Source organism: Vanessa cardui, chromosome 7, assembly GCF_905220365.1.
Source record: "Vanessa cardui chromosome 7, ilVanCard2.1, whole genome shotgun sequence".
In the NCBI taxonomy this organism is placed as follows: Eukaryota; Metazoa; Arthropoda; class Insecta; order Lepidoptera; family Nymphalidae; genus Vanessa; species Vanessa cardui.
The window spans coordinates 14,404,499-14,677,347 of NC_061129.1; the positions used below are offsets into that span (position 1 = coordinate 14,404,499).

At 33.0% G+C, this 272,849-nt stretch overlaps 2 protein-coding genes across 26 annotated transcripts; one reads left to right on the forward strand and one right to left on the reverse strand.

The window, feature by feature from the left end:
• Positions 1 to 9,702: 9,702 nt before the first annotated feature.
• On the forward strand, positions 9,703 to 167,325 carry LOC124531050 (voltage-dependent L-type calcium channel subunit beta-2). 24 transcript variants are annotated; one of them, XR_006966491.1, is made up of 14 exons: positions 145,171 to 145,500; positions 154,237 to 154,280; positions 156,566 to 156,682; positions 157,006 to 157,125; positions 157,401 to 157,593; positions 158,940 to 158,960; positions 160,465 to 160,690; positions 160,893 to 161,016; positions 161,866 to 162,006; positions 162,347 to 162,514; positions 163,337 to 163,445; positions 163,670 to 163,711; positions 164,954 to 165,041; positions 165,650 to 165,777. XR_006966491.1 is itself a non-coding variant. In XM_047105476.1 (13 exons), the coding sequence occupies exons 2-13, from the start codon at positions 13,526 to 13,528 to the stop codon at positions 166,067 to 166,069; spliced, it is 1,755 nt and encodes a 584-aa protein (XP_046961432.1). In that variant the 5' UTR covers positions 9,703 to 9,866; positions 13,488 to 13,525; the 3' UTR covers positions 166,070 to 167,325. The 24 variants fall into 24 exon arrangements, 23 of the variants coding, with proteins under 23 accessions (XP_046961432.1, XP_046961443.1, XP_046961444.1 ...); XM_047105476.1 differs by lacking the exons at positions 145,171 to 145,500; positions 154,237 to 154,280; positions 163,670 to 163,711; positions 164,954 to 165,041 and adding exons at positions 9,703 to 9,866; positions 13,488 to 13,594; positions 165,344 to 165,390 and having other exon boundaries at positions 165,650 to 167,325; XM_047105487.1 differs by lacking the exons at positions 145,171 to 145,500; positions 163,670 to 163,711; positions 164,954 to 165,041 and adding exons at positions 13,505 to 13,594; positions 165,344 to 165,390 and having other exon boundaries at positions 165,650 to 167,325.
• A 1,101-nt stretch (positions 167,326 to 168,426) lies between these two features.
• LOC124531287 lies at positions 168,427 to 232,086 on the reverse strand. 2 transcript variants are annotated; one of them, XM_047105799.1, is made up of 5 exons: positions 231,852 to 232,086; positions 204,945 to 205,091; positions 174,748 to 175,004; positions 169,814 to 169,991; positions 168,427 to 169,348 (listed from the first exon to the last, which is right to left on the reverse strand). In XM_047105799.1, the coding sequence occupies exons 2-5, from the start codon at positions 205,077 to 205,079 to the stop codon at positions 169,034 to 169,036; spliced, it is 885 nt and encodes a 294-aa protein (XP_046961755.1). In that variant the 5' UTR covers positions 205,080 to 205,091; positions 231,852 to 232,086; the 3' UTR covers positions 168,427 to 169,033. The 2 variants fall into 2 exon arrangements, with proteins under 2 accessions (XP_046961755.1, XP_046961756.1); XM_047105800.1 differs by lacking the exons at positions 204,945 to 205,091; positions 231,852 to 232,086 and adding an exon at positions 176,765 to 177,021.
• Between the last annotated feature and the right edge of the window lie 40,763 nt (positions 232,087 to 272,849).

The window sequence follows — 272,849 nt, forward strand, 5'->3', positions numbered from 1 at the left end:
TTTCGTGATGATAACATCTATAATTACAATCCATATAACAAGAACTATAACGCGCAAATAGAACATGGCGTCTAAATGTTCAAATTCATTAAAAGTATATCACAACCAGTTATTTTATTAAGTATGGAAATAAACCTCAAAATATAATTACAACTTTAATGTTGTCGCGCTAATGAGATGTTCGAAAACATTTTAAGGTTTGTTCATACTGTAGATATATTATTAAGGCTCTTTATGGAATCCGTCTAGACGAGATCTATGAAATTTTGAAATCTTTAAGTTAATTAAATTGATGTTTTTATTCTGAACTTCATAGTTGAGTATTCTTAGAGAGATAGGAAACTTCGGAAGATTCAGTATTGATTAGCGGACACGTCTTAGTTTTTTCGGGCGTATTATCAAAGTTAGTACGATATGATATTAGTCTTCGCAACTTAGTTGTGCTTGGTTTGTACATGAGTCTTCACCCTTCGATTATGGTCTATTTTATTAGTAGTACGAAGATAGTTATCTAAGTCTATGCGGAACATAAGTCTAACGATACCAGACTAGACTACACTAGTATTGTAAAATAATCATTAAATATTTCCAATGTCAAACTTTATCCAAAAGGTGCCTGTATTTATTCTAGATCACTCATATTTAGGAGTACAATAACTGAAGAGTGGATTTCTATATTAGGGGTTAAATAATATAGATGTATGTACTAATACATTTATAGTTAGGCTTTCAAAGAGCTTCTTTTGCTAGTTATGACCATACGATACATGTAGCCACCTTCTGAATATATGTTATCAAGTATACAAGTATCAGTACTAATATTTATTGATAAAATTAAAATATATAGAAATAGAACACATAATAATGCAACTTCAATAATAATAGTATTTAGCGTATTATTGCTTGTAATGTGTCTGAATTATTCCTGGCCTAGTGTGGCCGAGTCCTCTAAAGAATTGCCGATTTGATCATTTTTTTTTTGTGAAAGGCAGACTGACTGGCATGTGCTCGCCATTCTAGTTCGACTACAGGAATGTGATCATGTCAAAATATTTACATTCGCTATGGAATTTTTTAATCAGGAATGAAAGATATTAATAAAATCAAACCACTTAAAGGAACCACGTCCAATACTAAAGATAAAGGTTTTAACTCTACATTTAACAAAACTTTAATTTGTTATTTACCGGTATCAGAGATAAAACATTTTGGTCTGAGAGTTCACGCTATTTTGGTTCTAAGGTCCGATAGCGGAATGCAGTTTTTAACTCGAAAGTAATATCTCTATCACAAATTAACATATTGTGATTGATACATAAGAAGATCTTATATAAATTCTTCATACAGTGATATATATTATCTCGAATATCGTATGTAGTGGTATTAGAGACAGATATGAAAAAATCACTTGTTGTTTGTTGTTGTCTTGTTGTTTTACAAACATATCATAAGGTGTGCGATGATGTAGGGCCAGGACCTGTAATATGATAACTAAAAATTAAAGATTAGTAATAGTAGTATGCAGGAAGACACCAAATAATAATTTTACTTATGTGGAAAAGGTTATTTTACAATAGGTGAATTTGTGGCTGATAGCACACTTTGGAATTGGAACGATAGCCTCATAGTATATATATATTTATTAAATGAATAGTAGTAATGGCACCTTATAAGGAATAACTAGTATTACTATTTACACTTCGAAATAAGTCTAAATCGAACTTATAATTTTTATTTGAATGATCAATACCACCCACACTTATTGGCAATCCAAGTAAAGCATTTTACAATTTGCTATATCGTCAATGTGCTAAGAGTCATAGGAAGTAATGTTTGACTTCTATCAGTTCTGTGTGTAACCTCACCCTACAACAAGACGACAGGAAAATTATACACGAATAGTGTTGAACAGCTTACGAATGAACTACACAAAGTCCGATCTAGTGAATATCCTTGCTGAAATATTGTTCGAAATGGCATAGGATTATTTATGTCATGTGAAATATTTCTCAATCAACGATTAAATTTCTAAAAGAAAACATAACAAAACAAATTAAAGTTGAACTCGTTTCCAATCACTAAGATCAGTAGTAACACGGGTTTATCATAAAACTATAAAATTACAATATCTAATTCCGAGAACACAACGTTTAATAATCAAAATTGAACAATTAAATAACAGTTTCTCCAGACGCGGTCGGAGTCTACTTTCGTTACATTCATATGGTACCGGAAACATTATGGTCGTTTTAATGATGTCTAATTGGATAAATTTTCGTATCGATTGTACAACTTTATGTTAATTTCGGAATTTCTGTCACATAACGGTATGCCTATTCTGTGATAGACTGTACCCGTTCCGATCGAGTTGCTACGGGTTTTGTGGAGCCAGTTTTAATTTGTTTGCGTTTACTGGTCGATCGTCTAAAGATACTGTCGTAGGGGTCAAAGTATTGTTGCGTAAAATTAGCGCATGGAAATGTTAATTTGATGGTCTCGTATCGTAGAGACACGTGATAAGATCACAGTTTTAGAGCTATTATAGTTTAATGACGGGCCGAAACGATTAGGAAATTTAATTAAAATAATTTAGTAGTAAAAGGATATAATATTAGAGTTGAAAGGTATTATTATCGATGGAGAATACTGTCTTGAATAAATAAAAAAATTTATGACTAAAAAGTGAAGAATTGTCGCAGGAAAAAAATATTCCACGGTAGGGCGAAGGGGTGTTAAGGAGAGGGTTTGATCCAAATATCATCACACTGTTGTATGCGGATCGCGTACATGCGTGAGAGAATATTATTGACATCATGCAGTATGGTATTTTCCTCACGATATGCCTTACCGGCGTGTAGGTCTTTTTTAATGTTTTCGGAATTATATATATATTACTAGTATAATAGACCACCTGATGGCAAGTCGTCATATGATATTTTACTTGGTGTTAGGGCTTTGTGCAAGCCCGTCTGGGTATACCAAATAACAATACTCAGTATTGTTGTGTTCCGGTTTGAAGGCTGAGTGAGCCAGTGTAACTACAGGCACAAGGGACATAACATCTATGTTCTCAAGGTTGGTGGCACATTGACGATGTAAGGAATAGTTAATATTTCTTACAGTGTCATTGTCTATGGGTGATGGTGACCACTTACCATCAGGTGGCCCATACGCACGTCCGCCAGGACGTGCGTATGGGCGGCATATGGTAATACGACCACCACCTATAGCATAAAAAAAAACATTTCTTATGTAACCAATGCGCCACAAATCTTCGTAACTGAGATGTCCCTTGTGTCTCTAGTTATGCCAGCTGGTATAAGTTGAATTAAATACTAATTATAAAATTGCAAATACAAAATTATGATTTTATAAATTTAATTCTTTGCTTGGTATCTAGTACGATGTCAGCTTTCTCGATAGAAACAAACGAGTACATTATACAATTTGTTACTCAAGAAAGAAACTTCCTTTTTTGTATCAATTATTTTTTAATGAATAGTCTTGCTTGATTTCGGGGGTCTGTGGATTGATTTTTGATACAAAGAAATAGCCCATTTTATTTCCTTGAGGTTCAAGTTTGCATCATGTCAAATTAAAATTAATTTTGTTCAATTATTTGGCGTGAAAGGGTAACAGACAGATCATGGCAGTTACTTTTGCATTTATAATATTCGTAGATAAAGCACAGTCCCGTTAAGTACAAAGTAACACACAACAGAGAAAAATTGTACACATCGTTGATGTACAATTTGTCTTTTTAAAGGCAGAAATAATATAGTACAATATAGTCGTGATGTGTGAAACGGGAAAAGAAGTGTTACAGATGGAAACGATTCGTCTTACATGAATTTTTAGCTCCAGTGAGTTGCACGAATTTGACAAGATACGTGACTTTTGTCTGTAACTTGAGAAATGTAACAACAACAAAAACAAAAATTACAGGAATATTGTGCGATAGAAAAAAAGCAACGTATCTACAAGTATTCATGAATCTAAATGTTACAATATAGTATAGTATATGTAAAACTGCAACTGGTTCGGAATTTAATTCTTTTCCGTTTTTAGGAAAACGGTAAGATACTCAGTTTCTTTTAAAACAATTTAATAGCGTAGGTACCTATAGATTAATAGAGTAGATACCATTTTTGTGTCGTCTGATTCATTTTAATAATAACTTATTATGTCGGTATGAGGTATATTTATTTGTATAACAATATTTGAGCGATAAATACAATTTTGTAAAAATTAAAGCCAGCCTTATCCAATACTAGCTGTACTTCCTGACTTTACTCGGCTTTATTACAGAATAGTAGTTGCCGCGGCTTCGCGTTATAGGGTGTTGGTTGTCACGTGTCAGGCAAAAAAGTAGCGTATGTTCGTTCATGTTTGTTTCATACCAAAATTCCTGAAATTCGGTTCATTGTTTTGGTCGTGAATGACGACAGACAGACGGACTGAGTTACTTTTATATATTTATATAATATAGATTCTGTCATAAAGTTCGAGCGTTTAAGTAGAACACAACGTTTCTAAATGAACAACTTTTTCAACCTTTTGGTCGTAGCATGATCTTAATCTACAACCTTTTTCGATAAATAATTTATCTAAAATTTTCCAATTTGGACAAGTTGTAGTAGTAGTTTCGCCCTTTTAAAAAACAAACAAACAAAAACTTTACCTTTGTAACATTAGTACGGGTACACTTTGCGAATCTAAGACTCCATAATTAATTCATTTTTCATGACAGTACTTATTACTAAATTATACAATTCGTATTAAAATAAATATCATATGTATTTTACGGAATCCTAAATTTGTTATCAAATGATGAGCTCAAATTAATAGCGGCCAGTACGACGGCGCTATAAAACGACAGTGAATAAATTATAAGAATTCTAGTGATTGCGGAATATAATATCGTAAAACGTCTAGTAGTTCGGTAATTAAATTATGTCGAGACGTTTGAAATGTATTCGGGCGATATGATGATGGTAATGTCGAGATGGTAAATGTTTTATGATAAGTTGGTTGTTGGTTAGTTGGCGTTTCATCTTGATCAAAAGTTGTTTTGGGCCAACATTCTCAGTGTTGAAATGTTTTGCTCCTTCTGCGAAAGTGTCATGTCGCAGAAGGAAACCGCGAAGCGGGAGCGGGAAGAGAATGCCGCCGCTGACTCGCTCCGCAGAAGACGACCGGGGAGGAGGAAAAGGCGCTACGTGCACCTTTTCTCGCCACCTCAATAGGCGCCGCAGGGACTAGGGGGTCCCAGTACCCCGGGAATCACCCCTAGGTGTAAGAGGCCAGCATAGGTGGGCGACCGTCAGGGCGTCACGGTAGCACGTAAGCGATCCCGTGGCGTCCGCCGAAAGACGGAGAGGGTACCGCTGGTTTTTTAGTTTAGGTATACGGCGTACTTGGGCGCACTCGGCGTCCAGGGATCCGGGGAGTCCCACACCCCACCACTTTCCATCACGTGGAGAAAGCGCGAAATGCGTTTTTCCAGCGAGAAAAAAAAAGTATTGGAATGTTTTTGGATTTTTAAAAGTTGGTATATTATTTTGAACAAAATGCCGAGTTGGGCCAACATTCTTAGTGTTGGAAGATTTTTCTATGTATAAATGTTGGCTAATTTTTTTGAACAAGATGTAGTGCTGGCCCAACATTGTGAACATTTGATATATTCTGATTTTTTACAAACTCAACAATAGGCACTTACGTGATCATATAAAAACAGTAGATATAGTTTTCTCGTTTCTTAAATATTTTCTTAATGACGTGTATGCGGATTTTGTATTACCTATATGTATTTAGATATGTATATACATATAGATATGAGAAGGCGCCCTCATTGATTGTTTTAATAAAAGGATTCCTCCAAATCAAATGAATATATTTAATGTAAATTAAATTAACAGTTTAATCCCTTCAATTCGCCAATTTACGAATTAATAATTATCAATGCGATCGTCCGAAATATGTAGATAATCCTGGGGAACCGGCAGCATTTAAAATCAAGATCGTTTGTAACAATAACTTGCCTGACCCATGGTGCCTACGTACATTCATAGCGAAGCTGATATATATAATAGTAATATGCATATTAAATTCCTACATAATTAAAACGTAATTAAAAAATCACGCTATATTTATCTTCACTAATAAATGAGGTACAAAAGATTTTTTTATAGTTTTATTTCGTCCTTTCAATCGATTTAAATATTTTTAATTGCAAATTACAATATTTATAATTACAACTTTTCGTTGTTTATGTTCGACGAGGTTAATATAAAGTCGTAAAAAAGATAAGAAGGAATAAAAAAAGATAGATATATATACACTATGAAGTCATAAAAATATATATAAGCATATTTTAAATACTAATGCGATGTTTTATTAATCGTTTAAATCGATTTAAGTTCACTCAACTGACCACAAATATATAGTTTTTTTTTTTTGTATATTAAAAGAGGAAAAGGGAAAATAAAGGAATGATATCCTTGTCTTGCTTTTATTGAGCTCTTCAAGTAGAGACTTTTTAAGGGACTGTGCATTCGGTGGTAGACTTTGTGCAAGTGCATTTGTAAACACTTGCCGATATCTATGGGCGGTGGTGACCACTGTTGTACTTTTAATATTATACACGAATTATTTATTAAGTATAATGTAAAATATTCAATTATTGTAATTAAATATTTTATTCTGTTATATTAATTTTTAACAATATAAAAAATGTAATAGAGAATTTCTTTAATGCAAAGCATCTGGTATTTACATATATGCATTTTCCTGTTTTTCCATCTGGACATCTTTCATGCAAATGTGGAACATGCATGTACTTTGAATATTAATTTCATAATTAGTGGACACACACAGAGGGCAGTACTATACTGTACTATACTATACCTATATAGTATAAAATTAACAGACTGTAAATATTATGATATTACTAGATGATTTATTAACATAAGAATTAACAACATTAAATGCTTAAATATACATATATATACAAATATGAACTAAAACTAGATGATTTGTATTCAACACATTTCTATAAAAAATATGGTTAAAAACAATCTATACCACTATTATAAAAAGGAAAGATAAAAAAACTATGTACTGAGGTGTTGTCAAAAAATCTCGAAGCATTATGCTGCTGGTCCGTACACCACGCTGATACATGTAGCAGAAATTGCAAATGCATATTATGCAGCTTTCCATTTTCGCGCCCAAATACGAGACGAATCGAAAACGTAAATAAAGTACATAAAATTCACTGGTTACCTGGGGGTAAAGTCCGTTATCTTATGTTTAGATCAAATACGTAAAGATTTTTTTTTTTAATTCTTCAAATACGAACTCCACGCTTTGCACTATATATTAAGATTATATAAAGTTAGCCTGTCTGGTTTCATGCCGGACCGTCTGGACAGGTACGACCCGCAAATTATTATTCTACCGCCAAACATTGACTAATCTTAACTTATCGTAACATAAAAATAACAAAAAACTGCAGAGTTTATACTAGTCCATTTCATATCAATGTTACGTACGTACGTACCATAAATATGTGTATTATTTTAACTTATTTGAGAGATGTACTACATACATACAGTATTCATCGATACATGTTTGAAACGTCGTGTACATAAATATTAAAACAAATGACATTTGAAATACTCACTATCTTTTTAGGTATTTTTCAGTAATAAAATAAAAGTGTGTAATTTAATGTATTTTTTTATTTGTATAATGTAATACCCCATTTGAATAAATTATTGATACTCATATTAATCTCTAACTAAATTTCAAGCTGGTAGCTAAAGGAGGCAGGATCGAATCTGCGACTTTTTACATCGTTAGGCGACCTCTAAACAATTGCGTTATTGACATTTCGTGTAGTATGTACAGGTTTGATTATTAGATTGTAACAATCATTTGATAAATAATAGCAAACTTCAACATAATTATCGTAATGAGCTAACAAATTTGGCTCGTTTCAGAGTTAGAAATTCGTTATCGACAAAAGATAGATACTGTAATAGGTTATCCAATGGCTCAGTTATATCTCGACACGCACTGCCCTCCCAAAGCAAGGAGGGTAAATGAGAAATGGCGCCATTAGCTGCGGAGACAGTGAAAAACAAGTGCACTCAATCTAAATGTACCGGTTCGACGCGGGAAACTCGATCCAATCACGTCAATTCTTATTGAAAACGACATTTTTGGAAATATTTCACTAATCGTTTGACTTTTTTTTTTAATTCGGTATTTGATGTTCCTTCGACAAGAGATACTGGCACTCTAAGATTTATAAATCTGTTCTTATAAAACCTAACCATCGTTGTCCACTCAATATATTATTACCCCTTAAATAATCTCATTTTCTGAGGTGAAACGTAACAACACTAGAAGAAATGCACATGTCGGATGAAAATCATCATCAACTGCGTGATATGAGCCCCAAACCTCCTCTAAAAGGAAACCAGGACTTAGTCCAGAAATGGGATATTTATGAATTGTTAGCTCGTTTTTTATGGAGGATAAAATATTTATAGGTTTAGGACCTTTTATAAATAAAAATCGTTATTAAAGAAAAAATATCATCCAAAGTTCGTCCATTCACTTACTTTACATTACTTGGTGGTAGGGCTTTGTTCAAGCCCGTCAGAAATTCAACCCCCAAACAACAGTAGTCAGTATTGTTGTGTTCCGGTTTGAAGTGTGAGTGAGCAAATGTAACTACAGGCACAAGGGACATAGCACCTTAGTTTCCAAGTTTGGTGGCGCATTGACGATGTAAGGAATAGTTAATATTTCTTATAGCGTCATTGTCTATGGGTGATCGTGAACACTTGTCAGCAGGTGGCCGATATGCTCATCCACCAACCTATACCATAAAAAATACATTAACAACGCAAGTAGACTTGTCTATGGACATCGAAATTTTGAACATGATTACATTTTTAGCAACTGATATGTTCGAGGGACTAATAACTTCATAATTGGTAACATCACACATTTAATAATCTCGTCATACATTTGCGTGGTTGTGTTAATCGAATAATATTTTATGAATTTACCGTCAATGTATTCAATTAATTTACATATTCTTACAATTATTGGTCAATATAAATGTTTAAGAAGCGTTTTGATTCGTAGATAAATCTGTTTGGTACTATATTGTATTAAAATAGTTGAAACAAAATACGAGATAATAATATATTAATTTTAAGTGTACCATAACTCATTCATATGCTTAGGCTTACAAACTTTGAAGTAAGTTGTTTTGTTAGGCAAAGCTTATTTGCCATTTTTGACTACACAAATTCAAACCTTATCACGTTTTGTTTTGGTCCTTATTCAAATCCCAAGAGTTATCTCTATATTCTACATGTTTACGTTCCGTGAAAGAAAACTTCGGCATCATCAAACTTTACAAGTTTCACGTCTCAAAAAGTCCGCTTCCCGAATCAAATATCAATTTAGCGTTCAATAAATCAATAAAATAACCATTAATTTTGCGTACATTCTTGGAGGTTGCTAAATAATAGACATCCATCAGCTTTCATTAGCGCCAAGCGGGGGCGCCACCGGCGGCCGGCGGCCGGGCGCCGAGGCTGCGATCAATACCGCACGCGAGCTACTGGCCGAGGCGATAGAGGCGCCATGAATATTGCCGAATCTTGCCGAACACGCCCGAAACCTTGCCGCACATGACAAATGTCAGTGGTATGGCCTGCAGTTTTCAGGGCTTGTGAAAATTCAGTAAAAAAGTGCATTAAGTAGCATTGTGTGCAAAACTATAGTGTAGTGAACGTTGCTTTTGTTGTTTCGTCGTACATACAGATTATTTCGTGTTTAGTGTAAGTTTTTCCAATTGTTTCTTGTAAGGCATGTTGTGTTTATATGTTTCATACAATAATTTCGATGTGTATGTGATACAAACACAAACGATAGTGTTACCTACAGACTAATTTTCTATATTCAATGATTAGATTGAAAATATAGGCGTTGGGTGAAGAAAATCGATGTATTCGCTGTATGAAATACAAACTAATCGTTCCGCTGTTATCCTATTTCGTAGTCTACTTATGAAACGTTTTAAGGATTTTTTAAATTAAATTCGATTCCTGAAATAAGGTTTAACATATATGGATGTTTTAGTTGCCTTTAAACGTATTATTTTATTTTTGTTACTAATTATATTAGCAAAGTCTCTAGTGCGCATGTCAGACGAAGGTACCGTGCGTCATCTTTGTTTAATAATAATTACAACTCTCTTAAATGAAAAATTTCATCTCCATCGTCAAATTGAGTAATTGTAATAAATTACATACTAAAATTGTATATTACAATTGCCTTTTTTAAAATATTCAATGTTGTTGTCAAGACAATCCTTGTAACAATATAAACTTTTACAGTAATCGCTTTTTTAATATTATCTGTATTTATATAAAATATTTCGCGCGTTTTTAAATGAATAATTATATCATATTAAATGTATTAAAATATTATACGTAACGTTGCAGTCACTGCAGGTCTATCGACCTTGACCGACAATTTGTGCAGTATCAAATGCAGTGGTACCCTCGCCAACTTAATTTGACCTGCGGGTATCTTATCATACACTCCGTTTATAGTTTGATATTCTGGTTGAGGAGGGGCGGAGAGGGTCTTTGTTGATGGCCGTTGTTAGAGCTATTGTCAAAATGACAGGTGTCAATAAGAGAGAAAGAGACGGCTATATGATTAGAGCGGTTTTCTTTAAATTATCATATCGATATTAATTGTAATATTTTTATTTACAAACTAGTTATGTAACTTGTATCAGAATATAATAGGATTGGTTGGTTCGATATGATGTGAATTAATTAAATTTCTACGTCTTCATGTACTTGCGTATTCTTAAAATGGCGCTTAATAATTTGAAAGATATATTTTTATTGGTTGAGTAAAACCTCATTTTATATTTAATGTAAATAAAATGATTAATATATTATCATGATATTTACATAGATTAATATATTAGGATTTATTTAATCTTAGAGCTTATTGCGATTAGTCAGTCTGATCCGAGGTGACATAATTCTGTTTATATTTTGGAATTATTTTATTATAAAATTTATTATTGTTGATGTATTGATAACGTGACAATTAATTTATGATCGTGGTTTAAAATCTATTTCAACAACAACAACGACAACAACAGCCTGTAAATTCCCACTGCTGGGCTAAAGGCCTCCTCTCCCTTTGAGGAGAAGGTTTTGGAACATATTCCACCACGCTGTTCCAATGCGGGTTGGTGGAATACACATGTGGCAGAATTTCTATGAAATTTGTCACATGCAGGTTTCCTCACGATGTTTTCCTTCACCGCTGAGCACGAGATGAATTATAAAGACAAATTAAGCACATGAATTAGCGGTGCTTGCCTGGGTTTGAACCCGCAATCATCGGTTAAGATGCACGCGTTCTAACCACTGGGCCATCTCGACTCAAAATCTATTTATAGTTTTTTTTTTATAACACGTGAAAATATACTGACGTTTAAAATCTATTTAAACGTCAGTATATTTTCACGTGTTATATATATGTTTGTAATACGTCTCTCAGTTTAGAAAACATAGGAATTAAATGTAATAGATGATTTACTCTCATACATACTTATACGTTAAAGTTGAGGGATCTTCGAAAGCACGAAGTACATGAACACTTGAGGCCTTTGGATACAAGTGGACTTTATTTCTGAATCAAAATCATATGTATCTACACAATTGTTATTGCTGCTTTAATAAATAAATATTAATAAATATTGGACAACATAACATACTTTACTCTGATCAATGTAAGTAGCTTAAGCACTTGTATTATGGAAAATCAAAAGTAACGACGGTACTGCAAACACTCAGACCCAAGACAACATACAACTAAAGACCATTTTCTACATCGACTCGGCCGGATCGAACCCGGGACCTCGGAGTGTACCCATGAAAACCGGTGTACACACTACTCGGCCACGGAGGTCGTCAAATTTGATTGCTGTGTTCACAATTTTCATTTTTTTTAGTTTTAACTTATAATAGGAAAATCTTAGTTAAAGATTAGCGTTTTCAAAGAAATAATTGTCATTTGTTTTTTTTTGGTTGTTTGAGTATTTAAGGGTGGTTACATACGGCGCCGCAAAGAAGCGGCATCGCTTTTGTGATGGATCCTGCGTTTGTGCACGCGCTCTGATATCGACGAGGAATAATGCGTTACACGAACGTAATTCTAAAAATGATTGTATGTAAAAGAAATGTAATCTTAGAGTTTTGTTCTTCATATTGCACAGGCAGTCGACCTTACGTAAATAAACTAATATATTTTATATTATTTAAACGCAGGTTGCCTCACGAAGTTTTCCTTTAATGTCAACTAATAAGCCATATCTCTCAACGTATCATTATTAATATTTATATATATATGTATTTATACTTCTGAATATACTTACATTAGACTCGAACAACTGCTTGCTTGTGTTCATTATTTTATTAATAACATTATAACTTATTAGATTCATAAATTATTTTTCGACAAGACATATTTATTTTTACGGTAAAAATACCAAGTAAGCATTAATAATTTAAATAAGGAAGCGTAACCACAATTTTTCGTCACCAAAACATTTGACCCCGTGAGAGTTCGCGTTGACACAAGCTGCGCGGGCGCAGGTAGAATGACAACTTTCAAATGTAACCGCCGCAGTTAACCTTTGCTCCCGGTTCGATGCCCGGCCCGGGTTCATATCAAAAACTACCTTGATAAATTGTCTTATAGGTTTACAGCTATTTAGTTCAAGTTTTCTTTATTCGAGCGAAACGAACCGTGAAAGTTGTATTAACGCATGCGCAGCACACTTAATAATGTACATATTTCAAGATATTGTTATTTATTATTGAATTAGTATTTATTTATTCTCGATGGAAATTGAATGGTTTAACATAAGGGCCGGCAACAAATTCAAAATAGCGGATTTTATATTGAACAAAGTTTAAATTATGATGTTTCTAAGCTTGTGAAATGGGTCACACTGCCGAATTTAACATATCAATTATATGTACAGAACAGTACAATAAAAGCCTGAAAATTTCCCGCTGCGCTAAGGCCTCCTTTGAGGAGAAAGTTGGGAGCATATTCCACCACGCTGCTTCAATGCGGTTTGATGGATTCAGCTGTAGGACAATTTCGTTCAAATTAAACACATGCAGGTTTTCTATCGAAATTTTCCTTCACCCGTCGGTGACCCAATTATAAACACAAATCAAACACATGAAAATTCAGTGGTGCTGGCCTGAGTTTAAACCCGGGCTCATCAGTTAAGATATACTCGTTCTAACCACGGGCTATCTCGGCTGAATTATATGTCGACTTCATCATTGAACATATACTAGAAAACGCAATGGAAATATATTTTTGTATGTAATCATAAGTATAATTTGTTTCAGCGCGGTGGCGCGTCGTCGGGCATGCGCCTCGGCGTAGCATGAGCGGTGCGCGCGCGCACGAGCCCCGCGACCCGCCGCGCCAGCACCGCTCCCACCACCCCCACCAGGTAATTGAACCTGAAAAAAAAGTACCGTCGTAACTATAACCAATGATGATTATACCATTCAATTCAGAACCACCACCAAGTAAAGAGATGCTAATCCATAACATTAATTAGGTAAGTAACAATTAATAAACAGTGAACCTATTTAAACTAGAGTTTATTGCTAAAAGCTAAATCGGTGATAAGAAGAATTATGCGATGGGTTTAATAAGTTTTAGACATGAATAAACATTATAATAACTCTATAAATATCTCATTTGTTTTCCCTATTTTAGTGAAGTAGGTCTTGATAAAAATAAAAGTTTTTGCTGCAATCTTTACAAATAACTTACAAATAGCAACCAATAAAATAATTAACAATGTATAATATAGCGTTATACATATAAGTCATCGTCGAAATAGCGTTTATATGTTGTATATTAAGCGTTATGATTTCATCGCAATCCGTTATGCCGACCGTGCCATATTCCTTTAATTGCAAAATATAAAGCAATCTATGTTTGTAGCAACAATTAGAGTTATTGACGCTCGGAACAACAAATCTCTAATTACATAAACGGTCGTTTGCACCACCCACACTTATTTCCTTAAGGGGTAGTTTGGTTTTATATTTAGTTGATTATTAATAATATAGAAAATAAATACAATTTCTACCCGGGAATACTGTGCTGTTATTTTTTTTTTTAGAAATTGATAGGTATATAATTAGTTCCACAGATTATCCCCAACATACATACAGACTTTAAAGTAAAGAAGTGACTGTAAGCTTTATTTCTTTGTCTGATATAAGTATGTAGTATATACACCCGAGGCTACTGTGAAATAGATCTGAAGTTATACTATTAAGGCTTTGCTCGTGCTGAATGTAGCATTCTGAGGACAGTAAAATATATATTAAAGTATCAAATTCGTTTAATTAATGTACTACTATAGTAAGTTCTTTATATATTCAAACAAACATGCAATCCATAATAAAGTTGACAAATGTTACCTATGTTTAAAATTGATTTATTTAAAATGGAAATAAACTTATATTTCATAAAATATTGTTAAAAGTTTTCAATTTACCTGGTTTACATGAATAAAGTCATTGTCAAATCGAAAAAAAAATGTTATTTAAAAAAATAGTTTAAAAATATTTACATATCCATCGCCTTAACGCCGAGCATCCTATTTGTTACTGAGCAATTATAATCCTCTCAATTCGCGTGCGTAATTACAACTATGATTATAGCATGTGTTTATTTGGCAATGACCAAAAAGTATTTCATATCATAGACATGCGACCTTTTTGGTTCCGTTATTCCGTTAATTTAGAACTTCAAGCATTACTGTTTTGAGGAATTCGTCGTTTATTATAATCATAATTTAGACGAGTTATAAATGTCGTTGATAAAATGTAATTTTATTGGTTAATAATTTTAACGTAACCGTCTAATATGTTATATTGAATGTGTTCTTGAGAATTAAGTAGGTAATATATCTGTTATGTTTCTTAATAATATTTTCTTGTTAATACGGCCATTGGCCATTATAATTCAATGGAAAGAAACTAAAATACGAATATAATAATACTTAATACATATATGTGAGTTAGGTTACTTAAATAATGATAGTATTTAAATGATGTTTTCACCGTTTAACGATTTTTTTAATAAAAGGCTAGGAAAGGGAATGATAATGGTCTAGGAACAAGGAACCCGAATATGTATAATTGTTAAAAGTTCTTTTTACTATTGAGCCATTAAGGCCTTATTCAATTCAATCCATGCTACTTAAATAATTTTATAATTAGTCCCAAGAGGTTATGCATACTTTTGATAATACTTCAAGCTATGTTGCAAGATGAAATCTACAACACTAAACGTTGAGATTATTTGTATTGCAAAAAAACATTATACGCGATAGAATGGAAAATGTCCGTTACCATATTTGCACTCAGTTGTTAAATAATTAAATTTGATGTTCTTTATATATATTTTTTTATATATTTTATATATTTTAAAATCTTGTGAAATCGCGTTAAACATTACTGTTAAGTGTTCGAGGACGCCTACAAAAATTGTATTAAACAATCCTGAGATTATTCATTATTAATAACGCGTGTAATAAATCAAACTTTTTGGTTCTACGGATAAACATTTGGTGTTCTTGAATAGAGACGGAAGTAAATCGTTTTGGTGATTTTTCGTTATTGTATTGAATCTTTTTCTTACTGATATTTGGCAGGCAGACTGCATTTATATGGAATAATAATTATTAATAATAAGCTTGTATACATTTTCCAGCAAATAAATAATAATGCTGTTATGATTGTTTTAAGTCCACAAATCGATTACGAATAATCTTTTAAATATGGCGGATTTTATGGCTGAGTGACGTCACTTTATGAATGAATTGATCATCACATCGTTTGATTGAGTCATCGTTTGGTTGTATCGGAGCTTGACCTTTTGGTGGCGTCAAAATTGTGATCCATTTAAAATATAATCACATTGGAAACTTAAGTGCGATTCGGATGTTTAATTTTCTTCTGCGTGAGATTTCAATGTTCTTTTTTATATGGTATAGGTTGGCGGACGAGTGTATGGACCACCTGATGGTAAGTGGTCACCATCACCCATAGACAATGACGCTGTAAGAAATATTAACTATTCCTTACATGGTCAATGTGCCACCAACCTTGGGAACTAAGGTGTTATGACCCTTGTGCCCGTTGTTACATTGGCTCACTCACCCTTCGAACCAAAATACAACAATACTGAGTACTGTTATTTAGCGGTAGAATAACTGATGAGTGGTACCTACCAAGACGGGCTTGCACAAAGCCCTACAACCAAGTAAATTGGTATTCATTTGATACTTAAACAGTCAACCCTAAGTTTAATTGTTCTGATTTTTTAATAGAATACGTTAGATGGTAGTACTTTTCATTTATAGTTTCAGTGTAATCTATTTGGACCACAGTTTTGCGACCGTGATTGTACTGACTCATTTAAGACTGAAATACAGCGCCATAAAGTAGCGTTGTTTGGTTGTGGATTTACTGGTTTGTTGACTTGTTTTGAGTCAGGGCCACAGATTACCACTAAGTATTTAAATAGTGAAGCACACGATGTGCTGTCCATTTCATGATAAAAAAACAGAGAAAAAAAACGCTTTTTAATTAGTCAAACTCCAACGGGACAGTTAGAAACGCCGGGTGAGAGATTAAACGCAGAACCACTAACTTTACGTGTTTTCCGATGTTCGATAGTTTAACACTGTGACTGTTATCGAAGAAATCGGTTAATCTCTGTATATATATTATTGTTTGTCATCAAACAGACCAGTGGACGAATGTGCTGCCGATCAGGCAACTGTAGGTACAGTCGACTCATTTAACTTATAACGCAATTAAAGTAACGTAATTTCTGTAATCTTGTCCAGATTAGCGAACAGTTTAGCGTTAACAATGATCTTCAAATATTGTTTTAAGAGAAATCATTTTGGTTCAGTAGGACTCGTTTGATATCCGTCCCGCAGCGGGCGGGGGGCGTGGCTGCGCGCGCGCCGTTCCGTGAAACGGACAAGGTCGTCTGACCCACAGTTATCCGCGATTTGTGCATTATGCGCAGACGCAGCTAATGAGAGCGAATCGCCTAGACTTTATAATGATCTACGCAACATTCGCGCGTCTGTGTGCGTACGCATATAGTATACAGTATGTTATTTTAATATGTATACACATTTTATATATTCCACTTTCATCGAACTCTTGGTGCGTGCTTTACGTAAGATATAGATACACGAAATTTAATTTTAATTTATTACATAAATAAATTTGTTAATAAATTTGCGACGTCACAAGTTTTATTGAGATTATAGTTAGACACATTATGGGTTTTCGTTTTATGTATTTACTAGCATTTTATTGCTTTAAATTAGTAATAATATATATACATATTATAGTCCAGTTATATTGGCATGAGTAATACAACATATAGGTAGAAAATATTAACTGTACTGTATTTGTTAACTATACTAAGTAATATTATATTTGAGAAAGTAACTGTATCGATGATTTTTCTTTTCCCAAAACTAGTTTGAATCCTGTGGATGGACGCTTTTTTTTAATCTAAATGAGGATAACGTTAGAAATGACGGTTTATATAAATGTTCTTAAAGATTTTAGTTATAAAATAGGTTTTACACGTGTGAAGTTGCGGAATCAACTAGTTTAGACAAAGGAATGTTTGGTATTGAGTATGAGCTGTAATAAATAGTGTTTGGCGTAATGACAATAATAATATTCTTCCCGTATCATCTATCTTCTTGTTTGCATGACGCAGCTTTATGTGCTTTGTACGACAGACTAGAATTTCCAGCTTCCTAATTCATAACTGCTACCAATAATTTCTCATAAGAATTCTCAGAAATTTGAACCCAGAACCTTGGAATCTAAACCCTTATTATATGCAGACCACTGGGGTACCTAGGCAATTAAAGTAAATTTATCATCATCATCATCATTTCAACCGTTGAACGTCCATGGCTGGATATAGGTCTCCCCCAAAGATCGCCACAACGACCGATATTGTGTAACCCGCAACCAGCGGCTGTATGTAGGTACGAATAAGTAAATTATTTGGTGTAAAATAAACTTGCGTAATTATATAGCTTTATTATAAATTATGAAAATAAATATCGAATAAACTAATCGAAATAGTATAATATCATCCAACCCGTTACATTTCCAAGCTAATACCTACAACCGTCGCCCAGATTAGACTTTTTGCTCGGTTACGTAAGCATAACGAACATAACTGTGCCGGTCGGCACACGGGAACCGAACCCGCATACCTCGACCGCCGCCACCGTATTATTCAGTAGTTTCTCAGAAAGATCGTCGTATAATAAATTTCGTGCACCGAAGCTCATTATACGGTACGGCCTACATTCCGCCTTACGATTTGCCGTATAAAAAATTCGCTTTGTTTTGACTATTGTTTACTGGTTACAGAGTTGTGAGGAAATAGAGGGGACATTTCATGATATTAGTGCGCAAAGCTTTGTGACGAGTCTTTTGGACTGATAGGAGTCTAAATTAGTTAAGTTACGTTTATGATAGTGAGATTATGTACCATAGCGTCAATTTCCCGCTGGTGGGCAAAGTTCTTCTCTTAAGTTTATTATTTTAATCTCATTTTCTTTGGATACAAATGATCTGAAATTTGCAAATTTACAAACGACCTTTTTCGTTACAGCTGAGCAGGAGACGAAAAACTTTCATAAAATATAAGTGACATCTATCGAATATATAATGCCTCTGTATTTCTGGCAATGAGTTCTCTCTTTTAACAAAAATATCTTATTAGTACACCTGTTATAACACTGCCACTCATATAAATTAGACAGAAAGTATTAAATGAAATGGTTTCTTTTGTTTTAATTATTTCGAAGATTACACATACAGACAAATCTAAAATGTATCATATAAATATCTATTGTCAACTCTGCCGGCCTTCTCTGCTCCCATCGCGGAACCGTGGTTCGTTCAATTCGCCCGACACTCGCCCAGCGAGACAAAATAAAACCAAGCAAACATTATCCTTAGCATTTTTCTAAGTCAATTAAATGCTGCCCAAGATGGCTGCCGTTATCCGACTGTTTCTTTGTATACAATCAAAATGTTCTACTGTTATTAGTTATGCTATGTAGCGGTGAAATATTCTAGATTTATAGGAAAAAGACTTCTTAGAATTGTCTTGTGTGATTATCATAGTCTTAATTCTGACCTGATACTATTTTAACTTTTTGTGGGAAGCGTTTGTGCGGATTTGAGTAGACTTCGCCGTTTTTCAGTTTTGTAGCAATTCAAGCAAGGTTACATTTCTAATGTATTTTTGTATTTGGTTCAGATTTTCTTATTTTAAAAATTGAGTGGAGTTATGGAAAAATATCAAGGATGTGTATGGAGATTGAAAACATGTTATTGAGATAGATAATAGAATATAAATATGGTACCTACCATTACTAAAATCGAATATCTAAAAATGGTGGTAGGAATTTCTGCAAGCTCGCCAGGCTAGGTACTACTAAAATCTATTGCTTAGTCTTGTGTTCTGGATTGAAGGATAAGGGAGTCAGTGTATTTAGAGGAACAGAGGATAGATCACCATAGTTCCAAGGTCATTGACGTGTTGAATGCGTGACGGACTGGGCGTTAGTAAACACTTAAAATATAAATTGGTAGTAGGTAACTTGGTAGTTACCATCAATACACATCTGCTGTTTTCCTATCGTTTGTCTCTAAAAGAACATAAAATAATGGACAATGGCTACAATTAACGGATGGCGTTTTACGACTATTTCTAATATCCAAATCTCAGCTAAACCATTGAACTCGACGAAAATGGCCGCGAGAAGAATAAAAAGTATTAAATCAGTAAACTCGTATGGGCTCGGACTGTAAAAGCCCACACTCGGTCTAATGAGCGGCCAAGATTTATGGCCACTAAATAATGCTTACAAGAAATGACCATAATCGCCGATGGTACAGCGGATTGTTCGCATCAACGCGATGTCACTTTCGAATTATCTATACTAATACATATTATATATGTGAAAGTAACCCTATCTGTCTAAACACTAAACCTAGTTTGACGAAATTTGGTATGAATCACAAGTCTCCTCACAACTTTTTTACTTCGTCGCCGCACGAGAACAATAAAGCAAATGAAACACGTGAAAAGTGAGTGGTGCTGTTAGCTTTTGGACACGACGTCTTCAGTATGTCCATCTTGTCCCTTTTTACTAAACTTTATTTAAAATCTATCTTTTATTATGAGTTTTATTTTAGTATAAATAATATTTATTACAATAATAATTCCTGAGTTTCTAGATCTTCTCAGTAAAGCTTTAATTAGATGGCATTAATTTAATTTTATGTTAATTTTTAAAACCCAATTGCTACAATAAATTTTAAACACGATTTAAAATTTAGTTTTAATTAAATTCATACCAATGTTTACTATAAATATAAGGATATATTATATTACTTTTTATCGTTTAACAATGGATCATAAAACAGCGCCGAAGTGACAATATTAAAAAATACAAGTTTTATTTTAAATCGATAAAAACAACCATAAAAAAGACCGATGTAAATATAAATATGTGTACGAATCTATGTCTTATAATGTTCTTCTATGTAAAGTAAAAAAAAAAGTAAAGTAACAACCCGTAAATTTCCCACTGCTGGGCTAAGGCCTTCTCTCCTAATAAGGAAAGGGTTTGGACAAATTCCACCACGCTGTTCTAATGCGGGTTGGTGGAATGCACATGTGGCAGAATTTCGATGACATTAAACACATGCAGGTTTCCTCACGATGTTTGCCTTCACCGCCGAGCACGAGATGAATTATAGACACAAATTAAGCACATATATAGTGGTGCTTGCCTGGGTTTGAACCCGAAATCATCGGTTAAGATGCAATCGTTATAACCACTGGGCCTGAGTTATAACAATACTATAATTTAATTTAAAGTCTCCACGAAAACGAACAAAGAGGATCTGTTAAGGAACGCAGTAGTTACTATTGTAATAGTAACTACTGCGTTCCTTACCAAATACTGTATGTATCTTTACGGACAAACGGTCAATACCTCTAGTTTCATTTATCTTGAACTCGTTATATAAATATTTGTTACTGTATATCTAGCATATTTATAGCCAGGTTCATTTATAGGGTTGTTATTTGTCTTTTTGGGATTTTGGATTCCTTGACCGATCTAGATGGCGTTCAGCTATGATATGAACTTGATTTTATGTTGTTTAAATAATATTGTATTAACACCCTGCCTTAGATTGGCTTACATTGTTTAACTTAACTTTTGAATTTGTTCGTTGGTGAATCTTTAGTTATCCGTGGCATTTAATTATAGAATCGAATATCCTACCTCAAGAGGAATGTATTGACTTTGCGAAGTGGGAAACTTGGTGTTACAAATTTATCTCTACTTCTCGTGTTTAAGCAATGTTTGTCACTCTTTTTATGAAAATAATTAATGTTCTTATGGATATTATTATTCAACAACAACCTGTAAATTCCCACTGCTGGGCTAAAGGCCTCCTCTCCCTTTTGAGGAGAAGGTTTGGAACATATTCCACCACGCTGTTCCAATGCGGGTTGGTAGAATACACATGTGGCAGAATTTGTATGAAATTTGTCACCTGCAGGTTTCCTCACGATGTTTTCCTTCACCGCTGAGCACGAGATGAATTATAAAGACAAATTAAGCACATGAATCAGCGGTGCTTGCCTGGGTTTGAACACGTAATCATCGGTTAAGATGCACGCGTTCTAACCACTGGGCCATCTCGACTCTTATATTATTATTGTTTTCATTGTTTTTTTTTGGATATTATTATTGTAGGATGTAAATACTTACTTTGCTTAAAACATTCCGAAGGTAGTCATCAGTTCAAACATTAGAAAGAACGCGTTTTTGTAGATTTACTGTGTGTGTCTAGACCGTAGCCCCAAAGTATTCTATGGGACATGGCATCATGAAAATTATCAAATTGTAGGAATGAAGTACTAATGCCAGTTTATTAAACTTTGTACCGTGTATGTTAGAGAGCTGAGTCTATTTATAATAGATGATAAATACTTCTATTGAAGGTTTGAAAGTAAAATAATTTCTTAAAAATCGGGAAAAAAAAAGCCTTTGCATTATTTTTATAAAATCAAGCTTATAAAGAGAGTATGTAGTAGTATATAATTCTTAAAAGCTCAATGATATAATATGAATAGTTCATCTTGAACTCAAGTTGTACACACTAGCCAAAGCCTAGCTAAAGGTTTAAAGTTGGGAATATTTTACAGGCAAAAAAATACGAATATTACAGATTATCAAGAAACAGCAGGCATTATTCTTTTTGCATTTATTTATCTTAACATCAGGTATTTTTTTATTCTGGCGAATCAATCGATACATAAACAAAGCAGTCAATTCTATCGAAATCGCGGTCAGAGCTCATCACAATATAATAAAACAACATAAATTATCATAAAAATATAATAAAATAATTCATAGAAAGTCGCATCTATCAATTATTTATACAAAAAAGTGGATTAATAACAGCTGGAAGTGATCAAATTGCTTTATAAATTAGCATTATTCGTAAATGTTAACAAATAAAATTCTAATACGGTTTTAAATACATTAGAGGGGATTATGAGCATAGATAGTGTCGTAGAAGCGCCGTAATGACGGGTCTACGAACTTTATAGCTGACAAAACTGACGTCGAACGTAACAGCATCCGTCTGATAATGAGTCATATTTGTACAAGTGATTTATATATCCTTATTCCTAGAATTTCTTGAACTTTGAACAGGGCTTATATAATTGGGTTTTTTGTTATAAAAAACGATGGTAGGGTTTTATGTACGCTCGTTTTTAATGAATGTACCCGTCGTCGAGCATTACTGTGTCTATTTGAATCGTGAGTGATCCAGTGGAAATACAGACACATGTGTCTTTGCACCTTAGTTGGGAATAATAGTGCATTGCTAAGAAATGACAACGGGTTATAGTAGAATATAGAACATAATTAGAATACATTTTATTCAAAACGGATCATAATAAAAATTTTGAAAAAAAGATAAAGATTAAATTCAAAGCTACCAGCGATTCGGAATGTAGATTCTACTGAGACGTGCAGCAAGAATCTTAGTAGCTAGTTATGTATGTATTTTTAATAAAAAATTATCACTATAAAATCTATATGAAATTCTTATTCAAGTTTTGCTGTTATCAATAAACAAAATCGTCAGCAAAAGTTGTATACCATGAACTAGGTATGTACTAAATAAAATCTCCGAAATATAGTACATATATTGATTTGTAGCTTTTTCAGCCAAGGAACACAAAAAAAGCCTTTTCATTTTATACTATGGAGTCTATAGATGTAATATAATATGCTTTATTTATTATTACGTTTTATTAATTGTTAAATATAAAGTAAATACGGATATATCACGCACTTAAAATTAGTTTATTTAACTGGATTTGAACTCGGTTATTTGGGCAAGAACTGTGTATGTTATCCACCAAGCTTAAAGAGATCAACAGTCGTAAACCTTTCCTTCTCAATGCGAAGCTAAAAATACATTTCTAACAACAATTGTTTGTCGTTATAATGGAGTAGTTGAGTGTGTTTGATTGTAAACAGGCATTATTACTTTGCTCCATACAATATTCCTCATATCGTTTTCATTGTAAGCAACACTATTATTAATATCGTATTATTTCGATTGACGCGTGACGTAGCGTGTTCATTTTGATGGAGTGAAAAGTTTTAAACCTAATATTTTTATAGCATGTAAAATCAAAGAGAAATAAACTAAATGCTCATGTATTAGACGTTAAAACCGATACAACCGGAAAGAGTTCAGATGTGGCACTTGGCTTGATGTAATTTCTGAGGCACGGGATTGCATGTTTACTGCCAGTACCAGTCTCTAAACTTAAAAGAAATAACTCCTTTTTTAAATTATATTTTTAATATAGTAAAGTATTAAAGTAACAGCTCGAAAATTTCCCACAGCTGGGCTAAGGCCTCCTCTCCTATTAAAGAGAGGGTTTGGAGCATATTCCACGACGCTGTTCCAATGCGGGTTGGTAGAATACACATGTGGCACAATTTCGATGGAAATTAGACACCGCTGAGCACGAGATGAATTATAAACATAAATCAAGCACATACATATATATAAAGTGGTGCTTGCCTGGGTTTGAACACGAAATCGTCGGTTAAGATGCACGGTTCTAACCACTGGGCCATGTAGCTCTTTACTTTTAATATATTTAACGGAAATTCTTCGAGTTTTATAAACAGTGTTGTTTCGTTCTGACAAAATATCACCATTCAATGGAAACAAACTCTAATTCACGACTACGAACCATACGGCGTAATGTTTTGTTTTAAGCTCTCACTATTTTCGGGTCGTACTCTCGCCACTCGCCTCTCGAAGAGTAATACGTGTCTGACGCGAGACATTTGACACACGCCTTTGATCTTAATTGCACGTCAACTGAATCTTTTAATGAGCACAATTTCGCTTTGCCATATCAAAGTGTATTATTTTGATTCGAGAGCATAATATATTTCTTTGCTCTAACGAAATAGCCGCAGCTGTGATCGTTGTTGTCAAGTTTCAATATAGATAAGTAACGTTTAGTTTTCTGTCTATAAAAGGAGTTCATTCTCTGCTACTCAATCTAATTATAGATTATTTATGTTTGGCTGTCGCGTGCATATTATTGTAGGGATGGAGTGATTGACAATGTTTGATTGCTTTAGGGATAAGTAGTACTTTCTCTCTGTATAAATTGATAAATGCTATCATCGGATTGAATTTTATTTTACAGCGAATTCATCCCATATATGCAATGTAGACAACTGTCTATGTGGCCAGCAAGGAGCAGGGCCCACTCCGCTCCTGAAAAGCAAGTTGTCAAAGAAAAACTGGGATTGAATTCGAAGATAGTCTTTTGTTTTCTTATAAAAATCTAAATAATCTATATACGCAACTGACAGTTTCAACTTTTAGTAGTTTCATAAGCGCACTTAGTAAATGCATCTGTTGGTGAAGTAAAAAGGGTTTAATTGCTTTCTACTTAGAAAATCTAGAGATCTTGTTACCTAAAGGTAGACTGTCCGTTAGACTTACAATAGCAGGCAGTCCCTTTATGTTTTAATCTAGAAGTCAATGATGTGCTGTAATAAAAGTTTAAACAGTTGGAGAGATTTAAAAACTTATAAATGTGTTGTTTATATTATTAAAAAGTATTTTTTTAATTAGCTTAAGGACCTGTATATAAATTTTAGATTGAAAATGAAAAGGAAATTACCTGTTTTTTTTTTTTGAAATTATTGGTTTTTGTATTAATATACATGTATTATACGTGTAAGCTATCTTCTTGAATAACTCTTTTTATTATGAACCGCATCCAAATCTGTAAAAAACTTCTAAGCGTACACACGTCTCTGTATTTCTTTCTCTATATTTTAATAGCGAATCTGTAAATTGAATTGTACTAGTGGAGATAACATTTCAGAGCAACACTTTAAAATATAATGACCTTGACTGAAGAATTGTTGAAAGTTGCATGAAGGTTTATGATATTGAGTTATTTACTTACACTACTGGTACTGTGCGATTCATACCCATAGTTGTTTTCATTGTAACTAATAAAAGACGTTAGGTTGTTAGTATTTATTTTTACATTAAAAATTACAAATGTGTCTGAGGGCCAGAATTACTGAATTTTCATACGCTTACTGTGAATTTATCATTCTCCTCGTGTAACCATGTAAGTCATTGCAGCAACGTCGAGTAAGCTGCAAGCGTTCACTTCAAAAGGGAAGTAAGACCTTAGCTCAGTAGTGGAGTATTTACAAGAAGCACCATTGAATTTTTTATGTTTTTATTGTATCCTGAATTGCGTCAAGCTTTAAGCACATTAATGACATATTTTGGCCTCAACTTAGAAGTAAGTATGTTTACAGGATTTTCATTTACTTACTATTATAATACATCTAACAGGTACAAGGCCCCGTTATTTTTTTTAATATTTATGTAAATATTTTAGTTTTATTATAGCGATAATTATTTACATATAAATATGCATAAGAGTGTAAAATACATGTCGTTTCTTCATTTTCACATCCTTTAGAAAATACGAGGACAAATTAAAGCGTTGTCGGGGAATGTGGTAAAATATTTTTATTTCCGATGTGATGGCCGCGCCACGACTGATCTTCTAAATATTAAACTTTCCACTATAAATCTATATTAATGTGTTACATATATATATGTATTAGGCGTCCGGCTGTCTGCTCGAGAACGAATGAATGAACGTTTTGTTGAATTTTAATCATTTATGTTAAATTAAGGCTCTCTTGCGATATACTAGATTATATAATAATTTTGCTGTACGAGTTGCACGTTTCATCCTCGAACATGTTAAATGATAATCTTTAGTCCCACCGCGGCGCTATCTAGCAGATCTGTGGTTAAAGACATTTATTTCTCAAAAGAAATTACATTTCACTTAATGAGAAAACAAAACAAAATATTACGTACTAATTGAGCTGTGAGCGTTTTAGACAGATTTTTTTTACATAATCTTCAAGATCTGGTCTAAATTATCACGGAACCCGCTCAAGTACAGACAAACGAAATCTTTTTTCAAGGACTTTAGTTAAATACAAATGTATAAAAGATTTATATAAACATGCAAAATCAAAACGAAATAGTTTGGCTAGAATTAGTCAATCTTAACCGGGTATTGCGGATTACAGCACGAGCAAGTACAACTATTTTTTTATGTCTTTATTTCATTTCGTTTTCGGTAATGAAGAAAAAAACTGAAACAAAAATGGGTGAGCGGATGAAAAACTGCCACATCTGTATGCAATCCGTAAAGAAATAGCGTAGCATTGAGTTCAATTTTTCCCAAACTCAGGAGGTTCCTAAAAATTCAATACTCACAATCTTATTTTTTTTTAAAAAAGACGCGTCGTGTGCCTGTTTTGTCATTTTATTACTACTTATTATTCTACTTATTTATTGTTACTTTTGCACTTTCGACAAGTGGTCAGGACTCTGTAATGCACCACACAGTTGACTCAATCGAAATATTACTCTCCAATTATTTACTGTTCCATTCGTTTATTCAAAATGGTAACTAGTTTTATCGTATTAAAATAGAAATACATTATTAACATATTTATATACAAATATAAATATTATATTATGTAGTTAGTAATGAGGCTTAGTTCAGAAGTCATTCTGTTTCATTTGACATTTATTAGTGTCGTAGAAAAGATTTGAACTGTTGACCTAAAACATGACTTAAGCCTTCGACTGTTGAGCCATTGGATTTAATTCATAGAAAGGTGTGGCCGGAGTTGAATTTAATAGAAAAAATAATAATAAAAAAGCCCGTTTCGATTTGCCGACGATCTGCGGTTCTGTAACTATGAATTATTCATGGACGCTATTGAATCTATTGGCATGAGGACCGTTAATCGATCGGCCAGCGGTGACAACGTTTTGTGCCAACTTTTATAACAAAATTTGTGCCAACATTTGCATAAAAATTTGCCAAATACATAATATTGTTTGCCGCAATTCATCTATGATGTAACGGATATGAAATATTACTTAAAAGTGATTTGTTATGAAGTTATTATAATTACTATAGTACGAATTACTTGAATATGAGTTAGTTTTGTTTTAAAATTAACGATAAAAGACCATAATAAATAGAGAATTGCTGTTCTGTATTTTCCTATGTTCTAAAGGGAAATGCAGGTTACTCACATACAGAACATTACTTCTATATAATATATTGTAACGATAAATTTATACAGTGTAATATTTTATGAAATTACTGATATTGATTGAGCAATTATTCTTGATTCACTTATTGAAATAAAACTAGTCAAATCCATATCTCGGCTTGAGCATTAAGAATTTCATACATTTCTTTGACTTAAATTTTTTCGTTATTACTATTTGACATAATAATTGCTCATACTCTTTCAAATTATAACTCTGGTAGATATATGGAGTAGTAAAGGTTCACCCTTTGAGTAAGGAACCCCAAAAATTAGATACGGGTTCTTAAAACAATTTAATTTGTTCTGCCATAGAGCGTTGTTGTTGTATAAATATATAAAGAAACATTGACCTTTATGTAATTGTGTAATTTTAATTAATGAGTATTCATAATAAGTTGTGCTATAAAATATATCGTCGATAGGTACGTTTAGGCCGACCAGGATGTATGTATTTCTGTACAAGGATATATGTATAAGAGTAAAAATTATATTTTTAATTAGGATTTTAAAATTTAAATGTAGAAACAAATATATATGTTTTATAGAACAGTAGCTATCCAGTGGTCAAAACAAGGCAACCTCAACACAAGCAGCACCATGAGTCTTGAGCTTCATTTGAGTTTATGAATCATCGCGTTCTTAGTTCGATGTTTCCGTGAATGATTTTTCTTAATTTCTTAAGTTCTGAAAGAACCAGTTTTCTTAATTATAGTATCGTAGAAGGGTTGGCAAATTAACCTGGTGACTAGTATAACCTATAGAAATTGCATCAATAATGGGCCTCTAAGATCTGGAAGCTGAGATATTACGTCCCTGTGAGGCTCAACTGTTAATGAGTAACACTTGCACTTATCCTTCAAACTACATTTATCTTAAATATTATAACCCACAATAACTATTTTTACACTTTACATTTTAGCAGAAATACAAATTTACGAAGCGTTTTTAAACAATAGGTACAGAATGAATCCTTATACAATCAAGTATCTAATATGCATTTAATGGCATCATGATGGCACTGAACTGACTGAAAACTGTGAACGTTGTAAATGAAGACATTTTCTAGTATATTTTTTATTAGCATTGCCCGCGTGCGAAGCCAAGGCTAGTCGCTAGCTATCAATAAATAGGACGTTTACCGTCGATTACGATAAAAATGATATGTAGAAGTACATTTGATTATAATTCTAGCCTTTTACGGCACTTGCGTGGTTAATCCCAGCGGCGAGCGTTTAGTATTATATTGCTTGAAACATATATGGGGTGTTAAAATATTTTAGCGTTTTACTATTATAGTACGAATTTGGGTCATATGTCGTGTTCGTTCCGTGACTTTATTTACGTCGTGCCAGCGGTTTTGTTAGTTTGGGTATAAATCTGATCTATATAGTGTCTAGAGTGTCTAGGGGGTTCTTAACCGAAGATTATGTTTGATTGATTTTTCAAGTTTTTGATTTGTGTTGTTAATTTGTCTTATTCCCGGTGAAGGAAATCTGCCGATGTCTAATGAATGTTTGCCTTCTTTGTATGTACAAACTCGCGTTGGCTCAAATTTAAAAAATACTTTAATTTTATTAAATTTATCCCCCTAACTAGTGTAACTTAGTTTAATTTGTTCATCAAAAAAGTTTATAGGAAAGGATTTATGAAGTTTAAGTATTTTAAAAAATCGATTTTATTTCCCACTTGACTGTATGTTATCATGATCTTGCTCGTATTTAATGAAAGTAAGAATGTTAAACTAATATGTAAGTACAATTTTAGCAGCTTAATTGTAATCATTTGTTCCTTTTGGAAAATCTTAAAGAATATATTTTTGCAATCGAAAACAATATATTGAATCAAAAATAGACAATTCTCAACATTTCCTATACTTAACCATTATAGGATATGAAGTTTTCCCAAGGGTGGTCCCTAATGCAATTTTGATACGTATCCTCAAAAAAGCCGCGCGAAAGATGAGGATCAAGACATACAAAAAAAGTATCAAAATCGCCTCACCGAAAAGAAAGTGAAAACATCTGCTCAGGCACGTGCTCCCGCATCGAAGACTCGGCGGGAAGTGGGTCACCGTGCCCTTGACAGTTCTGCGCCTGCGCAAAACAACCACGACCTGCGCGCGCGCCCTCGGCCTTGGCTGGCGGCGATTTTGCACGGGGTTGCCAGCGTCGTGAATAACGATGTTCTTGAAAGGGAAGGGAAACAAAACTAAATAATTTTGCGAGTTCGCTTTCTTAATAGGAGGATATTTATCAGAACTAATCTAATAAAAATAAACTTAACATTATTTGTGATAATAATGCGTTATTGTAATAAATAAATTGTTGTTTGATGGAATATTTAAAAGCTACAATTTTGATGATGGTTTAAAATTTAACCCAGACTGTTCTTTAGATATTCTTAGTTTATAATGAAAATAAGATAACATTTAATTTTATTTAAGTTGCAATCATTTCAATACATTTCCCTATTTCAAGGGAAGGAATGCGAGCAATCGCATCCCCATAACGAAAGGTCACCTTCCTCGCTGCGCGGGCGCACGCGATAATTGTTATTATTAGCGTCGGAGCCGCGCCTGTCCGACAGGTGTACTGCATCGCGCATGCATTGTGTATGCGTCTTTTGTCTCTGAAACTGGACGACTGTTGTCGTCTCTCTCGAACATCTTCCGTCTCTCCTTTGCAATTTTAGTTTTTTGTAAATATATTGGTCTATATTCTAAGGGTCACCTTTGTATTTAATGATGCAACGACAGGTGTGTGTAAGTATAGTATTAATCCTTTATTTTTGCAGTAATATTCTGATGACTACAGGATACAGATTTAGAAATAATAACACTTACACACACATGTACTCATAATGTGATAACTATAAAATAAATTTCAAAAGTCCGTAAAAATAATATTGTTGTAGGGCGTATTATTTTATTAATCTACATATACAAACGGAACGACAATGTCATGGTATACTTAGTATTTAATAAACGTTTATAAATGTAGGTACGCAGTGATAGCAAGTATAAACGAAAAAAAACCTGTAGCTAACAAAAATAGTATCTCATGGCAATAAAAATGCTACAATTAAGTTTTAAATTTGCTATTCACCGTGGTATTGTACTTAAATCAGTTATTTATTTGGTATTGAAACAATTGTAGTCGTTTGAGAAATTCAATTTAAACTTATATTTGTGTTCCAAATATATGCTATTTTAAGAAAAAATAATTTTCGTATTGAAAAAACGATGCTGGTGTTTAGATTAAATGTTAAATTGTAGAGTTTTGCGTTCCGGTGATACCAGCTTTTAATAAATATCAGTTTTGTTTCGCAGAAGTTCCTAATATATCTTTTATACAACAAAGATTAACTGAGCTTTTTATTGGTTGTTGTTGAATAAATGGTGATATTAAAGTAAAGTAACAACCCGTAAATTTCCCAGTGCTGGGCTAAGGCCTCCTCTCCCATCAAGGACATATTCCACCGCTGTTCTAATGCGGGTGCGAAATGGTGTATTGCTATGCTTATATCCTTAACATCTTCCTCTTTTGTATCTATCTCGATTTTCTAGTAACTTACAACGTCTCGCAAGGTTTAGAGTCTGACCAGTGAACCTTATGGATTTTCCTTAAAAGCAAACAACTCAACGTAACAAATTATAAAGTCAGATTTTTAGAAATGGCTTCCTAATTTATCAGCAGTATCTTGTAGCAAGTAATTTGATTAAAATGAGTCAATTTAATCACCATACTTAACATATAAATTTAGTGCTCGTAAAGAACATTTTTCATGTATATAAAAAATAGCACATTGACATTGGAAGTGAAAAATCTCAGTATTACGAGCAGGTTTAAAGGAAAGGCTAAAATAATCATAATATATGCTACCATTACCGCCCCGCTGCGCGATGCCGTCGTGACCGCGAGCGATTAATTAATTTCATTATCTGATATACGCCGTGCTCACGAGAGCAAGTTGAGCTTACGTGAGATGCAAAATATTGGTGCATCCATTAACGTCAATAAAATTGAGGTTAAAACTTATGTACAAAAAATATAGAACAATATTGTTTATGTTTAAAAATATTTATCATAGTATTATATATCAAAGTATCCGCGGCTTTGGTTGCATGTGTGTCTATGTGCGGTGATTCGTCAAATTACCTAAATGTATTTTATTCAAGGAAATTTCGAAATAAAGCATTTTTGAAACGTCAATATTTAAACATTACCACCGTTTTAGAAAGCAGCTTCCAGCTAAAAGAAACGGCATGAAACTCATATAGTTGCCTTTTTTCAAATAAACAGATCTACATTGCCCTTATTTATAATTTGTATTCAATCAAACCTAAGATGAAACCTTAGCCTTAATACAAGCGTTTTTTTAAAAGGTTTTATTTTAATGTATACTAAGATTAATTTTTCAAAAACGTTATCCCTACCATATTATGTAAACGGAAAGTAGGAGTTACAAGTTTACTCAGGTTCCTGTTAGTGTATGTCAGGTAAAATTGCACGATGAACGAATAATTAAGACGATAAAGTGTTTTCCTCGAACGTTGCTTGTAAGCTACAGTTAAATTTGAAAGCAGTACAATTGTAATTAACTAACATGACTGTATTTTTAAATGTTGAAAAAAGTAACTACCGAGTTTCTTGCCGGTTCTTCTAGGTATTCTCAATCTACTTTCCGAAGCGGTGGTAGCTTGATTTAATATAGTTGTTAAATTATGATTCAAAAGTGCTTGCAAAAGCTTACTTGAATAAAGTATACTTTGATTTGATTTGTAATACCAGCTCGAATGGATCGATTTTCCATTCGAAAAAAGAGGCTTTATTCTAAAAACTCTTACAATCTGAAAAGGACATATGCCTTTTTTGCATTCCATTAAAAGCCGATTACCTAATTGTACAAATGCGTCATGAAAAATGTGAATCTTCTCAATGGAATGTGTTTCGATGGAAGGTATAATTTATTAAAATGATTTTTGATCTTTGTACCGATTGTGGTAAAACCGTCATAGTTCATAAATAATATAATCAAATATAGATTTCAAATATCATAAATTGATTTAAAAATAATTTCTAGTTAAAATAATTTTGAATTGTCAATCACATTTCAAAACTATAAAATTCTACATATAAGATGTATATAAATGTTCATAAATAAGAGCTTATATGACTTAATCAAACATTAAAATCAAATTAGTGATTACTGTAAAATCTTGTAATCCTGACTGACCTCTATGGAGACCAGCCAGAGACTCTTTTGTTAAACGAATTCTTACAGAATCCCACGTACAAATCAGTTAAAATTGTCTGTGATTTAAAAAGTTTGTAAGTGAATTAATGCCTGTAACTCATTAAATGTTACGCAAGACGTACATTTGAAAACTTTTATATTGAAACGTTACATACAGTAACGTTGACTGCCCGTTGTTCTAGTTCTGAGTTCAAATTCCAGATCGGGATCAGAATAATATGGAAGTGTGTAAATTTCAGTGTCTTAGAAACCGTTGCGCTGGTCATGTTGGATTTTCCGTCTTATGGGATGAACAGTGAGGGATTAGAGGGGGGGAGGGTAAACAAACACCGATGTGTTTGCGCACAGACTTATGTGTGTACGCTTGAGATTTTCCGAAATCGGTCAGAATGACATCATAGAAGCATTGCGCATAACTAAGAAACTTTACTCTCATAGCACACAAAGAAGTTTATCTTCGAAAAAGACAAATGTTTTGTTTTTCAAACGATTTATTTCATCCTTAATGTACTTACTAACTAATGATGTATTTGTAGTTTCAAATTTAAACCTGAGACATATTCACGTTCACAAAAACACAGGAAAAAACATGGGTACGCCTTAATAAGTTAATCTGAAGGCTCTAATGAAATATCACGCGGCGACAAAGATGAACATTCATGCTCTTTACAAAAATTTGTTTCACCTACATTATGTTTTATATCATTGCAATACGGGCTATTTTAGTGTGATATGAAATAATATAAATTGGTAAGCGCTGGAAGGAAATAAACAATTTGAGTGGAAAGATGCCGCGATAAGCAAAGGTACCTGAGATTCGAGTACCGACGATAGGGTTGTCAATTCTTTTTTGTTCCTTAAAGTAATTATTACAATTATAAAAAGTATAGTAGTAAGTTACTTCTATTTAAACAAATAAATTTGTTGAGTTTTGATTATTTTTCAATTTATGGAAAGATTGAAGTGATCTAAATCCCAGGTGTCTTTTAAAGTCACATACATTAATTTTTAAAATGTCCAGTGCCATTTTTTTGTGCCAAAAAAAATTGGCTCAATTGTTCATGGATCCTCGCTATCAATCAATCAACTATCTTATCACTATAATTCTGTTTTATTTTTACTTAAAATAAAAAGACAGACCTTGCAAATGAGCCACCTGATAGAAAGAAGTCACCACCGCCCATCAACATTGACAGTAAGAATTATTAACCCCTACATAATAAATACTCCACCAACCTTGAAGACTAAGACTGTATAACCATATACACTTATACAAACACAACAATACTTAGTATTTTTATAGTATGGCCGTCGCTTGTCGTTGACAGCCCTATTGCAAAAATTGACACCGGTACGGTTCCGACATTAAGATTCCTCGCACATACCACCGCCACCGCCACCGTCAACTTTAACGTCACCGTCGCCATGACTTTGATTTTAATGTTTTCATTTATCCGCTTATTATCGTTCCGCGATCGCGACCCACGCTTGCTCATAAGATTTTTGTACCTGCAGTGTTATTCTGTAAAAATAAAGTCGATTATCACTGCGGAATACGATCGTGAAATGTGATCGTGAATTAAAATGTGATATGTGTCGCTGACTGTTAAAATTGTAACATTTAAAAGATTCACACGACAAAATAGAGTAAGGCTGTATTATATGACGCATAATAACGCTGCTATTATTGTCTTTAACAACATTCGATGCCTTCGGTTGTATACTATACTAGTTGTTGCTCGAGGCTTCGCTCAAGTTTTAGGGGTTGTTTGACATGTGTTAGGCAATAAGGCCTGTGTCCTTTCGTAAAGTTCAAGTTTGCTTCGTAACAAATTTCACTATATATGGTTCATTGGTTTGGTCGTGAAAGAGCCCCAAACAGACAGAGAGAAAGAGTTTCTTTTACATTTAATATTAGTGTAGATAACATGTTTGATTTGAAAATAGAAATATATATTATGACACAATTTTTTTACAACCTTTAACATTCTAATAGATTATACTGTTATTACTAACATATATGTTTTATTTGCTTCTTAAAGATTAATTCATTTTGGCGTAATGAGAGGCAACGTTCAAGGTTGATTTAGTGCAACGATTCTCTATATAACTTTGAGATGCAATAGTTCGAGCATTCTCTTATCTGCCAGATATTATTACAAGTACGGCAGTTATTCTTATAAACAATGACTAATGTTAGTTAGTACTAGCTGTGCCCGCGACCTCGTATGCGTTTGAATTTAACAAAAAAGTTGATGTAGCCTAAGTTACTTCTTATTACATTAGCTTTCTGCCAGTGAAAGTTCAGTAAAATCGGTTCAGTTATTTCAGATATTAGCCGGAAGGAAAGCACAGACAGGCAAATATATAAAAAAAAATGTTATTTTGATATATATATACCGTGAATGTAAACATGCATTGGTTAATTTGATGTTACAAGCAGGCACTCCAATTTTATTATAAGTATGGATTTATAGTTTAGTTGTTGTTTCTTGGACATAATACTCATCAGATGATATCGTCCTTAACGTGACGTCACATGCTTAGAAATACAAACTCGTTATTAGATCTTTTTTTTAATATTTGAGATTGCACTCGCAAAGAATTGTTGAAAATATACTTGGATGTATCTTCTAAAAAAAACGAACTCCTGAAGAAAAACCTTATTTAAATTAAGAAACAAGTATATTTAAGCTGGAGATGATTGCATATCTCATTGTATAACCTTGTTGATTTCTGAATAAGAATTATTACACACATATAGTAACATAGTAACAAACCAATATCAAGTATTCAATGTGATTTCGAAAATTTCATCACGAAACAAATACAATATAAAATGCCAAACATTCACATATAAAAAAACGAATATAACATTACAGCGCATACACCTGATGTCAAGACCCACAACCCGTGCGACGACGAAAAAAATCATATCTCCTTACCAGATCTATCTTTTGTTGCAACAAAACGCAATGATGTAGGAAGTTCGAATGCGGCATAAAATTGCCATTTTAAATTCAAGTTGTTGTTACATTCGTTATGACTGTTAGATAAATCAAAAATTTAAATTGAAAATATTGAAGTTTAATATACAAAGTAAAGTAAACGCTGAAATTATTTACAATTGATATTCATTTTAAATACATGTATGTATCTTAATGTCAGTATTTTTAATTCGTCTTGAACTTAGTGCACGTGCTACCATGATAAATGGTCACCATGCGTACTAACATTGATTCTGTAAGATCCATTTCGTCAATGCGCCATAAGCCTTGGAAACTAAGATGTTTTGTTTGATCCATTGTTTCTGTAATTAGACTCAGTCACCCTTTAATTTGCAACACGACAATACTAAGTAGTGATGTTTGGTGGAATATAATTGTTGTGGGCGGGTAGTACCTTGACTTGTATAAAGCCCTATCACTAAGTAAACTATGTTATATGCACTATAACTATGCCTTTATTATAATTTTACAAAACATGTATATATGTTCCAAAAATCTATTTTCTATAATAAAAAATATTGAACGTTTTTTTATTTATGATAGTTTTTATAGTAATTTTTTCACAAATAAGAAACTTTATTTTTAAAATAAAATTAAGTGCGTAAAATGACGCATCCAAAAAATTCATCCAGCATCCGAGGACGTCACAGGCGCACTTTCGTTTTTATGCGAGACACCAAATCGGACGCAAACGTTTTTTTACATATTCCATTTATCTTTACGGTCAATATTACCTCGCATTGTAACTTATAAAAACTCATGATTCGAGAAAAAAGTTACAAAATAGTATAGTTTTTGAAAAGGTTCGTTTTATCGAGGGCTGTGGTGTGCTTGGATGGCTCACGGCACGCCATTGTGAGGTTTCTGTTTTGTTTCGCTATATTGTCTACTTTAAGTTATTAGTTGGTTAAAATTCGAAGGCACCCGAGCCATTTTGTAAAGCTATATCCACACATATGCGATGTTGTGACTGGCGCGAGAGTCTTTAGATTTTAGTACTTATTTAATCGCATATGTTAACTACTGTTTAGTAGGTGTGTTTAGGTAAGCATATCGAGAGCCTCTTCTTCTATTTATTATGATTTATTATTAATTAATTTACCCAATAATTATCATAATCTTAATAACATATAATTTCATCATTGTTACATATATTATTTCTTATATCTTCGATTTGAGGAAGCATGTGTATTGAATGTAATGAATGTTTATACTTTATTGCACTCCAGTAACAAAATATAACGAGGCATAATGCTTTGTTACGTTAGTTGCTTGCGGTATAAAAGACGGATTTATCTCTACAGCAGCGATATCTTCCCTGTCCTTTGCACAGAGGACCAATTAAAAATATGTGAGAGGGGGCATAATAATTAAATTATATTTAATATATGCCAATGCAACAGAAATGTTATATAATATGTAAGGTTTCATGTCAGCGGTGTTATAAGTATTTATCTACATATGTATCTGTTATTCATTCCTGCCATTACTAAATCGAATTTGACGAAATTTAATACAAAGAAAGTTTGCTCCCAACTCTAAAGAGAAGATATGATTACATTTTTAGGTCTAACACCTGACAACTAGAATCTAAATAGCGATCAAAGCCGTAGGCATATAGTCACATATAGTCATTTATATTTCAATTGTGCTTATGTCTATTTTTAATGTCGTCTGTTTTTAAGTCACCAAAATCGGATTTGGTGTACCATCAGATATCCCATACACCCGTCCCTAACTATATCTTAAAAATAAGTACTTTCAGAAATGGAAAATAATATAACTACGCGCGTAAACGCAAGTTATAAATTAATAAAAGTGACAAACATCGAGCTTAAATTGGAAGAAGCCAGTTCTTGGTCGTAATGGCCACATGACACGATATTTATGTTGATGTAAAAAAATGTAAGCGACATTATCGGTGAAAGTAAAAAAAAAGACGATCCGAGCACAAACAGCCAACCTTATCTACGAATAACTACGCCCAAACTTTATGCTAATACGACATTCTTATACATAAATACTTGATGATGCTCTCGCTTACAATATATATTTATATAAAAACTTTCCACAGCGTAAAGTGAAAGACGAACAATTAAAAAATGTCTATTTCTGCTGAGCGACTTAGAACAAGTTATAGTTAGCAAAAACAAACTTTTATTCAGTGATTAATTAATGTCTTTTAAAAACATCTTTTTGGTTGCGATGACTCGTTACTCGTGACAAACTGTTAATTATATACAATATTGTTTTGTCACCAGTACGGAGCCGGGAGCGTGTGCAAAACATCAGCTGAATCGGTTTTGTGAAACTGGTTTCAAATTCAGTTGCAAGATTTGAATCACACGTATTCTACACGTTAAGTTAAATTAAAGCTTGTTAAAATGATTGTATGTGTTTTCTCTTCAAAGTTAATTTATGTACTTAAGAAAAATACCGTTATGAATAGATTCAAGTATGTTATATAGATAAAAATACCTATGTAAATGATAAATGAAACGAATGACAGTAATATTGTTTATATTTAATTTCGTACACATATTTATGGTCGAGGATACACATTACTAGAAATTAAGAAGTACTAAGGAAAAACCCACTGTGTCGAATAAATAGAATTGTTTGGTTCCCACTGTGTGCGATAAATTATTTAAAGTTTTAAATAGATACGATATGTTTTGGGTTATTTGAGAACGCGATAACTTGTTTCCTGCTATCGTTAATTTATAATAATCGTTTACCGTATAGTACGTTAACTTTCGCTTCGTTAAAACTTTGTCTTATTTTTATAATAATGGAAAATGGGCCAACTTTCGTAAATGGTCACCACAGGCTCGGAAATACCTCCTCTTCGTCTTTTCTTACTAGGCTAGCTGATATATGAGACAATTGGTCCTTTTGCTTGCTTTTTTGATTATTTAAAATACAGACGCAATATGATTTCAGATTTACGAAAATTAATAAATTATTTAAAGATACACAAGAAAAAATCGACTCATGTCTCCTATCCCGGCGAGCGATTGTCATTCATAAACGCTAGTGAGCAACCAACCTTGGGAGCTAGGATGCTATCATACTTGTGCCAACAGTTATCCTGGCTTACTCACTGTTAAAGCTGTAACAAAGTAGTACTAAGTATCGCTTTTAGCGGTCGAATACATGATGATTGGTCAAAGCCCTACCTAAAATACAAACATCGTCGTCGGTGACGTCATAGGTTCAAATTCTTCATTAATTAATGGATTCGAAATGTTTTAAAATCTGTGCCATACATACCTTACGATAACGAGTAATTCGATGTCATAAAATTCCACACATATTAATGGAGGCGTATTAGTGAAATTCCGCAATAGACGCTTTCTTCGAAATCTAACTGAAAGGCAAATTAGAGTGATTAAGATGGCAATTCGACTCATCAGTTAGATAATCTCGCGCCGTATTTTTTATTCGGCCGTCAGTTAGCGCTTATTTACCGGCAATTAACCGAAATGCTATGAATACATTATGCGTAGTTATATAAGGTTCAGGCACCATCGGATATAGCTCCATATAGCGCTGTCTCGCGCTATATCTCATCTCTCTCTAATCGTCATCCTATCAATAACCACACACTCATTAAGATATGTAAAACATATCGGAACTTAAACTTATTATTGAAATCTTTCTAATTTATAGTTTTTCCAAATAACTTTTTTGACCTATTTATCAAGGTTAGATATTAGTGATTCCGTTAATAGTTTTTGTCTTTGTTTGGCGCTTCATGTTCGATGGAAGGTGAGCCTTATGTGCGCGTACATTAGCAAGAATACGTTTGGTACAAGTAGAGATGATACTCGGCTAAGTCGCCGGTCGCTGCCATAAATTACGGATATTCAAATTATTTCGATACGAATTCGGTACCGCAATTAACACGCGAACTGGTTTGTTTAGTGATGTGACGATTGTCGTGTCGATGTTTCTAATTTCTTAATAATTTTTCCATATATCTTTTTTGGTATCCAAAAATATTATAATTTTGTGGATGTTTTTTTGGATATTGTAGTCTTATTGAAAATGTTATCTTCAATACGATTTCGGTGTTTTATGTAAGATAAGATAAATTCTAAATTAAAAGTAAATAATATTCTAAATTACCTATATTACTAAATTTAAAATTTTGTATTATGCTATTCATAGCTATGTAATTAATTCGAATATTTGGCATGTTTGGTACAGTAGCGCAGAATCAGTATTTTCATATAGATATAAAATAACTAGGTTAAGTCGCGTTTCAAGTATCTATAGTGTCACATCACTAGTATACGATCATCGCATATGATTTCATCCGATCTAGCCAATAAGTGTAATGAATCTGATGAGTACCTATGGAACGAGATAATAACGATTTCGGCTAAGTGTGGGCATGGCCTGTTTTTTTTAGTAAATTTATGTATTTAATACCGGTTACATTCCGTGTCACCGCACTCCCATCGACTATTCTTTATTTGTTACGTACTAACGTCACTAAATCTTATATATATTGAAATTAATCAAACGTCTTGTTTGTTTATACAATTAAATCGACTAAATCGTCATTTATTTTTTTGCAATACGATAATGAGTGATTAAGTTTTCCGTTGATATGTTTTGTTACCACCTGATGGTAAGCTGTCATCACCACAACTGTAAGGATTATAAATTATACCTTATATTTTCAATGCGATGTAAGTTTTATTTAGCAGGGGCATTTAGTTCTTACTTAATTGAATGCATTCGCTTGCCTGAAAATATAAAGAGGTTTTATGCAAATCATGTTATTATTAGAATACCTTTTGATTTCATATGTAAGTAGGTACTAAGTTATTATAAAGTTTGAGTTATTACTAGATTCGGTTAAGGTAAATAAAAACGACTCATCATAAAAAAATGTTGGCATTCGAAAAGTTCTACACAAATATAGAAATGAAGCATCGTAATCTCGACGTAAAAAATTCACGGTGCTTTCGAAGAAATGACTACAAATACAAAATAACGGGCGTGTAAGAAAAAATAGCATATAATAAAGTGCTGAGCATCCTCGCGACTCAGATAAATAAGTTAACACTGCTAATATGATATATCAAAATATATAACACAAAGTCGCGACCGGTGGCTTGTTATATTCATTCGGACGCTATATGGAAACTTCTACAATATCATAGTATATGTACATACCGGAATTGTTCACGAGACATATTTATTTACACGTTTTAGTAAATTATGTTGATTACATCACGGACTGTTTGAGGATATTATGTTGATATAATTATATTTTTAATACAAAATACTTTGTATTTAATTATTCTTGTTCAAGGAACCGATTAACTATGTCGAATACACGTTTAAACTCGTCATATAATTAGAATCATTTTTAATTTTGGACATTGTGAAGTTTTAATATTTAATACATTGCTTTCAAATTTCCCAAGTTATACGTTCAAGTGACAGCGGAGATGGCCCAGTGATTAGAACGCGTGCATCTCAACCGATGATTTCGGATTCAAACCCAGGCAAGCACCACTATATATATATGAGCTTAATTGGTGTTTATAATTCATCTCGTGCCCGACGGTGAAGGAAAACAGTGCGAGGAAATCTGCAAGTGTCTAATTTCATCGAAATTCTGCCACATGCACTTTCCACCAACCCGCATTGGAACAGCGTGGTGGAATATGTTCTAAACTCTCTCCTTAATAGGAGAGGTTGCCTTAGCCCAGTAGTAGGAAATTTACAGGCTGTTACTTTACTTACTTTACTTTTATACGTTCAAGTTATGGAAACAGCCGGAGCTATTTATTGCTGAGAGCAAAGTTTTCAAGAAATATAAATGATTTGTAATTTACAACATTCTTCTGATCTAAGAATAGATACGAATGAAACTTGGACTCTAATTGAGGTACTAGGTGGTAAATTCAAGGCCAATCATTTTTTAATAATAAAATGAGAAATGATATTAACTGAAGGAACCCAGATTTAAACACATATATGTCCATATTTAAGGACTCGTCCACAAAGTCTTTTTAAAGAAAACTTACAGCAATTGGACTTATGATCTGAAAAGGGTTGCAGAATTCAACTGGTTGTAAAAGGAGGACTCAAAGCTTTGTTGCAATTTGAGAGATGAAATGTAAAACCAGATTGCCTAATAGTTTTTTTTTTATGAAAAATATTATGTTAGTTATCGTGTAATAACGAAAGTGACAGATACAATTAATGTGATATATTTATAATTATAGGTATTTGCTAGTTCCGGCTAGTTCGGAACCGGTTGTAGCTCTATGTTTAGAATTAAATGTCATTTGAAAAGTTATTTTAATGAGCTTAGGTACTTAAGTAAGTTTACAAAGTGATTTAAAAAAAGAGTTCGTTCAGTTTATCTTAATATATGTTTCTTGTTATCTTCGCCGATTGTGAACTGATTTTTCCATATATCTAAGTTTTAATAACCCTTTAGCAGAAGGGGTAGTAAATTACTTCTGCTTTGACTTATATTAATCAGTTTATACATTATATAGTTATTCGATATCGCCTTGTGAACTAATTTTTATGATTGCAATATCAAAACAGGAGTAAGGGTAGTAATTGAGTTTACTCTAAGCTGCGTCGTCGTTTTTCATCGTCTGAAAAAGACGTTTCCGTATTTAATATAAAATTAAGAGATTTAAAAAGAGTAAAAAAATTGCTCAAAATAAATGTTATATTTATAATTTTTTAAGTTTTTTTTTTTAAAAAATTATCTTATTTTATTGACTTATTTTACTTACTTATTGTTGCGTTCCAAGTTGAAGCGTGAGTGAGGCTGTAAATACAACCACACTGGACTCTTCACTCCCAAAGTTGGTGGTATTAGGCATGTAACATTATTAGATACCAATTCCTTACCATTTACTGTGTGTATCTGAAAACTATGAGGCTAGTTTGTTCACTTCTCGCTTGGTAAGAGTTGATCTCTACAGCGATATCTCAAATAACATTTCTATGGCCAATTTTAACTAGTAAAATCACGCATCTACACACTTGAATCTCCATCAATATTTTATAACAACAATGATAAAAACCCACGCATAGAAACTGATTCAAAAATCTAACACGATGCTATACATATTAAATCCAATAAAAATGCTAATATTATGAAACAATTTCGTTCTACTGGCAGTATTTCACCGAAGTGGGCCCTGATTGGCACACCCACATATTTAATATGATATATATCGCACCGGAAACATAATATATTCTGTTATATGAATCGGGTACATTGATGTCAGCGTAAATGTAACTATGTTTCGAAAACATAGTACATAACCTATAGTAATATATACATTAATTAAATATATACCTACCACGTATCTATTTAAGTATTTATCGATTATAAGTGAAATTACCAGGATCCTAACAATACGTACTGAGGATATCCATTGGTGAATAATTGTTTCGGCGCCCCGTAATGACTATCGTAAATCTTTCCGCGTTCACGGTCTTCGATCTGAACTGACCCTAAAACAACACTTGCTATCTCCTCAGCAATAAATACCCTTAACACGAAAACGCCTTTGTAAATCTTTTTTTAAGGACTTAACAGTAGACAAGATGGCGAATGTTGTTCATGTACTATATCAGCAATGCTCGGCACTGATACGAGTTAATGTGTTGCCAACAGCAAACATTCCACATCAGTGATATTAATCCTTACTGTTAACATATCTGTAAGGAATATCGCTGAAATTAGTAGCTTGAATATTTATATTAACGAGACAGTAAGTTTAGAACTTTACCAAATTTATCAATAGAGTTCGGATTTTGTCAACATTGGTGGTTTCCATTATTATAATTTTAGCCAATTATTAAATACACAACGTCGCCTCCGGATATCTCAGAATTCTAATTTTTTTCGAAACGCTTCGATGTCCGGAAATCCATCACAGCCAGTTACGGTATTTTCTGCTTCGCACAACCAATCTGTTGAACCAGACTTAAGAACCATTGAGAAGATAGTCTACTAACTCCTTTAAGGTCGGTAGCTACCTGCAATCGCCTTGCGTTGAAGACCATGGGCGGTAGTTGTCATTTTCCATCAGATGGGCCTTCTGTGCGTTTGCCACCTATACTATTAAAACAAAAACACAATCGTTACATCAGAGCTGCTATGACATTTAGAATACAACCAAATCTGTTCCAACTGGGAGTGGTTACTGAAACGAATACTAAATATATCTTCTATATTATTAACCTCTGTATGTGGTACTAAACGGACAAATAGAATAACTATATCCAATAGCCGTATTCGTCTAACTTTAACATAACACTAAATAATGGTCAGCTCGCTCACTCGAGTGAAAATCGAAAACCGAAAATGGACGGCGACCGAAGTGTCTTTAACTGACAACTATAATCCATTAGAAAATCATTGTATATTTTTGTCTGTAGTACAAGGAGCTTATTTAAAATCGCCACGGGTTCTATAACTCAATTTGTTATATAGCATTTATCTTATATTTTCATATAATTATAAAATTTCAAGAATCCGTTTCAGAGGTTGGTAGCGCATGGAAAATGTAAGGGATGTTTATTTATTTCTTATTATTGTTTTTCAGACAGTGGTGATCACTAACCATTACGAGTCCTATTTGCCAGTCTGCCTAGCGATATTAAATAATAATGACAATTCCGCTGACGTCACGATATCGGTTTTGTAGCAATCGTCATTGTGTCTGAAGATCAATTAATCACGTTTGGCGGATCGTAATTAGGGCATTGATTATTGTTAACGTCGACCTCATTGAATAAATACATTTAAATTTTAAATTAATTCGAAATGGCTTGATTCGAACATTAATATCATATTTGAGAAATAATACGTATTGTGACAAATTCTAATCTAGTTTCTGAGTGTCTATTTAAGTCATTTGAAAGGAAAGTTATTCGTCATCCTTGAGTGTATATATAGTTATATTTCGACAACCCAATACTTTTATAATATCGGTTTGTTGTAATCGAGTAATTAGAACATGTGGATCTTAATCAGCAATTCTAAGTTCAATCCCCGACTTCCTACGAGGTTCTTTTTTGCAATTTTCTAAAGCAAACTTTTCTTAACCATTGTGCTAATGTCAAGTCATAAATAATCCTTGATATAAAAGTTTTAAGGAATACAATACATTCCAATTTTAATATAATTATATTATTTTTATATCTTTAATTATTTAACGAATATAGATAGGTTAGTTTAACACTGCAAATACAAGTGAGGTCCACGGTTATTAAAGGCCTCTGAAGGGTAAGGTTTGAGGTTTGGAACTGGTTCCAACACGCTGCTTGAGTGCATTTCGGTAGATACAAATGGGGCATCTGAATATATCCTCACGATGTTTTCTTTATATAGTTCTCTAGCCACCAATTATTGGCGAATGTGATCATTTAAAAGTGGGCAATTTCTTTTCTGGCTGCTTCAATTGAAAAAAAAACTAAATACATATGAAAATTAAGTGCCTTTTTTTAATAAAACCTTTTTATAAAATCTTATACATATTTTTGATAAATATAACATTACTAAAATGAACAATTGTATATAAACTGCAGCATAAAGGATCGAATACACGTACTGTCATTAAAAAACGCAGCGAAAGTATCCATAACAAGGTAAAGATATGTTCATTCGATGCTGCGATCAATACTTAACAATACATGTGAACATAGCTTTACATGTACTACACATAATCAATCGTGTATTCGATCCCTGAATGTGCATTTAGTTCTTATTTACATTAAATTATTCGCATGGATAATAATAACATGTTTATTTAAATTTTAAAAATCGAACGCTGATTCGATTGGACGCTATTTTAAAAATATTTTGTATAGAACTAGACATTAGTTTCTAGAAGCTTCTAGACGCTACACGATCACACGCTCCGATGCTTATATCAATTTAGATTGTATTGTGAATAAATAAAATGCTGTTTCATATAATTTATTTAGTTTCATAACTTAGTTTTGCTTGTTATTTCAAATGCTAAGATTACAAATATATATTTTTTAATAATATATACATACAACAGTAGAGTTTACATAACACATTTTAAACATAAACATATACATACACATAGTAACATACATATTAAAATACGCTTGTTTTTACAAAGCAACACAAGAGGCACTCAGAATGTAACACACAATTACTAGTTAACGCACATTCATTCAAAACATATCATAGATTGAACGATCACGATAGCATCGTAGTGTGTGAGCTAGCGGGGTGGGTGTGACGCGTGGTGTGCGCAGGGTGGCGAGCGGCGCGCGCGCAGGCGATCCGGCGAACCGGTGCTCGACCGCGGCGCGCAATCCGACCCGGACCTCCAGAGCCGGCTGCAGCCAGACCTCTCCTCATATTGGGTTCGTACATACCATTTTGAAACGTTGTTGGAAACAGGACACGATTATTGGAATGAGTTTTAATTATCGAATGAAGTATTCTCCCGTCAAAGAGCATCTTAAGACTAATTAAGGTTCGTGTATTAGCTACTTCTATATTATATCAGTTTTATTTACGCTGACGTTAAACAGAAATACATTTCATTGCATCACTGGTTTCGAGTTCCAAGGGTGAGTGAGCCAGTGTAATGATGGGTACAATGAAAATTACACCTAAGATCTCGCATTTGGCGATATATTGACCCTGTACGTAATGTACTTTTCTTTGAACATGTGAAGGCGGTTTTCACTGAAGATTTTATAATATATTGTTTTGACGGTATTCGTAAAAAGAATTCCTAAAATGTCTTCAATAATCAGTTTCATATTTCCAACAACTTTTCATATATTTCATTGTTATGACACAACACAAATACATAAGTAATCGAATGAAATTACGTAGCCTTCGTGCATTATAGACCAAGTAAGTAATATTTTAATTGAATATTACTTATAATGGAGGTCATATATTATTTAAATTTGAACAATATGTTAAATGCCGAGGCTGAATACGTTATTTCATCTGATTACGTAACCGCTTCTAGTTGCACTGCACAGTAGAATAGAACTAGTGTATATATTCAAATATATTCTAATTAAATTGAGTATAACCGATATTATATTATGAATAAATAACACATTATATTATTAATAAGTAATCTAAATTTAGGAAAGTATATCATTAATTTCATAATTATAATAATAAATGCGTGCGACACTTTATTCAAGAAATCCTTTATCTCGCGTTTGATTTTATGATAATTGTTATAGTATATCGAGATAAATTACATAAATATATATGTGATAATACAATTCTTTATACATTATTTATAAAACAAATTTAAGATTACATTGATGGCTAATTAGGAAGCTTGTATTATTGCTTACTAATTGAATCGGTAAGCGTTATCTTATTTGAAAACTTTACTAAAAAATGAATTTTAATAACTAATTATTGCGTCGAAGTGTATCTGTACTCGGTACTATATAGCTCAGAGGTTATAAAACTGTGATTCATAAATGAGGAGTTGCGGGTTCCGATCCGCTTTGGAGTACGGGAAAAGTCCTTTTCCCAGCAGTGAGATGTCAACAGACTGTTACTTCATACAAAGAAATACCAATTATTAACTACCAGCGCAATAATAGTCTAAAATGAATTAATTTTTCACATACAAGCATTGATTGATAAAGGCAAAACTACTTCCGCCTCATGCAGGTTGCCTCACGTCATTTTCCATATAATAGTCTCAGAATATAAAAAAAAAAACACGATATTGTAACAGCTTTCTTGAATGTAAATGAAACGAATGAGGTGAATGAACAGCTTTATTAATATTAAATATGATGTGGACGCCACCATGATGATTATATGATTTTATTGAGAAATTCTAGTCGGACGACACACGTTTGAACGAGAAGGCGTAGAATACGTTCAATAATAGTATTGTATTATTAATAGAGTATAATATTTATAATAATAATAATTGTTTTGAATGTATAACGTTACCGTTTATTGGTCTTTGAAAACAGCCTACATATACAGAGGTCCAAAACAAATTAAACAATATAAAATTGTGTGTGTAGTAATTAATACTGATGTCGATATGTCAATTATTAAATTGTCTTTTGAAATTTTGCTATCATTTATTAACAGAAAGATATTTCGCTTCGCATTAATATATATAATAAAATTGGAGTGTCTCTTTGTAATATTAAGCCTAGCCTTTTTACTCAATGCATATGTATACATATGTATATACGGTACACATACCAGAATAACATTTTTTTACAATTTTTGTCTATCTGTCTGTTTGTTTCAACTAATCTCTGAACGGTTGGACCGATTTTGACGGGACTTAGGCTATAATATATATTTTTTTTTGTTAAATTAAAATGCGTACGAGGTCGCGGGATCATCTAGTGAAAAATGATATTCGCATTGATGTTGTATTCGCTTCTGTTGCTGCACTACAATTATGCGGTCAATCTGTTCTTGGTTTTATAATCTGAGGATAATTAATAACACCAATCGATCCAAAGAGATCAATTAACCTCTTATCAGGTCTTGTACATCTACTTACTACAGCTTTAAAGGTTTGAGAAATATGCATATATGTACAAAAGTGTTATGTCACATCACCGGGACAGCGAGATTCATTGAATATTTCTCTGACGCAACGAATGGTTTTGCCTTTGACAGTATACCGTATCCCGCTCATGTGTTTGCACCCTTAGTCATCTCCTACTAGAACCTTACAAAGGTTTCCTTCTTCATCATTACATAGTACAAAACAAAGTAGCTTGCTGCAGTCCGCCCCCATGTATGCTTATATTTTTAAAATTACGCAACGGATTTTAATGCAAGTTTTTTTTTAATAGATAAGTAAATCGAGAGGAAGGTTTCTGTATATAATACATGGACAATATAGTAAAGAAATACTGATAATTTTAGAAGTCTCTAACGTGATGTCGTAAATATACAAATTCTTTAGTAGATTAATTATAAATATTGCAGCCGTGCGAAGCCGGGGCGGCGCTAGTTGTAAAATAAGAGAAATACTTAATTAAAGTATAATTAAGCGAGTTATATATATAACATTTATTGAAACATAAATTTCTTAGAACGTATTTCATAAAGATCCTCTATTCTATATTTTGTAATGATTAAGACGTATACTAGGAAATAGAGTCATTATGAAGATCGATTATATAAATCAAGTATTTTTTAACACAAATTAGCTCTTAGGTATTTAAAAAACATAAAAATACGAATAAAAGATGTCGTTTTATTCATACTTATCTCCGATCGACAATTAACGCGGACAAGACCGTAGGTGTGCGTCCTTAAACTTTTAGACAAAGACGATTTCGCTTACCAAAAATTATTTATTTTATTACCGATACTTACCATATAACGTGATTATGCAAAATGACCTCTAACACCATATAGATAAGATCCACGAGCTCATTACCGCCCGTCTGTCCGAGTCGGTTATTTATTGCACATTGCGCAGACACCAGTTCCCAGACATTATTCTAATATAATTCGTATATCGAAATGCCGAATGGTTTTAATAGAAATCACTGACATTGTTTATGTTAGAGTACCGTCTTCTTGGTGCTTCTCAAACTTTCGATGATTTTTTTTTCCATTTTTATTTTTTATTTTTATTGTCTCGAATATTACTTGTATTCCATTTTTTGTTCTTTAAACTTACAAAGTAAGTCTTTTATTTCTGATAATATAGTTCGATTTTTTTTTCATTAATACAATACGAATGTAAAGAAATATAAAATGTAATGTAAGTTGAATTATAAACATATTATTTTAAATTTTCAACCATAAAGTATTATTATTTAAACACTGTAGATGCGTTTACTGAGTTGCTACGGACGGTGTAGGCGCGCTACGTAGTCGTCGCACGCAGCAGCCGACCCGCGTTACCTAAAGTTTGAGAACCACTACCAGCACTCGGAGCTCTCGTGTTTTATGGCGTATTATGCTATAATAATATTTTTTACTTAGCACATTTGTTTATACTCACTATACTTGTGTGCGTGCGCGCGTTTGTGTGAGGCTGCGCGGGCGCAGGCCGCTTACATGTAAAATATAAAAATGTCGTTTGTTACGAACAACGCCGAATCTAATAGCCAACGAGATTTAATGTTCTTTCGCGGTATAGTATTCTGTTACACGTTTAGTTTTTTACACTCTTTGTAAACGGAATTGAGTGTTGTGTATTTCAATATGGCCGATGTTTACGGCGACGTCCAATTAGCGATGGAGTTAGAAATCGGCCTGTATGGCTTTTGTTACATATGATTTACGATACCGTTTATCGGTCACAAGCGCAATAGTAATTTATTAGTAGAAGTCGATTAAATTATTTTTGTTTCGAATTGTCTCACATACGAATCGGCGATACAGTTACGAAAACGTTTCCGTAATATCAAACGAATTAAAATAATTGATTTCTCACTAGGAATCTCAGTATTACGTGATTATTTTAGTGAATCTAATATAAGTTAGGAAATAATTTGGTAATATGTCGGAATATCGAACGTTGATCAGTGATTTCACTCGTTTCTGAATCGATTGCGGGAATTACGTCAATAATATGTTAATATGTATTGACTATTTAATTATAGAATCGAATTATAAAATCAAAAATTGAATCTTTTAAGCGAAAAGCGCTTTGTGTGCATTCCGTTTTCAGGTCTATAATAAGTGGTCATCGCTTGTCAGCCACTGGACTAAATATGTCCTTTGTGCCACAGGAGGCAAGTTCTTTTCAACCGACTTCAAAAAGGAGGAGGTTATCAATTCGTCTGTATTTTTTTTTTTTTTTTTTTTTTTTTTTTTTTTTTTTTATGTTTGTTACCTCATAACTTTTCACTGGGTGGACCGATTTTGATAAATTTTTTTTTGTTTGAAAGGTAGTGCTTCCCGTGGGGTCCCATTTTTTTTATTTTTTTTTCCGATGATGGTATCCATGTGAAAACGACATAAGTCTCACATTTGCATTATGTATATGCGCGACAAATCGGTGAATAACTGAAAATCACGTCAACCAATTTTGATAATTCTTTTTTTATTATAAAATATATACTTCAAGGGTAATTTGGTGAAAGTTTGGTAAGGTTCTGAGCACAGGATCCATGACAAAGTAACGGAACGGAAGGGAACGGAACAATTCAGAGGAGCACGTTAGCGATACTCGGTCGAATCTTTTATTTATAGGTTATTTGGATATTTGAGTCACCTTCCGTAATGTGGTTATGTTTATGTAATTATCATAGTCGAATATTATAATCAACTAGCTACCCACCCCGGCTTCGCACGGGTGCAATACTGATACTAAATATACTACAGAATTTGTTTATATATGACATCACATCGCAAACTTCTAAAATGATCAGTGTTTCTTTACTATATTGTTCATGTATTATATACACAAATCTTCCCCTTGAATCACACTATCTTTTAAAAAAAACCACATCAAAATCCGTTGCGTAGATTTAAAGATATAGGGACAGAGAAAGCGACTTTGTTTTATACTATGTAGTGATGGAACTCCTATACGGCTCGCAGTTAGGGTGCGATATGGGGCAGAATTTCTTACTATCTTTAATCAAATTTTGTGTATGTGATGTGATGTCATATGATGTACGAAACATAGTTGGTCTTTTTCAAAGTCTTTTTGCTGAGTTCGATTAGAGCTCTTTCGAGGGATCCTTGTAGTTTACGCCGCGTGACGTATTAAATCCGCATTTTCGAAAGTCTATTTTTGCTTTATTCGCAAGTTTCCTTTGAAATTGTCCTCGAAGTAGTTTCTGACTCATATAAACGGAACGCTTAATCTATACATATTAAAAAAATTAGTTAGTCAACATCAGCTTCACTTAAAATCAAAAAATAAATAAAATTTTAACAAAAAGAAAAACCGACTTCAAACAAAACACTATTTTAAAACAAATGAATATGCACAAAAAAGTAATAAAAATAATTGCGTATTCAACATATTTTTAGAGTCTTCCTAAGTTAAATGAAATGAAAAATATTAGACTACTTAAAAGTCGATTAACGATTATATCATGTAGTTATAATTATTGTTATATTTGGAGTCGGTGTCAGCCAATAAAACCCTACAGTATATCTATCAAAAAACAATACGAGAAAACTTTAACAAGTATGTTTTTTACAAATTACCTTTTACACAATAATATACTGGATCAATCAAGGGGCTCGTATCGCTTCTTTCTTTTGATTGTTGGGGCAAGGGCACCGTGGCTGACACCGGCTCCAAATATACCAATAACTATAACTACATGATATAATCGTTAATCGACTTTTAAGTAGTCTAATATTTTTCATTTCATTTAACTTAGGAAGACTCTAAAAATATGTTGAATACGCAATTATTTTTATTACTTTTTTGTGCATATTCATTTGTTTTAAAATAGTGTTTTGTTTGAAGTCGGTTTTTCTTTTTGTTAAAATTTTATTTATATACCAAAGACTTAAGGTATATGTTGCAATTTGTATTGTGTTACCTCCTTTTCTATCATCTCTTATATCTCACTTGGTCGTCGATTTACGATGAGTAAAACGATATTGAAGATTTTAATTTGCCAAACAAAAATAATATTAGTATTTAGAAATATAATTTTTACTGTAATTTATCATTTTTATCATATTTAAAATACACCGTGCCCGATGGTCTAGAATGTTATTTTAATTACGGATAGTCAATTGACTATAAATATCGTAAAATTGATTTAAAATATTTTATGTTATGTTCAATAGTAAAATCTTTATAAATAGAATGTTTATTTATTAAAAAGAGCGATAAATCTCCCGTTCCAATAAATGCGCATATAAAAGAGTTTGATAATGTAATTATCGACTGTATAAAGATTTTTATCATTCAGAATCGAAGCGACACGGAGGTCCGTGTTTTTTTCCAAATAAGGTCCATTTAATACTTAGATAATCTCAGGAACAGCGTAATAAGCATTCAACGATCAATTAAAAATGTACTCGGCTATAGTTAGACGGGTATAAATTAGAAAATACTGTTTATAGCTGGACCACACGCGATGAGTCTTGATAGTTATTTACCTATTTGAAATTAGGGTCTCATTAATTCATTAGAACGCTCGCTCGCCTCGACACGGTATCTTTGAACGTCTAATGAAATATTTTTAATCAGATGTTATGGTTTTTAATTTCGCGTCTAGGTGGATGTTTCTTCATTTATCAAACATTTTACATGAAAGTATTTTTATTCGAATTATTTAACAGCAAGATTAAATACATACATTTTTTTAAATCATGATTATAATTTATTTTTTATCACGATCGTGCTATCAACTGATCTTAAATGTTTCAAAGAGGTGATATATTTATAAAATAGTGAGGATTACCAATCAATAATAACATATTTAAAATCAATACATATTCCCTTTTCAAATGACGTCTTACAGGATTGATTTCAATGTATGAGATACTAAAGTAATAGAAGTAGATGTACAACACAATAACGAAGAGATCAATTAAAAACAAAAAGTATTAATATGAAAATGAGTCCAAAATATTATATTATATAATAATATTATGTCAACGCAGTCGAAAGTAAGAACAACAGATTTTGAATTGAAAAAAATATCAGTGGAAAATTCCGCGGCGATATAACTTATCTAATATTATAAAAGTAACTCTATTTGTACAAAAAGTAACTCTATTTGCACAAAAAGTAACTCTATTTGCACAAAAAAAAATAAACCCGCTGAGTTTCTTTCGCCGGTTCTTTTCAGGTCAGGGTATTTTCTTTTCTGAACCGGTGGCAGTGTTTCAATTGACCATCAATAAGAAAGTGTAATGCTTCTACATTGAATAAAGTTATTTGAGTTTGTATTTGTAGTTAAATACAATTACATATGTATGTAATATATCGTGCATGGAAGTCAGCAAGTATCAGCTCCACGCTTTTTTATTGTCTGTATTATCTTGTATTGAATTATATGCCTTCTTTACCAATGTATTTTTACTTAAGATGCTTGGAGTTCAAGCTTCAAATGAATCCAGTATTTCTTGAACTCCCTATTAAAATCCATTACGTAGAATAAAATATCTAATCATATAGATTGTGCCGTAAATTAATCTGTTTAATACATTCAAATAAATAGAAAAATATCTCGTGTCATCTTTGTCAGAGAAATGATATGGAAAACAATTTATGTGATCTCAAACACGGAACAAGACTTAACTGATACTGATATGTGAAAAGTTTTTAATGTTACAATAAACTCGCTATCGGCCGTAAGCTACAGTTTAGAGTCCCACCTTCACATATAACCAGATTTATTAGTACTTTACTGTTTACCGGAGTTTTTATTGAACTTTTTAACGATTCTAATTTTACTATCGAAATTTTATATGTACGCCTAGTCGCCTAGTTACGTTAATTAGTTGGGAAGATTAAATGTTCGACGATAATATGTGTGATATGAAAACTCCGGTAGTGTGTCAGTTGTTTTATTTTTAGGGGTTCCGTATAAATAATATATATTTTTTTTCTCTGTTCACGGCTTGAAGCGCAGTGTTGTCATGGTTCATTGGTTCAGAAAATGTTTCTAGTGGTAAAAAATACTGCATGATTTTAATATATTGATTTAATTTATAAACGGATGTTCTATAGGTCTCGAAATGTTTAATAACTATTTATTTTATTTCGTTTTCATGTTTATCAAATTATTGTTTGTTTTATTTATTATTGAATTAATTTTCAATTATGCAGTCAAATTGATGAAATGTTACAGTTAAAAAAAAAATAAAAATAAAAGGACATTGAATTAAGTAAATATAATTTATATTCAAAAATGTTTTTCTGAATTCATTAACTTGACAATTTTACTAAAATTTTTTGGTAAAAATTTTATTTTCAATAATGTGATTATAAATTAATCGGATATATTTAAGTAGTTGTAGTATTGTTTTCTATTAGTTTGAGGGTCATTGACTCTTGGAACCGGTACAGTATTAAAATAAAACTTTTATTAACATTTTTGTGATGCGCATTTGGTTATAATATCCATAGAATTTGGCAATTATAAACAAGGTAGCTTTATAAATAATTTAATTGATTTTTTTAATGTTATTACATGAATTACTAATTTTGGTTATTATTTACCAGTTTCATAATTAGAATATTTTAATATTCTGAGTTATCTAAAATACAAGTCTTGTACTCATTATATAAAATGTCAAAATGGTCGTAATTATTTGGTTTAAAAACACTTACTTATTTTCTATTTACTATATATATCAAACAATCGATGAGATAGATCAGACAGTTGTTGACTTCGAAGATTAATAAGTGTTTAAGTAACGTTGTATAGCGCTTTAAGTTACCAGGACATCATAAACATCTCTATATTTTAATCATGAGTTTTTTTATTCAAAAATTTTATGAAAAAATGTGTAAGAAGGTTTTATTCTAAAAAGTTACTAGGAAGCCATAAACCGATTGACGACGTCTGATCCCTCAACGCCGAACCCCAATACGGGGAGTATAAAATGGTAGGATAGACACTTTTTATACTTTCACTTTGCTTTTTTTTAAATTGTAGTAAATGTAATTTTTATAGGCACTATCTCCCCCTATCTCAAAATTGGTGTGCATAGTGGTACCAGGGCGTCAGAACTGAACAAGTGATTGACGGCATCTGGTCTTCCAAAGCCGACCTACAAAGATTATGGTACCATCGGTATATCAAACATTTTCTTACATCAACTGTAAATTTTCCACTCCTGGAGAGGGAGAGCTCACTTTGAGGAGAAGGTTTGGAACATATTCCACTACGTTGTTACAATGCGGGTTGGTGGAATACACATGTGCCATAATTTTAATGAAATTAGGTTAATTTTAACGAAATTAGTTTTCCTCAGAATGTTCACTGTCGAGCACGATATGAGTTATAAACACAAATGAAGCACATGAATATTTAGTGGTGCTTGTGCTAGGTTTGAACCCGCAATCATCAGTTAAGATGCACGCGTTCTAACCACTGCGACATCTCGGCTCTCTGTACCATGCATCGGTCTATCATATATTGAGGAAAATACTAAATAATTATAACCGTTCCTTAAACTTAACGAGCTCAAAATTGTAGCGTTAAAGTTACCAGGGCGCTAGAAGTGAACAAGCGATTGACGGCGTCTGGTCCATCAACGCCGATCCCCAATCCGAGAACATAAAACATTACAAGGTGGCCACTTGTTTCAGCCGCGGTAAACAATTTTAATACTTTGTCTATTATCAGATGAAATTGTCTTGCGGGGGCTATCGTAAACGAATCAATGTTTATTGGTATATAATAGCAGGAATAAAGTGCGTTTTTATTTGGTTTTGATGCGATGTGCTTATCTTAAGATCGAATTTTATACCGGCCACGTGAATAGACGATATTTTGGTGCTGTATTGTAATGACTGATTTTATTATAGCATACTAAATGTTACTGCTTATGAACTGTTCTGGGAATTAAACTAATATGTTACGTTAGTGTCTGTGGGTTATCTTCTTTTATGTAAGAACTGTCTATGTTATGAACTGTATATTTACTGTGTGTTACACAGTGATACAAGGTTTTAAATGTCAACAATCTTGGGATCTAAAATCCCAAGTAAAAACTAATCCTAAGTGATTTTTGATGCCCATAAGTTTTGGCACTTTACGAAATATATATATATAAAATAATCCTTTATACCGTCCATGCATTACCAACCTTGGGAACTAAGATGAGAGGTATCTGCTACCCGGAAACTGGCTCATCGGCAGAATGACCAGATGACTGTGTGGTACATACAAAGCAATACTACTTAATTATATATTATGTATACGGTATAATTAACATGTCGAGAGAATGTACAATAAATTCAGACAAGCTGATAAAAAGCGAATAGGAATTTCGATATGTGTATCGTATCAATCGAATTTCTCCTAGAAATAACCAATATACACGACCATAAACAAAACGATTCACATACCGGCCGCGGAACACATGTAACCAGTTCAAATATAAATGTTGCTTTTATGCATTAGCATCATAGCCCTCAGGCAGCCAACTCAAAATTCTATCCTACGCCCCCCCTCTAAAATTTGCCAAAATAACTTGGCACAAAATTATACAGGTTACGTTTCAATATTTGAAATAAATATAGTGTTTACTATGAGTGTGATGGGAATAGTATTTTTTTATATTGTCTTCTTCCAAAAATATTGTATTGATTAAGAATTTAAATAACTAAATAATGTATCTAATTTGATCTAGCTGGTCACATAATATATGCTATGTCAGAACGTGTTTCAAGTTTCGTGTAATTCTTATGTGCCTTATAAGAAGATTGTCGTTTTGGGGCACATCTCGTTATTTCTGTTTTATTGTATGAATACGTAATGTTATGGCCGCGATGGCACGTTGCGACACCGCCAATTGCCGAACTTAACGCTTACTACGGTAAATTGTCATAGACTAACCGACCTACGCAGCACTTGCACATTGTTCACTGTTAGACACCGCTTACAATATATTAGTATCGTCTACAATATTCATTGAAGCTTGAAAATGACTTCAAACCGAAGTTCTATAGCTTTGATTGTTCTCCATTCTCGATCATTTTCGATATTTGATCTTCATATATATTTTTTTATAGCTTGAGTACGAAGTAAGATCTCTTTAATGTGCTGAACATACACCTTACTGAAGTAAAATAATAATAATGTGACGTGTTCGTAATAAAATAAATTCCAATTCCAATGTTATTTTAATAGCGATAATTAAATAAAATAACATAAATATTAATTAATTAGTTCAATTTTTATTTTTTACTCATAAAAAGCATTGGATTCTTTTGTTACATTTTTTTACATTAAACTTACATACTAAAGAAAGTATACATGACCTACCTAACTCCAATCTTAGTACTAAAGCCGAAAGTCTGATAATATATTTGATTTGCGTGTTTTAAATTTTCTTATTCAAATGGCTAGAATATATTACATTCGCATCGAGCTGGCAGTCGGAGCATTGTCTAAACATGTAATTCCTGACCACTTAACATATGGCCCTGACCTCTAGATATTAGAGTTAAAATTCATATTATAGAATGGAATACAATTGAAAAGCTTTAGTACACTAAAGTTCTATGTAAAGTATTCTTGAATTCAATTTAAGAATCAGCGATTGCGTAAAAAAAATGTTGTATTTTTTCAGCAATCTTTTGCAGGTAACGTACGTAAATATTTTTACAGGTAGGCTGTCCAGTAGTTTGCTTTCGTCGTCAATGATTGTACTAACAAGTATCAATACAATAAATACTGGGTGTACCAGCAACTAATATATGTATTAATTCTTATAGTGTCAGTGAGCATGGGGAACTATCCCATGCTTGTCAACCTTGTATATAATACTATATATAAATAACTTAAAAAAATAATTACAATCTGGAGTAGTCTAATTTATAACACATTAACAAGTATATTGAATAAAGTCATCGGTTTAAGGAAGCATGTGTAGGCATTAAAGTCGATTATGTCACATCTGCAAGTAACATAATCTGTGGCGTCATTAGAATTGAAATTGATAAGTAGGTATGTGGCGTATGCTTGTTTATGAGAATCCCATATCTTCATTATTCAAATTTCTCGACGAAACCGGTCCGCGTTATGTATAATTGCGTTGGTGTACTTCGCTTTATACGACGTTATTTTTTATTCTTTAATTTATATATGCGTCAATGTGTGTTTCTCACATTAATTAGCTGATGCACGGACACATCGAAACACGATTCGAGTATGGTGTAATAAAGTCGAGATTGTTAGCAACGCGGATGTTACTTGCGGTTCGTGAGATTTCGCACACCTACTTCCTATATGAGGATGATTGCTATTATTTTGCGTGCTAATAGATTTTCGATGTACAGTCAGAGTAAGAAAACCTTCGTCAGTTTTCAAATTCATTCCTTTATCAAGTCTTGAACTTAGTACCTTTTGAATCTAAACATCAAATCGTTGCGTCGCAATATGTCATTCTCGATGGGTAAAGCAGATTATCGCTCTTACTGAGCAGATGAATCGCCATCTTAAGGCGAACCTTTTCTTACCCCGACTGTACACACATTCGTCCTTCGTTGCACGTTAAGGCTTGATTTCCGCCACATTCAAAAGACGATTGGTTTTGTATCGTCTTCCTTGAATTTTATTGATTGTTAACGATTACGATTTGCAATCTTTATTGCGATATGTTATGATGATTTAAAAACTGTAATTGATGTCTGTATTTTTTAATAGGTATGATTTGTATAAACAAAACTTGTTAAGTATGAGTATGAGCTCATACCATTGCATTTTGCGTTATAATAAAATTGAGCCGTATAAAAGCTTTTATAACCTAACGAACGAACTATATCATGTACATTCTTTTTTTTAAATATGTCTGCATATAAATAAAATTCAAACAAGGATGTAATAAAGTAATTACCAATTGAGTACTAATAACGTGCTTAAAAATCTTTAGAATCTTTAGGTATTTATTGGTTCTTAGATCTGTGTGTTTGAAAAAATGAAACTTAAAAGCATCGTATGTATATATGTGTGATTATTCTGAAACACACTAGATTTCATTTTTATAATGAAATATTTATCATATAGAATATACTAATATAATTTTTTTCTTGTATACTATTATTAAATTCTTGTGATTTTTTTTACTTTTAATCTCCATTGTATGAAACCGCGGTTGTCAAACTTTTTCAAAAGTTGACTATCTTAACTCGGTTTCAAAATATTAATCGATGTTTACTTAATTGTTCACTTTCCATTAAATTTTATAATTACAGGTTGTGCATTGTAATTGTCAGTTTTTCTTTTGTAGATAAGATAACATTTAAAGCTTGTATCGGAACGGTAACAATACAAACGAATTCCGGTGAGGGACTTCCTAAAGGTAGATCCCGAACTTTGGTTTAAGTGCTATGTCGGCCTGAATAACATTGATTGGATTATTTTCTTGAGAAATTATAAGTAGGAATGAGAAGCATTTACAAGCCGTGCGCTATTTTAATTATTCTATAAATGTGTACGTATTACTCGAATAAAATTAAAAGTACCATCTTTTGTATTGTAGGCAGTTCAAAGCGATGTAGTTTCATAACCGACTACATTATGATATCCATACACTTATACAACTCATATTAGTATGCTGCGCAGCCAAAGTCGTAGACAACCCACGGATGCTCCGATTTTGATTGTAATGTCACATTATTGTCTATTACGTAAACTTGAGTCGATGACTCAAAACTTGTGCGATAGAGGAAAAATATACATTATAACAAAAATAGTTATATAGAATCATTTTTATATTTATACGTTATTTATGTTTTAATTGAAATTCGACTATTTTATTGTTTAAATATTTAAACAGTTTTGTTATTTAAATCATACTCGTTTGTATTCGACGAATAATGATGATTGCATGCAGTTTTTGCTGAAGATTGTTTCTAACGAACGGAACTCTGTGATTATTTATTGTTTACTAGATATTTGTTGCGGTTTTATGCGTTAAATTTGGATATTTAATTATATTAGATATCTATATACAAATGAAGGCTGTATTTTTTTCTAGTTATCTCTGTGTAATAATAGAGGCAGTCTTTTGATATTGCATATTTCGACCGATAAACATCGCATTTATATATTATTATTATCGCTAGAAAGTAAAAATTGTGAATAGACTAGATGTGATCAGAGTGAATATACTTGATGGTAGGGCTTTGTGCTAGCCCGTCTGGGCTCCACTCATCAGTTATTCTACCGCCAAATAACAGTACTCAGTATTGTTGTGTTCCGGTTTGAAGGGTGAGTAAGCCAGTGTAACTACAGGCACAAGGGACCTAACATCTTAGTTACCAAGTTTGGTGGCGCATTGACGATGTAAAAAATAGTTAATATTTCTGACAGTGTCATTGTCTGTGGGTGATGGTGACTACTACCATCAGGTGGCCCATATGCTCGTCCGCTAACCTATACCATAAAAAAAACAAATATTATTATTATTATTTTTTTTCATTTATTTTAAAGAGGGTTTTTTCTGTAAGAAAATGCCACCCTCATAGTGCTTACAAAACATTAAACTTAACAAATTGATTATTTACATCGATTCTTAAAAACACCATCCACTAATTTGTACAAAACTTGCGCTGGTTCTGATGTAGGGTCAGCGAGGACACTATTACATGCCCCCACCTCCCCGCAATAATTGATTAAACGTAAAAAAGAAATTCTATCAGTCTCATTCCGAGCACACTCCATTATGACGTGGTACGTGTCTTCTATGGTGTTACATACACTACAGTTAGGTGACGGTGTTTTACCCATAAGAAAACCAAAGTCATTTAATGGAATGTGGCCGGAACGAAGTCGAAGAGCTGTGACAATTGAAGACCTGCTCATATTGGCTCCATCAAACCAAAGACTTTTCCGTAGTCCGGGTTGCATAGTTCTATACCAGATCCCTTTAGTCAGCGATCGCTCATCAAAATATTCTCTCCAAAATTTGTAATATTTTTCTTTGGCTATAATATGGTACGCATTGGTAGTAAACACCATTTCGTGCACATTATTTATATAAATTACTTTAGATGCTATTTTTTAATGTTTTTTTAAGTATGGGTGTTAATATTAATTACTGTTTAACTTCAATTCAGTTGCATCCAATGACACTGACAGTCTTTTTATAAAGATTTTTTAAAGTTGATCGATTACTCATGTTACTAAGTATTGTTGAGAGATTTAACCTTTACTTTCTTTTAAGCATATTATGAGTGGGTACCACTCAAGAAGCAATACTTAGTAACTTAAAGAATAAGTGACATAATATCTTAGTACCGGAGATTGATGTAACATTAGTGATGTAAGAATAGGTAAAAAAATTATACCCATACGGATTCCAGAACATATAGTCATTATCATCATCAGCAGTAGCCCATGTTTGTCCACTGCTGATCATAGGCCTCTCCAAATTCACGCCAGTGTGATCCGCCATCAGCTCCTGACGTCTCATATACATACATATAGTGACAAATGTAAAATTATCTAAATCTTTTGTACTTCGAAATGAGCAAACGTTTTTTTTGTAATGTTTATATGAACAAACTACTAGACCAATGCCCGTGAAACTTATACCGGAAGATGCGGCGCGATTCGAAAAACATTTTAGTATATAATATGGAGATGGCAAGCTGGTCTCGTTATTGTATCATTATAAAATTCGCGGCATATTAATAACGATATGTTAAAATTTAGATATTCAAAAATCGAACACAAAGTTGCAATAATTTCCAAATGGTTATTAAAAAAAATAATGAATATATTTCGTAAAAGTAAATTAACTTTAATTTAGTTTAGTTTTTCGACAGGAAACTGTTAGCTATAAAATAATTATGCATAATGATTGAGGAATAAATTTAAGCATACAAAACAAAACGTGCATCCTGCAATAAAGATCTACCGAGTTATTATATTACAAAAAGTTAGACTGGTCTTGTGTCGTGAGCTTACATACTTCCCAGTTATATGTTAACGATAATTGATGTAAGATAGCTTAGTGGTTATATCTTGTGGACCTTAAACGAAAACTGCAGATTCAACGGAGCACTAAATTTGCATAAAAAGACCTCGGAGAACTTGAATGAAATTATGTAACGTGTCCCATAGCCAAAGTCAAAGTCAAAAACCTTTATTCAAAATAGAAGTGTTTACACTTTCTTATAGATAGTCGAAAATCTACCACCGGTTTGGAATATAATACCTCAGACAATTTACCGTAATAAACCGTAATTATAATTTTACAGTAACATACCCAATGGCCTACGTGGTAGACAACCTTAGCCCACCTGTGGGATCAAAAGAGGTTACTTTTGTTATTCTTTTTTAAGTCTAATTAGTAATGTTTAAATTTGAGGTCCATTTGAAATCTTCGTAATGAAAATATAATCTTTTAATTTAATGAATAATTATATCGAATGAGAATTGTGATGCCTCAGATATCACGGAGATAAGATCTGTGAAATTAAGGGGAATACTTTGGATATCCGATTTACATTCAATTGCTACACAGGTCAATGACCGTGCAATACAACTCGGAGTTTTCTCATTTAAAATCTTTTATCCCTCAGAACAGTAATCGACACAGAAGTGCTATCAATATATAAAACAAGAGTTACCATATATTGTCATGTGCAGGGTTAAAAATCGATACCTACTTATATCATAAACGTGAATGTAACTCTGTCTCTTTGTCCGTCGCTCTTTCACTATTAAACCAATGAACCAAATTTGATGATTTTTTTATGAAGCAAACTTGAACTTCAAGGAAGGACAGGATACTTTGTCTAACACGTAAAAACCAACCTAAAACACGAGTGAAGGCGCGGTCAACAACTAGTAATATATAATATACAAATAATAAATAATAGAGATAGTTCATTGGTTAGAAGCCTTAACCAACGATTTAAAACTCATGCGAGTGAATAAAACTGCGATAATTTTCGCTACGAAGACAAATTTTCAATAGATACCTGCACCTGTAAACTTGACGGCTTTAATGTTTCTAAGTACTTCGAGATTCACATCTTATTATCTAATCAAAAAACCCAAAAGACAGTAAAACTCAAACGGAAATGTGCACGTATACTTATGTATTGATAATTGTTAAATTTAGTAATTCATTGCATGTCACTTCTACAAAGTTTAATCATCAAAGTTTCATCCAAATACAAGCCGTTTCAATTACAATTAATGCCTCGGTTCGATTGTCGACTAGATGTATGTATGTGGCGTGCCCGAGGCGCTGCCTTATTTATGATCAAAACACTTGGACGGTGACTATTTATGGCTGTTTATTTCGGAATTACCTCCATTGAGCAATGAGTACAGTTACAAACGAAAAAGTAACGAACACTCGAAGACAAATAAGGAAATATCTTAAGACCACAGACTCATTATATATTTCACCCCTTAGTATTGTTGTGTTCCAGTTTTAAAGGGGAGCTAGTGTAACTACAGGAACAAGGGACGTAATATCTTATCTTATCTAGTTCTCAAGGTTGATGACCCATAGACGGTGTAATGTTTGGGTCATATTTCTTACAGTGCTAATGTCTGAGGACACTTACAAGCAAACGGCGACAATATGTGATATGTTGAAAACAAGTGCCGAATACTGCATTATCTTCAAAAATGTAAGGAAACCTTAACCCAACTGTGAGAGTTTTACGTTATGGATTAACAAGAATAAAGTCAAACCAACCGAATACGCTACTGAATAAGCTCGTAATGGAAATCAAAAGCTACAATTAAATATAGTAAAATAAATTTTGCGTCAAATCATTACATAGAGTAAAACAAAGTTGCCTCTGACTGTCTCTATGTATCTTAGATCTTTAAAATTGCATAAAGGATTTTGAAGCGGTTTTATTTTTATTAGATAGATTGATTCAAGAGGAAGATCTATAATGTATAATACATGCAAAATTTTGTAAAGAATGACTGAAAAATTGTGAACATTAATAGATATTCTGCAGTATATTATCTATATAGTATATTTAAGTATCAGTATTGCAACCGTGCGAATTCGGGGCGGGTCGCTAGTACATTATGTACTCAACTTAAACAGTATACTCAAATTAGCATTTAAATTTTAATTAATGGTACCCAAATAGGATTCACTCTAACAGATTAAAATAATTTAATTTAATAGACATTGTTATTTCAGATTTAATTAATAAAAATCAATTACTCATACGCTGTAAGTGGATCAAGTGTCGACAGCGATTTATGCTTCTCTATCATCACGGCGGCCTTTCACCTGACTTTCTTATTTATTGTAAGAGAGATTTAAAAAAAGGCATTTTACCATCAATAAATATTAACATAATTGTGACCCTTATTTAAACAAATGTCGCTTATCGAAAATTCGTGCGTGTGTTCCAGCTTTAATAATATATAGCTTAGATTCGCTTCGAAATGTTCGTGTAATTATTTTTTATTGGGTATCATTATGTGTACGGTGTTGTAATAATATTTAATTGTTCTACCTGCGCTATCGAAGGCAGCTGTGTTAATTCCGCTAATTACCAAGGTGGCCTAGTATTAAATTACTCGTATATCAATAGAAGGCCGAGTGTCGAAATCCAGACAAACATTACAGCAATTTTCTAGATCGAAATTTATGTCTGACCTTTAACTCGATCGGAACTAAATCGTGAGAAAATATTTCACAGGCAGAAATACTTTAAATGTTCTGTAGTTGGGCTAATAAATAATCATATTGATCGTTTTTTTTTATTAAATGAATATCTGGTAGCGCATTATGCTTAGCCTCAACGTTTAACGTAGGGGCAGTTTTGTAATTACCATTTTTATATCTTAACAGAAGACGATTTCTTTTCCACGTATTTAGATATTTCCAGATATTTATAAGACAGTATTTTTTTTTACAAAGTACATAGAGTATATTTTATCGTATAGTATCGTATACTAACATATTGTAAATTACGGCTTTGCTGCGGTTTGGTATACACTCACCGCAGAATTGTATTCGCTAGGTTTCCTCGAGATGTTTTTCTTCATCATTGGTCACGAGATGAATTATAAAAGCAAATGAAAACTCAGGTACCTTCTTGGATATCCACAAAACTTAATAATATTCAGATGTTCTAAACGATCAAAGCTATTTCTGCTAAATGGCTAAATATTTTATATACAAGAAGGACTTTCCATTTATGGACCTGTAGTTTATGAATATTAGGATTCTTGCTTTAATTTCTTTGTAGAAATATAAATGTTACGTATAGCGTTAAAGCTATATTGGAAGTCATAGCTTTCCGTCGCTGGGGCACGACCCTTATCAATTTCAATATCGTTTCGCTGTGTGTCACATTGATATATTATTGTTACTGTGTGTATAACGACCAAGCGTTTCCTGTCACCTCGTCACCGAAGACACATCAAATGTCGCCGCTCGTGCTTGACATATGAGCTCTGATTGGATTATTAATTTGGGCATTTTTTGACGATTCCATAACAGTTAATTTTAGAGAAATTTGAATATGGAATTCGGCAATTTAGCCTCTTGATTTAGTATCGCACTGGAATAAATTGACGGAAAAAATTTTTTTGCTTATCTTATTTATCTTTAACGATGTGTTTTAAAGATATCCCGTTGTTATAAGCGCACGTGTTTAATCTAAAGTTTTTTATTATTTCCGCAAATAGTCTAAATAAAACAGCATACGCTTTCTAATCTGCAAAATAGAGCCACTGTATAAATAATACAACTAAAACATAATATTTTTAGAGTCCTTTTTAAGTCTTGCTATTTTGATTAAATACAATTAAAAAAGGCATGATTAGTCAAAATCGTAACCCCAGTTCTGGAACCAGTATATTCATACGTTACAAGAACAGAGAGACCGTTACTGGTAAAATAACTTTGGCCACATAATTGATAATATGACCACAATAATTAATAATCTCAATAAATCAAATGAAAACTCCTTACCGTTATATAGTTGAATGAATTATTTGATTTGTCAAATTATAGAGTCATACTTGACTGATGAGTTTTGATCCGCTAATTAAATGTTATTTAAATAGGCTCATTTGAGATAGTTTAGATTTTATAGCCTGTAATATATTAGGGAAATGGAATTTTTTAATTTATCTTACAGATAGTCTAGAATAATCTGAGGTCAAGCCGTGTTTATAATTTATCAAAAAAAAAAAAAATTAATGATATCAGAGAGAAAGTTTGTTTTTGTGGTTTATTCCGCGGAACTAATATTTCAATTATTTTTTTTATTGCCTTAACGTCTGAATATATAATTAATCAACCCTGATTCTATTCTTACAAATGAACTTTGTATGTCTCCATGGATGATCAACACTTATAAGTTTTTAAACATCAAGGCACGGTGGAGTGACGATATAGGCAAGGCGGCAGGCAGGAGTTGGGTGCGAGTAGCCGGAGAAATAGCACAGTGTCGTGCTCTTCCTCTCTTGGAGAGGCCTATCCAGCTGCGGACAAAAACGTGCTGATGATGTGATGTTATGTGAAGTTGGTTTTGGATAAGATGCTTCTTATTCTTCATAAAATTGATAAAAAAGTAACAGGCTGTAAATTTCCCGCTGCTGAGCTAATGTCACCTCTCCCATTAAGCAAATTATTGGTGTTTGTCCGAATCTGAAGTCATCGGTTGATATTCAATTATAACCAGCGGATATCAATCAGCTCGAATTGTATGTAGTTTGTATTAACTTTAAATATATTTTTATCACAGTTTGATTGTTCATTAGCCAGTCAACTCAGATCCCCGCAACGTCTAGAGGCCTGTCAAAAATTGGGATACAAGATTTGAAGGCAAAGTTTCCCATTTGAATATGGCGATTGCGTCCTTTTGTCGTGTAGTAATACAACATCGAAACAACGACGCTACTGATATTTTTTTATAAAAGCATATATTTTTAAAGAAATAAGAAATAGCTACGAAATGTGTACTCATGATTAGACGGGCCCTGATTTTAATAAATTATACATTCACAAATCCAAAATAACTCCTAACACAACATAATCAAGCGAAAACTTGTCAAATATTTAAACAAATTGAAATAATCAATTCCAAAGAGTTGCTAGATTACAATTTTTCCGACGTAAATCATTTTTTAATCATCATTTACAGAGTTCGCCTTATTAATTCCGATATTACTAAGGCTTTATAGCGTTTCGATTTAGAGCGTATCGCAGTAGTTGATAGACCGACCAATACTGTACTTTCCAATGTCCATAGAATTGTAAAGTTTAGAAGTGAAACCTAAATTTTATTAATATTATTAAAATTACACTTTAATGTATGCTTTTGCACTTGGCGGTAGGGCTTTGTGCAAAACCGCCAGGGTAGATACAACCTACTCATCAAAATTTACTCAGTGTTGTTGAGTTCCGGTTTGAAGGGTGAGTGAGTCAGTGTAACAACAGGCTCAAGGGACATAACATCTTAGTTCAAGAGGTTGATGGCATATTAACGATGTAAGGAATGGTTAACATTTTTTACAGCGCCATTGTTTATGGGCGGTGGTGCCAACTTAACATCATGTGACCCATGTGCTCGTCGGCCAAACTACATCATATAAAAAAATGCTATGTAATAAAAATTATCTGAATAAAAATGATCTAAAAGATGACATAATTTGGAGTTGATTAAAAATTTGCCCCTTCTATAATATTCATAATTCTATGTCAATAACAATCTTTAATTATATATTCTACGTGTTGTATATCCTACAAACTTTGAACTCTATTCCCTTGTAATAGAAGATAAAACAAATATTTCATTTATGATAGAAGATGACCTGGTGGGGACAGTACATTTAATTTTAATATTTAGATTTCGACGATATCATTTCTCTCAGCGGAAACACTTGGCCATTATGACGACACTACCGATATAGACTGTCTTAAAACGTGAAATACACGGTTGTATATATGTAAATTGAACGCTGCGTTTATTCTTTTTTCTTAGATATACGTACGTAGCACAGTTTATATAGTAAAAGTATAATGTAAGCATTTATATACTAAAAGAAATAAACCTTAAAGCGCCTGTCATGGTCATGACATGATATTAACCAAATCAAATCAAATCAAAATAAACTTTATTCAAGTTGGCTTTTACAAGCACATTTGAATCGTCATTTTACAATTAAGTGAAGCTACCACCTGTTCGGAAAGTAGGTTTTACCGAGAATAACCGGCAAGAAAGTCAGTAGTTACTCTTTTTCAACATTTAAAAAATAAAAAGACAAGTTAGTTAAATACAATTATTTAAATTAATATATTACAAAATATATTTTAACAAGCGCGTCACGATTGCAATACGGTTCCGTGTGTTTACGCAGGCAGCGTGGTTTATTGGCTACGATCGACCATAATGTATTCAGATTGCAGTTCGAATTATTTTAATTAAGCAACACGACCATTTTCCCTGTTTCTCAATAACGGTAAACTATTAATGGAAATATTATTAACAATTTATCGCAATTTTTTTATCTGCGAATGCAAATATTATTTCTTATTACCGCCATTTTATTAAATTTTATACAACGAATGTTGAATGGAACTTTTCCATTCGTTTTGCAAGGTTGTTTATTTGTTTAAATACTTCTACATATGTATATCCTATAAGTTGGAAGTTCACCAAAAGTTGTACTATAAGAGGAAGTTATAAATCATGTATAAAGATAACTCAAGTTTTACTTTAACCCTACTCATTTTATAAACGCGAAAATTTGTGAGGATGTATGTATGTATATTTGTTACCCTCTCACGAAGAAACTACTGAACGGATTTGGATGAAATTTTACAATAATATAGGTTATACGTCAGAATAACACATAGGCCACAATTTATAATGATTTTATGTAATTTGGTCAACGATACATATCAAGTACTTGTGGGAAGTCGGGACGGGTCGCTAGTAAGTACATATTTATTTAATAAATAAAAAATATTGTCTGTTTGTTTTTTCTACGATATAAACGTTTAATGTAGGCCTTGATTCTACTTGTATAACGGGTTAAATTCTCACTAAAATCTTATATTATAAAGAAGTTACTGTCTTTTTATATATAATGAATATTAAGACATTTATAAGTTCTATTGGAAAAAACTATATACAAATATTTGGAATGGCGATACTACGCGGTCAAATTTATACAGTAACTATTTTTAATTCATATTTGTATATTTTCAAGGACTTATGTTAGTAAATATATAAATTATATGACTTTGTATGTCCGTTATTGTACATGACTGGGATTTGTTTCTGGCTTTACTATTATTCCATTCGCAGATGAGTGAATGATAAATCAAAACGATAATGTCGATTCGTCTCTGATTTGACTAATCTGAAACATGTGTATGAAAATAATTAAAGTATTACAAGCGTGTTTTGTTTTTTGCGTTGACAGATGGCCGAGATGCGGATATCGCCAAATGTTGTTCACGTGTACCGACAAGTGCAGTGTGTTCATACCCTTACATGGGATTATTAGGGTTACATAATATATGTAGTTTTATTTTAAGTTAGGGTAGAATATATTTTTGAAGTTTTTTTAATATTTTGTAAAACTGTTTTTTTTTAATTGTAAATTAAATGGATTATTGCAGTCATTGGCAAATCGTCCATTTTGATTTAACTCTATTTATACCCGACGGCTTCTTCTTTTGAGATGGTGGTTTTTTTTAACTATACTGCTCTTAAACGTATTATAGGATTTTAAATTAACTTATTAACTTATGTCCTTTCTTAAAAAAACTGTCTCTTTAAGTCATAGAACTGATAGCAAGCGTAGAATCTATAGTGATGTGAAGGTGAAGTTACTAATATAGTTATGATGATTCTCTCACCACTTAAAACTACATACAGCATTGATATTTGGTAAGGTACAATGAGTATGGATAACGTCCAACAATCAAATGATAAATAAACTACTCGAAATGTTTTAATGCTGGTTTTAAATCAACACAGAAGTGAATATTAATTGTACGGAACATTTCAAATGTATCACACACCATACGTCACAGTATCGTCGTAATTCCTTCGAATTATTTTTTGCTTCACTTTTCGGAAGTGCAAGGAGCGTGCCATCTGCCGGCTCGTATTACGTTTCAACTATTTGACCCCGTCGCCCTCCGCCTTCACCCCCTCATGACCCAAAAGGGATTGTCTTAACTACAAATAGTGTTCAATCATGTGGACTCGCATTTAATACAGTTATTAAAATCTATAAAAGATTTTGTTTTCCATTTGGAATTATAATACCAAATATAATAACATTAATATAATTACACAATTATAATTATATTTGTATATTTTTTAATGCAAGACTTTGATCTTTTTGAACTCGCGAATATATTTCGAGATACTAGACATATTTTGATCTAGTAGTCTGATTGAAGTAGTTCATTGATTGAGAAAGATAAATAATACCTATCACGCTACAGTTGGGTCCACGTCCACATAGTCATCATACATAAATTCTACCTCCAAATAGTGACTCATTGCTAATATGAGAAATTATATTTCTTGGAGTGCTGATGTCTATGAGACGTGAAGACGAATTACCCTCACGTATTACATTTGTCAATCCACCTGCCTTTGTATTCGACATTAAAAAAAACCTTTAATTCCTAAGTAATGGTGGTAGCCTTAAATATTATTTCCTGATCGGTATAGTCGAGTAAAAATGTATTGTGTCATAATTTCTAGAAATATCATATCGGTCTCTATAAATATGCATTACATTACCAAATAGATTTATGACGACGCTCAAGATTTTAATTACTCTAAATTTATTTCTTAATGAATCATTAGTATCCAGAATATAAATTGCGAAATACTAATTTCGCTCGCGTCTAATATCATTGTGTATATTTTTCATAACCAATTTAAAAATACAGCAACAAAACTGGATGTACGTATAACGAAGACATGTTAATTACTCACAGCTCTTTGAAGATACATTTTACAATCTTAATAGACGTATAGAACGACACAACTTAGATGTAGCATCGGCAAATACAATAAAACCGAATACTGCCGACTTATACCAACAATAGAAAAAGCTTCCTATCGCGCCATTCGGCAAAGCACCCGAGAAAGCAAGTGCATTTAAATCGACGTGTCGAATTGACGAATATATTAGATCATATGATATCACAAGTTATTACGTTTGTCTAAAGATCATATTCACATACGAAATAAATATTGATAATTTGGGATAGCGTACTTAATTCGGATGAGATCGGTTTTACGAATTTTGTTGATGTTACATCTAAGTTGTGTCGTACTATACCATTGTAAATTAGCCATTCGCCATCTTTTATTTGGCGTTCGTAATTGAGGTTATAAATACATATACCTCAACGTTTGTTGTCGTGTTTTAATAATATACATTTAAATGAAAATATAAAATCACGTAAATAAATTAAAAACGACAGTTATAAAATTTGCATTTATTTAATGTACTCGACGTCAAGATTTTATCAGAAATAGATTTTATGATAAATAAATAATGATAACATGATTAAATTTATCAAGATTCAGATAGTGTTCGAATAGAAGCCTATATAAATAACAGGTTCAGAAAATAATTTATTATAGATACATCTTTGATATGGATTTTTAAGGTACGGAATACTTATCCTATTGGCTGTATTAATAAGCACAAAATGATCAAATCATATTGTGCCATCCTGCTCTTATTTCGGCTGTTCGTATGTTTGTATAAAATCGCGGGTCATAAGCTGTTTCAGTCGAATGAATATGTATGTGTGTATACTGTTGACTTGCTCTACGCACACACATATATAAAACACAGAGACCTCCAGTGCGCTACGAATCGCATTAGCTAAATGTATTGAATCGACGGCGTTGAGGTTTTTTTGCTCGTGCAAGAATTTGCTTTTGCACAAATTTAACCGGTACATAATTTTCAAATGATGCATAAATCCTCGAATAAAAACGTTCTTGTTAAAAAATACAAATTTGTTCTATGTAATTTGAACCTCTTAGGTTACCATACTTTGTTCAAATTAATACATACATGTATTATAGTTCGTATGCAAATATATACAGCCAGTATAAGAATCTTAAATATGTAGTTCATGGTTTCTTTTGGCTTAATTTACTAAAATTGCAGTATTTTTAAATTTTATTTCAATCACTGAAGAAGATGTGTCCCACTGTTGGGAAAGCGTCCTAGGTAAATTTTATATCATTTTAAGTGTCAATTATATATACAATAATAATGAATATATTAATTACAAACGCCCTTCACTATCACATATATAACACGATATTTATGATTTTCTCATTAAGTAATATTGATATTTATGAATAATTAATATTGAGCAATTTTATGAAACTTAAGAGAACCAGTTTGATGACACTTATGTGAAGATAAATTATTGAGGATAATGGAGATATCAGTACATTAACATTATTTATTATTTTTATAATTTTTTTCCAAGGATGCCATCAGAAGGCAGATTAATTGATTATTTACTTGCTTTGATAAAACACAAGTTTTTGGCAACTGGCAACTCTGACAGATTGATAGTTATCCGTCGTCAATTGTTTTTTTTTTTATAAATACAACGACGATGTATTACACTTAATATCTTTATTAATAAAGGTGGATGTACTTTTATATTGACTAACTGGAAAACTTCTTTAATCAATATGCATAATCGTTATACCAGAAAGTGCACCGCAGGTATTAGTGCTACTAGCTACTTATAAAATATTCTTGTGAATGTGTTATTACAATTGGCATTGATGGCACTGGCATGGATTGGCAATATCACCCGCTTTCAATTTAGACTATCAACGTGACAAGCGTGTATTTCATGCCTTGTGATACACATTTTTATTCTTTAAGCACTTTTCATTATTAGTATAATTTCTCACCATTATTATGGACAATATATAAAAAAAATCACGACATACTCTGTACCTGAGGCCCTAACGCGATATTATTTGATTCCGACCTTCCATTAATCATATTTTTTGTGACCAAGTCAGGTACTTACGAGCAATGCTTTTAAACATTTAAAAGACCTTCGATATCAGAAAGATGGACATTTGTCTCATGAGCGGGATATCGATGAGCAATGCGATTGGGTTCCGTACATTATATTTGTAAAGATTTGAAGTTCAAAATATAGTATTTATAATAGCACATACGAAATGAGAAAAAACTTTAATCTACACATTCTGCGTTCAAATTTTTATTAATTCTTTTAAAGATTGAGAAACATCAGCTTGTTCGTTCTTTTCTGGAACACTTGGGAAGTGAGTGCAGTTTGTTAATAAAGAAAAGGGTTATGATTTGTATTTATAATTGATTCCCTTTAGTACTTAGGTATAATATAGCTTCCTACTCGTGTACTTCTTGTAGAGTTGGTAGACTCGTTTCGGTAATTACCTATCCCCTACAAATAAACAAATTTTACTTCTTTACAATACTAGTACAGCTTATAAAATACAAATTTCCTTATTGTTTAGACAAATATGACTAAATATTATGACTTGATTATAAATATAAAATGATTCAATATTATATTGTTACCCAATCGTTCAAGGATTTCTAAAAAAGCTTTTTGTCCGCGGTATATTTCGATGATAAAACAGTTAGGGCCACCAGCGAAATCCTTTTAATAAAATAAAAACGCCCATTGTCTCTCGTTTTTGTAACGGATCGTGTGCACAATATTATATTACGGATTTACGTCAAATTTCTGTACCTGTTGATATTTTTTCATACTTTTGCCACTCTAATCTAGATCGTATATTGAAGAAAATAAGATTCAATCAGGCATGTTCTATAAAAAATAGAAGCGTATCATTTCAATTATAATAATTAGGATATAGCTGTTATTGCTTTGTGTTAAAGTTGAATATCGAATACAATTATCAGTATTGAAATTTGTGAGTGTATTTTTAATTTGTACTTAATATCTATATCGATAGATTTTGAACTGTCTGCGTCGCTATTAAAGTTTAAATTTAAATGTTATCTTTTGTCACATTTAAAGCATATTTCAATTTCGAAGTTGACAGTAACAGGTAGTTTTTTTTTAATATTTACGGATGTAACACTGGGTTCGTTACGTCGACTATTATCTTCGCACTATGCAGGTAGAATAGAAAAGTTTTTATATGTGAATTTAAATTAAAATGCAAGTATAAAAAAAGTTTACTTCTTTCGTTTTAAAATTGTCCGTAAAGGGATGTTCTCGGTACGATATGATAAGAAATCTTACGTTACTTTACTTAGAAATCATTAGTAATTAAAAAACCTTTTAGTGAAATTAAATAATCTCTTGTAGTTACAGATAGACAGAAATTGGCTCATATTATTATTGTGTATTAAATAACGCCACCAAACCCGTACTGACGCAAGTTTGTGCATTGTCACGCTAAATGAATTCGGTATGAACATGTGCTTTACATTTCCATAGATCCTTTTTTGTGTATAGTTTTTGCACAATAATCATTACTCAAGTACATATACAAGACCCGATCTCATAACTATATATCGATGGGAATATGTAAGTTGTCTACAGCGCAGTCCAATTTGTATAGGTATACAAATCAACCCTGTAGCAATTTTAACGGCTGCTAACCTTAAAACTGTTATGTGTTCGCTTAAAATGATAATGTACGCTAAATTTGACAACTCATAAAAGCGCACCTAACAGCAACAATAACAACAGCCCGTAAATTTCTTTGAGGAGAAGGTTTGGAACAACATGTTGTTCCAATGCAGGTTGGTGGAATGTTCCCTCGCGTTAAATTACTATCAGCTTGCATTGGTATGAGTGAGTAACGCTTGTATCTACAACAAGTCTTATTGTACGTGAGATGACAGCAGTATTGTCAGCATAAAAAATAAAAATAAAATATTATTATTTAAAGGCTTTTTTCAAAACTGTATTTATTTTACGTCGAGGAGCGCGCCTTTGACAGTGAATAGACCTATAAATAAGTTTACTTTCTAACAGACGCAATCTCTATCGGAGGCAAATCGAATTCGCTGTGGAAACAAGAACTTTACAAAACTAATTTAATTTTAATTTAGCAACTTCTCGAATGACCATCGAATATAAATTTAATATCGTTAAATGCAATTTCATAGGTAAATGAAGAGCACATAACTTTTAATAAATTGTATATTCGTATGTGATCGTGCTAACCGGCGACCGGCCGATAATTATGGAATCGTGTGAACCGCTCGTGTTGAACTATCGTAATGGCGATGTTTATCGATCGAGCCGGATTTAATTAATCGAATTGCTTTCCTAGTTCTGTAATTCGGATGAGTAAGACCGAGTTTACACGTTGCGTATTGAATATGAAGCATTTTAATATTTGATTGCATTTTATAGAAATGCAGATAACATACTTGCCAGTCTTGCTACCATTCCACGCGGTCATGATTTATACAGTAACTATTTTTAATGCTTATAGTAAGGGGCTTAATATTAGCAAATATATAATAAGTTTTACTCAGTATTTTACTGAGAAACTGTAAGTGATATTATATATGTAGTCTGTCTGACCAAACTTTTGGTTTCGGCCGAAGGTTGTGTCAATTAATCGGTTTCATTTTTGCCAAAATATAATCAATGACTAACAATGATATCCGAACTATACCGATGATTATGAACTAAACATAACATGATTTTGATACATCTTTTGTGCTTCGACGTATAGATAGAGATTTTGACGGTGATCGCACTATGAAAGGTAACCTGTACGATGATAGATATATTGTTGGAGAAAATCACTAAATCGTGCTTTAGTACACGAACTCTCATACCAGTCAACCGATTGTCATAATAAATGCAGAATAACTTCTGCCAGATGTTTCTTAGTTTACTACATAAGCTGTTTTTATACTAGATATTATAAGGACAAATTAAGAGTGAAGTGGATGAGCACTTCTCATTCAAGTTTCAAGTATCTCTTTAAATAGTATTGATTCACATCAATTCATCTCTTAAGCTGTTATTTTGCAACATTAATAATGACTGTTTAATACTGAACAAAGAACACAAATCATTTTACACACATTTTTTTTAGATGTATTTAGTCATTTTTTGTAATACCTATACGTATGCTTGAAGAATTGATATAATGTTAATTACACTATTCATTTACAATTTTAATTTTTTTTTTCTATAAATACTGTTTCAAATTCTCTTATACAATTGTTTACTTTAAATATATTATAGTGATCTATATCCATCTAATTGGAGAAACCGCTACAGGTCTGTTACTAAATAATTTTAAATTATAAACAAGACAAATATAATAATTATAACAGTAAATAAAGTATATCATAGGTATTTACTAAAGTATTTTTTTTACATTTAGACAAATCAATTATTTTTTTTATATATGTGCATCTAGCCTTATGTCGCAAATTAGATTAGTGTGAATGTTATGGTAAATTTATTTAATATTGACCCTGTCGGAGCACAGCTTTCTACGTTTGCGTAACACATCGGTACTTCAGTCTTCATGATTATTAAATAAAACATCGAGGTCAATAATATTATCTGTGGGACTCAGCATCCCTTTAAATTAGACGCAAGAGTCGAGATAGAGAGGTACGAGTATTTCACTCGAGGTTTGCGGGTTGAAAACTGATAAAGAACCATTGTGTTTTCATCTGTATAATTTGTGTTTATAAAAGTTCGTGTATTAGATGACGTTCAATCTATTGCGTATTCCCGAAATCGTATTGGAACAGCCTCAGCACAGGAGATCCAAGCAACGGTCTCCTGACAACAGTCTATGTCTATAAGTATCATACTGTACAGATTGCTGTTCATCTATGTATTATTTTGTCCTACGAAAGGTTTATCTGTTTAATTTTATTTACATACCGGGTAGGTCTACATATTTTGTTTTAGTCTGTGACATATACAATCTTCACCATATAGTGTGCGGAATTTTTAAATTTGGAAGAATAATATACTTATTTTGATACAATTATTACGATTGCGCAATATCGCAATAACTTGTTGTAGAAAGTATTAGCAAGGGAGATGTATACTCATAAAAGTGTCAGTGTATTCGATACTGCTAAATTACATCTTAACAAAATATACATTGGCATCTGTTGGAATCTCTTTCTGCGGTATAATATTATGAACTAGGTTTAACTCGGGTCTGGTCTTCGTGTCTTGTCCAATAACTGCGGCAAAAAAGCTGGCTGACACCGGTCGTCTTTTGGTTGGGTGGAGCTCGGCCAGAGTGTACGTGATGGAGCAGCGCCCTCTGCGCTGCTACAAGTGCATGGGTCTAGGCCATACAAGGTTGCTCTGCCCATTCAGTGCGGAACGAGGAAGCCTTTGCTACCGGTGCGGCGTTGATGGACACAAATCATCTACATGTACCGGGAAGCTGCGCTGCGTAGTATGCGCAGACGCCGGCAAGCCCTCCGGGCACGTGATGGGGTCTAAAGAATGTAGCCCCCCCATCACGAAAGGTAAGGTGGCCCTCGCTACTCAGACTACCAATAACGTCGGACGACGCCAGGCTGAGGAGGAAGCTGCAATGTCAACATGAGCGCAGACTTCAGCTTCCTTCAGACGAATATCAACCACTGCGCCGGGGCTCAGGATCTTCTACTGCAGTCCATGGCGGAGTGGCAGGTAGACCTGGCGGTGGCCTGTGAACCCTACTACGTCCCTCCCCTACCTCACTGGCTGGGAGACTTGGACGACACCGTAGCGGTCCTCACGAGGAGCGGAACGGGGCCCCTGCTCTCACTCATCGAAAGGGGTTCGGGCTATGTAGTCGTGGGGTGGGGGGAGTACGTCGTCGTCGGGACGTACTTCTCCCCTAACCGCAGCCTGGCTGAGTTCGAGACCTATCTCGGCTTGGTCAGAGCTGCGGTGGCCAGGCAGTCGCCGAAACCGATAATGGTTCTCGGCGACTTAAACGCGAAGTCGCGTGCCTGGGGTAACCCTGTCACGAATCCGCGAGGGAGGGCCGTCCAGGTGTGGGCCCTGCTCTCCAACCTGTCCCTTCTCAACAGGGGACAGGTTCACACCTGCGTTCGCCATCACGGGGGTTCCGTGGTGGACGTTTCGTTCGCCACTGCTGTCGTAGCACGCAGAGTGGTTGATTGGAGAGTGGAGGAGGAGTTGGAGACTCTATCGGATCACCGGTACATCCGATTTGAGATCTCCACTTCTCGCAGGCCGACGGAACCCCAGAGGGTGCCGACCACGTTGCCGAGGTGGTCTCTCGGCCAGGTCGATCGAGAGCTGGTCAAGGAGGCCGCAATCGTGCAGCGGTGGGGTTCCGCAGCGAGGAGGGAGGGCGCCAGCGCAGAGGAGCTGGCAGGCCGGATGCGCAGTTCACTCAAGGAAGTCTGCGATGCGGCCATGCCTCGGACCCGGCGCAGAGTTCCGCGCCGACACGTATACTGGTGGTCGCCCGAAATCGCCGACCTTCGGGCGACGTGCTGTCGGGCACGGAGGGCCTACGTCCGCTGTCGAAGACGCAACGGCCTCGACACGGATTTGGAGGGACAGTTGCTGGACGCCTATCGCCAGCTGAAAAAAGAGCTGCAGCTGGCGATACGCAAGGCCAAGGAAAAGGCCAGGGAGGAACTTCTGGCGGGCCTCAATCGAGACCCGTGGGGGCGCCCGTACCGCGGTGTACGCGGGAAGTTCCGAACCCAAGGCGCCCCCGTCATCGAGACGATGCCACCGGAACTCCTCCTTCGCCTGGTTGGGGAACTCTTCCCCCATCCAGGCGAGCACGTCCCTCCGCAGATGGCGCCCCGCTCCGTAACCGAAGACCCAGTGGTTTCACCACTGATTACGGAGCGGGAGATGGAGATGGCCCTCGGTCGCTTGAGGGCCAGGAAGACGGCGCCGGGTCCGGACGGGGTTCCAGGGCGTATTCTGTGCGACGCCCTGGAATACCTAGGTGCAAGGCTTCGGGAGCTATTCGACGAGTGTCTGTGCAGCGGGCAGTTTCCGAAGCCTTGGAAAGAAGGGAAGTTGGTCCTGTTGCCGAAGGAAGGTCGGCCGTTGGATTCCCCTTCGGCATACAGGCCAATTGTGCTGCTGAACGAGACGGGAAAACTCTTCGAGAAGGTCCTCGCAGCCCGTCTCGTTCAGCACCTCGAGGAGGTCGGTCCGGGTCTCTCGGAGGCGCAGTACGGATTCAGGGCGGGCCGATCGACAGTCGACGCCTTGAATGCCCTGAAGACTCGGACGACGGAAGCGGTGGCCCGGGGGCAGGTCGTCCTGGCTGTGTCGCTTGACGTGGCGAACGCCTTCAACAGTCTCCCTTTCGAGACGATACGGGAGGCACTCCGATACCATGGGGTGCCGACCTATCTGAGGAGACTGCTGGAGGCGTACCTCCAGGACAGGGAGATCCTCTGGGCGGGGGTCGATGGGAGGATCGTCCGGCATCGAGTGGGCTGCGGCGTTCCACATTGGTCGGTCCTCGGCCCAATTCTATGGAACGTCGGTTTCGACTGGCTCCTGCGGGCTCCCGTCCTTCCCGGGATGGGGGTGTTGTGTTATGCTGACGACACTCTCGTCACGGCGATTGGACGGGACTTCCGGGAGGCGGCTCGCCTTGCCGAAGTCGGAACGGCTCTCACCGTGGACCGCATGGGAATGCTGGGCTTGAGGGTCTCCATATCCAAAACGGAGGCCCTCCTCTTTCACGGTCCACGAAAAGGACCCCCACGAGGGGCGAGTATCACCGTCCAGGGGACGGTTATCAAGGTGCAGCCCCAGATGAAGTATCTGGGCCTGATCCTGGACGGACGATGGAGCTTCGGGCAGCATTTTGTTCATCTCGGCCCAAGGCTCATCAACGCCGCTGCCGCTCTTGGTCGCCTCCTTCCGAATGTGGGAGGGCCGGGGTCGCTATGCCGGCGTCTTTATTCCGGCGTAGTGAGGTCGATGGCGCTGTACGGTGCCCCGATCTGGATAGACGCCCTCACCGCTAAAAATCGGGCTCTGCTGCGAAAGCCGCAGAGGGTCATAGCGGTGAGAGGCATCAGAGGGTACCGTACGGTGTCGTGGACTGCGGCGACACTTCTCGCGGGCGATCCGCCCTGGGAGCTCCAGGCGGAGGTGCTCGCGGAAGTGTACCGGTTCCGGGTCGAGGCGAGGGACCGCGGCGACCGTCCAGGGTCGGCGGAGATCGGGCGGATCAGGGCTCTAGCCCAGCAAGCCCTGATCGCCCGATGGCAGGAGGATCTGGGGACTCCCACGGCGGGCCTAGCGACAGTGGAGGCGATCCGTCCCCACTTGAGTCGCTGGGTCGAGAGGAAGCACGGCACACTGTCGTATAGAATGACGCAGGTACTTACCGGACACGGATGCTTCGGTAAGTACCTGCACGGGATAGCGCGGCGGGAGGAGTCACCCTCCTGTCACGAGTGTGGTGCGCCAGTGGACACGGCGTACCACACCCTGTACGAGTGTGCTGCGTGGGGGCCCCAGAGGCACATCCTTGCGGCGACTATGGGCGGAGACCTCTCGCTACCGAGCGTTATCAACACCATGCTCGGTAGCGAGGTGTGCTGGTCAGAGATGCGCTCCTTCTGCGAAAGTGTCATGTCGCAGAAGGAAGCAGCGGAGCGGGAGCGGGAAAAAAATGCCGCCGCTGACTCGCTCCGCAGAAGACGACCGGGGAGAAGGAAAAGGCGCTACGCGCATCTTCTCCCTCCGCCTCAATAGGCGCCGTAGGGACCAGGGGGGGTCCCAGTACCCTGGGAATCCCCCCTAGCTGTTGAAGGCCCGTATAAGCGGGCCGACCGTCAGGGCGTCACGGTAGCATGCGTAAGCGATCCCGTGGCGTCCGCCGAAAGACGGAGAGGGTACCGCTGGTTTTTTAGTGGGTAAACCCGGTGTGCTTGGGCGCACACGGCGTTCAGGGCTCCGGGGAGTCCCACACACCCCCCCACTTTCCATCACGTGGGGGAAGCGCGCAAAGCGTTTTTCCAGCGTAATAAAAAAAAAAAAAAAAAAAAAAAAAAAAAGGTTTAACTCGGGTAAAAATAAATTAAACTAAACAAATATATAAATAAATAAATATGAGACAACATCACATACATTACTCTAATCCCAATGTAAGTAGCTGAAGCACTTGTGTTATGGAAATCAGAAGTAACGACGGTACCACAAACACCCAGACCCAAGACAACATAGAAAACTAGTGGTAATCCACATCGACTCGGCCGGGAATCGAACCCGAGACCTCAGAGTGGCGTACCCATGAAAACCGGTGTAAACACCACTCCACCATGGAGGTCGTCGATACTAACTCCTGTACAAATTTATTATTTGGAACATACTTTCCGAATGCACCCGTTAATATCAAACATGGCCGCCCGTTTCAAGTGTCAAGTCGGCCGCAAGTGTCAAGTCATTGAATTTCATGAATTTAATATCTAAATATGGCTAAAATTTTGCAGTCATATGTTTTTCACTATAAAATTCATTATTTTTTAAGGATCTATAATTGTGGATAGGTTTCGATTGGGTTTTATCTGCACAAAATTGTTGATATAGATGACCTTCTGAAACATAGTCTTTTAATTTATACGATTTATTTATGGTATATATTATATACTGAAGGGTATTTTTTATAAGATTTTCACAACTTGAACGAAAAATATTACATATAAATACATCGACAGACAATGCTTGCTAGCTAATCGCGTATTTCGTGCATTATTATTGTTTCGATATATGAATAAATAAATAAAATGTTTAAATTATACCATAATTATATTTTTATGACACTTTACATACGTTTAAATGATACATTTATAAAAAACAAGATTAAAAGTTACTTAAATAACAAACGAATAAATATTTGTACGAATTCTGTAAAACATATCTAATGCAATATATTTTTTTTAAAAAGTAGTTGTTTTGGTGTGTAAAGTTAAACTTATCGCACTAATTTGTATCGCTATAGTATTAACGGAGCACTGAAGAAAGGATTTGCATATTTATCTCGCTACATCGACACCGGTGAAAGCACAGGAAGCGAAGCGTTATTTATTTGCAATAAGCACGTGTTTACGCTCGCCTCACGACACGCGCTCCGCCCACTTGGCAGCGATACAAATTTCAAACATTAATTCTACCAATAAATACTCACGCAGAAGTCAGCAATACATTTAATTATTAAATGTATGTTGACGTACATCATATTTCATTTACATTTTAATAAAGATCGGGAGTTTAAGTGACTTTAGTCATTACTACCACCCTTTCAAAGTAAATTCACTTTATGTACATATTTCAATGTAATTGTCAATGACTACATTAATTTTATGTTTTAAGCGTAATAATTGTTACATGGAATGTTTGTTTGAAATGGTTCTGACTTATAATAATAATGTTAAATTTGTTGTTTTTAAACTTTCATATTCGTCATTTATGCATTAATCTGCAAATAAGATCATACATAATAAATTACTAAGTATGGGGGTTTAAAAAGGGGAAAGTTTTTTTTTAAAGTTGTTACAAATTCTTGCATTCAACAAAGAATTCTGTAGAAGCAAATGTTTATGTTTGGACATGACATAGCTGTTTAACAAAAATATATATAAATTTTCAAACGAGTTAAAAACATGCACAATTAAAAAGTGCAACCATTGTCTTTTCGAGGAGGCTCGAACGCTATGCCCACTCGTACATGCGATAGCGTCGAATGAACAATCCACAGCGAGAAGTGCGCTAGGGCGGGGGTGGATCGAACGGATCGCGGTGATAAATCACGTTAGCTTTTTGTACGAATGCTCGGACGTGAGAAAACGACGCGTTCGGCGATCGCATGAGCTACACGTGTGACATGGACATTACTTTTTGTCGCTTTGTGCAATTTTGACTTGTTTTTTTTTGTTATTATTACAGCTATGATGTACGAACGACCTGCTTATGAATAGAACGAGATACTATACATTCTGCCAAGTTTTTTTCTTGTATTTTATTAGAATTGATAAATCTTTAATAGCAAGCTCCATGGGTTTTTACGTAGCGTATATAAAATTGTAACAACGTTATGATTTAAAAAAAAATTACTTCTAGTAAAGTACATATATATTCAGAACTATGTGAAAAGTTGAACAATTTACTTAACATTCACACGTGTGTTACGTTTTTTTGTGAGATTCTTACAATATTACTGTCGGCGAGTATAATATAAACGCAGCCGAAATATTAACATTTTAACAGCAAATGTAACGTATACTCGCTATTTTTAAGATAAAATTCTATAGCAATAAGTACAAGGGACATAATTGGAGCAAATAACTTGATACCGGAGATTGGCATCGAAACCGCCGTCCTAAACAAACATGCGCTCGGTGAAATAGTACATTTATTTATTCAGTACAATAATTTTTTGTTCGTTATAATTGTCACATGGCTCTGTAAGTGTGCTTCTTATATTTACCTACACCCAGATTTTTTTGGCTAAATTATAATTTTTGCTTATCAAAATACGAGTATGGTTTTATTCATTCATTCATTCATTCATTTATTTATTTGTGTTCCTAGTACTTCATAGGATGTCAGTCGCAGGCAGTCAAGCCTTGTTTGTGTAGTGGATAGATTTAAAGGCGCAAATCCCGTAGTCATACCTTGGTTCATGCCCAGGTTGGCCACAGGGTACTTCGGTCAAAGATTTTACAATAGCAGCCTGGAGTCTTAGAGTGTTTTCAGCGTATGCCTCGGACGCCGTGCTAGACCAACTGGTGTAAAGAGCATAGCCCAGTAAGTAAAACAATTGGTCCTGTGCTTGTCAAATCTGTCGCTCCAGCGGATTATGAGCTGAAATAGAGAGTGCACCGTGTTTACATACACGCACTTATATAAATACATAGTATATCCTGCGTCCTTGTTAGTCTTTCCTGAGATATGCTGACGGAAATTGCTCAGGGTATACTACATTAGATGTGCTTGTACTATAAAAATTATGCGTTTATTTTTATTGTAATACCAAGACTATTTGGCTTGGTATTTACTTTCACTTTATGGAAATGTAGCTTATGGCTTATGGCTTTTCTTATTTTATATATATAAAAGGAATAAATAAATTAATATGATAGTGTAAATTATATGCCAGTGAAGACTAAACCTCAATCATTATATCCGTCTTTCTTTACCCGTTGACACAGCTGAGTAGATTTTACACTAAGGCAACCAAGGTTCTATTTCTTTAAGAATTAATTTCTTGCTTACTAATAATATAAATAACACTGTAATACGTGTATATACACTAATAATACGTAATTAAAAGCAAACTGCAAATAATCATAAGTAATCATAATAATGCAGCATTGAAGCAAGTATCCTAAAATATATAAATCATTTATTTTTTCATATTAATAAATTTTAGTCGTAAATGTTTTTATAGGTGGTTGATTTGTGAAAATATTCTGGCAAGTAACGTATAAATTTATAATCAATGCATTTTTTTTTTTTCATTTTTATAAATTTAATCGTAAATGTTTTTATAGGTTGACTTGTAAAAATATTCTGAAAAAGGACCTTATACTGCTTTAATCTTCTTCATTAATTAGGGAGCTATCTATATATAGAGTTCATAAGACAAGCTTTTCTAAAAATTCTACTACCAGCACACGTGTTCCCCTCCTCTCATAACCTGGGGTTTATCAAACGAGGCGAATCTTGCAGGAATTGCATTGACCGTCTTCGTGTTTTGATACCACCACGATTTACGATAAACGTAACGTAAATAGTAGTGGAGTCATATTATGTCTACCCGGAAATTATAAAAAAAAACCTTACGAGTGAATTTTAACTTTTCAGCCAGCTTATTCTATCTGATTGATCTGCGATTTTTCAAACCAATGACACCAATGAGCGTTCAGTATTTGCTCAAAGAGAGGGAGATTTATATCTGTTTTTGTCAAGCGATTTGTACAGTAGTATCTATAGATATGTAATCCCTTTACTAAGTAGTTTTTTTGCCTAGATAAAAACATTTGCTTCATAACCTTCAGCGTTTCAATCGCACTTGTCACTCGACTCTACTTAGTGCACGCTAGGCTATTGTGGGGAACTGGGTCGGCCCTCCACACGAGTGCGCGGATATCGTACGAGTGAGGTGGACAAGACCGAGGCACTCACTTCAGTGACACTTGAGTGAGAGAAACCTCGTTAGTTATATGTCAATTTACACTTCTATTATTTGAAGCGCCGTAAATATCGCCCCGGACCTCTCTGTCGAATTAAATGCAAGGCGTTTGTTCTTATATAATTAATGTATCCGTATTTATATTTATAAGATAATTCTTTTATTTATTGTCAATTTTGCTTCTGTTACATTCATTGTAATGACAGAACAAAATATGTTTTTTGCTATTTCATTTGTTTAGTGACGAGCTTATAAACTTTAGTTTCTAGTACTATTCTATATCATAAAATAAAAACAATTTTGATTTGTACTTTTGTATAAATGAAATCAATTGAAACCATAATCCTTTTTTCAACATAGAAGGATTATATTTATTGATTGTCAAATTAAATATTATCACCAAATTTTAAAATAAGCGACAGATTACTTTTGTTATAACCAAATTGAATATCGTATTAAAATGTTCACCCATAGCAACACATTCAGGAACTGGACACATTATAATAGATGAAACAATGACCTCGGCTAACGTTTTGACTCTCAAATAAGACTCGGAGGTAAATGTACTAAAAATTTGAAATTACAAAATCGAAATCGTCTACATTAGCACAGATTAAAAAGCGAATATAGCTAGCAATTTTTAATCTGGGTAAATTTGTGAGGAAAATATTTAATCGTGAGAATAATTTTAAATTCGAAATATTTTTTTTTTTACAGCTAAGTGAACCAGTTACCAGATTATAATTAAAAGAAAATTAGAGACATCTAGTTTATAAAAAAACAATCATATTTAAATTATTAAATATATTTATTGTTTACTACATATTGCATAGTTACAACAGCTTAGCAGCAGTTTTATCAGTACATGCCAACCTTCTCATAGTATAAGAATCTCACGTATAAACTGATATGGAAAATTGTTTTTGATTTGGAAGATCATAGTTTTCATTAGGTACTATTTAAATTTGAAAAAAATTATGAAAATTTTTATATTCTCAATAGTTGTAAGAGTATACGTACAAAAATGCTATAGCTTTTCTTGGTGTTCAAACTTGCTTTTTAGCAAATTTTATAGAAGTCCCTACAATGGTTTGGCCGTGAAAGTGTAGCAGACGCAGTTAGATTCTTCAATTTTTAGACAAACATGTTTACTTCATCGGCTCCTAGCTTAATCTCAATTGCCATATTGAAAAAATGCAGTACATAAGTTACATAAGTTCAATTTCATATATTATTCGAGATTCTAAGAAATTACATCCTTCAACTTACGTAATACGACTTAAAATGGCTTGTAAATCGTAATGGCAAATCGATTACCCGTTGATGGTAAGTGAATAATAAAGTACTAGGTATTCAATTAAGCTACTGAAAAATATGTTCTATTAACATAAAAATAAGATTGCTTTTAAATGGTTGCATAAAGGATAAATGATAAAACACGCTGTTACCTACGATTAGAATATGACAAGGTATACTATTCTTTTCTCCTTATAATTCCTATTTTATATAAAGGAAAAGCGAAAATACGATAATCGCATGTGGGTTTATAAAAAACTGCGTATTCATTTTCAATTGTATAATTCGTAACAAGTGAAGTATGAAGCATAGAATCGCATATAATAATGCCATTAATAAAACATGTTACAGCGGCTTCCGTCTTTTGAGTCTGATCCTATTGTGGGTTTTTATGTGACGTCACGTGGCTAAGCCCCGACCTACACAAGCCGCTTTAAAATTTCACAAATATGACTAACCATAAAAAAACAACCACACATTTTGATATACAATTCAGGAAGTAATTTTATGAAATGGGATTAAGATAATTGAAAATGAATCATAATTATTAATAATTATTGATGCCACATTTTCTTATTAATCTGTTTGTCTTGTAAGAATGACACTGATGACGAGGCGGACAATTACTGATACGGTTTTGAACTAAAACCTTTTTATTCATGTTTACTCTATCGTTCTATATTTAAAAGCGCAACATTTTATCTAGAAACAGGTCGAATAGACAGACTGCACGACCTAGATCTATTTACAGGTAGGAGATAAAATAGGCGCTTAAACGTTACGCCCTCTATACAAACACTAAGACTTGGAGAATAAATGTACTGCAGTGTAATTTTCTACGCATGAAAGCTAATCTTTGAACCAATCTTAGTGAGACTCTATATTAACATGCTGTATAGCTTCTAATGGATTCACGGTAAATGTATATATATTATTTTAAATAGACGTAAAATAAAACGAATATAATTGTTGGGTGTTGGTAGTGATGTGTTTGGCAAAAAATAGCCTATGTCCTTTCTTGCCAAATTTCATCAAGTTTGGTCGTGAAAGAACAACAGACAGACAGACAGAGAGAGTTATTTTCACATTTATAATATTAATATAGATTTGTTTTTCTCAAGTTGTGACACATACACTAAGACATTTTGAGAACAAGTGTCACAGAGTCTAATGCTCGCTATGATAATATAAATTAACCCCTTCAGGTATTGTGAAATGTAATAAATCTATTCCATCATATTTTTTATTTTATTATATAGTTGTGATGATCTCGTTGGTATTGTGACTTGTACGTAAGCAGATTCTTGTCTCGGGTATGTATTTCGATTTTTCTTAACAGTGGTTAACAGCAAAAGGAAGGAAGTTGACAATTTTAAAACTTTTTTCAAATAAGACAGAGAATACTTGACACTTGCTCGTTTAATAAAATTAATAATTTTCTGAAAATATGTTTCACTGAACTCATCCTAAAGATTTACAGCGATTGTGCTCATTCGTTTTCTTGGGCGACTTAAAGTGGACTCAGTACGGTGAAGGTACTTTAAGTTCTAAGATTTTTGTTGATAAAATACTCTTCTTATATCACTCACACAGGCGTTAACAGCTAATATTATAGGTCAAACCTTAGACACTTCCAGCGGCTGTATCTAATATAAAAGCGTAGAATTAATACTCGTTGACTTCCAGGCAAGATAAGTTACATACATATATAATTGTAAATAACTAACATGACAGTATTTTAAATTTTGGAAAAGAGTTACTGCTGAGTTATTACCGGTTCTTCTCGGTAGAATTTACTTTCCGTACCGGTGGTAGCTTCACTTAAAATATTTGTTAAATGACGATTCAAAAGTGCCTGTAAAAGCTTACTTGAACAAAGTATATTTTGATTTTGATTTTTTTTTAACACTGATTTGTCAACAAAGATTTGACACGCAAAAGAAGAAGACAACAGTATAAATAATCACTCTCTGTACAACTGTATCTGTATTGATTAAAATAATGCCCAAAGTATAGGCAATAAGTTATAACTAAAAATACACACCATGTCTTTGTATCACAATTGAGTAGTTTCAATCAAAGTAAACTAGAAACATCTGAGGAGCTTACATCTTGTCTGCTACACGGATCAAAGTGTCTGTGTGCATGTGCAAATGCGCTCGAACGCAAACCGAACCACTTGTTAATGCTTTGATCATATTAGATGCATCAATAATAAAACAACGGTAGCGTTTGAATCGATTATTTACCTGTTATTACTAAACTATCTGTTTTATTCACGAGCATATTGGTCATCCGATGGTAAGTGGTCACCATCGCCCATAAACAATAGCGATGTAAGAAATATTAGCCATTCGTTACAACGCTAATTAGCCGACCTTTGGAACTAAGTTGTTACGTCCCGTGTGCCTATAGTTACAATGTCTTGTTACACTGGCTCCCTCTCACTTGAAACTGGAACACAACAAAACTGAGTGCTGTTGTTTATCTGTAGAATAACGAATGATTGATCTCTTTGACCAAAATCGACGAAACTGTTATCGAAAAATCGGAAGTATAATTAAAGTGTAAGTAAGTAGTTAAGTATAATAGTGTTGTATGATAAATGAAGATATATTAATGATAAACTCTCAGTAGTTCGCAGATTACCGAGTTATTAGCAAATCGCATGAATTCGTAAATCTAAGGTTTTTCCTACTTTTATTGGAATAGATTATATCCATAAATTGTGGCACCGTAAGAAATGTTTACAATTTCATACATAATTAGCCTTGGGAGCTGAGATGTTACGTCCCTTGTATCTATAGATTTACTGGGTCACTCGTCCTTTAAACTAAACCAGAGCATAACAATGCAATGTATTGCTATTTAGCGGTAGAATCTGATCATTGCGTCGTATATATCTGGGTAGGTTCAGAAAGGATTGCACAAAACACAGAGATGTATACATATTTTATTTTCATTCATGTGTAGGTTGTGTTTAAATGTACGTTTTGATCTCAAATAGATATATTTTCATGCAGAGCATACGTTGAGTCAGGTTCTACGCGGAAGGATACAGCCTTACACAACGTATGTTACAAAAGCTAGGTCTTACAAGGCAGGAACATCAAAGCCTGCGTTCAATCGGAAATTATTTCATGAACGTGTGTGAATGTCGTTGGAACGACACAGTTGCTTTGATCGAACTGAATTCAATCTTGTGCATTGCTCAATTACTTGCTAATCTAAAATATTTCAATTCTTTTTTCAAACGGGTATGTTTTTTATTTAATATGGCTACCAACACTTCAGGAACGAACAGGCATCAAATTACATTTATATTATAAAATGAGATCATTGCAATAAGATCAATTCTAGTAAATGTTAATTCCTGGCGCATTGATTTTACAGTTTTTATTTATAACATGGTCAAAGGTAAAACTGTTTTTTGAAATAAGATCCAAGCTTTTTCCTGATAAGGAGAATCATATTTATGCAACAGTCATAGAGCAATGTATTTAGAGCGTCTTGATACAAGGGTTTTTGTAAATCTACTACCTATTTAATGAGCAATTATTAAGAAGTAATAATCAAATTTAGGTGACCTATATGAAAATCAACAAAAATAACAAGTGTTTTTTTTTATTATCAATAAAACCTTCTACAGAACCATATTTCTTATTATTTATTAGTAACTTATTAGAATATAACAAGTTGATAAGACATTTTAGTTTTTATCCTATGACTAAACACAATTACCCAAGTGTAACAAAAGTTCAAATTACTCCACGAGTAATTCTGAGTAAATTCAAATCTGCGTCATGATATGACTCATAACGATAAGTAAAGGCTTTCTCGTATCCCCTTATTAAAAACAAAATACAATTTTCACTACTCAGAACCATACTACGATATTCTGAAGACTGAAATGCCGTAAGCTACACCAACGTTATTAAATAATGAATCTTATTACGTTATAGTAGAGCTGAAGTTCGATTGTGAGTATTTAGTTATTTGTATGCTTTTTTTGAGATATCATGTAGAAGGAAAATTCAGATGTAATGAATGAACCTGGACCGCAAACCAACCTGTTTCAAGTGGGAACGCGACGGAAATACTCTCACGGCTGATTCAGAGAATCTGTAATAATAAAAGAGGCTGGATATGTGTTGTTTTATTTAAATAAATAAAGGGGAATGCAAGAAATAACACGTTATTGTTATTGGAATGGCTTTTAAATGTTTTGTAACAATTTACGTTATAAGGCGCCGACTTTGTTGGTCATAGGGTTTTTATTGTGGTATTTGCTTTAAGTGTGATTTCGTTTGCAACAGGTAAAGAGGTATCTAGTGGGCTGACACGGTTTCGCTCGTTTCATGGGTCGGTAGTAAAGTGTGAGATCCTAAAAAAAAAATCAGTGTCCTTCCTTAGCTTTCAAACCCGCTTCATACAAAATTTCATCAAAATCAGTTAAGCGGTTTGGCCGCAACAGATAGGCAAACAGAGTTAATTTCGCATTTATAATATTAATATCGGTTTAATTTCACAAGGCATTCAACGCAACAAATAATTTATCTCTCGTATAGTATGTTATGTGTATAGTCTGCTTATTTCGTTGTTTTGTTATCTTATTATATACGATCAAGAAACCCTACGATTCCAAACATACAAATACAAAAGCAAATCCTTAAACAAAAACCAAATTATTTACAATAGTACACACAGACAAACATAGCAGTATATACAAAAACAATACACAGACGGAAGTAAATAATAAGATATTTTTTATTAATAATTTAATATATTGAAAGTAGAATGTAAAAATATAAATGTTTTCGCAAAGTGAACGAAGTCGGCGGCGATGCGTAAACAAGAAATTTCAGAAATTAACTCATTACGATATTTCTTTCGGCTTTTCAATGTAATTGTTTGCAAATAAACAAACAATAATTATGTACATTACAAACACGGTTGTTAATTTACATTTCTTCGACTTTAAACTGTTAAAATAATTTGAAGGAAAAACAATAATTTCGACCATCAAGGGCTCATTATAATTTTTTCGTCAAATTTTACACTTTAATGTTAATAATAGTACACTTAACTTTGATAGATTAAATAACTATTACCTTTATTATGTCAAAACATGCAGCACAGTAATAGTTCAGGTAGCTATCAATGCTTGAACTAAAAACATAGCTTAAGTATCCTGATGCAGCTGACCCGGACACCCCTTAACACCGCGTTCAAATATTTGCACAGAAGTTGCAGACTTTGCAGCTTTAGCGAAATGTTTAACATTGTGCTGGAATATATGTCATTTATAATTTCTATAATGGTAGGCAGTCTGTCTAATTAGTCTCTTGGAGATGAGTTGCCCGAACTGTTTACAGATATTGATACAGTAGGACTTCCATAGTCAAAGCGGCACCAACGTCATTTCCATTTTCTGAACCATGTCAAGTTATGGTAAAATTTGACAAACATTTGTGTTTACATGTACAATGTTTATAAACATTTACTACAGTAATAGCACACAAAAACATTACCTTTAACAAATGTCGTAACATCTATACATATAACAAAATTGGAGTGTCTAATATTAAAAGAATCGCTTTTTACTAAATGCATTGGTACTTATAAAAAAATAACATTATTTACTATTTTTATTTGTCTGTCTATATGTTCTGGCTAATGAAACGGCTGGACCGATTTTGAGGGGACTTTCACTGACAGATAGCTGATTTAATTAGGTATAATTTGGCTACTTTTATTTTAGAATAAATAAATTTTCAATTTCATTCAAATTCGCACGAAATCGCGGACACAGCTAATTTCCAATAATTTAGTTAAGCACAACGCGTAGTTACTCGCCTTATTATATATGTATGTATGTTTGTATATGTGTAGGTTAATTGAGTTAAGTTAGTCTAATTTTTAATGGTTTTAATCATTAGTCACTACGAATTAATTTTAAAATCTTTAACGTTTGCAATTTAATAACACGCTTCATTAAACGTCGCGTCTTAAGTCTTACTTACAGCTAATAAAATTAAAAAAAAACACATATTAATCCTAAGACGATATACAAAATGACCTACAAATAGCCGTTACCCTCTTCAAACACTATTGCCCTTAATCGCTCGATTTAGTTTATACTTAGACGGACGCCATATGTAAATGCAACGGGTCCTTCCGAGAACACGCCATCTTGTTCTCTAATTATTTTTAATTGCCGCGAGCAGACACGACGCTTACGGCCTTCGGAAAAGTTTTTACATTTTTTTTATTGTCTAGTCAGTGCTTCGATTGCACACATGACTCATGTATGAATCAACTTGTGTGATGCTTAAGGAATAAGTCGCTACGTTTGTCTGTGGTACAATTTACCTGGCTTTGTCTTCTAAGAATAAAAGGCTCGTAAATCAGTAATGGCGCCCTGTTATTTGGATACGCTTGCGTTTTCGTTGGAAGCTGTAATTGCAACATTTCGGTGCTGCGTACGCGCCGCGGGTGGTACGGTCTATGCTGATATTACTGTATAATGATTCAGTCCCTTTATTTTTTTTATAGTTACGAAAGTTTAACAGACCTATCTTTTTTACACAAGACATTTATCATCTACCTAAAAAAAACAATTACTACAATCTTCACTTGTATTATTAATACTTCTCAAACTTATACATCGGCAATGTACATATTTATATTATTTATTAATAAAAAAGGAAACAAGTTTTCATATTGATATATATAAATATAAAATAAAATGATAAACATAAAATTTATAGTATAGATACAATGCTATGTAATTTATAAGGGAACATAATTTCATTTAAATCCCTATATATTTTTGGGATGTATGTCAAAGAGCCACAATGCCATGAATTAAAAAAAAAGTATTGTTTGAAATCAATTACATAAATAACATATTTTTAATTTAGATTAATGTTACTAGCTGTAATTATTTGTTCTTTTGCCACAACAAAATAATAGTAACAAAAAAAAAACAATCTATTATTAAAATACTCTGACATTTGTGTAATCATATGTAAAGTTCACCTTATATGATATAAAACGAACAAACAATCACTTCATAATGATTATTTAGTGGATTATTTAATTGCGTTTCGTCAATTTTTGCTTCAGTTTAAATAAGCCGTATAAAAGTGTCACGCAAAAACTGTATCAATGCTAACGCAATAAGGTCTAAATCTACGTAAAGGTTCTTACGTGTTAAAGGACGTCTGTCGGTATGATCTGTTGCGCTTTTGATCGGAACGCCTCTCGTAATCTTGACTGGCATTTGGTAATCGACCCGCAGTTAATCACCAACTTATTATTATAATTTACAATGACGTCCGAGGTCGGAGCAACTCGTCTGAACAAATGTACAAAGGTGGCAACGAGCACTTTTTGCAAGGTGTAATTTGAGATATTATTATATTAGTATTTATTTACATAGTAAATTAATTAAATATATTTAAAATAAGGTCTGCCCTAGTAACCGGTTTAAAAAAAGAGATATCATTCTTTGTCAATTATAATCTACATACTTATAAAAAGCTTCTAACATGTTAAGGATACATAAGGCTTACCTCATACTTTGTATCTTTCGTTAAGAACGATAAACTCTTCCTTCTTATCTTTGCTAAGCTAATTAACAATTATGTTTTTTGTTTATTAAAAATTTATGTGATATAAATACAGCCACTAAATTGTCATCGAATTGTTTTCCAAAGCTCTGAAATGTCTAGTTTTAGAAACAGGAGAAACGTACGAAATCTCATTATGACAATCGTAGCCTATTCGCAGTTATGTCATTTTGTTTCCCGGTCACTGCTGTTCCGAGGATCCACGTTTTAACCATATGTCACACGACCATACCACGCGGCGACGGGCGCTCGTTTTTGCCTCATATCCCATCCCCATTCTACCGACGGATTTTTTTGTCTAATTTCTATTGTTAAGAGAAACTTTCATACAGACGATTTAACTGCTTTTAAAATGCTCATAAATACACATAATACTATTACTTAAAGTAATTGTGATTTTGCCTTCATAACTTAAATAATTTGACGTTAATATAAGTAGGTAGATATTTTTGCAGTGTAATTTGATTGGCTAAAATCTCTGATAATGTATATTAAAATATATCAATAAAATTACCCGCTGATAGGGCTTTCTGCAGTCTGATTGGGTCCACTTATCAGCTTTTTTAACGCCAAAAAGTATACTCTATACTAGCCTTACATGTTCTATCTGAATAGTTAGTGTAGATAGTTACCTAGGTAATTACACATGATACTTGGTGATAAAATGATCACTATCCCCTGTAGATATGGTGTTATTCTGTCACCAATGGAGACAATAACACGACGCTTTATACTTTCATAGTAAAAATTTTTGCAGTTCTTATTACAGCGAGTTCAACTTTAAACTTTAAAGTTGCATCTTTTAATTAATGTCACCCATGTTTAAATCAAGGCTAATTTATAAATAGATCGCATTTGTAAATACCTTAGTATTACAAATCTATTTCAACAGACTATTATAATATCATAAGTTCATTTAAAAGTAAACAATAAGCATCAAGGATACGTTCGAAAAGGTTAAAAAAACAAAGTCGTTATATTTATTTAAAACACAAAAGAATTTTAATAAGCCGCTCCAAAAATCGGCAACATTACTGAACGAAACGTAAAAATGTATTAGATATTAAACAACACATAAATTTTCAAACTCCATTAAACCAAAACGATTTATCTCCGAGACCTCGTGTATACTATAATACTATATTACGTCTGTTTGCGCAAGTGCTATATCTAAACAAAATTTAACCACGAATATCTAACAATATATCACTTTTAAATACATCGCTTACTATACGTTAAAAATGTAAATTTTACGCTATCAAAAGCAGCAATGTACGATTGGTATAGAAATACAATAGCTACATAAACGTAACACATTGAAATTTTCACGCACACTTGCATTAGGTATTAAGTGTAGTTCACACATGCGTAGGCGCAGGTACCGAAAGTTAATTGCCTTCGTATGTTCAATGTTCATAAAGTTTTTACCTGTGAATGTCAGATAGTTGAGTGTGGACAGGTCAGAAATTGATTTCTTTTTTTTATTTCTCAATATAATGCTATTGTACCTTTCGTTACGTCTGAACTTAAAGTTGACTATTATTATTAATTTCGGAAATAACTAACAAAAATTTTAGTATGTTTATTAATTAACAATTAAACAAAAATAAGTCATCTTGTTAATGCATCAAAATTTTTGTCCTTTTAATATTAGTAACCAGAACAAATTCGTATCTTCCACTTGTAGATATGTTATCTTCCTGGGCGATATCTAGCTAACTACACAGGGTATAATATTCTGCACAAGATCTCTTCTCTATCTTCTTACTTACACTATCTGATATGACGTAACATCCGCTACGACCGGAAAAAGCTTAGGTGGAGCAACGCTTTGCTTTCCGCGACACGATAATGTAAACAGTAAGGTTTTCTTGCAAACATATTGCGAATTAAGACATGTACCTTCGTTACTGTTGCAAGATCACTTGTATTTAATTTGACTTTTATATTGTGTTAATTATAATTGAAGTCTTTAAAATTTTAGTTTGGTGCATGAGGTTATCGAGGCGAAATTTCACTATGAGTTGTAAAAGACCTATCGACTATAGGTACTTAATTGTTTTACAGATAGCAAAGTGCTGCATCGAGTAGGTAAAACACTGCGTTCAATAGGAGGACTTTTGAGCATCATTTTGTGGATATTTAATTATTTTGGCTTGGTGCCAGCCTATCGATAATTCGTACTTCACCAATATCAATGGGCGGGGTAACCACTCACCATCAGGTGGACCAATGGCCCACGGCCTTTGTACAAAGAAAGAAGAAGAGTATGCGTTAGGCCAAGTACTACCTTCGGCTTCGGCTTTGGTCGAAAGCTGAGGCGATAATCGAATCGGGTTTCGTTCGACACTTAAAGCACTAACACGTATTTTCTCTTTATCTTATAATCCAATGGGACGGTAAAACAGTTACGATTGGCAGGATTTCAGACGCTTGCTGCAGATTTAGTCCTATGAGTACATGTTTTTGTTTGATCAAACAGAGCAACATGCGAACACACAACAACTGACAAAGTTAAGATTAAACAGAACTATATATAAATTGATTCCAATCCAAAGAGAAATATTCGTCCGTGCTTCGACATTGTGTAAAAGTCATAACCCATTTTTAATAAAGGTGAGTAGTCTCTTCTATATTTAAACAGGGTTACTATTGTCGAGTACCTGCGCGTGAGTCCCTCGGTAATTTTTAATTGACAAAAAAACCGACCCGGCCGATTTTATAAAGGAATTTATTTTTATTACGCGTATTAGTTACTGCTGTAAGTGTGTGCGTGGGCTTGATGTATGATTCAAAATTTAGACGGTTACATTTAAGATCGGATTAGATATCAGTTATTTTATTTTTTTCGTTTCGATTTATCTATTCGAAGCAAGAAAGAGTATTAATGCAAATTACGGTACTGTTTGTAAACTGTTCCTTTATAATCCTTTGTCGTACTTTTCTTTTTGATGGTGACTACGATTGTTCCACACAATAGCCTGTGGCGTCTTCTGTATTTTGAAAGTACGAATATTTGATGCTCTGTCACAATACCGTCTGCATTTGTACGCTAAACGACTACCTACAAAATATTGCACGCTAATCTAGGATGTAACAAGCCATGCATAAGGAAGTAATTGGCGTAAGTAATTCGATGTAGCTTAAGCACTTGTGGCGATGGCTGTACGGCGTTGATCTCGATAGCACAGGTAGACGCGCCCGAACAATACCTGTTCGAAATTCAAACGCAAAAACGCGGTAATGAGCGCACTGTCAAGGGATAATGGCTTTCCATTGTCTATGCGGCCAGCCATGCTTCTGGTGAAAAAAAAAAAACACTTTTGTAGTTAGAACTTTTTTTGTATTGCATCGTAATGGAAGAAAAAAAAGTTAAACGTATTTCGAAATTAACGATTTTAAGTAATTCGATGACGATAAAGATTTAAGCCGTCTGTTAATTTACTATACTTTATCTATAGTTTTGCTGTTTTCTATTTCGATATATATTTTTATTGTTAGTCGTAATACGAGAGCAGAAAGTCACAGCTGGAAATAAAAAATGGCTGCTATATGCTAATATAATCTAAACGTTATCGATGAATGAGCTTCGAACTCTATTTAAATTCGTTCATTCCTTGTTAAATTTAGAGAAATGTTAATTTATATAACACAAAATAAAAGCCATTGGCACATTGTAAAATATATAAATATGTAAATGTTTTTTTTTTTTAATTAAAATTTATATTATTTTTTACAAAGCTGAAGGGAGAGGGTAGTTGGGTTTTATGCAATATTCCCTGTAGAACCTGTCTAGGGAATATTGCATAAAATATTACAAAACGACATATGTACTTCAAATTGAAAAAAAGAAAATGTATTTTTATGTGATATGTCGCCAAATAAGTCACCCGATTGTCATTACTGTCATCGATATTGGTACTTTAAGATATATTAATCAAGCTAAAACCTAAACCCCCTACCAATTAAAAAAATATCTCAAGTCTAAATTCGTTTTAATACGATATTGTACCGACCAGTATACCTAACGAGTTTTATTCCCACTCTTAATTATACCTACCTCCAATACTACACCGGAAGCTACATTGATATAAAACAATTAACTTTTAACTACGTCAATTATAATATTTCTATTAACGAGTATTTTTAATCTGTGTGTCACTTAAGTCGTTGAAAAAATTTATATAAATTTTGGACTCGACGATGGACATAGGCCCTTTTTTTCAAAGTCACCCTTCGAGAGTGAAAAATAATTGTTTTTTTTTTTAAATATAAGCGAGTAAATCCGTATGCACAAATTATACATCTATGAGATATTTCTAATAATAAATACTAAATGCATTCTAATCATGGAATATCAAATTTCTCTTACAAAAATAATCTAATGATATAAATCTAGATAACGTAATATTCTAAAGTTAAATATATAACCTTATGTGTTTGTAGATCGTCGTGCCCGCAATTGTCAATATGTTATCGTCATTTTATGCTAATCACACCGTCTTCGGCCATTAGGCTAGCCAGGGAGATAAATTATACGACGCGCGGGCGCGAATTTAGTATTATTTCTAAACTTTTGTCTCACATAACCGTTATTATAGAGTATGGAAAGTGTGTTACATGTGTAAAGAATTTAGTTTGCGTTTTTTTTATATCGTTGTTTATTATTTATTGAGGCGATGGTACAGTATGGTAACTGCGGCTGTTTATGAGCAATGACTTGAAATATTATTATTTAATTTTTCTCTGGGTCGTAAAGAATTGACTTAATATCATTACGTAGTTTAAAACAAAGTCGCTTATCGCTCTCTGTCCCTATGTATGCTTAAATCTTTAAAATTACGCAACGGATTTTGATGCGGTTTTTTTTTTAATGGATAGAGTATTTCACGAGAAAGGCTTTTGTATGTAATACATGTGTTATATACTAAAACGGTATACGCATACAGCATTGCATCCGTGCGGAGCCGGGGCGGGTCACTAGTATAACTGTCAAAACCATGCTGCCCCGACCCCAAATGAAACTGGGATAAGGGCAGGAGGATGTTATGAGTGAAGTGCCTAAATATCTAAACGTTGGATAAGATTTTGGTAAAGAGACAGATTTCTATCGCAGGTTTTTCGATATTTATAAGAAGGATTTCATCTAATACGTGCTGATTATTGTATGATGTTCTTCTTTATTCGTTCGTTCGTCTTTAAAAAAAACGCAAAATGCATTATTAACATAAATTTAGGTGAAAAATATTTTTGTCTTCAATTGAATTCTTTGGCTTACATCGTGTTTTAGCCATTTGACTATCTTAATTGGTATATAAATAATAGCAGATTGAATTTCTTTGATATTTATTATCTTTTCTGTTCACTAGACAAACTTATTGTGCTATATTATAGAGGTATGTATTTTAAAAATTAAATTCGTAAAAATCCAGAATGGCTTATGTATATTGTTATTTTATTATTTAAACGAGCTACCCCCTTTTTTATAAATGTAAACAATTTTGTGCACGTCTCTCCACACTTGTTACTTTAGTAATCCTAATTTCACACAAAAAATTTCTCAGAACTTTACTTTAAGCACAGTATATTAAAATCATTAATAATGTAAATTTAATGACATAAGCTTTATTAAACATTTTAACTGATCGTATAATTACAACATTAATAAAGCATACACGTAGGCGTCAAGATTAAATATATTTAACGATTCTATTCGGTGAGATTTAATCTACTTATGGATTTTTAGAATTACAAAGAAGCATTACTCAATAAGCACATTTGTACGTAAAAGTCAAGAGATTTTCTACTTTAACGATTATACCTAGCAAAGAGTATTTAATGGACGAGTAATATATTATTTTAAATATAAAGATAATGTAACATTCTTTATTTGAAATCTGGAACGAGACAACGCTGTTCAACCTCATCTGTCAAAACTGCTTAATGTTTCTAAAAAGGTTTTAAGATCCGACCCGACTTGTTATTGTTATTTATATTAAGACTGGCCGAATTGCTGGGACCCTTCGCACTTGGATTTTTAAAAAAATATAACAATTCGATGCGCAATTTGATTCTAATCATGATCGAGTGTAGGTCGATTTTCGAATGTTGTTTAAATTCAGTAATTTCTTGTATTAGTGAGGGTATGGAATGCAGAGGATTGCGCGACTCATGTGTAGGTACACGTTTTTTGTTTGTGTGCGAGAGAGACGGAATTCGAAATAAGGGTCGTTTATTCGTTTGCGAAGTGCACTAATGGGTGTTATAATATAAGGTTGTGTATATCTGTAACGAATGGTCGATTTATATTGTAAAAAATATTCTACATACTTACGTTCGATGCGTCATTGTTAATATTTAATTAAATGTATTATTCTTATATATTCGGTACACACATTTCTCAAGTGGATGAATCATCGAAATTCCCCGGTATATGTGGTTAAGGAAATCTCATTGTAATAAGATTAAGTACTTATTGAGATTCTAATCCTCAACAAATAAAATCTCTTTTGTGTTTTTTTTTTCTGATCACAATTTGTTTTGTTCTACTACATATTTAGTTATCATAGATTTATATTTAGGTGCTTAAAGTTGAAGTAATTGTTACGTAAATGAAATTAAATCAACTAACTACAAACAACAATGAACGGAACAGTATTCCGGTATCCGAAAACTATATCACAAAGTATCAAAGGTCTAAAAAATAATGAGCAGACAAAAGAACACCCGCCAGACGTATAGCGGTTCTCGGAACAATTGTAATTTGCGCTTCAACCGTCTAATCCAGACCGCCGGCTATGTAGCACAATGGGTCACATTGAGACTAGACGTCCTTGAAGATCTGCCATAACCGAAGTGCATGCGATATCGCTTGCAAATTAATAGACACAAAATAATAATTCAATTTAGTAATACTTTTCCAATTACATAATCTAGTGAAGTGGAAAGATTTTGTGTCAAATGCAGACTGGTTCGATTAAAATAATTAAATACTGAGTTTCTTGCCGGTTCTTCTCGGTAGAATCTACTTTTCGAACCGGTGGCTTCACTTAATTGTTAATTGACGATTCAAAAGTGCTTATAAAAGCCCAATTGAATAAAGTTTATTTTGATTTTTATATTGATTTAAAAAAAAAGGTTCTCTATGTCATGAAATCTCAGGATGACGTCATAAATTGATATCATTCGGAACCACGTAATGATATAAAAATCAGTTTTGTGCCTGAAGTTTTGCAGTTAGCCACGATCGTGTCGGATTCCAGTCCCGTTGGATCAGGGGAATGAGGAAAAAGAAAGTGAAGTCATCTCTTTTGAGAATGGCTGTAGAAATCGATCAGGAAAACGTCGGTAAAAATCTCGAAAGATAAAAAATCAATTTATCTTTGAAACGGGTACTTTTAAATTACTTGATAGGTATATTCCTTCTATTGTGAAGTAAGTGAATAAATAAATGAAACTTATGTAAGGTGAAGTTTGCTAATCAATTGTTGATAGTTAATTTTGTAGTGTATTTATACTAGCTGTATGTATTATAGTCCCAATTAATTAATTACGTGTTTCTTTATTGGTTAAGTGTAAGAAATGAATGTAAAAAATAGACTAATGTATGATAAAGTTATAAGGCTCTAAGTATCAGCGTATCAAGAAAAGAACCTTAATTTTCCCGCCAATGTCATTTTTTTCCCTCTTCAATAACCGTAGTGATGATACTTATTAAGAATAAATATTTTTGAGCATAACTTACTTGTAACTATATACTTAATTAATTTTAGTATAACTATATTGACGATGTATATGTATTATATTGCATGTTCCTTAAAAGATTTTCCAGTGTCAGTTGAATGATTACAGGAGAAATATAATGTGGTTTACGGAAGTTAATAGATAAGAGACAATACAATACTTTTAAATTTCGTCGTATTACAAAGGGCTAATACAGTTTTTTCTTTCATAATATCACTTACAATTTATTACATATTAAAATTTATTAATGATTATTACTCATAAGAATTAACATTTTACGCGCCAAAACCAATTTGCACAGATGACAAAAAACAAAACGTTCATTTAATTCAACCAAAAAGTTCGCATCAAAAATATGAAACTTATTTAAATATAATAAGTCGTCAATTATGTATTGTAAATAATTCGCGCTCAACCGTGTAATCCAGATCGCTCGCTCTGTAGTACAATGGGTCACTTTGAGAGCGGTCGTCCTTGACGCGGGATGGCCTGCGTAGCCTATATCTGTTGATGCAAAATGATCTAACTCAGACATTCATATTTTAAGTTCTTTTTTTAATTAGTGTGACCTATTTGCGCGTCCGCCTGATATATAATATATAAAAAAAATATATAAATAAATGTGTTAATTCTGATTATTATTATTTTAGATATATTTCCGCAAAGTATGTTTAGGCTTGACATTAATATTAAGTTGTTTGATTTATATGTATTTATTTATTTATTTAAAAGAGCAGGCTGACAAATAAGCAACCTGATCGCAAATGGCCAACAGCACCTACAGACATTATCATAATCCAAATTTTCCCTAATATTTTATATTTATACCCTTGAGGTCCTGTTAGTACACTGGCTTACGAAAATAAATATGAAAATTTTCTTCCAGTTAATAGCTTTTACGCAAAGCTTTGTGATCGAACATATATATGTTGTAACGTATGTAATTAGTAGTAATAATAATATTTACTGCGTTTTATAACGTATAAAACACGGTAGTGATCAGAGCTCTATATTTTTAATACTAACGAAATACTACAGAATCTATTATAACTTTGAATAGATTAGGTTTTAAGATGATAAAAGAATTATTAAAGTTGCTTAAGAAGTTTCAGACTTTATTGATAACAAATAAATATTTCCTCTTTATATTCCATAGAAACCGTGCATTTCTCTCGGATAAAGAGTATCCTACGTCTTTCTCCCCCAGCCGTATTTATGTGATTGAGTAACAAACAACCATTAATTCAAACAATCACATTTATTATATCAGTAAGATTATGTTCTTTTTTTAAATCGAATCGATTTAGTCCAGACGAAGTCTGCGTCACCAATGCAGTTGAACAGATTCCATTATATTTTCGGCAATACAGTTTTACCCTGATCGATGCTCTACATTTCTATGCCGTATATAGAAGGATTTAGGTCAATTTATAAGAATAGAAATAACCTTTGAAATGCTGCTATTACAAGAATAGCTTGGTAGTATTTTTAGGAAATCAATTTTGGGGATAATCTAGACCTCAATAGTCAGTTTTAGACCTACCTATTGTTTAATTCGCAAAGTTAAAATGTATCACTAGCTCTCATCCCAACCCCACTCGCCCAGTAAGAGCAAAATACAAACAGATAAATAAACTTATTGTAGCATTATATTATTATATATTACGATGAATAAAGTAAATAATTTATTGATTATATTTTATTGGTCCTTAACATTTTTTGTTTAAATCCTCTATTTGTATAGTTTTAGTCGAGTTTTATTTTATGGAGTACAATTTTTTTTTTAAATATTCCATAAGATAATTCATATATAACTTGATGTTTATAATTATTCAAATACATTTGATAAATAATAAATGTACTTTTTTGTTCCTTGGTTATATCTCTTTGCCCAGAGATCGTATCCCGTAACCTCTGCAGTTAGCTGCACTGTACGTTTCGTTAATATTTCTAATTTCGTTTACGATGTAGATTAGATTAAATTAGAGAGTTATTACAAATTTAATTGCAGGGAAGCCTTTATTAACCATTAATATATTTGTTATAAAAGGTGACTGTTATACAGTTAAAAGATTTATTATATTATGCATTTAACTCTTCAGACAAAGTGTCGCAAAGGGAAAAGAATAATCTTATTTAAATCACATAAAAACATGTATACACTTCTATATAATTTGAAAACTATCGGAAGTATCACACCCAAGTTGCTCTGCCAATTACAAGTTAGTGAATAAGAGTAAGTGTCTAAGCGTCCACGTGACGAAAGTTTAATTATATCGTGCCTTACGTTAAGCTATTGTAGAATTAGACCTTTGCCAGATTGGAGTGAATGAAATTAAAAAAAAATTGTATTCAAATAATAATTTAATTGTCTGTCTTATATATATTTTTTAATATTAATGGACTCAGGGCGCTTTTTATTTTGAAACAATTTTAAAGAATTCGAAAATTTAAAGTTCTTATTTGAAATTGGAACGCGTAAAACATAATCCCCGTATAGGCTCTAGGCCTATTACGTATAGTTTTATAGTTTTCCATTCTCTTATACTCTGTGGCACAATTTTAGAAGGTTGTAAACATTTTAATGGGGTAAGTTTTACGATTGACGGCGAGGGCGGGTCGGGGGACAGGGGCTTCAAGTATTTCGAAGGCGTTTTACTCGTTTAATGATCGAAACTTTACTGGTTTTAAATGTAATCGGTATTTCTGATGATACCTTTACAATTATGTTCAAAATAATGACATGTCATATAATTAACTGGAGTGTTAGACGAACGACGCGACGTAAAGTTATTCTCATAGGACTTATTTTTTTTAATTAGATACCAACTATTTAAATAAATATAAATTTTAAATAATACAGTTACTTATAATTATATATAGATCCCGTTTTAAAATATATCATTAAATATTATTTTGATTTTATTTTTTTTAAACTGAAAGGTATCAATTCTTTCTTTAAGAAATGTTCAATTATTATTTGAAAATCAATAGTAATATTTATTAAACAAAATGAAATTGATATCGTTTGAAGTGGATATTGTCAGTTATTTCACAGATTCTACTTAAAGCACAGAATATAAATATTTATAATAGACCCATAAATTTTATCAATAGTCGTTTAACGAACTCTAAGACAAAGGAATAATTTATCGTACAATGATGTATGTAAAGCTACTACAATCAGGCGGCGCGCAAAAAATGATTTATCAACATAGTGTGCACCTGCCTTTGCGCTTCGACATGTGCCGATTTTATTAGTCCTCGTTAATAACGCTTGCACACATGCGGTCCGATTTTTGTGCAAATAACACGAACTCATTTTTCTAGGGTTCCGTAGAAGATATTTTTATAACCGCCTGTCTGAACAATCAATAGGTCGGTCAATCAATCTCTACATAATTAATCGATATTAGTTATTGTTGAAATATTATGTAAATACATTTGTTGTTGTTATATTAACAAAATTTTTTTTTACCATTGAAAATAGCTTGGTAGACAATCTGATGGTAAGTATCATTATATCGGAATAACAGTACGATTCTGAAAGAAATCACTTCGTATCTCACTCGTGGAATATTGATAACTAACTCATAATGATACGTCATTTTATACGTGACATTAGACAATCATATTTTGCGGTGAGATTCGAGTTTCTTGTTACAGAATACCCTCACTGAGCCGAAGCTACAAATAACGTATCTTCGATAAGTAACAAAAGCAGAACGTGTATCCTTAACATCTTCGGTGCCACCTTTATTATCTCATTATATGTAATAAAACGATCTGATAATCAAATTATATCGTGAAATTCAACGCAATAAAATAATCTATACTATTATCGAAGATATCTTTTGATTAGACGTCTTCTTATGTCCAGTAATAATTAAAATATAACTTGGTACATTTTTTTAAATCATAATTAAGGAGGTAATATGTTTTAATCTCAATTATGACGGATAGAGTCGGGGGAGATATACATATATACATATGGAAACCTTATCCATAGTCTCAATTATATAATTGCAATGTTTTATATATTTAACTATGTTTATGTTCATTTTAATATATATTTTTTTCAGAAAGAGGATTTTTAATGGCAATTTACTAAATTTGCTAAAAAATGCTGGCCGGTTAAAGAAATTGAAAGGTTAAAGACTCTTAAACATAAACTTAAAAGAGGTTTCATCATTTTGGCGCCAAATGTGAGTGACTTGCAGTTTACAATGAAATAAAATTAAAACCTGTCATAGGTTTAGAAATTCCTACGAAAATTTTCAATAAAGTCAAGTTTTAAAAAAATAACTGAATGCCATTGAAATGTCTTAAAATAGAGATTAAATTTTTTTGTATGTACGAAAATATAGTTTTAAAAGAATTACACTTAAAAATAGAAATAGTCCCCAGATAATTAATTTGATTTTTTTTCACAAAAAATATCTCTTTAAAAACGATCAAGTAAATGAAACACATTGAAATCTCTGAAAAACAATGCTCCGCGCCGTTTCCGGCGGCACAGTTTCATACTGAAAGCGTCGGATACGAGAATCTGGGTCGACGTCGAGCCTTGCCATTAACACCTGGATTTAAAAAATAATTGCATTTCGAAATTCGAAATTCAAAAAATCACTATTAATTATATTCTCTCGTATAAATAAACAAATGGTATTTTATTGATTATATAGACTCAATATGTTACTATTCCTTCGCAGTAAACTTTTTTATCTTGTAGAGTTAATAAAAGTTGTGAAGTAAATCAAAGCTGGGCTTTAAAATATTTGAGTTACAAAAATAGTTTTTTTTTAAAAGTAGGATATTATGTTTTCGGGAAAGATGGGATATATTAGGGATGATTAGCGTTTTTGGATATTAGAAATTCATAAGAATTTATATATCAGTATAAAGAATGAAATATTAATCCAGATATCCTTATTTATGTTACATTAAAATTAATAATGCAGACTTTACACATGACATTCATTAAACACATGATGCACTGTATTAAGTATTTATGTAATTACTGTTAGTGATATTCGTATGATAGTTATTGTAAAAAATTAACAGTAAATAGGTAATTTTGATACCTGAAATTTAAGCAAAACTCGTGGATACCAATCCGAGCACGTGTCACTGAGTTTTCTCGGAGTCGTGCTTGACACTGAAGGAAACCATCGCAATGGAACCTACTTTATAAGTCGTTTAAAAGTCTGCTTAATATAAATCAACAACTAGATAGGAGAGGTGTAGTACAACAGTAATAGTACATTTACTTTAAACATTTCAATACTATACCTTAACGAAAGAGGTGAAAAGTATGTTTGAGTAAGCATATGGATATAAATCCGACTATAATAAATAAACTTACTAATCTTTCAAGTACTAATTTCTCAATCATGAAATATTTTTTCCAGTTGTCAGGGGTACATAAAAGTTCATATACATATTTGAAATATTTTGTTTGTTTAGTAATGACTTAATATTTATAAACTATTTCATACATTGTCTTTTTTTCTATAGGCAACCTATTCTATAGTTAGTGCTGTCGCGAAATCCGATTGTCGATACCAACGCGACCTTGATTGTTACCGTGAATCGGAATGTACGTCAAAACGCGTGCAATTGAAACCTTCCACGGAATTATTATCGTATCGAATGTGATCTTTGAAGATAATCGTTTTTTTTATGTAAGTTGATTATCGATAACTATGGTCATGCGGATGAATTATTTGTGGTTTTTTCGTTTAGTGATCTATGATACATTGTCGGTTCTCGGTACGTTTGTGAACTGTACGAGTGATATGTGGATAAATTGATTGTTTATTTAATTCATTTTCATAGTAAAAAGAATCCATTTTTTTGTGTAAGAGTGCATAATAATTTTGTTTTTCACAGGTTTAATAAAAAGTACATCTTAAGGTTCTGTAATTCAACATTTCTTTTAATGACAGTAAAATTGTCTCAATTGACTTTGTGGGATTCTATTGCAAAAAATTTAACTCCTACAATGAAAAACGACCGTATCGATAAAATAATCGATAAAGGTACACGCTTGTTAGGAGAAAAATTTATAAATATTGTTTTTAATGAAAATATATGCCCGTTGTTTAATATCATCTGTCTTTCTTATTTTCAATATATCGTCGAAATTCGAAGTAGGCAAGTAAAAGTCGAAAACATCGATGCGGTTTCTAGTACCGTGACGTCACTATAATGTAAGCCATTTCAGCAATGGCGTGTCCGTGCAAACGAATCCAAGGAACGGGGTTGAGGCGCGGGGGACGCGGGCGTGCCCTTCGCCGGGTCACCTTGCGCAGGTACATGCGCGTGCGTCTATTGTGCAACCTGACACTCAATATAAACCCATAACAACACCACCATCACTCACCCTACCGCCTTGACTTTAAGGATCATTTTATAAACGAATGCCGATACCATACGTTATTCTAACGAGTTTGAATTTTTTGAGAACCAATTGCATTTTATAGTTGAGCGTGACAGGATAATTTAAGAAGGGAAGAGTCGACTTTTTGCCGTTCCCAAACTGTCTTGCTCGTACGATTCGTTTTTTGTCGGCGTGTTTTTTGCGATGCTTCGTATTGCGAGTAATTATCACTGACGTTTAATAGTAATAAAAGCAATTGTTTATAATGTTAAATATTCGTTCCTAGTAGATAATTGCGATCGGCACTTTTTTGTCCGTCGGCGTGTAATGGATCTTTTTGTTAGTTTGTACGCGCTGATTATTCACATGTAGTGTGTAATTATACGTTCGAATAATCTTCCGCTCTGTCGATCGTAAAATATTCTCATAACTATAAAGTACAGGTTGCGAGGCTTTTTGTTTTGTTATTTATAGTTTTTGTACAAACTGTTTTAGACATTGATAATTAACAAAAAAAAACATTAAATGCTATTATGATTATATTTTGCTTAAGTACTTATATCAATATTTACACTAAAGCTTATATAAGCTGTTAATATAATCACTAAATCATTTAAAAGGTTTGCAAATGAAAAAAGCTGAATGTGTTATTAATGGTGACTGCCTTGTTTGTCTAGTGGCTATTTATAAGGCAGATCTCGAAGTCCTGGGATTACATATCGACTTATTAAAGAGTTATAAAGTTTATCTATAGAGAAAATCTCATTAACAGTCCGCTGTCTGTAAATTATGTCTTTCAACATCAGTTTATCGGAATACACGTAAAGCTATTGATCCAGCGCCTGGACTTTTTCCTTTCTTTTCGGATGTGAAGTCAAATCGGATATGAGAGTAAGGGATCAGACAATGCACTGTGAATTTACACACACATCTATGCACTATATATTGTGATTAATAGAATAAAACTGTATGAAATGAAGTGATATTTTATAATGATAATATTTTAATTCGATGTTTGAAAATCTGTGAACGAGCAACGGTTAATTTATTTTAGGTTATTACTTATAGGTTGTACGTGCTTAAGCACTTGTAAGTGAAAGGAAATTGCTTCTCGAACTAAATGCCTACGTGCGAACTGTACATGATATTGCTCACAATTTTCCTCATATGACCAATACATTATTGAGCAACCATAATACTAACGAAAGTATAAGAAAAAAATACAATTTATAAATAAACAATTTCTATTCGATTTCAATATCGATATTTTTTTATTTCAAGGCCAACTCTAACGATATCAACTATGTATCGATATTTTTAATTAGTTCTCTGTTTAAAAACGGAAATGTTATCTCTCCGTGCCAATCTCAAATATTTTGTTTCTTGGTGTAGTAAAATAGACAAAAGAAAAATAAATAAACGAAACAATTTTAGTTAGCTCTAGGGCTGTATTACGACCCTTGCTTTGCTTACATTAGTACTTTCAAGGACGTTTTGTAATTTAATTAAAAATAATTATAACAAGACAAAAACCAAAATCGATATGAATAAGAAGTAAAAGGGTACGTCACATTTTTATTTATAATTTCTTTTTCTTTCAAAAATCAATTAAAGCAGGACAGTTGTCTTTTGTTTCACAGGAGTCCTCGCCCACCTTGACGCTTATATCGTCTAAGGTAAGTCAACCAAAATTAATCGCGATAACCATTAACACATCGCCAATTTGAATTATCGATTATAATAATTAGAATCGAATTGGAATCGATCGACTTTTTTATTTCAAGAGTTCTTTATTTAAATCGATTCTCGTTATAAAATGTTTAATCAATTGATATAGAATATATTATTTATTTTTAACTTCGATGATGATTATAGTGAAGAAGAAGTAATGTTATTATCATATAAACGAAATTTACCGCTTACTCCTGTGAAACAAATGAATGTAGGTAATGAATTTAACTGCTATATTAATTTTTAAACAATTAAAGTAATTTAAATGTGAACTTTTGCTATTTTTTTTATGAAATATACGAGTATATATATATGTATGTTATTTATTGCCAGTTTGGTTATATTTTTTACATTTCGCCTTATTTTGTGTGTTCTTTGAACTATGTGACTCGTCAGCTTAAATTAGCAGTATATTGCTAAAAGTATGAAATTATACGTAATTATACAAGTCCTATATAAAACCTGCGAAAAGCTACAGCGATGCTTATTGCTTGTTATGTTACAGCTACACTTGTTAACATCCTACTTGGCAATGGCGTAGATGTGGCCGTAGCTTTCTGATGTCGCTTGCTCGCTTTCGCTTTGCTGTTCGATCTTTGAGTTTGTTAACATTAATATAATTAGTTAATGTGATAAAGATAATATCAAGATTAATTAAGAGTAATGATAATGGTACACACACGACACAATGATAAAATGAAGGCTATCTACGTTAACGTCGCGTCTATGTTGAGGAATTTTCAAAGAATTAATTTAACACAATATCCATATACTCAAAATGCTTTTTTTATTATAGTCATTTGTTATAAATTACAAACGAATTATTTGTGTATTTATAAATGAAATGCTTGCATTTTTGTCTTATCCTATAAACTGACTAAACACAGTATAGATATGACTATCTCGTTGGTCTAGTAGTTAGATATATAGCAGCAAAACCCAAGGTACAGGGTTCAAACCCAATTCACACAAAAGTTTTTGTGTTTGTCTATTGAATAAATTAAAAAGCCTGGCATTTGGAAGTGTTACACTCCCATGCCTCGAAAGGCACGTAAAGTCCTGCGCCTGTATTCTTTCCGGTCGTATTTATTTTATTTTTTATTTATTTTATTTTATGGAATAGGTTAGCGGACGAGCATATGAGCCACCTGATGGTAAGTGGTCACCATCAGCCATAGACAATGATGCTGTAAGAAATATTAACAATTCCTTACATCGTCACTGCGCCCCAACCTTGGGAACTAAGATGTTATTTCCCTTGTGCCTGTACTTACACTGGCTCACTCACCCTTCAAACCGGAACACAACAATTCTGCGAATTGTTGTTTAGTGGTAGAATATCTGATGAGTGGGTGGTACCTACCCAGGCGGGCTATGAGAGCGAGAGAATAGACATTGCACTAGTGTTTACGCACTACACTACACATGCTTCTGTACTTGTACTTCTGTACTATAATATGTATAATATATCCTGCTTAGTTGATTTATTTTTCTTGGGATTGACCGCCTTGAAATTGGTAAGGACGATATCATACACAGTATACAGGTTAGGCGTGTGATATCACGTCAAACACGCTAAGAAATAACTTTGCAGCAATGTTATATTAATAAATAATCATAAACTTTGGCTAATAATTTCCAACATCGTGATATTCAAGTGCATCAAAACAATTTCCCTAGCCAAGCTATTTTAAGCTAACATTTTGTAAATTTTTTCTTAATTCTAAAGATAAAAGTACAAAATTAGAAAAACCATAGCGCAATGATCTAATTAATAAACTCGTATTAAGGATTCTAGGTTGTTCGATATTATTACTTTGTACAGTTAGTCCATACAAACTCCAACAGAATATAGCAACGATATCGTAACGATATTTTAAAGTATTTTTTGCAGTATAGTATTATTCATATCGATTTTTATTTACATAAAACCAATCATTTGGAAATTCTACCTGTCTTGTATTTCTGTTTGAAATGTTAGAGAGCCAGTACATATGAGACGTAATTTATTAGCAAGGAAGGTTTCGTTAATATTTCTTAATTATTGAAAGTTCGAAAACTGTTCTATTTCGTATTCACTGTTAACGTAACAATACATAAGTCTTCTTAACTGGCAATACCTATAAAACATTTAGCTTTAATATAATATAATGATGAATATATTTAATTAATACGATACTCAATAGTGTACCGTGTTAAGCATTAAAAACATTAAAAATAAAACATTTATCGTAATAACATTTCTATAGATTTATTGTTATTAAGACAAGATCGTGTAAACGGACCCCGGCCGTCAACAGATTATTTGATTGGGTCAATTTATTTTAATTAAAACTGGTCGGCATATGCCTCACGTGTGGAGGCTGCGGAATTATCGTGGGTGGTGTCTTATGACTTTTCTCCTGTGATATATTAGCCGGGGACTTAATTAGACGTAAAATAATTAATGAAATTACTTTATGACTAGAAACTGTATTTGTGTGAACCTGTTTCGGTCATTTGATGTTTTTTAGAGAATTTAGGGCTTTATTAATGCGTTCGAAATATATTAGAATGATTGTATTTTAATGTTCTACATGGTCGGTGACGTTTATTGGTTTTAATTGTAGTTAACCTTTTTAATAGATCTAGTATCATTTATAATTATTCAATGTTTATGAGAAAAGAAATAAAGGTGCGGCCACATCTTGTATTGTGGAACGCTAGTACCGCCCCAACGTATTTTTTATAAGCTTTTTCTAAAGTTTGCACTAAATCTTTTCACTAAATATTTTGTAATTGTGTTATAAGTTATAGCGTATTTTACTTGAAAATTCTTTTTCAAATTATATATTAAGTCGGAATTAAAAATAAGTCTCGTAAAACTATTAATTTTCACATACTTATTATTAATAAATCAGGGACTAGGTACATTTGCCCTGTTCTCGTGACACAATATTATTCTCATAACGCCTTATAACGCCCAGCTGTAACGAATACAATCAAACTAAACTTATTAATTTACTCGATTCTATTGTCAGCAAAATTTCAGCTGAAGTAGTTGGTCACTGTTTCAAAATTAAGTTGCAAAATTGTATTCACACAATATTTAGTATATGTTGATGTCCCATTTAGGGAAGACGTACAAAAATTCAATTACAATTATTTAATTGTGTACCATTATTAGTAACAACGCATGCTATATAATTATAAATCTGACTTCGAATTGCCTTAAATTAACTTCTTATATATGCTTAAGTACTAATTACCATATATACAAAGGATACAATTATAAAACTGTAATTTTAAGTTGTTTTTAACACACAAATACATTTATCATAAAATACTTAATAACAGTGTCATATAAAAAATAAATAGATGTAAATTACTTTTGACCTCTTGTTTTATTACGAGTTTGAGATTATGTCTGACCCAAACAAGTATCGACTTCACGAGATCCAAGAAATTAAGCGAAATCTAACGGTTGTAAGCAGTAACGTCACATAAAAAACCGAATTCCAGAAATATGAATACCATTAAGCGTTATAGACAAATAATTTATTTAACGACTCAGAGGCCGTGAGACTTACTCATTACGATCTGAGTAATTCGACATCCGGCAATTGTGGGATGCAACCAAGTTCTTAATCTCGTTTCATAAGATTTTTCGGAATTGTAAGTATTAGTCATCATCGTACTTCTGGTACATAACAAACTGGAGTTAGTATTCTTTGATTTTTTGATGCATGCATTTCAATGTATATATGTATGATTATTAAATTATTGATTCATGAAATATATTTTTCAATATGATTCATAAATACAAATCAATTTTAAAAATAATATATGATAAAAAGTATGGAGCTACAAGTTGTTGATTTTCAGGCAGGATGTTTTATATAAATTCAATTATATTTAACTCATATATAAAATAGAACTACTAAATATCTAGCCGGTTCTATACAGAACAGAGAATGCTTTAATCCGAAAACGTTGCTCTTAACCGAAGACTTCGGATTCAAATCTGGGCACGATTGAGTTTTCGTATACTTAAAATTTATAAATAAATCAGTTCGCTTTCGTTCATCAGGCTGATGATTAGAGTATCGGTTTAGTTGTACTAATTAGTTGCTTGACGATACAAGTTTCGAATACAATAAAGATGGCGTAGCAACATTATGATTATTGATTTCAGTTGTCTCCTAATAATCATAGTTAGCCATCCTAGTTTCGTATGAGATTAAGCTAGCTAACGCTCATTGAAATAAAACTAGTTTAAACGGATTTAAATCGCGTATATTAATTATTTTTATCATCCCGACGTTTCGAGCACTTTACAGCGTTCGTGGTCACGGGTAGACGGTAGGTAGCGCTAATTGTTTTTGCAAAACACTGAGACTTAATATAGTTATATTTTCGATATCTCACTTAGTCCTTACGCATTGATATACATTTGAGTGTATAATACTAATAAAGATAATGAGTCAGGAGGCGACGGTGCGCACCGGATGCGTTGAAACTCGCGCATGTCGTTGTCGCAACTTAGGAAGATTTAGAGAGGGCATTTGTAGTTAAGATGCGTACTCCAAATATTTTAGACTTTTATTGATTAATATAATGTTATTAATCAATATTATTAAACAAAATTAATGTTATTAAACAATTAAAATGTGTAATAATCGCGAAAATTTAAGACAACATTATGTTATTAACTGTTGATAGTCCATATTTATATAAGATTTTAGGTTACGACACACATTTTCTCCTTTCCGACACGGAAGTAGCTTTATTAATTCAATATTTTAACATAACGACTCAAAAGTACTTGTATGAGCCTACTTGAGTATAGAATATTTTGATTACATTTGAATAAATAAATAAAATTTCTTAATTAAATAAGGTATGACAGTGAAAGCTATCTCTAATAATAACTTTTCTTCGATATGCGCGGTCTATAAATCATTAGGTCTGTAACCACTAAACCAAATCACACAACAAAGTACCAAAGAAGTGTCTCCGACACTAGAAATAGCCGGTGCACTATCTCGGTGTGGAGGGGGCACGCTTCCGTCGCTAGCACGTGGCATGCGTTTTTTTTTTTGTTACCATTACTAAATTTGTATTCGTATTAGATGACTTTTAAGAGCTGCTATTTGCAGTTTTCATCTTGAAATTCTGGGACATAATAAAAAAGAAACTATATCGTTTGCAATTATTACTATCCGTTTTTTTGAGTTTCTAAAAGGATGCAGTCTAATGATATTACGTGGTTTGTATTTCTTTTTAGGTAACACGTAGTACAAGCTCTAACAAGGGAGGAACCACCTCCTCATCAGAAAGCCTACCACCAAATAATAATACTTAGTATTGTTGTGTTCATCATTGACCCAGGTTACAGACACGAGAGATGTAACATAGTTACCAAAGAAGGTGGTAAATTGACGGTGGTTTATTTCTGACAGTGAATATGATAATAAGTGGGCATTTGTCAGTAAATCAACCCATTTAAAAAAATCATAAAAGTTTGTAATATTAAAACTAGCTAAGTCATTAAATCTATTTCATTAAATTCATCCCGTCATATCCGCGTGTTCGTGTATTAATTAAAACGATAAACTCCAGCGTTTTATGATTGTTAGAAGCATAGTTCTACATTTTATAGTCTGTGCTCGCTGAAAAACTATGAAAACACATTTCCGTTTGCAAGATCGGTATTTCAAACTGAAGTTTAGATTACTTGAGGAAAGTTCATTTTAAAAGCTTAAGACTTATGTATTGATTTGGTTTGCGTCGAAATATATCAACATCCTGTCAAAACAGTCTTCAGTTTGAATATATATTACAAAGAGCTCATCTTAATTTTGCTGTTTAATATTCTTTCAAAATATTTTACACGGTAGGGTTATACGTCTTGTCAATAATCTTTGCCGGATTTTATGAAAGCTATCTATTGCATTATTTGTTTACATGTGTTGTAAAGGAATGTGACGCACACATGCGTATCGTATGACGATCGTCGTATCAAATACCTTATCAATAAATTATTATTCCTCAGTACGAGATTAAGCAACGGTACCGCTATAATATCTTTATGAATTCGAGAAACAGTCCGGTAAGTAAGCGGGCATATTTCACTGCGATGTGGCAATACCGTCACAACGAAAATAATACTAAACGAGTGTGGGTGGCTGCACTCGATTGCAAGAAATACCGAAGGCATTCCTTGGATGAGGCATCTTGAGCAGACATTATGTCATCGACCCTTATCACAAAATTGATTTATCTATACGGATATTGTAAACGTGAAAGCAACTTTGTGTGTCTGAAAGAGCGACAGCACTCTTTCACTGCTAAATTAGCGAACCGAATTTTATGAAATTGGTATGTAGCAAACTTGATCTCCGAGAAAGGACATAGGCTACGTTGTTTGCCCAACACGTGCCAACCAACCCCTAAGAAGCCGTGGGAAGCAACTAGTATAATAATATTACATTTTCAAGGAAGTCGAAAAAAATGTATCGATTTATATTTAACAATCGTTAATATAGTTCCGAATGGATCGAATTAATTATGCTCTACTACAAGTTAGTATTTATTAGTTTAATACATAAGCCATGACATTGAAATGTATTAACGCTAATTCATACTTACAAATTTATGAAGTATAAAAACAGTAAACGCCTTAGTTTAACCAACTATTATATTACGACACGCAAAAAAGGCTGTTGGTAAATCGAGATCTATAATTATATATCGCTATAAATTGAATTATGAAATTTTTTGGTCAGCAAAATAAGATAAATATACTGTATAATTTTAATTGTATTATATGCGATTAACATCAGAGTATACAAAATGGTACATAATAAATGCCGCATCCATGGAACAGTGTCGCCCTATCTCTTCGTAGCTGAATGCGATTTATATGTCTCAGTAAGTTTATCTTGGTTCTAAGATTATTCACGAGTCCGTTGAACGATATATTTACTCTTTTTACTTTTACCATTCCTTTTCACTCCAATAAAAGGTTCGGGTCATATTGCTTTGATTCGTATTTTTAGCGGAGCGCCCGTGTGCCCGCGGGTTAGGACCGGCGTTAACGCGACTGGGGACGCTTCACGACACTAAGACGCGGAGAGCTTACTTATGTTACCGTCAAATTAAATAAATAGTCCGCTTTTAATAAATGACGTAAGTTTGGAATTCTAGACGCGTTTCGCGTTGCTGGAGCAACGCTACATACTCCTGTCACTGGCTGACTACCACCAAATACTCCAGTATTTGGTGGTAGTCAGAGTACTAGATAAATAGATAGATATATTATTTTGTATCTATTTTTAAAACATAATATTTTTTTTTTATGTTATGTGTATCCTTGAGAGAAATTTCATACGGCATAGTCAAAAATGAAAAATAAGATAGACTTATCACAAAATTAAGCAAAAATTAGATATCTCAAAAAATAAGAAGATATACATATTATAAACATACATATATTATAATATAAAATAGGATAATGATGTAGTTGTTAGTATACATAGAGTGCAGTTCATCATTTTTTGTAAATCTTAAAGCTAAAGAATAATGATAACTGCCCGTAAACACCATTCTTCACATCGCCGAAACACCAACACTGGAAACTAAGATGTGACCCTTGTGCCTGTGACGTTACATTGGCTCACTCAGCCTTCGAACCGACACTTAACAATACTTAGTATTATTATTATTACTTTTTAATATGACGTTAAAATATCTGATGACTAGCCCTACCACCAAGTTGCAAAGTGCACAAACAATTTGAAAGGATCATTCGTACTTACCGTGCTCAAACCTTCAAGTTAAGGTTAAGAAATGAAATCAATCTTAACTTACAACATTGTTTGATCGCAAACAACAAATAGCGTGCTGTGAGCGAAATAAATAAAATATAAATGTAACCGACGCGTTGGCGTTACATTGTTTATGGTAAAAGCTCTCGAGATCACGCGACGCCCAAAAGCTCGCACGATGGTATAAGTATCCATCGAAATTATACGTTTATTACAATTATATTGGTAAAAACAAAACGTATATAAATTAAAAAAGGACGTACAATACAATAAATAGTAATAAATAAAACTAACCCATAGACTAATGTAATACTTATGATGTAGATAAGGGGTTTATTAAGTGTCGTGTGTTGAAGCAAGTTATACTTGTTAGCAGGCTTTTGCGCAAATCTACCTAAGTGGATACCAGCCACTCATCGAGTATTTTATACCCAAACAGGAGTACTCAGTATTCGTTTTGGTTTGAAGGGTAAGTGAGTATGTAACTATAGATACAAGGGACACAACATCTTATTTCTCAAAGTTGGTAGCGCACTGGCGGTGGAAGAATATTTCTTACAGTACCATTGTCGGTGGTGAACACTTACCATCTAGGTGGCCCATATCTCTCTCTAGGTAATATATAAAAACAGCGAACTCATTATTAATTGTGCTGTAAGAAGTATTATCCACTTGAGTTAACTAAGAGCCAGCTCACAGTCAGATCACCTTCCTATCCGGATAATTCGTCAGAGATAGCGATGGCTTCCTAGTCAATTTGTTTTGACCTTAAATGTCAAGGTCTTATAGGGCTAGAGAAGAACGTAAAAACCTCATATGAACCAATTCTAATTCTGATTTCTGTCACGTGACGGCGCTTTTTCAGTAACATACATTTGGCAGTAAACGTCAACGCTACGGATTTAAAAAAAGAAGCACACACTGGGCACAAAAATTAATTCCTAAAAGTCTCTCATGATAAAAAATAAAATTATATTTATATACATGACTGCATTTCTATAAAGGGTTTAGGTATATAATACGGCTTATAATCATATTTCGGGAAGCAACCCTTCGTTTCCGAGTGACATCACAATCATGATAATGGTTAACTGTTGGTATAGTTTGTTTTCATGTTTTATTCGTTCATCTATGAATGATTACTGAGGTCAGTTGGTAATCGCTACCCATATAATTTACGGTAATAGGCCTGTACGAGCCCCCCAAGATACGCTTCATTTGCTGATCAATTATTCAAACGCCAAACATCAATACTTGCTGCGTTTCTTTTGAAAGTTGTGAGTGAAACAATCAAAAATTATAAAATATATTTATTTTAGGCAGGCGTAAGGCCAATTTAGCCCATGGTGCTCATGATGGTAAGTGGTCACCGCTGCATATACATTGACTCCGTAAGAAATTTTAAGTATAACTTATATCGCCAATGCGCCAGCAACCTCGGAAATTGAGATGTTATTTAGCTAGCCATAGTACAACCAACGTATTATATGAGTGTTCCTACATGGCCTTAGAATATTTGATAAATGAGTGAGTGAGTGAGTGAGTACCTACTGATACGGACTGGCACGAAGTCCTACAACCAAGCAAACTTAAAATACTCTTAATTCGAGTACGCATTTAAAATATTTTTTAAACAATATAATAATATTCAGTGAAACGAAAGTCCACCACTAGTTCCAAAAGTAGATTCTACAAGAAAATCAACTGTTACTCTATTCTCCCTATTTATAGGCTTAAATAATATAACAATTACTTACTAATACGTCACACTGACAACATAAGGTCTATTAAATTGCAAATATTGACTATACATAAATATAAATAGATAACAGTACGTTTTACATTAACATATTTTCAGTTGAAGTCCAGAGTCTAGAAGTCTTGGTACGGTACCACACCCGTGATTCGAAAGCGCGTAGAGCTGATCAGCTGATCTCCTATCTTAACTTTTTTCTTTTACGGATTTTCGGTTGGACTGTATGAAAGTGAGGGACTACAAAGATTATGAATATTATAAAATATTATAAAATTTCCTCCGCAGTTTACTTTAGAAGACCACTGCCGGTGAAATTGGTCAATAAGATGTCATAGGCAATGTCACAGAGGCTGGGGCAGTTAGAGGAGCGACTTTCAATTACAAATATAAACAGCAGGGTTATTAGGGTAACAACATAGTTATTGTTGCTGTCAAATGTATGTTGCGGATTGATAAATTTTGCAGTCGATAGATCAGTATTATGAAGTATACTACTGCATAAGTCCAGTATACTATTTTTTTTTTATTTGATTTGATATCAAAACCGTAACCGTATAGCACCACAGTACTAAGTGTAATGGATGAGAAATCATTAATAACCAAGATTTATTTCTAATTGCTGTATTATTTAAGAAATGTAATAGCAACAAGTAGCTATTTGCTTTCGTCTTCGGTTAGGTTAATATCCTATCCTTCCTTGCTTCATGCCAAAATTTATCAAATTCGGTTTAGTGTTTAAACTGTGAAAGCGTAAGACACAGACCAAAATCAAAATCAAAATAAACTTTATTCAAGTATGCTTTCATAAGCACTTTTGAATCGTCATTTTACAATTAAGTGAAGCTACCACCGGTTCGGAAAGTAGATTCTACCGAGAAGAACCGGCAAGAAACTCAGTAGTTACTCTTTTTTAACATTTAAAATATACATATCATTTTAATTAAATACAATTATTTAAATTAATGTATGCTGCTTGGAAGTCAACAGGTATTAACAGGTAGGACCGAAAGAGATAATCTTGCATTTATAATATTAGTATAAATAAGTCAAACAATATTATCATTAACAAAAATAACAAAACAATGAAATTACATAAACCAAATTATTGTTTCCTTTAGATGTTTACCAGTACACCATACGATTCGAATTTGAATCTACAAAAGAAACATTTGAAACGAGGCAATTGAAAACTGAGCTATTGGAAAGCGATACACAACTGCATATCAAGACTGAATTGAATCCTTAGTTAATATTATGGTTGGGATTACACGCGCGCCGCCCAACGTGTTATTTTCGCCCTGTAATCTGCCGCCCTCGCGCTGAATCACGTCTTATAGACAAACTATTTTCAGAAACCTATTTCCACTTGTTTTAATTGTCTCCATTACATACCTTATATATTTTTTCACGTGCTTATTTTGTGTTTATAATTCCTCACGTGTTACCGGTGAAGGAAAACACCATGAGGAAACTGGCTTGTGTCTATTTTCATCAAAATTCTGCCATTCTGTATTCCATCAAGCATTGTAAGAGCGTAGTGGAATATGTTCCAAACCTTCTCCTCAAAGTCTGGAAAATTTACAGGCTATTAATGTTGATGTAAAATGGTTTAGGGCAGGAAATAATATGTTACCTGCATGACTCAGGTTAATTTTCACATGTGACATCAATCCAGTGTGACAGCGAGCTGGGGTAAAATCCAAGCTTTTTCTTAACAGGAAGTATTATTTGTGGAGTAATCAAAAGTTAATTTTTTACATAGTTTACATTTTGAGGGCGTTTGTGCACCCAATAATTTCGAAAAAAAAAAATCGCTCCACAGCAAGAGAGCCATCTTCAGTTAAATTATTGGATGTAGAGATATCATACGAGCAACTATTTAAATCTACATAATTGTAACAATATTTGATACTCACAGGACAGGTTTAGCGTAGTGCGAGGCTTATCAATGATTTGTAATATTTTTGATACTTTGTTAGTAAATACAGTTTTGTTTTGATAACTATTTAAAAAAACAATATTAATGTAGAAAAGTCGAAAAGTAGTGCAACATAATTTTAAACATTATGTTTTTATTTACAAGCATTTAAGCATTTTTTAAGCTTTACATTGCCAATGCACTTCCAACGTTGGTAAATAAAATATGACAATAACAACACTGGCACACTTGGCCTTCAAACCTGAAGACAACAATACAAATTATCGATGTTTGGTGGTAAAATATGTGATAGGTTGTACCTATTCAGATGTGCTTGCACAAAGCCCGACTACCAAGTAATTTATCATTACTCTGGCAATCAATTAAAAGAACAGTTTTAATATAAACAAAGAAACGAAAGTATTACATTTCGAAATATCCGTAAACATTCGAGAGGAGTGTTGTCACGGCGAACGTAAAAATAATACGTTAAGTAACAATCTCATCGAGTGACGTCAAATTATTCCTCGTAAGAATTGAACGAATTGTTACACATACGCGCCAACACTGAGGAAAATAATGAAATAAATTATGTATAAAAACCTTTACTTTTTTATAATAAATAATAATAATATAAATAAATAAATAATAAATAAAAATGAGACAACATCACATATGTACATTACCTCTAATCCCAATGTAAGTAGCTGAAGCACTTGTGTTATGGCAATCAGAAGTAACGACGGTACCACAAACACCCAGACCCAAGACAACATAGAAAACTAATGGTACTTCTACATCGACTCGGCCGGGAATCGAACCCGGGACCTCAGAGTGGCGTACCCATGAAAACCGGTGTACACACCACTCGACCATGGAGGTCGTCAATAAATGACTACTTATTTTTTGAATAAGCCAGACCTTTTTCCACCTTACTTTATCTTTTTTATAGCATAGATAGGGGTATGGACTTTAGGCCATCTGATCTATAAGACCATTGCCCAGACACATATATGATTAAATCTCTTGTGACTGTAGACTGTATATCAACTTTCCAATTAAAACACAACATACAATACCAAGTATTGTTGCTTGGCTGCATAATATTTGACAATTAGGACCTACAAATGTACCTACACAGGCTTGGGTAGTAGAACATACAGCCTGGCTAATAATAATAAAGTTAATAGTCATCTCTTTCATTCATATCAACTTATATTTATTTATTTGCACGTGTCCTGTCATACCTCACACACAGTACATCCCAATCTTGGTGATCATTACGAATGAATTATTTATATCACCCGACACTACTTTAACGGAATGTCCGGTACTATTCAGACGAAACTTGAATCATGAGTACGTAATGATCGAATTTATAAATATACTAATGTTTGAATTATTTTAAAGCTGTAATTCGGTTCTAGTGATATTTTGACAAATCGCACTTTTCACTTTCACTCAAGGATTTATCTCAAAGAGTTTTCATGCTTTTTAATAGATATGAAACTACCTCATTGATCTAGTTTATAAGGTTGCATATTGAAGAACCTCGATTCACATCTCGAAACAATAAAGAGTCATCTGTGGTCTTGATAATAAAGTCCATTATAAGCATTAAAAGCTTTTATATAGGTAACCTGTAGAGACAAGACTTTCTCGTCCTTGAAGATAGACAAACATCTTTGTACACCTTTGCGAGCATTAACCCTATAATAACTATAATGCAGTTGGCTATTCTATTATCTCAAATGATAATCCAAACAACAACTCTAAGCTTTCATTTAAATCAGGAGATAAATAAGACAGTTACGTGTATTACATTTTATTTTAGTAGTTTTTCATCCACAATTACAATTATCGCTAAGTAATTATACGCAACGTCACTCCATCACTATCGAAGAAAAAAAATATTATAATACATTTATGATTCATGAACACTTTTGAATCAACATTTTACAGAATTAAATGTAAATCTACCACCAGTCCAGTATATCGATGCAACGTAAAAGGCAAATCATTAGTTTTACTTTCCCAATACTTACAATACAAAGTCATATCCAACTAATACAATTAAATTAATTTAATCTGCCCCAATGTTAATAGGTTCGGTGTCTGTGTTTTATTATCAAAAATAAAAATAAACGCTTTAATAAAATGTTTTTGACGGTTCAGACGTTATCGCCGTTATGATCGTAAACACGAGTTACGTTAATCAATAGTAATCTTTAACACCAGTGCGTGGTACGTGTTAGTGGTACGTGAGGGGTACGTGGGGGGTACGCGAGGGGTACATGAGGGGTACGCCGCGACGTCGGCGCCTCGCGTGTTGTGATAATTGCACGACTCAGTTCGACTGTGTTCGCCCTTTGTAACTTCAAATTGGTCGAGTGACTGGACGAATGGTTTAACGACACTAAGTGACTGGAATGATTGAAAAGATTGGGATATTTTTTGTAATGAAGAATGATACTACCTGAGCAATGTCACTATTATACATCTTTTTCAATGCCACCTGTAAATTATGTCAAAAGTACACAAAAATATTGATTTTTTCTGCAATTCATACTTACAAATCGATTAAATTGTTGTTTCTAGTTGAATATCCGTCTGCTAAAACTATAACGCTTACATAGCTGACAACATACAACTCTGTCTCACCTTTATTTAAAGTACTCTTAACTTAGTTGTACACCACTAAGAGAAAAAATACCAAACAATGTATAAAGCCTAAATTAAATTAACATGCAATTCTGGCGATCTCATCGCTACATCGACCTTAAGATATCGTAAAAGAAACGGGAAATTTAATATAAATCAATTATAGCTCACTTTATTTTGTTAATAAATACATATATTTAATAAAACTTGAGCCAGTGACTTTAACGTGTAAACGGATCTACAGCAAGTGCGTGCAAGACTCAGTCCCACACCTGACAGACGAGAAATAAAATAGATAAGTCTCACCTTTTGACTCGTTTATTTACGCATTCTGATTTATTTACAAATATAAACCGTTCAAAAGTTTTTGGAGAGAACATATTCTAAATTTGAAATTGATTTAAAAAACCCTGAAATGTGATTGGTAGAAATTACAGCAAAGAACACGTTGACTAATCAGTGGTCACGGTTTAAATAAAAGCAATCTCTACTTTGTCAAGATATCCAGACGTAACGTGCAAGTTTCAGATGTATGTATAAAGATTTCTGTGCTATACTGACTGGCTGGTTTTAAATTTCGTAGCTTGTTAATTAAAATTCCAAATCAGTATTCTTACTAAAAAGAACAATAGCGCTGTTATAAGATTTCCATTTCTTTTAAATTTAAAGATTAACTATACGAATAAGGTTTCCTGAATGGGATTTTTTCAAAATTCTACTTCAGAATTAGACCAAAACACGCTAAGTCAACCTAATTAGGTTAGGTCAGTAATGAACCTAACTGTCAATAATGAACTTCGATCAAATCCGTTGTATTTAAGAATGATTATTCCTTAATCAATTAGAATTATTTTCCTAAATAGATGTAGAAATATTATCTTGCATATGGTAATAGGGCAGCGCTAAATAAAAGATCAAAATTTTACAAATATAATTTGATATTTTCGTATTTCACATCTATTAAAAATCGCTACGCTAAGTTAGTTTATAATTTCTATTCTTGTAACACAGACAAAATTAACTATCATTATTAGTCCAGTATAATTTAGAAAGTGAACCAATATTTCATTGAGTTGTACTTACTCGTAGTTTACTAGGTTACATGTTAAACGTCCATAACATCTATCATTTACGGCAATTCAGTTTTAATGTGACTCATTCGATACCAGCACCCCGACCTCACCGATTCGCTGATGTCAGGTAATTATTCAGAGGAAACGGTGAAATAACTTGTGTGGAGTCTACCTCGCGTGTTAAAACTTCACGCGAACAGAAACCGTAAATGAATTATTGTGCCATCGTACTACTAATCCTGTATTAAGTGCTTTTGTTATCTGTGCGTTTGATAAAACAGTGACCTGGTGTCATTGGTGATGATGTCTAATTTGTCTGATACTGCTATCTCTTTCGCACATTAGAGTTAAAAAGGATAGGAATTATTTTTGTTGAGATATTGTGTATAGCATCGGATTTTAATAAGAACACTTACAGTTATGTCAGCTGTTTTAATTGATATGACATTAGTTAAAGTTATGTATGGTGTAATGTTATAGTCTATTCGACTGATTAAAACTAAATCATATTTGTATGTAGGCCATACTATGTTGATCTTGATTGTTACATGTATAGCTCTCACTAAACTATTCGATTCGACATAAAAAGTCACTTAGGTACCCATAAAGTGACAACCTAAGATACGATGACGAGCAATGCCTACAGCTTACGCTGTATTTTGTCTATCTTGCTGATGTAATGTTACAAAATGTGTAATTAGACATTGTGAAATGTAATGTTCAGATCTGGTCACTGACTTATGTACTGGTCGATTGTGAACTGTTACAATTAATGTATGTATGTTTGGAGCTATAACTTTGTAGATACACGTATAGCTCTCTTCTCTCTCTTCCACCAACCCGCATTGTAACAGAGTGGTGGAATATGTTCCAAAAAATCTTATCTTCAAAGGGAGGCCTTTAGCCCATCAGTGGGAATTTACAGGCTGTTGTTGTTGTTGTTGTTGTTGTATACCTCTCGTCGGAAACTTGCAGGTCACTTACGATGATTTTCTTGATTTGATCTATGTTTGTATACAAAAACAAAAATTAATCCTCCATACTGCATTGTTCAAACCTAACATATTACAGTTCAGTATGTATATGGTTATTGGAAAGGAAGAAAAGCTTAAGGAGCAAAAATGAACGTTTGAAAAATGAGGTTTAAAATTAAATTAGTAAATCTAATTTTCCAAAACTTGTTATTAACCACTGTGGCACTTTGATTTTTATTGTTACCAATTACGATATACACTATTCAATACAACGGGCAAAGGTAAGGTTGACCTGAAAATAAAATAAGAATAAGAAGAGAATATCTTTACCTTTGTTTTTTGGTTTAAGTCAATTCGTTTAGTAGGTCTTTATAATTCTTCTTCTTAAAATATATCCGAAGTCGATAGCTGTACATTTAATTGAATCCTCCTCCATGAATCAAATGTATCTGCTTCTAAAGCCCAACTTGAATTAAGAAAATGTTAATTGTTTTAAATTATAAGCAAATCACTAGAAAATAAAAAAATGAGCATTGAAATCGTATTCGTATTTAGGTGACATGAATCCATTGCTGGCCGTGTACATGTATAAGGTATATGTGTTACGAATATCTAATTAATAAAATACTACCCAACTAGATAACAAGGGCAAAACACCAAGCTGTCGCGTTGGAAGAAGGCCTGCACCCAAGAGAGGTTGAGAATTTTACGTTATTTACTTTATGCTCGGTCGAGAGAGCAAAAATAAAAGGTCTTTATTTATTTTATAATTAGGTTTACAATAATAGCACATAATGAGACGTTACACGGCTAAAATTATCATATTAAAACAGCATTTCGTGTATTTTAACCGCACTTTAAAACTATAAAGACGACCGCTCAATTCGTCGAACATTGCTAACCTGTTGTTAATTTTTATTATCGCTATAAACGAAAGTACCGCGCGTTCAGGCGCTTTACAGGCGCGTTGAATGTCGACGAACACGCTATTACACCGAAGATAAATATAAATCATTAAATCCCTGAAAATTTGTTTCGCGAAGTAACTTTGAGACACTTTTTTTTAATTTAATTGACATTTAATCACGATGATATAGATCTTTTTGACAGAAATGGTGACAATCATCGTTTAGACACGAGGAAAGTTAAACTAATAATACCTACCTGAGGCTTGATATACGTTTCTTTAAGATTTTATTGTTAGTTTTAAGATAGATTATTTAAAGATCAACGTCAAAAACCATTAATGAACAAGGCTTATTAGTCAATACAAGATTATGTAAATGATAAAAAAGTGGAAGAAATATTTGTTGTTTTATAGGCAGGATATATAAGGAATAATAGCAGTACTGTACTGACAACGTGCAATTTAAATGGCAGAATATATTTATGTATAGTAATTATTCCCTTACTACTGTAATATAAAGTGGAGCTGAAATTACTTAGATAAAGTTATTAAACCTGCAAAAATGAATGCTGGTAGGATAACTTGTGGTACCCAGCAAAAAGCGCGTGCACTAGTCTTACAAGCCTTAAGCAGTAGATCGTGCTGATATTTTTTAAAAGTACCTATTTTAGAAAACGGACATTCTTTTAGTGTAGCGGACGAGGAAAAAGTCCACCTAATGGCATCGCTCATAGAAAATGGTGCTGTAAGCAATATTAACCGTTTTTTACATCGTCACCAACCTCGGGAAGCAAGATGTTATGTATCTTGTGCCTGAAGCTACACTAGCTCACTCAACCTTCAAACACAACAATACTGAGCACTGCTATTTGGTGGCACTCTGATGAGTGAGTGGATACCAGCTTATGTGATGGTTAGCCACCAAATATTGAAGGAAAAAAGTTAATATTAATAAAGCACTCTTTTAATCACTGATTCGAACAAGGAAAGCTTCAAACATATAATTTAATTGGTCGTTTTAAATATATCACCCTTTTCAAACTTACATACTCTCAAAGTGTTTGAACACGGAAACGCTGTCTATTTCCCGAAACGCACTACATTTTAAATATGGTGGGGTGAATGCACTCTCATTAAAGGCTATATGTCTTTAAATGTATTTTAAATACATTGACGGCTTCCTACGGTATGGTCGGTTGATGTTTGTAAATAATGCAGCGATGCATGAGGGCTTACTCGTGGATGTTGTCAGTAAGGATGTACATTTATCGATACATCGATATTTTCAATGCTTAATATTTATTTAATATGCTATGTACAGAAATAAATAATTAAATCAAATATATAATATATTATGAGTGATAGTTATGTATATATAACAAGCATTATAATAATATAACTATAATAAACTCGGGCAAAACTTCTAGCAAATATAATAGTTGAAAGAGATTTTTGAGTTTAAGTGCTTTTTTATGCAAAAAGTTTCAGACAGTTTATTTATCATGGTTGAACTTTTATTTCTTTTAAAAGGCAGACAGACTGCCTTTAGTATAATGCAAACCCAAAAATAATTGCGTCAATATGAATCTTACAATATCTCATTGTATGTACATTCTTATTTTTTAGAATATATTCAATGTAGCAGCCTGTAAATACCCCACTGCTGCGCTTAGGCCTCCCTCCCATTTGAGGAGAAGGTTTTTAGCCTACTCAAATACACTGTTCCAGTGCGGCATACAAATGTGGCAGAATATCTCTTATGTTAGACAAATGCAGATTTCCTCACGATTTTCGTTCATTGCCGAGCATGAGATGAATTAAAAACACAAATTAAATACATGAGTATTCAGTGGCGCTTGTCTGGGTTTAAACCAGCAATCATGTTTCAATATACATTTATATTTTATATATTCATAAAATTTGATGGAACTTTATAAAAATTCCAAGAGATTAACATCGAATCGCCTGAAAAACATACGTAGCATGTATCGATAATAATGCAGACATCACTAGCACGTGTCACATTACGCCGCCACTCGGGCCTCCTTATTTTTATTTTGTCAAATTGTAACTGAAATAAAACCGGCGGGCATAATAAAAATACCATCGGTACTGTTATTGCAATGGTACGGAAATAGAGACGGCGGCCCCCGTGTCGTGTGCCGGCCATAGACTAACGCGTAGGCATTCACTATGAAATAATATGTTGATGGTTAGTAAACTATATTTTTTATTGATTAGAAATAAAAAATAAATTATACTATCAGTTGGCAACACTTAACAGCACCAACTGTCATAAGGTAATTCACTAGTGTTTCTTTTGAATAAGAAAGAAAGATAATAGAGTAATTATTTTAGTATAATTTAGAGCACAATCAAATTATATACTACTGGGATGAACTGGAAAGAAAATCAGTAATTACTCTATTCTTAAGCAATATACAGTAGAGGTTTTCTGGACGAAGAAAAAAAAATGGCAAAACACGATTCAATGCAACCAATATTAAATTGTGAACATTTCACGGGTGAGAAACGAAGTGTATTCTAACAGAATCGTACTGTATGTAATAACTAATTATAACATTACTATTTAAGGCACAAATATTTTACATAATCTAGCTTTTAACTATCAACGTATCATTTACATACAATTTGAGTAATTTAATATAGACAATAATAAAAATTGCATTAAAAAAAAATGGTGTGTGTATCATTTGTATTTATACGCAAAATAACATATATTATCCCTCTTATCTCATTTCACTGTTCTATGCGCACGCGCACTCAGGAAGCGTAAGTTTCCACTTATTCCTACCGACACCCTCGTGCGACCGCGCACGCGCCGTCATTAGCGCCATCTACAATTAGCCGACGAACTTGTCACAGATGCGACAGGTTTTGTATTTTTTTTTATTTGGTGGATGAACTTTGTTAATTCGTTAGTCTCTCAATGAAAATAAGGAGTTGTTTTCTGTTATAACTTGTATAACCATTTTTTGAATTAAATCTTACGAGCGACTTACATCGGCTTCAATACGGGTGCAATACTGATACTAAATACACTACAGAATTTGTTTATTTACGACATCACATTATAATTTTTTTATCACTGTTTCTTTACTATATTGTTCATGTTTATATAAAAAAAACCTTCCTCTCGAATCACTCTATCTATTAAAAAATAAACCGTATCAAAATCCGTTGCGTATATTTAAAAATCTAAGCATACATAGGGACAGATAGCGGTAAGCGACTTTATTTTATACTACGTAATTATGGTGAAGCGACGATGTACATTCTAATAGTACGTACTAGAAATGAGTAGGCATTCCCATTTGTTATGAAATAATATGCACCTAGTATAGACTATAGAGCCTGATAGACATTATATGACGTGAAGCTGCTTTAGATGTTTATTTGAAGGTTTTTCGATTTTTTCTTCACCGTTGAGCATAACATGACTTCTAAGAAAAAAAAAAAAAAAAACAATTTCTCAATACAGAATGGTTGCCGGTGAACCTTCAATTAAGATTAGGTATTCTAGATTTCTAACCACTAGGTAATCTTAGCTGTTCTGAAAATAAGTTACATTCATTTGATATCAAATTGTCGCCCTCAGCTTAACTCGCGTTTGAGCGTTTCGTCATGAAGTGCTACGCGTAAAAATCGCTTGTTGTATATATTCACGTGAAATAGTCGTTTGTAAAACAGACAGACAGACTGTGCTACTTTCGCGTACTTATATTACTAGGAAACTAGTAAATAATACAAACTGTACTTTAATAATTGTTACGCATTCAAGCTCATCAACATAATATTAATCGCTAATTCCTCTCTCAAATGTATCGGAATTTTGACATCGGATAGATTTTGGCGTTGTCAAGTGCAAATTATGTACCCTATTCTATATATTATGTATTTGTGTGACTTCGTACAATTGAATTTCAAACAAAGTTACCCCTATACTCAAAGTTGAAAATTACAAAAACTCTTTCTTAGTGAGTCTACATCGCGTAAAGGGTACCTAACTATGCTAAATTTCAACAACGAGCGTATAGTTTATGATATATCCAGATAAAAAATCACTAGTAATTCGCTGATATACCTTAGTCTAGTTTTGTCTAACTTAACCCTTCAAAAGATATCGCTGTAATTCTTTTTTATATTTTTTTGAGCTGGCCCTTATCGAAGTAGCCTTTAGTAATCCTTATACACAACATAATCATAACATAATGATTATTACTCTTTGTTATATATGTCTGGGAAATACTTGGTGGTGGGATTTTGTGCAAGTCGGTTTGGGGTAGGTACCACCCACTCATCAGATATTCTACCGATTACTTTAGAGAATATTTCAACCGCCAAAGGGCATAACAGCATTATTGTGTTTAGGTTTATAGGATGAATGAATGTATCTAATAACATTTTAGTTCTCAAGACTGTCTGCCTACCTATATGACTTTTAACAAATATTAAAATTTTACGGCTTGTTCGACATCACAACATCTATACGTCCGTTTATATTTTTGAAACACCTTACAATTGCTGTAGCCAATTATGAAATATAATATATAAAATAAATTATATAGTTATGTACAAAATGAAAGAGGTAAGAAGTAGTGTACAATAAATGAAAATAATGAATCCTTAATCGTGTAGCATTATTACAAATAATATGAAGAAATTATACCAAGTTTCATCTTAATAATTTTCCCGGTAATTCTATTCAGATTTAACATAAAGGGATATTAATTTGATCATTCTAAATTAAACTCTGTCGTAAATGTATAAAGTTCATTGTCCATTAAACTAATGAACAGCGAGACAAATGTAAGTGTTACTTATATATCGTAGTTAACCAAATATGTCGCCGGGTGAACGACACCGTCTATTTCAGGGCAATAATTATAAGTGGAGGGAATGTCCGTCTGTGAAGCTTCAGCGATTCTTACTTTCCGACTTTAATGGACTGAATTGTAGAGCAGTTTTAAGTTTCTTTTTTTATCTTTGCTAATAGTTCTTTATCGAAGAATGCAATTTATAAGGGGTTTTTTAAACATAAATATGCATTAATTTTATCAGTATTCATTAAAATATATTCTACTAGTTGTCGCCCGTGACTCTGCTCGCGTTTTGGGGTTTGGTTGTCATGTGTTAGACAAAAAAGTAGTCTATGTCCTTCCTAGGAATTCAAATCTTCTTCATACCTAATTTCATCAAATTCGGTTCAGCGGTTTGGTAGTGAAAGAGCGACAAACAGACACACAGACTTTACAGTAAAAAAATCGGATTTTCACATCACATACATTAGGTACTCTGATCGTAATGGAAGTAGCACCAAAGCTCTTGTGTTATGGAAAATCGGAAATGACGACGGTAACACCAACACCCAGGCCCAAGACAACAACAAGAGCTAAAGCTAAAGCCTCCTCTCCCTTTGAGGAGAAGGTTTGGAACCTTTTCCACCACGCTGTTCCAATGCGGGTTGGTGAAATACACATGTGGCAGAATTTCTATGAAGTTAGACACATGCAGGTTTCCTTACGATGTTTTTCTTCACCGCCGAGCACGAGATGAATTAAAAAGACAAATTAAGCACATTCATATTCAGTGGTTGTATATATTGCCTGGGTTACAACCCGCAATCATCGGTTAAGATACACGCGTTGTGACCGCTGCACCCAAGACAACATAGAAAACTAATGAAGTTTATCTACATGAGATTTCTAGAGCAGAAACAAAACTTATATGATAAGGCACGCAGATAGACAGACATAAATGTGACAGAAATGAGCGCTACTCGCTGTCCTCTTTCAACAACGCATTGAATAGCTAAGTTATATTTTGCACTTGTTTGAACTCGAGAGCATATCTTGTGATCCTATCTTTATCAACTCATCCGTGGCGACGAGTAAATAAGTACTTGATTTTTTTATCATAGCTCTAAAAAAAGATCATAAGATTTCGTAACATTACTTCACACCTCTTTAAAAACAAAAAGTTTTATATTCTCTGACTCACTAAATTCACGTATTTTACGTAAAACTTTGATATTAATGACGCTCTACACGTTGGACGATTCTTTCACGTGTCTGGCTGATAGCCAGTTCAAACTAGATATTTGTAACAATGATATTTCATTCATAATCGTCGGGTGAATTAATCAAAACGATGATTTTATTATAGTGTTTCGTTATATGAGACATTTAAGTGTAATTTACCTACTTTGATTTCAAGATACATTTCGTGGGAAATATTTCGCTATAAAAATACTATAATGATAGAATAAAAACATTACTTAAGTATCATATGCAGGAAAGACCACGGGAAATGAGATGTGTTAGAGTAAAAATAAATATTCGTTTATTATGTTTTTTGGGAAGTAACTATGTGCTGCCATCTATTACAAGGTAGCTTAACTACGAAGCAGAGCCATCTAGCGTTTTATTTCGATATCTGTTTCTTAACACTACTACTAAGGTAACATTGTAGTTTGTACTTGCTCCGATAGGTGACGCTGTTTTAAGGTTGGATAAATTATATAAAATGAAATTCAAAAAGTTGCGTTATACATGATCATTGTTATTTCCATCAAAATGAAACAAATTTTAATTTGTTATAAAACTTTTTAGTAAATTATTTATAGCTACAGCCACATGTTAGATTATTTTTAATTTTGTTTTTTTCATGGTTTAGGTACTTTAAACATTTCGAAAGATTTTTTTTTTAAATTGCTATTTATTTATGGCAAAAACATGTTTTCCAAAAAACAAAAAGTACTTAACCTGCAATAATTCTTAAAAAAAAGTTGCGTTTGCCTAATTTTTTTCTTTTAACAATTTTAATAGAATTAAATTCTAATTAATTATCGAATATGGCATTAGTACTCAAGGACCAGACACATCAATGTCGGGTTAGGCGGAACTCCTGGCTTCACCCACACCAACTTGGTGCACCACGTAACCAAGAGAAACGACTCTTATTACGTTAATCATAAGAGTTAGACGAACGCAAATATATCATTGCTGGATGGTACCCAGACTTTTATCTCAGTTAATTTAGACGGTCATTAGAGTGGTTTGCTGTACATTGAATACTTTCTGTGTAATTACACTTCTACCAACATATTAAAATAATCTTTGAAAATGATACATAATTTAATATTACGAAATTTAATTGAAACGGATAATTTTTGAAAAACGAATGTAAACATTCAATCGTATATATAAAGGTCAAAGTCCACGCAATGCCTATCTGAGTGATCCGCATGCATCTCAGTCATCACACCGAGCCCTCAATGTACACCTACCGCCGTAACGTAACGGAACGGAACGGCGATCCCAGTGAGTGTGTATTTTTAGCATCAGTCGAGTGCTCGGCGCGCGTACTCGCCAGACGAACTAACCAAAACTACAATGCAGTGTTCTTAATAACCTATAGTACTAGATTACCGTGATAGTGAACTAAACAGTGAGATGTGCGTGTTATGACGAAGGCTTCAAGATGGATCACTTCAGACGGCAGCGCTACAGGGTCGGCAAGAGACGGGTACGCTTCATTGAATACGCTTTCGAGTTTTGTTGCCATATTTTAGGTTATAGTACTTTTTGGGGGGTTACAGCTGGGTCAAAAAACGTCTTGTGTCTTATATGAATTGATATATTAACGCGAATGTTGCACCAGCTGTTGATTCATGGTATAACCGTATTTGACATTTTGTTTTGACAGATGTCAACTTTGTCTCCAAAATGTATTAGCCTACTTTATTTAAAATACACACACACAAATATTTTTTTTATACAAACAGCGTTTAATCGGAATCTTTACCAAAATACCGGATTAATAACTATAATTTTGTTTTTGTTGTAATTCAAAAAATTTGCTTTCCATATCCTTTAATTTTTTGACTTAACTTCTTAGTGTAATGAAATCCTATTTTAATTGGTTAAAAGATAGTATCTAAACAGTTGTTTTCACTAATTTATTGATCAAAATTTGTTACAGTAAAATATGAATACTTAACAGATAAATCACATTTATTGTATTGTCAGTACTAAAAAGTTACAGTACTTAAATCAAATCAATTTAGTCAAGTAAACTTCACGAAAAAGCGTTTTTGAATCTTTAATATTTAAACACTACCACTGTTTCGGAAAGCAGCCTCCAGCGAGAAGAAACGGCAAGAAACTCGTATAGTTCTATGCTCTTTTCAAACAAACAGATTTTCAATTCTGATTTTTTTTATAATAATTAGTGTCCTATAATGGAAACCGAGCCTAAATCCAGGTGGTTTTTCCTAACTTGTGGTAGGGATTTGTGAAATGTCATTTGGGTAGTAATATTAATTATTGATAAGTTCCGGTTTGAACGATTAGTAAACCAGTGTAACTCTCGGTGGAATAAAGCGTTATCGGTGTAACGCTTGGTCAAGTTTTGTTTACAGTGTCAACCTCTGTCACCACATACCAACAGGCTGTTGGATGTATTTGCCTGTCCGCCAACATTGTCACACACTGCAGTCCGATAGATTTATGAATATTTGTTACTCTTTTACGAAAAAAACTACTGGACACATTTGGTTGTAATTAATAAAAAGTCATAATATAGGATACAGATCAGAATTATACATAGGCTATAATTTATAAGGGATTGATGTAATTTGGTCATAATATAAACGATACATATAAAGTATCCCGAGCAAAGCCGGGGCGGGTCGCTAGTAAAAAAAAATATTGAAGAAAAATATTCATGAGAAACTTTCAACTTAAATTTCTATACACTCGTACTAAAATATTACTTCAAAAAGTAGTCTTTCTTTTCCCTGGTGGTATGATAGGTTTGATGGTAGGCTTTGGTCCGTGTTTGGTATAGGAGTAGAACACATTTAAATTTTTTTTATTAACTCATTTCCTTTCATACGATAAAGCCCAGCAAGGATTACAATGTCATTTAAATTTATTTGCAACAAAAATGTTACTTGCGCGCCATCTATTCTAAGTTGATAGTACTACAACAGAAAACGAGTGCCAAAAGAACTATTAAATAAAGCCACAATCAGACGATTCAACGTGAAATACAAAGACACGAAAAGCAGTATTAAATATGTTTATTATTCAAAGCATATGACAGAAATCTTACTTAGTGTGAAGTTTTTGTGTCAGCTCGTTTGAGTAGATATAACAATAACTTCTGTAAATGTCTACTGGGCTAAGGCCTCGTCTCCTATTTCTATTTCGAGGTTAAATAAATTAATACACATTACGTTATTATGTCAAATAAGGAGGCTGGCGAGTGGACCATTTGATGGTAACATCAACTGCCTATAAATGTGGAATACACATATGGCAGAATTTCTATGAAATTAGACACATGCAGGTATCCTCACGATGTTTTCCATCTCCGCCGAGCACGAGATGAATGATAAACACTAATTAAGAACATGAATATTCAGTGGTACTGTACTGGGTTTGAACACGCAATCATCGGTTAAGATGCATGCGTTCTAACCACTAGGCAATCTCGGCTCTTAGTAAAGATATGACGATTAAAAAGTTGTAAAATTTCCTATATCGAAACTCATTGTCTTTAATATTCCCTATTTGACACCAAGGTCGAAGGCTATGTAAATATGCCGGAAAGCTTCATCAAGTGATGAGTGGAGCAATGCACGGGAGGGGCCGTGGATGCGTTAGATCAACACGATCCCGTAGCCTCTCCGATCCGTGTCAAGGACGCCAACGCAAGGCTTTTTGTGGGGAGGATTCCCATATAACTCGGTCTCACATTACCATAAGGGCTGGGCACCTAAAATATTCACTGCGTAAAAAACGCCTTCATACAAGTCTCTGTAGTAAGAATCAGTATAAAATATAGTAAATAATAATTAATTATCCAAATGGAGATAATGCAGTCCATTAATATTCTCTTGAGTTAAATTTTAAGCCAGTAGAGATTTTTTCGACAAATTTATGCAAGTATAACGTCAGCTTCATATAACCTAAAGCTTAAATCACACATGAATGTAAATCGATATATATCAAAGCAAATTACTGGTTAATCAAGAATTTTTCAGAAATTATAACATAACATATTTATTATACGTTATACAGGACTTTAAGGTTTGTGTTTTATAAATTTGGCGTTTGTAAAACCACAGGTTCAGTTAGCGGGCAATTAGTAGAACTAAAATAAGAGCTTGTTATTGTCCCCACGGTGGGCTCAAGCCTTATCCTTGTTTGAAAAGGAGTAAGCCTGTTCCAGTTATGTGAACGTTATTTGAATACCGATTCGTGGTTCCACGTGTGGCTTTTATTCGACATAGGCAGGTCCCTACCGATCTTTTCACCGCCGCCCACGAGATAAATTACAAACACAAATTATGTACACAGAAAATCAGAAGTGTACCTGTTGACTTCCAAGCAGGATATAATAATTTAAATAATTGTATTTAATTAACATGACTTTGTATTTTTTAAATGTTAAAAAAGAGTAACTACTGAGTTTCTTGCCGGTTCTTCTCGGTAGAATCTACTTTCCGAACCAGTGGTAGCTTCACTTAATTGTAAAATGACGATTCAAAAATGCTTGTAAAAGCCTACTTGAATTAAGTTTATTTTGATTTGATTTGATTTGTACTTGAACTGACAGTGTTTATTAATATTTTTTGTTTGAACCACTGAACCAATTCGACTCGTTTATTTCTATTGAGATCATAATTATTAATTGCTGTCTTTGATTCTAGAAGTTTCTCGTGTTGAAATCGTATGCGTTCTCAATGAATGCTCTTCATGTTTCGATAAACCATACATAAAGGCTACTATAATACTATAAGGCTATATATACTAAAAGGCTGAATAAGGCTGAGAAAGGAACGACGTTGTCGAACCCTGTTGATTTCTCGATAATTAACATAAATTACGAAACACATTAGTAAAACTCTTTGTAACTATAGTGTTGGAAAAGAGTTACTACTACGTTTCTTCCGGAATTTCTTCTGTTCTATTCTGTTAATAGTAACTTTACAATTAATTCAACACACGTTTACACGACGATTCAAAAATGCCTTGATTTTGAATTGATTTGATAGTAATTATATTATAATAACTTTGGTTTAATTTACTGGAAGCCAATCAAAATCGTTCGAGTAATTTATAAGCTGTTTATATAAAGATACACACGATCGCGATTGTGTTATATTTATAGCGGAGGGCGCATTCGGATTCAGTGTTACGAGTTCCGGTATGAATGGCGTGTGAGTTGTGCTATTGACTCATCTCGAACGTCGCGATCAGATGTTTCATGATTTCATTACATTTGCAGAAACATTCAGTAATTACAAATACTTCTTTACTCATGCTACTGAATAAATCCAGAAGACGTTGCTTAATTATAATAGATTAATTTGTTGTATTGTATATTTTTATGGTAGGCGGACTGGTAATTAGAGATCTTAGAGAATCGTAGTATCCGACCAAACCTTCGGCTTTAGTTCGCCACCGTCGGTCAAAAGCTTGGTTATATTCTTTGGATACAGTCATCATAAACCTAAAAAGTTTATTCACGTTTATCTGATCTTGAACTGAATTTCTCAGGATTAATAAAAAATGTTTAGACGCTTTCGTATAAATGTTTAATGTATCTTATAATTGTTACCTAAAAAGTCATTATTTTATGATATCTGTTACCAAATAAACTTGTTAATATAATTTTGCAAAACCGCCATTGACTCGCCATTTTTGCATGATTAATAATATAGAAAAAAATATATGAAATTATCACCGAAGTAAGATCGCATACGAGATCAGACGAGAAAGGCGAACGAACAAACTCAATAGTAATATACGCCTCACAATGCGATTTCGTGATGAATATGGACAAAGCGACTTCCAGTTTTATGAATGACGTGAGTCATCCCGAATTACGTCACCCTCGCGGATATGTAATGCTGAAAGTTGCATGCGGGCCTTTGAAGCTTTTTAATCTTCTCTCCATGACCATTTTATACATATGTATGTGTTCTTGGATAATATTTTTACTATTATCCAATCCATTATTCCATTATTTTCGTGAAACTCTTAAACCTACATATTCATATTAATTACTGTAAGACATGTTTGCAATTTGTCATTTAGGTAATTATATTTACTTGATTGCCAAAGGAAAAATTCTATATTAAACAATAAAGCGGAATAGAATAATATTTCTAATGGAAAAATTTCAACATTTAAAAAATAAATCATTAGTTGTTCTCCTTTTTTGTTGAATCCTGGATATCATAAGCTGGCTGGTGACTGGTCTAATTTCTTGCACTAAACTTCAGCCTGGCATCCATACAAAAATTGATAAAGTATAGTAGAATTTTCTGGACTGTTTCAAATCTTTACTAATATTTTAAATGCGAAAGTATGTCTTTTGCTCTTTGACGCTAAAACCACTAAACAGAATTTTATGAAATTTGGAATGACCTCAAAGAAGGAAATGTTGCTTATTTTTATGCCTAGCACCTGACGACCAAAGACCAAAAGCGCGACCGAAACCGCACAATACAAGTTGTATTAACATTATTATATGAAATTACCATTATGAATTGGCAAATTACAGAAAAATTTACTTACTGATATAACCTGAGTTTTAGCCATTTTTATTAATGAAATGTTTGAATTTTCGTCAGCTAATTTAGTCGAAAGATATATTGGCCAGTGACATATACATCGAATATAACAAATGGCCGCCCATGCTTCAGTGAAAAACCTTTTTCGGAAGGATTAATTACACTGGTAACACTTATATCGATACAGGCAAGGAACAAAGACACGATTTTTCTACGAAGTTTAGCGGCTGATTTCGTGTGGCCACGGGTCGAAATGAGTAGGCCCCAGAAAATTTAAGTTATGAAATTTGGAAGTTCGAAATTTGAAATTCGAAAAGTAAATAAAAATCATGAAGTAACCCTACAAAATTAAAAGGCCTCGTATGTGTCAAAATAAACATTTAAACTATTACGGATGCTATGCTAATGGTAGATTACTCACATAATATCTTGGGTTCACTTACAAAAAAAACGAAATTTTCAAAGGAAATCCTTCATTTCCCATATAATGTTGAATGACAGCGGTCAACGTAGACATTTGTGTATAAATGTTGCTTCAGGCCGTGACGTCACAAGTAGGTCAACGACGTCTCCGGCGCGGCGGCCATCATCGATCCATGATTCGCGCATGCGCAACCCTTACCATTCTATACTCAACCTTAATTCATAACCTATAGAGTAAAAAACCATTTACACGTTCATTAACATTCCGTATACTGCAATTTGATTTGCAATTGGACTGAGCAACTGTTTTGTTCTTTATTACAACGGTATACGGATGACTTTCGTGTGTACAGTTGTAAATCAATCGGTTTCAGAAATGTTTGTAAATTTCGATTGATCCTTATCACGGGTTGAAAATATTTTAATTCAATTATAACCAACATCAAAAACAGATTATGTTTATGAAAACTGACTTCAGTTCGAAGGTGATTTCTTTTGGTTTCGAACTGAATATAATTATTTCTTCGCTTGTTGGGTTAATAGTTTCAAAAGTTCTAAAGGCAAATTCATTTTAACTACTTGAGAACCGGACGAAAGACAAATAAATATACAACAGGCTCTCAAGTTTCAACGTGCGTCATATATACATACGTAAAAATACACCAATTAGCACATTTGTTAATTTGAGTATTGTTTCCTCTATAATAAACCACAGTTACAGTTGCCTTAGAGCAAAAACGAATTGAACTGATCTGGACTGCGAAGCTGCCTCACGAAAGACCTGAATGAAAAATATAGCTCATGTATAAAATTAGTTGTATTATTGTAACGTAGCTACATCGTAATTATCAAACTGCAGTTCATTTGTAAAAAAGATGATCGTTTTATATTCATTAAAAGCTCATTAGTTAATTAATTATATAGTAATGCAATATTCGCGAATGTTTCATTTTGCCGTTCGTTCACTTTCCGACAACCTAACAAAACATCAAATTACTTAATAACTTTTTTGGAATATGCCTAATTAGTTAAAAAGTAGCTTCTGAATGTTTTATCTATATAATATAATAGTTTCGTGCCGGATTATATTACATTATTAAAAATATGTATAGGTATGTAGACGGTAGTTTTTTTTAATAACTTTAAAATTCGATAATCTTTAAGATAAAACACAATCTTTAAAACATTGTAATAATATACTTAACAAAACCTTAATAATAATATATGAGGCGTAGCAAAGAGACCACCAATTGTTTTTATTAGAAATTATTTTATTTTTTCACTTAATTTATTTTATTGCACTCTACTTGAAACAACATGCACTTGCTAAAACACTTAGCAAGTAGCTTCAACTAAATTTCTATAATAATATGTATCTTTGATTAGGGTACGGATAGAATAGATTTATTAGCCCACTAGGCGATCATTAATGTAGTCTTTGCTTATACATATTTACAATATTTTTTGTTAATTAACATGACTTCTAAAAATAAAGTTACAATATGAAATGACTTAAATCCTTTGAGTATTTTTCTTAAAAGGTTTTATGTGTACCATTAAACTTCGAAATCGGTGCCAAGCCCAAACAATCTGCTATAAGCATACTATATGTTTGGCATACAAAAGAACACTGCCTGCATTTATGCAAGACTTATTACTGCTAGTTCGCCATAATAAGCTAAGTTAATATGAAAATATTACTATCATTAATACACGAAGATAATACTGTTTGTCCTAATATCAATATCGAAAATGAAAAACAGTTACCAAAAGTTTATTTTTAGGAAATATTCAAAAGTATTGTTTTTAGGAAAATTTACATCTAAATGTCTCCACGTTATTTAAGATGTTATCAGAAACATGATAAAATAATAAATATAAAAAAATTCCCGATCTTATGCTGATATATAAATATGTTGCTATATTTGCTAATTATTTAATAATAAAATATACGAATAATAAAACTATGCCATGCATGCATTGCTGGCGTATTTGTAGCACAATAATTGTATCTAGCAATCTAACAAGGCTGGAAGCAAAGAGCCTGCCTTTGCAAACTCGTTGTGCTATAGCCTAATTTTAAAATAGAATAATGCAACAGAACTTGGGAGCAATAAAGTTTTGTCTATTATAATATTTTCTGATCTATAAGAACAGTACATATTATAGTACGATAATACTCTAGCTTCTTTTTCTTTGATTGTCCAAAAGTTTACAAATTTGTCTAAACTTAAGATAGATCACTATTAACCATAGACCTTTGATGCCGTAATAAATTTGAATTATTCCTTACAACCCGTGTGTGCACCGTCCATGGATTACCAAGATAATCAGATATTAAAGTTACCGCATATACAATAAGTATATTCTACATATTGCACATAGTGCGTTTCGATGCTTCGAAAAATCTCGTAAGCCATATTGTTTTCCGAGATCTTTCCACTCGGGGTTTTGTATTTGTTTAATTTTCATTAGTTTTGCTTTCATTGGATTTCTCACATCTGTTTTTTCTTTTCATAATAAATAATCATTAACGCGATTTTGTTTTTACAAGTTTTTATTTAACCTCAGTTGTTTATGTGTGTCAAATCTTGCTGAAAACAGCTTACAAGTGAAATTTAAACCAGTTCCACACGCTTGCTAATACATACTATAATTTAGTCGGTGATTGCGGGTTCAAACGGAGGCAAGCACCCCCACATTGTCATGTTTATAATTCATCTCGAGCTCGGCGATGAAGGAATACTTCGTTAAGAAACCTGCATGTGTCTAATTTCAACGAAATTCTGCTACATGTGAATCTACCAACATTGGAGCAACGTGATTGAATATGCTTCCAACCTTCTCCTCAAAAGGAGAGAAAACCTTAGCCCAGCAGTTGGAAATTTACAGGCTCCTTCTATTTGATGCATCTAGTATTTTATTTTACCTTAAGTACGATGGCACTATGCCCAAACTGATTGGATGTTTGTTTATCAAACTCTTTGTAATAATGTACCAAAAAGTAAGTCTAATTATTTTATGAGGGACTAGCTGTCCGTCCCGACTTCGTACGGATGAAATGAGAAAACTATTGACTTCGCGGTCAAATCGAAACCGTCCAGGGTTCCGGTCAAATACACACACACAAACAAACCAACCAACCATGTTCGTACCGTTCAGGATACGTTCAATTATAGACACATACGGAAAATTTATACATGAAGATGTGTGAAAGTATAACTCAAGCCAATAAGTTAAATGAAACGAAAAATTGAGTAACGGTATTGTATGCAGTCGACATTTTTTATTTCTGTTTTGGCTCATCTTGTGTACGATTGCAGTTGTACTGTAATTTCGTCGAAAATGGCCCTCAAAAACTCAACTCGAAATCAGTAAAAAGTTCTCTAAAGTTTTATCATAAAAATTTAAATTATTTCTTACGCTTATCTTACCTGCCCTAATTTATTATATATATAAGTTGGTTGACATAGTTGGTACGATTTTATATCATATCATCATAAGAAAATATCAATGTGTCAAAGAAATTTCTGACACAATTGAAGCAGCGTCATCGAATTACCTCCACGCCCTTAACCGAAGAGGCCTTTACCCGGTACTGGGAGTTAGGACACTTTATCGCTTAACAGCGTCTTACGAATTTGATCTAATTATGGTCGAGCTTGTAGTAATTGCAAGTTTAATAAGATTTAACCAAAGCTTAATTAAAACCTTTTAAAAGTTTTAAGATCCAATCTCGTATGTATGGTTTCAAAACCACCTAGTTTTACCATTTCACAAACTGCATCGTAATGATAGTTTCTCCTAAAATAAGTATTAGGGTAATTTGAATTATATTTAAATATATTTCCGTATTTCGCATGCAAAGAAATCTAGCGATAGTTGAGATGAAAGCTCCGAATAGTGCTTGTAAAGTCACTACAGAGATAGATCCAAATCTGTGACCGTCATGCCAATGAAAATTTTATGGTAACGCAATAGTTCACAGTACATGAACTAACAAATGTCGTACATACTTCAAGAACGTCTTACGTCAAGCGAAATTGATGTCCTGTGAACCCGCTGTAATATTTACGCTGTGATCGAGTGCAACAGTTGCGCGCGCACCCCATTCACCCGCGAGGAGGGCGGGGGAGCGGGGCGGCGAGCACAAGAACCGAGGGACGTCAAAGCCGGCTCCGGCGCGAGTGACGTCGGGTGTGTTAGCGGCCGTCGCTTCTATCGCGCGGCCGATGCCCGCCCACGACGGCCGACCACGACGGAATACCACTGGTGGTCCAGAGTGGCCACCACCTCCCCCTGCCACCATGTCGTAACATGATGGGCTACAACAACCAAGGGCACGGATACAACAAATTGTTCACGCAGGTGCGTGCGCAGAGCGAGTGATCAGTGATGGCCGATACCGTTTTTGTTTTGTTGGTGACGCTTTAGTGCCTTTGTGCTGCAAAATGAGACGTCGCATTTGGAAGTTTCTGAAGAGCATCGGTCGCTTCGGTAAAACAAATCCCGGTTACATGTCTCTTGCTAATGAGTAAATCGAGTGCTGTTGGAATCCCTATTACGAATGTAGATTGTCAGATGTCAAATCACTGAAAATATCCATTTAAAAAATGCATTGTAGTATAAATACCTGAAACTTAATCACAACTCCTACATATTCCTCATAATATTCAGTAATTAGTTCACAATGTACGTGCTCACAGCTTGTTTACTCCGTACTTCGTAAAGCCACTTCCGTCTATATGTTATGTGCCACCAAATGCTGTGCGAATCGTATCAATAATATTTATATCATAAGTTTTATTGTTATTGGCAGAACTCTATAAATCTGATAAATCTTTGAGTGCATTTAAAATCTCTATACAATCATTATATATTTCAAATATCTCAATCCCTTGAAAGCATTTCAATTCTCCACTATTCCGTCGACTTAAATAGAAGTTTTGAATTTGTATCATAATACTACTGCTAGAAAAAGGTCGTATGTTGATATCGTCTAATAATTAAAAGGAGAGATAAAAACTTCATTACATTTAATCCAATGTTAACGTAACTTATAAAGCATTATATTCAAAAATAAATATAATTGCAGAAAATTTAGAGTTTAAAATAAAAACTTAATTTTGACATACGACCTTTCACTCACAGCAGCGATAAATTCGCATCTAGAAAACCAAGCTACGCGTTCTACGAGTTTTATTTCTGTGGTATCTTGCATCTGGTTTTTATCTGTCGTCGTTTAATTACTGACACGTTAATGGAATCGTTTGAGAATGATTACGTTGGACCACAATTAGCTTAATGACATTCCGTTTATCATAGTTGGACGTGTCGCTTTGGTCCTTGTTGCATGGGCGCTTGGAATTTTCATTTAATATTCATCATGTCTAGTATGCTGATCTTTTACTAAACCTTCTGTGTACGTCTAAACTACTTTCATATCTATAGTAATTAAAAAAGTAAAGAAGGGAGATGTCTGATGCCAAATTATGAACTCCAATTTGTCTATAAAAATGGTATTTTGTGGCCAAAAAACTTAAGACGACAAAACATTATACATTTCATCCATTGTTCCGAGCATTTCACTAACTTCTTCATTTTAAATAACAGTTTATTAATAAAAGCGCTTGGCGGTGGAATGTTAGTAAATGTCTCTGAATTAGACCCTGCCCCAATACAATCCTAACGTCAAAAAAACATTGTACTGTTCTGTGATGAGAGGATATATGCCAATAAACCAATAGCGGCAACATAACATCCATATTAATATTATAAATGTAAAGGAACTCTGTCTGTTTGTCTATTGCTTTTTAACGACCAAACCCAATGATATTCTAATAAACATATATATTATACCCATACTAAACAACAGAAAAAAGTGTGCCGCGCCGGGGACCGTTTATTTTACATTTCGTTGCAAGTAAAAAGGATAGCTCGATAAAAACAATAGAAAAAGGGATAACTAGATGTTTTAATTACGCAAAACGTATTACTACATAAATATGATGAAAACGACTAAAGGCAAACGTCCCAATTAGGACGTTTTCTAGTCTTCACTTTTTGCGCGTTAATGACATATCTGTTTACTAGAACATCATTGACCAAACCGCTGAACCGAAATTGTTGAAATTTGGTATGAAGCAAACATGAACTGCAAGAAGGCACATAGGCTACTTTTTTGCCAAACACCTGACAACTAATTCCCTAAAAAACGAGCGAAGCTGCGGGACACTTCTAGTCCATTATAAAGTTCAAAGATACATATTAATATATCGCGTAATCAAAGATATTAGAGAAATACAGATAGCTCCTGATTTAGCTGTGCCAGTTAGATGCCAGTAGCCCTGAGAATGACATTGGTTAAATGTTTACCAAACAATGTCCGCTCCTGGACCGTTTGTGTTACTGGTACATGACGTCACCCAATGGAAACACAGCTTTTAACCGCGTCCGTTGATTTATGGAACGCATAACATAAACTATAAAAATGAAATATCTTAGTAATTTTAAAATAGTTTGGAATTTATATTCTAATCTTTATAATTATTGAAATTATCCGAATTATTGATAATTTCAATAATAATTGCGTAAATTGAATATTTTTCAATTAAATCTGTTTAAATATTTATTGTATAAAAATGAACGTATAATACTTAAAGTAGATGAAAAGGCAATTTGACCCGATCGCAAAGATTCAGGCTCGCTACTAAACTAATAATAATAATATATATAATTTTACCGTTGTAATTAAGTTTTTAAATATACTAAAATTTCTATTTATTGTTGAAAATTATATATTAATAATTTCTAATGGCATTAAAACAAATGTTACAATGATAAAAAAGCTTTTATATGTGAGTATTATAAGTACGGTTTTATTAAATATTATTATAAGTAAATGCTTTATTTACACGTGGGTTTTGAACTTGACATTGATGTCAAGACATTATAATATTAAAATGGCTTCTGATATATCTCTTAATCACAATAAACAGGCGATGTGGTCGGATTATGGTTTATATAAATCCAATTTTATGGAATCAATAAGCTTACCAGCGAAGCTATATAAATACAAATAATTAAATTTAAAAAATTTAGAGTAGGTACAACACTAAGGTCGGTTTCGTGCTAGCTTAAATATGAAAAGATTTACATAAAATGTTTACATATAGTAAAATCGAAGTGTCTGTTTTGTTTAATATTAAAATAATCGCTTTATATATACTTACATTATATACTTACATGTATATCTATGGATACACGATAACTATTTACGATACCAAATCTTTGTTTTTTCCGTTTAAATTTGTTTCGATTAATCACTGGAACGGCTGGACTGATTTTGATGAGACTTTTACTGCCAGATGTGTTATATATTAAAGAGTAACTTATCTAGTTGCAACAATAACTATTTTATATTTGTGTTTCATAAATTCGTTTCGATTCACAATGTGGAAATTAAAAATGTTATATAAATGAATATTTAATTATCTAGCCATAAGAGCCATAACCATAACAGCTGTACAGAATTAAAAAGCATTGTTGAATTGCAAATCCAATTCTCTGGATGAAAAACAATCTACACTCATCACTAGTGGAGCCTATAAGCCTATATATATTTCTTGGTGGTAGGGCTTTGTGCAAGATCGCCTGGGTAGGTACCACGTACTCATCAGATATTGATATTTGTATGGGTTATATTTACCCAAACGGGGTTACACAAGTCTTATAAACAAATAATTTAAAAAAACAAACGGTCAGCCCCAAGCATATATATACGTAATCAGTGCCTATTTAATAGTCTACTAATTGCGTGTTTGCCCGTCCAATAAGTTAATTAGGCTATACTACGTGTACCTAGTTTGTTTAAGGATGCTGCGATAGCTTCTAGAGCAATCAATGTACTATAGAACCGTATATTATAAATTAATAATTTTACATCAGAATTTATTAACACAATTAATTTATACTCTTGCGCCTCGGAGAAATAGATAAAGAAATATATATATAAGAGGGATTTTTTTATGGAATTGGTTGGCGGACGAGCATATGGGCCACTTGATGGTAAATGGTCACCATCATCCATAGAAAATGACGCTGTAAGAAATATTAAATATTCCTTACATCGTCAATGCGCTACCAACCTTGGGAACTAAGATGCTATGTCCCTGTAGTTACACTGGCTCACTCACCCTTCAAACCGGAACACAACAATACTGCGTACTGTTGTTTAGCCTTAAATTCTGCCACATGTGCATTCCACCAACTTGCATTGGAACAGGGTGGTGGAATATGTCCCAAACCCTCTCCTTAATGGAAGAGGAGGCCTTACCCCAGCATTAGGAAATTTACAGGCTGTTACTTTATAACGTATGGCATTTTTAATCAATAAATAAAAATAAATAATCATGTGATTGAAATTACCAGATTTAAAACCCTTTGTAAAAGGCTTTTATATTTTACTTATTGACACAAAATTGTAACACCAACAACACACATGTGTACAAAGTTTAAGCCCAATTGGCTCATTGGAATTATATTAAAGTTTCGTTGCAATATATGACCCAAATATCTAGCATTAGACAATAGCTATGGGTAAAAAGGAGAGAGGTTCCATAGTGAAACGTAGATGAAGTAAATTCAGAAAGGGATTACAAAGTAAGTTGATGTTGCGTTGTGGTAGTGCATAAGAATTTCAAACCCAGTCACCTGGAAATGTGTTCGCGAATGTTGCTATATTGGCGCTACTATTTTAAAGTCTATCTTATAGTCCAACAGTCGCGTCAATGAATATTTGACAGGAAATCTTCGGATTCCTAATGAACAGCTGTTGTTAGTATGTTTTTTTTGGGTGGATGATAAATAATCAAAAAATCGGATAACGTAACCTTTAAATTCATTTTGTTGTCATAACTGCCTGCCCGCGTTTTTTTAAAATGTCGTCAAATGAATAGAGATCTAAGCGAAGTCGGACACATCTCTAGTATATATAATAGCCTCCACATGTGCCAACCTTCAATCTAAAGCTCGTATTATATGAGACATTACAAAGTACTTTTACAAAATTAGGGTTGCCAGCAAAATGTGAATATATGCTTTGGGATGCTATATCGACTACTATTGCTCTTATCTTAATTGTTTAATGTATCTTAAATATTAAATATAAAAGGATCTATCGACCATACTAAAAATGAAGAGCCTTATCATAAGCATAATCGAAAGAAGGCCATTAAGATTTTTATAATTATCCAAATACTACAGAAAAATACAGGTTAAGTGAAATTCTGCAGATTGAATAATTTAAAAATATATGTTTCTTTCAATAATTATGGACAGCGTTTAAAGAATTAAAACTATTTATAATTTTACTTCGGTTTTGATAAACGTCAATAAACGATCACTTGAATAAATTCAAGTAGTATGTAAATAGACTGCATTACATATACAACTATATAGGGTTGTACATGTGACAACCCTATATAGTTGTACCAGAAGTTTGACCTGAATAGTACGGCATCGTATAGCATGATGTGTTGGCCATTGAAGGCTTCCTTTGAGCTTCTTATTACGAAACCATGTTCAAATAATAGGGGTCCAACGGTCCAAGATGTATTAATCAAATATTTTCTTTTTTTTTTAATTTATTCATGTTGAAATTTCAAAAAAAACTTGCGTGTTTTTGTGCGCAAATATGTAGATGAGTTTAAGTTGAGATTTATTCGCTATGCATGATATCTAATTATAATTTAATATTGATATCTCTTTAACATCATTGCAAGATCCTACGTAATTTGCAACACCATACCTTAATCGATATGAAAAATAAAAAATTAAAAAATATTAACCAATATTTTAGTGGACTACCAGTTGACTTCAGGATATATTCATTTAAATAATTGTATAAACTAACATGACTGTATTTTTTTAAATGTTGAAAAAGAGTAACTACTGAGTTTCTTGCCGGTTCTTCTCGGTAGAATCTACTTTCTGAACCGGTGGTTCAGAAAGTAGCTTCACATAATTGTTAAATGACGATTCAAAAGTCCTTGTAAAAGCTCACTTGAATAAAGTTTATTTTGATTTTGATTTTGAATTTGAGTGATGTAAAACACAACTTTGATTTCGTTCCAATAATTAACTAGTATCAAATAATATATTAAACTCGATATTATATCGACATTTTATAAAAATATATTCTTTGTGCATACCGATTTACATTAAAATAATTATTTATTAAAATTAACAAAGTACAACTTAGAGATGATGACCGCGTGGAATGATGTCAAGAATGCCAGCAGCATTTCCCCGTTGAATCGCGATGCCGTTTGTTTGAGCGAAAAATAAGCCAGCTCTGTCACTAGTGAGATTATATTAGGTCACTGTACTTAAGCCATATTGAAATGTAAATGACGAAATTAAATCTACGTTTAAACAGACAGAAACAGTAACTGCCAGTACAGTTTCCTCTGCTGGGCTATGGCCTCCTATCCCATTAAGGAGAGGGTTTGGAACATATTCCACTACACTGTTCCAATGCGGGTTGGTGGAATGCACATGTGACAGAATTTCGATGAAAATTAGACAAATGCAGGTTTCCTCACGATGTTTTCTTTCACCCCCGAGCACATATATATAGTGGCGCCTGACTGGGTTTGAACTCGAAATCAACGGATAAGATCGCGTGCGTTCTAACGACTAGGCCATCTCAGCTCTACGTTTCAATTTACGTCTATTTCGTAATAAATCAATCTAAATCCAGTGCAGACACGTGAATCTTAATCGAGTACGGGTTCAAACCTGAGCCACCATCACCGTGATTTCAAGTGCGTAACGCAATTTATGCTTTAAGTGTGGACTGCCATATACGTATCCACAGACCTCTCACTCAAGAGGTTTTGTCTATTAGAAAAACATTTGCGCCTCAACCCAATAGCAGCTTAACTAAAAAATATTAAAATCGAAATGTACTTCTGTTTCATCAGTACCACTTGAAATTTTAATCACTAGTTCGGAAACTATATTCTTCGAAAACGAACCACTAAGAAACTCAGAAGAAACCGATAAGGAATTCTCTAGCTCTTCTTTACCGCCAATTAAATAAACAATAACCTAGGTATTTGTGTGTATGTGTAGATAATGTGTTAAGTACCATATCACAGCGAGGAGCTCCAAACCTCGTCTTCAAAAATGATAGGAGGCCTTATCCCGATCAGTGTAATATTTACAGGTTTAACTTCTTTTTTATTTTCCCCTACTATCTTAAACTATTCTAAATATTGTGCATCTTGTTCCAATTTAACATCCACATCCAATATAAAGTAACATCTCCCCGGACGTCATCTTAGATAATAGATTGAAAAGCATCTAAATGCAATCTCGTGCGTCATAAATCAATTCCCACTTGAAATTTATATTTGTAGTCGATAAAATTAGATCATAACAATTTATGACTAAATCGTAGATTGAAAGATTAGTGTTGGCCCTCGATTATATCGATACATGTATTGCCTTTTAGTATTATCGACAGTCACATTAAAATTACAGTTCTGTCTTTTATGTATAATACCCTTATAAGAATAAAATTAAAAAATATTCAAATACTATCTGAGTAACGCGTTTTTATCCGGTTAAACCATGTTTGAACGTTAATGGTCTAATAGTAACTAACTATTAAAAGTCAAACTTTTAGCTTAAAAATATTCGTATATTCATAAAATCTTATAAATTCAAAGTTGACACAGCCAGGAGATATTACATCAGAGAAGGCTGGCAGGACTTTTCTATACTTTTCTTACTTTGTGGGCTTTGTGCAAGCACGGCTAAGTACCACCCAATATATTTAACCTTCAAGCAGCAAAACTTTGTATCATTATACTCTGGTTTAAGGGATAAGTGAGCCAGGGTATTGCCAGCCTTCTTCGAGCAATGTAAATACGTTTATTTTATTGCCAGGCGTGTGGAATTCCTACTGAAAAAATATGGGAGTGAGAAAATGAAAAGTTCATCTATGCTTATGACCGTCCCCGGTTTATGCTGAGATTATATCTTAAGCAATTTACTGATGCTTATTATTTTTTAAATTTTAAAACCCTTATAATAAATTCACTAATATAAAATTACTTCATAACATAATAAGAACATAGGACATGTTAAAAGACCTTAAAAGCTGAAAGAAGAATGACGTCACGTCTTCGATCCACCAGCTCGGCCTGCAGTCGTTAAGATATCTAATATCTCCATTAATCTTGGTGTCCGTGTCTCGTGATTTATCAATCTATTTACACAGATTTTTTTAAATACAAATTCAAAAGATTACTTTATTTATCTACACTAAAACCAAATCAACAACACTTTCGGATCTTCATAAACATTAAATATTTTATGTAGATTCTAAATTTATATTCTGCCTAGATATATCATAAATGAGTTGTTCATTTATGATATTTCTAGGTCAGTACTCTGAAAGGAATAAAGCATTATAAACTACATAACGGCCATAGTTCAAACCCATTTCGTAGTCTTTTTTAATCATTTATTTTACATATAATTAGTTGAAATCACTTGAAAGATAATTGCGTCACTTCTGTCCATAATGTCTTTTTCACGATGGCAACTATTCCACAAACGTAATAAATTATATCCCGCTAAGAAAGTCTCGCTTCTGTATAAAGATTTTTTGTAACTAGAACGGTGAATATGCAGAAATAGTAACCAATAATAGGAGGGATGACGTCACGCCTTCGATCCATGGTGTGTCTGGGAGGGCTTAGAGATCTCGTTCTAACTCGAATTAAGTAGTATTTCGTGTTAACACGTATTGGGGGCTAGAGCTAAAATGTTTAGTGGGTACACACAATTGACTGGCGACGATACTTTTAATATGGATTCAGACGGTTATACATTTTACTCAAGCCAGTGTAGTCGCTTTGCATGTAATAAGTAGTTTCTGCCTTGCATTATTTATTCCACCTAGATATACGATGTTGAAATCAATCGATATACAGCGTGTTCTATAAACTTCCTTTTTTTATCAGTAGTTGTGTTTTCGCTACAATTTAGTAGTTTTGTAACTGATTATATTTCTTTTAGTTAATTTTATTTGCATGAATTTATAAAGCATGTTAAATTCGTAGAATATAAATATTTATTTATGATTGCAGATGTTTTATTTCATCTATTGTACAAGCATGTCTGTATGATTTATTTGTGTGTGTTGTGCGTTGCATGCAGTCAAGTCACGACGACTCCGACCAATGAAAAACTACAAGCCGCTGGTAAGGATATTTCATTAAAATTAGTCTAATTTTGAACACAATTTTGAATTATGAGATTTTCTTAGACATTCTATTTGTATATAATATACAAAATATTGGCGCAACCATATAAGAGGGTTGAATACAAATCAGTTCTTCCTCTTTCCTTTCAATATTAGAAAAGAAAAAATAATGTCATAAATATTTGATTCTCGATTCATATTTGCGTTCAATTTAAGAGATGTTCTTGTTTTTATATATTTTTTAATTGTTGGCTGTATTTTGTTTTGAACGTGACCTAGTTTACTCGGGTATACGTTAATGATTTAGAATTTTCCTATCTACACTGATTCTCTGCAGTTTGCGATTTAACTGCATTATATTATAAGCGCCCGCGAAGTAATATTCTCGGACGGTTATTAATTGAACTTAAATTTTACTTAAAATTACACAAAAGGTATTTTATTATAAATCGGTTGAATGATTTACGTTACAATTGTTATTATAAAATGTTTAATCTTTTTTAAATATTAATAAAATATAAAATAGATAATTATAAAGAGGTAACAATAGAAAAATCCTCGTACTATAAATGTCTAAATAGTTTCATTATAATAAGTATTACAATAAATATAATTTAAGATGACAAAGTAATAACAACTAGCGGATTGGCTACTAAATCTGATGTTGATTTAAAGTATGGATGCCAAAACTCATAGCCTCTTTCAACCAATATCACGTATATCGCGGTTTCATTGGTCAAGAACTTCTATGACAAAAAAAAAATGTACCAACCTGTTATCAGAATTTTGAGTGTAAAACTAAAGTGGATTATATATGAAAATATATTAATGAATAAATGATTTTTGGGCACCATATAGTATAGCTTCTTTCAAAACGCATGGAATACATAAATATAAGGTTTTGGCTGGCTATAAAATATTCTTTCAATTTTCCCTAAACACTAACTAAAAGTTTACCTTCTCGGAAAGGTTTCGCTAACAGGCAAAGGGCAAAGATACAAACCTACTTACACATTTATTGTTACCAAATCGCTATCAAGATAATCTTTTGTATCCGTATCATAAAAAACCTCCCAACGTACAAATATAACAAACTTATATGTTAGTCTAACATTACCTTGTACTTTATAATCAATCTCATCCAACAACGGAAACTTCAGACGTAACTATTATTTAACTGTTTGTAGGGGTTTTTTTATTTTGACAATTATTTTAAATGATTAATAAATGTTCTGGTTCCACGACGCCATTGGAAAAAACTTATATTCAAAATCTACTTTCATTTCGTTACTTTCAATCTATTGATAATTTTTAACTAAATACTTAAAACAGTTCATCCTTATTTACGATGTATATGAGGATGATATTATAATATAGGATACGATTATCGGTAGTTTTTAAAATATATGTTCACACTTATATAATGAATTTAAATCAAAGGTATACATATATATGGATTACATATATGTATTGTTTTGTTTCATTCGTAATCTACCAATATCAGATTTCTGAACAAAATAACGACTTCCTAAAACAATATATTCTCGCTTATATGAAATATAAATAAACTTTAACCCAATTTAAACTAAATTCTATATTTGACCTGTTTTGCGGCCGTCGCCTGTGCACCGACGTGAATAATTAAACTCTTTGATCAAATGGCCGACGATGTTATCTATGATGTAAATTACTATAATAACATTGCGGCTACGTAAAATTATACATAACATAATAATAAGTAAAAAATTATAAAATGTTTTTAAAAATAATTCAAATAAAAAAAACTTAAGGACTCCACTTGACGGTCCGTAGTAGTGTACCTATTTACACACACAGTGTTCTTACTTGCCCTAAAAAACACGAAACTCAATTATAGAGCCATGATATGACCGTACGACACTTGAGTGCCCATATTATTGAATTAATGTCACACTCGTTAAACAATTGATATCAAATACCGGTATCCTCATATTGAATAGTTCAATATCTATAGTATCTTATAAGACAACCTAAAATGTTATATAGATTTTGGACAAATGTTTTGCTATCATTCTTTGCTCTGTCCAAGAAATTTAGCTTACAAACTGTGTATCTCACCATCGGAAGCACTGATCACTTAAAATATACTGAATAAATACAATATACCAATGATAATTAGTTGTAGCTTCAATAAAAACCGTTAAAAATTCGTTGCCTAAAATACATACAAATATTTAAATTCAAAAATGGAATAAGAATTAAATGGAATTTCAGTGTTTGACGTTAGCTGTTTTGTAATTCCAGGGCTCGGCGGATTCAAACTACTCGCAACCATCCTCGGAGCTGTCGCTCGACGAAGATAAGGAGGCTTCGCGCCGCGAGAAGGAGTCGCTGGCTCTCGTACAGCTTGATAAGGCTCGGGTAAGCTCACCCCACGTCGGGTAAATCACCCAATGACGTTATCTGATTATTAAATCTATGGAACCATTCATTTGTTACGTACACCCTTACTTGATATAAGAAAGTTAGAAAATAGAATTTTGAATTTTAAAGTTTAAACTTAATCGAGTCTTAATCGATTAGAAATTTGATGCAATGTGAATGCATCACTATTATGTGCTTTGCGAACCACGGCTGATACTATTAAATTCCAAACTGCGGGCGTCTAATTTTTTTATGCAGTAAAACAGAATAATAGTCTTTCATAAAGCCCATACTGATGTGAATGATTTATAATATTTCAGTCGAAACCAGTAGCGTTTGCAGTGCGGACCAACGTTGCGTATGATGGCACGGTGGACGACGACTCGCCCGTGCACGGCAGCGCCATCTCGTTTGAAGTGCGCGACTACCTTCACATCAAGGTTACTATTGCCACTACTTCAACTTTATTTATTTATATTTTAGTAATTTCGCAATGCCCAAATTTTGTATACATAGTAAATGAAATTATTATTTAAAATTTGTTCAGCTCCATTTTGGTCTAAAAGAAAAGTACCACTAAGTTTTATACGTAGATTCTAACACATGCATGTAAATTTTATTCTATATATAATTATTTCTAAGAGAAAAATTATGGTTAAGGGCTTGCAAAACTCACGTCGGTCATAATACATTCGTACGTCATGAATGATTCCAGGAGAAGTATGACAATAATTGGTGGATCGGGAGGCTCGTGAAGGAGGGTTGCGACGTCGGCTTCATCCCGTCGCCAGTGAAGTTGGAGGCGGTGCGCGCGGGGCTGACGGCGCGCGGCCGCTACCCGCGCCCGCCGTCCGCCGGCCTGCCGCCGCAGCCGCTCCCCAGCCGAGGTAGCACTCCCCCCACGCCCGGTACGTCACGCGCCACAACCGCGCCACGCCACGCGACGCGACGCCACATGCCACTCTCGCTGCCGGAGCATGCCAACTTTACTCTTACGATCGCTTCTTACAACCTTTGAACTCATTCTATCTGTACTTAAACTCCTCTAATGAAGCTACAACCAAGTGATAATGCTGAACTGAACTATTCAAACAAAATATTTTACAGCACAGTCTTGACCCCCGTATTATTCTCGTCTAAATCAAATCTTAACAAATAAGTTAATTATCTTATGACACTCTGTCTATTGGTGTATCATTTTCAAATTTCCACCTCTCACTTGGAACAACAGTTTCCTTCGCTCTGTCCTTGAGAATTATTCCCATTGCCTTACAAAAAGTTTCTCTATATTTCATTAAAATCCTCCATAACTCTATTGAAAGTGCTTAAATATGCACGGTATTCAATATTACTGCCAAACTGCAAGGCGGATTCCGGTAACAAATTTAGCGTTTAATCTTTGCGTAGATGCTACCGAGACAAATCTTGCTGTATTTGTATAGCTATCATTGGCAAGTTAAATTAGTAAAATTTGAATAGAACATAGAACTGTACTGACATATATCGTAATGACATATTGTCAATCGAATTAATTGTTAACTTATGTAATATCATATAGTAAATCAACATATACAACAATGTAAAAGTATTATTGAGGAAATTCTGTTCGATTTTGGTAATAACAAGAACGTATAAAGTTGCCATGCTCTTAGAAAATACCGACATTGCTTGTGTGCTCCTTATAATCAGTATTAAATATCAAATGACAATAATTAATTGCATTAGCTGTCTCTGTCTTTCTTACTCGTTACTCCCTAGTATAGAATGAGAAAGATTTAACTGAAAACTAAATAGTGTTATGCACTGCACTGTCGGTTTAACATGTTACAAGCTTTGGTACGAAATGAAATATTTATTTTATATAACTATATAATGATTTTTTTAACACATGTTTTAAAAGTCATTTTTTTCATATCGTATCAAAAACTAAGTACGTACAATGCAGTTGAATTATTTGGATGTTTATTTTAACTTAAATATAAATAACAAGCATAATATAGAAATATAGTAAAATATATATTTACTAAATTAATTATAAAATATATAAAATATTAACCAGAGCTTCAAAATTCTTATTTGATATTCTATGTAAAACTATTTTAATTCCGAATTATTTTTTATATATGTATTATATATTACATAATAACTGCCTCGTACTGTATCGTCATACTAAACCATAGTTCACTCATTTAATGGTGAAAGTTGTCTATTTCCTCGGTCTAGATCTTAGCACTCATATTTGACGTATTTTCAGATATCCCTACCATCGATAGAGGTAAGACCACATCCATCCATTGACCAGGAAATGTATCCAATTTTCACCCGAATATTATTAATTTGGCCTTGGTTTTATTGGAATCATTCTTAACTTGATATTTTTATTAAATTTTTGTTTATTTTTTTATACAAGTGTTCTTTATCAAAATTCGTTACTTTTAAAAGTAAGCTTAACTCAAACACTTCACATTCTACAAAAAATATTATGCCTATATTATTTTTACTTCAAAATATTTAAAAAAAAATCCGATTGTAGATTATTATTTTTGACGATAAGAAAATGAAAGACATGCATAATTGAATATATTTTTTAACCTTTTTATACGGTAATGCTCTCGTTGCATAAAATTGTCTGATATCTATAACGTTGAATTTTTGTACGTGAATGAATGGAATAAAAATAAACCAGTAGCGTTGATAAATATTTTGACTGACCACCTTACTGAAAGTAGTTACTATCACGCATAGACCATTAGCACGATAAGAAAATTTAACCGTTCCTCACATCGCCAATGCGCACCTTAAAAACTAAGATGTTATGTCCCTCGAGTCTCTGGCTCACTAATCGTCAAACCAGTACTAAGTATAAAACAATATGAAGGCGGTACCTTCGTAGGTAATATCGTTATTGGGGTAGCAGGGGGGTACCAGGGGGTAGACTTGCCACAAAGAATGTGAAGTACTAACCTAACCAGGACAACGCTACTTTTAAAAGCAAGATCATTTTGATTACGAACACTCTATATTTATAATTTCGACTCTTCCATTTCACGCCCATTGCTCTATCTGTCGTTTTTACTATAGTTTATGCTTTCTATCGAATGGCATAAACTGATCTCTTTATATTTATTAAGTTATTTATTTTCCTTCTCTCTGTCCTTTATTGTGTAAATTTTCAATAGGCTTGTCACATCGATGAGATCGATCAACCTTACCTTTAATACTATTGAAATTTTACTCAGCAGGTACGTATTTAATTGGATGTTGATGTTGTCAAGTGTCTGTATTTTCATTTTTATAAAATAATGGTGTTGGGTTAATTGATTTAATGCATTATAGAAACGAACCCATTTAATATATATAATTATATCTGTAGGCATCAGTTGTGATCCCGAGATTATTTGAAATGGCATGCATCCAATAATATCGCCCGTTGCTCCCATAAGTGTTGTTGATGTTGATTAGAACTGATTATATACTTTACTGTTCAATGAATTTGATTACCGTTTTAACCAATACTTGTACTGAATAACTTAAAACGGACATTTTTTAGACAAACTTGAAAGGAAACTAACAAGGTAATCGAAATTAATAATATTCAACTATTTCAAAGATTTAAAATCGAATAAGCCTTAATAGAATAATGGTATCTTATCAACTTAAAGTCTATGATCTCCCTCGCTCGATGATATCTTTAATTATTTGGAAGAATATGACCATTAAGTACCCCATCGATAGCTGTCTCCAAACTAGCTTTACTAATTTTGAGAAAATCTTTTCAGGTGAGGATTCAGATTCCGCAGGCCGTGGTCGAGGCGCAGGCGCCTTGCCCGCCAGCAAGGAGAAACGGAAACCATTCTTCAAGAAGCAGGAAGCCTGCACGCCCTACGACGTGGTGCCGTCCATGCGGCCCGTCGTGCTCGTCGGCCCCTCGCTCAAAGGCTACGAGGTCACGGACATGATGCAAAAGGCGCTGTTTGACTTTCTGAAAAGACGCTTCGAGGGCAGGTTGGTTTATATCGATTTATGAGAAGAAGAGGACTCTGCTAGAAGAATAGACCGAATAAAATGTAGAAGACTTATAAAATATCATTGTCAGATACGATATTTGAAGTAGTAATTAAAAGTGCTTGTTGGTTTTTTAGTTCGACTAGGTATTTGGCAGAGATGTCCGCGGCGTGTCCTCTAAGAGCGATAACTGGTATTTCAGGATAATAATAACACGTGTGATGGCGGACATATCGCTAGCGAAGCGGTCGCTTCTGAACAACGCCTCGAAGCGAGCTATCGTGGAGCGCTCCAACTCGCGTTCCACTTGCCTCGTGGAAGTTCAGGTACTTGTTCTCACTAGTCTCGTTTTTCCAGGATCATCATCACGCGAGTGACAGCGGATATATCTCTGGCGAAGCGATCCTTGCTCAATAACCCGCCAAAGAAACCGATTATGGACAGAACGAATTCGAGAACCAATTGCTTGGTTGAAGTTCAGGTTCGGTGCTTGGGTGTGGTACTGTTTGACCTACTTCGTATTTAACCGCTCATACATTAACGAACGGAATGACGAATCGTATCGACATTGTGCTTTGATATCGTAACTATAAATCTTGGCTGATTCACTTTATCATATTTCTACTACTGACATAATTCACTGTTGATTTGAGAATCTGTATCTAAACTAACTTTACTAAGCATCAATTATAACGGAATGCATTATCCGCTGAACATTGAATTAATACTCATTTCACGATTCCGAAACACAATATTTTTGGAGATATTGCATGCTAATAGGTATTTTATCTGCTTGCAAATCAAATCGATTTGAAGAAAGAAAACAAAACAATGAACAGGCACAGTTATGGATTGTTTATAATAAATGTTCCGCTGTTGCCTGGCAACGGATTTAGAAAACGACTCAAGTGCTTAACCTACCACGCTGTTCCATTGCATGATGTACTCCATTGATAATTCCGAGACATTTTATATCCTCGTCTCCGAAATACTCCCTAACATGCAATTTCACGATATTCTTCCATCACCACCGAGCACGCGCAGTGAATGATGAACTGTAAATGCAAAAGCACTTGGATAATTCGAGATGCTTATCAGCGTTCAAATTCTTTATTAGGATTTTGTTTATTGTGTACCTTTTCTACTTTTAATGAATTTATAATTCTTGTAAATAGACGGAAATCGAAAGGATATTCGATTTAGCGAGGACGCTGCAGCTGGTTGTGCTAGACTGCGATACCATCAACCATCCATCTCAGCTCGCGAAGACCTCACTGGCTCCGACGATCGTCTATTTGAAAATATCCAGTCCGAAGGTATAATAATACAAAGCATTTTTGTCATATATGTATATAACAATATGGCTAAAGTATTGAGTAAAATAAAATATCATTTATTTGATATTACAAGGGAACTGAAGTCTTTTTTTTTAATTTCTGTAAATATTAGGTTTAGTCCCCTATGACTTGCTTAAATACAAACATTCAACAATTTAAATATTTTTCCATTTAATTATATTTATTACTTAAATCTACGTCGATAAAAAAAGTTAAAATAGTTGTTATGGCAACTTTAAGCGTCTACCGTGCCAGAAATTGATAAACTACTTTATAGAATAAAGCAAAAATTTTTCATAAGGACATCCTATATTTGCAGGTGTTGCAGCGGTTAATAAAGTCCCGCGGTAAAGGACAGAGCAAGAACCTGTCGGTGCAGATGGTGGCGGCAGAGAAGCTGTCGCAGTGTCCGCCGGAAATGTTTGACGTCATCCTCGACGAGAACCAGCTGGAGGAGGCCTGCGAACACATCGCTGAGTATTTAGAGGTACATGACTATGAGATGCCAAATTCATCAGTATTTTTTGGATAATTAAAGGCCAAAAAATGGAACCAAATTTAATTTTATCGGAGTTTTCAGAACTTAGAAAAATGTTAGCATTTAATATTTCTATACTAATATTATAAGTGCGTAAGTAACTTTGTCTGCCTATTTGTATATCTATCGTTCTTTCACTACCAAACCGCTGAACCGAATTTGATGATATTTGGTACTTTTTTTTTGCTGAACACGTGACAAACAACCCACTAAAACGTGTGCGAAGCTACGGGGTATAACTTATATTGAATAAACGATGACTAAATCGTTATTTGTATAATATAGTAGTCCATCGCAACAATAAATTATATTATGTTTCCAGTAGAAGAAAATTCAATTTCAATAAAATTTCATAGAGCTATATTGTACAGTCAGGGTAAGAAAAGTTTCGTCACCTTAAGATCTATTTTCGTGTGCTCAGTATGAACGAAAATCTACTTTACTGATCGATCATATATGTCACTGACAGATATATTTTGACAATTCAGTAGAAGATATCATATCTAATTTAAATATGGAATGTCTAATTACGCCATTAAAAATATTTCATGTTGGCATAAAACCAGACGTAGTCCAAAGATGATGCACTATTTTCAACCAAGTTATGGTACTATGTAAGTTTAATTTTATATGCAGTTGTCGATTAAGTGCTTTAGTTTCAAAAGGTATTTAGAGTTTAAGACTTCATAAAGAAATGAAATTGAAAACTGAGGAAGGTTTTCTTACTCTGACTGTACAATTGTGTAGTCTTAAGTAACGAAATGTGCGCAGGCGTACTGGGCGGCGACACACCCGCCGCAGCCCGCGCCCAGCGCGCACGCGCCGCACGCGCCGCTGCCGCACGCGCATGCGCACTCGCACGCGCACCACGCGCAGCCTGGTGAGTTGAGTGCCGAAATAAATTCCTCTTATACGGTTCTATTGACTAGTTTTAAAAAAAAACATTTAGTTGAAAGAAAAAAATATCCAATTAAGTAGTTATACTAAAGTAGCTTTGAATTTGAAAGTAATCTCTGTAAGCGGTTTTTGAATACGTAGTCTATGTTGATTTTAAGGCCACTTATTTTATTATTTACCAAAACAAACAACAATCTATTTGAATAGGTTTCACGAGCCGAGCCCAAAGGCTGACTGAGTTCACCTCAGGTACTGATACATGTGAAAGTATAAATGTCGTCTAAACACGCTAGTACTCGAATCTTCAGTAAAGCTTTCTTCTTAGAAATAAATATGAATTAATTTAAATGGATAATGCTTAATAAATAACGATCATAATTAATTAATTAATTATTTATATCTTTATACCAATCGACGTTAAGTACTTCTCTAATCTTTATGATATCTGCATTATTTCTTTGGTTTCGTAATTTACGTTGTATATTCTGTGGATTTTTAATAGAAAAACATTTATTTTATTTATCTATTCTCGTTTGTCTAATTTTGTCGTATCACTAATTTAATTACATATAATAATAAAATTTAATTTCTAAAATCCTTTATATTTTAAGTAATATTAGACAATAGTTTGAACTATTAAGAATATCTTCACTGTTTTTCGATCAATTTATCTTTATAATATTCCAATTATCTTTCATGCATCAAACCTAATCTATCATTTTAACTGAAACTCATGTCAACTATATATTTATCAATGTGTATAATTCATAGTAATCTTTATAACTAACTCTTTATCTATCTAACCGATCATTTTCCTCTTTTGAACCCCCCGCAAATACCGGAGGACACCGGGAGAGGTCCGACTCTTACAGCTACGAGAGAGGAAGAGGTACTAACTTCAAACTAATAATTACCCAACGTTTATGATGTTTGTCATATCATTAATCAGGACTAGCACTTGCATTATTATCTGTAGATAGACAATTTTCCATTTTTATCATTCCAAAACTCGCGAATTCATTTTAGTAAGTCATTAATTTACTTTTAATAGATGCTTCTGATCAATAAAAACTGTTCCAATACGACTCTTTCATACTGACTGTATGCCCAGCGATATTTTAAACCTTACTTGTTAACATCACCTGCTTCCATTTAAATTCTTCTCTGTATTTGTCTAAAGCTACTCTAGGCTTAGTTATGTGTTGTAGTTTGTCATGGATGTTTGTTTTGTATATTTGTCTATTTCGATTCAAAACTAGAATATAGATTTTGTAATTTAATTGTAGTAATTTCACTTTCTTAGATTTATATACGTTTGCATACGATCCATTATTTTAGTAAGCACAATGGCATAGTGATTGACATTTGATGTAAATTAGTATTATGTAAATATCACCTAGAGCTTCATAGATCTGTAGATTATGATTCACAGTGTCGTCTGTCGCCCACGAGCCATCTCACGTTGCACTGACATCACCCTGTTCATTTCAGTACAAGCGTCTGGACAAGCGCATTAGCCTCGCAGAAGACCATATATTCCAGTTCCATTATAGTGCAGCCATCGACGAAGCCCTTCCAGGTTGCAACCATTTTATAGGTTCCCATTTTTGTGAGCTTCCGCTAATCAGGGTGTCGCTTTTACTAATTGATCCCCGTTCTCGACGTCGCGTCCTCCTTGTAAAGTTGGAATATTACTCTTACCAATTTGCATAAAGACGTCCGCTGGATCTTTGATCGCTACAAATGTATATGTTTGCGTCTTTGTCTTTTTTTTATTTTGCATATTTAATATTTATGGCGAGCTCAAAGATCTCAGCACCGGCAGCCTAAGGCCGACGCCTTAGCTCCAGAAGCCGCTTCAATAGGTTTGCTTCTCCGCAGCGACGCCGCCCACGCCCGAGGCCGCGGTGCTGCCGTGCCCGGGCAAGGTCCGCAATTGTGGAAAGGTCCCTGAGTCTAGTCTCGTAGCGCGGGCCTCGTAAGTGCGTGCCCGTGTGAGAGTCCAGTCTAACCGATCCCACCCCGTGTGTCGTGTGATATAATCCAGTCATTTTGACACCTCGTTCGACTGCCTAAAGTAGAACACTTTTTTACTACTACGCGAGATTCGAACGATGTCGTCGAAAATGTTTTACTTCTTAAAAATAAATTCTTCAATTAAAAGAGATCAATCATTTCTTGATACAGGTAGGGCGCGCGTGCAACGTCCGGAGCGGCTCGAGGAGGAGGAATACTACCCTCGCGAGCACTACCAGCGCTACCCGCGGGACTACCCACGGGAATACCACGAGGGCTACTCGTCGGAGTACGCGCACGACCCGTACGAGCGCGAGCGCGAGGCGTACGGGCACGACTACACGCGGGAGTACGGGCGGGAGTACGCGCGCGAGGCGTACCCGCGCGAGGAGCGCGGCGCGCGCACGCGCGAGCGCGACGCGTCGGACGAGTACGGCGCGTCGCGGCGCGCGCTCAACGCGGTGTAGCGCGGCCCGCCCGCCCCGCACTGTATCTCTACCGCCGTGTCTTACATTCACGCTTCGACTTGTATTACCTTTCGGCGCCAGCGAAACTAGTGAGAGGTCGATGCCGCGTCCATGTATTTTTTAGGGACGCCCGACCACATTAGTGAAGTTTTAGTAACTGGCGTCATCCGATCTAGACTCCTCGATGTCGAGCGTTTGTCGCTTTATTTACGTAAACTTTTGCGTCGCCACTTTTTTGTTTCGGCACCCTTTCGAGATTTGTATTAGCGCTTACTAGACGTCCGACGGATCCGATGGAGTGCAGCAATCGTGTTTGGCTAGTCGCGTGCGTGCGCGTGGGATACAGTGCGGTCCGTCCGGCCGCCGCCGCGGACGCTGTTTCTATTTGCTGAGCTTTAGCGGCACGCTTTTGCGACGAGTGCAGTGTGTGAGCGATCAGCTTGTGTTCTTTGGTTTTACCCCCTCCGTTCAATGCTTTGGATTATCCACCGTCGACATTACCAATAGATATATCATTAAAAAGAAGCAACGAAGACCTACATAGCGTACATACGTAATAAGTAACCTCTTTTGAACTTATTATTATTAGGTATTTTAAAGAATAATATGGACATTTCTGGTGAATTTGTGACGATAAAAAATGGGTGAATGTACAATTTTCTTAATAGCACCATACATTAGAATAATTTCACATTTAGCTTAACCGTGTTTACTGTGGATCGGTTTCTCGTTGGTGGTATGTCTTATTGGTATTCGAAACATTAGTTCCGATCCCATCACTGATGAGTATACGAATACGTTGTAACCGCAAGCTATATAGAGTGTTTAAAACTACTTTTGTAATATTATAAAATGTAAAAAACTCACTCAGTTAATCCGCTTTCCAGAATCTTAAAATATGATATACCCAAAATATAATACGATACACATGACTTTGATGGAATTGTAATATTATCGACTAAGTAAGACAACGGTTTCCAAGTTTCATTTTATATAAAGTATATTGCCTTTATACACACGATACCATTTCCGAATCCATAAATCCTAGATATCTGTTTTGTTCGAATTCTTTGCTTATCGTATTTTACATAAGCTATTCGAGTATTTACTTATTCAATTTTCAAAGACAAAAGATAAAAGAAAAGTGTTTGTATGGAAGTGTTTCTTTAATCTGTGTGGGAGAGTGCTGGGTTAGGATAGGTTGGAGCCACTGGCGAAGTAAGCTCGCGTGTAATGTATAAATTTTAAATATTATTGATAATTCTAGTGCCGATAGATATTACTTGTTCCCATTTTTTGAACATACATACTCTTGTAATTATAAAGCATCGTCTGTATTTCATTGTTGCAATCATTTGTAAATAAAATACTTTATATCGACTTTGATTTTTTATTTTTAACTAGCAACCCGCCCCGGCTTCGCCCCGGTGCGATGCTGATTCAAATCTAATCTACCATCAGATAAGACAAACCGCTAAGTCTCTATATTTTAAATCTGGAATATCTTCGAAAATGATACATGCTACATGATCATAATACGTGATTGATTCATATGATATTAACGTCACTCAATTGTTTTGCCCCGAACCTCTCCACTAAAACTTGAACTCTATGGTATTGTTATTAAAGATCAAGTTGACTTTTAGGTATTTTTACGAATCGTTTGTATACGATTATAGAAAAGCTTTTTTTTTAACTTTTTCAAACATTTTTTTAAATATTTTCCTGCATAATAAAAACTCGTCGTACTGCAAGTAATATACCAAAAAAAAAATGAAGTGAATCGATTCAGCTATTCTCGAGATTTGCGCTTAGCCACAAATTCATTGATGCATTTTTATATAATACGTGGTTAATAGCAGTTCAAACGAAAATCGTTGGTCCCTGAAATCGTCCATTTTTATTTATAGTGGAGGCTTTATCACAACAGTGGTACATTTACAAACTGTTACTTTTTACTTTATGAATATTTCTGGAACTAGACCGGCGTCGCAACAAAAAAAAATATAGTAACTGATAAAATATTTAATACCATTTGTATTCAGTAAATGGCAATTTTTTTTATGCGTGATATATTTTCTCTTGCATTCCTGCAATCCGAGAGAATGATTTTTGAAGACTGTGAAACGAAGCTGGAGAAGCAAGCGGTTTTTCATTAGATTTTTTTTCCAATGTGTTTTTTTTTATAATTCGATATTTTTTAAATATTTTGTATTATACATTTTTAAATTATTGTAGCATGTATCCAATTCGAAATCAATCTTTTATTAACATAAGAATTAATAACATTAAAGCGCGCGTTCCAACCACTGGGCCATCTCGACTCATTAAAAATGCTTAAATATATACAAATATGAACTAAAACTAGTTGCTGTATAAATCTTGACCGCGTGGAATGGTGGCAAGAATGCTAGCAGCATTCGATAATTAGAATATATTATATAGAACACAAAGGTATCAATAACTAATAATGAAACAAGGTTTACAAGAAAACATAATATATTTTATTACAGGCGTGACAGATATTCAACATCAAGGGTCCGGCGACGCGCCGTCGTAAATAAATTAAATCACAATGTATAACAGATAAATAAATTCAATTCGATATATTCTCGCGTGCCTCTTTGGTTTCTACTAGCTAAGTAAAAATTAATTTTATTTACATTATTCCTCTTAAATATGACGCGGCGGCGAATTAAACTCAACGCGGTTCTGTCTATAACACTGTGCACTTTGACGTTTGGTTACAATTTCATTTCCAAAGCGAGGTGCACTAAGACTAGAGTTTATGATACAAATCGAACAATTCCATTATACTTCATTAGCGTAGAGCTGTTTTAATTACAATACAAACGAAAAACATCAAGATTTCTTCGAAAGTAATACCGCATCATTGAGATATATAATAACCTTATTAAGGCAACATTCCACTATTATAAAACCTCTTTGGTTTCGCACGACACCCTGTCCAGTCCTATGTACACGTTACACGAAAGTGGTCCCTATTTACACATCACAAGAGTCTCCTTTTCACTTTCCGCTGCTTGCGGTCTATGTAGCGCTTCAAACCGACGAGCTGCATCGCTAGTCAGATATAAAGGTAGTCGTTTTTCGTTTCTCTGCAATAGCTTATATTGGGAAACTTGTAAACTGGACTGTATCTTTTATCGCCCTCTGATTCGAGAGATAGGGCGGACAGCGCTCTGGAGGGCTCGTCTTCGTCCTGCGAGGAGCCCGTGGGCGAGGGCAGCGGGGGCGGCACGGCGCGCGGGGGGAGCGGCGGCGCGCGCGGGTTGCGGCGCACGCGGAAGTGACACTCGCTGTCCTGCGGCCACGCGCGTTGCACCAGCAGCGGAAGGTCGTCTGGGTGTAACTTCCGCTCGTACTCTTGGGACGTGCAGACCTGAAGAGACAAAGAGAGATATTAGATATATTTTCTTAAGAAAAAACATTAGTTTCTCAGTCAATATATAATACGAAAGCGATAATTTTGACGTATGTGTAACTTTAATGCTTGAGGAACTGGTGACTAGATAATTGACTTTATCAGCCGATACAGTCGTTGTCGCTTTATAAATAAAAACCACTTGTAAACACAAAGCTACATAATATAGATATTACAGACGTTATAGTTAGACGGACTCGTAGCTAAAGTAACTTTTGAGCTGTATACCGTTACCCTAACGGTAAGTAATGAAAAATAGTTTAATTAGTCTACCGCCGATAGTTATGTTTTGCTGACCCTCATAACAGCAGCCATATTTGTTGATTAGCGCATGAGTAATTATAGGACAAGAGCGGAGAGATTCTAAGCCCACAATCATATATCGAACAGCCTCATAATGTGTTTTATTAGTCAATTTCTTACCTCATAGAGAGAAAATCTTTCGACGCCCTCGGTGGAATCATAGCAGTGCAGCAGTATCGCCAGAAGCTCGTCGGCGGTGGTCCGCTCGCTAGTGAGGAGACACTTGTACTTCGAAGATGACATCAACGCCGAGTCGTATATCTTAACCAATCCTCCAGGACGCATTTGTAGTGAGAATCTGAAAGTAACAAATTATGATTTATGATTTTTTGTTTCTTTAAACTTATGAATCTGCAAATACCGTGCTTATCTATGTACCTATGTGACACTTGTATATTTTAAAAATTATTGTATGCTTCTAGTACTAATTGTATACATGTTTTGTGTGTTTTATGCAATGCAATCTTTTGTCGTGTCATGCGTGTAAAGTTATAGATAGACTTAAAAACCCTCACCAAAGGTAACCAAAGATACATTAACGTCTTTTTTTTATCTTTTTTAAGGACAGTTTTTTCAGTCGGAGTGTATGGTCATGAGAAAGAACAAAGTAATCAAAGAATTCCAAATGACAATAATGTTCTTACACTAAAAAAAGCTATAAAATAGATCCGTAATAGATAACAAATATAATACGATTAATTACGATTTTTATTACGATAGATTTATTTCGAATATTTGTTTTGTGAATAATGATGTTTAGGTAGCTGTATGCGTTGTGACTCGTAAATCTGTAGCGGATCACTCGTAGTTGCCGTAAAATAAATCGACGGCGTTTCTTTACAGAGTTTGAAGCCGACCGTGCTATTTATACTACTATACTATATATTGTAATATATTGAATATACCTTCCTTTAAACTACTCCTTACTTATTTTATTTAAAAACTTATTATTTTTAAAAGTACGTATTATTTTTATACAATATTGGAAAAGAGTAACTAATGTGTTTCTTGTCGCTTGTTCTCTACATTCCAAACAAGCAATGTCTTTACTTTTAATATAATTCTATAAAATGTCGAATCAAAAGTGCTTGTAAAAACTAACTTGTATAAAGTAACATCTTGATTTTGTATGAGTTCTACTTAGTAAGTAATAGGTATAACGTATCCCATTCTAGTGTGTCGATTTTGGCCTCTTTATATCTTGGATAACAGATACAATTAAATTTAATCAGATAATTATGGAGCAAGGACTTAGAGAGTAGAACTTAAGTACTTACTAGTAATCTATTCTTTTGACTTATGTGATATATTTTGACCATTTCCTTATAAGACAATGGCTAAGCAATGTTTGTCAGTATTTTTGATTTATCGTTAAGTCCAACAACAAATGAAGTCTTAATAAGATGTTAATGACATACAAATGATTAAAGCAATCCTACTTTTTATATAAACTAATTAATGCGTTATAATTGAATCCCACAAGCCGAACATAAGATCCAGGAAACTGACTGTCATAAAAAGCCAGTTCGCCTTGCATATATTAAGCGAGCAAAAAGATTTTAATTTTAATTCCTCGTAATATCAAACGCATTTCAGAACAAACAAACTATAAGATTTAATTATATAATTAGCGAAGTGACTCGTCATGAGAATGTTTTATATAGTAATGTAGAAATAATTCATAGTATCGATATACGTGCTATCCACATCTAAAAATTGTAAGTGTGCATATATTGTAAATAATTATTATTATTGAATATTTTCGTTACATCCCTGTTTTATATAATTTTACTCCATTAAGATAATATTTTTTGTAGTTTTTTTTTAAATTTAAATATGTTTTTGTATTTGTGGTTTTCGTAAAACGAATTTCAAATTTGGCAAAAAGCAACGTTACAAAAATCAAAATTTCTATGGTAAGTCTTGGGTACGTAAGAAACATTCATGGAGTAACTTTTAAATCCAAGAGGAGTAAGAGACACACGCAAAAAGCAACTTTAATGCATACCATTCACCAGTTAATAAAAAAATTATTCAACTACATTTACGACATATAAAAGTTGTTCTATTAACAGATATACAGTTCATGTCATAATATTATCACAGGAAAGATCCCGAGTGATGTCGTACGTAACGCGATACATTCGGTCGATAAAGTGTTAAGGAGTTTTTAAAACTTTTTATTGCGTCTAGCTGCTATGTTTACGGGACAGGAATAGACGACCGGAAGGGAAGAAGGGACAAAACGAATCTTTTTCGAGAACGCTAGCCGGTGCCGGTGGTCCGGCGACGAACGCTAACGGGGTTTTATAAGTTTTGTTTACGCGATTCTTTGACGTTATTGTCGTGAAAGTGTAATTCAAAATAGTCTCATTTTTGTTACTATGGTTTGTTAATCATGTATATTAATATAAATACAACGACAACAACAGCCTGTAAATTCCCACTGCTGGGCTAAAGGCCTCCTCTCCCTTTGATGAAAAGGTTTTGGAACATATCCCACCACGCTGTTCCAATGCGGGTTGATGGAATACACATGTGGCAGAATTTCTATGAAATTTGTCACATGCAGGTTTCCTCACGATGTTTTCCTTCACCGCTGAGCACGAGATGAATTATAAAGACAAATATTGAGCACACGAATCAGCGGTGCTTGCCTGGGCTTGAACCCGCAATCATCGGTTAAGACGCACGCGTTTTAACTACTGGGCCATCTCGACTCATAATATTATAAATGTGAAAGTAACTTTGTCGGTCTGTCTGTCGCTCTTTCATGACCAAACAGCTCGACCGATTTTGATGAAATTTGGTATAAATGAAAGTTGAATTCCAAAAAAGGACATAGGTTACTTTTTGCCTAAAACATGACAACCAACAACCTAAAACGCGAGCAAAGCTGCGACTACTAGTTTATAATTATCAATACCCTCACACCATTTCCTTAATACGCTATTCTTAATTAATTTTCATCTTCATTATCGTCAACTTGGTTGGTAATATATTTACTGTTGAAAATCTACTAGTAAAATACATATGTTTAAATTCATTCGACCATTCAAATATATAATATTATTAATTCATTCAAATGAGTATTCCATTAAAAAACATAATCCATCATTCGATACATACAATAATTCGTCGGCATCCGCTTATAATATATTCGAAATATATCAACTCGATCATTCGTATATCCTTTGCATAAATATAATCCATCTATCTAATTAAAACTCACCTCTCCTCTCATTAACTTGTAACGCGAATTGATTAATTACGATAACACATGCGTGTATGTTTAAAATAAAGTCAATGTTCTTGGTTGGACAAAAAATAATGAAACTATATAAATTTCGATCAGTAATCTTTCCGTGTTGAAGTAACTTTATTAATTAATTCATATAAGTAATTGTTCATGAATTAATGAGATTATATTCATTACACAAATATAAAAAAAAGTTGTATAATATTTCTTGATATTTGCAAAACGCGATGTGAATGCATTACAATTATCATTAATTGATAGTTTGGTAAATTGTATGAGTAATCTTTCAATGGATAATAAATAGAAATGTATATTGATCATTATTTTTGTTTTCATTTATTTTTTACGGAAAAAATTTTGAGGGTATTGAGCATAAAATTTCTAATTTGATTTTGTGTAAAACGTATCTATGGGCAATGCCAAATCACAGGCGAAGGCAAAGAAACAAATCTAAATATTACATTGATCCGTTATCTTTGGTCGAGCATATATCACTGTGGATTCAATAATAAATAGCATTTCGTACCGATATTTTAGAAGTAAAACAAATGAGGATCTTTATAATAAAACACTCCACTGAAGTTCTTATAGTATAGATATAATAATCAAGAACAAACAACTACAAACAGTAGTAGTACATTATATAGCAGAACCATTATCATAACCCATGGAAGATGTTTGTTTGTGTCTAGTCCTTGCAATAGGCATTACAGCTTTACTTAGGTTTGAGTAAAAAGTTTCGTACGCAAGAAGGTTTTAAGTCGGTCAAAAGCACGCTTTAATTTTTTTTTAATGAAAATACGACTAATAACACATACGCGCGCATGGGAAAGGTTCTCTTCTGCGCATTATTATTATTAAAAAATAAAAAAAAAACAGACGTAAGTAATTACTTAATCTGTCAATTGCGGATGGCTACTTGATATCTTTCCACAAGTAGAGGAAACCATTCACACTTGAGTTGAGACAAAAAATAAATTTAACGGTAAAAATAGAATTGTGAACACAAAATGAATTAAGTTTTTATTAGTAAATGTATTCAATAAATTCAACCTATAATATAACTGTAAAACTCTTTATTATAAGACGAACGAGCTGTTGAGTCTGAAAGTAAATGGTCACTTCTGTGCATCAATTTTGGGAACAGAAGTTATGTCCTCATGTGTAGCGTCTATTATTCTGTCTTAAATAGCGTGTGAAACTCGAGACCTTTATCGAAAAATTGTCACGAAGAGATCGCTCTTTTAGTGATATAATAGTACAAAGCGTTAAATTTTTTGTTTATATAATTTACTCTTTTGTTTTTCCAATTATTTCCATTGTATTATATTCTAAAGTATTATTCTAAGATAACGTAAACTAACCTAAACATGCAACTGAGGTCTTGAACTCTCCTAATTATCATTCAATTGTCTCGTTACTGGGACAAGACTGTAATTATTCGCGGTTACAGCACAAACAGGCGAAGTCTAGGATCGAAATCTAAATAATAATCAATAAATTGTATTCTTAATATCTATGCCTGTTATCTCATTGTCAACAGATTCACAGCTGTCTCTGTCTTATCTATAAACAAATTATAACTAAGACTCAAATATGGGTTATTAGTAACCCACATACGAGTCTTAGCAAACAATGCAAAAAAAAATTTTTTAAAGAATTTTCTAAAAGAGACCGCATATGACCCACAGTTGGGCAACAACCTTCTATTAATGAACTTTTCTTTGTGAACTTGTTTGTGTGTGTAGTATGAAAAGCAAAAGTACCAGGAGATTATAAATAAGGAAGAACTTACTTGGAATAGCCCTTCGGGTGGCACGCTTGTAGCGCCGCCGGTCGCGCGTCATCGTCCAACACCAATGTGGTCCGCAGACCAGCAGCCCGCACTCTCACTTCCATGCTCAAATAGAAAAGTCTCGGGTCCCGATGACGCATCCTGAACTTGCTGAGGAGGGTTGCGACCACCTCCTTGGCGCGGGTGCCCCAAGTAACGGAGAGGGTCTTGTATTCGATATCGGGTCGGAGGCATCGAGCGTACACTTTTATCGTCGTCTGAAATTAAAAAAACACAATTTATTACTTCGACTTCAAAGTAATTAACATTAACATTGTAAAAATTATATAAAAAACCTTTTATTTACTTTAAAGTTAATCGTATAAATTAGTTTTATGTTATAATTATTAATTAATTTCCTTACAGAACCTTCAGTACATATATATGAACGCATGAGTCATTTTAAATAATATGATTTAAAGTTAAGCTCGTAAAAGCACCCCTCGTGTTATATGAGACGTCATAGGTAACCAATACGACGGGAAAAAGCCGCCATGTTGAAAAACCTAATGAATCTTGAATGTATAAATATTTCATAGTCAAGTATTACTTTGTAGAATATAATAAACTTTAAACATAAACTCACTATTAATTGCATAATGTCATAAATGAATGATATAGGAAATATATACATAGAACGCATTCTCTTAGTTTAATAAAGGTATCATATATCTATCTGAACCCGTTGATTGTTTTATAAAAAAGTAATTGAATTCTAAAATATATTAAGAGATTAATGTATAAAAGATAGTTGTTTTATACAAGAGGAAACAGGACGTGAAGTAAAATGCAAAAAAGGAGAGATACCATCTGGTTGGTGAGCGAGGGAATCTTTGTCCTCGTTTGGATAATTGGGGAAATATATCGAACATAACGATTGAAAAGGATTGGTGTATTGACTTGCAACCGGATTTATCACAATTATTAAATTGTTTCGCTTCTTGTTACTTTTTTCCACCAATTAAATCAATAAGAAACGACCAATTAAATTTTGTTCGGCTCCATAATGATCTTAGGAAAGTAAGATAAGGAAAATGACGTGACCAAAACCGTAAAAACAATCAAACAAACGGTAATATTATTGTAATTATTATTATTATAAAAGTCAAAATTGCTCATTAAATTCCCGTAATCATATCAATCAACATATAAATTGACCTTGTTAAAATAATTTATGGTAAAATTTGTGCACTTTTGGAAGCTATTTGGAATATATTGGGCTCACGGCGTTAATAAAATTTGTAGGTATGACATACTAAGAGCTGGCCAAGTATCCGCTCCTACCGCGGTTTCCTGTGGACTAATGGATGTCACAAACCACAAGACTACAGTATAGAACCGGAGAAAAGGCTTTACAAATAATAGCTTTGTCTCTTTTAAAATATATCGAATTTAAAAAAGTATAATCCTGTAGAACGATAACACTCATGTGAAGGATTTTGTTTTAAAGCTATATAATTTTCGTAACTTAAGCTAATATTTTATATATAAGTATAATACACTGTACAAAAACTCAATGACGTATCTCTTTCATTTATAAGTCTAAATGTCTTAAAACGAATTATTCTAGATTAAATCAGACTATACTGGCATAAAAATTAAACTACGTATTTTTTATTAAATATATATTCAGTATCTAATGATCAAAAAATGAAATCTTTCTGAAGCATCAAATCGAATCAATATTCAATATATTATACCCAGAACGCACATAAGTTCTATTGGAATTTCCTATAATTCAATGGCAATTTAACTTAGAAAAGTAGAATCTTTACGACGCGGCCGCCAACTACCTTATTAAATTATTACTCAACGTAACAGAATGCAAGGATTGCAGAAAATCAGGTTCCCACGCGCGCTTGCGAACTTGAAAACACAAAGTTGCAAACTTTATAACAAATAATATAATCACTGATGAAAAATGACTATAATTAATATGAGAAAAAAAGTTGGTATTTATTTAAGATGAAAAACTTACGTGAATATTATGGGGATGGAAAGCTAAACGCATTCGCGGTGCCGGCACCGGCGCTTGCGCAGCCATGACGCGTGCGCACGTGGAGCTGCGCGATCGACACTGAGCTACGGAACTACGCCCCGGCTCTGGTCGCGGAAGTGAGCCCCAACACGAGGGGTAAGCCGATACACCTGTTGCGCCCCATCACAATGACAGGAAACCCATGCAAAGTACATGGAATTGCAACAGTTGATGGCGAAGTATTGATTTTGATATTATTTTACAAGGGGACTATCCGATGACATGGTACATGTAAACTGCATTATCCAACCTAACATTGAACTGCAACCACAAGAATAATACTTTCATCTTTATTCATATTATTAATGTGAAAGTAACTCTGTCTGTTTGACGCTCTTTCAAAACCAAACCAATGAAGAAAGGTTGAGATGAAATATGGTGAAGCAAATTTGAACTTCAAGGAAGCTTTATGCCTAACATCTGACAACAAACCCCTAAAACGAGAGCGAATCCGCGAGCGACTACTAGTATCTCATATAAAAATCACCTGTCATAACTACAAATAATAGTGATGTATAAAATCGATAAAAGAAAGTGTCGGTAAAAGTAGTCAGCGTGACGTTGTCCGAGCGACTCGTCTTGAAGGAAACAGAAAAAGTTTAAGCGGAAGACTTCGAAACGCATCTCCAACGAGTTTACCTTCCGTACACAGTCTAGATTCCAATTTAGATTCAATTATTTACGTTCGAAAAGGTACCAGTTATGTTCACTGCGTCAGAATATATTCAATGTTTTTTCTTTAACAATGAATTTTTTATCGATATCAATATCAAGTTTAAAACATACTTCGTATACTTACGTATGTATATATTCTATGCATGTATGTATGTAACTATATTCGGTATAGAAGTACTTATTACATTCTTTGTTTTATGAGTATTACACATATCCCTATGACAATTATCACTGCGAACAATGACTGCTAACGATTATTACTTGATAAAGCTTTCGAGCAATATCGTTAGTAAATATGAGAGTCATAGAAATAATACGACAAATTCGGATTGCGGTTTTTTCAAATCATTTGTAAAAAATACTTTGTTAATTAAGGCATATTATTCAATACAAAATTATATCGATGATAAAAAAGCGTGGAGCTAATACTTGTTGACTTCTTAACAGGATCATATACATATGGTAATTGCATTTAAGTAACATGACTTGGTATTTTTAAAGGCTGAAAAAGCTCTTTTTGATTGAACTACTGAGTTACTTGCCGGTTCTCCTCGATAGAATTTGCATTTCGATCCAATAGTAGCTACACTTAATATAGCTTACTTGAATAAAGTATATTTTGATTTTGATTTTTAATAGTTTTTACTTACTTACTTTTTTTGATTTTTAATAGTTTTTTCAGGCGTATGTGTGACTTAGTAGCTACCTAAATTCTAACATTACAAAATTGATAGTTAAAAATGTGACACCTGTATTTAATTACGCTCTCTTTATTAGTTATTGTCGTTCTTTATTCTTGGTTGGAGTATAATTGCTTACTCTATCCTCCATAAGAATAACATATATGATATTATATTGTCATATTTTGAATATTATTTCGACTCTTGAATGTTCACAAAAATACAGATATACATACATTTCCTCTCCTAATTAATAAGGTTGATTGTTAGTTTTAACAGTTCGTTGTTACATCATTATTCATGAATGACAAAAAACCATTAGTCACTGTATTAAATAACAATTTTTCACCAGAACTCGAGCCCTTAAAATCACCGACGCGGGCGCACTCTAATGACGCTACGCGCTATCGTACCGTGACAGTTTACATGCACGTGCGCGCGCGCACATTACGGTCTGATAGTGCGGTACTTGTGAAATAGATGGCGCTACTGGATACTTATTTCTTTTTTTAAATAGGCTATAATATTTTTATTTTAGATTATTATGAATATCTATTTAACAGTAGTTATTTACATTTCTTTAACTTTGTTGTCAAGAGGATCATTTAATCGAAGCGATTATAATTATCATAAAATATAGTTACACTTTAAGGGTCAATAGTCGAGGGTCAATAAACAGAGCATACTAGATCGATTACTACCATAATCACAACTGCTAGCGATTATGCGCCGGCATTACGACAGCAGCACGGCGAGATAACAACGATCTTATTCCAAGGTATTAAATACTATAATAGCGCTGATCAGATTGGTAAGTTACGAGGTTAAATGTTAGATTACACGGCCTGTAATAATTTATAAAATAAGATAGAGCATTTAGTTTCAGGTAAAGATTTATATAATACAAATAAAATATTTCACGCTTTTAATGCTGTTATATGCTGACAAGTATAATAGATTGTCTACCACTTAGGTATCACCCATACGTCATATATTTTACCGCCAAATGGTAACACTTAGTATTGTTGCGTTTTTTGAAGGATGAGTTAGCCAATTAACGAAGGGCACAAGGATAAAATGTCAGTTCCCTAGGTCGATATCAGGATTTATTTGAATGTAGAACACTAATATTCAGAGGCGGTGGTGACCGTTATATATTCTATTAAAATTATAAAAATATCAAGTTACATTTATGTCAAATATTTATAATTATATTATAATAAATATAAATGTATTATTTCCTAAAATGTATCCGACGGATGTTTAACATTAATGTCTAATACTTGAATTTAATTATAATGACAAAAACAATTCATGTTTATATTATAATTAATTATAATGACCGTTATACGTAATTATTACATAATATAAAGAATCGATATTTCTAGGGATGTCTAATCCATACAATCCTGCATTTAAAGCTATACATTTTCAAATTAATAGTTTATGTATACTGTTTTTCTTGAATTACAAATATCGTGCATTTTATAATTTTAATAACCGCTTAATATCATTAAACATAAACTCGATGTATTTATAAAAATCCTAAACAAAACGACAGGACGCCCTAAATTGGGTGAATGAGGTGTGACGACAACTCAGGAAATTAGGAAATGTAAATATTTAATATTAAAATGAACCTTAATCCCATGATAATAGAGGTGATCGTTTGGGATTAAAATATACACAGAAAGAGTTGGTTTAATTTGTGCATCCGGCGGGATTCCGATCTGCAGCCAATCATTCGTGATTAGTGGGGAAACGGCAAAGGAATCGTGTTTCTATATCTTTTTATCTCAACATGAAAGGAATTGTGTGTGATATAAAAATCGATTCTACTATCAGACGCTCAGGAAGCTACAAGATGAATTACGAACTGTTAATATAGTTAGTCACTGAGATTAACCGCAGGTTTGAACTCCATCACTTATATTGCATAGTATATCTGTATCTATATCTATGTACGAAAGTTTCTCTGTCTATTTGGATGATAAGGATATAGAATACTTTTCAGTAAATACCTGACAAAAATCCCTAAAACGCGGGCGAAATCGTGGGCAACAACTAAGGATATATTTAATATATGTACAGCTGAATCAGAGCTTAAATAAACGATGGGAAAATAAAGTATTAATTATATATAAATTAAAATTACGGTTTCGCAAAGCATTGCATAGTATAAAACAAAGTCGCTTTCCGTTGTCTGTCCCTATGCATGCTTGGATCTTTAAAACTTACGCAACGGACTTTGATGCGATTTTTTAACAAATAGATTGTTTCGGGAGGAAGGTTTTTGTATATAGTACATGGACAATATAATAAGGAAACAATGATAATTTTAGAGGTTTCTAAAGTGATGTCGTAAGTAAACAAATTCTGTTATACATATTAAGTATTTAGTGTAAGCAATTCATCCGTGCGAAGCCGGTGCGGGTCTCTAGTTATTGATAAAATCAAATTATTGAAATAATAATATCCTAGTAACCATTATATGCGTAAGCCAAATATAATAAAGTTTTTTTAATTGTGAAAATTAAATAAAACAAAAATAATTGTTAGCAGATGAATGGGATTTAAATTAATGGTTGTGCCTTTCTATTAGATCACAAACAGTTGCAAACACTTGCTATATGAAGTTCATGGAAAACGCCCCTTAACAAGGGCATACAAACGTACATTAGCTACATTACATATATGTACTCGTAAATATAATAAAGTGGCCGTAAACGAGGATATTATTAAGGTTATGTTCATCGTATACAATTAGCGGGAAATTATCGCGGAAACACGCATTGTGGTCAATTACGAACATTACACTTTCCATATTTAGACAGATTATTCATCTTTTAATTAAATTTTATAATAAGTTATCAATTATCGAGCGGAAATGGCTCAGTGGTTAGAAGGTATGAATCGTAACTGAAGATCAAAAATTATATCCAGGCAATGGTAATATCTCTAAGCTTCATTTTTGTCTGTGTCCTGATTATTGTCATAATATGTGTAACCATCGATCAGCATTGAAGAAACGTGGTGGAATAAACTGCAAGGCCTTTAACCTTTGCTTATAAGTGGGACAGACTTTTTTTATATGGATTTATTTAACATAAATATGTAGTATATACACTTAAATACTACATATGGCCTTTTACTGATGATCAAGTTTATATGGAATAAATTATAATAAATAAGTATTATAGTATAATTAGTTCAAGGTGATGTATAAGTTCCAACCCTTATGTATAAGTAGAAAACATACAAAGAAATAAACAAAGTGTTTACAGGCTGTTGCGTTATATACAGTTAAACCCTCCGCTTTGATCGTCTATCCTATTCTTAGGAGAATGTAACTACCAGCAAAACATTGAACTAGAAATAGTGAAGTAAAAATCTTCAAACAACAGAAAATACTTGATGTGTTTCGTCAACACATCGAAACGGTTTCTTCGGTTTACAGTCAACATAAACTCGGTATTCCAAATCAAAGTTTAACGAGTGACTTCCAAAAAGCCCACCGAGATTGAATAACGTCAGTTTAATTGTTTCACCAGTTGCGTCCACTTGTCTGGTCATTAAAGTTTTTTAAAATAGATCTTCGAGATTCAATATGAATAACATTGTAACATATACGTCACTGTGACATAGTGACGTTAATGTATATTAATATTATAAATGTGAAATTAATTCTGTCTGTCTGTCTGTTTGTCGCTCTTTCACGACCAAACCGCTGTACCGAATTTGATTAAATTTTGTATGAAGCAAACTTGAACCTCATGAATTGGCATAAGCTACTTTTTCTGCCTGTCACATGACAAAGTGTTGGTGACCTTAATTTCAGATTGCTTTTAACAGTCTGTCTTAAATCTCTTAGTAACAAATAATCACATTAATACAACAACAACAGCCTGTAAATTCCCACTGCTTGGCTAAAGGCCTCCTCTCTCTTTAAGGAGAAGGCTTGGAACATATTCCACCACGCTGTTCCAATGCGTGTTGGTGGAATACACATGTGGCAGAATTTCTATGAAATTTGTCACATGTAGGTTTCCTCACGATGTTTTCCTTCACCGCTGAGCACGAGATGAATTATAAAGACAAATTAAGCACATGAATCAGCGGTGCTTGCCTGGGCTCGAACCCGCAATCATCGGTTAAGATGCACGCGTTCTAACCACTGGGCCATCTCGACTCACATTAATAAAGTCCCTTAAAATCTTTCGAGTACTGTCGGTATATATATAATAATATAATATTCTGTTCAAATAAACACCAGCTGTTAATAATTCGCATGTGAAATATTGAAAAAACTAATTGTTCAGACTTTAAGTGCAATTTGAATGAACGGTGGAATGTAAATAAAACAAGAGATCCATTCATTATTCAGTCTCACCTGGCGTAGGCGTTACGACTCAATCGGACAGATGGTGACAGCCGCTATACTTTGTGTACGAAAATGTTCTTTTCAAAATGTATATCTGAATTATGCTTATGATAAATTTAACTAAGCTATATAGCTTTTGACATAACGCATTATTTTGAATTGAAATCAACATAAATCGTTATCTGTTCGAATTAGTGTAAGTTTATTGATAATTTGAGTTGTATTTAATAATGATTACAGCTACAATAGAAAAACAACAGCCTGTAAATTTCCCACTGCTAGGCTTTAGTTTCTTCAAAAGGAGAGGAGTCCTCCTCTCCTTTTGAAGAGAGGGTTTGGAAAATATTCCACCACGTTATTCCAATGTGGATTAGTGGAATTCACATATGTCAGAATTTCTATGAAATTCGTCATATGCAGTTTTCCTCGCGATGTTTTCCTTCACCGCTGAGCACGTGATGAACTATAGACACAAATTAAGCACATGAATATTCAGTGATGCTTGCCTGGGTTTTAACCCGCAATCACCGGTTAAGATGCTCTCGTTCTGACCACTAGGCAATCTCGGCCCAAATTATAACTAAACATTTTTTTAATCAAATTTCATTCAAAAAACAATACTTGAAAGAAAGGCTGTTCTTCCCTGAGAACTTATCGCCAACCACACATGTCTACTTCACAAATAGCAACGCACTAAAGAGTTGAACAAAAAACGTTAAACTAATACAGGGGTTGCGCTCGCGCACGTGCTGTCCTACCAGGTGTACAGGATGCCGGGAGAGCTCATCTTAAACGCTCTTTTATCTAAATATGGCCTGTTTCGAGATAACTTTAGCTTCTTGTCATTACAGTACTTGTACCTGTTTTAGTCTGTTCTATTTAAGAAATCGGCCTATGTGTTGTTTGTTTTATTCAAATGATTACCCTTATTTTATGATCGTAACATTTAGGCTAGGCTATTTTTACACATGCAGTAGAATTATGAACACACATCCATATAAACACGGGAGTTTACCTCAGCTTAGAATAACAACCAAATATATATATTTTCAATTACTTATTAACCGTATTTTTGAGTGAGTCTGTATCTCTTTTAAAGTAATGTTTATGCTGAATATAACAGATTAGAAGTCATAACTTGCGTTACGTACACGTATTTCTTAGTAGCTTTTGTGAACTACAATATCATAGCGAGCATTATTTTAATTCAGTGCATTAATACTATTAGAGAAATGATATTTGTGCCCCGGTCCCGAGTCAAGTGGCGACGCGGGTTATTTATTGACTTTTAAATGGATTTATGTGTCGGCCGATTTGTTGCGCTTACGAAATGAAAGGTTTAACGACTATTTAATGCGATTACAAAAGATATACCTTAAATAAACATAGTCAATCCGAATGATAACATTAGACGATATAAAAATATTTATCAAGAATTTAAAAAGTTCAAATTGTTTTATAATAGTTTAAAATATTTAAGCACATATTACGTTCTTCTTTTGTAAGAGTTACAGCTAAATCCGTTTAATGTTTGCATAGTATTAGTCAGTCGTCGATAATTGAGTACGAGAGGGTTCTAATAACTACAACACATTTGAACTCGTGGACTTGACCGGTCTGTCGTCGTGACTAGACATTTGTACACAATTCATGCAAGTATAAGAAAGTTTTCAAGTCAGATTTTAATACAGCAGTCTGAGTTACGTTGTTCTAAATTTGAATTGAATATTTCATTTCAATTCTATGTTTTCAACGTCTATTTACCCCTATTGCCAACCAATTCTAACAAATATTATCAATGGACTGCAATTTTTAGCCTAATTAGTTACAATTTATTTATCAATGTGATGTTTTATTCATCTGTCTTGAATCATGATATAGTAACAGAACCTATGTATACTTCCGACGTCTTGGCAATGATATATACACATTGTAAGTGTCTGATTTTGTTCGATTACGAGACAAGTTTTCGACGCAATATATTATATGTACACGAAAATCAAGTGTTGCTTACCCAAAATCAATAACATCCTTGCTATCTCAGCTTTTTGCGTGTATAAAAAATAAAGTTATTGCCAAGTATAATCAAAGCCTTCATCTTCAATATAACTTAAACAGGATCAAAGTAGCGGACACGAGATCTTCACGAAATAAACTTTAATAAAAACTGACATACAATAACCGTCTTCACGATATGAGGATAATTCTTGAGTGCCAGTAAATTGACACCTCGGTTGATAACAACGACCGCTTCATCTTATCCTTTATTTTTTCCGCCCTTGAAGTCAGGATAGCCTTTGGGTTACCAGCCACCGTAAGTACAAAGCTTCGGTATTCAATTAGGCCCAACATTTTATCTTAAAAATCAGACATTAAAACCATTTTTTTAAATGCAGTAAATATACTTTTACGGCACAACTTTACGAAAATTCACCATGTATTTACTGAAAAGTAAGCAATTACAGTGCTGTGAGTGCTGCGTTTAACTACGTTACAGGGAAACAGATTCTTGACAAAACTCATAAACAAAAAAAGCTTTAGACAGTGGACACGTGTATTTTTGACGGGACACGGGCGTAAAAAAAAAAACAGAAAACATCTGGCGTAGGGTTGCCATTTCTAATATTTTAGATAAAATTAGTCCTGATCCTTAGAATTGAACTAATTTTTAAAGACCATTAGGTTTACACATTCATTTGTTGGCGAAAAGTTAGGAATATTTTATTTATTCAGCAGGCAGCTTGCTATGGTTTAGTGTATTTTTATACGAAACTGACTCTAGTAATTATAATATTAAAAGATACACGCATCAAATCCCATTTGCCTGCCATTCAATACTTCTCAATAATTGTTATAGAATTCTACTAAAATACGCAAGGTACTGCAGGGAATGCTGTAGCAGCTAATGCACTTTATCGTGGCTCAACATGGGCTCGCTTAGCCGTTCCTTGCTACCAACTTTGGTGCGGAATGTGTGTTACTTGGATCGTCAGACCCCGTCGCAAATATTGCCACAAGTACTGTCGCCATTATGCCTTGAATTATCACCACTTATGTTACAGAACTCCTTCCTTTTTCTTTATAAGCTTATATTTTCTGTTCTATAATCCTTATGATGTGCTGTTTCTTGCAAATTATATCCATTTTAACGGTTCATATGTTCGTAATAAAATAATAATTTAAATTAAGAAAATGATTGAAACTTCACATACATATATGACCAATCGCTTAACTCAATATTTAATTTCTTTAATAGGAAAATTATTTGATTTGTTTATTTTTGAGTTACTTATAATAACTGATTCAGAGGTTTAGTAGATACCAACTCCGTACGTAAAGTTGTCTAATCGATTGTTTAATTCATTTACAATATAATTAAAAACGGCTTCTGCTCATGTAAATAAATATTATTAGATATCGTTTCATATTGATAAAATAGATAAAGTTGAATCCGATACAAAAATAAAATTGAAGTAGGTAGTTCCCAAAGCTGTTTATTTTTCAGCACTTTCCGTCAATTCCTTATCAACGGATGTTTGCTATCAATGACCTTAGTTTGGTTACTAAGCGCCATTCATGCGGGTCTGTACTGGGATATTCGGTGGCTCTATAGAGAACGCTCTCTGTGATGCCAGGCGTTGATAATTTTAACTGTTGACATTGAGATTAACACAAGTTTTGATGTTTTTGTATACTAGTAGATCCCCCATTCTTTCATTCGCTTTTGTATGATACCTGTCTGTTTAACACAGTCTATTAGAGTCATAGCGTGAAATTACATAGCCTATATAATCTTTCTAAGTAAAGTATAAGTGCAAAAACTACTATTCAAATTAAACCAGTTTTGTTTTCATCATACACATATGTGGTGTCAGTACTTTTTCTTCCCCTTGTGTTTCTGTTCTATGAACATTCTACATTATATATTGCCCAATAAATATGCTTTTCATAGATTTTTTTTGGTATAGGTTGACGGACGAGCATATGGGCCACCTGATGGTAAGTGGTCACCATTACCCATAGACAATAACGCTGTAAGAAATATTAAGTATTCCTTAAATCGTCAATGCGCCACCAACCTTGGCGGTAGAATAACTAATGAGTGGTGGGTGAGACGGGCTTGCACAAAAAATTTTTAATTGGCTAATTCTTCGTTATTACCGACAAACTAAACTCTTTAGCCTTAATATATGTTAGTATAGATATGATAAAACAATAAAAAGCTTGTCAATTGTACAAGTTCCTCGTAAGGGTTTAAAGATAAAATATTATGTTTAATACAATGTATTGTTGTTGGATTGAATGAATGAATTTATTTGCATGTTGTTAAGTGGATTATTGTTTAAATATTCTTCTTAGAACATTTTCAAGGATAACATCGTAAAAACATCATCACTTTTATCTGAGTTTCATTTCTTTTCTCAATGAGTGATTATTTACGCTTTTCGGTTGTTTAAAAAAAAAAAAACAAAAACAAATAGAAGTTAAATTGTTTTACAAGTATCATTTATTACTTTGTTGCTGAAAATAATTGTGATTAAGAAATTATCCCAATATGCAACAAATTATGAAAACAAAAAAGGCGCGAAACGTCGCCATCTTGTTAACAGATAATGTCAACGGAGTCAAGGCGGTTTCCATAAAGAATGTCTGCAATCTGAGACTACAGAGTTACAGACAGTGTTTATATTTTTTTTATTTTGGAATCATGCAAAGGTCGACCTCGGGAAATCCAAATCTGTATTAAGAATTAGAAGACTTCGTTTTTTTTACACAACCTTAATAGGGACGGCACAAATTGAGTTGAAGTTTATGTAAATATTATAACTGTGATTTGCTTAAGCACTTGGGCTAAAAAAACTTTAATATTTTAAAATAAACCAAAAAAAGTAACAAAATATAGACAAAATAAACACAACATATAACTTCTTCAAATGACTCTGCTATGTATGTACTTAATGTTATTTTTAATTTTCCATTAGGGGTTGGGCTAATTATCCGTAACACAGGTTATGTTAATAACCCATAAAGGATAATAAGTTTCACTCTTTTTAAAGTGCTAAACCACATGTAAATAGAGTACTTAGCTAATAGTCATATTTAACAATAGTCATACTTATTTTGTATACTCATATTATATAAGCGTATTTTGTAAAATTTCTTTTGCACCAATAAATTATTATTATTATTATTATAACATAATATTATATAAATATATAATCTGAATAAAAAGTGATAACCCTATAAATACAAAGATACCGAGCATTGACAAAAGTTAAGGAGTGTGAGCCAAACCAAGTGGACCTTTTAACATTCTGAGAAACCATCAACTTAGATTACTTTTTGCAACTGTTTTAATTTTGACCATAATTATGTATGGGCCACAAGAACACGTGGTTTTATAATCAATGAGCGTTAGTCACACTTTTGACAAAGTAAAGTTTTAATTTATCTCAATCTTTTTCGGCGATGCATTTATACTACCAAGTTTAACGAAAATTGCAAGTCATTTCATTGAATTTTTTTTGTATATACCTTAACATGTCCACGCCAATAATTGTAATTTATGACTACAACTCATAGTCATAAATCATTTGTTTGTGCTTCATTAATTCCATGTGCGTAGTTCTGTCTTTCTGTTTGAGAATTAAAACATCTACATTAATTTTATGAATGCGTAACTGACTGCTAGATGCTTCACGACCAAAGCATCTAACCGAATTTGATGAAAAAAGCTTAAACTTCAAGAGCATAAGCTATTTTATGAACCAACCCCTTAAAATATTTTTAAAAGAAAAACAGTTATAAACTTTGGCTTTGTTTTAAATTATAATGGCTTATATAATAAAATTATTAAAAAAAAAAACCCCAAAGACTGGAATTCGACTAACGAAATTCTTGCAAATATAAATGAAATGGCTTCTTACGTTTTCGGTCTGTCTGTCACGCAACGATGGAGGTTCGACGTGACTCTTTCCCAAGAGATAGTTTAATTGATGGAAAAGTGTATGAGAATCGTGGATTAAAATTAGTACAGCCATACAATTTATATCAGAAATAGAGAGTTAATAAAAATTACAAGCAAATCATCTCCGAATTATCATCGGCAGTCAATATTAGATTTGTAATGAGGTATGGCCTATTTCTCCGGTCGACGGCGCAGGCGCCTCGATGCGTGCATTCCAGAAGTCACCTCGACCATGACCATCCTTGAAACCGAACCCTAAATCGGTAATAGGGCTGATTTTCGGCATATATTACCCGAAAATTGACAGTTATAAAATTGTTTTTTTTTTTTCATGTAACGCGCTACCAATTAGGCTGAAATTAAACATTTCTCTTAAATGAATATAATTCAAATATAGTTAAAGTTTTATTCCCTACTTAAGATGAAAATCAGGGACTACTCGTATATACTCGTGCAATAGCTTAGAGTTTTATATGAATCAGTAACATTAGTCAACAGCTTGTCATGATCGTGTGTTAAAACATATTTGTTGATATAAATATGTTTTAACACACGATCGCTTTTAATATACTTACCTATATTAAAAGCAAAACAATGAAGTTATTTTGTAATCACTAGAAAACAAAAGTTTGTGATAAGATATGTATATACATTTGAGAATACACCCCGAAAAAATGTGAAAATTATCGTCATAGGCAATTCATACTACAGAATAACGTATTGTAATCTAAACTTAACACAAGAAATAATAATTACTTTCCAGTGAGATAAATGGCATTCGAAAATTAAATGTATAATAACACCAATGTTGTTGAAGCCAATCACAATGTAACTGGCAGTCGACAGTCACAGTAGTTTTAATATCGTCACGTTGGATCTGCGCAGGCGCCGATGCGTGCATTCCGGGTGCCAAGCGTACCGTGACCATTCTTTGGAACTAAACTATAAAAGAATTCCAGAATATTCTATCATATATATTGTTTTGGTTTCTATATAGCTGATTCGAATGAAAAAATACGAAAATAAATGTTATTTTATAATTATGACGTTCTAGATTAGCTATCTATGATGACAGTAGACTAAGACTGCCATTTTTTTTTTCGAATTGACAGTAACTCTCGGGACAGCGGCCTCTGCGATTTCTGTCGTGGGACGGGTACGAGTCTTTAGATATATCTAAATAACATTTTCGTAGTACCCGTAGTAGTATACGTTTCGTTATTTATACTCAATGCAAAACTTGTCTGCGCAATTTAGGAACGCGAATTATTAAATTAGCGATATCTATTGATAGTTGGCGGTAACAAAAGCACTTATCAAAGGAAACCGTGCTTATACATACATCGTTTTCGGAAGCATTAACAAAAAATATAAAAATATAAACATCGGGCGCACAATAATCAGCGAAAACCGCTATAATTGCGCTGAGCTGGTTATCTTTGTAAGATACTTATGATATTTCTCACTGTCGCTTGTAAATCGATGTGTCATTGACATCGATTTGAAATGAGTCTGCTCTATATTTCCATAAACGTAGAATGCGAATCGTGATCATCGATTTTTTTTTATTCGATTATATCTGTCTTTATTAAAACGCATTCTCGGAATACATTTCAATCGACGGCGAAATACGAGTCCTTGCGACATTTCTGGGAAATTTGTATCGCAAAGTTCGAAGCGAAATGCGGAACTCCACGGTTATGTCACTTTAATTACGTTATCAATTTATCGATTAGAAAATATGTATCGTTCGTATATCGAACGTACTAACTCCGAAAGAACTCAAGTAAGTCATGTGAAGTAACAGCCTGTAAATTTCCCACTGCTGGGCTAAGGCCTTTCCCATTAAGGAGAGAGTTTGGAACATTTTCCACCACTCTGTTCCAATGCGGGTTGGTGGAATGCACATGTGGCAGAATTTCGATGAAATTAGACATATACAGGTTTGGTTGCGATGTTTTCCTTCCCCGCCGAGCATGACATGAATTATAAACACAAATTAAGCACATATATAGAGTGGTGCTTGCCTGGGCTTGAACCCGAAATCATCAGTTAAGATTCACGCGTTCTAAACACTGGGCCATCTTAGCTCCGAAAGGACTCGCTATCTCACAAATCAATTATTTTAAACTGTGATACAATTTTGATGCGTCTAATTTTTGGATTAATTTAGGGAGCATTTGTCAAGCCTTTATCGTACTCATATACTGTGAGAATTGTCCACATTCATAGTTGATGATTAATCCTATAGATGTCATAACTATATTAGTATATTGCATATTACTTTTTATCATTTAACGACCGTGTTCTTGCGGCAAATTTCGCACTCGGTATTAGTATTTAAAACGTCATATCATTCTCCTTATTTACCTAATTTAAATATTTGATGCGTTTAGAATATTAAGACATTTAAATACTGGAATGATTATATATCGTAGTTACGTCGTTTAAAAATTAAATTACAATTGATTACACGATCTCGAAATGATAATTTTGTTTGAAACCATTACAAGTACTTAATATTTTATTAGGAAATTCAACTCGTAAACGTATGAGTCACGTCAAATTTTCCTTATATAGTAAATAATGATGTCACACGCGGATACTACACACACATTGAGTAAGAAACCTCCTGAAAGAAATACAAACAAGGTAATAACTTTATTGTTTTGTTTGGTGATTTACTAATGTAAGATATATTCGATATAAGAGTAACTTTTGGTCGGTTTCTAAATTGTTTTGAATAAAATAAATTCTTTACAATCTTTCTCAATTATTTAAATAAATATATCTTGCTCTACGTATGAGTAATAATAATGATTCCACATTGTCTAGATGAACATATAATAACAGACGTACGTACGGCAATTTACCTTTAATAATCACAATTACAATGACTAATTACATAAAAGTACACAGTTTTAAATTTTAATACACATGAATTTTTCACACCACAACTATGCTTAGAAACGCTATAGCACCTTATCAAGTTAACCTATCAAACTAGTAACTCAGTGTTTTGATACATTTTGTCGCAATTATACTGCGACGAGGTTGCAAACGATGTCATAGTTCGTACAACCGTGTCGCGGTAAGTTATAAAACAACAACTTTAAATTATGATATAATTTAGTTAATCTGGTACTGTGACATGGTAGCAAATATCTCGCACCGCAATGAAAGCTAAGTTACCGACGAAAGCAAGGTCGATTCTGGTACTTGATAACAAGTGACGCACTTACAGAGCGTAAATAACGTTATACCTTAAAACCGGACTTTATTTTAAAGTACTTTTATAAATAACTATTCGTTTCTTTTGAATTTGTCTGCTTTACGAACCAGCTCAACACTTACAATAAAAATTTTAAAAATATATATTTTTTTAGCTGTGCCGCTATTTTGTGCGCGTTTGAATTTAACTCAAAAATTATTATACATATACTTATAGTTATCATATATTATTGTAGCCTAAGTTACTCCCTATTACATGAGCTTTCTGCCAATGAAAGTCCCGCCAAAATTGGTTTTGTCGTTTCAGAGGTTAGCCGGAACAAATAGATAGACAGACAATATCTATAATGTAAGACATAAGATTTTTTATTGATACTTCAAAATATCAATCGAATACATAATAATGAACAATTATTCAGGTACCTAAATAATCTGTACCAGGTGATGCCAGACCAACCTCCTCTAACTGATCTAAAAAAACCCGTTATTAAATTCTATGATTACTAATACAAATGAGATCTGTTAATATAATTTCATAATGTCGCAGATAAACCCGGATTGTGCAATACGCAAACCGCCCGGTGACTATGGACATTTCCTAGAATGGCGAGGTCACGAGCCGACGCGTGCCACTTCACTTACTTTGACGTTACGTGAATATTGAATTGTTCAGAGTCTTTTATTATTTTATGTCCCTAAACCTATATAACAGTACTATTTGGTTACTGTGTAATAAAATCAATGCCAAAACTAATCTACGAAATCGGAATAAACTTATCTATATGACTGTAGCTTGTAGTTTTACTTTCAAACAAAACGTTTAAATTCAATTTTCTTAATCTATACTAATATTATAAATGTGAAACTGTCTGCCTGTCGCTTTTTCACGACCAAACCAATGAAGTGAATTGACGACCTCCGTGGTCGAGTGGTGTGTACACCGGTTTTCAAGGGTACGCCACTCCGAGGTCCCGGGTTCGATTCCCGGCCGAGTCGATATAGATTATCATTAGTTTTCTATGTTGTCTTGGGTCTGGGTGTTTGTGGTACATTCGTTACTTCTGATTTTCCATAACACAAGTGCTTTAGCTACTTACATTGGGATCAGAGTAATGTATGTGATGTTGTCTCATATTTATTTATTTATTTGATGAAATTTGGTATGAAGAAAACTTAAAGTCCCAAAAAGGACAAAGATATACTCTTTTTGCCTGGCACATAACAACAAACCCTCTAAAACGCGAGCTAAGAGGCGGGCGACTATTAGTAAGTAATATATTGCAATTTAAAAGACAAAAATGATAAAACACAATGCGTACGCAATAATCATGATCAATCTAGCAACACCATAAAGATTGATTCTGGATATCCGGACACGGGCGAACAATGGGACATCCGGTGAGACCCGTGCTCTCACTAAATTGACCGCGAATAAAGGGCCCGCCACCCTACGGCCCTCATCCGGGTTAGTGATGGGAATTTATCGATACAATAATGAAGTAAGTATCGTAATGACAAAACGTGTCATACATTATAACATGTTTAAAATTTTAATATGACCATAAAATACTAACGATTAAACCTGAACTAATATATTAATAAGTGATAATTGTATTTTAAATTGTATTCGCTGGAAGAGCTATGAAATAAAAAATAAATTAGTATAAAAGACTTCATACTTTGTATGATGATAACAGAATATAATTAATAACAAACAAAATGTGAGTCCACCGACCCGCACTGAAGCAGCGTGGTGTAATGTGCTCCTTATCTGCTCCTCAAAAGGAAAGAAGGCCATTGCCCAACTGTGGGAAATTTACAGGCTGTTACTATTATACCATAATAATATATGTATGTGTGGTTTAACCTCGTGTGAAAGGTAGTTAATTGCCAATTTTTTTAATTATCGGCGTCAGCGACAATTAAAATTTATCGTTTAACCGTTAAAGGCAATTCGCGCATAATCTAATTGTGTGGACATTTCCTCAGAGAAAGCCACCGAGTGAATGTGTATCAGAATCTTTATCCAATCGCTCGCATTAACGGAACGTTTGTCAAAGATAATAGCGCCAGATACCCGCAGGAAGTCTTAAGTGCTTATATAATAGGAAATCGACTACATATATACATATAATACGTGTAATAAAATTAGTGTATGTTTGTTATATTAAAATAACCGCTTTTTACTAAATTCATATTCGTGTAACAACAATTTTTGTGTGTCTGTCTATTTCTTCCGAGTTATTTCTGAAATGGCTAAACCGATTTTGACGGGAATTTTACCAGCGTAATAATGAGTTACGTAGGCTACAACAAAACACTTTTTTTGTTAAATTCAAATGCGCACGAAGTCGCGGACTCAGCTAGTTTATTATATGAATCCGAGTGTAGTTGTCATACTGAAAGGATATAAGTCTATTTTATATGGTCAACTTTCTAAACTAAGATCAGGGTATATTACAATTGGATTCCTTCGGTTAATCGCCTAATATCGATGTTGGCATGTCAAACTATACTTTATCAATGAAGGTAATGTACCTTACGCACTTTTGAATCACAAAAAAGACCCGCTGAGTTTCTTTCGCCGGTTCTTCTCAGGTCAGGGTGTTCCTTTTTCCGAACCGGTGGTAGTGTTTAATTTAACCGTCAATAAGTAAGTGTAATGCTTTTATGTTGAATAAAGGTTTGAGTTTGAGTTTGAACAATCGTCATTTTACGAGTTAATGTCAATGCAAAGCTACCGGTTCTACTGGTCTTTGCGAAGTCAGAAACTCGGTGTTAAAGCTTATCTTTACTGCCGCATAAATAATATCATGTATTGGATTTTTAATATCGCCACTACTTGCAATGACAGTGAACGCTTATCTTCACTACTAAGTTGCACATACTAGTTGAAAGCCTGTCTGTTCAACTGCCTAAAAGCAAAAAGGACATATGTCATATAAATAACCAGATATCAACAGACCTTTTATACGTACTAAAGTCAACTTTTTTGAAATGATAAATTTTATAATAAAATAATATTATATCGATAGAATTTGTATCGATGTAACATTCCTAGTTATAGTTAACTTAATAGAACCGCTGTATAATAAGCTTCCGATAACGTTTGGAGCCGCAAACGTAGTGCGTGCGCAAGCGCAGCCGACATCAAAGGTTATCTCAGCCAGCTAAGGGCAATTGCGACCGTGAAACGTAATTATGCTTATTGTATAATTAATATATAATTATAATAGTTATTGCGCTAAGCTGACGATGCCATTGTATAATTTTTATGTTTAATTAAATTTACAAAACAATGACATATTTAAGTATGTATAATTTAGGCAAATTAAAAAAAATGTAAAACTACGTTTAAATTATACAAAACATAAATGACATCTTTTACGATTTTTGTCTGTCTGCCTGTTTGTTCCGGCTAATCTCTGGACCGATTTTGAAGTGGTATTTTCACTGGCAGATGAAATGGCACTGATGTTATAATGAGTAACATAGGCTACAAGACAAAAAAATATTTTGATCCAACTCCGGTCCAATTCGTGGTCACAGTTATTATAAGAATCCGAATGTCGTTGTTAGTTAATTGTTATTGTTAAAAAAATGTTAAATTAAGTTCAAGTTATACAGAAAAATTAAGCTGTTAAAAATATATAGCACCAACCAAGTTCATGTTGGTGCTATTTGTGGTATATTCAGAAAAGCATTTCGTCGAATCATTTTTAAAAATCTTTAATCCCTACATAATTTGTATTAGGTATACACTTAAAATACTGGCTAAACGAAAGTCTGACTCCAGCAATAAGTCTTCACACCGATGAGCTTTTTAATTATCGTTAGTCACGACAGTAACTAAGGCACGTTTGTTTAAAAAAATAAGTATCCACGAGAATTATTATTATTTTTAATCGTATATACCTATTATTAGATGCAATCGAGATTGTTATGTGGAGGAAAACATAACCTTCTGTTTTTCAATTATGAATTATATTAACGTTGTAATATTTTTACCTCGTCACGTCGAGGTTACTCAGTAGAATAAACGTACAGAAAAATACAAAGTCGGGTAAACCAAAGTTGGGTTGCTAGTTAGTAGCTTTGGCGTATCATAATACCATGTGACATGCATATGTACATACGAGAAACACCAACCTACTCATATAAAAGGATTATTTTTAGCAATGAAACATGGTACTATATAAATATATTATTACTGTATAAAAATAACATTAAAACATCCCGCGTCAATGAACTTCGCACCATAGGATATATAACAATGTAACCTACCCGTTATCGAAATATTTTCCAAAATATTTCATGTGGCTTTTGTATATATATTTCGTCTAAATATTATTTTTAAGATTTTTTAGTTACTCATAGTTATCTAGTTCTCTTGTTTCTCTTCTTGATTGATTGACCTGATTGATGATTGTGATTGATTGACCTGAGATGATCCTAATTCTGATATTTATATATATGTAAAGGCTTTTGGTATAGGGTACTTTACGTGCCCGGACATGAGGCGTAACGAAGAGTAGTTTACAAATATATAAATGAGCATGTGCAATGCATGTCGGGAATTAGTTAGTAGCACTTATATAATGGTAATAGTACATGCTGAGATGGCCCCGTGGTTAGATGATGGCGGGTTCAAATCCAGGCAAGCACCACTATATACATATGTATATGCTTATTTTGTTATTATAATTTATCTCGAGCTCGGCGGTAAAGGAAAACATCGTGAGGAAACCTGCATGTGACTAATTTAATCGAAATTCTGCCACATGTGCATTTCACCAACCCCTATGGAACAGCGTGGTGGAATATGTTCCTAGCCCTCTCTCTTTAATGGAAAAGGAGGCCATATCCTAGCAGTGGGAAATTTACAGGCTGTTACTACTACTTATATTAAAATGTTTTCGTTTAAATAAAACTAGTTATTACGGATTTTAATCACGTATATTAAAATATATTAACCGTATTGGTCACGGGTAGACTCACGAACGCTGTAACGTGCTCGAAACGTCGGGATGTCCAAAATAATTAATATACGCGATTAAAATCCGTAATAACTAGTTTTATTTAAATGTGTAATAATCGCGAAAATTTAAGACAACATTATGTTTTCGTTTTATTGAGTTCAAATTCTATTAAAATTAGTGCATTTGTAATTTATTGTGGCGTCTACCATGATTTCTTAGAACAAGTACGCATGCGCGAGATAACGTATCTCTCTCTCAGCCTAATTACGAAATGCATATTAATAAACTCATTGTTAAAAACTAATCAGGTCTTTTGTAAAGATCTCGGCCAATACTGTGAAAATTATGTGCATAAAAAGATTAATCAGATTATATATTATGCAAGATAATATATACATTATAAAGATAATATAATTTTAATCCATACTAATATTATAAAGAGTAGAATTTGTTTGTTTCTATGCAATTTCTAAACCAATGACCCATTCTATATTTTTTCAGTGGTAGAACTAGAAAGCTACATTATTCCTGAGTACTATAAAGTATAAATTATATTAAGTCGATCTTCTTTACATATGGAATTAGTAACTAATTAGGTAAGCCAAAATAATTGTTATATCACATCGTCACTTTTTGCATGCATCCCTAATTACTTGCATGCTATGCTGCTTAATAAAAAAAAACATCCAAGACTTCCAAGTTCCAACCATTAACGCAACTTGAACCCACTATCTTACCTTACAATCCTCGTGTTTATTCACAAATCAATGTAGGTTATTTTTACTTACTAACCATAAAAAATATACATTACCCACTGGTAAAGCGTGAAAGTTACATTTTTTCTCATAAACAGGAAATGACCTTTGTCCGCTAATGCAATGTTTTCTAACTGTTAACCCAACTACAAGTAATAATGGCCTTTGCCCCGTCATTTTCGGATTGATATTTATATATACAAGTTCAAATGATAAAAGTATCCAGCATGCATCGATCGCAATGCGCCTGCGCACATGACATCACGTATCGTATGCGTGACGCAACTCTGACGCATTACAATTATTTATTATTAACCGTCGGTTATGCGTTATGGCCTATTGTTACCATCGGATCCTTTGAATGCTAAATTTTATAGTAAACATTTTTTTTTTTACTGTTTGGTTTAATTTTACTTGGATCTAAACTAACCAACATACCTTCCACCCATCTGAAGATTTTCCCAAATCGCCTATGATTGAATTATCACTAATTAAAAGTTAGAAATGTGTTTGTATAAAAAGTTACACAGAGGTAATTCGTATAACCCCATCAGAAATCTGTACAGAAGCACAAATTACGAACTCAATGGTAATAATGACATAGCAAGCCGCAATCGTTTCTATACTTATTCGGTGTAATTGTCAGTTGTAAGGCGAATAAAAAATATATTGGTAAGCAATCAACGCTATTTGTTATGAATTGGATTTTCACACAAATTACAAACAGACTATTTATATAAATTACTTATTTAACCAATTTACTCACGAGATGGTTACTGTATTATGTATTTAACGAGATTTTGAATATACTAATAGTCTGATTTTGTTGTTAATATGTTCGATATTTATAAAAATATATATACTTTATTCAAAATACGATATAACGAAAACTTCTGGGGTTATGAGTCTATTCTTATATTGGAGATGTTTCTTAAGTAATGAACTGACCTAAATGAAAAAATGCAAATCCAAATATAAATAAAAGTTAAAATCATCGCGTTTTAAAGAGGGTATCGCAGTTTAATAGTAGTTATTCATGTTACAGTAAATTAATAATCTTTGAACATGTCTAGGTAGGGTAGGTTTTATAAAATAGGAAATTATAATAGTTCTTTAAAATTCTCTCTAGTTCCCATCTCTGTGACAACTTTTAAATATTCAAAGGGATATGTCAATAAACTAATAACCCACCTGCTACATCCGCGAGATGATTTATTCAGTGCATGCGCAGCACTGCGGCATTGAAGGATGTTTGACGAACGACCGTGGCGAAGGACTTTTAAATCCTTATTGGAAATTTGTTTTGAATTGTAGTTACGATTAAATGGCATGTATTTATAAACTTAGAATCAGCATTTTTTGTTTCATCTTGAACAAACAAATTATTACATTGTAGCTCTTTGTATATCAAGCAACAATATTTGTGTTCCGATTTTTTTATTTAATAATTGATTTTTAGATTTTTAATTGAGTTTTTCGTAAATAGTTTCTAATTTTGATTTACTCAAATAAATCTTCTCAGTTGATCTATTATACTTTTATATGATCTGTTATGTGTATAGTAACGTTCTATTTTCTTTATAAATATTAAGTACTCAACGTAGTTGAATATCATTAACGGTGTGTCCATAAATTCCTTCACGTTAAATATTTATCCCTCTTCGAGAAAAAATAATTTCCGAATGAAAAGTATTCACATCACACTTTCGACACTCACACTCACTCACGTCAATATACAAGTCTCAAACAATGCTATTCCGATGGTGAAAATCAAGATCGCTTTCAAAAACGATTCTGATTACGTGTGGGGAAAATGTGGATACCATCTTCATCAGGAAACATTTCGAAGAAAATCTTCACTGCATATACAATTAACTATGTAATTTGTATGCGTTTTATTGTAACAAACATACAATTATACCATTAATCATGCACCATGTAATTTCTCTGGTACATCACGTATGATGGCGGAAGCTACGTCACTTCCGCAAACTATTGCCGAGTATTGTTTCACACACTTCATGGACGCGAAAAACACCCTTGTTGCTATACGAATTAGGTCAATTATTGTATACAATTGCTTTTAGTATTAATAAAAAATACGTGAAGCTATGTGAGTAAATAAATTAGTTATGAGTTGATTACTTTTGTTATGCTTTTAGATAACAATCACATTTTGCATCTTTTTTATCAATTAACAACTGAAAAACTACAACAGTTTTTATACAAACCAAAACAACTATCAAACCACATATAGTTTAATTACAAATATAATTTACATTTGTTAATCATAAAGAGATCTTCAGTAAATACTTTTTCATTAAAATACATTATTTTCTACTTATATATACAGCAACTGAAAATGTAACAAAGTATTTCACTGAAAAATAGCACACGTAGTTCTAAGAAACAATTTGAATCGCAAACTAATGATAAAATAGGTATCTTAATTGTACTACCTTAGGGTTTAAATTTCTTTAGCTCAATATATGATCAGTTGAAGTAAGACAAGAGTAATTACAGTAATAAGTAAGAACAATGCATTATCTTGGGTGCAGATGTCATAGCGGGCGTGGGAAACTTAATACGACGTGACCATGATAGCCGTTTTTAAAGAGACAGATCTCGCTATTCTTTCGGAAAATAAGTTTTTTAAAAATATTATAAATGAAGTTTTAAGTCAAAAGTTTCTATTTTAAATAGTATACTTGAGTTACATTTAAAAAACGATGGATGAATTGTGTGAAAGACGATATGGTTAGAAAGAATGTTACTTGTGAGATGACGTCCGACAGAGAAGTATATAAGGAGACATGCTGCGCCGACCCCAAGTAGAAGTGAGAGAAGGATAGGAGGATGATTTTGTAATCTAGGGCAGTTATAAAAACAACTGTTTTGTGATGTTACAAAATAAAGGCCAAGGTCTCGCAACAGCGTGAGAAGTAACATTAAAAAAATAAGTAATTAATCATTTAAAACAGTACTCTCAATCTCATCAATAATTCATTTATTAATATAGCTTGTCCCGTATGTTTTATTTAAATGATGGTCCCATTAGTGTGCACATGCTTTTATGTACTTACATAGCAATAATAATCTTGCTTTATTAATATAATCTTTAATGTGTAATAAAATAAATTTCTTATGAGATAAAGGAAATTGTGTTTTTTTTTATTTATTTTATTTATATACTCTTTATTGCACACCAATATAGACAAAAATAATAGGAGTAAAACAAAAACAAAGAAAAGAATAATGTACAATAGGCAGCCTTATCGCTAAAACAGCGATCTCTTCCAGTGTGTTTTTTTTCTTTTATTATTGATAATTAAATTTGCAATTGTAATTTAACTTATTGGTTATTACTTGATATTAATTGTTTAATACTGTCATAGCTCGATTTACTTTTTTCTTATTTTATATCAAACTTTTTTTTCTTTTATAAACAGTACATTGTTTTTTTTATAATTAATAAAAATCAACTCTTGTTCGAAATATGTATATTTGTCGACGAGTCTTTGTAACTCGTTCTTTTAAAAACTACAAACATATTATTTCAAGAAGTACATAGCTTTATAAGACAAGAAACAAGACAAGTGGGACAATTCTGTTTATTCTAATATATTTGTCACGTAAATACATAAAAGATAAAGTGTACATAGTGAATTGAGACTGGACTAATTAGATTTATCAACTATACAAAGTCTACGTAATTATTTTTGTTATTTGTGTACGAATATTTATTTTAACAATCGTTAACCGAACTGTTAAAAGTCAGCGCCGGTTTTTTTAAACCCATGCTTAAAAAACATTTTTTTTTATATTTTCTTACCTTCCTTTTTTGTGTCTTTTGCATATTAAGGGGTATGTTCCGTACTTCTGTTTTTTATACTTTATATAATTATCCTAAATAAACATTTCTTACTTTCTTTCTGAACGTGAAACAACATATCTCTATTTGAATTTTTTTTAAATAACAAATGAAAAAACTTCTTTTATTTGAACGTAAAAAATAACCATAAAAATATCACATATAAATTAAAAAAAAAAAACGTTCTTCGTTCAGAAATAACGTACGTATTACCTATTAGTAACCTCGTTGATATTAACCGTTTTATGAACGTATATTTAATGACATTTCTATATAAAAGCTTGGGAACATACTCGTAGCTGTCTCGTCTCGATTCTTTGTTCAATAAGTAACATAATATAACAGGTTTATACAATGTGAAACTAAAAACTTGACTTTTTATTAAGAGACAGTAATAGAACTGTTGAACCTTCTTACATAAACCCCATGTTGGATTACTGTTAACTAGTCACACATATCATACGAGACATAATCATATCTATATTTTTTGATAATAAATATTGTATAACGTTAATTGTGAATTAATATCTATTTATTCTGCATGCATTTTTTTAACGAAGTAACGTTATTTTTAATAAAACACCGTTATTTTTAACCACACAGTGTTATACTAAATTATAATATAGTCGGAACGCTTCCGTTGTAAAGTTCTAAGCTGCTATTAGCAGTCTTCAGATATTTTACGGTGTTCCATGTACACGAGGGTCGTAGTTAATTAGTGTACTTGTAACGTCGCATGTCTTTAAGGAGTTAAGATACAAAATGACGTTATGAATTTTTAAATGCAGCATAGCTCGAGATCCGAGGACATTGACTTTACTACGGATAAAAATCTTTATTTAACACTTATATTACTCTATGGTATGTTTGCATATACTTTATAGACCACAATTTTCGAATATGCCAGACTTGACGTTATTTTTAAAATATTATAAAAATGTTTCTAAAGGATCTATTCAATCATCTTACTAATGATATTAACATTGCGATCACTTCTCGAGTTAAATAAATATTTTTATTTGATTTCAGAATACAGATTAAAAAATCGTTGATAACACAAAGAATATAATAACCTTAATAGTTATTTTTTTTAATTTAACGAGATATTGCATTCCTTGAAGCAATGAGAATTATCTGACAATAAGACGATTTCGGCATTGTTCGGACGCCATATTACCCAAAGTGCCATATTAATTAGCGATGGCCGACTCAGATAGCGGATGATTTCTCGATTGTTCACGACATGGGAACCGTACCGTCTGGGATCATATTGTGTTCGTATGAAAGCCAACAAAAAGTTTATTGTAATAATTAATTTCCTAGTAATGGCTTCAGTGCGCCCCCGATGCTGATACGCGCGTGTGGCTTCACTGATGATACGCTATCCTTTATACTTGTAATATAAATTCGTACGTGAGTTTGTTTGTTACATTAGGTTTTGGATACACCTTGTAAGATGTTTTATGATTAACAGTTAACCCCCACTAAAATATAAAAAATCATACTACACCAAAAATATTTGCAAATAATTCATATAAAAACTTATTACCTGTTTAACAAATATTAAATATAACGTAAAATTCTGTTACGTTATTGCAATACAATTTGTATCATACAGAATTATCAAAAATATCAATATCGATGGCATTGATGGTAAACGGTAGTCAAGATCCCCAAATTTAAATGATATTGATAAGCTCTATACACACACAACCGTTTAAATAACTTGTATCAATACCGTTATGAGGTTTCCTGCCTGCGTGCCTTTAGGTTTTTCTCACGATAGTACAAATGAAGAAAAACATAATCGCAAAGAATAAAGGAAACGCAGTCATTAGTAACGAGAAAGTAATGTTCATTCATACAACTTTCGCTCTTCGTGAAAGATAATTACAACCATATTTGATTGAAACGTTTCGACTGTTATGATTGTATCTTATTAATAAAGATACAACGATACAAGCTACTTAAATTGTTGTCTAATCACTAATGTGTGTGACAATTTTTGAATGTTTTTTTTTCTTTTATTTGGGCCAAAAAGGCACAGATTATTTAGCCAAAAAAGCAATGTTTTAATAAAAAAAATTGGCACGTAAGGTTTTATTTTTCATTATTTAGTATAATATTCATAATATTCAGCTATATGAAAAAAAATCTTTTAGTTTTAATTTAGTTACTTTTAGTTATAACTAAATAACAACAATAATTTAATAAAAGCAATGATTTGACTGATACTACAACTGCGTTACAATTGAAGTGCCTTGAAATTTTAAAAACAATTAAATAAAAAGATATTATTATCTGTATTCTTATACTAATATTTTGATAATCTATATTTGAATAAGTACATAAATAAACATCACAGTTACAAACATATCATACAAATTACTCGCGTGAGTTAATCGCAAAAGACGATCTTACTATACTATCTGTAAACATATTACCATTTATGTCTAATGTACATACATGTTATAAATAATGATTTTAAAGCGGAAATAATGATAAAAAGGACTCTTGAATAGAGGTAGTGGTCGTAATGACACACACGTTGCTATAATACGTGTATGTATTATCAGTTTTTCTAAGTAACGCAGATATCTTCATTTCCCCTCTGTGCTTAGATAGACAGGGAACAGCATAAATCGATCATCAAAGAATCTCTGCCTCCAAGACGAGCGAACACATCTAATATTCATATCTGCTTAATTTATATTCATACTAAGTGTTGCTCGTATTTTAGGGATTGATTGTCTTTTGTTAGGTAAAAAGTCCTTTCATGGATTTCAAGTTTGCTTCATACGAAATTTCATCAAATTCGGTTGAGCGGTTGTCGTGAAAGAGCGACAAACAGACAGAGTTACTTTCACAATTAAAATATTAATAAAGATCAATGGATATATTCATACTTTAGGTATACCATCTTTGCTAATGTAAAAGTATAGTATTATGCTCAAACTTCATGATGCTTTTCTTAATATTAAGATACGAGTTCACGGTGAAAAGACGTTAGGTAGACACTTTCATAAAGCAAAATCTCAAGCATTTAGTCAAAATTATCATACAACTAAACGAGTATACAACACGAACGCATGTACTAAAGCGGCCCGTTGCCAAATCCATTGTTACGATTTCAATTACTCTATTGTACTGTATTTCGGTTTATTAAATAATGATAGCTGAGGAAATTGTGGGTTGTTTTCTGAAATACATGTCATGGGAAAAAATAATAGCATAGGTTAATTCGTCTCGAAAACATTGCGACAAAACATATACATGTATTCTATTGGATAGTTTTTCGTATAATTTGTACTTATGACTTTTTGTAATTTAAAGTTATAATAACGACAATTTTTTAATATAGCTCGACATAGAACTACACTCAAACATGCTATACAACGAACATGCAAACTTTTCGAACAATTTTGGAGCGAAATATTGATAAAAATGATTTTGAATGAACTAAATCAATCTTAACAGCTAAGGGCAAAGTAGAAACGGCGGCTTATATGTGCGACCTAGTGTCTTCCCAGAATGCCATACAGTAGAAGATCCTCATAAAGATAACGGCTAGAGTACTCACCGTGCGGTGCGAGAGATCGGTTACAGAGTCGTGTCGGTTCTCGAGGCTGCCGAGACTACAACAAGAGGCCGAAGACGAGAGGCTGACGGAATCGGCGCGCGCGCGGTGCGGCGACACCGCCACGTGCTTCAGCATTCCTATGCGTACCTGGGGAGAAAACAGACAACACATAAATATTGATATAAAGACTTCTTGCAAGAAAACTATTTCACTCAAAAGCAAAAATGATTTGACTGCAAGACCTAGCGAACCAAATAAAAACAGGGATAGTTTTTTTATTTGAAAAATGACAATTCAAGAGAACATTTATAATTATACTTAAATAAAGCCTATTGTACATATATAAGTGTTACTTAGACAAATAAATGATCAAAAATAAGTATATGAAATTGGAATTTGAAATGCCTGTACTTTTACATCTTACTTGAAATGCATATAATAAAAGATATGAAATAATAAACATTGTACTAGCTGCCGTATTCATGCGAAGTCGGGTATGGCCAAAAATGAAGAAGAGTGCAACTCAAAGAAAGCACGTGGTCTACACAAACGCCACATGTGTTGTGAAACAAAAGAACGCTGTCTTCTGAGAAGGTACTACCTGAACCATTGTCGCATCGTAAAATAAAACTATCCGCACATTTAGTACTTCATTTTTAATTTACGGAGAATCCAGAAACGATCATTGTATTTACACAGTTAAGTACCTACAGCACTACATTTTTTTTTTAAATAATTTAACTAATTTTTTGGTCGTGTAATGTACCTACTTTCGAAGAGAAACTACTTTGATGATTTCTTCTTCTATGTGAAACGTTTTTAAAATAATGTGTTATATCGCTCATTACTTTTTATTGGAACATGGTCAATGGTTATATATTGTATGCATATATAGTATACATATATTGGTGCTAAATCTACACCGTAATTATTTTTTAATCATTCTTATAACAAAAAATCTTATTTTAAAATGCGATTGTTGTAACTATGCAGACAACTATGTAGATATCTAATTATAATGCAGAATAGTGTTCTGCTATAGTATTACATAGTAGTTACGTAATTACAACTATAGTAGGTAAATTGTAAAGGTCGTGCGTTGACGTATGCGCAACCCACATCTGCCTGCTTACCGTGACCTTTAAGTTCCTATCGAACTTCGATGAGATATACCAATATACCAAAATAACTTTGAGTATATGTAATAATTTGTATGATCGTCTGTTTATGACGGATAGTTTTAGTCTATATTACGACGGAACAGTAACCATAAACGTCAGATATCAAAAGAATCGTCAACCATAACAAATCAAACCGTATTTACTCGACTAACACAAATTATATGCGGTTGGAGCCGCGTGCGTAGCAAGATATTTAAATATATTAAATAATTCTACTCAGACAACTAAATTAGACTTACATTATAATCGTCTATTGACGTAAGATCTAATATAGAAGGTTTTTTCAGTGATAATCTTTTGGGACGCGTTAATATCCGGCTCAAAACCTTTCACGAAAGAGACAAAAGATATAAAACAAAGAGACATAGAAAGAGATCTACATATTTAAGAAGTTTCACTTTCAGTAAAATAAATACATGAAACTGTCCCCGTTATACATTAATAAGTAAAAACATTTCGTGAATTAACTTGTCTGAGAGAACTGGTCATCATCACTGCTATTGTAATCACAGGCCCATAAAATGGCGCAAGCTAACGTCTTCTAAATAACGTTACATAACACTAATTACACGCGTTGTTTGGCACAATTACGGAATTACAAAATCGATATGGAATCATAAGCAAATCGAAAAGCTTTACTATATTTGCACTCAAATAACATTTGCGTATAAATAAAATCCATAAAAAAATAGGTCGAAAACTTTATCATGATGACAATGCTTACAATATGTATAAAACATATGAGACATGTCTTCAAAAAGTAGGTAAACTTGAAAATATTATTACAAAACTTCCTGAGAAACATTACCCCGTTGCATCAGAGAAAAGACCACCGCGGAATCAACATCAATTAAATACAGCGTACATCATAAACAAAGGACCAGGCGCATACGAGCCATCATTAGTCATAAAAATTACATATACGTCAAACTTATAACCTTTTTCGAAGTTGGTTAAAACAAAAACCATCAAATTTTAATTTGTACGAAACTCCGCAGCATTGATCACAGCTGATCTTAACAAGTCGTTAACATTTTACCGATCTTAATCCATACGATTACAAAACTTCTTAACAATAGAACACGCCCACTCGTTCAATGCACAAGTCGTATTACAATTACACTAACCGCACATTATATAGATATATTTATCAACACATTATGGTCACAATCAAAATATACTTTATATAAATATTAAACAACATCAAATAAAGAACTCAGATCCCAAAGCAAGTAGCTAAAGCACTTTTGTTATGGAAAATCAGAAGTAACGACGGTAGCACAAATACCCAGACCGAAGACAACATAGAAAACTAATGAACTTTTTCTCCATAGTCTAGGCCGGGAATCGAACCCGGAACCTTGGAGTGGAGTACTCATGAAAACCGGTGTACACGCTGTTCGACCAAGAAATGACATTTATTTTGCGCAACCAACCTTGACAACTAAGATATCTCTTGTGCATATAGCTTGCCAACACTGGCTCACTCACCCTTAAACCCGGAACACAACAATGTTAAGTTATTCTATTCCGTTATAGAATATATGATAAAAAGAAGAACCTCAACACTGGCTAACGAAGAACCAGGTAAATTAAATACAATTAAATTCGAAACAATTAACAAACCATTATGTATGTTGAATTGTATGGAAACATTGATTGCTTAATCTCTCATAGAATTAAGAATATTGGTAGAATATATTATTATTAATACGTTTCCGCGTTTCAGTATCAATATTTACTATAAATTTTATTGTGTAATAACATGTATAATAAATAGCATTATAAATAAATCGTAAAAATATACATATGTTCAAAACGTGGGTAGAACGCTACGGTCTATATTAGACCAATCGACTCGATATGGACCTGCCGAATATGGACCGCACAGCTGGGGCTGGCCCATTGATTATTAACTAATTATGCATTCAATACGCTTGTTACGAATTTGGAAGTCCGTGTAATACAACCATTATGAAGATAATAAAATAGGCTAGATATAAACATATGTCAACAGACTTGTTTTTTTTTTACGATAGATGTAGGCGAAAGGTCAGATCCATTATTTAATGGTAGTGATAAACACTGTGATGGCCCAGTGGTTACAACGCGTGCATATTAACCGATGATTTCGGGTTCAAACCCAGGCAAGCACTAAAACAGCGGTAAAGGAAAACATCGTGATGAAACCTGCATGTGTTTAATTTTATCGAAATTCTGCCACATGTGTATTCCACCAACCCGCATTGGGACAGCGTGGTGGAATATGTCCAAACCCTCTCCTTAATGGGTCATAAGGCCTTAGCGTAGCAGTGAGAAATTTAGAGGCTGTTTCTGTACTGTTACACATTGGTACTATAAGAAATTTTAACCATTCCTAATCGCCAATCCTAATCCCGTTGCCAATACTCCACCAACCTTGGGAGCTAAGGTGTCTCGTCCTTATAGTTAGCTCGTATGGTTAAATCTTTAATACGTAACCCGAAACGTCTTATAAAATTTGTTAAGGTTCATTTTAACACGCTTTTATAAGCTTAGGCTGTATGTAACAATGTAACGGAATTTTGAGCGCGATTTTCAGCTATTTCCAGAAGTCTAATTAATTCGAAACTTTGCATACGTATTAAGTGCCAATGACAATTCAAGCGTGTTTTTTTAGTTTTTTGAAACTATTAATGCAATGACATTATCAGTGACCGGAGAAAGTTGTTAGTGTTGCACTTTCGTGTAGGCGAAGGTCCTGTACCTGATCTCTCTTAAATCGTGTCAGATTGACATCTACGAGCCTGTCTTTGCGCAGTATTTGAAATACTAAGAGTATTTATTTAGTCTTCACTTCAACCGTAGTTGTATAATTTACCTTAAGAAAGCCGCCGTAACCGAAACAAATCTCAAATAGACTTCAAGAAGTTTTTTTATAGTCTCTAGATCAGTAAGGTCAGTTTTTTTACAAAATGTACAGCGTAAATATTACATTTCGAGTGTAGTATTTTATAGAGAAACCACTTATAACAACAAATTTTGAACATTTAAAATACGCGAAAAATTAAATATGTCCATTTTAAAATATCAAGACCTACATTACTTCCCTGCGTATTCTTAATTTTAACAAATATATTCAATAACTAGCCGTAACAAACAGACAGACAGACAAAAATTGTAAAAAAATGTTATTTTGGTATACTTGTATGTACCGTGTATGTACGTATGTATGTACTTATGCATTGAATAAAAAAGGGCTATTTTAATATTACAAACAGACACTCCAATTTTATCATATTATGTATATTTAATAACAGACAAAATAGTTCGAAGCTGAAATGTAATAAATACATATAAAACCTTTTGAAATTTGAAACACAGATTATAAATTTAAAACGCATTTGCATCAGTATCGAGACTTGAAAGGAACATGACTCCGTTTCCATTAAATGCATATTGACCATGTTTTCAAACAGAACAAAGGCACAATACTCCATAATGCAAGCTAAATTCAGCAAAACCAATCCATTGATGTGAAGTGAGTCAGTTGTTATCGGAAGTCGGCGTCAAGTGTTGATAATCAATTTATTTATTTTTATAATCTCGTGTTTTTATTACTTAACTAGTGAAATTTAAATACATTTCAAACCGGTGGCTTTAAAATGTCGCTGATATTACATTTGTCAATAAAGAAATTAAAAACAATATTTAAATAATACATTTCGCATATTTTTCAATACAGTAATACTGACTAATATTTCTAGAGGTGTATTCGGTCATGCAGAATATATATAGATACTGTTCTCATTGAATTCAATTATTATAATAATTATAGTCAACGTTATACGATCACTGTCTGAAACTCACTCTTCACTCACTCACTTCTTCTGCGGTGAGATTCGAGTTAAATACATGTGAAAACTATAGCATATTAAGTCTGAAACCAAAAAATATTGTAATAATAATATCTCTTTATCAATAGAATAATTGATAGTGTTATAATCTCTGTACCTTTATAGGAGTATTAAGTATTAAAATATGAAACACTTTTACGCACCATTAGGACCTTTCAAGATGCAATATAAGCCCTTCCACCAATGACAGAGAAGTACTAATTCTATAAAATGTAGCCTATATTTTATTTAATCCAATAGGAAGCATAGCGTTACACATACGGATTTCCTTTCTCGACGATGTAAGACAACACGCGATGCACGCATCTATTTCCCAGGGAAACGACGTTACGTATAGATTCACGGAGCGTCACGTGACCCATGCATGAAGCCATTTTTATTGTAAACATTATTATTGCAAGTTTGTCTTTCAAAGTAAACGGTTTCAGTATTCTAGATACGAATATTGGTTCAATTTGAATAATCGTATTCAACATAGCGATGGCATATTTGTATTTCAATAAGTGAGTACTTATTTTATTAAGGCGATAAAGGAGTGGTCGTATGTTTGTATAAAATGTGTTTTTTTTTTGCAATATTTAATCGCGTCGAGTAAATATTTTATAACTGACAACACCAGTAACTGTACTGAAAGCCGAGCTTACATACACCTCTACTACCGGTAAACTTTAGGAAATCCCATAGAAAAGATATTTCAAATCATATAGCGAAATGTTTTTTTTTTGACTCTATTCAACCAAATCAATCAGTGAACCCCAATCATTAAAAAAAAATTGTAGTTAATTTTGGGAAAGGAAATATATTAAGAAATATATCATACGAAACATACATACGAAACTTGATTAATTACATTTAAGTAATACTGAGCCATTGATATTAATTAAAAAGTAATCTAAGAATTTGAAAAATTACAACTAATGCTTTAGGTAATCCATCAGCCAGCGTACATCACTTCTGCACAGCGGAAATTATTCAGGAAGCAATGAATCGGATTATTTTTTTTTTATCCAACCACAATCAAACATTTGCGGTCATGTTTATTTATGTTATAAAAAACTGATAACGTATCCTGTTTGTTATATAAATACTCTTTAATATATATCTCAATACTGTAAAGACTTAAAATACACAAATATGTAAAAATATTTTATGTGACTTGTAATTTAAAATCACTGCATAGTATAGAACAAAGTCGCCTTCTCTGTCCCCTATATCTATGTATGCTTAAATGTTTAAAATTACGCATTTCCATACAGTTTTTTTGACAGATTTTTGTATATAATACATGTACTATATAAAGAAACACTGTTAATTTTAGAAGTTTCTAATGTGATGTCGTAAATAAACTAATTATGTAGTACATTTAGTATCAGATTTGCCTCCGTGCGAAGCCGCCCGGCTTCGCACGGAGGCAAATCTGTCGCTAGTTTTAAATATAAACATTGGTCCTTCGAGCTGGATTTATACATAATAATAAATACCACATCGAACATTAACTTAAAACCTTTATGTATGAATAATCTAATCACGTAGCTAATTAATGGAGAATTTGTGGCAGGATCCATAAACGGAGACAGGATGCGGCACATGTTTACGAAATTATAAATATTCCGAATGAGTTTCATAAGGTTCAGGCTGATCAAGGAGTCCATTAGCTGATATACGCGATTGAATATAAATAATTTATTTACTCAACGAGGCGTTGAACCGTTTGAGAATACCTGTTATGGGCGTAATACCCAATTACCCAAGAATTTATAATTTTACAAGAAGTAATTTTGTGTTATTGTGTAATTTCTAATGTTCTTCTTTCATGAGACTTAGGTAAAAATAAAGCTCTCCCTGGTATATACTTGTGTTGTACTGGATCTTATTACATGTCTACTTTTTTCTTGTATTTTTATTTTAAAAAAATATTTGTATTAACGTTTATGTTAAGTTCGATGTTTTAATGAGTGTCAGTAATAGTTGTGTCATGTTCAATATTAAACTTTATTCAGATGAATTAATTATTTTCTGAGACTGTTAAACGGGAACACGACCCTTTTTAGAGGTTTGCTAAAGAAAACAATTAAGTTTATTACAATTCTTAATTATAAAAACAATGCCTGCATATAGATTCAGACAACGAAGCATTATTCTGACACAACCAAAACGTGATCGAATTTTCATAATAATAATAAAGTAATATAAAATTTTAGACCACATTTCAAACATTAAGAAACAACTAGAAATCTATTCGTAGATTTCTAGTTGTAAAAGATGTATATCAAGAATAAGTCGCAACAATAAACAATGGAATCAATGTTCTATCTCATAAAGTGGCTTGTTCCTTTGATTAAAACATCCAGGTCAGTTAGTACTCAGTTAATGAAGATATGAACACTGGAATTACCGACGGAATCTATCGTGATAAACTCCATTTAGGTCTAGAATGACCTGACTCGTTAATAAGAGTTATTAAGTGAGTTTGTAAATGTCTTCCTGCTGATTAAAAAACGTCTATGATGAATATATATACGCAGATTAATTGTAATACCGTTAGGTTACTTTTTTAATATATCTTTAGTAGACAGGCAAATGGGCCACCTACTGGTAAGGTCACCACTACCCTGACAATGGTTACTGAAAATGGCGCTGTTAAAAATTACAACCATTCCCTTTAACAAACTATGCATCACCAACCTCGGGAATTGAGATGTTATGTCCCTTGTGCCCATTTGTACACTAGGTCACTCAACTTTCAAACCGAAAAAATAAGTAAACACATTTATTGTAACATTAGTGGACTGACGAAAATGTATAAAAATAAACGATCATTAGCTTTTGCATTGAGCGATAACACAAACATATTTACTGCTTATGTAATTATATCTATGAAAAAAATAATTAGAAAAATCCTGAGATTTCTTACAATTCATTGATTACACGAGAAAAAAAAGTGTCTCTCAGGTATTCGAGATCTCAGAGATATCGAATCAATCACTATCATATCACGTTCATTGTAATTCAATAATGCTATTTTAGTCGGACTAGAGATTTCACCCGGTCATCGCTCTGTTAGGCCGAGCACACACGACGCGATGCGTGGCGGTGTCTGGTGACCAGAAGCACAATTTGACATAATTTATTAATATGTATAGCTCAAAGTAGCAAATAAAGTTTAGATCAATATTACTCAGCTGATTGTTGTAATTTCGTAGTAGTTATTGTACAATAATAATAGTTTATATTTTAGTTTTTACGTTTGGTAAATTAACGTCACGCTTTGCGAGACGGTAAATTCATTATAACAACTATTGTAAATGGTATTGATGACAAATTCGCCCCACCATACTTATGATAAATAGCAAAACCTACAAAATATTTTATTTGAATAAACGAACAGCTAACAAACTGCTTTCAGACTGTCTATTAAAATTGTTAATGTAATCAGAGTATGCAATAAGTAACTAGTTTTGTACTTAAATATTGAGTGAGATGACTCGCATAGTCGGTATCTAATTGAATTATAAGTAATTCGATGAACTTGTAAGCCTAAAACTACCAAAATTATTTTACAGATTATACATATAACAAATTTTACTTATTTTTTTTAATAAACAATTTATAATTGTGTGCTAAGCCTAAAGGCTAATGATAATTCAAGCGGCGGCGAGCGGAAACGGCGTCTGTCCGAATGGTTGCTCGCAAAAAACTCCGAAAACAACGCGGATCATACAAATCACTGAGAACGGGACTCGAATATTAAATATATTCTATAAAAAAAACCTTTCTTGATAAAAAGGTGATAAAAAACGACATATCATTTAAGGCATTTAATTATCCATTTCGGAGAAAATCCATAAAATGTAAATTAACAAATAAAATCGTAATAAAAGATAAGTACTATAAATTTAAATACAAAAAGATGAAATGAAATTTTTAATAAATTATTTAAAATTCATACAGATTATTTTTATTTTGAAAAGTATTAAAATATTTTAAGAGTTTATTATGAAATCGACGTGTAATTCTAAACTTTAATAATTAGAATAATCTTAATATGTTATGGAATATTATCGTCGGGTATTGTCATTCGCGTTTAAACAATAAAAACATTCCTAAAACAATACCGATTAGAAAATATTTATTTATATATTAGAATTATTAAAGGACAATCGGCTAAATTATTCATATGCGATTTTGATATTTTTAATACATACACACATTTTTACAAGACGTACAGTCGAACACAAATAAACGCCTTCATTATTCATTCGACACGTGACGGCTGTGACAATTATACTTCGACGCCTTGTCAACGTGACGTAAATAGTAAACTGTGTGTCTATTTTAGAATGTCACAATAATCCCTTCATGATTATTTTTCGATATATTGCATTACATCAAAATTAAACACATAACAAACTCATAATATCTTCGGTATATATTATTGCTATTGATTTATCATCATCCTCCTGCCCTTATCCCAATTTTATTTGGGATCGGCGCAGCATGTCTTCTCCTTCCGTACTTCTCTGTCGGACGTCGTACGAGTTGCTATTCATTGGGGCTTATAGTATTTAATATTGAAAGGATATCACTTTGAAACATTAATCGTTCACTATAGTACCAGTATTGATCATTTATTAACTTAAATTCCCTTTTCACTTACGTTTGTTTATTTGGAGAAATCTGACAAATAATTTAGACTCGCTCGCTCCTTAAAAATTGGAGATTTCGCTCAAAGACTTCCCGAAACGTGTCAAACATTCCTTGAATAACGCGTGTGAGACCAGAATAAATAATAATAATGTGAAAGTTTGTTAGTCTTATAATTCTTATGAATTATAAGACTAGAGATTTCGCAAAACACTCATTATATCATGGAATAGGATACTTAGTGTCTTTTAATTTGAAAATATCGACTATTATTTTATTTAAACACAGCCTAAAGGTCTTATTACATCTACTTTTGAATAAATACATAATATTTGTAATGAATTTTGATATTGATACCGTACTTTCACTTATTGTCAGATTTATTGAAACATTTGAAAACCGTCATATTGTAGTTTTCTACGTATAAAATCACTAAATACTTAATAAAAATACATGCTTTTATTTTTCAAATACTATTTATTTACAGGAATAAAATTAATTTGGCATTGCAACACCAGGCTTAGTTAGTACGAAAAAAAAAAACATTTAAAAGAAACGAAAACATTGTCAGTAATTGATTTAATTTTTTTCATTCATACATAAATACAAACTTTTTAATGGCTAGGATTCTTATCACGTGCGAATATCTTCAATACTCCGAAGGATATATGACACAGGGGAATATTGACGTTTGTTCCTTTGATATTAAGGTCATTATCGCATGAGGTTGTATGAAGGGCAAAATCTATTGTAAAGTCTGGTTTAAATGAGGATTGTGTAGTAATGTATTTTTTGTAGTTCGACTGCGTTTGTTTCTTAGAACCTGATATCTTATTCCCATTCGAGTGCTGTGACAAGTACCTACTTATTGTTGTTACAACAATAATGCATCAGCAAACGGAATTTTAATTTAAAAAATAGGTTATTACATTTAATTTCAGATCCCATATACAACCTTATTGAAAAAAATTGTGAAAATTATGAATAATACATCACTACATTTAAATAAAACTAATTATAACGGATGAATCGCGTATATTAATTATTTTTAAACATCCCGACGTTTCGAGCACTTTGCAGTGTTCGTGGTCACGGGTAGACTAATCACTACATGTCTACTGTCCCTTTGTATTGGATTTTGATGTGGTTTTTTTAATAGATTAAATAATTCGAGAGGAAGGTTTTTTTTATAATACACGGACAATATATGTAGTAAAGAAACACTAATAATGTTAGAAGTTTGTAATGTGATGGCCTAAATAAACAAAATTCTGTAGTACATTTAGTATCAGTATTGCACCCGTGCGAAGCCGGGGCGAAGAAAATTTATACAGTTTTATTAAATATGTCACCTGACAGTTGTCACTACTGGCTGCAGGGTTAGCCGGCCCAGATTTCACCTCAGCATTATGATGAAGATTTGCATCAGCAATTCGATGCTAATGTCTGTACTGTGTACGGATCCCGTCTATATATATTCCAGTTGTGAGTGACGCGTGTATTTATTTTTATTGAAGAAATCAGACATTTCGATGTAGTATTTCAACTGGCTAATTGCGTTCAGCACGAAAAAGAAAACACGCTATACAATTCACGTCATCATTCACGACAAATAAAATATAAAACAATTAGTATTATATTTATATTATAAATGTGAAAGTAAAAAAAAACTGTATCTGTCTGTCGCTCTTTCACGACCAAAACAATGAAACGAATTTGATGAAACTTGGTGTGAAACAAACTCGAAATTCAAGGAGGGATAGGCTACGTTTGTGGCCTAAATCATGACAACCAACCCTCTTAAACGAGCGAATCCGTAGGCGACAATTAGTAATAAATAAAGTAAAAAAATACATATTACTTTTACTTTCTCATTTCGCACTCTTTCTGCAAAATTTCCCCACATTTGTGTCAAAGATAATCAACTAACTAATTAACCCCCTCCCCTCCCCACCACGCACACACACAACAACAATGCGAAATGTCGCAAACCTCACTCTCCCACGGCACGACTTGATCACCGTATAAAAATAACAAACCAGATTTTCTTACAAAAGAACTCAAGCTATATATGGATGTCAAAGAATAAAAACTGTTATGCAGACGCTACTTCATTAATATAGTCTTGAAGATCTGTAAATTATTGACCACAGGGTATATGACGTAATTATTGCGTGTGACTCGAAGCTTACTTTACTTTTATATTATTGTTTTACAAACATGGGTATGTCTGAAAAATATAACATCGATCAAGGTTTACATCAATTTTTCATTAATTATTACCATAAACCAATATAGTTCCTCTTATTTACCAAGTATTTTCAATTTCATTCGAATTTCAAAACGGTTTTGACTGATCTTCCTTTAATTATTGAATATAAACACTACTAATCTAGTAAATAATACGTACCAGTGCAGAAATGTTTTTAAAATGATTAAAGCATTTAACAAGAAAGGAATTTACAACGGCATTCCATTTAAGGGTAAATCCGCTGTGAGAGTCATCTCGCCTTGAAGATGTAATTAAGCACTGATTAGTTGCATTGCGTGTAGTGCTAAATGTTGAATCATTAGGTTTTTATATATTTTACAAGCAATGTCTCCCAGTCGGGTGAGAATCTTGCAAGTTTGGTGACAAACAACAAAAATATATAGAACCTTTTTAATACATGCTGTATACATGGTTGGCCTTTCAATAGGGTCAATACATTTTTTCATAATTCCTTTCCATACATTTTTGAGTAGCTGATGGTGGTTCATTTAATATAGCTTGTTAAATGACGATTCATAAGTTCTTTTAAAAGTCTACTTGAATAAATATTTTTATTTTGGTTTAATGTGTAAAATGTTTACGCTTCTGCATTTTAGAGAGCAAATAAAAAAGTCGATTATGAATTCCGTTCAATTCCACCAATTTACGAGAGTGTGGGAATAGACTGTGCATCTGTGGTTTTCTTGTGCACTATATTTTACGCGCAGAATCGCCGACGTGGCCGAATTCCATGGCCGTTGTAGGAAGGAAGTTATCATCATCATTTACTGCTTCCGGTACTCGAACACACGTTTAATTAAATGCAATTATATTTACTCACCATTTTTCAAATACTTTAAAATCGTTAAGAAGTATTGGGTCAGAATGTGGTTTCTGTTTACGAAGGAACCTTTTAAAATTTTGTAATATTAGATACAAGAAAAAGTAAATTTGAAACTGAACTAATTGCTACAAAATATATATTTTTTAAATCTTATGTCCATAATTTCTAGAGAAAATAGAAAAGTAACGTCAGCTCCTTTCAGAAACGAGCCCTATTACGTAAATAGCTTAGCGGTACATAATTTATGGAATATTGTCAGAGGATAGCGATACAACGACCATTTCTTTCGTGATCGCGTGACAGTTCACTTTCTATTCAAGCGACGTTTTAATTATTTTTTTAAGTCAAAACATGTCAATAACACGCGATATTCGACTAAATAGTTATTTTAACTAAAGACGTAAAGTCCGCTCCTTTTGACGGGACTTATTATGGATCTTATTCCATCAAGGCCGAGTTGTCATCAATGTGGCAGATTTCATGGAAATTATACACGTGCAGGCTTTCCTTTATATGGCATAGGTGGCAATCGAGCAGGCTCACCAGATGGAAAATGACTAAAACCGCCCATGGACATCTGCAACATCAGGGGGATTGCTGATGCGTTGCCGGCCTTTAAGGAAGGAGGAGGTTTCTAGATTAATTATAAATTCAAATTAAGTACACGAAAATTCAGTGGTAGTTGCCCGGATTTGAGCTCGTACCCATCGATAAAATTCCACACGCTCTAACCAATGGGACAACTCGACTATTTATTTTTATCTTTATTTTATAAAAACAAACTAATCCTCTCAGATAGGTCGAACAGCGCTCAAACTGATCCATTCGAACATCGACAAATATAGTTCACTACTACACCGTACATCATTATGTAGTATTCCTAGTCCTCCTTAATTCGAATACTACATTCAAAATAAATTATTTATTTCTGTATTGTCTTGTATGACTTTCGCCGTCTGCACAAATAGAATTTCAATTTGAAATATAAATAAATATAAAGTATAACATTTGATTAATTAATTACGTCATGTAGCTTTGTAAAAAAAAAACAATTGTTTAATTTCATATTTATTTAAACCACACCAGAACCACGTTATATTTATTTCACCTAACTGATTTATTTCCGTTACGTAATAATACCCAGTAAGTCGAATCCGTCCACTTATTATTACCCTATGTTGAAAAAGAGTTAGGAGCAATTTTTATCGCTCTAATAACGCCTGTAAATATTGAAACAAAACTAGTTCTTGTTACATTTCTTGTGACATTGCTCCAAATCGACCGTCGCTCAGGGGAAAAAAGATAATCAAATGATAATAATAGTAAAAATGTATTCAGAAGCGCGATATAAATATGACGAACAAAAACATTATTATATCCGAATATCAATCGAGATCAACTACCGTTTCGACTCGTAATACCGTTAGCATAACAAAAAATACGGTAGGCAGATAATCATTGCTACGTTGAAGTAGTCCTGAATGAATTTGGGCAACGATCATTCACGAAGATTAATTAATTGCACATGTGCGTATGTACAAATGCACTCACATTTACTTTTACTTATTACTTTCATTATTCACAAAATACGACAGAGAGAGAATACTATACCTATTCTAAGTTACGACTTTACATGCTATCCAAGGCACAACTTTCTTTTCCCAATTCCCGGCCGCTATTGTCTGAAACACGCAATGAATATAGTGACACGATTTTCGAACTCGAAGAATCAGTTAATTGTTATTACGTTAATGTTTAAGGAAAGCTGAATACAATCTCGTTAACAGAAATATGGACACAATCAATACTGACTCGATTACTTTGCCCCATAAACGTCTGAACTATTTATGTTGATTGCAAATGATATGAATTTTAATTGACTGTGTACATAAATAGAACAGATACTAATGAAGACATTAAAATGTTTAACATATGTAAACATATCTTCGTTATCAACTTGACAAAAATGTTCTAATAACCAATATACTGGCCCCAAGACCTAATTAATTTCATAACGGTTGATTTCTAAGAGGTAGCATAGTTTTGACAGTTTCTGTCAACTGTCAAAACTTAACTTGCTCTATACCACAGAACGTTTCAATTACCAATAATTCGACCTGGCTTCGCGCTGTTACTAAATATAGTAAACAATATCTAAATTATCAGTATGTCTTTATATTGTCCACGTATTATATACAAAACCTGCCTCTTGAACCACTCTATCTATTAAAAGAATCCACATCAAAATCAGTTGCGTATCTAAGCATACATAGGGACAGATAGCGGTAAGCGACTTTGTTTTATACTGTGTTATGATGATGAAAATGATAACGATTTTCACTTGATGTGTGCAGGATCTTATAAGGATATCTGGACAGTCTGTTATTTTCCTATTTTGTGTTTATAATTATATTAATAATTTTCAATATCAGACCATATTAGTTTTCATCACGCTCTGTGGTTCGTATGTTAACCGAACTCTTGTTTATTTATAGGGTCACCTCTTCAAGGCTTGCGGTTAAAGCATCCATTACATATACACATTATTATTCGTTACGATATGTTACAATAACTCTAAAGGTAACCGTAAAAACTAATAACATACATCGTGTAATATAACTGACACCAAAATAAGTTCCTAAATCTAAGAACATACCTAATAATGTAAAGTCATGAACTATTGCATAAATATATGCATATACTTTAGTCCAATAGACTTTTTAACTGCCTTAAAAAACGAGGTTATCATTACAATAGTATATTTTTCTTTTATACCTCAGAACTCCGTTATTTATGAAACGATTTGAAATTATTATTTTTTGTTTGGAAAAGTATACGTTGCACTTGATCCCATTTCAATTTTATGAAAAAAAATTGATATTTTTTCCTTGATATTTGATATTATTTACCATATTGGTTGATTTAATCCCATGATACTTCCGGTTCGGTATATAAATTCTACCTAGAAGATGTGTCAACAAACTCACTAGAAACTCTTTGTTAATTTAAATAGCACAATGTCCAATAAACAAAATGAGTTAGAACATGTATCCGAAGCCAATGCTAGAAGCATAACGCGCAAAATAGACGCACTTGTTTAATTGAATTTTTAACTTGATATCAACAAGGCTATCTCACTACAAAGCCGAGTTGATTCTATTCAATTAGAGCCCAATTAAAAGACTCGCTTCCCACTGCCCGTTTTGCTGGAATTACACCCAAACTGTAAATTGATGCAATTTGGCCTTGCGACAAAACTGAGTGGGCGTTGTACCTAAAACATAGTTGCTAAATTACAAACTATCGAAGAAAATTCGAACAAGTTACAGAAGATTTTATGAAACGCTTACTGAACGTCGAATTGTTGTTGTCCGTTGTTACATAATTAAGGAAAACATATATATTAATAAAAGCCATATTAGTAATTGATTAAAATGTCGCAATAGTTATAGCAGAGCAATTTGAGTGACCAAAAATAATATTACATGAACTCTTTTAGGCCCTAGAAAAACGTCCTATTCCAGTCCTAGCTAACCTACTCGTCCCTGCTAATTCTAGTCTTTGGCCTGACTGTCCTATACCTATACTGGAAGACTTTACTTGTCTGAGTAAGCACCACGCGTTCATATTTTCTATTGAAGTCCCATATATCAGTGTTATATAGATACGGCAGTGTTAACATTGTGGCGGTTTGAAGGGTCAATGATCCTTGCACCTTAAAGTGCAAATATCTACAGAAAGAGTTACCAGCCAATCGCGCGGCTTTTTTGTCTACTGTTCACATATAAACAAGTCGGAGTATGTTCACAGAACATCTCTGTTCCCGTCAGCGTTACAGCTGGCATCAATGTTCACGTGCGTTACGCTCCAAATCAACAACCAAACAAGATAATTTCAAACTCAATCTCATTTGAACGGCCATTGTTTTTGTACACCGTTCCTTGTAATTAAACCAGCGTGCTGAAGATAAGATAACTGATAAGGGTCAGTGACTGGACTGTTACAAATATAAAGTTAAATAACGCTTGTATGAAGGATCTCATCCAATTACGGATTGTGTAACATTCAATAAAGTGTTTTTGGGTTCCGTTAAAATCAGTAATGTATACGTTCTGAAAATGCTTAGCAGAACATAGAAATAGCTTATCCAGGAGAAGCACAGCTTGAAAGTATATGTTTGCAATGAAAATGTAAACATTTTCCTTAATTCATCCAGCTTAAGAATTCTGTACAATACATATGATGCAATGAATGATTCCCCAGATTTTTAGACATCAAATGTTGCGATAATTCTTCATAATACTGAAACAATTTCATAAGTTTTGACAATTGACCGAATAATGCATTCGATTTCAATATTGAAAAAAGTGTACCCGCAGATAGCGATGCACACGAACACACTGATAAAGCTAACTATTTGTTTACTTGACGATAAACTATAGATACGGCTAATGTTTTTTCCATAACGCATTCGACTGCGCAACCTTTGTTTACAGTGTTCATAAAACGTTATCTAATTCAACAGAATTCAAATGTTTGGTAACAATATGCTTTAAACTTTCGCGATGTGTATACATTTTCATACGGCTTTATATTACTTATTTTTAATTTATATTATAAATGTGAAAGAAACTCTGTATGTTTGTCTGTCGCTCTTTCGCGGATTATTTTTGCCTAACACATGAAAACAAACTACTAGTATACTGTATGTCTACTACAAGATTGAACATAAGATAAGAATTCAAAACAATTATATTTAAAGTAGCTAACGTTTTGTTAATCAGATAGTTCTATTCGGTTAACATCGACAATCATCGGGAATGTTAACATAATTACACGTCAAACACAATTTGAAACAAATGGTAGGTCCGCGGGATGACTAATCTCCGGCCCGTAGATCGGCAGCTGCCGGCAATTGATCCAAATGAACTCGGCGCCACTCGCTACAGCCACCGCACCGAGAATAATCAAGACAATAGCGGACGAGGCACATGCTAAGACCATATTAAGATGTCACTTAGAACATAATTATTACTGCAGCTCGTGTTAGCCGAGTTAGTCTATTTAATTAATACTTAAACAAAACTACTCTTATACGTAAAGTTTAACTAACAATTTTATCATGATGTCGTAAACGCCGTCGACTTGGTGTAGTTCATTGGTTTAGATACATTGAATTGAAGTTCAGGATTCAGATCAATGAAATTATCATTTAACGAATAAATGTTATCTATCAATTTTTTTAGTTGGAATTTGAAGTCACGAAATATGATGTGTTACTACTAAGCTTAAGAAATAAAGTAAAGCTTCTGTTCCTTTAATAATCTTGCTTGCGGTGTGCGGCTTGTTTTGCATTCAGATTGTGATAATGAAGTAACAGAAAATGTACTATGAATTGAGCACTCACTTGTATCCAACTATATCTGCCTTACGGTTACCGTTGCCATAATTAACTCACATAACGAGATCAAATTTACTCATTTCGCTCTTTATAAGGAGCCGTTCACTTATTTATTGATTGGCACAAACAATAAGGCTCGTAATTTAAAAAACTCTGAGCAATTCAATTTTGATTGAACGGTAACATTTACTTAATTAGCAAATTAGTTTTATTAAATCCTAGTTGAACTAGTGGCTTTACCTGCTCGAAATGTATGAAACTACAAAAGAGTTCATTAACCTTATTAGTCAAAGATGCACAAACATTATTTAAGTTAATGAAAAGTTAAATTATAATGTTTTATATTGTTCGCTGAAGAATTTTTTCACACCATAAGGACTGATTTACGTAATAAAATATAGCCTTTGTCCTTTCCGATACACATACTATTTCTATAACAAATTGCATCAAAATTGGTGTAGCGGTTTTGACGTTGAGAGGTAACAGACAAATTTACTTTCTCATTTACATATGAGTATAGATTTAGATTCATTTACCTTAATATAAAATTATTAATTCAACCAGGTCAAAATATTATGCAATAGATTAAGAATTTATGTCCAAACGCTTCATAGTTTATTGACTTAATTAAATCACATATCAATTTGCATGACCCTTTTAAGAGATAAGCAATGAAAACAAACAAATATTACTGTTGATAGTTAACACATTAACATAACAGTTAACGCGCCGAGTCCACAATCAAATATTACATATCCCCAAAGGATTAACCCACTTTTAAAATAAGCGTTTATCGTAAAACGTGTGATATAAAGCCCGGTATCCATTTAAAGACAAATATTGCGCCGATTTAAAAAAAAAAAAATTTATAATTTTCACTTGTCACAATAGTTCTCAAAAAATAGCTAATTTGAATAAGGCCGCAACACAATTACTGTAAGAAGCACATTAGGAAACATGTTCTTGTTTAAGTTACAGATGACAGATAGCGCTCAGACTTTGATCCTTGTTATTCACTGTTGTATATGAGACTAGTTATTGCCCGCAGCTTCGCTCGCGTTTATGAGTTTGGTTGTCAGGAGTTAGACAAAAAAAGAAGCCTTTCACATTTATGAGATTAGTAAAGAATTATAGATATAGATAAAAAAGTCCATTAAAAGCTTGGTTTCATAATAGTCATTTAACTCACAATTTCATGTAAGATATTAATGACTGCAAAAAATATAGAGCCGTATCGTAATGTATAGCATGACATATGTCATGGAATACATGCTTTTAATAACGATTCTTATCTATCCGTTCGTAAAACCTTGACGGCAAACGGATGCTGGCAAACGATAGCTAAGCAAATATGCATTATTTGAATCTTTTTTTATCAAGGGCATAGTGTGAAGGAACCTTAAACGTTCAATTTATTTTTTATTTTTATCGAATACCTTTATAATTACAGATAAAATATAGGTCATGGTATTGTACAAAATATGATAGCGTGACTTAAAATATGTATAATAATTGTCAGATCCACGTCATAAAATGTACAAGTTAAATTGTTTTTTTAAATGAATCTGAAAGAGCAACGTCCAGAGATGGAATGCCAGAGCCACCGAACAATGGCGCACATCTCCAGCGCCTGCGCAACAAAAACGTCAACCGATTTGTTGTACTCGCTGACTTTTCAATCTCTCTACCATTTAAACGACGGAATGTCCCATACTTTTTCATCACACTGGAAAGGTAGATTGAATAATTTATTCGACGGGAAGTAATTACCGCCTCTTAAAGTTATTACAATTTAATTGAAATGTTATTTATTTATTTAATCCTACTTAATTCCTATGCAATAATAAAAATAATTAAAACAGTATTTTTAATGTAATTTGGACTATAAATTATATTAATTTTATATTAGAGGAGATAATATATGTAATGAAATATACGAAAACTCGTCAGTATATATGATGGATACCTGTGTATTGATGATTTATTTTCGGTACATTTGAGTATTATTTAAGGACTTCCAGGGACCAGGATAGTTAATAAAGGACACGGCAGGTTGCGCTGCACTCGGGAAAATAAAAAAATCCCCGGACAAAGTCGACGCGCGCATTATTAACTATATATATAATATAGGTATGGTTTAGAAATTGTGTCCATCGTAACATTGACCTTATACCTACTATTCATTACTAATCATGCACTTTAGTATTCAGTGTTAGTCTCGTTAATAACCTGACATATGAATAAGTGACATTACAATAATTCTGAGGAGGAAAAGACGAATTCGTCAAAAAATAAAGGTATGCCAAGTACGATGATTCTCGGTATGTTGGGTAACACTAAATACAAACTAGAATGCGGGAATATCCAACGTTGACAACACGCGACTTCGCGTGCGGCGCGCATAATGCATGTTCGGTTTGGGTAAACAGCTGCTTTCGCTCGCAAATTACTCCTAAAACACTCGACTTTGCATATTTTCACACTCTTCTATACGCGTGACTTCATGTTGAATTTATTTAAAGCTTACTTTAGTTTATCAAAGTATAACTATGACGGAAATGTATTACAAGGAGAAGGATAAAACAGAAATAATATTAAATAATACTTCTGATCGTTTAATCGAAGTATGTTCTATTAAATATTATAATTAAAAACGATTACTAAATAAAAGGCGAGTAGTTATTTTAATTCTTGGTTATAAGAGAGACAGACAAAAAATTCTAAAAAATATATATTTCAAAAATGAATGCAGACTGCATTTATTTTTAATGTCAACCATTTCCCGATACTATGTTTTTTTTATTAACAATTTTTTGACTAACTTATTTTTCTTTTTTTTTATTGAGCTGTTTACTTTTCCATCGTCGTGAAAATGATTCATTTACGAATGAGTCATCAATGATGATCATAAGATGTTCGTGGAATTAATAATGTTTGACGCTTATAGTCAATGTCATTAATATAACTCACACATAAATATTATACGGAAAATTATAGTAAAAAAATAAATATTACTGTAAGGTGTAAATAAGGTAAGGTGAAATAAATATGAATAAAACATTAATATTCCCTATAAACAATGACTATCTTCAGAAAAAAAATTAAAAAAATATTTTAGACCGCATAAAAACTTACTTCATAGATTTCAAAAAACCTCGCATTTTATTTCTAAATTGTATTTCAAATAAAAAGCTAAAAAAACATGATCCGACAACTGTGGCGGTCACGTAAATAACGTACCCAGTGAAGTTGGAACTTCAAAATAACTAAAGTAAGCGTCACTTATCTATAAAGTTTTGGTAATATATCTTAATAATCTATCAGATTTCATCTCATCTGTCTACTTAATAGATAACTTTACCAAAACATCAACACGCATGGTCCAATAAAAAAAGAGAAACACAACCACTTTTATCGATGTTTTTTTGTCGTGACCCTTTTCAACGCTTCACTTGTTTAGATTTCTTCGAATCTATAGAGTAAATGATACAGAGAATTATTAACAAATGACAAAAAAGTTATCTCGATAACGAGAAGGTAATCTGAAAGATTTACACAATATTATTTAAGTGTTGAGAAATATATGACAAAAAAATATGTGATAAAAAACTGTCAATGTCAAAATTTTAATTAGTTTAACATTCGTCACAAATCGTTTGTCGAGTGATATACGGCTACCATATTCGACGACTCCTTTTCATTCAACGATTCCTTTTGCAAATATGAGGTGAGGTTCGAAAACACATCGCATACTTTGAGGTCACGTCGAGGTAATGTCTAGGAATGCATTTAAACATAATTAAAAAGAAAAGAAAAAACGCGAAAAAAATTTGGTCGCTCCTGACTATTAAGATGACCAGCTATTTAATCCTTTAATAAATCTCAATGTAACCGCTAAGGACAGTGACACGATGACAAACCAAGTATCGAAGTGGCGCAAGAACAGCCAAGAGAGCGTGAGAGCCTTCAGACTCCATTGTGAGGCTTTTCTCACACAAAAATGTGCAACCCATCTGTAATAGTGGAGCAGAATGCAGAAATCGCGAGAATCGCTTGCTCAAGAACAAACGTATAATTGCGTCTGTCATAAAAAACGTTTGCAATAAAATACAGTTTGAAAATGAACGATATTACTTTCCATATATGATTCGGTTTTTATTTCTACAGCTTATATAATATATAATTACTTTATATAAATTCTATTAATAACAATACTGCAAGAGAAGATCCTTCATTTAATTGAACATAAATAAGAAACATGAAGATTTATAAAATTATGGGAATTTTATTTTAACTAAACGTTTAAAGGTTATGGATAAGTTCCTAATAATATTATGAATTCAAGTATTTAAGAGGTTGCTTACATTCTCTCTGGACAAACGCATTTACAGCTTTCATCCCCATGAAGCGCTCTACACAGAAAAAGTTTCTTCATCGTTATCGCTTAAAGTGGTGATTTTAATCCCTTAACTTGACTGACATTTTTCGCTCAGAATATCGTAATTTTAATTCGACGGAAAGCGGCTCCTAGCTTACCACAAATCCACACGGCTTTTATTTAATTTAACTTAAATTAGGAGGCATTCATTTTAATTTTCTTTTTAATTCATGCATGAGTGTAAATGATTATTTCATATTTGTTATAGTCTATATTAAATTAAATCAAAGATATGTGTGCCAATATAAACTGGTTTTGTGCGTAATAAACACCATACATCAGGTTTAAATACGTAAGCTGGAATTCCGTAATACAAACGTGATAATATTGACCTTGCTCTAAACAAACAGGAGCAAACGTACACCGAAACTTACACTAATAAAAAACAGTTGGTTACTATCCCAAATAAACATCAACCTTACCCTAAACCACGACGTATCAAAGATGGACATCAAGTTAACTCATCTACCTTATGATATGCCTTATCTTCGTTATACTATAATCAAATAAAACTCAACTCATTATTACCAAAATAATAAACGCAAACAGACTTTACATTATTAATTTTTTATACTACTAATAAAAGAGATGATTCTTCAAAGAGTGTATGAAAAAACTACTAAAGCAACATTCAAAAAACTTAGCAGATGCAGCGCGTTAGGAAAAAGATTTTAGTATTTGATATTATTAAATAGGGAGCTGCGTTTTCAGCCGCTTTAAGACTGTGTACAGGCATGAATTTATGTCCTTGTTCAAAATTACATGACGGCATTCACACCTCACAGATACAAAAGACGAATATACATAATAATAAGAAAGCGAAGTATTAATTAAGTCTTCTTCGTATTATGTATGTCTTGCCGTCGTTGTAATATGCTTCAATATTGGTCAAATCATTTACAAAAACAAGAAATGACAAACTGTTTTCAATATTTATTACATATATATTTTATTAAGTAAAACATTTTTCATTTTTGAATAATTAATCACAAATTACTTGTGCATTGTGCACTGCGCCTTATAAATTCCGTTGTGCAAATCGTGTTTGATTTCTTTTGTAACAGTTGCCGTTGTAAATTCTATTGTGTGACAAAGACAAAAAATCTTAATCGATGTAACAGACAACATTAGCCACGTAATTCCAAATTTAATATAGAAGTCTAACTTATTGTCAGTTAAAGTAAAAACTAACGCTGATTCAGAACGTGAATACCTGAACTGACAAGAACGAAAGAAAATCAGTGAGCTTTTTGTCAAATTCTATTTAATCATCGTACCTATAGCCACAGTCGGAACACAAAGATAATTCATAAAATAAAATAAAGTATGGCAACACTGTGGGTTACAGTCGGGTTTAATAAGTACTCCAATTAAAATTATTATCGATTATTACAAAAAGTCCCACGTCTCATGTTTATGAAACTGTTTTAATAGAATTAATACTGTTGTTCGTTTCTTATCGTCTTGTTTTCTTCGTCAGCTCTCATAGAAATTGGAACAGCGCACCGTTTTGCAATCTCTATTGAATCAGCTTTTATGGAACACTTAAGATTTTGATTGAGAGCATTAATAACATCAAAACACTATATATGCATTGTGATTAACCAAATAGCGGATGTGTTTTTTGTGATCGTTGCATGAAGATACAGATCTCTTTAAGTTAAGTACGAGTATACGCCTAGAGTCAACGTTGGATAAAAATTTAAAGTCACCAAAAAATTGGAAAATTTTTTGGTGACTTTAAATTTTTATCCATTCAGATATTCCATCTGAATGGTAAAATAAACTCAGAAGTTATTTTCTTCCTCATATCGAAATAATATACTTTAACCTTTTTATGTAATACCTTCATCGATCGCCTATCACGATGCTTTGCTTTTTGGCGCGAAGCTCCGGACATACAATTTCTGATTCAGAAAAAATGCCAGAAAAAATATATTATTCTTTTTAAGTGCTTAATGTAATTGTGTTTATTATATGTTTTATAAAATTAAATAGTTATTTGGTCTGTAAGAATATAGTTTATACTATAAAATGTTTATACATAATCTGAATGGAAAAAAAAGAATACGATCAACAATAATTAACTAAAAATAAAATAATATAATATAATAATATAATAAATCCTATGGAATTTCAATAAGAATATTAGAATGTACTCGAGCGCGCCATAACCCAACAAACAAACAAAAATTGAGGTTATTGTGACATTGTTTAATTTTGAAAATAAAATGAAATATTGTTTACTCATATTAATTGCTGTATTAATACAATTATATGTTCAAACGTCAATTTACTACGCTTCAAAGCGTGAAATGAACACACGCGATATACGTGCCACATACTTGGAATATCACAAAATAACAATAGATTAAAAATAACAATTCAGATAGGTTAGTTTACAGAAACAAAATAAAAAAGTCATACATACATACACACACTGATTATATAGCTTTTATGGTTCGATAACATTTTTTATTTCTTTTGGCGCGAACTTTAAAGCTTGGTGGAATTAAATTAACTCTAGATTATAATCAGCTTGGTGATCGCTTTCATATGATAATATTGTAATCTATAATAACTAAATAAGAATTTTAAAAAATATAACCATATTCATTTGTAAATAAATAAAAAAAAAACATAAAAATTATCTACGTTTGATTTAAAAATTCAATGAAATATTTGTTTTATTTAAATAAAACTGGGGTTTCCGAGCCAAATATTCATAAATCATTAGTTCGTAATATTTTTCAATTGTTACAATTTTCACCAAACAGTTATTACTGAAATCAATAAATAAAAAAAAAACCATATTTAAAATGTTGAAATAAAATATTTTTTATAATTCTTACATTTTTTAATTTAACCACTCGTGTAAATTTAGAAATCATTAAAAATTGCCCTAATAGTTAAAATTCAATTATAGGTGAGATACAATCATTTTATGCATATGCTGTGTCGGTGTACTAATTCTCTGGGAACATAATGTGGCCTAAAGCTTACAACTAAACTAAACCTATTTTGTTTACTTATACAGAAACATTTTTAAGAGATGAAAGAAATCGTTGCATAACTATCATTCAAATCAATATCCCGGAACGCATCCTCTTGTAACCATCAAACGAATAAAAAACATAAATAGAGAACCTCTGTGTTATTACTATTACATTCTTCAATATTTCCAATCGTTCGCACCAAATTATTATTTATTCAAGGCGTTAAAATACTTGTATTGATCTCTCTCTGCAATTACGTTCCCGACAAAGGTGTCATAAACGTTTGGGATACGGACGATTTTATTGTTTTTAAGAATTACGTTTCGTTTCATGTTCGTGATAGTCATTTTAAATCCCAAAATTTAAAAAGTAAAGTTACTTTAATCCTCTATGCGGATTGTTTACGACTTGCTTAGTGTCTGCGGATTCAAAGACAAAACGCATTGTCAGTTTACAACTACTTACGTCTTGCGACGTTAAGGATTGATAAAGTACATGATGTATTTAGCTTGTATTTTATTAAATACCAGGTTTATGTGTTTTATAGGTAAATGCACAATATAGTCTCTCGTGTTAAATTTACCTTTAAAACAGTAAACATAAATTATAAGATTGGCAAAATATTAAGAAGTGCTGACTTGTATTGTGATTAATGTCATTTACTTTCAATTTTTTATGGTAATTATAGTCGAATACCTTTAAAGAATCAGGAACTGAAAGTACGTGAGTCACAAAATGAAAACACCTTGTCGTACAAACTACGAAACAGATTCAAAGATGATTCATTTTACGTGTGGTAAATAATTTATATATTCGTAATATAATAAATCAAATAAATTATGTTAAGAACCTACAAAAAATACCACATCAACCTACACAACGATTACAAAAAGTGCATTACCTACAATAAAACTTACGCTGTTTATAAAGCAAAAGATACAACAAAAAACAACTACAAGAACTGTAGAATACGCTTAATAAATACTAAGTAACTCAAAGTTACGATACAAGAGATAATAAATCCCTTTGAAGAAGTTCATCTGAAGGTCAAGAGTAAACCCAATATAAACACTCAAAAGCAATTAAATTTAGATCACTTGAGAAATTCCACCAGCGATCGAGGGTAAAACAAGCAGCCATAGCTGAGGGCAGACTCCTTAACTACATAAAGTACTTTGAAACCACAAATCACAATGGATTATAAAACTGGTATATATTTTCTCAAAGATAAATAAGATATTTTCAAAATAACTTACCGGTCACAATAATTCCAGTCACAATATAAAAAAGCACAAATTCAGCCCTTCAGGGCGACCACTTGTAAACGTATTCCATAGCACATTTCACACAAATATGTCAATAGAAACACAGCACGGGGAATACATCGATAGCGCGCACAGTACTGCAAACGTCGCGACACGAGCGTCGCGCGCGGAGGTTCGGCGCGAAATGAATAACAGAGCGACCGCCCCCGCTGGGCTTGAGGCTGCGCATGCGACGGTCTCTGATTTCCGAACCAAGCGCATAACTTTAAAATTAAAACAATTGATTAACATTTATGTATGCTATGTGTTTATTATAATAGCAATTCTTATAATCTGATAGTAATCACTAAACGGAAGTTCCTGGACGATGCCTTCGTGTGTGGTCTAAAGGTCATTGATCTTACAATACAGAATAAATAAAATTTTAACAAAAAGAAAAACCGACTTCAAACAAAACACTATTTTAAAACAAATGAATATGCACGAAAAAGTAATAAAAATAATTGCGTATTCAACATATTTTTTAGAGTCTTCCTAAGTTAAATGAAATGAAAAATATTAGACTACTTAAAAGTCGATTAACGATTATATCATGTAGTTATAATTATTGGTATATTTGGAGCCGGTGTCAGCCACGGTGCCCTTGCCCCAACAATCAAAAGAAGCGATACGAGCCCCTTGATTGATCCAGTATATTATTGCGTAAAAGGTAATTTGTAAAAAACATATTTGTTAAAGTATTCTCGTATTGTTTTTTTGATAGATATACTGTAGGGTTTTATTGGCTGACACCGACTCCAAATATAACAATAATTATAACTACATGATATAATCGTTAATCGACTTTTAAGTAGTCTAATATTTTTCATTTCATTTAACTTAGGAAGACTCTAAAAAATATGTTGAATACGCAATTATTTTTATTACTTTTTCGTGCATATTCATTTGTTTTAAAATAGTGTTTTGTTTGAAGTCGGTTTTTCTTTTTGTTAAAATTTTATTTATTTTTTGATTTTAAGTGAAGCTGATGTTGACTAACTAATTTTTTTGAATATGGATAGATTAAGCGTTCTGTTTATATGAGTCAGAAACTACTTCGAGGACAATTTCAAAGGAAACTTGCGAATAAAGCAAAAATAGACTTTCGAAAATGCGGATTTAATACGTCACGCGGCGTAAAATACAAGGATCCCTCGAAAGAGCTGTAATCGAACTCAGCAAAAAAACTTTGAAAAAGACCAACTATATTTCGTACATCATATGACATCACATCACATACACAAAATTTGATTAAAGATAGTAAGAAATTCTGCCCCATATCGCACCCTAACTGCGAGCCGTATAGGAGTTCCATCACTACATAGAATAAAACAAAGTCGCTTTCTCTGTCCCTATATCTTTAAATCTACGCAACGGATTTTGATGCGGTTTTTTTTAAAAGATAGTGTGATTCAAGGGGAAGGTTTGTGTATATAATACATGAACAATATAGTAAAGAAACACTGATAATTTTAGAAGTTTGCGATGTGATGTCGTATATAAACAAATTCTGTAGTATATTTAGTATCAGTATTGCACCCGTGCGAAGCCAGGGTGGGTAGCTAGTTGATTATAATATTCGACTATGATAATTACATAAACATAACCACATTACGGAAGGTGACTCAAATATACAAATAACCTATAAATAAAAGATTCGACCGAGTATCGCTAACGTGCTCCTCAGAATTGTTCCGTTCCCTTCCGTTCCGTTACTTTGTCATGGATCCTGTACTCAAAACCTTACCCAACTTTCACCAAATTACCCTTGAAGTATATATTTTATAATACAAAAAGAATTATCAAAATTGGTTAACGTGATTTTCAGTTATTCACCTATTTGACGCGCATATACATAAGGCAAATTTAAGACTTATGTCGTTTTAACATTGATACCATCTTCGGAAAAAAAAATAAAAAAAATGGGACCCCACGGGAAGCACTACCTTTCAAACAAAAAAAAAATTATCAAAATCGGTCCACCCAGTGAAAAGTTATGAGGAAACAAACATAAAAAAAAAAAAAAAAAAAAAAAAAAAAAAAAAAAAACAGACGAATTGATAACCTCCTCCTTTTGGAAGTCGGTTGAAAAATACATAGATTCGAAATCTTAAATAGAACAACATATGGACAACCTGCTATGTACTAATAATTAATTTATATTATTCTGTAAAACTACTACAAAGTTTGGTTGAATCTAGCAAGCAGTTCCAACGCACGAAGGTTAGACATCTTGTAAAATTACTCTTTGTATTTTCTTAGGTTTAATAGTTGCTAAGAAAATTAACGAGAGACAGACATATGATATATGATATGATGCTCAAAGTCTGCCTTTTGAACGAGACAAAATATCCGAAATCTTAGCTCATCGTTTAATTATTATTTAAGACTGAAAAATAAGATAATAAGACTTTTTATATATACAAAAAATCTTGCTAAAAAGTTATGACAAATTAAATTAAATTACAGTTTTAAACCATAAAAACTACAATAAATTGTAATTTCCTCGAATTAGTGCATCAATAGCTAAACATTTTGAAAGAGTTTTTATTCGAGGCGCAAAGTATTTCTGAACAATATTTTCCTCAGATTTAATAGTTTTTACCTCGTGACGTACATCTTATAAATACAGAGAACTGGTTTCATGATCCAGATCGTTAATGACAGCTCTATCACGACTCTACTTTGATAGACTATGGAACATCTACTTTACATACATATATCGGTATGACATCGAAAAATTATGCAAATAACCCTTTAGTCTAAAAGTCTTTGAAAAGGACACTGGGAGATGGAAACAAGGCTAAGGGCTTATTGAATGTATTGATTGTACTTATAGAACTTATTCCAACTCGCGGACTAAATGTGCATGCAGATTTCCATCCGACACGTGCAGGTTGCCTCACGATGTTTTCCTTCGCCAGCGAGCACGAGAAGAATATAAACACTTGTTCGAAGCAATCTTTGGTTAGCAATAATTGGATTTTAACCATTCGACGATCTCGGCTTTAGTCCGGCTCAATCTTAATCAGTCGACTAAGCATTAGGATAGGTCATATTTTTGTCAAAAATGTCTTAATCGACTTTGACTATGCAACAAAAAATAATACATAATATGTATCTGTGTTGCAGGTATTTTATTTAGTTACACCGCAAATCCAAAGTCAACAACAAAATTATCTCTAAATCTAATCCTATAGAACAATTACTCGGTCAGTTAAAAAACAGTATTATTGTAGTTTTTATAGCAGTTCTGCATAAAGAAATATAAAATAATAGCGTCGTTACAGTGGTTAGTCAGGCGATCACGTGCGCGATAGAGGCGCGACGACGCGTGCGCCTTTCAGTTGGAAATACAATTTAATTCCATCATTTTGTAACCAAGCGAAAACCAAAACTTAAAGAATTTAGTCATACAAAGACCGGCGCCGATGCGAACAATGTTTCAATAAAAACCTCAACCATAAATCTATTCAGTTTGAAATATGCTTCGTCTTGCCTATCAGCCGATCTCTTATTTTATGTTTTTTTAATCATACATACAAAACGTATGCATTTAAAATATTAGTCGAATAGTTAGTGTTACGACGTGCAAGTTTGTGCATCTGGATAGGTCCCAAAACCCTATCAAATAATCTACTGTACATAAAGCTTATTTTTATAAAAGTATATAAAATATATGGATAATTATTTTTGGAAGGTAATTGTTTTAATAAAGATAATAAAGATATATATTCAATATAATAGATACGTATATACTAAAAACAGACTCGCCCAGTAGGTATTCAAAATAAAAACACCACTATACAAATAAAATCGTTTTCCGGGACACGCATCCCGGTATACAAAATCCGATCTGTAAGCGGTATCCTTGCCGTCACGGGCAGTGACCACGATACACATCAAACAATACCACATTTGCATTTATTGAAACTAACGTACAGACCCGACTTCGAAACAACGAACCTATTGTGTATGCAGTTATTTTTATTTTTTTATAACGTAATCATAAACTAACACGATAATATAAAACGCATAAAGTTTTTATATGTATTTATTATAACCTAAATATAAGGAACGTTTACAATAAATGTTTAAATTTAAAAATATCTTACTGTCGCCCAGGGGTTGGATTGACAGATTTATGAATATAACAGAGGACAGCGGATTGAAACCTGACTAGCATTCTTATAATTCCACTTGGTTTTGTCAGCGAACATAGTGATGACGACCTAATCCAATCACAAGAAGAGTAAAGACAAATAATCAACATTTGAAATCGAGTTGACGCGGTATCGTTAGTCGAGATCTTGAACAGTCTATATACTATATTTCGTGGTGGTAGGGCTCTGTGCAAGCCCGCCTAGGTAGGTACCACCCACTCATCAGATATTCTACAGCTAAACAACAATACGCAGTATTGTTGTGTTGTTGGTGGCGCTTTGACGATGTAAGGAATAGTTAATATTTCTTACAGCGTATATATATATTGTCTATGGGTGCTGGTGACCACTTACCATCAGGTGGCCCATATGCTCTTCCGCCAAAACATTCCATAAAAAAAACTTTGAATATCGATCAAGCTGTTATCGAAAGGATGGAAACAAAATTCAAGTTTTCAATAAATATAAAAATATACAACTATTTAAGTGGATTAGTGTTGTATTTTAATTAAATAGATATTAAGATTATATACTAAGATCGAACTGTTTGTAGTGCACAAAGCTATTCGAAAATCGCATGGAATATGTGAATGTATAATTTGTTTATCTTTGAAACAATAATTAGTCGCTATATTAATCAATGATTTACGCTATATTTTTTCATTTGTTTTTTTTACCTTATAATTGTTACACTCCGACCATTAATTAATATTACTGATAAGGACGTGCCTCTCGGTACATACCGAGGAATTGCCTAACGTTTTATAGAACAGTCAAATCGAAAAACAAGTAGAAAAGTGTTACTAAATTCGGTGAATAAATGCTAAAATTGAATAGGCTATAAATTTCCCACTACTGGGCTAAGGAATCCTCTCCCTTTGAGGATAAGGCTAGGAGCCACCACGCTACTCCACCACGCTACTCCATTGCGGGTTAGTAGTAGTAATCAATTATGCTTATACATAGCACACACTACAAATAAATACGTCCATAGATCCCGATCCACATATAATATAAACTAACGAGCGGATTAATAGCTGAAAGTAACGAATAATACAGAAATGACATAAACTTAATTTTTAATTAACGAAGATTAAATCATTAATTATATACCCAACAAAAACTAATGTAAAGTTATATTTTTCACCAACGAATTCTAGTTAGAAATTTATAAAATTTATCATATATTACCTTCTTTTTAATGATGTTAGAGTACACTATCTTAACCCTTCATGGCGAACAATCTACTAAACACGTCTTGGGTTTGGCTGGTAGAGAATGAAGTAACGTTACGTTCACCATTCAATTCGTTACATTTCATTTCGTTTCTGTAAATATTCTACCAAGAACCTCAGGCCCCTCCTTTATAGGAGAATATTTACAACTTGCACCACGCTGCTCCAATGGCGTGTATCTGTCACAGGCATTCCTCACGATATTGTTATAAGTTCAGTGATGCTTGTCTAGTTTAGTTTGTCTAGTAGTTAACCGATGAAGACGAACGAACTCCATTGACCAATGAGCCATCTCGAATATATAAAAATTAATTCAAGATATTGTTGTCAATTTCGCAATGATAATTCCATTTCGGAACAAAGGTAATAATTCTAATATGAAATCTGTGGATGTGTGAGGTTAATGGCATTACCCCCCCCCCCCTCCCTGTTCTAAGGTCTAAAGTTCTAACAGTGATGTACATCGACCGGAACGCTACACTGCGTCCATCTGTTCGCGGAAAACATGATATCTAGATTAAATAACCTATTTTATGTAATCGTGTCATATTACATTGTTTTATGTAATTATATAGGAAGCTGGAAAATTATACTCCCGTCCGGGATTTTTAATTTATATCAATATGTTGTACTAATATTATAACTGCGAAAGTGACTCTTTGTTAAAGTAAAGAGTTACGCTTAAACGGATAAACCGATTTCGATTAAAATTATCGTAGAGATAATTTGAGACCCAGGGAAAATAAATTACTTTTATCCCCTTAAACGGGTGGGTGAGAGTTACTGTTTCTTTGTTTTGGGTAAGGAGGATAGTAATTAATAAATGTATCAAAACTCTTAAATGATCATAAGAACATTACGAATGCAAATACTTACAAAACCTTTTTCTTTTTTAAAACTGGATTTAGATTTATAATTATCTTAAAACAAGAGCAGGCAAAACAAGGGTCAATCATAAGTGAAGCAAAACCCCATTATATAAGTAACTGATGCTGTTAGTAATTGCGACTGTTAAATACAAAATGGATCATTATTCTTCTTGCTTCAATCCGGCGCGTGCGCATGTCACTAAGACGTAAGCGATGAGTCAGCTTCACGCTTGGCTTCGAGTACTAAGTTCGCTGGCCTTGTGATTTACTAAACGAACCTCTTTTAAGTCTCTTTTACTAATTTAAGACCATAAAAAGAGAATAGTAATGGCAATTTTTTGTCATTAGGTCTTGCAATTAGTGTTAATGATGCTGAGTCAGCTTTACAACAAAAATAGAAAAAACTGTAATTTTTTGGTTAATATTTATACATACGATTTACATTGGCCCGTATCTATAAGTAAAAAGGTGATAAAAACTTCTTATGCTGAAGATGATCAGACAGCAATTTGGTGAAATGCACATGTAGCAGAATTTCTATGAAATTTGTCACATGCAGGTTTCCTCACAATGTTTTCCTTCATTGCTGAGCACGAGATGAATTATAAAGACAAATTAAGCACATGAATCAGCGGTGCTTGCCTGGGTTTGAACCCGCAATCATCGAATAAGATGCACGCGTTCTAACCACTGGGCTATCTCGACACAAGATGATCTGACTGAAGATCTGACTGAAGATTCTGACTGAAGACGATCAACAATATCTAAAAAGTAGTACTTATAAAACTTGCTTACTCAAATCGCCCTTCAAATCGAAGTATGACAATATAAAGTATCGCCGATTGACGGCAGAATAATTCATGGTTTATAACACTCTTACACAAAGCCATAGTCTATATAAATCTCAGGTTACACCCATATTATTATATCTTATTATGATATCTTGCGAATGTTTCCTTCGAAGATAAACAGAACATGCAAATAACAATTTAATTTTAATATACTTTCATGTGCCTAATTTCATATTTGTTTTAATAATAAACCGCGAACCGAAAAGGTACAGAAAGACACCATCAGGAATCTCAGGTATATGTCATCACATATACCATCCATCGATGGACCGGATCAATCCTTATTGCAATCATGCTGGAATGAGCTTCCAAGTTTAAGAAAAAATAATTAATTATTTTAACGTGGACGTCTTACTTACTTATTATATAAAATTATTATTTTTATAAAAATGGATCATTTAAAACAATAATTTGTCAAAATTACATTAATATTTAAAATTATTGTTAACATTCCTTGCCGTGGTGTGCCGTGCATGGAAGTTTATAAATATATTTAAAAGTCATAAAACAGTTGAAAAATTAATTTGTTGAGTCTTTAATATATTACCAAAATTATGTACTCTTATGTAATGCCAATTCTAATCGCAGTATAAATAAAAATTCGATTCGATTTGCTCTTAACTAGACTATATTTCACAGCAGAGTTTATGATTATTGTATCCTTATTTATGATACATCACTACTCGTATTACACTTATCTACTTATATCCAATTTCTTCAAGACTTCCGAAATTCTGATAACAATTTCGTCGATGTTTAAAACGACATTTTTTCGCAAGATCATTGTGAATATCATTGACCAATCAAGCTTTCAACTAATAATATCGCGTAAATTTACTGACAATTGTTGTTTATTGGCTTTTTTAGTAGTCATTTATAGATAATTAATTTGTATTATTATTTAAGTAATCGAGAAAGATTAGACTTATCTGAAGAATATTTTCATCATGGAATGACTGAGTTATCGTAACAATCACAAAATTTACCCCAACAATATAGCGGAGAAATCTCAATACCACATTTCTCCTTTTTTCAAAAAACTAACAAAATAAAAAATGATAAGCTTATACACACAATATTAGCAAAACAGCCTTTTTTAATTCACATGCATTTATATACCTATTTTTTGACGTAATGACTGGACTATTTGGCTTACGTGAGTACGCATATCTCTCATAGCAATAAATAAGGATATGTCGAACAAAAATTAGCTAATTGTGGTAAAAACAAAGAAAACAATACGGTTTTTTTGTCGTCATTGAAGTCGGTTACAATGGTACGTGATTGATATCTATGTGTAGGGGAATTACGAGTAGCTATATATCGCTTAGTCAACTGCGAGAGTAAATAGCCGTAACTCAAACAAACCTACATGATTCATAAACTCAAAGCTACTTACTAAATACGTTGGAATGTGATAATGCCAATATAATTATGACTATATAAATATGTATACAAATAATACTTAAAAAAAAAAAAGATTTTGTTAACAAGGTATCGCATGTAAGGTCCTAATTCACGTCATTATACTTGTGAAAGGTCGGTGTTATTTTTAAATGTTTATTTAAATCTCGAAAAAGAGGGTTAATATCTTGATACAAATCAAACAAAATTCACATATGAACGTACTTATCTAACCAGTAACGATCGGATTCGATTCCAAAACCATTTAAACATAAGTGATAAACGACCAAAGATTATTTTTGTTCAAATTTAAGTTGAATTTGGAATTGAGTGATATTTTGTACGTTCAATACATTACAAAAAATAAGTAGCAATGTGTAATACGTCTGGTATTCTGATTTTATGATTGTGTCAAATTAATACATATTAAAAATGTATACGACGAACCTAACAAAACACAATATATTCAAACATAGAGGCTATTTCTTTAATATATATTACTGAGTCTTTAAAGGATCACATTTGTTGAACCCTAAATTTGTATAATTTTGTTTATCTAGAATTAATAAAACGTCTAAAAATAAGTAAATTAATTAATATTTAGGACGAGCTAATTCAATGCGGTATGTTGATAGAATATTAAATCAAAAATTAAAATTATCTGACGGATTATATGATTTTCTTATATAAAAGAACTATTCTGAAAGCAGACAATGAATCTTAGTAACGAATACTACTAATTCCTATTAATTAGGTCAACACCTTTTTAGTGTAAGTATGAACGTTCTTGTAGTATGAGAAACAAAAGGCAACATCAGTTTTATACAGTTGTATCAATAAACACGATCACATGTGCTATATAATACGCTGCGATATAGTCGCCATAACTCAAACTATAAAATCAGGACTCAAAAAATATAACTACAAATAAAACTATCACTTATTACGCATATATTATGTACATACATCATATGACATCAATTGTTTTATAACTGTACCTGATAGGTACTCAGATAGGATACCACAAGACACAGAATATCATTTAAACTGTGATTTGTCGGAATAGTAAGATCGGATCGGATAGTAATAAAAGAAAAGTTTTTTTTGGAGTAAAAGCTCAACCCTATACCTCCTCTTCACGTGTTCATGTTTATGTTAACACAAGTTTTAAGCATCCTGACATTTGTACTGTAATTTCAAACCCGATAATCAAGAGGAAAAACAAGGACGATCTTCTAATCGTAGCAAAAGTTATGTTTTATTATTCAATTCTAATCAACATAGACAAATAAATTTATTGTATTATTTTGACTCAGACAATCCAAAATCTTCCAAAAATGTGGTGAACCTAATCATATTATTTGACGAAAAAGATGCTTGTAGTTAGTATGAATGAGGTCAGATCTCTACATAAACTATAACAGATGTCTATTACATATATATTGGAGCGTCTGTCTCGCCATAAACATTATTTGCAGCTCCAACTCTAGTAGTGTTTATCGTTTATCGTTTATCGTTTGAAATGATATTTTAAGAGTGGCTTAAAAATTCTTTATATACGATGCGATTTCACTATCTTAATTTTGGCTATTCAAAGTATTTTCACAAAGATTATATATAAATCAATATACTCAAAATTGTATACTGTTTTTAGTGTGTTTATTTTAATAAGTCTAACATTACATCTTCATCATCATAATCATCAGCCCGTTTTTGTCCACTGCTGGATATAGGCCTCTCCAAGTGCTCGCCACTGTGATCTTTCTCCGGCTACTCGCATCCAGCTCCTGGCTGCCGCCTTGCTTATATCGTCACTCCACCGTGCCTGAGGACGTCCTACACTACGTTTGCCGAGACGCGGTCTCCACTCTAGAACACGTTTTCCCCAACGGTTGTCGGTTCCACAACAAATATGACCAGCCCACTGCCACTTCAGCTTACTAATCCGGTGGGCTATGTCGATGACTTTGGTTCTTTGACGGATCACCTCATTTCTGATGCGATCCCTCAGAGAAACGCCGAGCATAGCCCTTTCCATGGCACGCTGAGTGACTTTAAACTGGTGGACTAGCCTTGTCGTGAGTGTCCACGTTTCGGCTCCGTATGTCATGACGGGTAGGACGCACTGGTTAAAGACTTTCGTCTTAAGGCACTGCGGGATTGACGATGTAAAGATCCGACGTAACTTCCCAAACGCTGCCCAACCCAGCTGAATTCTTCTATTCACCTCGTCCTCAAGGTTGTTTCTACCTAATCGCAAAGTCTGCCCGGGTAGACATATTTTTGAACAACTTCGAGGACGGTGCCGTGTATCGCAGTCGGTTCCGGTAGAACATGTTCATTGAACATGACCTTGGTTTTGCCCAAGTTCATCCGTAGGCCGATACGCATAGAAGAATCAGCCAGCTCTTTCAGCATTTGTTGTAGGTCCTGCAGCGTTTCTGCCACGATGACGATGTCGTCTGCGAATCTCAAGTGAGAGATGTATTCGCCATTGATGTTTATGCCACGTCCTTTCCAGTTCAGCGTCTTGAACATATCCTCCATTGCATTAGTGTTATATTACATATTATAAAAAACAAGTCCTCCGACCGTAACTGTCTGTCTGTATGTACGCCATTGACTCCAAAACTACTGAACGGATTTATATGTGGTTTTCACTAATAGACAGAGGAATTCATGAGGAAGGTTTATGTATATCATTTATTAAGATTTTTGTATAAAAAATATGAAATAGAACGACATTTGTTAAGCACGCCGGCAACAAAAAATATATAAATAAAAGTAAAACCGTGAGAAGCCGGGACGGGCCACTAGTTGATAATACAATGTTTAACATTAATTGTATCTGTAGTTCTGTTTATATGTATAATCAATTACGTATTCTCCATCATCATCATGTTATTATTATTTTAAACGTAAACAGACAATACTTATTTTTAAAATGGCATAACTTTTTATCACCTTTGTCAATTTATTTAATATATTTTTTTATGATTTAACATAAACATACATTAAAATAACGAACAATGTGAAGTATAGTCACCTTCACGGTCGCTTCCTTCGACGCAGAAACATAATGATAAGTTCGAATAATGGCTTACGTAAGTACACGTCAAGAGCTCGAGGATATTAATGAAGCCATCGGAAAAATAGGACGTAACAATAGCTTGAGCGATGACAGCGGTATTCTAGGCAACGGGATTTTTAGAAAATTCCCTTTTGCCTACAATATAACAATAGCTTGAGGCAATAGGTATGCTCGGTCTTATACAAATCAAGAAAAACATATTTTGTATATGTTTTTGCATGCCGATCAGCTTATATTTTAATAGTAGGCTTATATGTATATCACTCTTGTTAATAAGTCAATTTTGACTTCTAAAAATAATTGGCCATAACATTAAAAAGTATTCATTCTTTATTCAGAAACTAATATATCAATTCGGATATAGATTCTAAAGTTAAGAATATTTTAGTACGCAGAATGTGTTTCTTTCAGAGAAATCGCGTATTGTATTGTATGTTCGCGACATTAGACTATCAGTGTACATTTCAAGAAATGAAAAGAAACATCGAGTAACTTAATTACATCCTGGTATTCCTAAATGCATCATACTATACTGAAATGTAGTTGATCAAGACTATTTACTTATACATTCGAATTATGAAAATATACATTCAATATATTACTGAGATTACACGGAAAAGTATATTTTTTCATAATAATCTCATACTGGCAACGTGACCAAGATTATTATTTCCTTAAACATCACTACTGAGTCGTTATTCCTTGAACTTCGTACTGGTGTTTGTCTTCGTTCGCAATTATGTTCTTACAGTAACACGCATATAGCTCGCAAACATACTTTATAACACCTACTATGATTGTACAACTCACTTTTTTCACGATCTGAATTAACATATTAAAAATAATATCCAATCATTTAAAACAGTAAAACCCTGCATCTGTTATAGCTATCATACAACAATATAAATATCTATGTATGAATGAAAATTTTGTCAGAAATAGAGAATTACCATAATTTTGATATACTTGATTAGTGTTTGTAAGTCGATATAAAAACTGCCATTGAACCGAAATTCTACCACGTTTATTTACAGTATATACTAAATCAATAACGTGAATATGCTCCAATTTTTCTCCTTTAGAAGAGCCTTCCCTAGCAGTAGAGTATCTGCTGTTACTTTTCTATCAATAATTTTCGCTAAGCCCCTGAGCCTCTATATTTGAAGTCAGACAAATGGTAAGGGACTGCAATTACAGTGTGCGAATAGCATGACGAGGATCGTCCAGCCGCCCACTGCGCCGTGGCCTGTGACCGACGTGACTTTGTTTATACGTTCTCCGCCACAGCAGCAGATGAAGTACGTTACGACCATAATACAACTTTAATTTTCCTATTATTTTACAGTACTTGGACGACGAACCATCTAATAGGAAGTTGTTACCTACGTCAATGCTATGGGATTATATATTTCAAGTAATAGGCCGTTTGTGCGAAATGTATAAAACTAGAAAACTTATCCTCGATTGCAGATCCCGTAGTTCTATCTGATTTTCAAGGAATTCTAAAGTTGGAAGTACTAACAGACCGTGCCTCGGTATGCGCGTAACTGTAAGATCCTGTAGCTACTTTTACTTTATGTAGCTAATATGTACAAAAGCGAAATACTACTTACTTTTTAATCACGAAATATCAGAAACTATATAACACCTACAAACTTGAAATTTGGCAGGTAGCTTTCTTATAGGGCGTAAATACATTAAATGACACTCCTAAGGTGTTAACTAAGTAAACTAAAGCACTAACTAAGTAGTGTAAACTTCATTAAACAAAAAATTATATTTATAATACATAATTTATTTTTTCGAACATTCCGAACGCAAAAAGGCTTGGTAGTCGTCTAATCATTGTCTGAAAATAAAAATGGCGATCAGTCAGCGTTAATTATTTTCATATAATCAAGAATTACTAATCTTATAATTGTGTACACGTAAACCGTCAACAGCTAGCTAATACAAGTATAAAATAAATATAAGTTTTATATGTTTAAGACTACACGTTAATTATTTTTGTAAGTTATTAGTTTATTCAATATTACTTTGTACGCGTGTTTATGAGCTCGTAGCGCTGGCGTTGGAAATTAGAACAATTTAATATCGCTATAAAAGTCGCGTTGTCGGCTTTTCCAGATTTATGAGGAGAAATTATTGATAAATGCGTCACGGACCATTAACTGGGAGGAATTCTACGTGTCTTTGACACGCGAAAATCTTACGATGTGTCCTAGTGTTTCACTTCGTGCAGTCGAAAGTACTGCAGTCATATAAATTGCACTCTATACGTTTTTTTTTTTAAATTATATGCTTAGAGAAAAACAACAAACACATTACATGGTTTTACTGTGCACTATGAATTCTGGCAAAATACATAGGTACATATTATCATAATATTAATTGTTCAAGTAGGCTCTTAAAAGCATCTTTTGAATCGTCCTGGTTCCATCAGACACGACCTAAAACAGTTCATGTTTATTATACAGATAGATTTTTTTACAAATCTCGCAATTCGACAAATTTAGCTCTTTTTGTAATGCGAATCGAACATAAAAAATTATCGCCCCGTGACCAAAAAAATCATTACTTATTTACGAATTTATGTGAGTATACGTATTTGTTTTATTTATTCTACATAAATTAACCGTAAAATAAGCACAGGTGTGAATGTATGTAATCCAGAAATTGAGTTTATAAGGTAAATCATTTCGTTAAAACAAATAAATGTAAAATACGCTGAATAAATATTTCATTATTTATGTAGACATTTGCAGTTCATAATGTATTAAATAAAATTCATATACAAAACTTTAACAATGTCAGATTTACACAAACTTAATATGTACTTATATATCTTGTTATTATATATCATATTGACATTGAAAGCAAAAACGCTAATATTTTTTAATTTATTCGACCTACTCATGTCCCCAGTTCATAAAATGACCGTTTTATATAATTCGAACAATTATTTATAAATTAATAATTATTGGGTAAATGTCTTTCTTTAGAAAATGTCTTTGTGAACAAAGGCACGTGGGCAGACATTTGTTCACTTATAACGCAACTATAGAGAGAATGGAGTGGCTATTTCTAATTATGTATTTTGTACTATAATTCATTTTGTACGTTGCAATCCTTAATAAGGCTTCAGCCATTATAAGCTGCTAGTAAGTTGAACTTAATTTAAAATTGTTGCAAATAGTATGATATATTTCATTATTGTTATGTATAATTTTCGTGTATGTATTAAAAGTAGTTGTATCCAGTTCTTTGAGAGAAATTATTTTAATAAACATATAGTACTTAAAGACATACTTTAAAAAAGATCCATCAAATTTTCCTCGTAATATTATATTATATAAATGCATGTTGTTTATTTTAAACAGTATATGTAACATTACTGAAAATCCTATTCAATCCACAAGGAGATTTGGAAATAATACAACCTCTTTACATTAACATCAAGAAATATTTAGTATTATATAATTTTACTATACAACCAACCCTTGTATAAAACTCAACATTTTACAATTACAAATAACAGAATGACGAAATCAATGTTTAAAATATTTCGCACCTGCATCTACATCTGCACCTGAGACGCATTCAAAGGAAATTGTAATGAATATTTCAAACGAGGAAGTTTTGTTCCACTAATAAATTCGACGTAATCCATATTTCGATTGTTTTGCAACCACTTCCCGGCCTCTGTTTGTTTGTATTTTGAGGTCTTTGATCTTACACAACGGAATAAGCACTGTTGAAGAAACTAAAAATGTATTGATTTTAATTAACAATATTTTATTGTTGATATTGTAATATATGCTTATGCGTGCACTTTATTGCTAAAGAAAACTGGACTTTTTATAACTCTTTTTTACTTTTACAAGAGTTTGTTTTGACAAAACAATTAACTTTGCTGTATTATAAATGCTGCATATACTTTAAACACCCTTAAATTATTTAAGTATAATTACTCTATTTCATTTGTAATTGTCCCAAAGTTTATATTATACACAACAAAATTAAAAGTACTTTTATGTATTTCTCGCATATTTAATTTAAAAAACACAACATACATTTACTGATTTGGACTTTGTGCAAGCCTATTTTCTTTTTGCATCTTTGATCCAAAGATTGGTGGCGCATTGGCAAAGGAACGGCAATTAAAAAAATATATAAAAAAATGTTGTTTTTAGTAATCTACACGATTACCCATAGATATATAACATATATAAAAATACATACAAACACACCGATAATATAAAATAAAACGATAAAGCATTTAAAAAAAAATAAGAACAAATAACACAAATCTTATGCATTTAATTCTAATATAAAATTCAGTCATATTATTTTAATATAATTCAAAATACATATATTACTATGAACAGTTTTACTATACAGAATGTAAACAAACAAACCACGACGTATGCATGACATAGATAATAAACGATGCAGCATGATTTGTTTATCTCACGTAGGCGAAAACGCGCCATCTTCAATTACTTTATGTGTAGGACGTCAACTGATGGCACAATCTACCATGAAGTATTTGTTAAAGAGGTATCATGTGTTAATATAATGCAACGTAATCGGTACGGATGTTATATTTAACTGGCCATTGATTTACGTGTTAACTTTGCAACAATAGGCTATTTGACTGGTTTTTAAAATCCATTTTATATTATTTAGTAGGAGTTAAGGAACCCAGTAAAAGTTGTGTTTTTTATTTCTAGTACATATTTGCTGAAAAATATCATATTAAAAATTCCATATTTAAATAGCGCGCAAAAACGCTACTTGAATAATTTGGCGCTGCAAGGGGTCGGTGACGTCACTTTCCTTTATTTTAATCTGTCGTACATAAAGTAGAAAAGCAATGTTTACAAGAAAGTGACTTCATCATAAGGCCGGCCAATCAGGAGCGTTTTGTGTCACGTGAAAAACGTTTGAAAATTTGCATTTTTATTTATGGATTTTTGAATAAATTAAGCATTATTTTCAACTTTCGTTAGTAAATAACCATTTTTAAACTCATAATATACACTGATTATAATAATACACAATTTATTTTTTGCATTGTCAAATAGCCTATTGTAGTCATTTTTTTTTATTTGTGACGTGTAACCATGCACAAAATAATCAGCCAAAATTAATGAAGATACTTTTTAAATCTGTTAAACTCATAAAAGTAGCATTTTATATGATGTTACTTTACGACACAAGTATAAAAATATTTGTGTTTACACACAACACAGCAAGAGAGTAACGTACTACGCGCCGTTGTATATAGAGTGTTATAACGGGTTAACTGTTGTAAAGGAAATGAAGTTTCATAACACATTTTTTATAGATATCACGAGAAAGACACGATGAAAAATCTGATTACAGACACTTTAAAGCACACGTGTGTTTATTTTTTTCTTTAGATTTTTATGTAATATATATTCAACAGGAGGCGATAATGTACGGCCAAGTCTTATTTTCAAGATGGCCATGCAAATGTCATAAAAAAATTAAATAGGCATTTGAAGTAAATATTTCTGTGTACTGTAAAAATCTCAAAATCCGCCTTCTTGCTCTTAATTAATTTTTTTTTTCTTAATTATGTTCTAACGTTTTCATTCATACGAGCAGATATTTTAGGATATATTTTTTAAGAACTCGAAGTAACATCATACCATCTCTGGTATTACGACGCATTTATTTATAAATTTAGTCATAATTATTTATAAAATTAGTCATATGAATCGAACCGTGTGATGGCGTCAAAATCGACATTTGAAATACGGTCTCTTTGATATCCGATGCGATGTAGCGTTTTTCTAATTGCGCTTAAAATAGCTTGCGCGTGCGCTGCGGAAACTTAACGCCACCTGGACTATAGTGACAATGAAAAACATAATCAATATTATTTGTATCTATTATATTATATAAGCTTTTGAATGTTTATTAATGCTTGTTTCTGGTATTCTATGCACTCACGTATCAACCTATTGAGAGAAGGGTAGATTATAACTGCTTAGACAAACACTTACGTAAAATGTCCAATTTGCACGATCGCCTAATTCCAATATGAAAATGAATCGAACTCTAGAAGCAATAAATATATTTAGAACTCGATTCTTAATTGTTCTCTTTCGGTTATCCTCATTACTGCAAGATTAGAATTTCTCAGTCTTTAAACTCCCGGTACTCGGAAAGCACGTAAGGCGTGTTTACACCGAAAAAGTTCAGTTTGAAACTTTGTCAGTCATGTCGGATTATTGTTCCATTTTGTCTGATCTTCAAATTGGCAGAATAATTCATGTGTATAATATTTCCAAACTTTTTCGTTGTATTCTGAATACATGGTCACCTTAACCCCTAGGAAACAATAATCGCATCACAACATTACCCCCTGTACAGTCACGTTTCAGAACGATATTAGCTCGCCTATATGACTCTACAAATAACGCCTGACTGACTATTTTAAATCTATTTAACGATAATTGGCTTTCACGGGTGACATATTGAAAATTATTGTGACTGTAAATCAAAAATGGAGAGGCTATGACGGGGTGTGTTCTTGACTATAATATTACAACGTATATATAATCGTAACGCAAGCGCAATGAGTACTCACAATAAACTTGATTTTTAATCAGCGAGTTAAAATATATATATATATATTAATATATATATAAATAATTTTATCAATGAGAAATATGCTTATAATAGTGCAAAAGCTGAAAAACTTAGTCACCCAATTCATAGTCCCTGAAAGTTATTTTTAATACTACATCCGCACTGTTTCATACGCGTTCGGTGATATAAAATAACCTATAAACCTTCTTCGAGAATAGGACTATCAAATATAAAACATTGCCGATTGATAGTTCCAAATATAAGAGCATTCAAATATCTATACTCTACAGCTGTATCATATTAGTATAGGAGAATATGAAAACTTAGCACTTTTTCTGGTTGCAATTTGGAATAAGAGTTTATTTAACAAAAGCGATACATAAAAACCAAATAAAATATAGTCTTTAATTGATCCCTTAGTTTTTATCATTGTAATGCATTTGCACTGAGTAATAAAACAGTGAATAGTCTTGAGCATAAAGCGCCAAACTAGTTGTACGGCATTCTTAATCTATACAAATTTTTTCAACAAATATTGCAGTAAAAAATATAAGCACACAATTAATGATATTAAAAGTCAATTAATATGTAATCGCAGGGCTTAAACAAAAAGCAGTAACAGGGTTAATATGTTAACCCGTGGGAGCGACAACCACCGCTAACCGCAAACATTGGCCATTCTTTCCCGCGCCTGGTTTACTCGTACTACAACCGGTATTCATTTTTAAAACAGGTGCAGATTACAGACCTAAACGCCATAGTGGGTGAATTCGAATGAGGATGATAGTAATGATTAAAATATTATCCATATACTTATTTAATACGTATAACACTTTTTTATAGTTCATAATACCCAAAAAAATCTTTATAACGTTACGCAAAATATTTCGAGTCTGTAAACTAATATAGAATATATTTAAATATTTTATTTCGCTTTCGTAACTTAAATCGCGCTTTGATACTTCCCAATATATAAAAAAATGTTTTTAGTTCTCACTTACTAGCGCTTATAGGAACAAATCGTTTCACACGGACAGAGCAGGGAATGTGGACAGAGACACCTGTGGGAGCCTTTAAGGGAAACCTATACGAAGCAATGGGGCTGTGACCACGTGCTTGTGAGGCATGGGATTATGTCAAGTGTCAGTAGTTGGTGAGTGACCTCCAGTATTATTTACATCATTACAAAGTATAAAACAAAGTCGCTCACTGCTGTATGTGTATGCTTAGATCTTTAAAATTACGGCACTGATTTTGATGCGGATATTTTTTATAGGTAGATTGATTCGAGAGGAAAGTTTTGGTATAAAAAAATCTGTAATATATTAAGTTGATACTTGCACTGCACACGTGCGAAGCGGGGGCGGAGCGCTAGTTGTCTTATATATTAAAAGTGTAAACCAATTTTTGTCCCAGTGATTATGAAAAGTTAGCTGCACATCGAAAATTGGCTTTGGTCTCATTTTAAAGAGCTCTAGATTCTGGATTGCAATTTAATTAATTGTTCTGATTTAACAAAGACTTATTATTAGGGAGTGAAAACGTTACTGTCACTGGTAGGTTAGAAACGGGTACAACGGTTATATAAGAATAAAATTTAAAAAATTAAAAATCAAAGAATGTTGTTATCGACAACTACCAATTCTGTTAAATAAACGCGATGTTTCACGGAAGACTTACTAGTAATTATTATTTTACCAACAAGATAAGCGGATGTAAAAATGGGCCACCTTATGATAAGTGGTCACTGCTGACCATAAACATTGGCGGTATACATCACTTTGTACAGCATTCCTTACATTGCCAATGCACCAACATCTATGGCAACTGAGATTACCCTTATCCCTATTGTTACACTGGATGTTACAAATCAGACTATACAAAGTATTGTAGTTGTAAGTTGTAGTTTACTAAGTACAACTAATTCTTGGGTTTAGTGACCGAGATAATGCATAAATAATTACATTTAGCTCCGTGTACATAAAGAGTATATACGCACGTTTACACAAAGAAGGATAAGCCGTAGTGACCCAGTTAATAGAACACGTGTATCTTAATCGAAAAAGGCGGTTCCAAATCTGGAACCTCTGTTTATTATGTGTAACAAATATCCAGTTATTAGCTGCGAGCATTCTTGCCACCATACCGCGCGATTAAGATTTATACAGTAAGTATTAAACTTTAATTCATATCACTACATATTGTAAAACAAAGTCTTTATGTTCGAGATTAGCTAACTAAAACTACGGAACGGATTTTCATTCAGTTTTCACTAATAGACTAGGATTCATAAGAAAGGTTTATGTCGGGAAAAGCAACAAAAAAAAATATAAAAAAAAACTTATGCCTACTCGTGCGAAGCCGAGATCGGCCGCTAGTTTATAAACATTTAAGGACTTAATTTCAAAAATACTTATGTAAATAAATATATAAATATGAAGTGAAATGAAGTTAATTCATAATGATGGTATATTGTATTCCGTGTCTATTGTTCAAAAATACATTTCATATTTTAGTTTTTTTTTCTTTGGCATTGACCAGTATTGTTTTAGCTTATATTTATTTTGCCTATTTATCCAATAATCTAGTGTCTAATTAGTCCTGCTCATTGTTTCAACAAGCCCTATTTGGCCGTGGCTTGCATTTATCAGCCTTAAGAAAATGTAACAACCTATGAAACCTAACCAGCTGCATCACTCATAACATAATCAAAAGGCAATCGAACTACATTATTTTTAAAATTTATAAATCGTTACATTTCACCTGTTAATACTATTATTTTATTTATTCATATTCCAAACATTTGTAGGTAGATTTGAATTTGTCTGTACTAACTTGTAATTCAAATGTATCTCTAAGAACCTTTTTGTAATAAATGTCTAATTATGATTTTGAATAATAATATTTACTAAAATATGTAAAATCTCTTAAACTAGGTAGTAAGTTCACTGTTTTATTGCTTGTGTAGCAGAAAGTAAGTGTGTAAGAACATATTCAAAACTCACCGCCAAACACGATCTTGAAATATCAGCAACAACAACAACAGCCTGTAAATTCTCACTGCTGGGCTAAAGGCCTCCTCTCCCTTTTGGAGGCGAAGGTATGGAACATATTCCACCACGCTGTTCCAATGCGGGTTGGTGGAATACACATGTGGCAGAGTTTCTATGAAATTTGTCACATTCAGGTTTCCTAACGATGTTTTCCTTCACTGCTGAGCACGACATGAATTATAAAGTCAAATCAAGCACTTGAATCAGCGGTGCTTGCCTGGATTTAAACCCGCAATCATCGGTTAAGATGCACGCTTTCTAACCACTGGGCCATCTCGACTCTTATCAGCAATGTTATTTTTTTTATGGTATAGGTTGGCGGACGAGCATATGGGCCACCTGATGGTAAGTGGTCACCATCGCCCATAGACATTGACGCTGTTAGAAATATTAAGTATTCCTTAAATCGTCAATGCGCCACCAACCTTGGAAACTAAGATGTTATGTCCCTTGTGCCTGTAGTTACACTGGCTCACTCACCCTTCAGACCGGAACACAACAATACCGAGTACTGTTATTTGGCGGTAGAATAACTGATGAGTGGGTGGTACCTACCCAGACGGGCTTGCACAAAGCCCTACCACCAAGTAAATGTTATGGACAAATAATTATAACTTTTAAAGGATACACGCTACTGAATCCCGTTAATATATACGTAAACCATAACTCTTGCACACAAGTGAGATACTATGTAAGTTATAGAATAGCATTGCAGAATAATGACAGCTCCGCCTGAGTCTTGTCAAAATGACAAATGTCGTAGTCAAATGTTTGTTAATAGGCTATGTATCATGGATTAGTTCAACGTTCACGCTACCGACCTTGTGTTAATAGCTCGTTACCGGGCGCCTCCGAATCTATTGTTTTCTGTTTGTCTGTTCATTTGAATGCGTACGTTATGGGAAAAGATTATATCTGATATGTAAATTTTTGGTACGAAGTTATGTTTTTTGAACTAAATAATAGACGTATAAGTCATTGATTAGATTACCTCAGAGAGTTTTAACATGTTTTTATTTAATTCAAGTTTAGCATACACACTTTACAAATATAGTATCTAGAACCAAAAACAGATTAACAATTGCAAGATGAGATTTTATAAGTGACGTGTACCAGGCCACCCTTATAAACGAAAGATCAAAATTGGTTAATTTTTTAATGTTATAGGTAGGAAACGAACAGGAGGATCACCTGATGGAAAGTGATTACCAGTGCCCGTGGACATCTTCAATACTGGCGGGCTTGCAGGTGTGTTGTCGGCATTTAAGGAAGGTGTACAGTTCGGAAAAAGTACCGGCGAAAACTGATTCCACAGAGTGGTAGTGGTAGTGGTAGGTGGTGCAGGTGAAATTTGGAATTTTGACGAGATGTCCAAAGGTGAAATTCAGCAGCCGGGATTAACCCGAACGATTCCTCAGAACATTCCTCATTAAAAATTCGGTAGAAGATGCAAAGTTATCGATAACATAACACGAGAAACAATGCCCAAATCCTTGAAGATGTCCCCAACGGGAAACTCCGATCTCTCAACACATCCAAATATACTACAGGTTCATGCCTCTCGCATCCGCAACAGTTTTGGAATAATTATACCAAGAATTTCAAAAATACCAAATAGCTTAGTTATTTCTTTGTTCGTAACAAATATGCAATAAAAAATTAATATGATAAATATATCTTAAGAATTACGTAATCGAAAATGATTGTAAATGTTACAACTTTTATTTTAGTTATATTAAAGAATAAGCTAGAATCTTATTTGTTGCAAAGGTTACATATGGTTGTATATATAGGTATATATATCAGCCTCTCATTCTACTGCCTAACAGCACTACTTATGATGATGAGTAAGTTAGCCAAAGTAACTACAAGCATAAGGAACATAATATTGTCACTTACACGTGTTACTTAGTCAATGCTATTGCATCGCCGATTGTTATCGACCAATGATCACTCAGATTAAAACCAAGTTAGTCAAATTTACTTTAATTAGTATGTGAGAAACTTAGGGTTACAAACAAATACCTTTCCTTACACTTATAATGTGACACGGCCCCTGTCAAACTTCTTACTTATCTTCAATCGACTACAATATATAAGACACTGGCTAACTGGCGTTTGTGATTGTGAGTTACGATAGTAGGTACTTAGAGATTCTCATGTAGAATTTATTACGAATATTCTGTACCTAAGCTAGGTTAAGTCTATTAAATGTTGAATCTAAAACGTACGGATTTACATTATAAGGATTAATAAAACTCAACTATGTATCTATGTGAATCAATTGCGTAAATGAACGTTAGTTATTTTCCATACAATATTTTATATTCGTATATAATATTATTGTTGTATCTATATGATATTATTGTTGTATCTTATTAAAATACAAAAACATTAACCCACTAATTGAATAATGAAGTTTATAGCGTGACAATCCGAACGAGTGAGAGTAATGTACACTTTATAAGTAATTTTATAATATCAGTGACTTGTTGGTAACGGTTTTTGTTTTAATCAATATAATTATATTTCATAATGATTTACCGCGTTCTCATAAAATCCAGTTATTGCGAAGGTCACGTGACGTTACTTTATTTGGTCATCAATTCAAAAGTCATATTTTTAAGATCAAGGGAGACTAGTGTACGTCGAAATTATATAACGGCAAAATATTGCGAATGATTACAAGTTTTTTAATACATTGCGAATACTTCATTAGTTGAACGATAATTTTTACTCTGTGACATATTGCAAATAGTGTATTTAATTAATATACAGACTTACTAATGTCATATATGATTTACACATCAATGAGGTCAATGATCTTCGAAAACTAATCAATCGACTTTTTTTTTAATTTAACACAGACGTTAAAAAACTGCACGCCATGCAGATTATATTTTTTAAGGTAATAGGCAAAAGTGTAATTCAGTAAGTGATCACCGTTTCTTTGGTGTTTGCAACTGCACTTCATTGCACAACCTTTAAGCTGGAATAGAACATCGGAGTAGGTTAAATAGTTGAGGTTATCTCTACTGAACCAAATGTACAAGTAGCATGTACAACAATCAAATCAATGAGTCAAATATATGAGTTTCATCATGTAATTTTTTTTGATTATGATTATAAATAATTTACAAATTTAGGTAAATAAAGTAGTACGCAACTGAATGAAATCAAATATTTACCAGGTATCATTAATATATTTAGTTTTTTTTATTAGTCACGGTGTCGAAGATCATTCAAGTTTCTGCAACATTTTATATTCGCAAATCGAAACACGTTTGCCGGAAATCCACCTATTTACTAAATTAGTTGCGTAGACGCAGACAAATATGTCGACATTCTTGGTATATTCCTGATTTAAATGGCGAAATTTACATATTTCCCACGGAAACCGAGTTCATGACACAAAAATAAATTTCAAACCTCATCGCTTTTAATGATTCTTGATCAACCTGAAGATCGATTAAAGTAACAGATAAACAAAATGCAATTATAATGTTAGATATTGTATTATTTAGGCCTTGATGTTTACATTTCTTATGTATCTAGTAAATAATTATAAATTATGTGTTTATAGATAATTTTACAATAGTATAATATGATCCGTTATAAATAATTATAATTATTATCCCAGTAAGGCTCCTAGTACTCGGTGCAAGTCAATCACTTACATAATCCAAGTTCTTTGACAACAGATTAAGCTTGAAGAATGCTAGGGAAACCTAAAAAAGGCCGATACCGCTACGTCTAGGGAATGTGTTTAAAAGTGCAGGCAAAAAGCGGTACAATCGACTCTATTTGGCCCCGGATGTTCGGCCTTGCGAGGTCGACGGAGATCGCATTCAGACCGGAATGGAATAAAATATAACTTACTTCAAAACTAGTATTTAAATGTAATATAATACTACATTTTTTTTATTACTAACGATTGATTATAACTTAAATGAGTTTGTGTTTTGTCTTGTATGTATTTTAACTTTAAAAAGGAGATAATAGGTAGTGAATTATATGTTTCTTTTACATTTACTATGGATATGAAATATTAAAAATGCATACTAAATTTATCAAAATAGTTACTCTTTCAGAGTATATTTTTTTAATTAAAGAAGGATTCATAATTTAATACTTTCTTTGACATTTTTAAACCCTTAATATTATTATTAACTACTCGTTGCATTTCTTTCATTATTTATCAAGCAATGATCGACATGCTTCGAAAAGGTTTCATAAGTTTTTCACTATTATGGGTCAAAGGCATAATAAAAGACACTACAAAAATATTTATTATTGCTCGATAAATAACATAAACAACAATCGCAATGATTATAATTATAGTTCATGATTACTTTATTTTTAATATCTACCCAAATCCTTTAGATATTAAAAAGATTATTATAAACTATAATTTTTTTATAATTTTTCATCTCTAATATTTCTCGACTTTATATCGTATCGGTGTGAGCGGCATCCGAACACTTCCTCTAAAGACTGGTTGAATCATAACTGTCGCTCGTTTTAGCATCTCCACGACTACTCTTACGCAACGTATTATGACTTTATCATTCATCCAACACACACTTGAATATGACTTCGATGTTTAGAATTAAACTAATACTTTTCAATTCAATGTTAATATCATAACCCATTTACTCAACCCTACTTATGTTATATAGAGTATTTTAAAGCTCTTAGTTTAAGTTCATAAATTACAATACATAACGGATAATTCGTACACACCTTTAGTTATAGCAATGTATTGTATATATACATTGTCGCTTTAATGTTCACATGTAAGGTCGATATACCAATTCAATTAAATATATACTATATTTAAATATCTCTGCACTGTCTTCGCGGCGCGTCCATATTTATTTTCCCGCGCTTTTTCGATGTGTGTCACTCGAGATGACAGATGCATAACTACACAGATAATAATATTTATAAAAATATAAATCTAATATTCATTACTATATTATTATAGATCTGTGTACAATACAGTCCACTTGGGTTGAAAAAGTATTTTTTTTAAATATTAATATAATTTATCAAAAAATATTAAATAAACTAAACCATTAGTAGATTTTTACTATAATTACGTCGATAATTATACGTTTAGCAGAAGTCTCCCTTTCTCAAACTCACGCGACTTTGTTTTGTTATTTGTGCTTATTGAGTTGAAATGTAGACCCACGCTTTTCTCTTTAAGTACCTTAACATTGAATGCTATATTTATCTCAAAAAATATTCAACATATGATTACAATATAAATAGACCTAGTCAGTATCTGAATTACATACGCATTTTAAATGCAACGAGATACTTTATAGTAATTATTTAGTTTTTTGAATATGCATCAAGTATGATGTAATCAATAAAATTTCACAATAAAACTTTACTAGTTTACGATTTGACAAAATTCTATAATAATTGCAAATGCTATAATTGCTCTCTTTGGGTTCCTGTATGGCTATTCTGTAACAAGAAACCCGAACCTCACCACAGAACATGAGTTTAAAATGTCAAAAAGTTCAATGTGACTATATTCATTACATATACATAATATGAAAATGGCGTTTCACTTTAACTCAGCTGTTAACATTTCACGAGTGAGATACTAAGTGATTTTTTACAGAATCGCTCTGCTGATTCCAAGATTACATAATCAATATCATACTTTTATTTGTGTAATTTAAAGCTACTCATGCAAAACGATAGTTTAATACGAAAATGTACTTGCAAAACGAAAATGTATTTCGTATGATAAATACGAAAAAAAATCATTCAATCATGACAGATATTGACAAGATTTTCAATGAGCAAGCAACCAAATATCCATACATAGAAAAAACTATATATTAAACGTATTACAGTTATTTTTCTATACCTACATTTTTTTAATAAATAATTGTATCTTAACAGACTCCAAGAACCATTTCGTTCTATTTATTGCGAATTTAAATCATAATACATTATACATGACTACGTCTAGTCGTATAATTACATCTAATATACATTTACTTATTATCTAATTTACGTTGCGTCGCTGTGTGACAGCTTCGGATCCGTCAAGTTTACCGCGCAGTAATTTGGTTTCCAAGCATCAGTCTGCTGTTAATTCATGTCGGTGTTTAATCATAGCTCGGCGGACAGGCATCGAATATCAGTCAAGAATGCAATAACGAGTCGAACTGTGACAGAAGCGTAACATCCGGTCCAATTTACCAACTAATGTTTGATTGATATGTTTTAAACAACGTAATCTCGTTGAAAGAGTTACACGTCATTTTCTCATTGGTATTACTTCATGGTCAGAGTTAAATATAACACTTTTCATTGTGTGTTGCACTAGCAACCTTTTACCTGATGGTAAGTGGTCAATGTTGGTGATTGCTGATACGATGCCGATGCTTTGAAACCTTTACACTCGTTTCTATTAAGGGAGTATAATTTAGAAAGAAACTTATCTGTAAAGAAAAATCATTCCACGACCAGCAAGTGCATGATAAAAATGAATTAAGTACAGACATTCACATTTTGAGAAAGATGACGGCGTTACCATGCCAAACTGTCCTGGGAAAATATTTAAAAAAGAAACATTTTTATATGCCTTTATCGAAAACTTAAATTTTACACACATTGTTTATTGTTTAAGGGGGTACTATTTTGAATTGCATTGATTGTAGTACAGATATATAATATAAGTTTTGTTTAATGTTTACTCATGATTTCGAACCAAGGTTTAATGGTGAAACTGCGAGTGTAGGTAGTTTTAGATATTAATCGAAACATCTGTGTGCAATTCCTCAAAACATTACATTATATTAACAGCCTGTAAATTTCCTACTGCTGGGCTAAGGCTCTTCTCCCTTTGAGGAGAATGCTTGGAGCAAATTCCATCACGATGCTTCAATGCGGGTTGGTAGATACATATGTAGCAGAATTTCTTTGAAATTAGTCACATGTAGGTGATTAACGCACCTCACGATGGTTTCCTTCACAGCTGAGCACGAAATGAGTTATAAACACACATTAGTAATTCAGTGGCCCTTGTCTAGGTTTGAACCAGTAATAATCGGTTAAGATGCAGGCGTTCTTTAGCCTCAACACCTGGTGGTTAACTAGCCATGTACCATTCAGTCGAAGCATTCAAATACATATAAACACCATATGAACAGCGGAAACTCAAGTGCTCTATGTTCCTAGTATAAAAGTCCTAAAGAGAATAACGATGATTTTCCTTGGCATGGAAGTGTAACAAAACCAAACTTCGTAATTCCGAAATACTACAGTAAATTCCTTAACAGAAAAACTCAATAAAATTTGACTAATCGGTATTCCAATCCGAGACCTAGGAAACTGCAACCTTACCAAACACAACTAAACCTACAAGACGGTTATTTTTTTTAATATGTCAATGATGCTTGCAACTCTAAATTCAAATTAAATCAAAGTACGTAGAATGAATTGGGTGGAAGTCACAACACTATCAACAATATAACTAAAACAAACGTTCACATTACCTTATCTGGAAGCGTGTGGGAGCGGTGTCAGGTTCGACTCCCGGCTCGGTGTTATTGCCAAGACAGATAAATCTCGCAATAATAATTATGTAACTGAATATTGTATATGAGGCAAGGCAGACTTAATCTTTATAACATAAACAAACTCCGGTGGGTTTGTTGATATTGAAAATTGACACCGAGTAGATTATCTCTTATTTAGAAATACACGTACCAAACTAGAGTATAGAAATTTATAGTGAAATATTTAATTAAAACTCGGTACCTACATTGTATTTATATTTTCTTATTCACGACTGGAAGTGTGTCATAGTATTTTAAACGTCTAACTTTATATTTTTAATGTGGAAAAAGAGTAACTACTGAGTGTGGCGGTTCTTCTCGGTAAAACCTACATTCCCAAATGATGGTAGCTTCAATTAATATAATTTTGTAAAATTAATTTACTGCTCAAAAGTGGTTTTAAACTTAGCTTGTAAAAAAGCCTACTTGAATAATTTATATTTTGATTTTGATTGGTTTTTAACCGACTTCAAAAAAAGGAGGAGGTTCTCAATTATTCGTCGGGGCCTTTTTTTTTTTTATTTTTTATTTTTTATGTATGTTACCGAATTACTCGAAGATGGCTGGGCCGATTTTGACAATTCTTTTTTTGTTTGAAAGGGCATGTTTTACAGGTGGTCCCATTGTCAGGAGATCAGGATCTAATGATGGGTTCCTGGAGAAATCGAGGGAACTCCTCAAATTTTATAGGCACACCTATAGTGATTTCGGTTTTATTCAAAGTGCCTTGGTCATATGCTCACGAAAAGTGACATTTGATGAAGTGGAACTGATGATGAAGACCACAACTGGTAATCAGAACCTATTATTAAGTAACTATTTTACGGGTTTAGTTCTATTTCTTTAAGATAGTCGTCAAGCAATTGATGTTAGTTAACATGCCTATGATGAAGTCTAGCTGATGGTGGATTACCAGGAGAATTCCTCAATGATTAACGGCATTGCATCGGGAAAAATGGTATTGTCTAATTGGCGATGAGCAGTTAACATTAGGCTATTGTAACTTAGGTAACGCTTAATGTGAGTTGCAGTCCACATCGTATTGAAACGGCGTTGAGTTATGTTTAGAGTCGAAAACCGAAATGTACTGAGTATAATAAAGTGAATCACAAACACTACCAATTGTAATTATAAATAACAAAACAATACTGAAAAGCATTAAATAATTTTTTATAAATAAAAAAAAACCGCCTACAAAAATGAACTAAAAAGAAAAAAATAATCAGTTACATCCATATCCAATTCACGATTTTTTAATCACCTTTTGAAGTCCGTGCCAACAAAGTAAATAAATTTCTATTTTGAAATCATTTAATTTGTATCGATAGTAGGGTTTGTCTAATGGTGTCATCTATACAATAAATAGATTTAGTTTTTGTATATATGTATTATGTATTATGTACCTATATTAGCAATGTTGGCACCGACTTCAAAAGGTGATTAAAAAATCGTGAATTGGATATGGATGTAACTGATTATTTTTTTCTTTTTAGTTCATTTTTGAAGGCTGTTTTTTTATATTTATAAAAATTTATCCAATAGATTATCTACATGTAATAACTCTAACATTGAATAATAATATAATGCACAATCTGAACGGCGGTTTAAGATATAGGACATAAAAAACATAGTAAAAAAAAGTAAAGTAAAATAACAGCTCCTAAATTTCCCACTGCTGGGCTAAGGCCTCCTGTCCTATTTAGGAGAGGGTTTTGGAACATATTCCACCACTGAATGCACATGTGGCAGAATTTCGATGAAATTAGGCACATGCAGGTTTCCTCACGATGTTTTCCTTCACCGCCGAGCACGAGATGAATTATAAACACGATTAAGCACATATATATATATAATGGTGCTTGCCTGGGTTTGAACCCGAAAAGACCGACAGACAGATAGACAGACATAGTTACTTTCACATTTATAATATTAGTATAGATAGTAACCAATAACCATTAGTATATGGTGTCAAAAGTAATGAAACAAGATCGAAAGCTCATTCGTGATGATAACGCAATATCAATGTTATTGTTTAGGTTTCTGGTTATAAGCATCTCCGCAGCCGGTTGTTATATTAGTAGAGAAGAACAATTAACTTGCTCGTATGTTGATACAACTCAAATCGGTACTTTGGTGATTTACATTGTATTATATCTTACTGGATGTTACTTTGGAATAAATTTATTTTTTATTCCAAGTAATTCATAGCTTTTAAAGAGTAAATATTGAGTGTCTTACCAGTACTTCTTTGTAAAGTTTACACTTGGAAAATATCGAAATGACGAAAAACCGAAGCTCATAAAAACCTTTTTGAATAAAATTTATTTAGTAAAAGAAAACTTTCTAAGAAGATTAAAATATAGCGTTATACCCCCCATACAGTATACATACATTCGGAATCATGTTTTATGCGATCACTTGTCGACGATTTTAGGCGTTTATTAACAAAAGCATGTTTACGAAGTCGATTAAATATATCTTATTTATCGAGCGTAAAAAAAAAGATCGTAAAAAATTTATTAACCAATTAGCTCATAAATATTAACGATGGTTACAACGGTGTATGTTAATTATTTTAGGGCGCAATTATTTAATGTCAACATGGCTATATTTGGTGGGCCTTGTTGTTCGACCGCCCCCGTGCTCGTTAAATCAACCTTCGCACCCTTATTGCGTAACTTTTATATTTTATAAATTTATCGTTTCACTATAATAACATTTTTTTTTAACTGATTTGAACTGTGAGCAAATATTATTCAACTTACGAAAGTTACCATAGAGTTTCATACAATACGTTCAACCTTCAAAATCAAAATGCAATTCTTTATTCGAATTATCTCTTAATATAAGCAATTTTGAATCAACATGGTACAGGATTATATTAAATTTAAAGTACCAGTCGTTTGGAATGTAGATTCTACCGAGATAGGGTACTTTCATAGACTAATTCAAACAGGTTAGGTTAGTAGCATTATTAAAAGTGTTTGTCGGTTGCCTACGGATGGAGGTTGACTTATAAAAATAAAATAGTTTACTTGAATGTCAACATTATATATAAATGAACTATCACTATGTGTATGAAAATCTTAGAAATATAAGCACATTATTCTTACGGGCTAACTCATCTTAGAGATAATAAGAAAAACACACCCGTAGAAATCATTTATAGAAGAAAATTAAGGAAAGCTATTGAACTGAAAAATCATAAAGCGAAATATATATATAAGAAAAAATTGCAAAAATATAATATTAATAAATGATAAAAGGGTCATGAAAGATGTTTGATATAGATTAGTAAAAATGTACTTAACGGACATAATAATAAGTGCTTAATAAAGTGTATGTAACTACATTTTATCGGTTAAAAATATTGATGATTCTTATTTCATTCGAAACGAATATTGTTTTGCCCTTGCAACTGCTATTGACCTAAAACCTTCTGAGGATCTAAAATGCTTGCCTTTCAAACGTACTTACTTTTAAACGTAGGCGCCGCCCACTATCCCCAAACATAGAAAAATATCCATATAACGTATCGCCTTCATCTAAATTAACCTATAGACATATAATAATTTACGGTTTCAAAATAAACAAGTGACTTAATACTTCTTTATTATGCTAATTACTACAACAAACATTGCTTGGAGTACAAGTAAGGCATCTCTCGGTGAGACCTGGGCATGTTCATCGGCAGGTCCATCTGATTGGATATTATCATCCGGATGAAAGCTAAACATGCCAGTGTTATCAAAGACACAAAGGATGTAAGTTCCATGGTTGATGGGAAATTGGTGGTGTGAAAAATAGCATAAATTATTCGCGTGGATCCAATTCATCAGTTACAAGAGATACTTGCGTAGTACATTTGCTTGTCTGTATTTCAAAAATTACTGCACGAAACGGTAACTAATGAATCAATATAATTTTAATTCAGGATAATCCATACTAATATTATAAATGCGAAAGTAGCTCAGACTGTCTGTCTGTCTCGCGCTAAAACTACTGGACCGATGTAAATGAAATTTGGTACATAAAATAGTCTAGAGGTCAGACCTCTTTGTATAGCAATCATGAACATAATATTTTAAGTTAATTTGCAAATATATTCATTTTCTAAGCGGGTAAAGCCACGGATAGCAGCTAGTATCACACTCGAACTATCTATTCAGTCAAATACTCTTGCACACACATGTATTATATTTCGCGAGCTTGACAGCTGGCAAATATATTGGATCCGAAATATCCAAAGATAAGAAGTCAATTAAATAATCGAACCTTAAACATGGGATCGCCCACATCTGATCATGCAGTGGGTAGCGGTTTCGTAATTACCTTTTGCGGCCTTAGGAAGGGCCGAACCTTGTATTATCTTGATGTTTATTAAGAACCACCCACAAGACCTATAAATATGCCCTCGTCAGAGAAAGCTACGTTTGATTTGCCCTTAATATTTGTGAATAAATTATTTCTAAAACCTACACAGTTATTAAAATGCTAATAAAATAAAGGGCAAATTATCTTTAAATTATTCGAAGATGTTCCCTTTAAAAGACGTTTTAAATTAAATTTACACAAATTTGAAATTGCATATATGGAATGATATAGAAACATTTTCCTAATAAGCCAAATCTTACTAATTATTTATACACGAGAGTTTGGAAGGAATGTTTATTAATGGAAAGGAATGGATCTTAAGTAATTTTTTATAACGACAAATTATCGTCTGGAATATACTTTTCATGCCGGGAAAACGTACCTAGCATGTGTACCCCCAGAAGGCAAGACCACGAGTTAATGTAGAATTAAATTAATTCAACTACTTTAAATTTCTTAGCACAAAGATGTTATGTTAATTAAAATCATCATTTGGAATGCTTTGAAGTTCAACTTGCAACACATTTGAACAGATCGTCATTCACAGACCACCAACAGAGCAACAAAAGGGGTTTCTTAGAGAGCCCTCAATTCCAACTCCGCTTGAGCTACAAAACTAATTGTCCGTTCATCACGTCGGGACGTCAACAAGACGCGATTGTGAAGAAGCGTTTTAAACTTTGATCATTTTACAGAAGTCGTTTCAAATGCCAAAATGGACAACTAATCATCTATTTATAATATCGATAGTTGACAGAATACAGATTATTTGGAATACTATACTTTACTTGGTGTTAGGGCTTTGTACAAGCCCGCCTGAGTAGGTGCCGCCCACTCATTAAATATTCTACTATCAAACAATAGTACTCGGTATTGTTGTGTTCCAGTTTGAAGTATAACTACAGGCATAAGGGACATCTTAGTTCCAAAGGTTGGTGATGCATTAGTGATTTAAAAACTGATTAATATTTCTGAGAGTGACATTGTCTATGGGTGGTGGTGACTTACCCTCAGGTGGTCTACTTGCTCGACCGCAAATCTATACCAAAAATAAATTTTTATAAATAAAAAAAAACCGCCTTCAAAAATGAACTAAAAAGAAAAAAATAATCAGTTACATCCATATCCAATTCACGATTTTTTAATCACCTCTCAAAGTCGGTGCCAACATTGCTAATATAGGTACATAATACATAATACATACATACAAAAACTAAATCTATTTATTGTATAGATGACACCATTAGACAAACCCTACTATCGATACAAATTAAATGATTTCAATATAGGAATTTATTTACTTTGTCGGCACCGACTTCAAAAGGTGATTAAAAAATCGTGAATTGGATATGGATGTAACTGATTATTTTTTTCTTTTTAGTTCATTTTTGAAGGCGGTTTTTTTTTATTTATAAAAATTTATTTAATGCTTTTCAGTGTTGTTTTGTTATTTATAATTACAATTGGTAGTGTTTGTCATTCACTTTATTATACTCAGTACATTTCGGCTTTCGACTCTAAACATAACTCAACGCCGTTTCAATACGATGTGGACTGCAACTCGCATTAAGCGTTACCTAAGTTACAATAGCCTAATGTTAACTGCTCATCGCCAATTAGACAAAACCATTTTTCCCGATGCAATGCCGTTAATCATTGAGGAATTCTCCTGGTAATCCACCATCAGCTAGACTTCATCATAGGCATGTTAACTAACATCAATTGCTTGACGACTATCTTAAAGAAATAGAACTAAACCCGTAAAATAGTTACTTACTAATAGGTTCTGATTACCAGTTGTGGTCTTCATCATCAGTTCCACTTCATCAAATGTCACTTTTCGTGAGCATATGACCAAGGCACTTTGAATAAAACCGAAATCACTATAGGTGTGCCTATAAAATTTGAGGAGTTCCCTCGATTTCTCTAGGATCCCATCATCAGATCCTGATCTCCTGACAATGGGACCACCTGTAAAACATGCCCTTTCAAACAAAAAAAGAATTGTCAAAATCGGCCCAGCCATCTTCGAGTAATTCGGTAACATACATAAAAAATAAAAAAAAAAAAAAAAAAAAAAAGGCCCCGACGAATTGAGAACCTCCTCCTTTTTTTGAAGTCGGTTAAAAAAATCACATACATTTTCATTTAATATAACATTAAACATTTTTAATTATGATTAAATATAAATAAAGTTTTTGTCATTTCTTACCTAATCGAGTTAGTTGCAGAAGTCATTAAATACTATATTTAAGTAGATCGTATTTTTACATACAAAACAGCGGTGCGTATATTTGACTAATACACTTTGTAAGACAGTGTTATTTTCTTTATGTCATGAGTAAATTAAGATGTAATAGAGTAAGGCAGGTTATGTAACTTTAAAGCGCTATGCAACTGGTATTATATCATATAAGTGAGTTAGTTTAATGGACTATCAATAATAACAGTAATTTATGTTAATAAACCAAAATGAACCAGTCGTTACAATTTAAATCTTAACCGATGATTTTTGATTTCATTTTGAGAGAAACAACGCTAGGTGCCCTTTCCTTGATTTGGGCTCATATTTCAACATAAGGAAACCTGCATATCTACAACATGTCTATCCACCAACACAAGAAGTCATGGTGAGTCAATGTAGCATATTATATAATTTTGATTAACTTAACAACTTTTTTTACCAAGCTAAAACCTGCAACACAAATTATATTTGTGTTGCATTTATAAAAATGATGTACATTGGTTTGACAACATGTGTCATACCAATTAAAGCCTATTTAACGTAGCTTCATTTTATGAATTTTATCTTTTAACCCTTTCCAAGTTGTTGAGCGTAGCCAGACTGTAATTATTTACACACGTTACAGTTTAGTGCGGCGCATGTGATGGCGCGAACTTGACATTACGCGGCAGGAAGCGACGCCGGAAACGAGCGAAGGGGTTACAGTGTTTCGGGGAAGGGCTTTAAACACTATTTAGTGTACGTCATCGAGCAAGTACTAGCGCGAGTAACTTGCTTACTTACTCACATCATCAATATTATACTCCTATATATTTACATCATTCGCAAATTCTTTTTTTAAAATAAATGACTTTTTTAAATATATTATGGTGCTATTATATGATAGAACTTTATTCAAGACAAGCAATTTACTCCTCTTTAAAATTTCACAATTTATTTCCTTGCCAAATTTTGACTTCGTAATCTTCGGTTAACGTTAATTGTCGACAAATCTTGTCGACTGAGCCATATATATTTAATAATAATAAAATTAAATTAAAACATACAAAAATTTATGAGCGATAAATATTAAAGCAATATATGTTATCGTAAAAGGATAGAAAGCAAGCCGAATGTAAGCGCAGCTTAAAACTCGGAGCGATGTTGAGGCAGTCTAAATCTGTCCTAGGATTTGTTTGTAAACTAAAAGCAATAACATTATATAGCGCACGGGATGTGTTACAAGGTACTAAATAAAACAAGGTCAATAATATAAAATGTAAACTATTTCTGTCGGCTTCCTTTGTCGAATGAACTCATTACTTTAAATTATTATTTTTAATTATAATGACGTGTAATTATAAATTTGTGTATATGCGACATATATCCCGATTAATTTAGTGATAATGAACAGAAAACTAGCTTTACCTTGAAGAATAGAATAAACCAGAGTTCTGTATGGAATACTAGTAATCTACTCTCTACTGGCATGTATTAATTATCATTGTTGCGTTCCAGTTTGACGTGTCAGCGAAATTAAAAAATCTCATATTTAATTTATATTTTTTTACTTTAGTGTGTCTGCATATATTTTTTTACAGGCAGCATTAATATTTAAATTTAAATATTCGCTATTAATTTGCAATAAACAGATTTATATTACAAATGAATACCATATATTGTCGTACCATATATTATTTATTGCCGATTCTTGTTGGTAGAGTCGACTTTCCTCCCAATTCCCATAGTGAAAGTATCCTCTTATCAATAACAAAATGTTTTTATAAAATATAAATATAAGAACAAAACACTATCGATTGTTCCTACACTTTAATTCAATATTTAACGACGTATAGTTACTTATTATTAGATTATTATTTACAAACTTTCCCAAGTCATTTAAAGCGACAAAAAGTTTTATTATAGTAACAGAAGTATGTAATCAATATAAATGTGCATTACTTATTAATAATGTCGGGATCTACAATTCACAACACATGCCGGAGTCCGGAGATCCGGCGGAGATGGTGCACGCGCATCTGTTCGCAGTTCCCACACCCAAACATATTTTTTTTACAATCGGATTTACGATTTTTTTTAATTAAAACTGAAGTCGGAAATGTAAGTATACTAAATATCCTTAGAAACCCATTGAAGAGATTTAGAGTCTGCTGTTTTATTTTTTATTTATATTTATCGTTTCGTATGTTTTAACACGTTCATTACATACATCATCAAAACGTATATTATAAATGTAATACAAATAAAAGTATAAAAGTTGACATAAATATTTAATATGGATTGAATCGAATATAATGCTACAACCAGACCGGGACCGATAACAAAATCATTAGTCACATTTTCAGTCTTAGATATTAATGTAATTAAACACATTTCACATACGTATATATTTTTTAACTTTCTGCTTCCAAAGCCCTGCGAGCTATTGATGGTAAAGTAATATATATGTATATATGCACACGAACAACATATTTGGTAATACTATTTGAGAAACTTTATACTTAAATACTATTGGAATATTTAAACCTATCAATCAATATCTGATATATAATTACACACACCTTGTACCAAAACCGCAGATATAATCAATGTAGGCGGGCTAGATTCCTTGAACAATGTACCTACTGCTTTTGATATTTGTAAAACTGTGCCAAACCAATGTGGATTTTAAATCTTTGGTGTTTAAGTGTGAATATCGTTTACAATGAAATAATGATCGAGCGCGTGCTTTTGTATGTGAAAAATAGAGGTGCTTGGGGACAGGTGGCAAATCTCTAGTTCCCACTCCCACAACACACAATAGTTTTTTATAACATCCACGAGTGGCACCGGATCAGTCTCATACACGAAAAAAATCGTAGTCACGAGACGCTTTGAGTGTCGATATTTTTACGACCACGTGACCTAAAACTTTTATATAATAATAATAGATACTGTCTATAGGTGTCCTATATCCCAATAGTATTATATCTCTCAATATATTATCTTTAATACGTAGTTATAAAATTATAGATTTCTATCAATTAATTTATTTAGTATTATATATGATAATATACAAATTAATATTTTAAAAAGACGAGATTCTATCGCATCTGTTAAATTATAAGTTTACTCTGTTTTTCGCTTGTATTATTCTCTATGTGTACTCTAAATCCTTTATGTTACCATTTTTGTCATCATAAAGAAATATTACTAAACTTTTATTCAAGTTTTCTTACTTTATAGTAATACATTTTAATTAAAACTCTTTATAAATTGATCGACCATCCTTCATATCTACCCATATCTACTCATGTTGTATTTTATCTATTCAACATTAATTTATGTCAAGTAACTGTATTTGCCCTTCGTCCGTCACCTTAATGATCCTACAGTTTGATACGTGCAAGAAAACAGGTCTTATTTTCCCATTATACAGTTTAATATGAACTGGGGCATCATGGATCTCCAGAAAGTCAGATGAAACTGTTTTTATTGTACTCTGAGCATCTATTCCCATGACCCAAGGTACAAAAAAACGGAGCAAAGAAACCATAATTAAAATCTATTTTCTTTTTTTAAATATTAAAAGAAGAAAAGAAAACTGGCGGAACAGCAGATATATTGAAATTTTTTCTCATTTGTAAAGACCCAAAAAAATTAAGTAAAAAATATTGTGACATTATCGATACGCAATGATAGGTGCCCATCACTATATTTCTATAAACAGGCGATCTTTTTTTGGACATCTTGGAGTATATTATGATGAACTTTAACAACAATAGCTAAAATGAGTTTGTTATTGGCGTTTAATTAGATTGCAATTAATTGAAAGCAAATTATTCCGCATTGCAAGAATTAATGCAAGCGCAATCCAGGACGCTTGAAATGCTAATATTATATTTGTCCGTCATTTTTATTTGCATATTTAGTAACAACGGTAATTAACAATTAAAATTTTAGATTTCATCCACGCATCCATAAAGGAGTACAAACAATGTTTTGCAAGTTTACTGAATAATTTATCAGCCACTCAAGCAAACATTATGGGAAGGAAGTGTAACTACAATTGATATATAATATGAATATAATTTGTCATATTCGAATATATCCTTGTTATTGGAACTTTCTTAAACCAGACAATGTCAGCTTTAATTGATTCTAAAGATACGTTTAAAAGGGACTAGAAGAGGTACATATATTAGTACTCTATCTTTCGGTTAAAAAAAATGGCAATGTTGCTTGCGTTTAACTGTCAGAACACAGCATTAGGTACGAAGTTAAATATATTGCAAAATAAATTTATTCCATGTGCACCTTTTGATGATAAAAACGACAACGTTGAAAAACAATTATATTTTAATAGATGTTTTATAAAAAATAGCTTAATTGTATAAATACCTTTTTTTTGATCTCTTTACAAGTCAATATGCTGAGATTTTGCTCATAAGTAACACAATTCTACACAGCGTATAACAAAGTCGCTATTCGCCACCAGCACCATCCGAGAATTTCTAGCCGGAAAAAATAGTATATTTATTTTTATGTTTGTTATTAAATTGTATACGGTTTCTTATTTTACCCGTTTAAAACAACACGGGAAGGTTATTAATAATATGTCATAGCGACAATCTCTTTATATTTAAAATCGAATATTAGGGTAGGGTTGTAACTTACAGATCAAGTTTTGTAATAAAATATTAAATTATTTTAATCCTAGTGATCAATGGTAACATGCATGCACAAAAACTTTTCAATTTAGCTGATACATCGATTCGTATATATCTATGATTTAAGGACTCCAGATACATGTATTAAGCAGCTAAAGTAATGACTTTTAACTCGTTGGTTCTCGATTAACCTTTATGACACAGTTTTCTCAATTCTGTGTACTCTTTCACACGTCTACGAGTATTCTTTTTCGGCAAATTACTTAACCTAATGATATGTAATAAGTATGATACATTACTATAATGTTTGTATAAAAATAACATTCGAGTTTAAAATACAATACAAGTTTTCAAGAGATTTTGAAATATGGTTTTTGCTAAATAGAGAAATCACGAAATCATAAATGATGATGATAATTAGGTACTTAAAACGTTAAGACAATAACATTGAGGTCTTTCTCACATTGGTTTTATACTTAAAAGCTTAATTAAAGAGCTCAGCTTCGTAATTTTTTCGGTATTGTAAGATGTTTGAATGACGAAAATATACTACATGTTACCAACCACACGATAAGTAAAAGTGTAATAGTACCAAACTGTAGAAAACTTTCCACTACTGGAAGGCCTCTTCGACTTTAAAAGAAATTTGGAGATAACTCTACGAATCAAATCAAATCAAATCAATTTTATTCAAGTAAACTTCACAATGAAGCGTTTTTGAATCGTCAATTATCAAATAGTACCACCGTTTCGGAAAGCAGCTTCTAGCGAGAAGAAACGGGAAGAAACTCGCATAGTTGCTC

Excerpts from the sequence above, each read along its gene's own strand:
- LOC124531050 (XM_047105473.1), top strand. The coding sequence starts at position 145,455 with ATGAGACGTCGCATTTGGAAGTTTCTGAAGAGCATCGGTCGCTTCG. Across the intron at positions 154,281-156,565 it reads TGAAAAACTACAAGCCGCTG|GGCTCGGCGGATTCAAACTA; the intron begins GTAAGGATATTT and ends TTGTAATTCCAG. Across the intron at positions 165,391-165,649 it reads TGCTGCCGTGCCCGGGCAAG|GTAGGGCGCGCGTGCAACGT; the intron begins GTCCGCAATTGT and ends TTCTTGATACAG.
- LOC124531287 (XM_047105799.1), bottom strand. The coding sequence starts at position 205,079 with ATGCTGAAGCACGTGGCGGTGTCGCCGCACCGCGCGCGCGCCGATTCC. Across the intron at positions 175,005-204,944 it reads CCGATCTCTCGCACCGCACG|ACGACGATAAAAGTGTACGC; the intron begins GTGAGTACTCTA and ends TTTTAATTTCAG. Across the intron at positions 169,349-169,813 it reads AAAGATTTTCTCTCTATGAG|GTCTGCACGTCCCAAGAGTA; the intron begins GTAAGAAATTGA and ends TTGTCTCTTCAG.